At 28.0% G+C, this 288358-nt stretch overlaps 7 protein-coding genes and 1 non-coding gene across 13 annotated transcripts; 4 read left to right on the forward strand and 4 right to left on the reverse strand.

Annotated features, from left to right (window-relative positions):
- Positions 1 to 12168: 12168 nt before the first annotated feature.
- Positions 12169 to 179312, reverse strand: LOC123296664 (WD repeat-containing protein 47). Of its 4 annotated transcripts, XM_044878234.1 has the most exons (8): positions 179045 to 179312; positions 165182 to 165286; positions 111067 to 112722; positions 103920 to 104133; positions 15817 to 16016; positions 13391 to 13868; positions 12919 to 13141; positions 12169 to 12392 (listed from the first exon to the last, which is right to left on the reverse strand). In XM_044878234.1, the coding sequence occupies exons 3-8, from the start codon at positions 112701 to 112703 to the stop codon at positions 12247 to 12249; spliced, it is 2898 nt and encodes a 965-aa protein (XP_044734169.1). In that variant the 5' UTR covers positions 112704 to 112722; positions 165182 to 165286; positions 179045 to 179312; the 3' UTR covers positions 12169 to 12246. The 4 variants fall into 4 exon arrangements, with proteins under 4 accessions (XP_044734169.1, XP_044734170.1, XP_044734171.1 ...); XM_044878238.1 differs by lacking the exons at positions 111067 to 112722; positions 165182 to 165286; positions 179045 to 179312 and adding an exon at positions 105070 to 105204 and having other exon boundaries at positions 12178 to 12392; XM_044878235.1 differs by lacking the exons at positions 103920 to 104133; positions 111067 to 112722; positions 165182 to 165286; positions 179045 to 179312 and adding an exon at positions 27444 to 28257.
- On the forward strand, positions 98923 to 100412 carry LOC123296676 (venom serine carboxypeptidase-like). The gene has a single exon (XM_044878255.1). It carries the CDS (start codon positions 98934 to 98936, stop codon positions 100308 to 100310), a length of 1377 nt encoding a protein of 458 aa, XP_044734190.1. The 5' UTR covers positions 98923 to 98933; the 3' UTR covers positions 100311 to 100412.
- LOC123296074 lies at positions 115153 to 116298 on the forward strand. The gene is made up of 3 exons (XM_044877535.1): positions 115153 to 115386; positions 115589 to 115730; positions 115947 to 116298. Exons 1-3 carry the CDS (start codon positions 115221 to 115223, stop codon positions 116296 to 116298), a joined length of 660 nt encoding a protein of 219 aa, XP_044733470.1. The 5' UTR covers positions 115153 to 115220.
- A 76-nt stretch (positions 179313 to 179388) lies between the features above and the next one.
- On the forward strand, positions 179389 to 181965 carry LOC123296667 (selenocysteine-specific elongation factor). Its single transcript, XM_044878242.1, has 3 exons — positions 179389 to 179854; positions 180722 to 180988; positions 181072 to 181965. The coding sequence occupies exons 1-3, from the start codon at positions 179420 to 179422 to the stop codon at positions 181963 to 181965; spliced, it is 1596 nt and encodes a 531-aa protein (XP_044734177.1). The 5' UTR covers positions 179389 to 179419.
- A 4888-nt stretch (positions 181966 to 186853) lies between these two features.
- LOC123296681 (syntaxin-6) lies at positions 186854 to 194763 on the reverse strand. Of its 2 annotated transcripts, none has more exons than XM_044878261.1 (7): positions 194626 to 194763; positions 189843 to 190015; positions 188961 to 189055; positions 188673 to 188732; positions 187845 to 188074; positions 187689 to 187783; positions 186854 to 187144 (listed from the first exon to the last, which is right to left on the reverse strand). In XM_044878261.1, the coding sequence occupies exons 1-7, from the start codon at positions 194658 to 194660 to the stop codon at positions 187068 to 187070; spliced, it is 765 nt and encodes a 254-aa protein (XP_044734196.1). In that variant the 5' UTR covers positions 194661 to 194763; the 3' UTR covers positions 186854 to 187067. The 2 variants fall into 2 exon arrangements, with proteins under 2 accessions (XP_044734196.1, XP_044734197.1); XM_044878262.1 differs by lacking the exon at positions 194626 to 194763 and adding an exon at positions 194084 to 194178 and having other exon boundaries at positions 186855 to 187144.
- Positions 190053 to 190124, reverse strand: Trnad-guc. The gene has a single exon. It is a non-coding gene; the product is annotated as a tRNA-Asp (tRNA).
- Positions 194764 to 196141: 1378 nt separating the features above from the next.
- On the forward strand, positions 196142 to 199753 carry LOC123296665 (muscle M-line assembly protein unc-89-like). The gene is made up of 2 exons (XM_044878239.1): positions 196142 to 196510; positions 197724 to 199753. Exons 1-2 carry the CDS (start codon positions 196335 to 196337, stop codon positions 199687 to 199689), a joined length of 2142 nt encoding a protein of 713 aa, XP_044734174.1. The 5' UTR covers positions 196142 to 196334; the 3' UTR covers positions 199690 to 199753.
- Positions 199754 to 203497: 3744 nt separating this feature from the next.
- LOC123296668 (proton-coupled amino acid transporter-like protein pathetic) lies at positions 203498 to 238386 on the reverse strand. 2 transcript variants are annotated; one of them, XM_044878244.1, is made up of 5 exons: positions 216644 to 216717; positions 215343 to 215535; positions 206986 to 207126; positions 205499 to 206311; positions 203498 to 205217 (listed from the first exon to the last, which is right to left on the reverse strand). In XM_044878244.1, the coding sequence occupies exons 3-5, from the start codon at positions 207057 to 207059 to the stop codon at positions 204803 to 204805; spliced, it is 1302 nt and encodes a 433-aa protein (XP_044734179.1). In that variant the 5' UTR covers positions 207060 to 207126; positions 215343 to 215535; positions 216644 to 216717; the 3' UTR covers positions 203498 to 204802. The 2 variants fall into 2 exon arrangements, with proteins under 2 accessions (XP_044734179.1, XP_044734178.1); XM_044878243.1 differs by lacking the exon at positions 215343 to 215535 and adding an exon at positions 238126 to 238386 and having other exon boundaries at positions 203499 to 205217.
- Between the last annotated feature and the right edge of the window lie 49972 nt (positions 238387 to 288358).

Below are 288358 nucleotides of genomic sequence, written 5' to 3' on the forward strand. Positions count from 1 at the left end.
CAAACCTCTGGGATTTGTTCTTCGGATTTTATCGTTATAATTACCTCTGTAACTGAGACAGCGAGTAAATTTTATATTCATTAACCTCTGTAAATGAGAACTGAGATAACATTGTTTTGTTTGTTTACTTACTTATTCTTACTCTACCTGCAAATTCTGCACTTAACTAATTTTAAGCCTCAATGACCTTCAGTTTTAGTTTTGCTTTAATATCACACGGATGTTTCTTTGAAAAATGGCGAAACGAGGGCTCAAATCGTTACCAGTATGTAAAAAACTGAATTTAATATCCGTTTATGAAAGTGGGAAGACACGCAATGAAGTCTGTGTCGAATTTAATGTTCCAAAATTTACTTTTTGTAGAATAATTCAAAATCAAGATAAAATTCAATCACAATATTCTGAAGGACGAGGAAAACTAAAACGTGTGCGTTTATCAGAATATCCCGAACTTGAACAGTGTTTGCAAACATGGGTCAAGCAACTTCGTAGTAAAAACGTCCCGGCAAGTAGACTGATGATTAAAGAAAACGTACAAGATTTCGCGAGAAAGCTCGGTATTTATAATTTTTGTAGTAGCAATGATATTGATAATACCTTATTTTACTTAATAATCACACCTCTATAACTGAAATAATCTGTAGTCTGACCTCTATTAATGGAACCCTCTGTAAATGAGACAGATATTTATTTATACCTAGATATTTGAGGCACTGGGTAAGTGGAATTTCTCTATAAGTGAGGCAAAGTTGCAGGTGCCTTGATGTCTCACTTAACCAGGTTTAACTGTATAACGCTATTTTTTAAACATAGATTCGTATATATTATAAATTCTATAAAGTCATAAATATCAGAAAAACAGAAAGTGCAACTGAGAAATAACTGTTATTTTCATTACATATTTCCATGTTTTCTCAACGCAATTGATGGCTCTCTTTTAATCCTTCCCTATCAAAAACATTCTTAGTTCAAAGAGAAACGATCAAAATTTTGATTTTTTGTGGCAATTTAGATTCCATTCTCTTCACTTTCTGAACAAGTTAAGTTTTATGAATGTTGCATAAACAAGTTTTGCTTCAATTTCCACAAATAGATTCTATCTAACAGCTATTTATTTGAGCAGATAGGCCCCGCTTTGAATAAAAATCAATACATTTTATTGCTTAATGTACATGTGTAAAGTCATAATAATAATAATAATAATTACATGAGCTATTACCACAAAATAACAATACGAGTAGGTATGTGTATACATACAATGTTGCACACTAAATTGAACTATGCTAAAAAACCGTCAGTAACCTTTTTTTTAATTCTTTAAAAAAAAACTCTTAATTGGAATATCATTTTCTATAAATTTTTAGGGTTTAGGATCGCTGACTGTATTTACTCACTCTATCCCATTCAAGCCAGCAGATTGATCTATCTCTTACAGTTTTCAAAATGGGAATTGAGAGTGACACTTAGGGGTGATACACTAACAAACCTTTGGGAACCTACATTTATTATATAGCTATAATAATACCGAAAAAAAATTCAACTCCATGCCTCATTTTAAGTAAAATATAATTTAAATCAAAAGCACTAAGCCCATTAGGCGATGAGTTTCAATAAAATACGAAACACGTTTTCCATCATTTCTGTTAAAGCATGTTTAAGCAAAATTTGAAATAGATTGGATCAAGGAATCACGTTGTTGTCTAATACCAACTTTTCATCCCCTTAGGGATATAATTTCGGAAAATCTAATCGGGTGCCTACGTCATACAAAACACATCCTCCAAGTTTCAGGTCTCTACAATCAGCAGTTTAGGCTGTGCCTTGATCATTCAGGACAAAGCATTTTATATGTACAGATAACTAATCTCATAATTAGCGAAATTAGCGAAACAATAAAAAATACATGAGTCGCAAAATCAAACTTAGTTTGAAAGCTTCAGTATTAGCAGTCTATGGTTTATATGACTGACTAATTATATTTAATATGTATTCGCAACTTCCGATTTCCTTTGTAGCTTGAAATTTTAACGTATTATGTGAAAGATATGAAAATTAACATAAGGCAACAATGTTAATTCTTCAGTAGAAGTTGGTAAAATTTTCAATAAATAATTAAAAACCACCAAACAACATAATTCCAGTTATGATCAACGCCCTCATTTAGATAAGCAAATAATTCAATTAATAATAAATTCGTCTGGATATTATTTATTTGTAGTTGTTAACTGCTTTTGTGCAGTTGGCTGTAACTGGAAACAAGTATACATTTTAATTAAAATGAATAATTAAAATTTATACAACGATAAGCGTGACTACCGTAAAAATAAAAAAATTTTAATATACCACGTTTTCAAATTTTGTAACGGACTAAAAAGTATAAAATAATAAATAGGTATTAAAATACTTGTAAGATTGGAAACGAAAAACATGGGGCGCATGCAAATACATAACTATAAAGATTGCAGTGGCTGGTGCATACGCCCCATGTTTTTCGTTTCTAATCTTACAAGAATTTAAGAGCTATTTATTATTTTATACTCTTTAATGCTATTTAGGGCTATGTGAGTGCATTGTCATCCAATTCTGAGCTATGGCCCAAATTCCAAATCCCTAGCTCATCGGGAAGTTAGTTTAAATCAATTACAAAATTCAACCCGGGCATACAAAAGCGAGTTAATAAAAACTTGTTAAAATAGAAATTAATGACTAATTAGCTTATTAATAAACTGATGTAATTCGTAACATTTTAAAGACGGTATTGGAAAAATCATTTCGACATCCGACTACCAGTATCTTAAAATAGAACTGTGATTACAGATTTGAACTGGGTTTCAGCAGGCGTTGAATAACATACGTATTAAGAAGCCATAGTAACGTACTAAGAAGCCATAACATAACATACGTATTAAGAAGCCATAGTAATTTACAACATTATTGTTCAAATGTATCAACTAATATAAAATAAGTCAATCTTATAATGGTCTGAACATTCCATAATCCATAGCAGTTTTTTTTTAAGGTTTAAGGTATTACTATGTCTATGGGTTTAAGCTTGCTTATGAATTAGATATTTTGGTAATCGTTGGATGTCAAACAAAAGTAGCGCCATATGTAGGATATACAACACTCTTTTCTATTCGATTAGAAGAATTAATATGATACTACGCTCATGAAAACTTCATATTGACCACTACAAAAAATTTCCCGAATCCGCTCTTGGATGTATTGAAGCATATTCTTAACTGAATATCAATTTATTGACTTGGACTGAAGTACAAATTTAATCTTACATAAAAATCTGTCACACCACAAGACATCCTTCCAAACAAAATAACAAAAAAAAAGTGTAATAGAACGCTAAATTACAAAAATCTCTTTAAACAAATACGAATTGTAGTAAAAATTAATTTTCTACAAGTTTGCTACATACTAAAAATCAATTTGATTTTACTAATATTTAAGAAGAAATTAGAAGCTTCTCTTTTTACCTCCTGTAAAATTTCATAAGTACATAGTTCGTTCGTTTTTGAACGTTTGTATGAAAACCATTAAACAATCTAAATAAATACTTGCCGTTTGTAAGTTCTGGTGTTCGTAAGGTGAATTATAATCTAATCTAATGCCAGTTTTCCACTAAGCAGACAAAAAAAAAACAAAACAGAAACTCAAGACTGAAAATGTAATGGCCTTTACAGTTTCACTTTTGTTTTTCAACAAAAACTCAACTGTCCGTTTAGTGGAAAACCAGCATATTATATTTTCAAATTTAAAACAATAAGACTCTATTGCATACATAAATAATAATCAATAAACAAAAGCTATAAATTAATTCGTTGTCAACAACAAAAGTTAAGTCAACTCTTTTATTTTACCCCTGCTTCAGATGAATCGTAAAGTATCAATTTACCTGTCATAACATTTCAAACAAAATTCATTTTAGTTTTTATATAGTTCATTATAATTCCGTTAGTCGTTAGACATGAAATATTTAAAAAAACATGTTTTTAGACAACAAAAGTACAAAATAATAATATTTATGGTAAATACAATTGTCATTTCTAGAATAACACAAAACCGATGTAAATTTATGTAGAAAAAATAAATAAAAACAACATTTAATGTAAATGAACTTACCTGGACAAATTCAGCAAAAACAATTTCAAACAAGGTTATGTAATTAATTTAACAAACAGTGAAACAGTTCATACTCAAAAACGTTCTTGTCATTGTGATAAAATTGTTTGAAACTTTTTTACAAGGTAAAAACATAAACAAACACAAGCATACAACAACAAAAACTTTTGAAATGTTCACACACACACACACACGAGTATCTAAATGAATTATAACAAATAATTTCAAATACAACTATTCCACACACGTATGTTGTAAACGTATCCTATGGAAATTACTTGATAGTTGATACGACAAGACTTTTTATCCACCACCCTTTTTTTAGAATTTCATAGCCACATGTAATATTTACATGCAAGTATTATAATAAATGCGCCACGCGGTCTGCTATCATCAATCGATTTTGAATACTTTCTTTTACATTTTATTCAATTTTGAAGTACAATGTGCATGTTTTTTTATTCATGTAAGATTTTGAAAACAAATGATTTTGTTTTTCTTTTTTGAAATTTTATGTGTCAAATTAAAAAACCTCATTTTTCTTTGAATATTCTCTTTTTTTATAGAATGTCAATTAAGTACTAAATTTTTTTGGATTGAAATAATATTAAAAGAAAAATTAAATAAGTATTATAATTTTTAAAGAAGTTTATAAGTAGCACTCACTCCCGCTGGTTTTCGGATGATGTGGTATGAAAGAAAGAGAAAAGTAACACTTATCTTAAAATTTTTTAAATTTATTTTGTGAATTACAAACACATTCATAGTCATTGTCAAAATGGGGAATATAATCAAATTTTAACTAATAATTTTTTACGAAATCCAGTGTTTTACTAACAGTGTATAAAGTATAACCGCGAAACTAGAATCTGAAGAAACTTAACAGGTGGTGGTAGTACATAGGGTAATTTTGATCCATCAAATACGAAACTGGAGTTCATTTAACGATTTGGTAAATAGTTTTTGAAATATATATAATTCTACATATTACACGAAAAGTTTTTATTTCGGAGCTATTCTGGAAGAATTTCGAAAAATACTCATCAACTTGTCAAATGAGTTGAATTTTTAAATTTTCAAAAGGATATAAATTATTATAAATTTATTTTAGGTCAACTTTAGATATATCAAGTTCTACGAAACTCCGACATATATAATTTTTCGTGATTTTCTCAATATTTTAAAACTGGTTATCTTAAAAAAATTGTAAAAATCGAGAAAATTAATTTGTCTCCATTTTGGGTACAGATTATTTTCTAGAGTATTTTTGTTTCAAAGAATGGCAAATGCTACTTTCTAAGATTTTCTCAGAAATTGAGAAACTTACCTCAAAATCAATCAGATTATATTTATGAAAATGAATCTTGATTACATCGACGCAAATTATAAACTTTGTGAATTGATGTTCAATGATCGTGTCTAGTTGTATTTAACAATAGTATGGGCGTAGGGCAAAGGGAAAATATTTTTTGCCTCAAAAGTTCTATAACAAAGTTGTAATAGTTAATATAGTTAAATGTGGAAAACGAAAAGTAATGATTAAATTTGTCAATATTTGGCTCAAACCTTCAATTAATTATTGAGCCTTCAATATTTCGAAAGGTATCCTCACCTCGAATTAGTTCAACGAAAATTAATTCGTGGCTGTTATCTGCTAAGCTGAAAAACTTTCATGTTAGATTAACGATAACGCTTATCACCCTTTGTATTACGATCTTAATTACCATATCCCATGTTTGGTGGTAGATGTCATGCTATTTTATTACAGAAGAAAAGAAAATTTTTGTTGGATTTTTACAATTTTTTAAGTTTACCGACTAAGTCATAGAAAATCATTTAAAAGAAAAATGGATCTCTTATGAAATTCTCTGAAGTACAATTCACAAATCAAGTTTATCTAGAAAAAAATTTCAGCTTCGAATGGCAGCAAACTTCAATGGATATGGTCTATAAATTTTATTGATGTGAAAAAATAATAGATTATTTCTTCTTCTCAAATCGGTTTTAATATTACAAAAAGACGTTTTTTTGGTTCACTGTCGATTTATTTTTCTTCCGCAACCCGCATGACCGACTGACAAATTAGCGATAAAGTAATTAATTTCTTACTTTTTCGACGGATTTAGGTAATTATCAATAATGGTAGATAATTATTTATAATTTTCAATTTATGCAAAAAATAAGTAACATAACATATGCAAAAGAAAGCGGACATTCTTTAAAATATGTAATAAGAAAAAACGATTTTTCCCAAAACCATTTATCATTTGTGCAAACCCGTCACTTTTCGCACTTCGGTGAAAGTCTTGGATTTAATAATTTCAGCAAATTTATAAAGTGTTATATTTATGAATTATTTGTAAATAAAAATGCGGATCTACCACTTTTTTACCGGATCTACTTTTTTTTTTAAGTCTACCACTTTTTGAATAAAATGATGTGACAGCCTTTGATTACGGCCTTGATATTAATTGTACCTTCAAACCCCATTTATATTATTGATTATATTTATATCGTACTTATTAATCATTAAGCTGCGGCCAGACATAAAAATACCAGAAATTTTACATAGAATTTCCATTAAATGCATTTATTTTGTAGTATTTGAATTCGATGTACCATTAATTAATGTTCTCGATTTTCGATTAATGTTAGTCAAATCGAAATTTTTATGGTAAACCACGTTGCAGGAAATAAAAAGTATTGTAATTATTTTAAAACATTGAACATAAATATTTACAAGATATTTACATGGATTTTCTGTAGAAAATATTAAATATCCCATTTTGTATTTTAGAACTTTGAACATTAATATTTCTGTAAATATGAAAATGAGAGAAAAGAAGTTAAAATAAACATTTGACTGAGCTATAATTTTTGAAATACGCTGTATTGTCAGTGTTGAACAGCAGTGTTTTCGAAACTATTTTGAAGGTACCTACAAATTTGAATTTTGCTTACGTAAAAAATGTTTCAAGCAGAAGTTGTTCATTTTTTATAAGAAATATTTCTTACATTTAAATTTTTGTTTTATCTCTTACGATTTAGAAGATCTTATTGACTTATATTGCTCATTTACAGACTCAAACTCACTTTTTTCGCCCTGAGCATGCTATAAAAATTTCAGTTTGATATCTCTTTTCTTTTTTGAGTTATCGCGCTCATTGGCAGATGTACGGACAAACCCAAATGGATATTAATTAGGTGATTCTATGAACATCTATACCAAAATTTTGTTTTTTAGCATTAACATTTCTAAGCGTTACAAACTTGGGACTAAAATTAATATACCTTGATATATATTTCATATATACAGGATATACAAATTGTTGGCAAGTATTAATGATAAAAATAGAAAGAAATAAATGATAAATAATGTTGTCGTAACGAATTTAAAAATTGCAGAGAAACACGGAAAGTGATGAACTCTGTAGGAAATTCGACAAATAATTTTTTTGTGTCTGTAAGTATTTGATACTTACCTACGTTCGTTGTTGTGTGATGTTCGTCTTCGTGGATAGCCGCAGCTTTGTAATAAATATTATATTTGTTTTTTTGCTGTACCATATTTTTATTGATTTATGTATAACACTTGTATTACCTGTTTTTTTGTTTGAAAATTTATTTTAATATTTTCTATGCATTGTTTGTTTCATTTAAAAATTTTCTATTATTCTTATTTTTGTACTGTTTTTATATTTATATTATTTGTTTTATACTGGTACCGGTATTTTGTAATTTATTGAAAAATAAATGAAGGAAGGATAAAAAGTATTGAAAAATTAATGTATCTATATCTATGTACCTATATCTATCTATCATCTATTTTCTAATTCTTAAAGTAGTTTTTCGAATTTTCACGAATATTCTACTATGTTCTTTAGAACTCTATTGCAACATTTCTTGAAAAATCATTACAAGCAAAAATCTTTCGCTTTATTAGTTTTTGTTAGAAATTTGACACTTCTCCGTTAACTTACTAAAATGCACACATTAATTAAAAAACGAAACCGAATAAGAGAGAGTGTGAATGTATATATGAATGTGAACATTCATACATACAAAACTATACTCTTTCGAACAGTCCCATTTCGTTTTGAACGACCTATTCATGTATATTAATTTTAATATTAAACCAATTTTTGATAGGTACCTCTGTGTACTAATTTTATTATTATAAAATGCCTGGAAAATATTTCATGGACAACGTTATACTTAATTAATTTTTTTATATAAAACGTTACAGTGTGAAAAAAATTGGATGTTATTGTCCGAAATGTCTTCCTGTAAAAGGTCTTGTTCCTAATCGGTTTCATTAGATTTCAAAAAAAATACAACGAATTATTAACAGTGTTATAAACCGAAATTGAATCTTCATTATTATAAACGCTATTTTGTCTATAACTTCATTTATTTTTCTCTATAGATAATGTGGGAAAAGCTGCGGATAAATGCTAGGATAAATAAAACAGCAACAAAAATCATTTTTAGTATTACTTTTATTACAGACATAAAACTATAATGAAGCTAAAATAGAATGATAATATTCTGTTAAGTGGAAAAATACTGTTAAATTATTAATAATAAGTATATTTTTATAATAATTCAAGTGCAAATTAACAATTATTAAACTCTTTAATAATCTACAATAGAAACAAATAATTATCGGCTTTTATTAATTCTAAAAAATATACATTTTTTCTTAAATATTTATATCATAATATTTATTTTTTTAGTTTCTTTTAATTCACAAACATATTTTTAATTACATTTTTAAAATTAAAATGTGCAATTTTTCTGTTCATATACATCTAGTGTATTTCTATTCGTTTTTATTTTCAAGTTACAGTTTTAAATATTTTAAAAAATTGAAAAAAAAAGTTAATAAATTAATTTTTTATTAATTAATTATCATAATTATAAAGTTTTTATAAAATAATTTCGGATTTATTCTGATTGAGATGAAAAAGGCAATACATTCTATTACAGATAATAATGGTTAAAATTACTTATAAGGCGATTAATCAAAAGAATGTAAAGCTTTTAAAATTCGATATAAAAAGGTTTAAAGCTATTTTCGGTTATATTTAGTATAAAATTTGATTCGGTAATAATCGGGTCTACAAGTTTTACTTTTTTTCATTTTTAAGATCTTAAAACATAAAAATCACAAAAATCTAAAAGAAAACAAAAATCACAAAATATTGAAGACTTAAAATTTGGCTCTTAGTGCCTTATTCAGTTAAAATTGTGAATTTTATAAATAAGATAATAGACTTTAATTTATGAAGTAATACGTTTATAACTACAACAATGAAAAATCAAATTTTTGAAACGAGTTTTCTTGTTATTAATCTTTGAACTGATATACTGAAAATTTTTGAGATTCATAATTAAGTCGAAAAAATTTATAAAATTGCATATAAGCTTATCGTAGCAGTAAATTCATCGATAAAATATTGTAAATTACAAACGCATAACCAATGCGTTAGATCTAGAAAATATAGAGCAATTGCCAACAGCGGCTTAAATTGAGAAGTGGCAGGTTTTGAACAAAATTTTACAAAAAATTCATCTAAAAAAAGTCAGCCAACAGTCAGAATTCAGAGTGCAGCAATAACAGAAAGACGGCCGCTTATCAGAGCTTACTTGAAACGGTATAGTCATTAAATCCGCTGCTGCGAAAAAGCAATAAATAAATTTGACTGCTGAATTATTTATCTCAAAAATGATCTACTAAATTATGCTCAAATGATCAATAAATATTTTTAGTTACGAAAATTTCTAAATGGACTGATATTTAGTTTCGAATATATTCAAAAAATCTAGTGAATTTTGATGTCCAATTGATGCAACCTCTAAAAAATACTGATTAAGCCGTTTCTTGTATTTGCTTTTATTTAGCCATTACAAACAGTGTGCAAACAATTGAAAATAAAATGTTGTTTGCGCCGTGAGTTATTTAAAATAAACAATTTTTTTTCAAATATCTCGCTTTGGTTGTATAAGTCATAAATAAAATCGTTTATTAAAAATTTCAGATATAAATCAGATACCAAAAATATTTGTAAATCACCGCTTACAACATATGAAATTTTGATACATTCAATTATGTATCCTGCCAGGGACGATCCAAGCAATTTTAAAGGTGCGAGATTTCATTATGAGGCCCAATTTTAGTGTCACTAGCGGCTTGGTGTCTAGATACATTGGGCCTTAAATTATTACTGAAAAATTCGAAAAATTTGCTAAATACCAATAAACTTTTGAAATTGGAAAATTCGTTGCGATTTCGGCGCTTCTTTAAGGCGGTACCTGGTGCTAGGTATCACTCGCACCGCCCTAGGATCGCCACTGGTATCAGTCAGTCTTATTTTGACTTTATCCACAAAGAATAATACAAAGTCGATATCAAATAATTTTAAAAGATGTTTAATCAATTCAGATTTCAAATTTTGCTTAGTATATCAAATACATTTTCGTTAGTAAAATATAAAAATGATTTGGTCGGGATTTAGTAGTTTTATTTTTTTCAAATAACAATCATGTAATTTGTAACAGTATAAATATTTGGTCAACAATTTATATAAAATTATACATTCGTGGCAAATAGCGACTCTATCTTGATTGACATTGTTTTTAAATGCGTGTATATACAGGGGATGTCTTAAAAGTCATTAGGGTGAAGTAAAATGGCAACACATGTTTGAGATTATAAAAAAAGGTTAAGGCAGTTTAATTTAATAAAATTTTTAAGCTTATAAACGTTACTTACCATGTATTTTGGTTATAAGCGTTAGTTAGATGTATTAGAGATTATAGTTTGTTTTGCTGTTGATCAAATTATAAATATCCTCACACTATTCATATTGAAATTGGTATTTCAACGCATATAAGTAAAAATGATTTGCATTTTGATCATCGTGTTCGTTGATACCTTTAATCAGGATGCCAAGATCTAAAAAATCCTGCTATGAATCAATTAAGCGAGAACCAATTCCAGCAAGGTTAGTGCGGAGCTCTTAAAGACGACATATTTTTACAATTCTTGCTGTATTCATAACAAAACTTGTTTCTTCTTAATTCGAGTGTGCTCTTAACAAATCTGAAGTTAGTTTGTCTCTTTAAGCTATAATTTATTTACAATTCAAGACTTCATTGTTTTATTTTAATGCAAAAGTATTATTTAGTTTTACATAATGAAGCACAATGTTTTCTGAACCATTTTCTTGTTATTTAGCAGGGAAAATTGATTTTATCTGAAACTATATTCACAATATTTATTCGAATTTCGAACAATATCGTGTTTTAATTAGTTTTATAAGGCTAAGCCATTGTTTCTTTGAGATTCTTCCATAATTTTCATTCGACTAGTTCAAATATTTATATGTGCGACATTTTTAGTACACATTTAAAAATTGAATACAGATAAAATTTGGTAAAAGTATAAATATTAATTTTACAAATTTTGAGTGTTTACAATAAAACAAAAAATAATTATGTACAAAATTTTTAATACAACATGAATTTTGTTAAATAAAATACACATTGCCTGCACAATAATTTTATATTCAAAAAATTATTGTTTCGAATATAAATAAATATATTCACGCGAACATTGTAAAAAATTAAAATTAATGAAATAATAATAATGAATATTTCCTTGTGTCAGTTCCATATTTTTAAATTATGTTCAAATAAGGCTGATTGGAACAGATAATAAACTATTTAACTATTACTCAGAAAAATGTTTCGGAATATTAATTATTTTTTCTTCAAAATAAACAATGTTTAAACTGTTCTGCCACACATTTTTCTATCTGTTTTTTTTTCCACTCATTTCTTGCCATTGTAGAAACTGAAGAAGTAATAACAAATATTTTGAAACGTTTTTCTAAATAATATTTAAATAGCTTAATTATTTGCTCCAGCCAGATTTATTTGAACATAATAATAATGAATGTTTCAAAAACAAACAGAATTAACAAAGCATTTTGTTTTAAAAATTAATTAAATAATAATTTGTTTTTATTTTGTCATGTTAATTCTAAATATTTGTTAAATATTATATCATTATATAAATATAGACCAATAATATACAAAAATATACGTTTAAAATGGCGGCAACGCCCATAAAGTTGCAGTTTTGTCTGCGCTGGTTGAAATAAATGAAAATTCTGATGGATGCCAACGGCCTGATATCACTTTGTCTTGATGTTGTGCGACGACAACACTGGGTAATGCCATTGTTAAATCACCTGTAAAATAAAAGTTTGTATTGAAATTAAATACGAAAATTAAACAGGGATAATATCATCAAATTTAAAGTAGAGAGAAATAATGAGAAAAATTAGCGAAAATTTATAAATCAATAATTTAGATAATGCCAAGAGAGTAAAGAGTAGGAAATTTCGAAATTAATAACGAATAATACATAATAGTGTTTGCGTTATGTATCATATTCGAAATTGTATTCCTCTTTTCACTTTTAAGCGTACAACCAGGAAATTTTTTCAGAAGGTGAGAATCCTTTCAGTAATTTAAACTGGAATTGGGTTTTATTAACTTGAACAGTATTCGATAATCTGATCCATTTTCTGACTGAACGACAAAGGAAATTGCATCGGGTTGTCTACGATTTTAGGCAATATCTCAGAAATTACCACTCCATTCGTTAAATGCATTTTTATACCAAAAGTGCTATAAAAAATTAGGAACACTGTGTGCCCTTAATACTTCTCTAGGCACATTTTTAATAAAACTAACTGAAAAATTGTTTATTACCTTGCAAATCAGTTAACACAAGTTTGTTGTCATATCCGGCAGTTAATAAATAGTATGCCGAAGGTGAAAACCGCGTAGATCTTACATCAGCTGCATGAGGTTTAAAACATTGCACTGGTCTATTGCCACGAATATCATACAAAGCACAACATCCGTCTTCATGTCCTGACACTAATAAACGCCCTGATGATTCTACACATAATGAGGCGACACCGGAACCTTGCTAAAAATTAGAAATAAACAAAATTATTAATAATAAGTTTTTATTGCAATTATATCTATCAAAATGCACTATTATATTTTTTTCAATTTGACAACAGATGTCAGGGATGACAACTTGTTGTTAATAGTAAGTTAGTTGTTAATCACAAGAAGTCGTCATTTTTGAGTGGCCAACATGAAAACAAATATTTGTATTCATTTTGAGAATATTTCAGTTTCAATTTTCAATGGTTATTAATATGAAACTTACCCGACTACCGGGAACTGTTGCTGGTGTAAAAACATTAACACATCCTCTTGTCCTTAAATCCCAAAATCGTACTGATTTATCTTGACTGCCACTAACAAAAATAGCTCCACCCCAATTGTACAACGATAACACATGACCAGAATGTCCAGATAATGCTTGAAAGGGTGTACCTGTTTCGCAGTCTGTTACATATATTTTACAATCTCCCGCACCGCCACTTATCAATAAACTTGATTTATTTGATGAGTCTTCTATAAAACATAAATCACGTATTGTGCCATCGTGCATTGTTAACTCAACTTCTTGTCCTTCCAAATTCGATGTATCCGAATTAAAACGCATTAATTTCACTGTTTTGTCATTTGAACCTGTTGCCAATAAATCGCCCATTGGTGACCACGCTAAACAATATATAGAGCCTTTATGATGTTTCGTTCTTTTGAAAAGTACAGTTGGTTGATATGTTTGATGATCATTTCTACAAAAAAAAAAAAAAATAATAATAATAAAAGTTGATAAATAAATATATATTCGGGTTCTCGAAAACGGTTCTAATCATTTGGATGAAATTTTGTTTTTGTTATAACAAAATGTTATCCAAATGGTTTCATTACATTTGTAATGTGTAAATTTTTAAGTTTCACATAAAATAAATTTTCACAGTCTTTTTCATCGTTTCTAAATAACAATAATTTTAACGCCATCTCGAAGGATATTAAGGTATCAATGGGCTAAAATTTTAATGCATTGATTCGACGTGCAGTGATTAGCTTATATCAACTACAGATGGAATACTATTTTGGCAGGTAAAATCAAAGCTTTATAATTAAACTCCGTGTAATCAAGAATTTCCCAGGAATTATTAATTACTATGAAAAAAGAAGCTGCACTTGCCTATATACGAGAGTATAAGATAGAGGAGAAGGTCGTGTATACAGACACGAATGCCACTTGGTATTTGTTTACAAATACTAAAGTACTGTTATGACAGTTTAAATCTATATTTAGATAAAAATTTAATTTTTCTTTGGTATTAAATGAATAAACTTTATAAATTTCAATTTTTCGTTATCAATAAGTTTTGACACATTACTACTTTCAAATTTAAACTTAATTTAATGGGTTGTCCCGCGGGGTTACATTTTTATGACTATACACAATCACTAGAGGCGTTAAAACTCGTGTACTCTTTTTTAACATTGCCAATAATGAGAGCCTTCTCCTCTATCTTATACTCTTTGCCCTGAATAATGGAATTATTTATAGAGGCGGATTAAGGCCGAACGCCATTTTTCGCCCAATAATGTTATCAGGCAACTGGAATTCCAATTAACGCTTTGTTCCTCTTATTTTCATGAAAATTTTTGTTTATGTTAATTTAAAACTGTTGACTAAAAATCGATTCCGATTGATTTTCGAGATATAAACTTCGTATAACTCAATTTAAAATTCAATGAATAATTTTTGTTATTATTGAAGAATAACAAAAATTACGAAAATCACGTCCATTTGAATTCTCGACAATTGGATTTGAAGATAGATATTTGCTTAACTCGAAGTTTTGTTCTACGGGGCTGCTACTTTGAAAACTATAAATCTGATCGTATTTTAATTGGTCACATTGACGTTAAAATAATAAGGTCAATTTTTCATGTACCATCCAAAACGATTTCAAACTGGAGTAAGAACCATTTCAATATAAATAATCACTGAACTTACTATTGTCATAAAAGGTTTTAACTCCCGAAAAAGAGGTGTTATAAATTTGACCGCTATGTGTGTGTGTGTCTGTCTGTCTGTGGCATCATAGCGCCTAAATGAGTGAAGCGATTTTGATTTTTTTTTCGTTTGAAAGGTAATTTAATGGAGAGTCTTCTTAGCTATGTTTCACGTGCGCGTTTAGGGTTCTCTACCCAAAACAACTAAAAAATAGGCGATGATTGTCAAAATCGGTTCAGTTTGGAGAAGGCTCTAAGGAAAAAGATAATTTAATGGAGGGTGTTCTTAGATATGTCTCAAGTGCGAGTTTAGGATTCCGTACCCGAAAAATTTGTCGGGGGGTTTCTTAAATTTTGTAAATTTCACTTGTTAGACAGATTTAAAAACGCTAATAAAACATTTGAAAAACGTTTGGAATTAGGACCTTTTAAATTGAAAAGGCAATTTAAGAGAAAAGTATTGAATTGAAAATAGTAATTCTAGGCTAAGCAATCCACGAATCTACAGAAAAATTTTTAATTATCAATATAGACTTTTACGTAGACTGATTTTAGTTTTTTTTTGAGTTTTCGCCTGACAATTTCTTTTACAACTGATTGAAGGTGTTACAAGTTAAATTTGTATTTATTTTCGAGTAAAAGGCGCTTTAATTGTGGTAATTAGGTACCGTAGAAAACAATTATTAATACTCGATTTAAATTACTTACCTAATATCACTAAGTTTTGGATACGCACAAATTCGTAACGTTTTTGAGTTTGAACCAACAGCATATAATTGACCACCAGGATGAAATTCGGCACACCTAACAGCTTGAACATCTTCCAATGATGTGACTGGTATAAATCGTGGTCTAGATCCACCGTTTGTTTCAATATCATTTTCAGGTACGCCTTTCTGTGGCGGTGTCTGCAAACAAACAAAAAAGATTATAAGTATTAATTGATATGAAAAATAATAATTATTAAAAAAATTTAAATGATAAAAAATGTTAAATAGACCATAAAGTCATCCATACTTTTATATATTTAAAATAAAAAACAGAAAAATATCTGTAACATTCAAGTTTTGCAACATATGTTTTGTTTACAAACTTCTGGTATGGTATAGTTTCTTATAAAATGATCTAGATAATACTGAAAGATACATTCGATTTAAAAGTATTACAATATTGTGATATATTTATTAAATAAAATAGTATACGTGATTTTCATATGTATATAATTTCCAATAAGACAAAATATATCAAGCGCGGATTCAGAGAAGGGCAATCAACTATTTAAGTAATTCGCAAATAAATTCATGCAACCCTTAGTCATAATATTTAATACGGTTAAATATCCCGGAGCGATTTCTTCAATAAATTTGTCGTTTATTTCTTGATTCAAAGTCAATCAGTATTACGTCCAGAATGGCTCTTTTCGTTACTTTGGATAAATGATTAGAATAGTCAATTTTATGATTATTTAGGGTAATTAAAACTTATGTAATATTTTAGAGGAACTTAAAAAAACAAATAAATTCTGCTCATCTAATGATAAGATGAATATTTTTCGAATTATTTCCAAAATGGCTCCGAAATTAAAGATTTTCGTAAAGAGTTATAGGCGATATCTTAATAACTAATCACGTAATCGTTTAATTTAGCTGATTTTGGAAATTGGAAAATTTTGTTGTCTCCGTTTTAGATAAAAATAATTTTTAAGATGTCCCAAATAATGTAAAAATCTGGTCTATTTGACGAGTGAACATAGTTGCTGAGATGTCGACCAAAATCATAAAGGGAGCTTGAAAAGTATTGCTAATTTTCAGCAAGAAGGAATTTTCTTCTGGGTAGTCGATTATTGATTCGTTGGGTGTCAAAAAGCAACAAGCATTTTTTCGGAAATACATATATTAACCCATCATCCAAGTAGACTAAAAAGTGTCTCAATTTTGTATATCTTATGGGGCGTCAAGTGTAAAAAATTAAACTTTTATGATATGATGAAAGAATTTACTGAGCGTACATAGGACCACAAAATCCACATCATGAACTCTTATCTAGTATTGTTGTTCTTCACAAATATCTAATTAGGAAAGTTGCGGTGCTTAAAACAAAAATTAAAATCGTAACTCTTTTGTAATTATAAATTTATTTAAATTTGTATATTTTAAACGATTTAGTTCCCATACTGTATATTACGAAAAAACTTATTTCAAAAACGTATACAATAAATAGTTTTGTAAAAAGAACAGAAGTTTGATAACATTGATAACATCGGTTTGTAATAATATCGCATCTATTATATGCTAATTAATGAGGACTCGACTATAAATAAAGAAGTCGATTCAATGCGATATAAAAATACGATTCAGAACTGTAAGTAAATAACAATTTCATCAAAATTGATTAAGTTACGTAAAAGTCTTGAGAAGTAAGGTAGTTAATTATGTGATAAAATAACTGTACATTAATTGGATGAAAACAGTTTTACCACTAGGTTATAAAAAGGAGACTTTCACTGGGAGTAAATCGATTATTTCGCAAAATTTTGAAGTTGCAATTTAAAGAGTTGAAATAAGTGTTGAAGTTTTACCATTAAAAAACTTGGTTAAAAATTTTAAACAGATGTTTTTGCGATTTTTTGACCGGTTTTAAAAGACAAAGGTTTATTAGTTAAAGGTGATCAAATCCTTTCACTGTATATGAGTTCAAAGTTTAATTTCTGAACACATAATCCAGATACCTGTACTACAACAATGAGAAAGTAAAAAATATTTAAATAAATTTTAAGTAAAATTATACTAAACAGCCAACACATTCTAATTTTGATTAAAATTGTATATAATTAATTATATATATTCTAATTAAATTTATCTGAAACAAACTGGTTTCCTTACTTTTTTTAAATAAAAGAAATTATAATTTTTAAATAGAAAAAATAAAATTAAAGTCATAGAAATACATAAAATTCATAATGCTACATTAATAAGTGACAGATAGAATATAATTGAAAATAAAAATTATTTGATAGATTTCTCCAGTTTAGATAATTTATGATAATAAATTCTATACTGACGGGTTTTATCAATACTGTTCAATTGCTTTCTTATAGCGAATCAATCATTCAGTTATTTGCAGTTTTAAAATCTAGTTCTGACAAGCGTGGATCCAGAATAATTTTGAGAGGGAATAATGTGAATTTTTTCTGAACAATTTTTGAGAAATTATAATAATTATTTGTATAATTTTTAGTTGATTCGAAAATCTGGTTCATTTTGCGGTAGAACGGCAAGTTTCTGAAGTATACTCCGTGCTTTTGCCCCTTCTACACGTTTTTAAGCAACATCTCAGAAACTATTCACCCAATCGTCCAGTAAAACAGATTTTTGCATTTTTTGGGCCAAAATATTTCGATTCTTCAATTGTTATCCAAATCAGAGGCAAATAAAATTTTCTCGTAATTTTGAACCAAAATATATAAAAATCGGATTCACTTAACGAATGTGTGATAAGTTTGTTAGATATCACCTGAAATGCCGTATGAAAAGCCTTTCTTTTGGAGTAATTTTCAACATTTCGCGACAAATACTTATTTTATCATCAAATGACAATGATATTGATATTCGTATTCGAGAGTAACGGAAACAAATATTCCCATTAACTTTCGTATTAGCGAATGTGAGAAATTCAACTAGTTTTTATTTACAAACTATTTACAAGTACGATGGTATGAAAAAAGTATGCAAATATTTTAAAAGTATTACTTTAAACTTGTGTGGAGCAGTTGTGTGGTATAGTTTTAGACAAAAATTATACCTCATTTCACAACAATTCTTGTTTACTCTTAACGCACATACAATCCAAAATTTTTTGACAATATTGTAGCAAGGCAACGCTCGTAAATATTTCAATCAATTTGAAAATTGCACTACCTTAACTTATTTTAATTTCACAAATTTTTGCACTCTACCCCATCAATCATTCTACTACATCAATCAGAATACCGGAAGTGATATTTATATTATATTTGACATAAAAATTATTTTTTAATGATTAATTAAATTAAATTAGACTACTTAATTGAATATAAATAAATATCAGTGACTAAATTAAATACTGCTGTTAATTAAATGTAGAAAGTATATAATGTTTATTTTGGAACGTCTTGACTTGCTGCTCACTTCTTCTTTTTTTTTGATTTATTACAGAAATTATAAATAATTATTAATTTCATATAAATTTTTGATTCAATAATTTTATAATTTTATTTACAGAGCATGACGTACCTATGTGATTATCTCAATTGAAATGTATGACAGATTAGGTAGAATATATTTTACAAATCATTTATGTAAAATACAATCGTATTATTATCGACTATAATCGTATTATATTATTAACTTAATTATTAATTACAAAGTACAGAATGTTCGGAAAAAATGATTTGATGAAATTGTTAAAAATAAATAATCGATCGCTAATTAATTTAAATTTAATATTCATAGCACATTATTTCATTCATTTAAAACATACATTATTTCATTCATTTAAAAGTAGACAACAAAGGTATTCGTTAAATGAATAATCAGGTGAAAATTCATATTAATATTATAATCAAAAGATATAGATCTTATATTTCCGCGTTCAATGGAATATCCAAGTTTAATAGAATAAATGCTAAATTAATTTTTGTACCTCAGCGAAAACTGATCGAATTTTTAACTATCTTCAATGGTTCATTCGAAAGCTTAGCAATTTTTAGTTCTAGAATCCAATTTTCAATTTTTATTATTACGCCTATTTCTTTATAACGAGGGTTGTATATATGAGAAATTTAATACCCTAGTTTTTTATGAAGTTTGGAAGCGTACAAAAATTCTAAAAATTAAAATCTTACTGATTTCTCTTGAAAATACGTAGGCAAGTGTTCCCGTATGAGCTTTCTGATCGAACTTTGTCAAATTAAAATAGATACTTTCGACCATAATCTTCTGTAACATTTATCGCACGGTCACATTTTAGTCTGATATTGTTTGAAAACTGAAAGTATATATAGATCGATAAAAATAAAAATATATATATATATATTGATAAAAATACTTGGAGAATATTTTAAGAGGTTTTGATACCAAAAAAAATGAAAATGATCCAAACAAAATTTTATTTATCAATTAATCATCCTTTTATACGTCTTTTGTGAAAAATTCATATCGATTCTCTGTACCGTTTAGGAGAAATTAAATATCAAAGTCAGTGTTTTTACCAAAAAAAAAGTTTTTCATTTTTATGCACAGTTCTTAATTTTGGTATGATTTTAAAGCTTAAAACTTGAGGAATATTGATAATAGCTTTTATATGTAAATAGTAAAATATTTCTAAAAGCACTTATTGACTAAAAACCAACATTTATCGACTTCTTCATATACCATCATGTAAAAAGAACTGTTTTTAATATTTATTTCTCGTAAACCATACACAGAATCGACTGTATAAATTTCAATACAGAAGGTGTATTAAATATACTCATTAATTGAAAAAATTTCAATTTTTTGGTAACACTTTCGTTTTGGTATCGAAACACCTTAAGGTATGTTTACAATAGATAATATCTTTTGTATGTCGACATACATTTTTTCATTTTATTTTGAAAAATTTGATGACGTTTTGGTTACTACCATGGGAGCTTGAACAAAGCTAATAGTTATAAAATATTACGTTTATTTACATAATCATGTTGCCAATGCGATGGATATCTATCTATATCACGTCGTAAATATATATTATTTACCTATTTCTCCATAGGTATTTATTTAAATTTCTATAAAATAATTTTTTTAAACAAAATGAATAGATTTTAAAATATTCTCAATATGTTATTATTATTCATGTTATTATTACTATAATTAACTGATGATTTTTACACATTTTTTTTTATTAAATATATTGTTGAATAGATAATTTCCTAATTTCATACTGTTATTATTTATTAATCTCTACCCATTATTTTAATACAATTTTTTAGAAAGCATTTTAAATTGATTATAATTTATGCACAGTAGTCAGTCCATCAAGGAATTCACTCATTCAATTCAATGTCCATTATAACAATAAAATTGTTCAAATATTAAAAAAAAAAAAACTACTTTATGAAGCTGGCTGGCCTGGGTAGGGTATTCTCTTAGAAATTTGACACCCCCTAACATAAATATTCAAACCTTAATAAAAGTCAATTAGATGAATTAAATAGTTTTAAAATTAAAAATATTTCATTTCTTTGAAAATTTTTTATGAGAATTAAAAACATCATTACTTAATGGTGGAGGTGCAAGGAAATTAACGGTATACTAGAATACTAATACATATAACATTTAAGTGGCTTGGCGCTTCCACCTTTTTAATACATTGGTTTTAGCTTTATCATTCAAGGTTTACAAGTAATTATCTTAGATTGTGAGCCCACAATGGAACGAAATTTCCACGATTCTTCTAGTCGTCTCCTTCAGATTATTATTAAAGTTAAATTTGTTAAGAATGAAAATGTATTAACCGTGGCTCGAAGTATCAAATTTATTTCACTCGAGTTTTTTGAAGTTTTTGTGTATCGTACGTGTTACAAGAAAGTTATTGATTACACAACATTAACAAAATTACAGGAACTTTGCAAGTATTGAAAAATAGAGAGTATCAAAAATATTTTTAACACATACGCCAAACAAAAAAAAAACAATCTTTTCTATAAAATCGATACCCGAGCCACATAACTATATTCATCGTCAAAAAGGCGGATAAATAGAATTGTCAATAATTGTTAGTTGTTTTAAGTCTTGGTAGCTTAAAATCTAATCAGAAGAAAATCAGGAAATTTTTAATTTTTGTACTTTTCCGTGAGGCTAGAGTTATTAAAATTTAATACTATTAATATTATTAAGAAAGTGCTGTGTACGAGACGAAAATGTCTTATTGATATCAGAAACTCTCGATAATTTGCTGTATCATCTTATTCTCGTTCATCTAATATCGTTTTGGTTTCGTCTCGTATTGCCTCGGAGAAAATGTATAGACAATAGCAAAATTTTAATTTATATTAATACTTGGCTCATCAGGTTTCTTTCAATTACACATTCCCGTCTCAAACATATTTTTGAATGGAAACGAGATTGACTAACGTACCTACTATTTCGTGTGAGCCCCTAATTACGAAATTCTTTCTTTCATGAAAATAGAAGCGACCTTTTGAACTACTTTTACATAAATTTATTCATTAAAAAAAAACAAAATTGATTGTAGAAATACTGTATCACTTCTGTAACTTTTAAATAACAATAATTACAAAATGATGAAACCTATAATAACTCACCTATATAATACACAAACATAGGTTATAGATGAAAAAAAAGGTAATAAAAAATATTGAAATAAATGAATTTAATTATAGATGTTCTCAAGTGAACAAACAGTTCTTACCCATCATATCAAACATCTCTAAAAATGAATCACGCAGGAGCTGCGAAAACTAAGCAAATTTTTTCAATTGTCACTAAGAGTAAAATAATCTTGGGTTTTCACCTCTGACTTTTTGCATACAAGGAAATAATAGAATTTCATAGAATTCAATAAAGCAAAGTTTACATCTATAACGTGAGTCCAACATGAAAATTTTGGGCTTTTTCAAAACAGAAAAACTTTGATTGCAAATATCTCGAAAACAATTTGAATTCAAATAAATACTTGTATTACCGATTTAAAGAACAAGAAATTCTCGATGCACTTCTTTTATACGCACCGATTACGAGTGGGCAATAAATGTGGGCTCTAGAGAATTTACAAGCAAATTGCAACATACGCTATAATTCCGAGTGGACATTAAATATGGGCTATCCGCTAAATATTACTACAGACAAGTTATAAAGAACGTAATTTTCACTATTTTCTAAGTAATCAATGAACCAATAGCAGATTTTCGTTGAAGAGGAAATTCGCTAATACGTGTATTTGAATACTAATATCTAAAACAATAGTTACATAGAAAACTATTAAAATGTATTAATAAATATAAAATATTTCACTTCTGTTAGCTTGCAATATTGTATACGTCTATCTTTGTAACACAATGGTGGAATAAAGAAAGCATTATTCATTATTATTATTAGTTAGTTATAATTATAGTAATTAGTAATAATAAAGCAACGTTATTGTTTTTATTTTAAATAATTATAAAATATTTATAAAGTATATTATATGCTATCTATATCTATCTATGTAGTGGCTGATGCCCGTGATTTCGTACTTGAATTTCAACTCTTTAGGTTTTAGGAGGAAAGAAGTTTTTTCTTACGCCCACTACCTTTAACGATCTGTTATTATCTGCCTTGGAATCCAAAATAGCTTTTAGTTTAAAAAATTGTAATTATTGGTGGTAGTTGTATTGATAGTAAAGATAGCTATGAATAATTATTAAAATGAATGAATAAATAGATTTAAAAAAAATGTAAAATAAATTTTGTCCTGTGTCCTTAATCTTCCTCTTGTAAAATAAAAAAAAGTAAAATAAAGTTTGCCCCTTATATAATAAGTTAAAATTGTTTATTTAAAGAGAATCGGAAAAAAATACACACGTACCAGGAGTCGGACGGTCTCTTGGATTCAGGCCAAGCACTTTTAACCAACTGGACTATACATGCTCTAGATACAATGTATAATTTTTTCAACTCAACGAATATTGTTTTGTTTATCAATATTATATAATTTTCTTTATTATTTATGCTTGTTTACAAAAAGTTTTGTATACAAATTTTAAACGTCAAAATATTTCGATTAATTATTATTGATGTTAATTACAATACAAAGGCGTAAATTATAAAAACAAATAGGCTTCCGAGTTAGCCCTAGTAAATAAAAATTTAATAAATTAAAACTGTTTCTTTGAAGTATATAATAACATAAATATACATTACATTTTCGCAATCAGATTACTGAAATTTTCGCGAATTTTCGCATGGAGCATTTTCACATGAAACTTTTGGTAGCAAAATAATTTGACACTAGTTTGCAAATCAAAATGAATTGAATGAAATTTACAAATAAATAAGCTCGAAAACCGACTTGTTGAAAATTATTTTTCAACTAGTTTGTAATCTAAATCTAGACAGGTAAAACTTCTCTAATTTCAAAATCAGTGAAATATTACTAAGAAAATAATAAAGCATCTTATTAACAACTCAAGTCGATTTCTAGTGACGAACGCACACAGTAAAAACAGGCTATTATTTTTTAATAATTTATATAGATAAAACTAAATGCTGTTTTTATTTGCAATTTTTTAAATATTTATTTTAATCTTCATTAGGTATGCATTAAAAAGTCTGCTGTTTTTATATTAAAATAATATTGACTTGCCTCATTTTGTTTATTATATTATTTAAAAAAAGAAAATAATATAATCGAGTCAGGAAAAAAACTGCATTTTAATGGAAGCTGAATTCGAAAAAAAATTATTAAGTTCGTATCATATAGAGCAAGAGCTGGCTGCAAAAATCAGGCATATCGAGTTACCGGATGAAGCATTTTTTAAATGATACTACTCACTGTAACTATTAAAAAAATCATTTGGTACCAGGGCAAAAATGGTGAATAAAATTGCTATATTTATTCTTTTGTACAACTGCAGCAATCGAATAACCGCTTGAAACTGATTTTAAAAATTAGTTTTAAGTGAGTAAAGAAAAATATAAACAAGTGCCTCGTTAAATCTGATGCTGACCCTAAGGCCCGACACCTTTTTTAATTGTTTCCTTTTTTTTTGGTTAAACTATAATCAAATTAAAGTTTAAACATTTTTTATTAAGAAAATACATTAGTGCCACTTCTATTCTAGTGACAAATGCCTGGCACGATACTTTATAATTTTATATCTCATCAAGTCCTATTATTTTCATTTCGTTAAAATGTATTGCTATTTCATCCGATATATACATGCTTTACAATTTTCACGGTAAAGCTGTTTAAAATTCTTTATAAAAATGAAAATTATAATTGTATTTTGAGTTTTATCGTATTTGAACATCATTTTTTTTAGAACGAAGAGCCTCACTACACTAAATGTAATTAGAAAAGGATAGTCTGCAATTTTCAGCTTTATATACTTTATTCCGAACATACAAAAACAATTAGGCAAACCAGAAAGCAAAAAATTTATCCGAAGCGAAAGCTTGGAATATACTAGTTATTATTTTAAGTTCGTTTTTTGAGAATTTGTGGAATTAATAAATGTGTGTTCATTGACTGTTAAAACAAAAAACAAAAATTGTAAAAATATTCTAACAGATTAACTGTAATAATATATGAGGGTGCTAGTTTATATGAATATTTGATATAATATATAAAATATTTATAAAAAAAAAAAGTTGTACTAACTCCACATAACCTCAATATACAGATGTTAAAAATTGTTTAAAAGCATGTTCATCAAACAATAATACTTTTTATGAAAACAAAACACCATAGTTTTAAATATTTTAGTGAAAATGAGATTTATTAAGAATCGGTAAATTTTCGACACTGAAAAACATCGTGGATATTTCGACAATTCATCTATACAGGAATCATCAACATATTTTGAAATTGAAATGTAACCTAATTTAAATTAGCCAGCTATTTCAAATAAATTCACTTTAAAAACTAATTTACATACTTTGTATAGACGTAATAAATATGTTTTATAACAGTAATCTATATACGTTTGAGTATATGCTAGTTATATAATTATTAAGTATGTTACACTTAAGTTATACACAAAAATATAAATGATTTTTGTATTAATTCATAATTATTATTAACGGTGTTTGTTGTTTATAAGAGTTATGAATTATGATTATCAAAGGTAACCAAGCGTAATGCATCATCATATCTTATTTAGATATATGATATTTTATATGAAAATATTACACCAATAACAGGGTAATGATGTATGTAAGTTAGTGTTGGATTGAATTTATTTACGTTAATAATGTGCATAACATTAAACCATTGTCAGATCTTAAGATGTTTTTACGGCAAAAATGCCCCACAAAGAAGGATAAGAGAAGAAATGTTTAATTAATTCACGTTTTTCCTCTCACTTGTTAACTAATATTTTTGAACCTGCCAATTTTCCTATGTTAAACATTATGTCCACTGATAAAATTACTATTAGGACAAAAATAAGTTAACAATTTTTTTTTTAAATTTCAGGTTGTGAATTACCGGCAACCATGTACTCTAATCAAAACTCGATAACGAAATCGGTGGAAATACTTTAAGTTACGGAAAAGGAACTTAAAATTCTTTAAATAAATGTAATTTATAACTTTATTTTGAGTTTAATCATATTTGTATCTAATTTTTCATACAGTTTAGAAACAAAATTGTTACAAGTTTATTGAAATATTTGAATAATAACACTACTAGCTGTGAACTATCCGCTTTGCTAGGCAACATCCTCATTTTCACCCCTTCCTCCATATTCCCTTATGTAGGAGTTACAGTTTTATAATGTACACGTCATGCTCTTTTATTTGATACCCCACTTGGGTTTATTTGAAAATATGCGATTATTCATCCCCTCTTTCTCCACCTTTCCACCCCTCGAAGGTTAAAAATAGACAAAAATAATCCTTGAAGCTGGTTGTATATTTGGTCAATTTTTAATTTTAACCGATGGACATTTTTTTAAGTTTTTGAAGCACATACCTTTCAACCCCTTACTCTACTATATTATGCATGTATTGTAAATAAAAATCTTTTTCTTAAATCACTCTATCTATTAGAAAAGGCCGCATCAAAATACGTTGCGTAGTTTTAAAGATTTAAGCATATATAGGAATTAGGTTCAGACAGACGAAAGCGACTTTGTTTTATGCTACGTAGTGATTAAATTATCAATTTGTCCAGGTTTTTTCATTCCATAGCACACGAGTTAAAAAATTAAAAAATAAACTTGTAATAAATTTGAGTAAAGATCAAAATAATGAAAAAATTAAAGTGCGAATTTTTATGGGTATTAAAAATATTCTAAGCAACTTTTTCTAATAATTTTTTCGATATCTCAAACCATCTCTGACGCTAGACAAAATATTAAGAATCGGCCCTATTTTTCCTGAGTTTAAAGTTCAGATTTTGATTAAGTAACTTAAAAAATGTGACCCTGTATAATTATACAAAATTTCAAATCGATATTCCTTTAAATAACGAAAATATTAGGGTACTTAAATGCGAATATACAAAAATATTAAATTAGCTACGTATTTGTTCCAAAAAAACTGGTATATGTAATTAAAAATGAAAAAAAAAAATATTAAAAAATTAAAAAAAACCTTTAAATATCCATTTCGTTTTCCATTACTCCGACCATTTAAATGTGTTTTTAATGGCGGTGGTGAATAATTTGTATCAACTAATAAATTTTCTACAGATCGTCGTGCATACATATTTTCTCTTAATTTTCCATTTCCATATTTGCTACTACCATGTGACGATGTCGATAATTTTTTTTCATTATTTTTATTCGACGATAAAATATTATTCCCATTTTCATCATGATGATCATCCCATTCTGAATTCACTTCGACCACATCCGAACGTATATCGTCCATGGAACGTGAACGTGATTTCGCATTACTTATATTACAATGGCACGTTATTTGTTTTGTTAAAATTTTTATATCGCCATTACCATTTTTCTTTGATGAGGTGTGACGTCTTCGTGAAGCTGCTGGATCTACCATTAATAAACGATCACCACCACCGTTTCTGGTTGAACCATTGGACGTCATATTTGGTGGTGGAGGCATTGCACTTCGATAATACGGTGGTGCCAGGAAATAATAATCACGTCCTTTGGACGATTGGTAACCAGGACTTGAATAAGCTGTACTATTTGTGGAATTTGTATAAACACTGTAATTGTTATAGTCACGCCAATCTGGAGTATCCGGTGGCAATCGAAATGAGTATGAATTACGTGTATTTGGTGCAGCTAAAGGTACAGATGGTGGTGGTCCACGATACATTGGAGGCCAGGGACGACGTAACATTGTTGGTTCTGGTAATAATTTTTGGTGATGGTTATTGCTGTGTAGTTTTAATAATGAATCACCCATTTTTAGTTTTAAATAGTTACACTCATAATCGAATCGATCATTTGAAATTGTTTTTCAAATTGTTTTTATTTTTATAAGTTTTTTATTATTGTTGTGGTATTACTTCACTTTTCTTTTTTTAATTTTGATGTCACATTCATTTAAATATTGAAGATTTATTTACATTTTTGACCTTAAAAGTAATTTTAAAAGTCTGGGTCATCAAAGATTATTCAATGAAAAAACTGATTCTAAAATTAAATAATATTTAATTTAATAATTTTATGGTCAAAGAGGATATTATTATTTTTTAACTAAATTTAAAATTTCATATGTTATTTTAAAGAATTAAAACGGAAATTCGAAAAATAATATATTCTGAGAAAAAATTAAATACTTAAAAAGGAAATGTTCTACAGTCGACGTAATAACAGAAACTATTTTATATATAATTTATGTCAGTTGCTCTCAGATAACTTCAGAAGAAATAAGAAAAAGGGTCATTACATACAAAAGATAATCCAAAGTAAATGTATCTTATTGACAAGCGTTCAAACAGAAATATTAGGTTCATGAATATCGATCTTATTTTGAGCCATTTTGGTACAAAAATGTTATTAAAAATACCTATTTTGTGCTTTATGGGATGTCTTAGCTCTTCATATGATGATAAAAGGCTTAAAATTTCACATGGATCAACTAACAACATTTTGTTCGATATAAGCAATTACATTTTTAATATATTATATATTTTAAATCATAAAATGATTTAATTTATGATGACACAATGCGGAAGTACAAATCATAATAATTCTATGCTATAATAATAAAACGATATTTTGATTGTCTCATAAACTTTCATTAAGGTTCACAAAATAATAAAATACCTTAAAGGCACTCGAGTAATTCTTATGACATCTCAAATTAAAAAAAAATTGTTTATTAAAAAGTCAAGTGTAGAGATGAGCTTACTCCAACAGACCTAGTGGTTCACGAAAAGATTAAATTAGACTAAAATAATAAATATAGGTATATACATCACGAGCAGAGTTTGGTTTATCTAAGCTATGTAGTTGGTTATTATACGTAAAATGCAATGAAACTTAAGCATTATTTTATAAACTCCCATGACTTCCTATCGCTTTCACCATTTTATACCCATCTACAGATACTGCTACCAAATTTTCTTATAAATGGGCGATTGGATATCTTTAACTAAAACCGTGAGACACTTTGGTAAACTTGTCAAATGGAGGTCACTCACGAAGTTTCAAGTTTGAATTAATGAAAGCACCATTTCTGTTCCACGGTCGATACCTATTTACATATTGCAAACGATTTTGGTTGAATGTTTTTATCGCAAATACAGTCAAGAGCCAAGGTAATTAAAGTGGAAACTGACGCATCTTTTAATTGAAACTATAACAATAAAGAAAATAATACCTTTCTAAATAAATAATAATATATTATTTTTAATTATTGTCTTTTTTTGTGGCAATTATATTATGTGGTACGGAACACTTAGAAAGAAGTGATATTTGTTTTATTTTATGATTGATCTCATGTCATGTACAATTACCAAATTGATTATAACTAGATTACAATTACAACTTATAAGTAGGAATATAGTGAAAGGTGTTTATTCAGGTTCTTTGTTTGGTTATTATTATTTATACTAGATTTGTCTCTTTAATTTGTTTGGTGATTTGTCTCTTATAGTGTTTATACCGGGTGGGTTTGTTTTCAAACCAACTATAGTTAAGTCTCAGTCTTTCTTTCTATTCTATAAATTATTTTGAAAAAAATTATACATATTGCAGTTATAATAAAAATACTTGTAGTAATCGATTACTAGGAAAATATGAACGATTCAAATAAGCAATATAGTCGAATTAATAAACGGGAAAACTTGTCGGAGACTACCAATTTCAAAAATTCATTTTTTAACGAGGTCCTTAGATCTTTAGAAACATTCATCACCACTAATTGAGGGAGTTTCAACCCCCCCCCCTTTTTTTTTTAAACAAGAAATAGTATTTAAAACGAATATTTTGCGAAATTGGTCCTAGGGTGTTTTTTTGGTTGCTGATCACGAATCTGGAATCTACATTCGACAACACCACACTTGAATACGGGATTCGTGCCATTTTTGGTCGAAAAAGTCATTTCTTAGGGCTAAAATTGAATTACAAACTTTTGCTCATGAATTCGCAGCCCAAAATCAACAATACCACACTCCAGCAGTCCGACAGGTTTTCAACATTTTATAGTATTTTGAGCTTATTTACGCGACAAAAGATGGTTTTTTTAATCTGAATCTGAATCTTGACTGAAGTTTCGAACACAATTGGAAAATGAGATCCAGGTTTTTGTCTTTATTTCCAATAGTAGAAGACGGACCATTTATTAAAGTAAACAATTTAAATATAAAACTTTAAAAGCAGTTTTCTGGACACTTTCGATTTTTTAAGACTTTTTAACGTATTTTGACATTCTCTAATCAATAATTTTTTTTAAATACCTACATTTAAATTATTTATCACATTAAGTAGACGTGTCCGTCATCTAGTAGTAAAAATAAAAACAAAAACGTGTATGCGTTATTAAAATATGTCATAATGATTCTGTTTTATTATTTCTGATATAATTCTGCAATCGCTACTTTATACTACAACTTGTTTCTATTAAAAAATAATAAAATTTGATGGAAATTTGTTAAGCCTTAGCGATACACTCTGTACATACAATACTATATTCATTTATACGTTTATATTAGTTCAATGCAATCATGAAACAGGAAATAAAATATGTTATATTAAAAATGTTATTATTTGTATTAAAATAATAATTAAAAGTTGTTGTCCATTTGTTTTTGTTGTAATTGTAGAGATGTAAAAATGAAGTTGTTTTTTATAAATTATCATTCAAATATAGAACGGAACATTATTATTTGTCAAAGTAAAAACTATTATTAATCATAATTAAATTAATTAGAACATAATATTAGTTGGTACAATTGTAATAGTTCGCACGAGAATCTTCTTTACAACAATTTTCACATTTTATTGCAATTTTCAATATTATTGTATACGATTTTCAAGCAAAAAGTTAAAAATTTGTATTCGCACCATGCATGAGTTTTATTGGAGGCGTTTCCATGGTAACGAAACACTACTTACTATTTTGTATGTATGAATATATTATAATTGTATGGATTGAATTTATAGCTTACATTGAAAATCTAATATTATTGTCTAACATATTTAAATAAGTAATTCTGATAGTTTACATTTAAGAAATAATCTTACAATTTGGTCACTTATTTTCACAATTTTTAATGCAACAAGTTTAATTAATTGTTATTTTTCAATAATTTTAATTTGACAAAATAATATTGTGACAAAACATCCTGAAATTTGACTGTGCATTAGAAAGTGGTTATTTGCGCCATGCATTTATCATTTCAAAGAGATATCTTTTAGTACAAATTTTTTAAAAATGAACTGGGTTGGCGCCATTATAGTTATGCAAGATTTAAAAGAATTATGCCAAATAACTTGATTTTGAAATTGAATTTTAAAAAAGTTAAACAATATTTTGCCAAAACTTGCATCAAAATTAAAAATCAACCCGATTAGAAACACAGATATAAATATGTAAATATATATTTTTGTTAAATATGCAAAACGAGTATTTTTGATTAAGATAATAATGTAACATCTTCATGAACAGTTAGATTACTGTCTACATTCTTATAATAAGATTGAATTTTTATTTTGATAAATACATTTTATTTAAAAAAATAAATAATAATGAATACCTTTAAATACCTCTATCTGTATACTAGGTATCCGGTTTCTTTTCGGAAATAAGTTTTGGTGAGTATACGCAGGGGAATAAATTACATGAATTTTATTTCTTTTTACACTCACTGGTATAGATTTTCGATCAAATATATTCATTAAAAATATTAAAGAAATTTCAAAGCTATGGACAGGCAAATTTTTATTACATCACAGGAATAAAATTAAACATAGTTCCTACCGGGTGTTTCGACACTCAAAAAAGAGTCGTGTCTATTCTCCGGCACTTTAAAAATTTCAAACAATGTATCGGAGGACTGGTATGACATATCGGACAATATTCTACATCGTCGGGGATCAATCATCTTCCTAATAAAAAAAAGAAACTTGGAGGATTAAAAATATTTCGTATCTCTTCGTAAGTTAAGGGCAGCGTTTTCAATATCGATTTTGTTAGAGGATTTAGAATATCTAAGGACTACCAGGCACACAAGTTTTTGACTTTTTTGCAAATAACTAAAAAAAATTCAAGTTTCGTCAAATTTGGAACCAAAATATTGTTTGTGATTTTCTCATTTTTTTCAAAGATAGATGTTTTAAGAAAATTAAAAGAATTTCGGACAAATTATTTGTCTCTAACTTACATAAAATCTTTAATGAGTGGATGTGTACTATATTTTTTCAAGACTCTTAATACGATCTGTTAATTTTAAGCAGTAAAAGTTTTTGAATGAAACGAACTGCTTACTCAACTTCTATATCGAGTTTGTTTTGGTCTTGTATGAATTTAACATACAAGAGCTACCATATTAGCGTGTAATAATACATTACATGTCAATAAAATAGCTAAAATATTTAATATCATATTAATAATAAAAGTGTTTTTAATATCTGTAATGAATTCAATTAAGCTAATCGAACAAAATGTCGATTTTTTTTAATGATCCACATAATTAATAAAATAATCATAAATTAACTTTCATTTTTTTTTCAAATCAAATATATTCTTGTAAATACCTCATGTTATCTAAAAAGAATAAAAAGTAAAGAAAGTATTTATTAAAATACCTACTAAAATGTAATTTTTGGAAGCAACACAAAACATCAGTAAGTAGTTAAATTAAATTGACTCCAATAATATGAATGTGATAATAATATTATTATTATTATATTAAAAAAAATGAGATGAAAGTTATTAAGTTGAAATTTTTAAATAAAAACCATTTAAAATCCATTAAACTACAGAATTATAAATTTTTATATTTTGGAAATATGCCATTATATCTACGATAATATGATTTGAACAAATTATTTTGATGTTATAATAATAATTTAATATACTGTTATTGTATAACGACTCTTATTGTTGGTATATCTTTATTGATAAAAATTAAATTTATATTTTATTGTTATACCTACAATAATTAAATTGTAATTATTAAAAATTAAAGACTGCCGCTCACTGCTTCAAGTGTTTATCTTAAATTTGAGTTTGATCGAATCGCTCATCTCCAAAAGATACGAAACATTAGATGTAGCCTGATCGCAAATTTTCTTGGTTGACGTTTTATCTCTATAAACTTAACTTGAATGTTATTTTTGAGCACCCCTGCATAATGCAAATTTTACTGACATTTTACAAAATACTGACTTGAATGGTATTCAAAATACTTGATTTGAATGTTGTTTTTGACATATTTTAGAAATAAAAATAAGAGAGGAAATAATTTTTTACAAAACTGAATATAAAATTCGAAAAGAAGAAACATTAGCTTTCGAATAACTTTAACAGACACGGCCAAAATTTAAATTCAAAAGGATTTTGCGTTGATAGTGATTTAATGAATGACTAATTCAAAAAACGACGGAATGCAATACTTACAGGAAGGAATTTTAAACAGAAAGAAATATGATCTTCAATGCTTTAATTGGATTGAAAAAAAGAAGTTTTTCAACATTGTTTTCGCTTCCAAATTGAATAAACAACATATTAAAATGGGGAATCATTTATCATCCTTTCAAATCATACCACAAAGCGCTAGGAGAAGATGAAAATTTTTTATCTAAATACTATGAGCTGGAAGTAATTTTAATGCGCTGTAGGTATATGTATTATAAAAAAAATAAAATTAGCAGCACGTATTTATTTCGGATCCATCAATTGTATATCACCGTTCGAATCAAACACTAACCGATGGCGTTTCGCTTTTTCGATGTACCAATTTTTTTTTTTTACAAAAAGATACTATTGAAAGCTACAATTTGAACCCCAGATTCCGTGTGAGTCATACAAGCTGAGAAAATAAATTGCGAAAAACACAATTTTTAGTAAAAAAAAACCGTGCTTTCTCGTAAAATTTCGGACGGATTTGACTTTAGTTAGTCTCATTTTTTTGACGTATTTACTGCACTATTATGTATATAACCTTGTAGCTATCAACGATTCATCATGCGATAAAGAAATTTATAGATTGGCAAGGAAACGATTATTTATTTATACCAGATGTATCACAATTTATATTGCTTACAATTATAAATGAGTTGATCATTACCTTCAGAATTGACAGTCGAAGAAAAAAAAAACATTTATAGTAGGAGCAATTTGTAAAAATCCCCGAGAATTTCTATTAGAAAGATGAAATTTTTCATTCACAAATGCGAGTTTGTTAACGTTTCTTAAATAAAGAGTATAAGTATGCCAAAAATGTATTTTTTTCTCTGGTGTAGTACGCCTTTTTTTGTTTCTTAGAATAAATAACAAAATTTTGAAGTAAGTACTATATGTTCATTACACCGAGGTATGTATCAACGGAAAGAGTCAATCATAAAATCAAATGATCACATTAAAAACACAAAATTCACATGTACCACTAAATAAAGAAAAAGAAATGCAAATGAAATCATTATTATTAATTGAGGGCAATTAGTAAATTAACACAAAATTATGAAGTGTTGCGGAAGTAATCGTTAAAATCATTAAAAATATTCACGGAAGTTAGCGGAAATATATTTGATAAAATTAAATTCAAATTATGTTTTGATATAATTTATATTTCGAAAATATTGATTGTTTAAAAGTAGCAATTATTGAAATACTCGTCAACTTTCAAAAAGACTTATTTCAGTGACATTTGCAAACTTTTAGAAATCGTTGAAGAAATATTAATTGTCCAATATTTTAACTTCCTTTAGTAAAAGCTTCCGTTTTATGTCACCGATTAATGGTCTATTTTAAAGGTTTTAAAGGAAACTATTTGTAATACCCGGGGTTACTCAGGGAACTTTCATGAATCTCTAGAATAAAATGACTAGATATAATATGATTTATTTTAAATAATTTGTCGTTTCAATATTCACTTTGAATTTTCATGTGTAAATATTCTGTGGTATTTTGAGGCTGCTCATAAGAATATGTAATGTATTAGAAAGAAATTTTCATCAAAAATTCGCACCAACTCAAATACTCCCTCTGGAAATAAGTACATATTCTTATCTTCCCATTGCTTCCACTATTAAAAAAATTAAAAGTAACTAAAGACAAAACTATTCCATTAATTATAATCATAATTCCAGTAATTTCCATTTTCATTTGAAAAAGACAGTTGATAATTACTTCTAATATAGATTCGATTTGATAAACATAATACATGAATTGTATTTAATGTTCTCGTTTCCAAAACGGACCCTTATTTTTTAATATTACTTAGAAAGTGATTTACAATAACAAAATGAAAATTATTCAAAGGATTAAAGCACACGTTTTTCACAACTCAGTAGTTTTCATCATTATACAAATAGTTTTGTCTTTTGATACTTTTAATTTAACTATGAAAATTTTCTTGAAATTTTCAGGCTAATGAGTCTGCAATAAATTATTCAACCGGTAAAATGATTTTCTGAAGAAATTTAAACTAAGAAATGGTTCTTTTCCACAGTTTACATTAGATAAACCTTTCAAAAAGAAAATTTTATGATTTATGGATTTTTCGATGGCCTCGCGTTTTAATAAAGAATATTGTCATGATTTACATTCAAAATATCCAAACATGAAGAGACATTTAAGATAAAACAGTTTAACCTTCAAAAATGCAACAAGGAATATAAGAGTGTTTAATGTATGACCTATGTACAAGTTAATTTGAATTTTACATATATGGTAACAATTTTAAATTACGATTATTATTTATTGTCAAAAAAAACCTTGTACGATTTTTATTGAAAACAATAAACAAATTATTAATAAGTTTTTTTTTATATATTTTTATCATAATAATTATTATTGACTAAATTCAAACCACAAAACTTTTAATTTCTGATAATTAATTTGTATAAATAAGGTATTAAAAGGTTATTTTAAAACATTAATGTCATTAATAAAATTCGATTAGTCATTAAATCAATTTTAAACAATTTATACAAAAACCATAATAATTATTATATTGTTACATATTGCTGAATAGTTTTAAAATAGAAATTTTAAAACCAGAAAAAATATAAATCTTGCGTAAAAAAATTAAATGGTGTCTCATTATTCCTAATTTATTATTATCAATTTTATGTAATTGGTCTCATGTTATATAAACAACCCTAATTGATTGCAAAAAATGGAAAATTGTTTGTTAATAATAAACATACTCTGTACCCGTCTCCAAGCGCCGTCCAACACGATTTTGCATATTTAAAAAAACTCGAAATTGGTGGAAACGATGAAAAGTCTAGAAATGCAATGGTATATTTATACTTATATAGGATGGTCCAAGTTATAACAGCTCAATAAATTTATGATAGCATCCTCATTTTCTAGTTATATTAGAAAAAAATATAATATTGTGAATATTATCAAAACAACTACTAAGAAAATTTGGAAATTTAGCATATAATACCCCAAACATGGGACATATCATTATATACCATAAAACTACCTGTAAAACATATTTTTATTTTTTCCCCAGACATTAATGTAAAGTATTTAGTGCCATAAAGTGAATGATTTTGTTTTTTATTTGTCTTATGACTGAAATATTTAATTGCCTAATGGATAACTTATCTAAGTACTCAATATGGTAAACATGGAATCTTCTTTTGTATAAATAGTCATTGTCATCATTAATATGCTTGAAAAATATGAATTTGTAGACAGAAAATCGCAAAAAAGAAATGCAAAATAGGTATTTTTAAAACTTGGACATTTTAATTTTATGTATGCAGGAATAGTAGAAAAAAACATTCTGAAACGTAGGCGTCGACAGATTTGTTTTTTAAGGATATAGGGCATCCAGGTTTTTTTTTTAATGAAATCAAAACACTAAAATAATTCTTTGACAAGTTGTTGAACAAAATTCAAACCGAACTAGATGTCTTATTATTTTTAGTGCGTTTAATAATAATAATTTAATTTGTTCATATTTTTCTATTAATTTCCACTATGCTAAGGAGATGCAAAAGCTTTTTTTTGCACCCCCACTCTTTCGGCGTATACGTTCTGAATGCGGAGCTTATATTAAAAACTTAAGGAAAGTGAAAACAAGAAAAGGATAATATTGTGCAAAGCCGCAACAATCTACCCTAAGAGAAGTTCAATATTAAATAAAATAGATACATCAAAAATCAGATCTGCTAAATACTAATTCTACACGAAATGATCGCAAAGGGTGATTTGAGGAATCAAGTTATTTTTTTCTAATTCAGAATTTCAAATAAACAGGACTCCCCAGTCATTATATCTAGGAAAAAATGATTCCGAAAAATCGATAAAATTCAAGATTTTTTTTAAAAATGTGGTAAATTTTGATAACTGAGATTTTTCTTGATTGCTGTTTAGAAAGAATAGTCTGGATATTTTGATGACATTGATAATTAATAAAAATAATTTGGAAATTCTCTCTTTGCGATCTACAATTTTTTGTAGAGTAAATAGCGTCTGCCTTGTTGATATATACTAATGCAAAAAGTACAAAAATCCAATTTGACCATTGATTGATTATGAAATTTTAAATATTATAAGATATTTTTTAAAAATTATAATCCAAAAAAATGTTACACTTTAAACCAAAAAGACACAAATCACAACACTTATTAGTTAATAGTTAACACTATGAAAAAAAAAATTTTAGACACACAAAAAACACACAATTTACAAACAGTTCACAATTAGATTCACTAAAAATAAGTAAATCCACACATTTACCACAAAAATGATGGTAATTAATTATGTATATTAATTGAGGGCAAACAATGAATTAACAAACAACACTAAAAAAAAGAGTATATGATCATTTAAGCGCGCGATATTTTAAAGTACTGTTTGTAAGTAACGTGTGTAGCTGAATTGTTTGTTTAATGATAATAAGTGTATTATCGCTTCTTACTCAGCGCAGTCAGCAGCCAGCCAGCAAGCGATCGACCTACATCAAGGTGGGTTTATTTTTTTTATTTCTCCTACCTTTTTCTTTGATATCTTTTTTTTTGAATATTTATTTACTCGTATAGTTGTTGTCTATTTCTTCTTCTTCTTTACACATAGCGCGCGCCATTTACTTGCTTGTCCATTATACATATTATTATTTATTTATAACATTTCAAATTTCTGTTATTATAATTATTTTAATAATATACAAGTTTCTCACATCGGACGTTGCACGTTTATGCATAAGAAAATAAAAGATATATTTTATTTTATTTCATTTATAATATCTACTGAAATATGGAGATAAAATTGTTTTTCACATATTACGCAGGTGGTACAACTTCTTTTGCTTGCAAAACAAAATTTCACATTTCCCTAAGGAATCCAAATAACAAACCAAAAAAAGCAGCTTTACATCGGCTTCCGGTGGCCATTTGTTCTAGTTTTAAATTTTTTTGAAGTATTTTCTAGAAAAATTTTTCCGTTTTTTGCAAAATTTTTTCATAAGGCTCACAAGTCAAAATTACTTTCAAATTTTTATATCTCTATCTTATATATTTTTGGAGAAAATGAGCACCAAAGTTTTGCTCTAATCTGATTTAAGAAGTTTTTCGGAGATTCCAATACTTCCAGAACATTATTTTCTAAAATGATATTATTTTAGTGTTTGAGACGTTGGAATTATGCATTGTGCTCTCTTTTAGCTGCGCTCGAAACTTCAAGAAATTTCACATTTTCACCAACCACCATTAAAAAAAGTTGTTCAGTTAATTTTGTCACCGTACACTCGCACTCACCACCAATATTTTAAACTTGCTTCATTTCTCATCGCTTCCACCATTTTGTTCAAAAAATATTTTCGCCACAGTGTTCGTCGTAACGTAATCGCAGAACGATTAATCGAACTTGTCGGATAAAAAAAGGTTTTCGTATGATTTCTCCACTAAATAAATTTATTTTAGACCCCTTACCGATTAGAACACGTTGATGGTACAATCATATGAATTTTTTTTAATCCAGCTCGTTGAGTAAACCATAAAAGTGGTAATACTATGTTTTATTTGGTACGGATTCCTCAGTGAGAGAGCAAACTGGTATAAGAACAGTTTTATTCAAAGTAAGTATTTGAGCTATACCAAACAATCATATAAATAAATATTAATAAATACAGTGAAACTTTTAATTAGCTGCAATTTATAATAATCATATTGGATTATATCAATAAGAACGAAATAAAAATATTCCTGGATTTTCATTTATTTTAATGCTATAACACAGGGCTTCTTAAACTATGGGTCGCGACCCCATTTGGGGTCGCGTAGCAAAATTCTGGGGTCGCGAGAGGTAAAAATACAATTTAACAGAAAATGTTTTTTAACTTGTAAAATTATTGTTATAAAGATAAAATAACAATTATCGTAGATAAATATATCATAAAATCTTCTAGTTCGGAAAGATTGTTTGTGCCTGCATTTCTATTAAGAGTATTATAATAATAACTTGAATAACATTTACTATGAATTATGAAATGTTATTGAAATTAATAAAAATATAAATTTATTTTTGTCAATCTCTAAAAGCAGAAATAATCCCGAGAAATAATTCTCAACAAAATTTCTAGGTATTATTGCTGAAGAAACAGCTTTAACACATATTAAATCCCAATATCGTTCAGCGATAAAAAATGTTGAAGAGGTCTAACGTCCAGCAGTTTCAAACATTCCACCAAGATTTGATTTGTTATGCAATAAAAAAACAGGCACATCCATCTCATTAAATTTTTAACTTAATTTAATACTTACCACGCAACTACTTGAATATATTCGAGAGAATTAAGACGGTCAGATTCCACTTTTATTTTTGAAACTATAATAAATACAATTTTATAATTTTTTGTGCAATTTTTAATTTTAGATTTTTGTATGTTTCAAAACGAATTCTAAACTTATATATTTTCATATGTATATGTATATTGTTACCTAATAAATAAATCATCAAAAAATATTAATTTATTTTTCTTTTATATTTGTATGGGGTCGTCAAGAAACTCGCAATCATAAATGGGGTCGTGAATTACAAAAGTTTAAGAAGCCCTGCTATAACAGATACTTTACAAAATGTTTGACTCTTTGAAGGATATAGAGATGTCGAATTACATTTGAATTAAAGATGTTCATTTAGCAGCCTCTTTTGCTACGCACGAATAACAAGTGATACTTAGCTATAAAATGTTCTTAATCAAGGCGGTTCGACCGTTTAGGGCCTACGATGCCACTGAGAAACCACTGAGGAACACACAGACGCACAGATTAACATTTTAAACTTATAACACTCCTTAAATGATTATCAAAGTGATGGTCATGGACATCAGGTGAGATGAAGAGGATACTTAGAGGGCTATCATTTTTTGGTACAATTTTTTTCAAATATTTAAATTGAAATTGAAATATTTGAGTTGAGTTTGTTCTTTTGAATTATTATTTTGAATTACTTAATTATTTTACCATTTCACTTTTCAAAATGAATTGAAAGAGGTTTATTTGACCATTCATTTCCATAGTAATTATTTATATGTTAAAATTATACGTCATGCCTTTTCCAAACTGAATCTATTTTGAAGATAATCACCAATTTTTTAGTTTTTTCGAAAACGGATCTGTAAGCTTGGACTTGAAACATAGCTAAGTCAACACTCTCCGTTAAATTACCTTTCAAATGAAACCGAAAAAAATTAAAATCAATTCGTTCGTTTACGCGCTACGATGCCACAGACAAACAAACACACAGACACACACACATAGCGGTCAAACTTATAAAACCGCTTTTTTTAATTCGGGGGTTCAAAATAAAATAAAAAAAATCAAATTAAATTATGAAAACGAATCAATCTTCTGAGGTCTGAAATTCCATCAAACATAAAATATCTTAATCTTTCACCAGACATACAATATTTTCGCTTTAAAACGGTTACCAAGTTATTTTTAATAAAAAAACATGAATATTTATGCAAAATCACACACTGAATAGTTTTCTATCAAATAAATAATAGATACTTTTTTATACAAAACATACTCCGTAAATCATAAATGAAATGAATGATTTATAAAAAGACATCCTGTATACAACTAAAACACCACAAGTTCATTTTATTATTATTTTTTTACAAATATTTTCTCATAAATAATTATAATTATTGTTGATATTGAAAAACTTTCTTTACGGAAAACTCATACAAATCATCGATGTACATAGTTTTAGATAACAATCAAACAGGATTTTTTATTTTAAAATCGGTCAAGCATAAACTCCATACATGAGCCATTAGTAGCGGCAATTGTATTATTTTCAATAATATAATTGTTATAAAATTATTGTACCGCCTTCGATTTGCGTTTCATAAAGCGTGTTTCAAAAAACCACGCCAATAAGTTAGGTGCGTGTCCAAAAATTATTTATTATTGAGATATTGGAGTAAAAAAAGGAGAGAGGGACACCCGATAGGAACTGTATTCCTTTTGTACCTTGGAACTATATTCCTTTGATACCTTTAGAAGCCAAATACTTGCTCGATTCTTTAAGAATTTAATTTTATAGTTACTTTTAGTTTTTACTGTATGAAATAATTGTAGTATTAACTTAAAAAAGACTTAATTACTTCAGATTTAGTAGTCAACCCAATATGTGCGTACATTACGTTTGGTTTGATTAGGATAATTATTATGTAAATTGATTCCTTAACATGTCTAGAAAATATCGGTATAGTGTTTTTTTTTTCTTTTTTTTTTTTACAAGTATTTAAAACGCCTTTTTCTCAAATTGTTTTTTTAAACTTTCCTTCATCATAACTCGAGAATGGTTCAACCGATTATCTTAAAATTTATAAGGTAGACTCAGCACAAAAGGTCCAAGTATTTTTTTATTATTTATTTCGTAAAGAAAACATGACATTTGAAATTTTTTTTCAGCAGTCTGCTAAAAAACTGTTTTTCAATATTTTCACCTGGTTCTAGTGCATTTGATGCATTTGATCGAATCACTCAGATAAGCCAATCAGGCGAACTCATGGAGGAAGTAAGCGTCCTTTTTTCTAGACGGGTGTTTTCGGAGTGATACAACTTCCGTTCGAATGAAGATTTTGCATTGAATTTTTTTTACATAATCATAATAAATAAATGATAAAAAAATTAAGTTTTAAATGGGCTGTCACACAGGAGTAAGCTATTATTTAGTTGATAAAGCTGTTTTTAGTAATCACTCTGTTCTGCACTCAACCAATGTACAATTCTTATAACCAAAATAAAATAAATATGAATTACGGAACCCTAAAAATAATATAATTTATTTTATTTATAAATTTTATGCATAAATAATTAACATAATATTTTCTATAAAAATAATTTTCATTGTATAGAAAAGTTGTGACTTATTTAATATAATATTACTAGACAATTTGAAATTATAATTAATTTTTAATAGTTTTTAATATTATTATATTTAATTAATTAATAGTTTTAATAATTTATATTAAATACTATGTATGATATATGAAAATAATTTATTGTATGGTAAATGAATCACCATTCACAATGGGTATGGAAATGGGGTATACTGGAACGGTATATCAGAGGATGGTACGTAGTTGAATTTTTTAAATCATGCGGTGATTTCCATTAAAACTTTAATTTTTTACTTTCGAGAACAAAGAGGAATATTTTATCCACATTACAATAGTTATAAAAAATGGCGCTTTAATTATGATGTAGGTACTTATATTAAAACATGAGCTCTGACTGAAGTCTTAGAATACAGAAGAAGTTTGAATAAAGAATTTATGCAAAATTTAGTAAACAAAAAAAAAAAAAAGAAAAAAAAGTTAATGTTGTTAAAATTCTTTGAGTTGACAAAATTGCCTTATATGCCTGGAGCATGTATGGCCCAGTTAGTAAAGGTGCTTGGAATAAAACCAAGGGACTCTGATTCGATTCCTGGTATATGTGTATTCCTTTTGCAGAATAATATTAATCGAAACTTGACTGTGATGTTTTAATTTGTATACAAAAAGTGAAAAAAACCAATTGGGATCAGTCATGAAGACTGTCGACGGAAGTGAAAATTTAAATCTTTGAAATAACTGTGTATTTTTATATATTTTTTTATTAATTATTAACGTCATCCATTAAAAGTAATCAGAAGTTACCAAAGGACAGAATCACTTATTTAATAGTTAGTATTAACAGACAGAATCACTTATTTAATAGTATTGTGCAGCTTTTATTATTATTACATAGGTCTCGTTTGTTTGATTGAAAAAAAGTTTTAGTTTATTAGCTTACGGTGTTATATCTGGAGCTATATTCATAGCATATTGATGACGCGAAACCATACTATTTTACCCTACCAAATATTATTTGGTATTATATCAAGGAAATCAAATTCGCTAAAAAAATATGAATTTAAGCAAATGAAATAAACTTATATTTGACCATATTCCCATTAAAAAAATTTGATATCAAAAATGTATTTCCCCTTTTAAAAAGCCTGACTAGATTAAAATGTATATTTTACTATTATCTACACCATTTGTATTAATTTGCACTTAATTATTGTATTAAAATTGAATAAGTGTTAAAAGAAAATTAATTTTTTGGGATTTATATCGCCACCAAATACAAAAATCAATTTCTATTTATAAGTAAGCTAAACTTGATTCAATATGAAAATTTTCTGAATCGAGAAATTTTCAAGGTTATCAGTAATTACATTGGGACGTCCCGTGAATCTGTATAAAATTTATAAAATAGTAGATATTATAAATTAAGATAGTACAATACTAAAAATCAACAAATATCTTATTTGATACTTTCACTTTATTTGTTTAATAAAAGAAATAATATGTAGATGCCTAAACCAGATGCAGAAAATTCCATGGTTAATTTTGCATTCAATAAAAATGTTTAATATAAATTTTTTTTGAATACACAAAAGATGATCTTCTAATTGAAATATTTATAGTAAAATTAGTAATAGTCGTCACTTCTTTGTACACAATAAAATGAATTTGTTTTCTTAATGCAAACAAACTTTGATAAATAATTTCACACTTTCATTGATTTTATCAATTTCACGAATCACGAGCTTATGCCTATTTAGATTTTAGTACCTATAATTATGTTTACATCGACTTTTTAAGAAGATACAAAATTTAGTGATATTTTCTAATAGCTACATAAAATATTTTTGGTAAATTGTGTGCATATAAGGGTGTTGAATCCAATAATAATATTCATTTCCTTCTAATACGTCAAATTTCCTTGCAAAACACATCACAAAAATAAAACTCGGAATTTTAATTAATTTGAAATTTGGTTAGTTGGGATGATTGTCAATTGACCTTTATTTGTCTTTGAAACAAGTTTACCTTCTTGGTCGAGAAAACATTTCTTTCTTCTTCTCGATGCTCCTAACACGTTCTCGCTTTTCATCGTCGTGTTTCCCGAATGGATTATCACAAACTAATCAGCTATCGTTAATTTATTGGGATATGGTCAACTGACAATTTTCTAGATTTTTCGAACGTGTTTTGTAGGAAAACCTGACGAGACATAATTTTTTTTAATATGTTACCCAGTTTCAGTGGGTAAAACGTACAAGAAGCAGTTAAAAAGTGCAGTTTTTAGTTGCGAACCTGTGTAATTAACGAAGTCCTCCTTTGTTAATGGCATTTTGAATCCAAAAACTGTAAAAGAACTTTAATTTTGCTCTTTTATTGAGATACTTTTGGAATATTCTGGCTAATAGCTTTGTTTTGTAATTAACTAATCAACTATAAATTTAACAAAAGTTGCAGAGTCTGATGATGCATGGACCTAGTTTTCCGGGTTGCCTTAATAGTCAAATTAGATCCAAAAAGGTGAGAGGTAGATTGACAATTTAAATTAAGTTGCAATTTTAAGTTAAGGTAGTTCCTCCGCGACCGTCCAGTCAAAAAGTTTTGGACTAATACTATCATTCAGTGCATTAACTGTGCTATGACTATTATACATATACCATATATTATTTTCAAAAGACTGTAGTTCCTCACTACTGTTTCTAGTATAAATATAAACACACACACTATAACATATGCCTTTAACATTAGTCTTCATATCTTTTCCACAAAAATCATCGCTAAAACGAGTTATTTATTTAAGTTTTTTATCGAAACTATATGGTAAATAATTTTTATTTTTATTTATATATTTTCTAAATATAGTATTCTACATTATATTAGTTTTTCATAGAGATGGTGGACGTCATTCATTGGTAAATAAATATAATATTTGTAAATTTGTGTATTTTTATACACTTCTCCCATGTACACGTACAAATTGCGTCACTTTTAATTGCTAATATCTCATGTATGGCATGGTAAATCATCTTCTAATTTTAACAGCAAGTGTATTATGAATTAAATATTTTTTATTCTGAGTTTTGAGAAATTCTTGGAATATCACTTTCGTGTAGGTACTACCTTAAGTTGATTCTCATAAATAAACTAACATTTTTTATCTACAACATTATTGCACTTAATCGAAAGAAAATACACTTAAAGTTTATCGAATTGTAGGTCAAAGTCATGGACACAGGCAAATGTTCTTTATTGTCCTTGACAAGTTTTGGCTAAAGCATTTTTCTGTAGTGTTTTCTTTCGATTAAATGTAATAATACTATTTCTAAGCCGCCCTCCGAAAGTTAACGATTTTCGAAAAAATGTTTAAATAAAAAATATTAGTTTTTTTATGACGGTCACCTTTCTAATTTATTCTATCTTGGTTAATTGGCAACCGAGCTATTAGCGGTAATAGGTTGAATTGGTCCACCCTATATGTTATTCTATAAAAACTGCGTCACTGCTATCTTCAATTAAAATTTTTGATGGAGTCAATGGCGGATCGGTAGTGACATTTCATTTGAGAATATTTAAGCAAGAGGTGAAGAGAACTGGGGCTATTACCATTAGTTATCGAGCCGAAACTCACAGGATTGTGGGATTGATTTTCTCATGTGCTTCTTAGAAGTGGATATATAGAAATGCATTCCACATAGTCGCAAGTCGCCAGAACTAGCATTTATTATTAGCATGTAGTTAAATGGCCGTAAAAGTAATATCGAAAGTATGAGATTTGTAGAAACTATTTAGATAATTAAAGAATTTAACTATGACTACCACGAACTTAAAATACAAATAAGTATTTTTGTTACGTCACCTAGAAGGTTAATTTTAATAAAAGTAAGTAGATACACCAGTGTAATCGAAATATATGGCTACAAAAACATATTGCCAAAAATATTTAAAAAAAATTCCGAAATATTAAAACAGTTTTAAAACATTCAATTAATACTAAAATATTCATCTAATAACAGACAGTTGCGAACGCTAAAAGAATAAATTAAATCGTAATACACTAATTAATAAATAAATAATTCTCGGTCAAAAGTCATCTGGGCATCGCAGCATATTGTGTGCTACTTTAATCTCTATTATAGGCAAATACTAATAATCACACATCAATAAAAACAAGATTTCAAACAAAATGCACACACAACATCTATACATTTACACTAAATTCCTGAAAAACAAGTTTACCTTCTCTGATATGTTTAATAAGATAATTCAAAAAGAAGAAAATATATGGTCATTTATTTATTGATTCGCATTTAAAAATTTGAGTAAATCAAAGAAGAAAGTAAGAAAAAAATGCTTTTAACCAAGTGAGAATCATCATTTAGGTTAATCTTTTTTTAACACTAATTGTAAGTATACGCAATTAAAACGAGTTGTTACTGCACGTACCTTGGCAGTACGCATCGTGTCGCTTCCTCTTTCATAAATGAGCGTCTATTTGAGATAATAAATATTCGCAGAGCGAATTGTTTCTCCCTGAGAGAGTTTTATCAGCGAATTCTTGTTACTCGCTCGCTGCTTCACTTTAAATTACGTTAAAGTGGACATTTCTATGGCACGTGTATCAGTTTTAGCTAATTTCGGGTTGCATTCTTATGTTTTATATAGTGATTATAAAAATACCTATTTGATTAGCGTTAATGAAACCTGATTTATAAATCATAAAGGATGATCAAATAAGAGTTATCCTTTTTTAATCTTATATATAAAAATTCATCTTCAGGGTGTTTGTGGTCACAAAACTGGAAAAGTAGTCGATGGATTGACTTGATGGATTGATTTCAACAGGTCATTGCATTTATATCCAAGAGTGTTTTTACATTTGTATTATAAAAGTTCCATGGGATTTCGCTAATTCTTTTTCTGTGGGTTAATTATTGTCAGGAGAATGTTTGTATGATAGAAAAAATTAAGGAAGTTGAGCGGAGCATTAGAAAATTTAAGAATAAATATTAAATGCAATAAATGGTGGAAACGTTATTATGTGTTTATTTGCGCTCCCACCATTATATTTATCTAGAATTGTGAACAGGTATTTGAATAGTATTGAGGTATTATTTATTATTATTCAGGTATTGTAAATTGGTATTTATTAGAGCTATATGCGAGCATAGTGAGCTTCACTGTCGAAGAGATAGCAGTAAAATTTGTATTTAGACGACGGGTTAAGCGGGAAGGTGCTTGCAAGTGGGCTTGACGGACTTTGCGGACGGTATGAATTGGAGCTACAATTACAGATTAATGAAGATTAATAATGGTTGAGCAATGGCTACAACTAAATAAAATTTAAGTGAAACGAAGTTCACCAGGTCCTCTAGAGGTATCGATATCAAATTCAATATTCATAGCTAAGACAGGACAACGTCTGTCGGGTCAGCTAGTATTTAATAATAACTAAAAAAAGGGTATGAAAGTCAAATATATATTAAATGTGTTTCCTCGGCAAACCTTTAGTTGATAGTAATAACTTACATGTAATAATTTCTAAAAAACAATCCTGTAAGCCAAATTATAGTTTAGGTGAGGTTGAAGGGCTCATTTCGGCAGTATTGATACTCTTATATAGATCTGATTTTATTTCAATTTCTAAATGTTTAACATCTTATTCAATCAAGTATCAATAATTAAAATAATTATTTTCAAAGTTTTTGTAATGTATTTCTTTCAGTATTATTCCTGCGATCCTGATAAGATAAGTGATGTATTTATACATACCTCTTAAACTAGAGCCTACTTTCTTTAGCTTCTTTAAATGTTTTTTGGCTTACCTGAAACAAAAAAGAAAATGTTAAAATTGAAAGTAAGAAATATCTAGTAAAAATGAAGTATTTATAGGTTCTTAATTCTTCGTTAAAATAAAACGAACAGTGATTCTCATTTTGTCTTACACTATAAATCCCGCTCGATACATGATTTAATAAAAACTTATATGAAAAGTCTTATTTCGCAAATATACCCGCAACTTTATTGCGAATCTTTCACGATTAGGTTATACACCTAGGCCAATCCCTCACCCTACTTTAAGCACCGCTTATTAATTAATACGATTTATAGCCGGAGTGTTAACTAAAAAGAAGTATATCGTTTTGAGATTATAAAAAGTTGTCGATTGATATACATCCTACTGGTAATCATATTTATGTTTCTGTCGACAATAAAGAATTTTTTGTTAAGAATTTTATAGAATAAACAAAATCACTGAAATAATGAGACATTAAGCTCTATAATTCTATTAATCCATTAAAAAAATATATTTCACCATGAAATTTGAGGAAAAAATATTTTATTAAATTTATTGTTGATTATTATCAATTGCGCTTTTCACAGGAACTAAATGTTTATTTTTTTTTTAATTAAATTGATGATTGAAACTGTCTTAAGGCAATTCTTAAAGTCTATACATTAATTTGCATTTTAACCATTTCTCCACCAAACGAAAAATTTTTTAAATTAAGAGCAAAATAACACCCACTTGAGTATCAACTTTCAATTGCCAAAAGATTATGTAAAACTATTTCATTTAAAATAGTTTTAAAAAAAGTGAAATCAATAATAAAAATAATGATTTATTTAATTTATATTTTTAAATTCATAATTAAAAAAATAAATTTTTAACTTCCTATAGCTGGAAGTTAAATACGGAACAAATTTTGATGTTGATGTTTTATTATTTATTGATTTATGATGATGTATCTCAATTATTATTATTTATACATTAAATGTTAAACCAATTATAAATAAAATGTAATTGTTGTTACATAAACTGTGATTTAATTTTAAAATTATAATTATTATAAGAGAGATTTTGAATAAAATACTGATTTTCATTTACTATCTTTCGGTTCAACCATTTAGTGACTGAAATTTTCACAAAACGAGAAACTTTTAATAACATCTATTCAATGGAATTTCTAGGTGAGAGATTTTTTCTTTCCAAGAAAATTTTTTGCACTTGAATTGAAGAAGAAAATTAGAATATAAAAAAATATCAGTCAGTCTAACTAAATTTTTTTCTTCTTATATACAAAAGATTTTCTTGGAACAAGAAATCATTATTTCTATCTGATATACCCTCACAATGTGACAACAAATGGAATCCCCACTATCTCGCTTCTCACTCCAGGGGAGCCGAAAAATATTTGGTCAAGGATGACAAAAGTGTGGGGAAATTGACAGTGGATATCATAATTCTTTTGGAAAATGGTGGACATAACAAGAGTTACAAGCGATAAAATGGTTGAAATTAAAAAAATTAATAAATAAGGAATCTAAATTAAGAAAGTGTACATCGTGAGTTCATAAAACTGAATTTTTTTATAATTGATCCTCGCATTGATCTCACAAATTTTCGCTCCTATTAGTCAACACTGTTCTCAGTCCCTTGCGAGGCAGAAGCGAGGAATTGAGACATCCTAGTCTTATCATCTTACAGACCATAATTAAAAAACAATTCTTTTACTTTATTTACTTTGGTATATTTTTATGAGCGTGTAATTTTAAATTTGTTCCACTTAATTAAAAATTAAGTAGTTCGTTTTGTATAAATCATTGTTTTTAATACTGTATTCGTGATAATGCGTGCGTGCAAAAATACCATCATTAAAACTTGTCAACCTGTCAATCAGATGTCTTTATTTTTTTTATATTTTTATTGTAAATTCATCTGATGGAAACTAATATTTTTTATGTTTTATTTAATTTTATTGCTACTTCATGAAAATTTTTATTTGTAAACTGTATTACATTTTTTATTGGTAATCTTGGTTTATTGTTATGTTAACTAATATTTCAATGTACATTTCATGTCTCATCTAGTTTTATTTCCTGCAGATTTTCAAATGTTTTTTAAAAATGTATTCAAGTTAAATAAAAGATGGTGTCCAAAAGTAGGACATTTCTGTCCCACTTTACGCCTGAACGTAAATCGAAAATGCACAAGTCCCAGAAATATAATTTTGTTGAGGACACTCAGACAAACATTTTTCACTTCCTGGGTCAAATGCTTCACACTATTTATGTTGTTAAAGATGTAATTTTGTAAAAATTCAAAGAAATTAACGAGTTAAAAAACCAAATAAATTAAATGTAAAAACTTGCAATTAATGTTCAGTTTCAGACAGAAGATTACGTTTTTATTGTAATTTGTAAAGTTTATTTATGAAAACGTTGCTAAAAATTTCTTTAACATATGTCTTACAAAATTAAAAGCTATTTATATAAAGTGAAATTTTTGATTTTGTTAGTAAATTGCTAATTAATAAAATTGGTGGCAAAATATAGCATATGTCATTTTGGTAATTTAAATACAAAATTTGTTTTTTTGAAAATATTTTTTGTATACTATTATTATTTTATTCTCACTAGGGGATTCCTTTTGTAATAATGAAGCTAAATTTAAAAGATTATTAACCTAATTATTTAAATGAAACTTGACCTATAGCGCAAGCGTCAAGAATTAGGAACCAGCTGAAAATTTTGACATAGTCTTTCACGAAATAAATATTGACCCAACAAAATAATATAATTTAGGAAATTTCTTTTGAGACAAAAAGTCTTAATTTAGCGAAAAATTTCTGATTTTCTTGAATATTGTGCGAAAGTAAAAATTTAATTTACATACATTGTAATTATTTCTGTAGTAAAATGTAGTTAATCCGAATTCCAGGAATTTGCCATTTACATGACAACTATCTTATTTTAAATAAATCTCGACACTTTTAAATACCTACAGTAAGATACAATAACGACCTGATGATTTTTATTTCTGATTTTGCTCATATAAGATCAATCAGATCTAGGGTTACCATCTCGTATATATTACTTCGGTTATACACTAATATAACCAATCACCCTCAGAGAGGGGACTTTCAACTTCAATCAATTTGTTTTTTATATTTATTTATCATTATCATCATCTTATGTAGGAACACATTCCTACAATATCAACAGATAATTTAATTGATTTTGCAGATTCTTCTAGTTTCACACAAATACTAAGCGCTAATAGATATTTTAGAAATTGTAGTAAATCTCTAAAAATTTTTAGACAGGTTGAACAAGGTATTTCTTTTAATGATTGTATGGATATGAATACTATTAATATTAAATTAAATACCCATATATTAAAATTTCTATTAATTCTATTTCTAAATAATTGTATGTAGTATTGAAAAGTGAATTCAGTCAACTATATGTATAATGTACCTATACTTACAAGAGAATAATCTTTATAATTAATTAAGTTTATATCTTTGATTAATAACATTATTAAGTCTTAAGCAAGTGTTACAAATATAATCATTAAAATTTATTTATTTTATAAAAATTATCATACATAAAGATTTACAGAGATTTCGAAAGAGAGATACTAAAAAACTATGAGAGTAGTCCTAAAAATATCGGATATCATGTGATAATATTATGGCTCGAAAGTACGGCCCTTAAATTTGAAATGAGGGAAATGTATATTTGTATAGGATTCTTTTTTAGTATTTTGGCACAGGCATCAACGTTCTGAATGAATTTGTAAATATGGAAACAATTGGTCATCTGAACTACTAATTTTTGGGAGGACCACATAAACTCTAGTAGTAGAATATCATGAATTTCATTTCACTGTCGACTGAAAGTGCTTCAGAGAGTAGACATAGTAAGCATTTAGCAGAGTGGTTTTGGACATTGATTTAGACATAATCAATCACAATGGACTATTTATATCCAATTTTCTGGATAAAATGCAAAAGTACCTTTTATTTGGCAATAATAATAAAAATGTTTTAGTCATATTCGTCTTCAAATCAAATTACTTAATTTTCACTTTTTTAGTTTTAATGATTCTGAGCCACTTTTTGTCTTAGCTATGCTTGCTTTTGTTTCCACTTATATGGATTTGCTAGTTAAAAAGTTTCACTGGAAAACTGCTTGATCATTCTTTTACTTTTGCCTTAAGCCATCTTAATCTATATCCTTATCCTTGTCTTAAAAGAAAAGGCATCAGTTCACGAAAGATTTGTTTTCATAAGCACATTAAAGAATTCTTAAACTTTTCCTAGTTAGAAAACAAATTAAGTTCATGTTTAGAAGAAATATGTATTTCATATCCGAAAGACCCTGTACTAATGTATAATAATGATGTAGCAAATATAGTATTGAACAGCTAACTCTTCAATCTATAATATATCGTATCATTAAAATATTTCAATTGTTCGAATGTAATGATAATGACTAATGATTAATTTTCTAAATGAACTTGTTACGTACAAATGATTTACTTTATAGTGGGTATCAAATTTTAATTTATAGTTTTTTATTTTTTTATATATTAATTTAATTGATTTTATACTGTGCATATATAGAAAGTATAATATTTTGTTTTGTTTTTGATTTTTGAATAATTACATTACTTATGGAATTTTTAGAATGTTAAATATCAATAAAAACTCAGTAACTAAAAAATATTCATGTTCAATCATATTTTTTCCAGAGCCTAATAGATAAAATTTTAGTTTTTTAGAATTGGTCCTCTAACGAATAATAGACCTGGTAAAATCCATCAGTCAGCATGAAAAATTTTTATAGGATTCCGATTAAAAAATCCTCCTGAACGTAAAAGTGCAGGCTGTCGATGGGTAACTCGGTAAGATATTGTTTAAACTAATTTTTTTAATAAATAATACTAACCAAATCGCTTCGGAAAAAATTTTATCATACAATTGGGATCAAAATTAACAAAAAATGGTCTTAGACATTTTTCTCTAAGCCTTCCAGTTTTCGAGTAAAAAATTCGTAAAATTTGAAAAACGCGATTTTTACTATTTTCATCCCTACAAAAGTGTACGAAAAAATAATATTTTTAATTTGCATAAAATTTTTATTTGTAATGTAAAGCTTTCTCAACAACATCCCGCAATTTTTGGCCTTATAATATTTTAATTGCTTGATTGTTACGAGAGCGTAAAATCACCAATAATTACGATTTTCTGTTCTATAGATTATAGAAAGACGGGATTTTCACCAATCGACTTGAAAAAAAGTCAAAATAACAGAAAAGTTCGAAAAAGTTTTTTCACAATGCAACCCCCCGGAAAATCAGAAATACGCTTCATTCGAGCCAATCACAAATTCCATTTACGGTTTTTTCCCAGAAATAAACTGTTGAAAAACTAGAAAAAGCTATTACAGTGTTATAAGACTGTCTTTTTCTACTTACACTAAGTACATACCAACAAGTTGTGTACACAGTTACAATCACAGTAATGATAAAAGCAAATTTGAGTTAATAAATTTTTAGCAACTTCAAAAATCGAAAGTAGAACTGCACGTTCAAAAAATTTAACTTTAATAATGTAAGAACCGTTTAAAACTCGACACAAATAAATACAAATTTAAATGTCCCGGTAATGTACTTTATTTCGTTAACTACGATATACACCAATAGATGTCAGGAAAAGTCATATTTTGCAGTGTATGTTTCAGTTTTTCATAAAAAGATGGATAAAACGACGTTTTATCGACTTTTCGCCCCAAAAAACCCCTGCATACTCATATTCATGAAAATCGTCGGAGCCCTTTATAATTTTTCGTACTTTTACTCAATAAAATAATAATAGTTTTTAAAATTATTTCTTTTTTCCATATATTTATTTTATTTAGATTTCTATAATTAAATCAACAATCATCAAATAAAATCTGATTTATTTTTCACAATTTGTTATTTTATAGAAATGAAATTATAATTTAATTTGATTATTATTTTATTTATATTGAATTTCACTATAATTTGTAAAAAAGTTTAATAATTTTGAAATAAATAGAATAGAAATTATAATATTTAATGAAATGTAAGACGATATTATGAAAATTTTGTTTGATTTTTTTTTTCTGACTCAAAGCGAATTGGAACCAATTTTTAGAGCTATTACCGTCAAAGTGTAAAAATGTGCTTTAGTCCAAAAAAACAACAAATATTTGTAATATTCCTTACTCCTTGCATAAAATATTATGTAACTTTTTTTAAAGTTGCCCTAAATAAAGTACCTCCAAAATAAAATTCTAAAAACGTCTATTTTTTGTCTGTAAAACAAGAGAGACCTTTTAAATAAATGTAGCTATATTTTCGCACATTATTCAATATCTGCATCTATCCTGTAAATAAAATTCCACCGAACAGCAACTCATAAATAATAAAGAAAAAGTAATGAAATTGAAGGGAAACAGTAATCAAATAAATTAAAACGGACATCATTAAATAAAAGTAATATTTAATTTATGTGAGAAATATTTGTTGTAAAACAAGAACAAAGACTTAAAAACGTCGTTCAATTATTATTTTCAAAATTTTATTTTATTAAAAATAGTAATCTTTCTAATTCTATTTATTGTAAAAAAATTATTATCTAGAATACTATATCCAATGGACGTCGATGATTAAACTCAGTTTTGCAAAATAATGAGTGCAGTTCCCGAAAAGCATAAAATTTTAAGGATTTTTCTTATTCTAAATTGAATAGGACTTTTAGATTCTAAATAGAACAATTCCTAAAATTACCACATTTATGAATTTTATAGATAACCGTTGATAAAAATAATGAAGCGAATTAGATTATAATCCAAAGTAACAAAAGTAGGTTGATTATTTTTTGATGATGTCGGAGACTTTAAATAAAAAACAAAAATAAAAGTACAGAGCGGCACTTAAAAATTATTATGACTCAGTATAATCTTATTTTTTAAGTTTTTAATAGTGCAAAGCTAGCTTCAGCAGAGGAAACTAAATAATTACGAATCTACTAAATCAGTGTTGATATTGTATAAAATTAATGGGAAATAAATAGTTCCTACAATAATTGTGGCATAATTATTATGTGACTTTATTGCATAAAAACGACAGAAATAAAAATAGTCAATTATACTGAAAGCAATTGATTTAACGAAAGCAACTGAATGAAAATTGTTTGTTTTTATAACAAGGAGCAAAAAATGTTTTTAAACTTTTCTTTCCATACCTTAAATTTTAGAAGGTAAATTTTCTGGTCAAAGAACAACTTCACACTTTTCAAAACCTTTGAAACTGTATGAACTCTGATAGTTGTTGATGAGTAAATCGATTATCGAGTCGAGAAAATTTTAGGGTTAAATATCCAGTAATTATAGATAGATTCATGCTTAAACTTTAAAAGAGACGAAAATACTGCAAGTTTTACAGTAAATTTTCGTTTTTAAGACATATAAACACTGAAGAAGTTCAAAATAGACCAAATATAATAGTAACGATGTACTCTTGAAAATTAGGAAAGTGCTTTTTTGATGAGTGTATCCATCTCCGTGCTTTTTTAACAACGATAGCTCGAGCCACCTTCTCAATTTTACAAGTTCTAGGAAATAAAGAACTTGAAACTAAAGAACTAAAAAATGGTCTTCATATTATTATTACTAGGGGCACTAATTTATGAAAATGTTTACAGGCGCAAGATTTATTAATCCGCCTCTGAGTAAAATCATCAATTCTGTCAGTGTCAAATACTCACAGGTTAATAAATTTGTTAGATTCTTTTTATAGAAAAAATTGATAAAACAGTCTATATTCCTCATCTTTTGAACTATTATTTAATCATCATGAAAAAATTTGTTTAAACTTTCAGTACATAGGATTTATTTGCTTCAATATCTATTTTAATACTAGAACTTCTGAGTTAATATCTGAATCAATTAAGAAAAAGGCATAGATGAAGAAGATGAACGGATATCCTGTAGGTCTTCTAATTGAATCTTATACTTCTTTATATAATTTATAATTTCACAATTCACATTGTTTTAGCTTTAAAATCATGATTATTACAATTGATAAAATCAAAATTTACTGTTAACATATAATTAAACGAATTATACAAGAATCTTAACTATAATACTACTACTAGGTATATCTATTGCACATAATTCATGTCACGTTACACTAATTACTGTTCAAATAATACTTATTCGATAATGAATGCACACTGACACGGACATACCTTTTTAGTAGGTATCTATGTTTAAATGACCAATTTTTGGCTACAACATGAAAATTTACACATATTTTATGATGTTTGCACAATATATCATTAAAAGCACATGATGTCTCGTTCAGTAGCGCCTATATGTTCTTTGGGAAAATTCCGAAACAAAAAATGACATTGGATAAAATCGTACGATCTTGACGATCGGTTATCAATCCGATAAACGCGCACAGATTTGAAAACCAAAACGATAGATTTACCAAAAAACTGAAATTTTGTGTGTCGATTAATGTTCATTTAAAACGCGTTCTGTATAAATTTCAAGTTGATTCTGTACAGCTCTTTTTACATGGTGGTATATGAAGAAGTCGTAATAAATGTTGGTATTTTAGTTAATTGCGTTTCATCAAAAAAATTAAAAAAATTGAAATAGGTAGGAAAATGGAAAATAAATAATTTAACCGAAAATATCTGTCAATTAAAATTTTTCAACTTTTAATTCTTCGCATTTTTATAAGAATTAGACAGATTTACATTCTTTCCATTTTCCTAGAAATTTTCATCTTCCCAGAAATAAGACAATGTTTTACTTTAACATAATAATCGAATTTAATTTTTTTATAATTAAAAGTGTATACCTTTTTTGTAATATGTAGTAGCTATGCAACTTGTTGTACATAGTAGTAAACTATATTGTGTGTACTGAGCAACAAAACCACTTTTTATCAGTAGTTTATAATTTTAGTATAATTTATTACTGTTTGATTTGATTATAAAAATTTGTTCTAGTTGCTTTAATCCAACTTTAACTCAAATTTTCAATTTCACCAATTAGTTTTCAGAAGCTACTCAAACATAAAAAGTGAGCCGTCGCTAATTTGATGATATTGCTCAACTATTTCAAATACCAAATTAATAATATTATTAAACTATCATTGATAATATCATAATAACGATTGAATTTATTTAAACGCTGCTAAAAATTTATATAAAATAAACAAAATCGTAAACAATTATTATATAGCCATCCCACTATTAAATTAATTGTATTTATTACCATATCTAGAGGAACTAGTTATAGGATTTATAAAAATAATAAACAAGGTCTTGAACAAGTTACACCTTCATAAGGGTGTTATTTAATAACTAAATATCATTTACATATTTTATTTCAGCAAATAGAAAAATTTTATTTTATAAATATAGTCCAAATCGCTTATAAGGACATTCAAGGGAACAATGATTATAGTCGTTATAACCGATATATCCTCAACCAAATGGACCGTAGCACACCACGATTTTTTTTAAATGATGAAAACATAAGTACTTGAGATTTTGTGAGTGGATTCCTTTTGACGAGTCTTCCGAGCTGCGTTTTCAAATAAGCATGATGACGTCGTATTTGAGTTATAGTTTTGAAAAAAAGCAGCAGGGAATTTGTCGGACATTATGAGCACTTGGTAACATTAATAATTATTATACAATTCAGCAAAAGTCAATCATATACGTATTCAAAAACAAAACGTGAGTACCGCATCGGTGCAGTATTTTTGGGGACAAAATATTTTATTGTTTAATAATTATTAATATTATCAAGTGATCATAGTGTCCGACAAATTCCTTGCTGCGTTTTTTCAGAATGATAACTCAAATATGACGTCATGATGCTCATTTGAAAACGCAGCCTTTTCGAAAAAAATCGTAGAAGAAAGTTTGATAGACTCGTTAAAAGTAAGCCATTCACGAAGTTTCAAGTATGTATGTAGCCGATATGTTGATATATTTAAAGTTGCTATAGCCGATGCTTCCAAATACGCGCTTATACAACGATTCAGTCGACACCTTTCCATTTCATCGTAATAACGAATATCGTTATGGCCGGTTTTGATTGTAAGTATATGCATATATTATATTATGTAATATGTAGTATGAAGGGTTGTTAAAAAAGGCTCCGTTTATTTAAAAAATAATCATGAAAACATTGATTAATAATTATAGCAGACATCTAGTATAAGCCGATTAAAAAAATAATACTTCATTTTTAATGATGTATTTTTTACACAAAAAAAAGAAGAAGCTGTTAACGCCACACGTGTTCTATGTACAGAATGGTTCATCAATCATTAAGCAATTAGGCTGGCATAAACACCAGTGTACTGACATCTTTTTGAGAAAATATTTCACGCTTCCAGCATTTCAGTTCAAGTATTTTCTGTAAATATATGTTATTTTTTATAATCGATTTTTTACTCGAGATTGTATTAAATTGCTCGTATTGATATCAAAGCAGGCAAAAGGAACGAAAATTTACCAGCAGAATTTCTATAGGCTGAAGTACGTATCACATCTGAGCGCGATTGCGTTAAATAGCGCGGCATGCGCACTGGTAAATATCTGAAGCGGTGTTAGCAACGGCAATTGCTAAAAAACAAGAAAAATTACCTTAAAATGAAAAATCACCAATTTTTGCCATTTCAGGAATGTGCACTAGTAAACTTAGTTAACGTTCACAGGTACCAGCTATACTTCATCCCTACCTTATTTCATTATGAAACGACGTCTCCTACCATCTTATTATAGACTTTTTAATGACGGATTCAGGGTTTAGCTGTTGCCCTAATAGAGAAAAACTCTTTTCTCCTACATTTAAACCAAAATAATGAGGCAAAATTGTTATGCACAGTGTTTGTTTGGTCTACAATAAGCTTACACCATTTACATAAAAACGTCAATAACTCTTTTCAATGCTTTACAATTCCATAAACATTAAAAAAAAACATATACAAAAACAATTATTGAATGTAGTGCATACATTAGCTAAAGTGCACACAATGGATTATTGTTACAATTGAAACAAATCATACATTGAAATAACTATAGCTACAATTCAAGTCGAATATAACGATCACTATATAAAACTATTGGAATAGAATCTACATTGTGGCAATCGACAAAGTAAGAATAACCGTAGATACTAAAGTTACTAAAAAAAACAAGTGAAAGAAAACTTGAAAATTGACTGAGTTAATTGTTGAAATATCCTGTATAGACAGTGTTGATTATCAGTGTTTGCATTATTTTTCATAAATTCTTTATAATGTTACTATGCAAATAACTAATATCTTATAACATAATCTTATGTTCTGAACTAATTTGCGTTCTCACGGATAAACAATGATGATTACGAAAAAAAAGGTTTTAAAAAGTTATTTATTTTTTTATAATGAACATTTTTTATATTTAAACTTTTGTTTGATCTCTAACGATTTACAAGAGAGGTCCTACAGACCAAAGACCCAATTGTTGCTCATTTACGGGCTCACTTTTTATGTTCTAAGTACGCTATAAAAATAACTTGGGACTAAACTTAGTATACCTTGATGTATTTCATAAATACAGGGTATAAAAATTGATGAGAGCGTTGCACAATTTTATAAACGCAGTATTTTTACTTGTAAAATATATTTCGGGAGAAAAATGAACAAATTTTAAAACAAAAGATGAATTGAATAAGAAACAATCTACAAAATGTTGATGTTTTTTTCGAGAAATTTGGAAAAAGATTATAAAGGACACCACCGCACGTTTAGATAGGAAAATGGCTTTCTGTGAAACTTTTTCAAACCGTCCCCCAAATGTTCTTCGGATCGATCTGATCAAAAGTTTTCACGGCCACAAAATTTTTATCGAATAGTTTTCGAGCTACGAGTGATCAAAGGTACGCATATATCACTACATAGTATAAAACAAAGTCGCTTTCTCTGTCCCTATGTCCTTTGTATGCTTAAATCTTTGAAACTACGCAAGGGATTTTGATGCGGTTTTTTTTAATAGATAGAGTGATTCAAGAGGAAGGTTTATATGTATAATAACATCCATTAAATAGTGGAGAAGTACTGCTATTTTTGAGGTTTCTAATGTGATGTCGTAAATAATTACATTTTTTCCGCATACATTGCAAACGCAGGCTGAACCCTACGAGTTTTATCAAAATAATGTACTAAGTATTGTACACATTGAAAAGGTCTACAGAAAAGTCCGTGATGGTATATGTCTATCTCTTATGGATAACCCACAATAACTTTTTTTTGTCATTGTATGATAGTAGTTTTAAAATATAAATTATATTCTATTCTAAGGTTAATTTTTAATAGTTTATACCCGTGCGAAGCCAGAGCGGGCCGCTATGTTTTTATATACAACGTTCACAGTTTTTCTGTAGTGTATTTAGTATCAGCATTGCACCCGTGCGAAGCCGGGGCGGGTCGCTAGTTATAGTTATAGTAAATCACTAGGAAAATGACTTTCTGTGAAACTTTTTTAAACCGCCACCATAATGTAATCGAATGTCCTGATCACATGCTCTCACGGTCACAAAATGTGTTAACGAGTAGTTTTCCAGCTACGGGTGATGAAAGCTCACATATACAAACCAATCAGTAGTTATTAGAAAAATTATCTAATAATAAGGCGGTAAAAAAGAATATTCAGAAAATAATAAGCATTGGTATAACATAACAAAGGTGATACAAATCGTAAAATTTTTTTACAAATCATGTTAATCTAAAAGAATGGTTTAATTTAAATAGTTAAGGAGGATATTTATTCCGAAAATAATAATATACACGACTTAACTTTATAAACGACTTTCACTATAAACAATGATTAATATGGCTGTGTATTAATGTTGAATGTTAGGCAACTGGTTTGGTAGATTTGTTATTTCTCTAGTCTATATGTAGCTGCTAAATCACCATATATGACTGACAATATTTTTCGTTTCATTATTATGTTTATAAGTAGCAGTAAAAACAGTAAAAAAATATTCAATTTGTTTAGTCATATTATTATTGTTTACCACATATGCATACACGTGTGGTGTTCAATGTTGTAATTCTAGCCGAACAATAACATCTAGAAATATACATAAATCACTGTTTTTTAAAAGTTGGATAACTAGAAAATACTTCCGTTATACAAAATTTCTTCATATACACAATTCTAGGAATAAATATTAGATTCATAAAATATTGACCATCAGTTTAGCCGGCCTTAAAGCGCAGTTTTACAATAATTATATTATTTACATTTTCGATTTCATAATCGAACTTAAAGTTCTAGTGAGATTGATAATCAAATAAAATAAATTCATTCTAAAATTATTAAAGGTGGATCCGATTTATCGAATTTTTTAGACTATAGAGTACTCCAACAAACCCCTTGTAGTCCGCCTTTCGAAAAAGAGTTTCTTGTAATCCTACAAATTATATCTCAAAGTGATGTAATATTTCAACTATTTTCTATCTTCAGGATCAAAGTATTCATATATTTATAATAAATCTGCACTATTAATAGGGATGTAAGATTTCAAAGGGTGGCGTATTAGACTAGGGCCGGAATACCGCGGTAGAACCGTTAGTTCTAAAAATGGAAAAAAACAGATATAGGTTTCAAAAATGCCTTAGGGTTTTAAAGATGAATTTAAACCTCTAATTTGCATTCATTTTAAATATTAAAATTTAAAAAAATGGTTAAGAAAACAAACAAGCAAAGATGGTTAAATGCGTATATAATTTTATCGAAATGTAAAATTAAGGGGTTAGAATTTTCCAAAAACTTTTTTTTCATTTTTTCAAAGTAAATAACTAACATAAGATTGTATCTGGAAAATGTTCTCTGAAAATTTCAAGAGAATATTGCGAATACTTTTCGAGTTTCAACAATTAACGGCGGGTTTTCTGACACTCGAGAGCAAGTAGCTGGCGGCTATACATAACATACTCTATATTTAAATAGAGTGTAAAAAGTAAAACGCTTTTTTCTCAAAACTAAGTTTTTAAAGTCCGTGACTACTGTCATATCTCAAATAATAATATTTTGAAAATATTCTCTTAAACTTTCAAGAGAATCGAAAGAATACTTTTCGAGTTATTCAACAATGACTGAACGAGCTCTCTGACGTTTGCGTTTTATCGAAATTGTGTTTTTTTTTTCTGAAAATTCGAGAGTAAATTGTCTGAGGACACTATTTTGAAAATTTTCAAAAAAGCTACAATCAGGCACTAGAAGTGTTGAGTAGTTACGGTTGTTACCGCAAAGGATTACTTGCAGAACAGAGGGCGATACATATAAAAAAAGCTACAATCAGGCACTAGAAGTGTTGAGAAGTTATGGTTGTTACCGCTAAGGATTACTTACGGAACAGGGGGCGATTCATTTAGCGATAAATTTTTATATAATTAATATTTACTTTTCAAATTTGGGTGAAATCAAGTTGAAACATAACATAATGAAAATGATGTTAAATTGTTACTTTTATAAAATATTAAAAAAATTATTTGAAAGTTTACTTTATAATTTAGTCTACCTTTTTATGTGAAAATATTCATTGCACTCTTACCTGAAACAAAAAAAGAAGCATTTTAATATTGAATCACACAAAACATCATATACGGTAAATAATGGAGGTTAGATTGAATACATTATTTCAATATGCAAGCAACTGTAATAATATTTATTGTTATTTAAAAATGATGATATAAGCTCTTTCTTTTCATATTTTTTCATATTTAAACCTTTGAACACACTTATGGGCAAGTAAGTATGAGTAATTCAAATCAAAAGTATTTTTAAGTATTTTGTAAACGATCGCATCCACAGATGTACACCAACTTTTACACAGTTTGTAATAACAGTCGCTTTTAAACAAGCATTCTACCTTATATTTTAAACAAGTGAAAACAAACAATTGACTAAGTTAATTGTTGAAATACCATGTATAAATATTCCTATATAATACATACTATACAATTTGCGACTTACTAAACAAACGCACAGTAACTTTTCTTGGTTATTACCATAGATTTTCAAGCCATTAGATTATTTAGAGGACTCAAAAAACAATCAGTATTTTTCCAGATACTTCGAGAACCGCTCCGAAATTGAACCTTTTCGTACAGCATTATAGCAATATCTCACAAAACAATCACCCAATCGGTAAATAAACCCAATTTTTGTATTTATAGCGTCAAAATTGACCTATATATGAAATTTTATCCAAATTTAAAACAAAAATTTTTCAAAGGGATAGCCCCTTAAGAAAATTGCAAAACAATCGGAAACATTTTTTTTTGTTCTGAATTTTATAAAAGTCCTTTTCCTGAGTAATTTGATTCAAAAGTTAGGCCTCTTGCACTGTAGTTAAAATATCATTCTCGGGGCAATTTCGGGATTTTTGCGCAAAATTATCGTTCTCTCGCAAATTGAACCAGACTTCCGTTTTAATTTCAAGTAAAAGTGTCTAGTGGAAAAGAGCGGCCTAGGTATCCTTAGAAAGTACTTAATAAATTTATTCATTTAAATCACTAAAAATATTATAAAATGATTTCGATTAATTTTACTAAATATCTTTTGCTCAAATATATCATGAAATATTTTCATATATTCCACAGATTCAAAAAACAAAAACTTAATAGAAATTAATTGTTTCAGTTTCATTTGACTTAGTTCCGCATACGTAAAAAGAAATACTTCTACACAAAAAATGAGTTATTTTTTTGATTACAATATCAAATTGTAAATAAGTATAACACGATTAAAATATGAACAATAATGTTGAAACTGTTATAATTTGGTTTGTGGTTTATGTTTATAGTTTCTTGATTCTTGATTTGATACCATACCACTGCATAAAATAAATAATGATTAGTTACTGCACGTGCTCAGATCGTTTTATTTTATATTTTCAATTTCAAATTATATAAACTATTAAATTATAGTAAAATAGTTTATAAATAATAAATACGACGTCAAACTGACATAATGTCTCAATCGAAAATAACCATTTAAGCATTAAATATTATATAAAAACTCATCGTCAGGTTATGGAAAGATTTTGTGCCTAAATCGTATCTTGAAAATTTTCCTATAAATTTAAAATTTAACTTATGATGCCACGATTGTTTAACCATATCCATAGAACTTATCTGTGTATTTTATGCCTTAAATGATTTACGTATATAAATTATATTTAAATTCGTCAGGCTGGAATAATATAAGCTAAATAAATTCCTTCCTATAAAATAAAAAAAAGTAATAATATACTAGCTTGATACCCGCCTTTTTTTAGTGTTCGTATTATTTGGAGGCGATTTTTGTTAGTCGTCTTGTTTTTATTGTGTTTATTACAAATGCTTAAAATAGCCTAAAAATAGTAACTAGTAACACAAAAAAAATTTACATAGCACTTGTATGTCGAAACTAGTTAATTCTGCGTTAAGGAACACACTAAAAATAGAAGTAGGAATAGTTTTATACAGGTAAAATTATATGCATAGATTTCAATAAGTCCGCCGAGTCATTTAATATTCAATATTAATATTTAATCAAAATTTTATACTTAAAATTCTTTACCTTCATTATAGATTTTGAAAAGAATAAGTGGGGATTTATTGACTAAAATTTCCAACTGTTTATGCCAATGAATTGATATTTAACCATAATTTCATAAGGTTTCCTAATGTTAGCAAAACCGCTATCTCCATTAAAAAAAATATCGCGCAAATAGAACGAAAATACTTAAACTTGTTTTCAGCTGCAATATACTAAGTAAAACGTTGTGGGGACGTTTAGGACACCCTGTATGTAATCTTACAGAAGATGATTGATTAATGATTAATATCACAACAATTCTTGAATTTTTCCAAAAATTAACATCACAACGCAGAATTTTCAAACGAAGGTGAATTGTAGGAGTTAAAAAAATGTATAAATATTATATTAACATTTAATTAATTAAAATGTAATTAGCAGAGATTGATTATTTTTAGAAACACTTGTTGCTTATTTGTACTAACAACATTTATTTGCAAATTTTTATGGATGTTTCATCGCGTTCATTATCATTAAAAATTGGTGAAATGAGTGGTGTTGATGTTGTATATATATAGTAGAATAATAATTTTCCATAGCTTTATTTGTTACAAATAAATAATACAAGCATCACACCTTGATCATACCAAATTTGGTTTATTGTTATGATTTTATATGAAATACTAGAGTGATACCCACCCGCTTCGCTGGGTTTAAAAGTAAAGATTGAAAAAGATTGCTCTTGCTTATCTCCTTTCTATAACACTCGAAATAATGGTAAAATATATGTATGGTTTTCTATTTTTTTAAATGTATAATAGTCGTAATTATTCATTGAGTATATCAGAAAAGATGGCCGTGAAATATTTTATATTGACTATTTTTACAGAAATCTGTAATTTATTGTAATGTCAAATGACTACTTTTACAGAAATCTGTAATTTATGGTAATGTCAAATTAAACTAATTTTTAATTTTTTTTTATTAATATATCTTCATAAATTATATCTCATGTGTTATTCTGAAGTATGAGCTATATCGCTGTACAGTTTCATTAAAAACCATTCGCTAGTGTTTGCCTGAAAACGTAACAAACAAACAAACAAACATGCTCACTTTCGCATTTATAATATATAGAATAGAGATTTTTATTGAATTATTTTTTTATTAGATGTCACTTTTCTTTTTAACATTAAGAATTAAAAACATAAAATATTTGTATTTTCTTGTAAATTTTAATTCGTATGTAAAATTAGGACACGCGAAGGTAATTATGATAAATATTCTTTTGTTTTAATTTTATGACATTACAAGGTTGTTACGACACCATAAATGGTTATTTTTAATATTGTTTTTGTTTATAAGATTTTTAAGTAGATTATGGAACGGGCAGAGGGGGAGAACAACTTAATAATAATTCATTTAAAAAATTAAATTTAGAAGCCATAAAATGACAGTTTTTACGTATTTTCAGATATAACAAAATGTAAATTAATTACAAAATGAAAAAATCATAGTATAATTTTCTTTTTGTGAATAAAGCTGAGCAGCGAAAAATTTTCCTCTTTCAAGCTCTATGGCGTCGGGTCTATAAGTCTTTAAAAATAAACTACCGCTAGCTTTTTCTTTCTGGATAATAATATACCAGGCAGAAACACGTTCCTGAAAAGAAATAATATAATTTCTATTTGAACTACTCCTCATATGCTATCTCAAAACTTTGAATCCTTAGAACCGCAGCTTTTGATCTACTAATGAAAAAAACTTCCATAATATACAGTTGCAGAAAGTGTGGCCATAAACCCTTCGTCATAAAGTCATAAAGAAAGTGGACATTATTTTTTTACTGATAAATTAATTCCCGATTATTCCACCATTTTAATACATTTTTCACGACGCTTCCATTGTTTACTGTTACTACTTCAAAATAGAGTATTGTCAGTAGAATAAAAGCAAGGTAAGTGGAAAATTACGAAGATTAAGCTTAATAAGAACGGAAATTTAAATTTTTCGTTTTGTTGTAGACATTAAAAGTAGAACAATTTATACAAAAAAAAAAAAAAAAAATTCTTGCAAAATTGCAGTTGTAAATATATTCAACCTTAGCAACACCTGCAGGACTCTTATTTCTTTGATTATAAAATTTGTTTTCAAATTTATTCAAAACTTTTTAATAGATTTTAATTTGTAAATTTTACATTTAAAAAACAGTGTTATTATTAATTAGTGTTGCTGAAAAATTTTATTAATTGTATTTTGAAATAGTCGTTAATTGAAAATGGTAAGTTGTATAAACTGTGCGAAAATGGTAAATTAACATTCTATCAGGTTTGGAAATAAATTACTTAAATAAAAATTTAGGTTGATTTTGAAAGTGAATATCTATATACTCAATTTAGTAAATTACTAATTGCTTAACATATTCTATTTATTCTATTTTTAAAATCAAATGTTTAAAATAAATTTATGTATAGAAAAATGACTCACTTTTCATTTTTATTTATTAAGAGCATGGTATAATTTTTTATCTGAATTTGATGAACTTTTTTGAAGCCTAGTGATTAAAGGAAGTTTTTTTTTTTTTTAATGAAATATAACAAAAAAAAAAGTTAATCGCCATGCAACCTTTTATGTTGAAAAATGATTTTGAGCTGAGTACTGTTTCTAGAGAGTTTCTTTTTTGATAAGCAGAGAGAGGGTATCAAGTCGCTAGAATATGGTAATAAACCAAAGGCATATACTTCACAGACACTTGAAGTTCAAATTGAACTTGTAAAAATAACGCTTTGTTAAAGCCATTTATTTTTAATTTTGTTACTCTTGATTCTACTTCAGAAAACATTCCCAGAAAACATTAAATTATTAATAATATTTTGTTGGCATTTTCAAAAAGATTAGTTCATGCCTTCGGGAGCTTATACTATTTCTTTGAGTATGCATTCAAGAAGAAAAGCACTCGAGGTCACAGAAAAGATTCAATTTTAAAACTATCCAACGAGATCCAATACAAAGATACGAGTGAAAATAAAATTTATCATCATTCCCATATGGTAAACTTAAAATTGGGAACAACAGATTATCGCCCGGGGCCATTTTTCAGTATATACCATACTTGTCACAAAATATTTAAAAATTTTGAACCAAGTAAGTATATTTGAAAAGTATCCAAATTTATCCTTGGACGAAAAAGTCATCCTAGATTTTTAAATCGCATTTTTGGAGGAAAGCCCGACTTTTTGATTACGGTTAGGGTGGTCAAAGATAAGTTCAAATTTAAATGCTACCCCTTGGGCGAAGGCCGCCATCTTGGTTTAAAGTTGTTATTTTACAATAACTGCTACACTATTAGCGAAAAAAGTTCCAAGAGAATTTTTGAAGGGAATAAAATTTGAATTTGAATTTTACGATACTCACATTGCAATAATTCCATAACAGCAACACATATATTGTATACTCTTAAATAAGCAATTTCGTATTTTACTCTCAAAATACGAAATCGCTCATAAGCTGCTTTTAAATAACTTTGTATGCACTTTGTTCGGGAGTGCGCAACTTTGACGACCTCTGGTGCGAGAACATAGTAGAGTCATAGTAAACAATTGTTTAGACAAATTTAATTGGTTGTTATGCTGTCTATAACTTTCAATTGAGACTTTTTTGTCCATTCCTTTCGTCGAAATTGTTAGATCACAAAAAGGAAAATTATTTGTCTCAAATTTTGCACTAACTTTTCAGTAGATTGTTTAATATGTGATTCGATAAAAATGCTTCCGGCACATTTTTCGCTAAAATCAATAGTGAAAAAACAAACTCACCCCTTCAAACCAAGACAGCGGCCTTATCATAAGGGGTAGCATTCCGCCTTTTCAAAATCATAAATGCGATTTTACTCTATAGCATTTCAGCTAGGATTACTGTAATATTCCGAGAGAATACTTCTATTCTCTCGGTATATTTGCTACAAATTAAACATTACGCAGTATTCGACTTATGTAGGTAAAAATGAAAACATTATCACAATTTGAATAAAAAAAATTGATGAAGAACAAACATCATTAACATGATTATACTGAAGAACACATCTATAATAAGCAAAATAAAGTAAGTATATCATTTGTAAATTAAAATTAAAGTTTATTGTCAACAAACATCTAACAACCTTTAGGCTTCAAATGATTCTTTTAAATGGTACTTTAATATTTTTACAGGTAGGCATTATAATATTTAATAAATATACGACATGCATAGTACAAATTCTTGTAATATAGTAAGTAGGCCGCGAAAGTCATTGTCAAAACCTTCAATAGACCTTGTATATCCAAAAAAAGTGTTACCACACAAATTTTTTTAAAAATTTTTTATTTTTATTTATTCTTTTTTGTAAATATGTTAATGTTTAGTTCAATTAAAATATGATATTTTAAGCTAGAAATATGCAAATCATAATTGACACTTTTTGATTTCCTTGTTCAAAATATCAACCATTGTTATTTACAGAGAAACGTAGATACAATAATTGAAGATAATGCTTAAAAAAATGTTTTAACATTAATTCGAGAGCTTTCAAATTAAAGATGATAAAGAATGCAGAATACAAAAGCGCAAAGTACAAAATTATGAATTTATCATTATAAAAAATATTTTTGTATTTTTCTATCAATTTTAAGCAAAAAAGGACACTTGTGGTTTTTTCTCTAGGCGCTTATAATTCATACAAAGACGCTTAGTTTATAGTTTATACGAAATAAAAATTCTTGGAAGCATAAAAATGCAATATTTTAAGAAAAATGTGTTAGTTTTTTAATCTCTGAGTGAATTCGCCTTAGCTTACGCAGCTCCTGCAATACGATTTTTTTTTGGATTGTTTAACTTAAGAAATGGGCTGTAAACCATAATAGATTAAAATGGTCCAGCATCATATATTTTGAATCTTGGAATGCCAAACATTAGTCGTTTCAATTAAATTTATGCAAATGATTAAGGTTGATCGGACATTAAGACAATGTACAGATGAATATCTTAATTTTTGATATGTTAGTAATTGCTACCTCATACGTATAATTTTTTGAACAACATGTTGTAAATAGCAACAGTTTAATTAGCATTTTCGATAATATAAATTAAATCTCGTGCATTACGAGTGTTGATAGAAGGAGAGTTACGTTTTAAAAACCCAACACTACCCATGTCATACTATAACTATATAAAATATTATACTTTTACACAGAGGCCCAGTAGCTTAGTGGACTCGGAGACCAGCGTCCGAAATCAGCTCATGTATATTTTAATATTTTTGTTTTTATTACTCAATAACCTTATAAATATTATTTATTCTATTTGAAACATGTATTTACAACAAAATATGGAGCTAAAGACGTCTTACTTCAGTCGTGTGGTCTAAAGCACAAACGTTTTATATTTAGTACTTATATAATTATATAAAACCGATTAATAGTAATGTCAGATGCTATCTAAATTTAAATAATTAATTTACACAAAAACATTTGTAAATTTTGCTTTTAAAAAAAATTTTGAATATCCTGTAAAATTACAGGGTACTACCCGAAGGATAGCAATATCTTCCTTACAGAACTTCGAAAACACAGAGTTCTTTTGTGCATCAATAAATTCGGCTTTTCTATGTACCTAAATTTGTTCAACTTTTTAAATCGTTTAATTACATCAAGATTACATAAAAAAATTAGTTAATGTATCTTCATAAAATACAAACTTGATTTTCATTCATTAATGTAATTATAATACGAATAATTCATAAAAATTGTACTGTTAACGTCTGCATTATTAATCTCAGAGCGTCGCCATTGTAAACGAATTCAATTTAAAAATTAAATTATAATTGTAAATGTTTTCCAGTGAAGTTCAGATTGTTATGTTCTAATTTAATTACTTTTTATAGACAATGTTACGTAATTGTTTGATAGATTGCGTATAGACGATTAAAACAGTTAATTAGCATGAAATTAAAATTTGTTCTATATTCTGAATATAATTAATAACATGCTTTTTTTTGTTTAAATTGATTTGATAAGTATAAAAATTTCAATAGGAGAGTTTATATGCCATTATTGAGAAAATCTTTTGCCATGAGTCTGGTTGTTTAAAATAAAACTGCGATAACGGGCTTAAATTGGGTTTCAACAAGTTTTGAATAAATACATGGCTATTATGGAAATTATATTACATATTACAACAATATTTTTCAAATGGATGACTGAACTGTCTACTAAACAAGTGAAAACTGACTGAGTTAATTTTTTAAATACCATGTATAGACAGTGTTCATTACGCAATCGTTTAATTTTTAACGTCATGTAAGAACGATAGACACTCTTACATAGTCACAGTCTTGTATGTATAACACGACTGGGGAGTCACACACACAAAACGGATATTCTCATATAATACTTACTATATAAGGTTATGAACTAATTTACGTCCTCACGGATAAACAGTGATGTTTACGAAAAAAAGTTTCAAGCAAAAGTTGTTTATTTTTTTATAAGAAACATTTTTTACATGTCAACTTTTGTTCTATCTCTAACGGTTTACAAGATGGTTCATACGGACTCAAGACCCAATTGGCCTATGTTGCTCATTTACGAATTCAACCTTACTTTTGACGTTCTGAGCACGCTATAAAAATTCCAGCTTGATATATTTTTTTCGTTTTTTATCTATATCAAAACTTTGATCTATTATCAATATTTTTAAGCGTTACAAACTTGGGCCTAAACTTAGTATAGCTTGATAGGTTGGATATAGAAGGATGTTCACGCGATACGACACGGAATATTATGACTAAACATCTTGATTTGAATAAAATTTTCTTGTAGGTTTCTATTCCTGTACATTATAAAATAAGGGCTATTTGCTGTACATTATAAAATAATGTGCGTAACATACAGGGTGACCGAAAATGCGGATGTATCAGAGTTGTACTTTTTTAAATGGAACATCCTGTTTATTATTTCATTTTCAGGTTCTACGATTAAATAAAGGTGTTTGTTATGAAGATTTTACTGACTTAAACTTCATGGTTTTCGAAATATCATGTATTTTCTGAAATCACAGTAGCAATTTTATGTATTATTTCTTAAAGCTTATATCAGTTTTTCAATCCTCGGACTCGGAGTCTAACTAATCGATTGAGTTTCTTGTCGTAACTGTGAATAATTGAATTACGTATACAAGATATCCCAAAACTATGGCATAAGACTGACAAGTTTTAAGCGATAATGATTTGTTGACCGTAACATAATATACAAAACATAAAAAGAAAACATGAAAAAAAAGTAAAAAAGAATACATCAGTTAATACAATCATCAAGATAGAAACTTCTAACAAATTCCAAACTAATTTCATAAATATGTCTACTTTTCTTTCACTTTTATAGAAACAAAATATTATAAAACATTTCTTCTTCATATATCTATAATTTTTTTTTTATACATTTAAAAAAACGCGCCTAATTCACATGACATCCATTGTTGAAGAGTTTTTACACGTGTAAAAAGACAATATAAAAAAAAAAAAACTAAATATATAAAACAAATGAAGTAGTCATGTGAAAATATGCTGTTAGAGTGTTATTGTTAGCCCTATTATTGTGACAAAGAAAATAATCTAACAGTCATTATTATTAAACTTTTATATAAAACCACAAAAAAAAAAAAATAATAATAGAATGTCAAGTAAAGTTTGTGTACTAATAATGGTTTCATATAGTTACAATATATATTACTTCCATGAAGGTATATTGCTTTAGAAATAAATTTTATGAAGTTTGAAGGTAGTACGAGCGCCAAGCCAAGTTAAGAGTTGTGGTTGAAATTATTTATACCTTATTTTCAATTTTGATGAAAATTTTGTTATTACTTCATGAATGTAGACAAAAACTGAGAATAAAATATTATTCTCTTGACTTGGTTTTCGAAATATCTAAAGCTAAATAATAAAAAAAAAATTTCCAATTTTCGATATTTTGAAAATTACTCAGAATATCGAAAAATTTTATCCTTACTTTTCGTATTATATTGCCAAGTTATAACATAATTCACCATCAAAACTGAAAAAATATATTTTTTAAATTTGTATTCCCACACCATGCCATGAAAATAGGATAGAAAATGGAAAAACTTTTAGGTGGACTAATATTCTTCATGAACTAAGTAGTAGAAAGATTAGTCTACTATTAATTGACCTATTTTTCGACAGCCAAGTGGCCTAGAAATAGAAATCGTTGGGAAACTCTTCAAGGTGATGCTTAGACTCTTCACTAATATTATAAAGAGGAAACGTTTGATTTTTTGTTTGTTTGTTTGTAATGGATAAACCAAAGAGATTATATATGCAGAGTGCCCATTCGATGAAATTAATGTTCGAATATTACAAAGAGACACAAAGAAAGTTACGGTATAGTTATCTCTGTCATATTTCACCAATCACTCAGAGTAGAACAAAGATAGCTCAATTTTTAGATCATAGGCTGTCTCTTTTTTTAAAGTTGTCAAAACTTTTCAACATAGAAAGTATATGAATCGCGCTGATTAGTAATTCTATGTCTATGGGATAAACTCAAAAACTACTACACCGATTTTAAAAATTATTTCACCAATATAAAGAATACTATATATTATCAGCGAGAAACATGAGCTGTATTTTATTTTCTAAAAAATTAGAGATTCCTTCGAAAATTACAATAATGTAACCCAAGGTGTTAAAAATTTACCTATAAAAGATGATAATGGATCAAATACTATATAAAACATTTTTGAAAATTATTTCACCCAATGTAAGGAATTACATTTCCAGGGAGTAACAAGATATGAATTTTTATTTCAAACAAATTAGTGGGCAAAAGGGCGGATAAGTGACGGTGAGGGAAGTAAAGGGGCTACCCACAACGCAAAAGTCTTTATTTTTAACGTTGAAATTGCTCATCAAAGTGGGTGGGTAACTGCTATTAGACCATAAATATCTAATAACTAACCTCAACAGTAAAAACGTGTATAAGTATGTATTTATTACAAGGAAGTTAACAATCTTTGAAGGTATTAACAGTCACTCATATACCATTGTAATGTAATATGAGATGATATTAAATAGCATTCCATTAACTTACTATTTTAAATAAAAAAAGAGTTATTTTTCTTGCATGTAACTGAGGAGTATATATGGGCTATTAAATGAAATGTAAAGATAATTTATATGTAAATAACATATGTACTTAATTATTTAATTAAGAATAAACATAGGCAATTAATAATTTACAAGCATTGTAAATAATATGTTTTCTATTTAAAATCCTTTGCAGAAAATGGTTTTTTTTAGAACTATGAAATCACAATACTAGTATCGGATGAACTTTCAAATAATGACAAGCAAATAAATTCATTCATAAATTAGATGAACAATTTAAAATAAATTCTACTTTTTCCATTTTGAAATGTGATAAAAACTTTCAAATAAAGATAAGCAACTTTTTGTACAGGCAACATTATAGACAGATAATGGATTTAAAATAAAACATATCACTAAAATATATGAAATAAAAATAAGTAATTTAAAAATTAAAAATCCCGACTGCCTTGCCAAAAGAAGATCACTCATTTACTTGCTGGCTGGACAGGTAAATAAAATAGTCATTACTGTCGAATAACCTATTAGATTAAAAAGTGTTCCACAGAACGGTTCCCGACTGCAATGATAATTTAATTTGCATGTTCTGTCAGGCTGTAAATGATTGACTTTTGGTTTGTATACACAGATTAACTAATAAAACTTCTTTTTTATTTTTTAGCAGGCCAATCGTGTTTTTAATTTTGTTAAATATTTACTATTTAATTCAGAAGTTATACAAACGGCGTGTTTTCTTATAAACTATATTTTTTAAATTCAGGACAAATTTAATTTGCTTTTCATTTACTACCACTTCTTATCTAGTATATTTTCTGATCGTTCAAAGTTTTCATCAGTGCTTCGACAACACCTGAAGGTCTGACGGTATGACTTTTTTATACTTTACTTTTATTGTTATTGTATTATTTCAAAACTAGTATGAGTTGAGCTTTATTCTATGTTTTATTATCTAGAAATGTTACAATTCAGAAATACTTTTTAACACATTGTAGCCATAAATTTAGTATTCGAGTGTTATGGAAGGAGAATAAGTGAGATCAAGAGAGGTGGAGGCTATAAAGCGGTGGTTTTTACTATTAAGCCCAGTGAAGCGGGTGGATATCAAGCTAGTACGTTATATAATATTTACTTGAAAGTTTGACTCGAAGTTAATAAAAATTTATTTTAAAAAGTACAAAGCCTCCGCAATTCTTTTTGCACTTGCGTGTTCAAAATATTAAGTATACTATTTATAATTATTTAATTGCATATTTTTGCAATTACTATAAAATGCAATTGATTTACAATCTTTGTATCAATCATAAGTACCTACATGCATTAATAAAGGAATGATATAAAGGATCTTTATCCTACGGATTTTTAATTTAGATTTAACCAGAAATACTATGAAAATTTAAATATTATTATTACATGTTTATACTTACATAGTGCAATCGGTCGAGTGTTTTTTAATTTATTTTTTGTAATTTAAACTGAGAGCACCCTGTACGGATATACGGAGTATGTATCTTAAACGTTGCTGATTGGGACGTTTTTTAAATTGAAAAAAATTGCAGTTCAGACAAATGAATGTGACGTACTGCAAAAACGCTATGCAAGAACGTGAGGTAAAAAAGTCGTCTTATTATTAATTAAGTAAGAATATTTAATTTTCTTCAATTTTATTTTGCAAAAGAGATCTAAATAAAAGTAGTTTTTAAGTAGCAATTTGTTTAAAGATAAGATTTTTTTAAAAGTTTACATAACCTGGCTATTTATGAATATGGGATTGGCTTATTGTATGAAAACCAATTATATTGTTAATATATGACAAATATATTAAGATTACGTCATTTTAATGATAAGATAGATTATGTAAAAGTTTTATGTTATTATCGGTTTATTTTGCAACATATTTAAAAGTTGTTTGAGATCTGTTCATATCCATTGTTATTTGAGTTTCAAATATTTACAACTACATGTGTATTAGACATAGTTCTAACTAGCTGCTGGTGTACCGGAATTGATTAAAAATATATTTACTTTAAAGTTGCGACCTCTTTTTTTTAGCTTTTACTTATGATGTACAAAATTTTAAGAACGAAATGATGTTAAAAATTTTAAATATACAGATTTCTATATTTTACTTTTCTTATTGCTGGGCTATCTCGAAAAACCTTCACCAAATTATAAATTGTTTTAAACTAGGCTAGAAAATTTTTTAATATCGTAAAAAAGCGGGAAGGATAGTGAGTTACATGCTTTGAATCTTGTAATCGCGAACTTTGGAACTGATTATCTCGCGATCTAAACGACGTATCTCACAGCCATATTCTGAGCCTGTGAAGAAAAATTACGCCAAATTTGCCGACAAGTGCTTTCATACTGGAAATACCATAAAGCTGTATCACGTCACTTCAATAAACTGCATCCCTTTTCTGTATTTGCTCTTGTCCTTTATGCATTTATCATGCCTGTATTCAACGTGTTTATAGTAGTGGATGTGATCAGCATTTAATTAATTTCGAACAATAAATTTAATGATTAGTGACAAAATAACGACTCTATTCCGCTTCATGAATAAATAAAAATAATAAAATTTGATCTAAAAAAACTTTCACCCATTTGATTCTAAATGTTATATGATAGTGTTTCAATGTTAATGATTATTCAAGAACAATAATTACTATAATCTGAATCAATCGATGATGCATTATTTTAATTGCAGTGCAAAAAAATCTGTTGTTTTTTAAATTGAATATAAAAAAATAATAATAATGACCTCAATATTTGTTCATGTTTATTTAACACACAAGAATATAAGAATCATTTGTTATGTTGACAACGATAATGGAATTAGCAAATAGTTACAGCAGAGCATGTGAGACAGACTTTATTTATTTTCTTGTAGTAGACTGATTCACCAATCAAGTATTTTGCAATGTCTTTTAAAAAATGGTGAGGTGTTTATTATTTCAATGAATTTTTTATATATTCTGAGAGCATGTGTGTGTCATTCATCTACTATTATTACCTTATTGAAAAAGAATGAAACGTGTGGTACTCTTAAAATTGTTTCAATTTTTTTGTTATCTGTTGATCTATATCTCTGGTTTTTAGAATTCTAGATTTAGTCAGAGAAATGCTGGAGACTTTGAAGTGCGTGGATGAAAACATAATGTCCGTTTGTGGGCACTAGAGAATTTTTCAAAAATAAATTTCATTCATTAACTCTATTATAGCAATATTTAAACACTAGCTAGATACTTGCCCGCTTCGCTGGTTTTAAAACAAAAGATTGACAAAGATCATCGCGTATAGCCTTTACCATTCTTGCTCGCACTTATTCCCCTTCCATAGTACTCGAAATAATGATAGGGATTGTTTCACACAGGTAAAATATATACACAGTTTTCAATTTTTATTAAATGTAAAACAGTCATAATTCATTGAGTATATCAAAAAAGATGGCCATGCATTTTTTTACATTTACTATTTTTACAGAAATATTTTATTTATGGTTCAAAATGATGCTCATAAATGGCGCAGTAAAATGTTAGATTAAATTTTATCTTTATAAATTATACTTCATGTGTTACTCTGATGTACGAGCAATATTATTGTAGAGTTTCATTCAAATCCATTTGATAATTTTTGCGTGAAAGCCTAACAAACACACAAACAAATATGATTACTTTCACATTTATAATGTATATAGGGATAGGGATGTTTAGTAGGTGAAGCAAAATATTGCAAATAAAGAGAGAATTGTGGCTGCATTTTTTAAGACTTACATGTGCTGAATTCTTAAATCTGGGCCTGATTATCAGAGAAAACTTATAGTAGGAAAGGGACTAATTAATTATTCTAACCTCTATTCGAGAGCCTTACATACAAAGCGACACAAAATTGAAAAAGCAAGACGAACAGCAGGTAAGATGAAGCCGAAAATTAAGTTAGTAAAGGAAGACCAAGAACAAAATTAAATGAGGAAGAAATAGTTAGCTTGCTCTAAGAAAAATCATCTTTGCTGATGTTACTGGCAGTTATATCAAATTTTCTGTTAAAATATTTCCCAAAAGGAGAAAAAAGAATTAACTAATCAAAATCAATCGGTCGGCATTTCAACTCCAGAATATTTATTTTCGAAATAAAAAATGAGAGACATTTATGTCTATCAAAGTATACATTAGGCTTAATTAGTTATGGATGTTACTTCGATCGGTCAAGGATATGCATTTTGCGTGCCCTAGCCGAGCAAAACAACCTGTGCTAATTTCGTGACTTTTTTTTTAACAATTCGTATAAATAAATATTAACCGTTAACCATAAGCATATGTATTATTCAATATTCCATTATGCATTGCGCATAACACGGCGCCTTAACGGTCATATAAATCTACAATTCGAATGGATAATCTTATATATTGCTCATGTTTATTTATAATTAATTAGAATCACATGATGGTTATTCAATAAACTTATTGCACTAAGATGTTTTATTGATTAATGATTGTAATTGATTATCAATAATGATTTACTCAATGTAGTAGAGTAAAGTGTAATAGGTAATTATTTTGCAAATTTTATTTCGAGTTCCTGTTTTTATTGTTTATTTTTGAGGGAGAATTCACTGAAAAGTTAAGTAAAGAAAGTCGAATTCACAAATGGAATGACAAATTAAAAGGCAAAGTAAGGCTGTATCGCGCAATTATATTTCCGATGCTACTCAAATTATTTACCTTCAATTGTGAATTCAATTTCATAGTTCCAAAGCAAAAAATACACTAGCTGCCTGATTTCTACAAGACTGAGGAAAAACTTGGAGAAAAATATATCCCTATCGCTATCTCTATATATTATAATTGTGAAAGCAAGCATGTCTGTTTGTTACATTTTCACGCAAAAACTGCCAAATGGATTTGAATGAAACTGAACAATAATATAGCTTATGCATCAGACTAATACATGACCTATAATTTATAAAGATATATTTAAAAAAAATTAAATTAATTAAATTTAGTCTATGACATTTTACCACACCATTTATGAGCATCATTTTGAAACCATAAATTAAAGATTTCTGTTAAATTGAGAACGAGATCCAATTTATAGTCACCTGTTCTGATACACTCAATGAATCAAGATTATGTAACATTTAAAAAAATTGAATTCTATACATATATTTTACCTGTGAAAAACAAACCCTACAACTCCTTCGAGCGTTATGGAAGAGGGATAAGCGGGAGCAAGAGAGGTGGAGACTATAACGTGGTGGTCTTTACTTTTAAGCCCAGCGAAGCGGGTTTGTATCAAGCTAGTTATAAATCAAAATAAAGATATTTTCCAAATTCTCTTTCTTAAAAGCATTTGACTAAGAATAGTCTTCTTGTCATCAGTCACTTAGCTAATCGTCTCGATGTGAGTTTAGCCTTAAGAATTCCGATTTTAAGCGGCATTAAATATATTTAAGGATATATGAGCATGACAGCAATGTAAGATTTAAAGGCTCTAAATTTTTGTATAGTTTTACTTAAGTTAAAGGATATATGGTTAAAATTTCAACATAAATATGGATGCAAATTTTAATAAAATATCGTTGAAAATCGATATTTCGATAATCGATAATGAAAATTTTTTATTTTCAATATTTTGAAAAATACGAAAAATTGTATTCCTACTTTTTTTCTTATATCGGTCAAGTTATAACATAAATTCACTGTAACTGCATGGCAAACTGATTTTAATATACATAATTGTAGGTATAATTGTAAAATGATTCAATGACAGATATCGTGATATCACTGGCGCTGATCATGTTAAATTTTGCAGAAGTCAAATTTAAATTTTAAAGCACTCATAATCCGACATTTTAAAGCTATTTAAATTTTAGTAGCTTGTTTATTTCGATATTTTTGGTTAATACGAGATCTTATATTTGATAAAAATTCTACCTTTTTCATATGTTCATCCCATATACCAGAATCATCCCATCCACCACCAGAACTACTCGACGATCCACGTCGACTTGGATCCCATGAATTTCGCCGATTATTGTTATCCAAAGAATCACATGAATATTTCCGTCGTGACGATGTATTTGATGATATCGAATCCCTTCGTAAACTATGTAAGGAATTAATCGAATCACGTCGATTACTATGTAACGAACAATTCGAACCTCTTCGAGGTTGTTGAGTAGGTGAAGGTGATGAACATGACGTTGTGTCATGTAATGGTATACACATAGAATCTCGACGTAAAGAATTCGCTGAAGATGATAAATCTTTACGTAATGTCGATGGAAATGCTGAAGGATGTTCCATTTCACGTTTAGGCGGTGATAAGGGTATCGTTAACGAATCACGCCGTCTGTGATTATTTAAAATGTTTAAAGCTGGCATTGATTCACGCCGAGGACCATATGATTCACGACGTTGTGTTATGATATTTCCAAGGGAATCACGACGGTTTGTTACATGTAAAATATTACCCAATGAACCGCGTCGATTATTCTTTTGCATTTTACCACCGTGCACATCACATTTCGCATCATGTTTCGTTTCAACGGTGACAAGAATTTCCGGAATATTATCTGTTGCGGTTGCTTTTACTTTTTTCTGGTCAAGTTTAACATCGGTAAATAATGCTTCCAGCCGTTTCATAGCGGCTGCATGGTTAATTGCAGTACCCATCACTTATTTGATCATTCAAATAACTTTCTATTTGAATTGAATATTTTTTTCACAACAATTAATTAGTTTTTAATTGATATATTTTGAAAATAAATCAACCAATTAGAAGCAGTTTAAAAAGTTTTTATTGAAATTTAATTAAATCATTTTAAAAACATAAATTACACTTTATAAAAACGATCATTATAATTAAAGTTAATTAAATATTTAAATTGAAGATTTGACCAAGTTTTTTTTTTTTTGGTATTTAAAAATAAACAAAATTAACTCATCACTTTTAATGAATCATTCATCAAAATATTGATGACCAAGAATTTGTAAAACTGAAAATATTAATTTAAATAAAGTTATCTTAGGTTGGGTTAATTTAATAATATTTCAATTTTTTTGGATTTATATACCGTCAATCTAATTGAAAGTATAACATCTTAATTGATACAGCTTTTTCCTGTTTCGTAGGTTTTAAAATTTTGGAATTAAAAAAAAGGTCCAGCAAATTTTTTAACTACTGACAAGGATTTTTCTATTTTCTTTATCGAGCCTTTTTTTGAGGGTCTCTAAACCATGATAAAAATCAGTTGAGTCGTCAAAAAATTACCAAATTTTCAAGTCAATTTCACCATACGAGGGGAATAAGTTAATATGCAAGCAAATAATGTAAGTTTCAATTGATTTCACCACCATTAATTAATTGGAAAAAGCACTGTGGGACAAAAATTTTAAATTTGTTATATATTTAATTTCAAGAATTACATACAAGTATTAACGAAAGGAAACAATTAGAGAAACAATCGAATTTGAAGTCGAAAATCATTATTTCATGTCACTATCTTACCAAATCTCTTAAGCTTAACAATTAACTGTTTACGGAGTGCTTTAGCTTTTTTGGATCTCTTTTTGGGAGCTAAGAATTTCGTGAATTTTAATCATTTAATTTCTCAAGAAAGAGATATTTTAAAACTTTCGGCTATTTAATATTTTTTTTAAATATTATTTTCATACGATTGTTTTCAAAAAAATTCTACTTGCGATGATAAATTGTGAAAGCGTACCCCGCAAGAGCAGAAGTCATTATTCATGCAAAAGTATTATGCGACAATCGCATTAAAAAACTAAAGCACGATTGACAAACAATGGCATTTTGTGACATATTGTCAGTCAAGTGTCTTGTTGGACTTGATTGCTTTATATAGTGAATCGTCGTGAGAACGGAGTCCGATAAGCTTGCGGAATTTATTAAAGGTGTTATTATTGAGCCATCTAAACCGGCTAGCTTTACAATTACTGCAGTGAGAACCTACCATTAAATAAATATGATTGTTGTCAAAAATTAACTTTCAAAAATTGATTTTTAAGTTAATCTAATTAGTACGAATAGAAAGCTTTCACCCGAAATTATGCCAAAAAGTTTTTGATAACAATGAAGTTTGTACATTATAGATTTGATCAATTGTGATCAAAACGGCAGTGTTAGTATCTAGGAAATATATTTCATCAATACAATTGAAGGCATCCAGAAATATTATACATAAATTAACCCAACTTAACACTATTTTACCTATCAACGAACAGTTTGAAAGAACTATCACACTTAAAATACACTTTTTGCAAAAAATAAACTCACACAAAAAAAACAACAGTTCAAAAAATGTTTTGAAGTGAAACGTCAAAAAAGAGTTTTAGTTGAATTAAAGCACCGTAAAAATAACTATAATAGTGAATGTTTATTATATGAGTGTTAAATCATATCCATAGCTAAGCAATAACTGTTTTCTTCACTTCAATCAAAACACACAATATAACGAAATAACTTCTCAACACAGAAGAAGTATGGTAAAATATTTAAAAAAACAACGTTGTGGAGGAATGAATAAATAAATAAGATGAACAGACCAACACTTGATAATATACTTTACTATTCATAATAATAATAATACATAACGTATTATAATAAATAATTTAAAACATATCGTATATTGTCGCGAATGATACTTCGTAACAAATCGGTTTTATGTTGTTGTTGTTGTTGTTGTTGTTGTTGTTGTTGTTAGTTCAGTGATTTTAATGATAAATACAGAGTAACAACAATTTTTATTATATGGATATGTAGATTTAATGAATTAGTCTTTAATCGTGTGGTATGTGTTCACATGTCATTATAGTAGTATAGTAGGGCTGACAAAATATTAGGCATGTTAGCGGGCACGATTAATGCATTCATTACAGTCAGGAATTCTTGTTGTATCGTCACCGGTTGAAAATTAATGTTTCAAACAGCTGAGAACAGGGTATTAGACCTATTTTGGAAAAGTCCCCCAATTAGAATCTATAGTGCTAATAAATCACTTAAAACTCGCCGAAAACTCTCGAATAATGATAATATATTGCTCTGTGGTCATGATGTTATACAGCTATGTAAACAAATGCGCTATTTTCATAATAATTTAAAATTTTTTGTTTACATAACTATATGACGTAATAACGTGTCCGTCTACTATTTAAGGTTATTTACGTCATGTAAAGAAAGATAGCCACTCTAAGATAGCCACACACACATATATACATTTCACGGACTCATAATTGATATTCCCACATAATACATACTATAAACTTTGCGTTTTTTTTTAAAGAAACATTTAATACAATTACACTTTTGTTCTCTAGCGGTTTACAAGATGTTTCCCACGGACCCAACTGACCTATGTTGCTCATTTACGAACTCGGCCTCACTTTTTACGTCCTGAGCACGCTATAAAATTTCAGCTTCAGGCAGACAGACGGACGGGCAGACAAAAATGGACTTTTGACGGCATTAACAACAGTAAGGCATCGAAAAAGCAAGGAAAACATTTGGTTTGATAAATGATTGAACAAAAATTTGCGTGACATTCATTCACAAATCAATCAGTAACAATACCCAAAGCATCGTATTAAATTTTTTACAAAGTTTCAGATACTTTAGGTTAGAGTTTGAAGCATATTAGAAAATTATTAATATATAAATATACATTTTATATTATTCCTGGCGCTTCCACCATAATTATCTAATCTGCAAAATTTAAGTGCTGGGCTGGTTCACTAAATGGAGAATTCTCGATCGAATTCCTATATAAATACAAACATGAATGTGTCGGAAAAAAAATCTTTTTAAAATTAGTGAATAATTAATTGAAACCGAATCATATCGAATTATATCTACAGACATTTATTGTGGTAAGTTTAAAGAACCGAGAAAGGTTTTTTTAAAGTTTCAAATCTAAAAAAAAAAAACAAATTTGACAAAACCGTACTCAGCCCTACTTAAAAATAGTTTGTATATAAACAACACATACTCGGGGGCATTTAATAAAAATTTGTGTATGAAAACAATTAACGTAATCAAATCACAACAATTGTGTACTTTTTAGAATTTTCTTGTTTAGTATAATAAAAAATGGTACGTTTAAAATATTGTCTTAGTGATGTGAAACATAATATTTATTAAAAAAATATATATGGGTAAAAAATTTCGACATGCTTTTATTTTTCTGGAATGAAAACTAGAAAATAACCTTTTCTCTTCTTTGTTGCAACAAATGATTCCAAATAAATTTTTTTTTCTATTCTTTCGAGTTCATTAAATTAAAATTTTTACTTTAAAACTGCTTTTAAAAACTTTTATTGTCGATGTTCTCACGGAGTGTGAATATTGAATACAGCGTACACTGGTAGTACCCCGGAAAAACATCAGCAATACTCCGTTGATACCAGAAAGACCGACAATAGTTCACGAAAACATTGTCAAAACGTAGTAGAAATCTCGTGTCGCAAATCTACGAGGGTTAATCTACTTCATCGTCTCATATGATTTTATAAAATTACTGACTATGCTAATGATATTGCTAATGAATAAGTGAAGTGTTGGCTGTTGTTAATTACTAAACAAAATATAAAAATCTAATTTGATATTTGATACTAAAGATCTGTCTCTAGCGTCTATTTCCAGCTGAATTTTTACCAGAAAATTCTATATACTAGAAAAATATAAGTTGTTTTATCGAGGCCAACATTTATAAAAAAAGTTTATTTTTAAAGCGCACAGTTTAATTTTAGCAGCGCGATCTTTTAATTCTGATTTAAAACAACTCAAGTATAGTTTTATTACAAAGATATTTAAATATAACCACTACAGACAAATAATAAAAACTTCCAACACATTATATTAAACTCATTATGACGTATATACATATATGAGTTTAATACCTATAGTTTATTCATTGTTATGTCCGTCAATCTTCCCACCAACCAAGCCTCTAGTTATTCGCATACCTTTAAGAACTAACAACAAATATTACACCAAGCATTACCTTTTTAGAATAATTAAATTATATAGTAAATGCATCTTGCAAAGAAAGACGTAATTAACAGATGCATGGCATTCAGATGATGTCTGTCTACTTTGTATATCTATATGTTGCAGTCAACTTTATATTAATTAGCCGTTCAGTTAATAGCCTAGCCTTTTTACTAAACGAATCATGTTCAGTCTTATACAACATTTAATGAATTTACTGCCTTATCGTTAAGCCATTCATTCAGTAGGGGTATTATTTGACATGAAAGATGTAATATCTGACATTAGAAATTGACTATTTACGTAATTTAAAATAAAACATATTATTATTTGGTAATCCTGACATCAAATAGCGTAGCTCAATAAAAAAGTACGCATGTAAGTAATTAAAATATTATTTGTTAACGCAAGTTAAACTTCTATGGCATTTCGATCGACAAAGAACTTTGTTTTTAAAACAAGCACATCTATATTATTACGACGCTGATTCACAGCAGGCTCAAAACTACATTTTTGGAATCCATTGACATCAAAAGTTGACTGACTAACCACAGCTTCTCCCAAAGAAATCGAATCGCCTTTTTGTGACTTAACTCTTTCATTGTAATTTGTTGCGTAAACGCAATAAAACTATGAGAAACACTAAGAATATTATTCAAATTAACATGAGCATTTCTGTGCGCTGTATTAAGTATTATGCTCTTTGCGGACGCCGACGTTTCGGCGCCCGGTGGCAGAAAGTGGAACTAAATTTAAATGACTAGGCTAAGCAAGTAGTTAAAAATTATCGATAAAACACGCTTTTTTATTAAATGGCTGAATATTGATATTGGCTAGTTGAATAGTGCCGTTTAGTAAAAAGACTAGGCTGTTAATTGAACGTCTAATTAAAATAGTTGGCTGCGACATACATATATAACCATTCGATTAATATGATTTATAATGCAGTTTTGTCATATATGATATGGAGCATAATAAATGATTTTTATGTAAAAGAGATTTGCGAAATTTATTCAAGAATAGATTTGATTTGTTTAATCATCAAATTTGTTCAAGACTAGTTTTCTTTTCATTTTAGGATAGCTCTTTTCACGAATTTGAAACCGAATGCACTCGAAGAATGAACAAAAAGCATAAAAAATTAAGAAAAAAATTGTTTATGCTATTGAGAGAAAATAAGTATTAGACCATGGTGATAAGTATTAGACCGCAAAAAGGGTGCTTTGAAAGATGATTAATACATATTTGAAATTTTGTGAGTTGCTTCTTTTTGACGAACGACTTTTTTCGAAAGCTCTGCGTTCTCAAATGAGAACGATCACGTCATGATTAAGCTATCGATCTGAAAAAACGCCGCAAGGAATTTGTCGGACACTATGACCACTCGATTCCCTGCTGCAATTTTTTTGAACGATAGCTTAAATATAACGTCATCGTGGTCATTTGAGAACGCAGCGTTTTCGAAAAAAATCGTAGAGAGAAGTTTGGTAGATTCGCCTGGAGGAAGTCGAAACGGTCGTCACGGTCTATATCGTACTACAACAAAATAATTTTTATTTTTATAACAATGTGGAAAAACGAAAAAATTATTCAAGGAATCAAAGCCAGCTGAAATTTGAAAATTTAAAAAACCTTCAGCGTAAAATAACAAAACCTTACTGCGCCGAGTATTGCATTTTTAAGGTGGCAACGCAAGAAAGTTAATTCGTTAATATTATTAGTTATTTTTGTTCTTAATTTACGAAGAACAAAAAATTTAGAAGGCTTATGATGGACGCGGACGGGTTTCTAAAATAAATAGATTGAACATTGTTTTGTAAAATATGTTTTTTACATCGAGTATAAACATTTTTGTTAGCATAAGTATAAGCTGCTTTGTTTGCCATCATTTCGAAATTTACTGAATTAATATTTCTCTCCACTATGGCTTTGAGAAAACGGTAGTGACAAATTTTATAATCATATTTCATCAAGTTTATTGAAATAATTGTATGACTCACGGCTTAGAATAACAACGAATTTTTTCAACTAATTATTACTGCAATATAAAAAAAACTTGTATAAAATCTTTTAATTTTATGAAAAGGCCAAATTTATTAATTTCCAAAAGTGTGATAAATGTATAAAAGCAAAAAAAAAAAAAAAAAATGAGAAAATTTATAAAAATATCACAATGATTTAATAACAAATATTATTGATTAAAAAACTATTTAAATAATATTTATACCATAATTAAAATAAATGCGTTGGTTTTTTCGCGTATAAAAAATAATATTGTCGACCGTAATTGTGATACATGATATTTTAAAATTTGACATTTTATTGCCCACACAATACATAAATATTTATTTTTTGCTATAAATTTCTTAATTAAAAAATATTAATAAAACAAGGCACCTTTTTAATATCTTAATTAATTTTTCTACCCTGTATATGTGAAATATGTATCAAGGTATATTAGTTTTAGTTTCCAGTTTGTAATGCTCCATAAAACGCTTTGTAACGTGTTCATAAAATCAATCACCTAATTAATCTATTTCTGTTTGTCCGTTCGTCTGATTGGAGGCATGATAACTAAAAAAAAAAGAGATATCGAACTAAATTTTTATAGCATGCTCAGGACGTAAGAAGTGAGTTTGAGTTCATAAATGAACAACGAAAGTCAATTGGGTCCTTCGGGCCCATCTTGTAAACTGTAAGAGACAGAACAAAAATTAAAATGTAAAAAAGAGCCTTATAAAAAATAAATAACATGTTTGATTTGAAACATTTTTTCATAATATTTTTATTTTTCCGTGAGCGCGAAAATTAAAGGCAAAAGTTTTGCATCCATTTTTTCTAGAAATACAAAAAAAGAATTGAAAATTTGTAGGTAGTTTCAACCAATGATATTTGCGAAAAAAATTTCTAAAAACAAAACGAAATACAAAATTTTTAGAAAATAATTTTAAAACACCGATATTCAACACTAACTATACAGATATTTTAATAATTAACACATTTAGTTGTTTATTTTCAATTGTTTATTGAAATTAATTGTTTATTAATTAATTTAAAAAGATTCGTGTGTCCTGTGGCTACTTGAAAGAAGTCCCACATTGAGTTTACACAGGGGTGCCTTATTAAAAAAAAATTCTATAAAAATAAAATAATTAATGGCAAATTATTTCCAAATTTGAATCGATGATAGAAGTATCGAACTTTCTATCATTCGATAGCTTTAAAGGTAGGTTTATAGCAAATTTCTATAAAGATTCAATTTTATTGAAAAATTCCAATACTAAGAGAGATAAATTGCCAATACGTACTCGATTCAAAATTGAAATTTTTTCTCAGATTCCAAATTTTTTAATAATATAAGTAGATGCCTTTAATTAATAATAACATAGCGAGCGCAAATTGTTTGACAAAACCATTTGTATAAATCGATCCTTTTAATGCGAGATTTTAAAAAAGTGCCCAAAGTCAACGCAACATATCTCCATCAAACTTAGTTTAATTTTTTCAAACTAACGTCAATTTCATGGATAATCAATCAATCATTAGTACCTACAACCCGACATACTTCAAACAATTATATAAGTTTGATTTTTGAGACATCTAAAAAGGTCGATTTCTTTTGGTTATCTTGGTTTATGATGTTTTGACATTAAATATTATTATCATTTTATCACCTGATATGTTATTAACTCGAAATTTTTTATTTAAAAATAAAAGTTATTAAAAAAATAAAAGTTTTTTGATGACACCAGTTTACATAACCTAAGGCCATAAAGTACAAATTTCTCATAATTTGAGAACATTAAACTGTTTATGATTTATTAAAATAAGTTTATTAGTAATAATTCCATCATTTTTAATTTTTAATAGACCATAATTATCTGCAAACATCCGTAATTGACATTTAAATCTAGAATTAATAGATTATAGTAATTTATCATAAAATATAAGGAAAGTGTATTTTATCACCATCAATATTGCAACTTTCACCCATTTTTATTATGAATATTGGTTGATTGTTTCTATTTTAGTGATAAATATGCGGTTTTGCTTCAATGAATATTACGTGAAATGAAAAAAACTTAGTATGCCATCAAACTATAATTTTGCGTTATTTAAATAATACGATAAATTTCCAATCAATAAAATAATTATAAAAGTCAAGCTTTTGAGCATAAGACAACAACTGATTTAGTACAGGAGACTAAAAAAGGCGAACTTCATTTGATAACCACAAATAAGACTTTTTTTTTTTAACGGTTTTTTGCAGGCAAGCCAATAATTACCATTATTTTCTAAATTATCTTTCTTCTGTTATGTTATGAATTTCGATTATATATAGTTAACAGACCGTTTTAGATCTATTATACCGTATGGACAGGCAAGTCAATATAGGTAACAACACTGTTCAAAATTTTATAAAAAAAATGTGCCTCATCTGGTTTTCAGATGGGTGAAGATCGACACAATCGAGTGGTCCAGTTGTGGTTATGCACAGCTTAATTAGCCACTCCTTGATTCGGTAAATTACGAAACACCTTGATATGGGTATGAAAATGGCTCAGGTGAAAGCGACGTTTCTCTAGATCTTTCTTAAATAAGTTCCCAAGCAAATTCAAGATTACCATACCAGTAAAAATCACCACGCGATGACATAATATGGGTTGGCAATAAATCATCGGGAAATTAATTAGAATATGTCATTATTGCCCATCTCCTTTTAGCAAAATAAAGTTTTATACGTATTTTATATGCATCTCTATGGTGATATCGGATAATGAAATCACTAACCTAGATCTTCCTCTTTGTTTCATTAGGAATTTTAAACGTACATATTTTGCGTACTTCTAAATATTTTCAAAAACCAACTTCACTTTCTTGCCCGTGCAGTGAGGATTCTTCACCTGAAGTGATAGAAAAAATAAATTTATTCAACAAACCTATTGAAAAAGGTTTCTATGTAGCTATATCTACTAGAAAAAAATTTGACTTTACATCTACTCTAAAATTAGAATTGCATGTTGGATCAGATTCATGATTTAAAAACAATTAACTTCATCATCAAACATGTATTTATAGAACTCTCGTGTTCTTAAAAAATGAAATTCAACATTTAATTATAATAATTACACAATTTCATTACTAATTAAGCGGAAGCAACTTTGTTAAGTAAAAATTTAAAACAAATCACATATTTAATAAAAAGAGAATTTATTTTTGATACAAAATTTCACTTTCTTTCCGAAATTAACAGTTGTTAAAATAAATAAACAAATTTTATCATTTAAATAATCGTAATTATATATTTAATATTATTTTAATATTTTATTATTTTTCTAAAATAAAAATTTTCTCGTTTATAGTATCTCGTTCCCCCCACAGCAAAATTGTCATATTAAAACATATTATTATAATAATTAAAATTTATGTATATTCCTAAAAACGATGCACGGCTAATTTTATAGAAATTATTATATAGTATTGTGTAGTTTTTATTTTGGATATTAGTTTGCAAACAAGTCATCGTCCTAAACTTTAGAGACCCGTACCAAAAGTCGAATACTATACATTTAAACTATTTTTAAGATCCTAAAATTGTAATTCTTGTCTAGCGCGCCCGACCGGATGGTGAAGGTCGTACACAATTAATATTTTAAGCCTTCTTATCAATAGCCTGAAATGATTTCAATTTTCCTATTTTATACCCAATGATATCCCAAAAATTTTTTTGAAAGCGAAAAATATAGACGAATTTAACGACGTCTCTCAAGCTAAAATCCAACAAGCTGTTTAGGGTTCAGAATTTTCCAAAGAAATATACATGCATACATCATTTTCCAAATACTCCTTCTGCCGTAATCGAATAAAAATATTTCTTTCGAATCCCGTAAGTCATAGACGACAACTTTCTTCTTACATTAAAGTAATAATATGTTTACATTAAAAAATTAGCAAACGCCCTCAATTTAAAATAATTGCACATCCTACATAATAATTTTTAATGTCCACCTATTCTAAATTTATTAAAATTTGACCATAATTTCTTTTTTAATTTCTAATTTCTTAATATTATTAAAATTAAGGCAAGTCGCAGACCGCAAAAAATGATTGGTCAGAGTGCCTTATTTTAACGCTTCTGCTTTATGGTTAATAGGTTAGATTAAGTTAAAGTGTCTGTCTTGAGCTAAGACACACTTAGACCATAGGGTCCGTTGTGATACCGAAACAGCTTGGCCCATCCACGGCCACTACTAAATGAACCGTTTGGAGCTGTTTAAGAACAACAGGAGTGCTTCGAAATCAATGAACTTCCGGTCGTCAAAGAAAGGCTGGTTCAAGTGAGTTAATCTCCTCATGGCGAGAGCTGGACAGTGATAGAGAAGATGGGTGATCGTTTCTTCCTTCGTCCATTGTAACAGCTCCTACAATAGCCGTAACACACTTTCAAGCCCAAACATTCAGAGTGCCTGCCGCCTAGCCGGTGTCCTGCAATAGCTGCAACAATTTTGCTTACAGAAGCTCTTGGAAGCGATATAACACCTTCGGAACGCATACGACTGTACTCAGACCATATCTGTCTTGTAGTACCACAAGTACGTTTCTCTTTCCACCTAAGATTAATATATTTTGACGATTCTGCTTGGTGGGTAATAGAACATGTAAGAAAGATTTTGACGACCATTCAGGTGGTAGAAGAATCCAGATTTGAACTGGAAGAAGACCTAAGAAGAATAAGGATCAGGGTCTCAAGGATTAAAGCAGTAGATAGGCAGAAAATGAAAATTTTTGTTCAGCAGGCCTCTTCATCAGTTGTAGCGTCACTGAGAAGTAATAATGTATGTAATAAGATTGATGAGTTTCTTTAGATCATTTTTGCATGTGCCCTACCTTTGTCCATAATAGAGTTTCGTCGCAAAAATGGTAAAGACAGTAAAAATAATATTTATTATTATTTGACGCGTAAAATAGACATATGATTAGATTTTGTTATTTTTATTTATATAAACATGATGTAATTAAAATAATAAAAATAATGCAAAATTGTTATGTAAATACTGACAACAACCAAGTGCATACTGCATAAAGAAAATCAGTCAAAGCTGAATTCTATCAAGCGTTAAAGGTTACGTATCTTACTGTAAAATAAAAAAGCATAATGGCTGTTACCTGTGAAAGAAACTTATCAAACATTTTGAAAAGTGATTCATTCAATAAATTGAGCTTCATATAGGCAGACATTTCATAAAAAAATGCTAAAAATACCCGCGCCCTAAATGAGGTTGATCTAATTTCCATAAACATACTAACACGTGAGTATCTTTACCTTACAAACTCGATTTGTTTAAATTCCATACTTTTCATTTATCGGTGCGATTAACTTGCATAAAAAGCGAAAACAAACATGGAAAATTGAATAGCTTTCAATAAATTTCAATATTTTAAGCTGACTAAGTAAAGAAAATCACGAGTGAATATGTTTTTGATGGTTACGGTGGGTTTGTAATATTTCTATAAAATGCATTAACTTCTTGAAATGCCAAAAAAATAATCATTTTTAAACTTTTGTGAAAAAAATTTATGCTCGAATTTTTCAGGCATATTTTACTGTTAAAGTATTACAACTTACGACAGTGAAAATAAAAACTTAATCGAATATGAAGCCATTTTCTTACCTAATAAACTGCAAATTAAATGGAAAAATTTTCCACGTGCAGATTGCGATATCTGAAAACAGGTGATATAATTTTTGACCTTAAAAAATTGATGCGCTTTCTTAAAAAAAAAATTGTAAACGTTTGCAAACAGCAATCTTTTGCATGTTTCCAAAAAATTTAAAAAGTGATTCTAAAAAGTTGCCAGTAGACAAAATGTGCACAAAAAAAGGCGGACAAAATCAATCGAGCTTATATTGGAAAAGAAGCTTGATGAAAATTTGTTTTATAAAGTTGCGGAATTATGAACATATTATTGTTTGAAGTGTCTAGAATGATATAACACATCCTTGATAAACGAATTGTGGAGGCAGACAATTTTTTTTTAAGACAACTTATTGTGAAAATTGTTTCTTTAAAGATATTAAAGATAATTTATACTTATAACTAAAGGTTGTGCTCGCGGCAATAATTTTATTAATTGTTGGCGTTTTATAATTTAAGGCATAAATCAATTAATAACTTGAATTTACTTTTTAAATATAAACAATTGTTTACACCTTACACAGGTTGTACCGCAATCCATATCAAAATTTTTAAGATACAGATTCCCTCATATATATAACATAGCCTTAATAATAGAAATATAACAACCAACATACTTAATTGTTTAAGCACTGTGTATATTCTGAAATTTATTGATATTACGAAGAGTAATTATAAGTGAAATGGAATTATAGTGAAATGTTTAATTAATTATTATTGCAAAACACAGTTCGAAATAGCAAAAAGTAGATGTGCATTTGACATTATTTCTAAAAATATGATTGTAAAAATAGTCTTTTCTATTTTTAAATAAATCAATATTAAAGCAATGTTGATAATTATTTACATAATTATATGTTTCAATAACCTGAATTGGTATTGAAAAATTTATTCAAATAAAATTATAGTTAATTAGATAATTATCCTCATTATTTACACATAAAAATATACTTTAATTATCATATTGAAATACATATCAAATCAATTTAAATTAGTGTTAGACTCAAAACCTTTGATTCAGGAATTTAAATGGTTTGGGATTAAACATCATTGCATCAACATTTATATTGAATATTGAATAATATGAGTTAATTCTACATCTAATCCATATCAAAATTTTGTTTCCAGAATTTTCTGAGAAAAAATTTTGACTCAGCAATATTTAAGTACTTTTCCTGAAAAAGTTTAAGAAGTTACATCAAAATTGAATATTGGATTTGTTTAAGTAGCGTTTTAAACTTCACTTTACGTGCATTCATCAACTCTCTAAGTCGAAAATTCGTCTTTTGAACTCAATTGAGTTTCAGTCACTACTTACCTACGCCAAATAATCATCTGGAACAAAATTTATTCATCAAATGTCTCGTAAGCACTTTGTAATAATGATTAGCCATGAATAATAATAAAGTTGATTTTTTTTGAATCAGAGTTATTTATTCCAACACTATCTTGAATACACTTGAATAAATTAATCAATTTTATGTAGAAGTCCATTAATGTCCACACTAATGGTTAATATGTCAGATTATATTCCAAGTATAAATAATTTAATATTTAATAAACATGTTAATTAAAATTTTAGAAATTAAATAATTGAAATGAAAATTTATAATAAGATTTAATTCAATAAGAAAACAAAAAAATTAAGTTTGAGAAATTGAAACAGCCTCCAGAACGCATTCCCTAAAATTTTTACATTGAGTCCAATATCTTATTAAAATTGGATATCGGACTATATTTTTTTTATCACTTCAGGTGAAGAATTCTCACTGGAGGTACAGAAAAGTGAAGTTGATTTTTAAAATCTTTATAGTATGCAAGCTATGAACGTTTAAAATTCTTAATTAAGCAAAGAGCAAGATACCCACTAGTGACGTCATACGTTATTATCGCTAGAGATTACATATAAAACTTTGTTTCGACTTGTAACTTCTTCGTTTTTTAATCAATTTTAATTTCACTTTCAAATTTTGTCATAGTATCAAGTCTAGTTTACCATTTTTATGGGTAATATGGCCAATTCGACATCAGGATTATTCTCTATTGCATTTTTAAGGGCATATTTAATTTTGTTTGTTTAAATATTTGTTACTCCACTACGCCGAAACTGAGTAGTGCGTTGGAAAAATATTAAAACACGAATGTAGATTAGGGTCTGGAATAACATTACAAAATTTTAAGAAGCTCAAAATTGGAAATACATTTATCGTGCTTACTTTTAAAAGAAAACTTATTAAGAGTTCATTTTAATTATTTCCCCTTAATCCCTTGCCTACTTCTTGTCCTTCGTTCTCCTTTTTAGATATTCAGGAGTGTAAACTGGGTAAGGAGTTATATTTTCATAACCAATTTCTTTTCATACCAACGAAAGTTAGTGAGGCAGATTAGCAACAATGTTGAATTGATTTACAAATTTTACATAACAGTTTCAGAACTTGCAATTGAATTTTTTCAGGCTATCGATTTTGAAAATTCGAATGATTCAATATTCTATGGTTTATACAAGATTAACAAAACAAATGAAATATTAATATTTATCAAAATCTACATAAATAATAAAAATAATTAATATTAATATTTTTTGCTGTTTGTTTATTGAAAATAAATTATGATTGTAATTAATAGGTACACAACCAGTTTAATAGATTTATAATATCGATTACCATAAAAATAAATCACATAAAAAGTAGTTTAGATCAAAATAAAATGATTCGATAACCTTGGCGGGTGATAATTCAAAGTATGTTGTTATAAAGATATTAAATATTATGCATTGCTTCACAATATAATTAGTTTTAAACTTATTTTCAATATTCTACTTAAAGTTTAATTATTATACAGGAGTGTAAATCATTTTTAAGTGATTACTGTATTAACACTCTTGCAATTCTTTTGATGAAAAATATAATTAAATAATATTAAATTAAAAATTTAAAGAAATCCCCGACAAAAGTCAGGTGTGATCGATTCGTTTGTGGAATCATCGCTCCTAAATGGATAAACCAATTTTGATTTTTTTTTTTTGTTTGAAAGGTTATTTGAGTGTTCTTAGCTATGTTAGAAGATCATAACTTTTTTTTCTCTAGTAGTTGATGGGTACAAAACCCTAAAAAAGCACTCGAAAATCAAAAATCAAAGCTAAAAATATCTCGATTATATAACTACCAAAAAAACCAAAAAACTGAAAATCGATTCATTCGTTTCACAGCTACAATATCACAGGCAGACGCACAAATAGACAGACATGTTAAATTAAACACACTTTTTGTTAGTTCTGGGTTTAAAAAATTTAAGCCCAAATATTTATGTATTTTCCCTATACTAGCACATTAATAGCCAGTATAAATTTTTTGTTGCTCAGGTTATAAGCACCACAATAAACAAGCCGTGTGGTGGGTCTAGTGCGCTTCTTCAGGTCCACACGAATAATTTCCCAGTATAATTAATAATTATACAAAAAAAGAAATTCAATACATTTATATGTTTATCAGTTTTATAGGTACTACAGAATTTATTTATAATTAATCCTTGAACAGTATATTAGATAAATTTTTCAAAAATTCCAGAATTTGACTATTTATAGTCCTTTTGTTTAAACGTAAAAACGACTCGACCGAATGTTATGTATTTCTTTTCGAGCCGTTAATACGCTTCGATCGACATCTCAACGTAGTCGATATCATTTTTTGTTCGCGCGATATCGATACTATTTCCGCTTGGAAAATTTAAAATATGTTGAAAACCGTGTTTTTTTATGATCGGACCCATTACAATACTTCCCTATAACTGAAAAGTTTATTAAATAAAACATACATATAAAAAGATAATTCCAACTTTCTGAATATATTAAATCAAGCGCAACAAGCTTTTATGCACATGATGCTGATTGAACAGTCATTGTTTACATGACCTTTTTCGAGATCTTTAAACGTATATATCTCAAAAAAAATAATTAGCTAATACTTATCATAGTTTGGTTTTATCGAAACGTTATCACCCTGTTACGAGCTACAATGAAAAGTTTACGACCATAAGAGCATTTTTGCTTATTTTAAAAGACCTATTCACAAAATTTGCAAGTGTATGGTTGAATCACCCTATATAGTACGGCAAACTCAGCGGAAAAATTTGTTGATTTTTAGTGCAATAACTTAAAAAAAATTTTTTTAATTTGTAAAATCAATTTATTTTTTCTTTCGATCATATTTACATTTTTTTTGTCAGACTTATAAATAAATTTTTTGTTGAAATATGATACCTTTGAATACCTTGAATATTTTAAATGGAGCGATTCAAGCTTTTACTAAGTATATTTTCTTAAACATTTGCTAAGGACATAATACCCCTGCCACATAATATAATTATACTAATTATGATATCTATCGTTAACTTAAGGAATTTCATGATAAAATGTATAAAAATATGTAAACCTTATAATTATTCACTATTTAAAAAAATATTTTTTTAATAAAATTAAAAAAAAAAAATATATTGTAAAAATGCATCAATATCTGCCATTCTCAAACATTTTGAATTATTGCACAAAATTTATGAAGTTTTATTTATTAAAGTAAGGGCTTTAAAATACAAAATAAATTTTATTTATGAAGTCAAATTTAATGTAAACAAGTGAAAACAAACAGTTGACTGGCTTAATTGTTGAAATACCATGTATCAAAATTGTTGAATGTCAGTGCTTGCATTATTTTAATAAATAATAAAAATTTAAAAAAACACAATTATAGCCACCATTTGTTTTGGTTAAATTTTCGAAATTTGCGATAGTATTTTCTAGAATTTTTTTTTTTTCAATAACCTTTCACAAGACCACTAGTTGAAGAGAAGTTATTTGCAAATTTTCAACTGCCTATCTTTTATAGTTTTGGAGAAAATGGGCACCAAAGGTTGGTCCTAATTTCCACCCTCAAGGGTAAACAATAATGTTTACGAGAAAATGTTTCAATAAAAAGTTGATTATTTTCTTATAAGAAACATTTTTTACATTTAAACTTTTGTTCTCTCTCTCTTACGGTCTACAAGATGTTGTTACGGTTTACAAGACCCAATTGACTTATATTGCTGATTTACGAACTCTACGATTTTTTAACGTTCTGTTCACGCTATTTTCAGCTTCATATCTCTTTTCGTTTTTAAGTTATCGTGCTAACAACAGACGGACAGACAGTCGACCGAATATGGATTAATTAGGACTAACATTTGTCAATTGGTCCTACGGAACCATCTTGTAAACCGTTAGAGGTAGAACAAAAGTTCAATTGCAAAATATATTCCATATAAAAAAGTAAACAACTTTTGTTTGAAAAATTCTTTCGTAAACATCACTGTTTAACCGTGAGGGCGCAAATTAGGCCAACAATTTGGTGTCCACTTTCTACAAAACTATAAAAGATAGAGAGTTGAAAATTTGTAGGTCAAGGTTGTGTCTACTTGTGAAACATTCTCGATATACGAAAAAGAATTGTAGAAAATACTTCCAAAAATTTTCAAAAATCTATGGCGGCCGAAAGGCTGCAATACAATTATTACATTACGAACGCTAGATAATGTTACCGCTCTCTTAGAATATCTGAACTTTAGTCAGATAAACGAATGAATCATGTTTTTTACTTTAAAAATTTTGAGGACTTCTAAAACCCTATCTAACTAATACTTATCATTTTATGTAAAAATTTTTATCCATAATTATTTTAAAAATAATAATATACACGTTGTAGCTTACGGAATCGATTAAACTAGTTTATTTCATTATCAAAACCAAACATGAAGAAGGGTTCATTTGTAGTTATAATTGTTTCTACAATGATATTAACAATCGGGTTAGTTATGTTAATAGGTTATATTGCGTTTGAAATTCGGATGTCGACAACTCCGCCGCCAGATTATGGTGAGCCATTGTATTTAACACCGTTATTGGACGACAATATTTCAAAAGCAAAAGAATTGTCTAAAGTCAACTTGAAATTATCATATGGAAGTGAAATTGAAAGTTACGCAGGTTTATTTACTGTTAATAAAAAATATAATTCAACATTATTTCATTGGTATTTTGTGGCTGAAGAGCAACCAAAAACCGCCCCATTATTATTATGGCTAAATGGTGGTCCTGGTGCCACATCACTTTTTGGATTATTTCAACAACATGGACCATTCCAAGTTAACAAGGATATTGAATTAGAGAAACGGGAATATTATTGGACAAAAAACCATCATGTAATTTATTTGGATAATCCAGTTGGAACTGGTTTTAGTTACACCGACAGTGATGAAGGATATTCAAAAAATACCGAAGATATCTCAAAAAATTTACTTGAAGCTTTAGAGCAATTTTTTAAAATGTGGCCAAATTTAAAAAAGAATGATTTTTATTTAACTTCTGAATCGTATGGTGGGAAATATTTACCAAATTTAGGAAATTTAATTATTCAAGAGGGTAAATTTGAAAATTTTAAAGGTGTAGCGATTGGTAATGGATATATCGTTCCAGAAGATCAAGTACATGGATTTGGTGAATATTTATATCAACAAGGATTCATAGATACATCGACCAAGGATGTATTTATTAAGAAAGAAAAACAATGTAGCAAAATTATAAAATTAATTAATCAAAAGAAGTACATACCGGAAAAAAGGACTAATGCTTTGCCTTGTCTCGAAATAGTAGATCCATCTACAAATAACTCTCTGTTTGGTAATGCTACTGGTTATGGTTATGTATATAATATCTTAAAATCTCGACCACCAGTTGAGGACAATTTACGCCTAGAATTATATCTTCAAAAAGCATCTGTACGTAAATCGATACATGTAGGAAAATTGAAAAGATATGCTCACTCAAACGATCAAATCAAAGTTCGACAAAATTTAGGAAGAAGTATATTTAAATCAGAGAAAAAACATCTCGAAGAATTATTGGCAAAGAATTACAGAGTGCTAATCTATAGTGGCCAATTGGATGTTATTTTCCCATATGTTGCAGCTGTTAATTATTTAAAAACATTGGATTTTGAATATATGGATGAATATAATCAAGCACCGCGGTTAATTTGGAAAGTGGATGATGATGTAGCAGGCTATATTAAAAGTGCAGGACCTTTAACAGAAGTGATGGTTATTGGTGCTGGTCATATGGTGCCGATGGATCAACCGAAACGAGCATGGGATTTAATTACAAAATTTACGAGAAATAAATTTCCAACATAGCAAGAGATGATTTTTTACAAAATTAACATTAAGATTGCATTGTATAAATAAATTGTATCAGTTTTTCACCACATTTCAAATAACGTTATATTTTTATTTAATAAACACATATCTCAAAGGAAAAAAATTTCTTGCTTTTGGCTTTCCTGCAAATGAATGTGGAAATTATACTTGTATCCTTGTTACTCTTACATAGCTTTATGGAATGATTTTGACGGCCAAAACTATTTCGTTGTTTTCATAAAGAAAAAAGTACGAGCTTTTTTCAAAAAAGATATTATTCTAGGAAATGGCACGTAAAATCCATGAATCCTAACTTTCTGCCGTGTAGTAAATAAGCTCCTGAGTCAATGTATGGCGGAAACTTTACACAATACTGGCAGACATTAATTCGTTATTTGGCAAGCAGCAAAAATTTTATTCATTTTTACGGACTTTGTTTTACAGCAGTTTTCACGACTTCTGCGGAGACTGCCACTATTTTTTCAAAAAAGTACATGATAGAACAAGAAAATCGTAGTTGAGTTTATCCGGTTATAATCCACTTTTTGCCGGTTTATTTCATTCAATTTTTTGTCTTTCTTAGAAAAAAATATCGCGTTTGGGAATTTATACTTCAGTAAAAAAATATTTTTAAAACGTTCAATAAGTATTTAAACATATACATATTTATTTTTATCAACACATTCATATAAATGTATCTATACATACATAACTATACAGGTACGAAGCAGTGGCAGTCTGGTCAATTATAATTAATGGAGCGTTAAATTGGTCAAACTATATCATCGCTTGGATTAAAACTAAAAAACCGACTCCACCCACATCATAAATTTACTATTTGTAAGTACAACATCAATTGAACATCCATATTCCTAATCCCAAAATCACATCCAAAATTTATTTTTTTAATAGAGGTGGATCTACTAGGCTTGTTTTTTTTTAAGATAACTTAAAAATACATTACCAAAGAATGCAACCTGATTTATCAAAAATTTCTATTTTGTAAGCAAAATACTTATTACCCATGCGTATATTTCAATGGAAGCTTGAGTAATAAGCTCCAATAAGTTTGTTTAGTTAATAAATACAATAGTAAAATTTACTATATTTTTTTAATAAAAACTCAAAGTTTGAAGTCAAAATGTCATACGTAGCTCTAAGAAAATAGGTATGTAGAACCAAGAATTAAATTAATGAAATAAAATGAAAATATACACTTTGGAATGTCAATCTAACAGACAAAACTTTATAAAAGTGACAAAAAGTCAAAGTTGAAATCAAGATACAAATCTTAAAATGATGTAAATGTTTTTATCTATTTAATATTATTTTACATACTAAAACGAATTCATAATTTATGATACAATAAACAATAATTTATTATTTCACAAAACTAAGATAAAAAAATAAATAAAAATCACCTTGAACTAGAATATAATAAAATTGTTAGCAACAAATTTTCTATGCATAATTATGAGACAACAATGTATTCAATTTATAATCAATCAAATGAAGAACCGGGCAAACCAAAATGTTTTATGTGCCGACAAAATCCGGCATTGAGCATGATTAATTTTCGCATGGAAAATTTTTACAGGATCTTGTTTAAAACATGTATCTGAACCTAACAGTTCAGGTTACCGGTGGACAACCCGGTAGGATATTGTTTAAATTAATTTTTTTTAAATAAATAAGTAATATTGACCGAATCAATTCGCTAAAATTTTTATCATATAATAGTGGTCAAAAAGCTGGTAAAATTTGAAAAAACGCAATTTTTATGATTTTTATCCCCCAATAAGTCTAAAAAAAAAATCAAATTTTTATTATGTATTTAATTTTTTGTAAATTGAAATTTTTCGTTCTTTTCTGTTAATTTGACTTTATTTCGAGTCCATTGGTGAAAATCTCATCTTTCTAAAACTATGTATCAAATAAAAAAGTTTTAAATAAGTTCTAGCTGAAGTAATTGTGCATATTTTTGTTTTTTTTGACTATCTAGCTTCAAAATTGATCAAGATTTGCCAATTTTAAAATGGTGCATTTTCTGTTCATTCAATCAAATGAAAAAGGATACATCTGATAAACCGTTAGAGATAGAACAAAAAGTTAAATATAAAAATTATTCCTTATAAAAAAATTACCAACTTTTGCTTGAAAAATTTTTTCGTAAACATTGTTTAAGGCAAATTTCAATAATAAGACAAACCTCAAGAAACGATGGATGAAAATCGAAAACAATAAAAATAAGATACGCTGATACTTTAAAAATATGTAAATTAAACATTTTATTGAACTGTTTGTGCCCAGCTATTTCTCATAATTACAACATGTCTGTCTAATCAGATATAATTATAATTTACCAATCCCAAAACTTAATATTTATGACATAACTCAAATAAAATTATTACTCATCTTTTTATTAAAAAAAAAAAATATCAACAAAGACTGTGGTTAATTTATATAAATAAATAGAAAATGTATTTTCCTAAATTGACGTTCCATTCAATCAATACGGTCAATAAAAATATGGTCAATAGTTCAAAGAAAAATATTAACTCAATGCGATCAAAGAATACAAATAATGATTAAATTTAGATCAAAAAATTATGACCTAATTCTTATTCTTATTTACTCAGGGAATACCATGGAAAAGTGCCTTAGTTTACCATTTTTTGTAAGGATAAAATATCAAAGACAGCAGATAGCATGTTCTTGTAGGGAATGATAGGTTTTGAGCTAAGCTGCTATTTTCGTTGACCATTCAAAGTAAACCAGGATAATAATCAAGTAAAGAATTGAATTCTATTCCTCATTTGGCAAGCCCATAAAAAGTACTCAGTTCAAAACTCTTCATGGCCGACAAAAATTTGCCATTTACGAAATATTTTGGCCAGATGAGAATAAGGCAGAATCTTTTTGATTTTTTACAACTCAAAAGTTCACTGGCTTTTACGTCATCCATTTATGTGGAAGATTAGATTTTCATATCACCTCCATGAAATAAAACAAATACGTGGGAATTAAATTTAGAGAATGTCTTAATTTTATTTTTTTTTTTGAGAAGCTTAGATCATCATTTTTTATTTCATGTTTCTAAATTTTCGAATTAAGACTAAGAAATTTTTTTAATGCCTATAAATTATAAAACGTAGTCAACTTATTGTATCATAAGTTTGTAGTTGGTTTACCATCAATATTTAACTAACATCAACATGCGTTGTGGTAAGGTTGCTCGAACAGCAGAAGTGGTAAGGTTGCTCGAACCCAATGGCTCCCAAACTATTTTCTCGTAGACCACTAGCCAGTTTTTCACTATTTAGTACTTTTATACTCTGTACTTTTCCCGTTTGTGAGTCGTACTTTACAACTGACCTGTATGTTTTTCTTTTTCTAGTCAACAACACTATTTTTACCTTTTAACCTTCGTTCATTCACCACTTGCCTCAATTACATGGTGCCGTTACGCTTGTAAAATGATTTAATTTCCTAGACCTCCTATTCTTATTTTCACTACCGTAGACCTATTTCACCTTCGATTCCAAGGGGTCAATATAGACCAATTAATAAAGACAGCCAATAATATAGTTCACTTAAAAGACTTACCTTAACAGTTTCATAATGAGGTTCAGCAGGCGGTTGTTTATGATTCAAAACTTGTTGTTTTGAATGCATACCATTTTGTTGAAGTGGATGATGTGCAGGTATATTTTGATGTTGTGCTGAATCACCATTAAATCGATTTGGTGTTGATGAAATGAGATTCGTTGTGGCATTTTGATGTGGAGGAACTCCATTTACAGCAGTCTTAGGTCTTGTACTAAAATTAAAAATATACAGAAAAAAATTAGTTATAAATAATATCACATGTTGATCACGTTCTTTTTATAAATATTAACTATTCATATTTTTTTAAATCAAGTGCAATCGTGATCTGGTCATTAATCTAATTTGAGGTCAATAATAAAGGTATTTTAAAATCTGTAATGAATATTTCAAATTTTTTACACACACACTTCAAAAATATCTTTTTATTCCTTGGTGGGGAAAATCAGCCGGCCAGGTATTTAATTAAAAATTAATTACGTGGAATAAACAATTTTACTACTAAAGCCAAACTGAAGTTTTAGTTCATTAAAAAGAATTATTTTCGACCTAATAAACTAAACTATTTTTCAAAGAATTTCAGGATTGAAAAAGATGATTCTGTGCCTTAATTGGTCGTATTTTTTTTAATGTTAATTATACCTTTAATATCGATTTTTATACAAAAAATTAAATTTTTTTTAACGATATTAGTTGCAACCATATTTTTTATTACTCTTAACTTTAACTTTGCAATGTCGGTATGTAGTATGTATGTATGTTTGTCCGGATTTTGTTTGTAAGATTATTTTCGGTTATATCTCAACTACTTGTCTAGTCTGATTGAATTGATTTTTGTTTAGTTTTTTAAAACTTCTTAATACTGCATATTAAGAGAATAGAAATTTTGATTTTCTTGATATCTTTTTAAGCGTGTCGATAAAATCTTAAGAATAAGTTATATGATAAAATTGAAAAAAAATCATTAAAAGTAACAAAATAAAATTTATTATATTGTTGCATAGAATTGGATATTTTCAAAGATTTTCATATTCTTCCCTGATAAATATCAATTTTCTTAGCTTGTGAAAAGACAATATTTATAGATCACCCTACCCAATATTTCCCTTTTTGCCAATTTTGCTATAGGCGAGAAAAATTTTTTTATTACCATTCTGATTCTCCAAATAATATCACTCGTTGTTTATGACGTTGTGGACAATTTTTGGAATGTGGTGGGTGCAAAAAATTATTATAAAACATAATTATCACTTCCACACAATGTTATAAAATTTATTGCAAAAATTAATTATTATTTAATTATCAATCACTATAAATATTATTGTAACACACTGTATACGATGATCCAATTAAATTAAATACATTTTTTATTATGAGTCATTAAAAAACTTTTAATTACTGCAACAAGAATACAATAAGAGAATAAGAAACAAAAAAAAATTGATAATCGAATTTAATAAAAATAATTTATTAACGATTTGACGTAATATTTAATTAAAACGATAAATAATTATTTTTAAGAGCCTTGTTTTTATAATAACATTAATTTTAAAAAAAAATTAATTTTTAATTATTTTATTTATTATTATTTTTAAGTTTATTGTTAAATATCAGAGAATTAATACATGGCTTCGCCTGTGTCAAGACATTTTGGTTCATTGAGGTTTGACTAATTTACCATAGTAGTGAACTTAGAAACGTTTCTACATACAATTTTCTTTAAATTTCGGGAGCATTTCTTATAAACAAGATTTCATAACTAAAAACTGGTCCTGCAGAAATTTCGATGAGTACTGTTATTGCATTTAAGATCAAATTTTGGTGGAACGTGGAAAGATGAACATTTAATGTTCTCGAAGGTGCTAACTTACGACCATTTTCAAAATTTTGGGTAAAATACGCATAATCTTCGCTTTGAGAGAAGGCACAAAGAGACATGAATTGAAAGGCGTGCATCTTTCAACAATAGCCCTTGATTTTTTTTTAAACAAACCAAAAAAATGATAATAACAATTCACAGATTTGCTCTCATCAATAATGCCCTTGTGCCTCCTCACTATTTTGATTCCAATGTCGCCTTTGAGAACACGAGAGAGATTTCAAATTCCACATTCAACGTAATATTTTGAATTCTAGGTAGGAGGGCACAGGTATATAGATTTTTCGTGTTGATTTGTTTTCCCCAGGTTTAAATGAACCTTGAAAAGTTGTTTTGAAAATTGTTGGTACTAATTTTTTCTTATCAAATTTATACACAAGTCTACGATTGATTCCCATTTACTCAAAAGTTTTGAATATATTCTAGGATATGGCACGTAAAAAAATTCATGAACTGCAGCCTTCTACTGCGTGGAACATAAGCTCCTGAATCGACGTGGAGCATTTTCTCTCATAGGACATATACATGGCAGAGCGGCCATTTTCGACATAGAAGGGAATAAGTTTCTGCTCCTTGCCAAATAAGTTCCCTAACGACCGCACAAACGTTACGTAATGCTAGCAGACATGCTCCTTCTTCTCTTCCCGACTAATAGCAATCAAACCATGTTAGCTTTTCGGGCGTTTGGGAGGGAGTAGGGGGAAGGTAGTCTCTGCCAGCAGTATGTAAAGTTTGTGCGATTATTAGGGAGTTTATTTTGTAAGAGGTAGAAATTATTCTCAATTTTTTCTTATTTTATTTCCCCTTTCCCCGCTATCTAGAAAATGAAAATTTTACTAAATCGGCTACCAGACCTCTTCATAATTATAATTTACTAGAAAATTTAATTCCGTAAAAAAAACTTCCATTGCTGCCCATTCACCTGTGCCAAGCTAATCCGCCTCAAGGCAAGTACCTTAGGGCTGAGAACGAGATATTCCTTATTCCTTCCACTTTATTCGCTAAAATCTACCTTTTTTAAAAGCAGCTAAAATCAAAATGTTAAAATAAAAAATTTTTGTTATTGTGGCATCTCTACTAAAATCTGTAAAAACGAGTCGGTCGGAGAGTGCTTAAATAAAAAATCTACAGGCATTTTTAACTGGTAGCAAATACTATCAAAAAAGATACGCTCCCTATAAATTACAAGACGAGGCAATGATATAAAATGCATCACTTTTTTATTTACATACGAACGAAATGTTCCCGACTTATCGAATCTAATCATGATGTCTTTCTAACCGTACTTATTTCCGTACTTTTTTCCATTCAAAACATAGATAACCCCTAAAAAAAAAATAACCCGATCCCAATGATTTTATGTACTATTTCACTCCACTGTTAATTATAAACAAAACATAACAAACACTTCAATAAACGCAAAATGAATGATTATCGAAGTAATTAAAAATTCCAACCACATATTCACATTATATATGTTGACACAACAGTAGCAAGCATTGAACTAAAAGTCCAATTGTTTCTGATAACAATAAAACTACAACATGTTACGATGAGGAATCACGCTGAGTGTACGCGATAATTAGTATACAAAACGTGATTAGATAGCCAAAACTAGTGATGAGGTAGTATCATATAATAACCACAAAACAACTAACACTGGACATCAATAGTGGACATCAAGTCATGACATTGATGACTATTACTATTCATAGATATTGTTATAAAAGTTCCATCTTATTAAATAGAATAGGGCAGGCGCTAGAAGGAGTTTCCTGAGCAAAGTATGAGGAATGTCGGTGTACGGATTAAGCCGGCGTGAGGTTTATACAATTTTTAGCAATTCAACAATGCTTTACGTCCAATCAATTAAAATTATTGTACACGAAATTCAAGTTGAAAAGTTTCAAAATAACTACTGACTCAATTGAGTATTTTCGCGAAAGTACGTCTAAGAACTTAAAAGCAGAATTTGTCTTACTTTTTTAGGAAAAAAGATTGAAGTAATGAATAAGTTTTTTTGGAAAAACCTTAGTTTTCATAAAGCGATTGTTTTGAGTATGATTCGATCGATTCAAATTTATTACAGGAACATATCGTTTGGACTTAAAAAACATGATCATTATTAAAGAACAAGAAGGTATAAAAAATAATCAGTTATTCTTATTTCCATGAAGACTACTCACGCATTTACACAGGGAAATATTAGCTGATTTAGACTTTTTGTAGCTTCAGGCTAATTAGTTTAGCACAAATATAGAAAAAAGAAATTTCAAAAAACAATATTTCTGGCATTAAGACATTTCGAAGAAACTCGTTGAAAAATAACACTTCTTAAAAATTTCTCCAATATCACATATTTATCAAACATTACATTCAAAACTTCATACAAATTTTTTAAATAATACTGAGAGAATTTCATTTCTAAGTTTCGAGCTGCCCTAACTAGATCACATGACTTTAGTGTACAAAACAGATAAAAATATTGTTTAAAATCTGAAATAGATCAAAAAGAAAAACTCATAGATTTTTGTGTGGGATCACTGGGATAAAAATCCAACCATAGCTAATAGCATTGCTTCTAGTGCCTGCACTAAAATGAAAATAAGTTTTGCCTTGCAGTGTTTTTGTGGTGTTGATAATTAATTTTTAATGCAAGATAATATTGTTTTTTTTTCAAACTGCGTCATTTTACACAATTTTATTGAATGAAAATTTTCAATATTATTATATTCACAACAAGCTTGTTGGGCAAGGTTGTAAGCGTTTACATGCTAATTACATACTTTTTACATGGAAAGTTTTTTTTCTTCAACACTGTTGATAGCTTCGAGACAACTGAGTCTTTATTACACTTTTAATGGAAAATTTAATTGATATGTGTTAGTAAATTCATTCCATGGTGGTTAAAAGGAAAAATTAATATGAATTTATTACATAAAGTCTTTATTTAGAAAAATAGTGTCGCAAAATTTGAATTTTACGCTATATTAGTGTTGTAAAGTGTTGACAATAAGAAAAACAATATCGCTGGAATCAATAACGCTGGAACCCTGGAGCCCGTGAAAGTAAAACTGCACTTACACGAATTGAAATTTCGCATTAGAATCAATACTATTGAACGACAGGTGCAATATGGGCTGGGTATACCAGGGTTTATCCATGCAGAAATATTTTTTGCCAGGATAGTTTTATTATTTACTGGTGTGACAGATATTTTGGTCAAGTTTGGACTGTCACACCAAGATATTTCAAAAGTAGAACTCAAAACGAAAAAATTAAAAAAAAAAAAAATAATTACGCGAAAATGGTAAATTTTTATTGGCTTTATATATTAAAAATCGGTGTTACAAATCTTTCTGCCGCGATTAGAGCTATCACACCAAATTTTTCTGAAAATATCTAGTCCATATTGTGCTTATCGTTAAATGGCATTGTTTCATATGCGAAATTTCGAAATCTGTCTTAGTACAGTTTTACTATCACGGGCTCTCTGCTTACAAGTAACATTTTTAAATAATTAAAAGAAAATAAACAAAATGCGATTTTTAGTTAAAAGGAAATTAACGATAATTAGAAAAATAAATATTAACCATTGTTGCAATATGCAAAACAATATTCTATTAAATTTTTTTTATTTTAAAAATAATATTCGTTTTTACACATTAAAAAATCAATTCTTCATAAGAGGTTGGGTTTTTTCAGGGAAAATGTCACTTTGATGAATGCAGTATGGAAGATTTATGAAAAAATTAGGTTTTTTTCATGCCCACGTGCCAAAATCTTTATTTAAAGGAAAATGGTACTTGGATCACTATGGTTCTAAAAATAATTTAACGCCGTCAAATTTTTCACTTTATAATTTTTAATCTATAATTTGAATTTGATGCTTATGCAAACAAGTTGACGACCACAGGGAGGAAATTGATAAATTTACCAACGAAGTCGCAGCCACCTTAATGGTCAAAGAAAATTTTGTCAACAAAATTTATATGTATCGAAGAAACGATGCAGTTTTGCCCCATATTCTTTAAATTTTTGACACAAGGGTACACTCCTAATAATTTAGCTACTCTACATGAAACCATTTTACTCTAATCATGCACAATTAAAGAAGTTTCACTTCAGAAAAAAAGGAAAAAAAAATCACAACAAAACTAATGTTCTAAATAAATAAGTATAAGTGAATTGTTGTTAAGTGATGATTAAAATAATGAGAACATTATTACATGTAAATGCAATTAGTACATATATTAACTGACAATTAAAACAACACCCACTGGCCACTTGAATGCGTGTGTGTTTAAATAAAGAAATATCATCATTGTAGATGATAGATTGATTTTCATTTCTAATAAGATTTTAATCAAAGTTCAAGTTCAGTGCCAAATTTCTTAAATAGAAATTAATACTTTTAGTACAATAAAATATGTTAAAAAAACCGCTCACTTTTTACTAAAACCTGGTGGAATGTGTTTCTTAGGTGTCAAATATAATTCGTTAACCATTGAGTTAGTTGCGCATATGTTTCTATTTGTTAATAAACAATAAATTGTTGATTAAATGTAAAAGTTGACTTAAAAAATTAACATATTTTCAACTTAATGCAAGTATATGTGAGTGTTTGTCAAATAATCGATAATATTATATTATAATCGATATATGTATACGTATTATATTATAATCGATATATTATATTATAATCGATATATGTACTAGCTGTGAACTACCTGCTTTGCTGGGCAAAGTAACCCCTGAAAAAAACTATAACCCCTACCCCTTGCGTAGGGGTTACAGATTTTAAATTTAATTTAAATAGTTTATCGAATAGTTTTGGAGAAATCTATGAAAACTTATCATCCATCTACCGTTTTCTCATAAAACCAATGTTGAACATGCCTACTTGTGAAGTCATTTATTTATTTAAATAATATGGCACCCCCACCATTAATAGTTTCAGAATTGATTTAGACTTAGCCCAACTTCATATAAAAAAATCAACCCTTTTATCAAAAATTGCCCTGGCGCTCGTACGTCCTTAAGATGTTAAGTATAAAGTAAATGATCACGACTGCACTTAAAATTATGACTAAATCAATCTAAATCAATCACTTTTATAAAAACCGTTATTTGAAATAGAATTTCGTAATAACTTTGACTTATTTCCCTAGTTTTCTAAAATTACCTTCTATTAAAATTCTTATGATCTTATTAAAATTTTTATGAAATCTACAACTATTGAATAATTAAAAGAATATTAGCACTTACTTTTCATCTATTAATCTATTGTCATGGTGATTAATTTGTTGTCTAATCAGTTCTTCTCTCTCCCTTTCTTTTGCCGAAATTTGTTCTTGGACTCGTTGCTTTTGTCTTTGGTATTCCTTAAGCAAATCTCCATTATAACTATTATCCATATGAGTATCTGATGCAGAAGTTAATGGTTGTACCGTTGGTGGTAGCATTTGTTTGATTCCGCTAACACTAATAGTAGCAGTTTTTTCTGATAATGAGTCACGACGCGAAGATAAATTAGTGGAAGAAGAAGCTGGTGATTCTCTACCTTTTTGATGTTCTGGAGTACTTGGTAAAGGTGATTTGTTTGGAATTCTTTCAAGACTTTTAGAGTCTGTATTTGTTCCGTTTGTGGGTAATGCGGGTGAGTGAATCGTTTTCGGTGTACTTTGTTCAATGATTGACGGTAATTGTTGAAATTCAGCATAACTACTACTTAAAAATACTTCGTTTTCATTCTCGAATAATCGATCAACTGATGAATTCATTAATTTACTATTTTTTACACTACCCGATAGATGAAAACTAGCGAAACTTGAACGTGACATTGGATTACTTGAATTGATATCACCTGTAGACAAAGCCATCATTCGTGGATTTGTGACATGCGCCGGTGAACCACCAAGTCCACTCGATAAACCATCGAAAGCTGGATGAAGAGATCTAGACATAACATCCGCTGCTGAGCGTGGCCTTGTGAATGGCATCGCTGAATGTGGAAAAGTTTTTGGTTTAATAGGTGTTACCAACATATGTTCTGTCCACGATGTTTCTAATGATGGCCGCTCTAATCGTTCGACATCTACATTTAAGGTGCGTTGTTCAAAAGGAACTGAAAATGTCTCTGGTGGGATACTTTGTAACCAAGATAACAAACTTAAATCACTGTCACTGAAACCCACACTACCATCCAATAAGCGTGAAAAACTCATTTCTTGTGATAATGATTCTTTTGAGCCCGTTGCTTTTGCTTGGCAATAATTCACACAGGATTCATATAAAATCCCTTTTATTATTAATTGTATAAGACGGTCATTTTTCGCTGTCGTTGTGGTACCCATGGCTTGATCTAATGTTTTTCTATCACCTGGCAAGAAAGGTTCGACTAGAGGAAACACTTCTCTAAAACATTTAACCCTAGCATTGCTAGGATTCCAGTCTTTATATAGTGCATGATCGTTTAATCGTGGCAAGGTTAAAAGAAGACATAATGTTGAATAGTCCTCTTTTGATGGGGCATATTTTTCGAGATCATTTAAAACTTTAACTACTTCTTCAACAGCATTATCCACATTGCTGCCCTGCAATCCGGCCTCTGATTTTATACACAATAATTCGACATATTTATGTGTCATAATCGTGTAACAGAATTTTCTCATATCAAACGATTGCAACGCTTCAAGTGGTTGAATAAATTCTAAAACATCATCCCATTGTCCATCTAAAATTAATTGTCGTAAAAATAAAACATCGTCGGAATAATTTCCATTGATTACTCCAGTTTCACGTTCAACACTCAATTGAGATATGTGCAGGTCACGATTATGTAAAAACTCTAGGGTCAGACGCACCACGTCCTCTTCCCTAAGAGTTAAATGGGCTGACGGCATGACGTATCGAATCCGGAGTCTGAAAATAAAAAAAAATAAATAAATAAATTAGTAACAAAATTGTCAAATATTTTGAATACAAATTATTACGCATAGTAAAACTTCCTTCCCAACAGAATGTGTTACAACAAATAATGTCAAATAAAAAGGAATGTCCTGGCGACAAATATAATGCCACGCTGAATCCCACCATAAAAAGTTATTAAAAATATAAAAAGATTGTTCAAATATTCCATGAATTTAATATCAGTTTTTATTGAAAAGAAAAAAATATATATACCTAAAGATATGCATATTTTATGTGGTTTTTATGCTTGTTCGAGTATATCAACGGACAACATTTTTATAATGCATTCTGATTCTGTAATATCCTTTCCGGGAAATATTTGTATATCCGCATTTTCTTACAACTGATACAGGTAATAAGGTAGAAAAAAATCCAGTAAATATATATTTCAAGCAGGCAATCAATGTGACTGATTTTAGTCGACTTAAAAGATTTTTGTTTCGAAATTTGATTAAGCTCGATATGTAGAATAATTTGGACAAAAAAAAAATGAAAAAACAAAAATCGATTTCATTTGACGATAGTTGTCCCTCGAAATTTTATATGAAGAATCGTGTTACTTTCGAAATTTTTGGGAACCATTCACCAAGTGATAAAAAGTCTCTGTTATGATCGTTAAATGAAATTAAAAAACATAAGGCTTGCAGTAGAGACATAGGGACAAGAACTACATCAAGATAGCAGGGAAGCGCGGCTGCCCCATCCCAAGTCTCAAAAAAAAAGTTATGCCAAATTTTCTATCACCCTACCTGGCTGGCAACGCTGTTGTATAACGATTGTTAACTGGGTTGAAATTAAGACACGGTTTTGAAAGAAAACATAGAAAATTTTCGGCATGTTAAAAGCCCCTGTCAATCAAAAGTGTGAAAGTAGATATTATGAGGCTGCAAAAATTATTAACTAAGTCCGCGAATGTTAGCCCCCTTTGAGGGAGAAGCAGCAAGAGTTAGGGAGAAGTTCCCTAACCTGTCAACATTCAACATTTATAAACGAATAAAAATACACTTACTAAAAATTGACCAAGTTATAAAGAAAATTTACAACAACTGAATAGAACGAACATTTTTTCAAGTGTCACTAACAACAATGAAATATGTAACGCACCACAATTTACAAGGAGGATTGAACTCATTTTAAAAATAAGTTGATGTCTGAGAAGTTATTACCTAATGACAAACTCAGCCCTTTTTAACAAACACTACTTACATTATTATAAGTGAAAAACTCACATTTACACCCTTTCTACCCTATAAATAACTACAAATATGAATATTAATAATTTTCACCACAACATATTTTTAAATGTAAATAACCTTTTAAACAACCCTAAGGCATGATTATTTTATGCTTAAAAGATTTTTAATATCAAGTGGTTTTGAAATAACTAAAGGGAATCGAATTTTTTTAAATCAATCAAAAAATATGGTAAGATCAATATACAGAGTGGAGCGTAAATGGATATACAGTTAAATATTACAATTTTTATTATTATAAGTTGATTTGTTGCGTGTGTGTCTTGGATTCATCATAGCAGGGTTATTTACGTTACTTGGCAAAAAAGATTAAGGCTAAACTGCTTAATTTTAAGAAAAATTTTGTTTCTGGTATATGTGGAGGCTTATTGGCTGTACCTTTAAAAATTATTTTCCTCCTAAAATACAGATTATTCGGTAAGCACGAAACGTATCAAAGTTGCATCTTTTTTAAACAGAATATCCTGAATATTATTTTATTTTCAGGTTCCACAATCAATATAAATGAGTTTCATTAAGAATTACTCTCATTTAAACTTCACGGTTATGAGATATTCTACAATTTCTGAAAAGGTAGTAACTAACTAATAATCTATTGAAATTTTTGAAAGTTATGGAACTTATCCGAGAAACGTCGAACATTTCGGTTAATTTATTCAATGATTTTCAAAACTATAATTTTTATTCTTAGCTATTTTTTCCCCAAAAACTTTTCAATCGTAAAAAAGTGTATTTTAATAAAAGTAAAAGTATTAAATATTTTTTTAAAATCAATTCGAAAAAAAAAAATTATTTGGAATTCAGTAGAGAAATAAATTTGATTTAGTGAAGTGTGAATTCAAAAATTGAAAAATAATTAAATTTACATTTGAGATTGAAATATTAATTTTCAATTTCCAATCAATTTTCTGCATGATATGAGTTGAAAATTGCATATCTAATATACAGAATATGTAATGAAAGTATAACTAGTCAAGATTCAAACCATATTGTAATATTGTATACAACATACAACAATATGTATAGATTGATGCTGCCCTCACATTGGAACAACTAAACTTGGTATTTATAAAGATCTTGCGCATTAGTATTGTTGTATTGTACAGCCGTACACTCCACAACAATTTAATATTATTACCACAGGATGTATACTTTGTGTGTATAAACACTGTGACACTGTGTTATTGTTTGTAAGAAATGTCAAAAAATTCAATAGTTCGGTCAGAAAGAGAGTTAAATATAAAATTTATACAAAAAGTTGAAAAATATTTGGTTCTATACGACAAAACAATTGAATGCTATTCAAGCGAAAATGATGTGGATGAAGCTTGGAATGAGGTAGCAGATTACACGGGGATTTCTGGTAAAATTTTATCTGTAATATTCATTATTCAATATGCAAATGTTTTAAAAGTAACAATTAAACCATAGGCGACAAAAAGTTTGGTAAAATTTTAAGCCACGAGACTTAATTTAAATGAACGGTTGTGAGAATAACATCGAACAAAAATTATTTTCTGATGAATTTACAAAACAATTTATTTATAAAAAAATTAATTGTTTAGTTTCAGAATGTAAAAAGAAATGGATTATTATATGTCAAGCTTTAAAGCGTAACCTTCAAGAAAATGAAAAGACCAATAGAAAAAATGCTAAATATAATTATCTAATTCCGCATTTAAAATTTATGATACCATTTCTAAAAAAGTAAGTTACCGGGTAAAAAACTGAATAAAAACCGTGCATTATCTCACAAGCAATAAAACTTTGAAAAAATATTTTCAATAAATAAATTTTCATTGTCTATATTTACGGAGTACGCATATAAGAATTTCGAAATTTTATCGCTAGATATTCCAAGTATTCCATTTACTCTCAATCAACCCCTTTAAAATGTAAATTAATTCTCTGTAAATATTGTAGAAAGAAAACTACAAAATCCAGCGATGATGAAGATGGTAGTGACGATGGTAATGAAACCGAAGATACGAAAGATTTAGACAGCTTACGTGAAGCAAAACGAAGACAAAAGAAAGATACGAAATATGATGGAAGTATGAAACATGACAACCCTGATATGTCATTTTTACGTAGTTTATTACCCGATCTAGAACTGATGAATACACGACAAAAACAAAAATTTAAAATTGGTGTTTTAAATTTAATGAATGATATTCTTGAACAAAGTGAAAATTATACTGAGTTAGAACCAGATTCAAAAAAAATATCCATCATTTCTGAACAAGAGTTAATTGTTAAAGACGAAGATACTTAATTCTTAAGTTTATTTTAAAAATTGTTATTAATTTTTTGGTGATCAAATATGTTATAATATTTGATAATTATTTTCTGTTGTCAATAAATTCATTTTAAGTGGATGTTTTGATTCTTTTTTTATAGAATCAAATTTTACAAAATTCAAGAAAACAAAATCACTTTTAAGAAAGATCTTGCATGAGAAAAAGCGTTGCCTGCTTTCGAGAGAAGTCAAAATAATTTGAGATACCGCGTATTTAGGGGTTCAGCGGAAGCGAATGACATTTGTTTTCGATTTACTGAGAATTACGACTAAATAATTGAAATTTATGTGATTTGGAGAATGATTCACGTCATTTCTCGACGACTATTAACCTTATCTACGAATAAGCGCATACGTTTACTTGCCCAAGTGAGTAACACACAAAAATAATCAAAAAAAAATTTAATAAAAATTTTAGAAAAATAAAAAAAATGTATTTATTTGATTTTGAATCACCTGGTTTCTGAGAAATTAACTATCAATTAAAATTATTCTATTTCATACAAAGGCAAATGTGACTTATTGTGTTTTAATTTGAAATTTGTCGCTTAATAATCTTATTCGTAACTACGGCTACCATTATGGCAAATTTCCAACCATAAAAATGCTTTGATCACGGTTACAGGGGATAAAGACACGGAGTCCAGACAACGACGGTTTCTAAGTTTGTCTTTTAAAGGAATATTTAATTAGTTCTAATAAAAATGGTTAATTTAAGAAAATTATAAATTAAAAGAATGAAGTAATTAATTAAAACGACTGGCTAGAATATTTACAACTATACTTATTATGATTGCATTCATTTACAACTCATAGATGGTGTTAGGAGTAGTATTTGACACATGTATGTTATTACATATTAGCTAATTTAGATAATTTTTGCAGATTAATTAAATGATATCAAATGTTTACTTCGATGCACTTTTAATTAGTTCATTAATTTTATACATTTAAATAGCGGGTTCCGTGTTTATGAACATTTAGATAGAATACCTAATTGGCAACATAGAAGAAAGAAGAACCTTTCCATACTTGATTCTTACCCAAAAATTAATCTGGTCTATAGATCCATTTTTGAACTTGTTTGGTTAAAATTACAACAAGTTTCATCAAATTACGCAGCCAAATGCTTTTCGTAATTTTCTCAATTTTTTCAAAGGAGTACTCCTTAAGAAATTTTCAAAAAATCGGGAAAACGTTTTTTCTTTAATTTTCTGATGATTGAACGACTTCCTGTTTTTGAAATATCGACTAAAATTGTATGCAAGGGATTATTTATACGGAGCAATTTCTTTAGATGGATATCCTAGAAATTTGTCGTTCAATCGAAAAATAAACCAGATTTTGGATTCAAAAAACAAAGAATTCTTGCTCATTTAACTAGTAGGGAGCATTTTTCGAAATATCTCTAAATGTTCCGAAAGTAAAGTTTTTAGTATAAGAATCTAGGCTAAATTTCAAAAACTTTTCATCCAATCATTAAATGAACCCTATTTTTGTATTTTTTTGGGTCGAAACTACCTAAAATATGGAGTTTAATCTCGATTTGTTCAAAGGGTACGTACTCTTTTAAATAAAGAATTTGGGAATATTTTTTTTACTTCTGTTTTGAATAAAAATCATTTTCAGAGAACCTTGGTCAGGAAAATAAATTAAAAATTTGATCCAGTTGATGATTTTACATGTAGTTTCTGAGATATTACCTAAAATTCTATACAAAGGCTGATATTTCAAGTAAACCAGAGATGTCAGTAGGGAACGAATCAAACTAAAGAGACTAAAAAATACAAAATTATTTTTTAATTGCTTAAAAAATTATCATGACAAGTTTATATATATATTCCCAGGAAAAAATTTCTTCTGGATAAAATTGCTTAAGCATTACAGTATTTCTAAGTAACAGACCAAATTTTAACTTGGATTTACATAATACGGAATCCTAAAAAATGAATAAACATCAAATTCAGATTCAGGCAGAACTCGATTTTCTTAGTTAATTATTTGAAGCAGCATGTTTATTTATAGTTTGTAGAGTAACATGCTTTAATAATTATTATTACATTCTTTGAAGAATATAGTAATATATTTATACTGTTAATAAGTTTGTTCCTTTAAGCTAGGTGTAGTACAAGTGTAAGTAAAAAAAGATAGTCTTATCATACTCCAATAAACACTATCTTTTACTATTTTCAATTAGATGTACAACGAGCACGCCGAGCACAAAACAACAAACTTAATAATAAATAAAAAAACAACATATGTTATTTTTATTTACTTGTTACAAGAGTATACAAATAATAATCGTAATTCATTATTGATTTTTTTTCTAAATAAGAAAATTTTAATTTTAGATATACATGCAAGGTCTTATTTATATTTCATTACATTTAAATATCTAGTATTTTTTAAATTTTAATAAATACCTTTAAAGGTAAAAGTCGTTGTAAATATTGCTAAAACTTTATGACGACATTCATCATTAATTACCTCCAAACTATGCATGGAACTAAATTTGTGATATAACTTTTAAAATCTTCAAAAGTGATTTAAATTTAAATATTCATCATTTTATTAAATTTTTATACCATTTTTTATTTTCCGTTCTACTATCAAATAACGATAATAAAACCGATATAATAGACAACTGGAAAACTTTCTCATTGTATGAATAGAGATAGTTTCTGTTACTAAAAACCTGGTCCTGGAGGAATTAAATATTAAAGAAATAATAGATCCCAATACATCGTTTAGAAACAGTATAGAATACAAATAAATTATGAAAGTAGAAATTAAATATTTAAGTCTTCACTTTTGCTTCGTTTTCCGCCGTGCTCTATATGTCTATAGAACACGGCATGTGTTTTTATTAAAATTAATTTGGGTTGCGTGAATTTAGCTATTGTTTTAACCATTTAAGTTAAACAATAGAATATTTTTGTGGGTTTTGTATTTAACTATAAACTGACTATATTTTAATTAATTATACATAAAATTTAAACTTTTTTTTGGTAATTGGTCATTACCATTCTTCAAATTGAATTGTTTTTTCTTTTCATTTTTTTTAATTATGAGAATCAACTATTATATTTTCAAGTTCATTTCCCAGTGTGTTTAATAGAAGTTTAAGGAAGGATTGAAAACACACCCTAGTTTGATATATCGTACCCAAATGTGCTTTTCGAACGTATTGTGGAAGTTCGTATCACAATACGTTCTTTATTCAAGGGGGGTACCACTTAATAGACTGGTGGGGAGAAGGCGGTGTTTTTGGCAGAACGGTGAACAGAGATAATATAAATTTGTAAAATGTAGAATATACAAATTAAAAAAAAAATGGAATTCAAGATATTGGCGAAGGCGAAAAATGATGCGAAATTGAACAGACTTACAAATTGGGTCTTTGGAGATGGAATTATAAATCGAACTATCAATGACTGTCCTCTAGCTGCTAAGTACGAAAAAGTAATTTATTTATTAGTAACTACGGCTACACTGTTTAACTCTTACAGAAGACTAATATGAGAAGCATATTTTTCGAAAGACCTTTTATCTCAAAATGGAGCTGAAACTATTGGTTGGATACAAACGGTACGATTTCATTGTTATCAACAGATTTTAGCAGATTTCATTGAAGAGAAGAAATTAAATTTTAATTCTAATTATCAAATAAAACTCTTTCGTGTTTGGTAAGTTTAATTATTTTAGAATTGAGAAATTTAATTTAAATTTATAATTTGAATGGCCACATGAAATCATGTCTGGTTTAATTATTATACTATCAATTTCAAGTTGTTAATCAATGCTTCATGACTATAAACGAAGCTTAGAATATAATATAATCCACGTTGATAGATTGAAAAATGACCCCTGCCACTTTTAAGAGAGCGTTTTCAACAACATATTTTATATGATCGACCTATAAATTTGTATACTGGGTGGTCCATTTTAATCTATACACCTAAATATCGCGTTTTGTAAATAACCAATCAAAAAATTGCTTACAAAAGTTGCATAGTTTGATGAGGGATATCATAATCTGACATCAGATTGAACCTAGTCATTCGCGTTTCTTGAATAGCCAATTTAGATCCTAAACGGTAAGAGATAGATAACACTCTAAATTAGAAAGTTGTTCCGCATAAAAATACTAACAATTTTTGATCAAAACATTTTTTTGAAAAACGTTAGCTTTCCGAGGAAATGCGACTTAAAAATATGTCATTATTGCATTTTGAAAGAAAATAGGTTTAAAGTTTATTGATAATTGTAGGTAAGGGGGCGTCCATAAATTACGTGAGGTGTTTTTTTAAATTTTCTGTCCCTCCCTCTCCCCTTGGTGAGATGTCGTGAGGTTTTAGTCAACCCCCTCCCCCGTCCCCCAATCTCACGTGAGATTTTTCAGAATGTGGGTTTATTACGTAAACGCGTTAGATTGTTTATTGTAAAAAGAAAAAAACAATTTGGTTTGTGCTTTTATTTACGACTAGTTAAGACTACCAATCAATATTGCTGAGAGTTATAAATGTAATAAAAAGTTAAGAATAGAATACTTAAATTATGTCTACTGTGATTAAAAAAAAAGAATTACTCTAATTCAGTCCATGGAGAATTATGCGCGGTCTCAAGAGAGACTATTGGAACCAACATGTCCATATGATTTTCAATCAGAAAAAAAAATTGCGTGATATTTGTCGAGAACCCCCCTCTCCCCAACGTGAGATTAGATGATATTTGACTCGACCCCCTCCCCCCCTTAATCATCTCACGTAATTTATGGACGCCCCCTAAAGTCATGGCAAATGTACTCTATTGTCCTTGGCTTTTAGCTAATTCCTTTTTTCCGTAGTTAGCGATTAAATGCAATAATGACATATTTTTAAGTGGCCTCCGAAAGCTAACTTTTTTTCGAAAAAATGTTTTAAACAAAAACTGTCAGTTTTTTTATAAGGATCAACTTTCTATTTTAAAGTCTTATTCTAACTTTTACCGTTTAATATCTCAATTGGCTATTAAAGAAACCAGTAGAACTAGATCCAATCTGATGTCAGAACATGATGTTTTCCATCAAATTCTGCAATTTGGGTTTAAGTTATTTTTTGATTAGTTAACTACAAAACAAAATATTTAAGTGTATAGATTAAAATGTTCCATTCTGTAGGTATATAGCCTTTGTGACATTCAAAAACTGTTTAAAAAATATTTGTCAAAAAGTAACACCCCTTTTTTGGTTCGGGGGTTAAGAATGTGCTATTTTTAAGATAGTACCAACCAAGATAAAAAATTTCTTTTCTTAATTGAAATAAACAAAGAATGAAATTTTATTCTAAGCTTGAGGTGAATCTTATAATAAATACTACCGAAAAATATTAAGTACCGAATTGAATAAATTGAAGAGCCTAAAATCAACAAAATAACAAAAAGTACATTTATTTAATGATAAAAATATTTTCATATTTATGCTACATCACGTTTTATAAACTTTATTTTCTATACCTCATGCTACGTTATTATTTAATATATCTTTCATAGAAAGAATCTTTCTATGAATTCCGTGCAGAATAATTTCATCACTACAACTCCTAAAGGTCTACTTTTATACCATACATATTTGTATATAATAATTGAGAGGGGGGGGGATTTTTTATATCTACTAATATTTGATAGTGTTTCAAAGAATATTCAGTCGAATATTCGATTACTTTTCAATATTTGACCGAATACTGCATTTGAATTTTCATTTCCGAGTAGTGAATTTCATTCGTTCAAATACCAAATATACGGTTAAATCAAATTCAATTCAAACGCCGATGTGGAAAGAAGATTTGAAACTAAAATTGTACAAATCCGTCAGTTAGTTTATGACTACTTTATAATATACCAGATTGATACCCGCCCGCTTCACTGGGCTTAAAAGTAAAAACCACCGCCGTATAGCCTCCACCCTCTCTTGATGTACACAGTTTTCAATTTTGTTAAATGTAAAATAGTCATTATTCATTGAGTATATCAGAATAGTTGGCCATGATTTGTTTGAAATTTACTTTTTTAAATTTTTACAGAATTCTATAATTTATGGTTCAAAATAATGATGATAGATCTCTTCCATCTATAATCATCACTTTGAACCATAAACTAAAGATTTCTGTAAAAATTTTAAATGGTAAATGCCAAATTAAATTAAATTTTTTAATTTTTTTTTTAAATATATCTTTATTAATTATAGTTCATGTGTTATTCTGATATATCAGCTATATTGCTGTACAGTATCATTAAAAACCATTCGCTAGTTTTAGCGTGAAAGCGTAACCAACAAACAAGCTTACTTTCATATTTATAATATGCAGGGATAGGGATTAACTTGTCACTTAAATTTTTTTTTAAATTTCGCAAATCTTCATAGGATACACATTATAAACAATACTGAATCTCCGGAATTCTCGCCTTTCACCTTCACCTTTTCTAGATAGTAGCTATTTTGTCAATTTAATAAAATCATGGGTATCTCTGGAATGCCAATACAAAAAAGCTGACCACGTTGTACAAAGGTTTCTAGAGTGAAGGACTCGTTGGGAGCAGGGTTCGTGAGAAAGGGTTTTTAAAGCCGAAAAGAATTGTAAGGTTCAAAGGTCGCAAAGATATAAAATTTAAGGAGTAGGTAACGGTAGCGGCTAATAACATTAAAACATAGAACAAAGATTCGTTACAAATCAAAATCTGACCACAAAACGTAAGGATTTTTGGAAATTTCGATTTTGAACTTTCCACTACTAAAGAATTAAAAAAATTAACAATAAATGCATACAAAATAAGTACTCTTTGAATTTTAATATCAGTAAAAAAGACTTAGAAAAAATTAGATAATTTAAAAAAATTGAAAAGAACCATAATTTAGATAAATATATGATTAATTGAAATAATAAATCTTGTTTAAATAGAATATGTTCAAAACTTTTAAAGGTAATGTAATTGGTTTATTGTTAAGTACTGTTGTAGATTGTAGTACCTCTATTATTTTATTCAATTTCTATGCAATAATAAAATGTTGTAATGAACTCAAGGTTACGGTCATCTCTAAACAAGTTTTATTTGCACTTGGTTCATTCACATTTAAAAATTTTTATTATTTGTAGAAAACTGAAGTTTATATTGTTATAAAAACGTGATTTAAAGTAGATTTAATTTAAGGCTGTTGTCTCTGTACAATATTGTAAAAATATTGTATTACAGCAATAGTATGTATGTATAGACATACTCAATAAACACACATACTAAGATATAGTATTAGTTTTAACTCTACTACACTTGATGTATTCTATATGATAAATAATAATAATAGACATTTCTCTTACACTATTTATACTCCAAATATAATTGTTTCTGTTATACAATAAATTTAAATAACTTAGCTCAATTATATCTCAAGAATAAAGCAGTCAAAAATTTTGTTTTTTTAAACTGAGAACAAATACATGAATGATCAGTTAGTTTTTCGAAAATATCTTAAATCTGGTTTTTTCCTAGAATTAAGAAACGAAAAATTATCCGAACTTTAACTGCATTATCTCGAGACGGTCAATCGATTTCAAATTTTTATGAGTAAATGTATTATTATATTCTTTCTAGTAAGTATACACAATATTAAAATTTTCTGTCGATATGCCCATAGCAAGACTACAACCTTAAGAAAGGGTTATTGTAAGTTTTAAGAATTCTGTATTTTTATTGAAAGATTATTCATTTAATATAGAGCCAAAAATGTCGCCTTCTGTGTCAACAGTGTTGCCAATTTAGATGTATTCCCACATATTTAGGGGTGAAAAATTGCATTGGGGTTTTTTTAGGGGGATAAAAGTTTAGGCTTTTTTTTTAAGATTAAAAAATATTCTGATAAATAATCTAATATCTACAGGAATATAAATTTAGAAAAATTTCAAAAAAAAAGTTTTATAAAATTATTTAGGAGTTTTTAGAGGCTTTTGACCTCATTCTTAGGGGAATAAAAATCTTAGTCTTGGCTTCACGGTGCAGCAGCTCAATCAAACATCTATCGTTTTAAAATCGTGACCGTGAATTTTTTAGTGAAACTACTTATATTTGGTTAAATTTTTTGTTCAATTTTGAAGAAAATTCGAAAATTGTAAAATTTTGACATAAAACAGCATACTTTCAATGCATAACGATTAAAAACCAAAAAATAAAACTGTGTTGCTGAAATCCCTAGACAACCAAGAAAGAACTCCGAGTAAATCAGGCTTCAAATAGATAATAATTATTATTATATAATAATTCGTTTTTTTTTTTTTTTTGGGGAATACATGGATTCCACCCGCAGAAAAATATTGTAACAACAAAGGTAAAGTTAAAAAACTGGGCACATTTTAGTCGAATTTAACTAAGAGATATTCAAAAATAAATGGAAAATCGATTCCCCATTTTTGCGAGTTATGATTTATAGACAAATAGGGTTACGATATTAGAGCTAACCTCATTTTATACTTATATATCTAATATATATCTAACATCAAGGATAGGTCGTAGCCTATATTAAATTTTGCCTAATTTTTTAATCTTTTAAATATGCAATATAATAAATAATACTAAGTTAAAATGCCGAATAGGAAATGTAAAATAGTAATCTAAGTATTCAAGGAACTTAATATAATCAAAGTAGTAAATAATTTACTTGCAGTTAAAGTCTTTCATCTCAAACAAAATATAATATTGATAGAAATTTATTAAAGTATATAATTTGCATTCATCATCTGACTTATTTTGACTACGTCAGCTTCCTTCTTTTATAATATGATGCACGAAATGCGATCATACTGATTATGGTTTATAAATAGTCGCCGGTAGTGAATAGCGATCACGTAAGTACTCCACTCTATTGTAAGTAAACAGTGTAGTCAAGATACACGAGTCTGTAAAGTTAATTCTTTAACTTTATACATCTTTTTAAGTGTTTTATAAAAAGAAATGCACTTGAAGAATAATCTAAGCACCATACCACTTCGAAGTATAGTGAACTGATTCTGGAAGAAACCAGTTTATTATATTTTTTTTAACGAATGTAATTACGAAACGAATGGTTTTGGATGGCTCCTCATTTAGACATTTGCTCACGATAATCATATTGTCTTGTATTTGAGTTTCAAGAAATTTTAACCAAAGCCAAATTCAGAGTTAAATGTGCGGAATCAAATTAAAATACCAAACTTTTCCAAAAGAAATTTTTAACATATCACAAATGTTCCTATATATTACATTAAGTTCAATTTGTCCAACAAAATAAAACCAACAGGTTATTAAAAATGATTTGCCTTTTTTTTTCCATTCGACCAAAAGTTGGCGAGAATGCTGATTTTGTTCACAATTTCATATAAGACTATTTTTAGATTTTGGAAGTATAGAATAGTATATAATAGTATATTTCAATAACTAGTATAGAATAGATTATTAGAATTCTCGACAAGCACATGGTCTTGTGATTAGTGTGCTCGCATCTCGTGCGGAAGGTCGTCAGGTCGAAACCTACCCACGTCAAACAATTTTTTTAATCCCCAAACCAAAAAAGCGGTTTTATAACTTTGCCCGCTATGAGTGTTTGTATGTCTGTCCGTGGCATCGTAGCGTCTAAACGGACGAAAAAAATTTATTTTTTTGTTTCGTTTGAAAGGTAATTTAATGGAGAGTGTTCTTAGTTATGTTTCAAGTGCGAGTTTAGGGTTCGTATCCGGAACAACTAAAAAACAGGCAATTATTCTCAAAATCGGTTCAGTTTGGAGAAGGCTCTAAGGAAAAAGATAATTTAATGGAGAATATTCTTAGTTATGTTTCAAATGCAATTTTAGAGTTCCGTATCCGGATCAACCAAAAAATAGACGATGTTCCTAAAAATCGGTTTTGTTTGGGGAAGGTTCTAAGGAAAAAGGTAATTTAATGGTTAGTGTTCTTAATTAATATATTTCGAGTGCGAGTTTAGGATTCCGAAATTTGTCGGGAATTTTTAAGTTTTGTAAATTTCACTTAATTTATAAATAAATACATAATTTATAGCGAAATGAACATAGTTCCTATCGCATGTCCCACGACATTTCTCGCTTTTTTTATATATGCTGAATATTAGAATTATATTTTTCAGCCCATATTTTTAATAAGCTCACTTTCGACATCTACTACGTAGGAAAGCCTTTTGAAGAAATTTTTGTGCAAGTCCATCATCGACACAAAACAAATATTTTAATCGTTAACTTTACAGATTTTATGTTTATATTGAACGAGACACGAAATGCAATTAAGAATATGAAAATAAAAAAAGTATGGTACAATACAAATCAATCCACCCAAACATCCGATAAAAAAGAAATAAAAAAAAGTAAAACATTGTCGTTGTCTGCGCCGGATCTTTTCAAGGAGACAAATTCCACTTTCAATAATCTACTTACTAATCTATATTACATACATATGCATACAAACGTACATACAAACTTTTCAGATTATTTTTAGATGATTATTGTTTATGTTCTTATTTTTTATTTTTAATTCATTACATTTACAATGCATAAACAACTACTTAGTATTCACATTTATGTATGTTAATAAGCGCCAGTTATCTTCTATCATTACAAAGACAGCTGACATACAAAAAATAACTTCAAAATTATTGTTTTACAGTTTTATTCAAAAATATTCTAAAAGATAATGGGCTAAAACTCTCCCCAACAATTATAGAGTAGATGGACCCTAAAATATCATTTAGTTTTCAATATCTCATTTTGAAAAAACAATATTTTTGCCCCAATAAAAACATCTGCCATTATGATTTAAGATTACACAAGACACATAGAGGCCCTTGCATCTTGTTAAAATAAAAAAGTACTTTCGGTATATCAAAGATTTAACAATTTTTTTTTCTATGTGTTTTTGAAAATACGTAAAGCAAAAACACTGCGGTCAAATTTCTGCCAATGACATTTTTGTATTATTTGGGTCTTGGAAAATGATATTTTCATACCGGCAGAGAAAAATATCTCAATACATGCAAAAAAAAAATATTGTTCGCTTACTTCTCCTGTCCTATCCTTTTGATATAGACGAGAAAATTTAACACAAAAATAAAAACGTCAAAATCGCTTAATCGCAACATTCCGTCAATAATGTACCAAATCAACTGAAAATGGTTACTAAGGGGGGGGGTGACTTTGGATTCGCTAAACACGAATCCAAAAAAAATCCACGGAGTATTTGGGGAACTTGAGCGTGGACCTGATTTCAAAAGCAGAACTTGAAAAAAATTCAAAATATTTTTTATTTTATAAAAAGTTTGCAATGATCATGAAAGGTAAAAATATTTATATTAAAATTGAAAAAATTCATTTTCTAATAATTATTTACTATGTTGTATAAAAAAATGTACAAAAAATGTACTTTTTAATGCACAAACGAGTGATATTATTTCGGGATAATCTGCAATCTTCACAAAGTTTATAAATACCTTCTAGAACCTAATGCAAAACACATCTCGTTCCATCTTACTTTAGAAATTTAACAGGTAAAATGCTCAATTTCGTCGTCTAATATGAGGCAGAAAGAATGATTTTATGGTACATTTTTTTATGACATGAGACGGATTATAAAGATAGAGCCTCACATAGCAAAAACGTTTCTTATAAAAATATCAAAAATTTTTATTCGCACTAATAAGATTTTTTCGAAAATTCAACGAATTCCACAAAATCTTATATATGATGTAAAAGGTTTCTGATGCCTAATAGCTCGTAAGGGAGCGTTTCCGAAAACGTTCCTCATGAAAACTCTTGTCTCAACGAATCCTATAACTCTCTTGATTGTTGAAAAATTATTCAGACACCCTGTATAATACCATAAAAAAATAGAGGAATAAAGCGACATTCAAATTAAAATAGCCTTCATTGTTTATTTTCACAATATTATTATCGATAGTGTTCCCATTATATCGAACGATGATTCGTTGTTTCTGATTTAGTGATAAATCTGTATAAAAAATATTAAGCTCAAAATTAAACAATACCATAAAACTCATAATGGTGAGATACGCTTTGTCATCAGCTAATCCGACATATTCGATATTGTTAATACATGAATAATAAATTGTATTATAGTCAGAAAATCACATGACAACACGTACACCATCTGTGGCAATATTATTATCAATATTATATAACAGTTTACTCCTACCACCTATGATTATTTTGAGGTTAAGTTTGTATACGTTTTAGCAGAATCAATCAAAACCTACGTAATGAATAATGGTTTCTATATTTAATTTATTCCATAAACATAAACACAAATATGATTTCAAATTTGTAATCGTAATTGATGGGAGTTATTATTCAAATTGTAATTAGATCCATAACTGTACCGTATCGCAGGTTCAAATAATGATCGCTAATGGACCTGCTGATGACGAATATCATCTGTCTTCGAAAGACATTTCGTGGAGGGGATTTTGAATCTTGGTAAGTACATCAATCTAAGTATTGTTTGCCAACTCTTGTATTGTAATATTTTTCGTTTTAACTGTATACTCGTTCTTTTTATTATGGGAAAGATGTACTTCGATAGACTCCAGGTTTGGCCCGCTTGACAATTATTTATTCATAGTTTAATAAATTTTTCCGTCAGTAGGTACAATAACAACGTATAATTGTATAAATTTTCAATTATCGTAAAAATTCTCAAAAAAGCTGGCTTTAAAATTAAATTCTATAAGCATTCAAAAGTTTAAACGATAATAATAAAAATAATGGGGTTTAACCTCCGTTCATTAGACCTAAACGTCTATAACAGAGGCCACCCGCATCACTACTTTTAATATTTATTTATTTAAACTACATACGAATTACATACAATTAAATTGTTATAATGTGGCTGGAGTCGGTTACTTCGTTCTTATGCAAGCGACGACAACGTGATCAATTTACCGTCACATTAATTATAATTGATCAGATAACCGCTGACTGGATTTGAATACGCAACCTCCCAGTCTAAGTCGTCAAACGGTTAAAGGTGATTGCGTTTTTACCCGTTCGGTTGCTTAGCCGATTCAGAAGTTTAAACGAATTTGTAAGTAGAAAACTTATAATCCATGTGCACAAAATTAATCACACAGGGAACGATGTCTATAGATTCTGTCATGAAGAGGAGCAAATCGGAATTCACATTCTATGTGACTGCAAAAGTTTCTCTCTTAAATGACACCATTACTTAGGAAGAACTGATTTCCAATCAAGTGAAACAAATGAAGTGTAGACCAAAAATATCAAAGTAGTCGTAGTACAAAATATCTTCTATATTTCTTAAACTCAAATACAATCTAACCTAACTCAAAATTAGAAATAAAAAAATTAGCCGATAAAACTTCTAGAACTAGATGACTTTTAATTTAATTGTTCATCAAAATCAGTTAAATTGATTTAAGCAGCATTCCGCTCAAGCGTTCATGTAAAGAATGATTTATTTGAAAAGAGTATTAGGTATATATAGTTTTTTAGCATGTTATTGAATTTGTGTTCGTAAGTTAATAAAAGTATTTAAAACAAATATTGATATATTTAATTGGATTGATTACGCATATTTCATGTATGAAATATATGTGTAATTTCAAAACTAAAATATTAATTGTATAAGAAAAATGTAATAGTAAATATCCGGAACTGATGAATAACACATTATCTAACATATTATTGCAAAGATTTGTTTTCAATTTATTTAAATATAATCGTTTTTTTTTTTACAAATAACTGTTAAATTCAAATTATTTAACGGTATTTTATTAAAAACTACTTGTAGTATACCAATTAGTTATTTTTAAAAAAAAATCAACATTTACATTTTACATTTAAAAAAAGAAAAAAAGTAATATATCGCATCAGCCGGTAGCATACAAAAAAACAAATAATTAAAAAATCTAACGTTTTATTAATTTATATTTTTTTAACAAGTGCGAATAATATAATTGGTTCTTTACCAATTTATTTTATTGAAACTGGCTGAACTCTGACGGCCTTCAACAAATGTTAAATATGTATAATTGACACTTTTGGAGTGTTTTGTTTGTTTGTTTAGATTTTTCATTAATAAATTTGTTTTTATTTTATATTTTTGTATACAAAAGTAGCTTTTTGAAAAGCATATACTCGTAAAATAAATTTAAAATTTAGAAAATAATATACAAGTGTTGTTCAATTGAGACATTTTGTACAAAACAGCGTTACCCTTTTAAATGGGAGAAGCGTATTGCCTAAAAAAATGTTACCACTAAGACGTTTGTAAAATGAAAGTAAAAAACTTATCATGGGGGGGGGGGGGGGTTCACAAAAACTTATGTAACTACCCTAACATGGGGATAGACAGGGAGCCAAGTTAGTCAATTACAGACTTAGGTTAGGTTATATTGGCTATACAGCCCATTGTGATACCATATATGTGTTTTGCCACCTTTCCGCTGATAATTTCATTTATCAGCTCCTCAATTTCAGAGGCTGAGTGGACCTCCTTCATGCATATACCATACACTACGCCAGTCCATCACAACTATTAATTAAATAAATTTTGCTGCGGCGGCGGGAATCGAACCCGCAAACCTAAGCAGGTTCGATTCCCGCCGCCGCAACAAAATTAATTTAATTAATAGTTGTGATGGACTGGCGTAGTTACAGGCTTAGAAATATTTTCATAATAAGAGAATCGAAATAAGGCCACCTTCGATAGTTTAACTATTTTAGAATTTAAAAATTATTTAAAGATGATTATTATGTAAGTATTACAGACAGTTTTTTTTATCTAATTACTTTTGGTTTTATTTAAATGTACCTAGATAATCATAACACAGAATTAAACCGTATCTTCTGCATACTAAAATAAACACATCTTCATTAAATAATTAAACTAATTATGTTTAATTTTGTAACATTTAATTTATTTATAGTTCAAGAGTCAAGTAATTAAAATCAAAAGTAAAATTATGCTATTATAAAATTATATATATAAAAAGCAAATAGCCTTATGTTTTTAATTTTATAACCCCTGAACTAACCCCTGATCTTATAGGAATTTTTTTTGAAACCAACTAATTTTGGGTCATTCTTTTCAGCTGTGATGTCAGATTTTCGCTAGCTATCACATATGTACCTAATTCCAGGACCAGACCTCCACAATCTTGAAACCTAATAGAGCTAGATTAATTTTGACCATAAATTTGAAAAGTATGGACCAAATTTAGTAGGATTACATACTTGGTTTATCAAAATTGAATAAAATTTGGATGTGATAGAGCAAAATAAAAATTTTTTGATTCTGATGACGTCATAAAGTTCAAAAATTCAATTTTTTTAATAACACAGGCAATTTTTATCCGATCTTATTGAAATTTTTTTTGAAACCCACTAATTTTGGGTCATTCTTTCCAGCTGTGATGTCAGTTTTTCGCTAGCTATCACATATGTGCTTAATTCCGGAACCAGGCGTCCACATTCTTGAAATCTTATAGAGCCAGGGTAATTTTGATCATAAATTTAAAAATTATGCCCCAAATTTAGTAGGATTACATACTTGGTTTATCAAAATTGAATAAAATTTGGATGTGATAGAGCAAAATTAAATTTTTTTGATTCTAATGACGTCATAAAGTTCAAAAATTCGATTTTTTTGATAACACAGGCAATTTTTATCCGATCTTATTGGAATTTTTTTTGAAACCCACTAATTTTGGGTCATTCTTTTCAGCTGTGACGTCAGTTTTTCGCTAGCTATCACATATGTGCCTACTTCCAGGACCAGACCTCCACATTCTTGAAACCTAATAGAGCCAGATTAATTTTGACCATAAATTTGAAAAGTATGGCCCAAATTTAGTAGGATTACATACTTGGTTTATCAAAATTGGTTAAAATTTGGATGTGATAGAGCAAAATTAAATTTTTTGGATTCTGATGATGTCATAAAGTTCAAAAATTCAATTTTTTTAATAACACAGGCAATTTTTATCCGATCTTATTGGAATTTTTTTTGAAACCAATTAATTTTGGGTCATTCTTTTCAGCTGTGATGTGAGTTTTTCGCTAGCTATCACATATGTGCCTAATTCCAGGACCAGACCTCCACAATCTTAAACCTAATAGAGCTAGATTAATTTTGACCATAAATTTGAAAAGTATGGCCCAAATTTAGTAGGATTACATACTTGGTTTATCAAAATTGGATAAAATTTGCATGTGATAGAGCAAAATTAAATTTTTTGGATTCTGATGACGTCATAAAGTCAAAAAATGCAATTTTTTTGATAACACAGGCAATTTTTATCCGATCTTTTTGGAATTTTTTTTGAAACCCACTAATTTTGGGTCATTCTTTTCAGCTGTGATGTCAGTTTTTCGCTAGCTATCACATATGTGCCTAATTCCAGGACCAGACCTCCACAATCTTGAAACCTAATAGAGCTAGATTAATTTTGACCATAAATTTGAAAGGTATGGACGAAATTTAGTAGGTTTACATACTTGGTTTATCAAAATTGAATAAAATTTGGATGTGATAGTGCAAAATTAAATTTTTTGGATTTTGATGACGTAATAAAGTTCAAAAATTCAATTTTTTTAATAACACAGGCAATTGTTATCCGATCTTCTTGGAATTTTTTTTTAAACCAACTAATTTTGGATCATTCTTTTCAGCTGTGATGTCAGTTTTTCGCTAGCTATCACAAATGTGCTTAATTCCGGAACCAGGCGTCCACATTCTTGAAATCTTATAGAGCCAGAGAAATTTTGATCATAAATTTGAAAATAATGGCCCAAATTTAGTAGGATTACATACTTGGTTTATCAAAATTCAATAAAATTTGGATGTGATAGAGCAAAATTAAATTTTTTTGATTCTGATGACGTCATAAAGTTCAAAAATTCGATTTTTTTGATAACAAAGGCAATTGTTATCCGATCTTCTTGGAATTTTTTTTGAAACCAACTAGTTTTGGATCATTCTTTTCAGCTGTGATGTCAGTTTTTCGCTAGCTATCACATATGTGCTTAATTTCGGGAACAGGCGTCCACATTCTTGAAATCTTATAGAGCCAGAGTAATTTTGATCATAAATTTGAAAAGTATGTCCCAAATTTAGTAGGATTACATACTTGGTTTATCAAAATTGGTTAAAATTTGGATGTGATAGAGCAAAATTAAATTTTTTGGAGTTTGATGACGTCATAAAGTTCAAAAATTCGATTTTTTTGATAACACAGGCAATTGTTATCCGATCTTCTTGGAATTTTTTTTGAAACCAACTAATTTTGGATCATTCTTTTCAGCTGTGATGTCAGTTTTTCGCTAGCTATCACATATGTGCTTAATTCCGAGAACAGGTCTCTACATTCTCGAAAAATCAAATAATAAAAAGATAATTTTCAAAGCTAAGAGGAATGAAATAAATTAGAAAATGAAATTGACAAGAACATTAATCGAATTTTAAAATTATAATTGTTTTTAAATTTTTTAGAACAAATTATTATCAAACAATGACTAAAGTAAATTCAAAATTAAAGTAATATAACTTGTACAAGAATCAGTTCATTAGTGCAATTTAATTGTAAATTTTTAAATGCCTTCTTAGAATTTAATACTCATAAAGTGAATTAAATAATATTAACTGGCGGATACGTTCCGGTATAAGATTTAATGTGTGCAACGAACCACATATTATTATTGAATTAGCAATTTACAAAAAATCTATTAAAGATTTACTACTTGATAAAGATCAAAATTTTAAAATATGATAATTATACTTTTAACCAAAAATCAAAAACGGTTTATTCCAAAAACGAGTATCAGATTCAGGTTATTTAAAATATTACTATAAGTTTTCTGTAAGAACTGCTTATCGATATCAAATAAATAAAAACTTCAATTTAATTATCTATAAAAGATGGGTTATTTTAATATAAAATGGCTAATACCACGTTTTGTAGTAAAGCAATAAAAAAAGAACTTATCAAAAATTGAAGAATTTAATGGGAGACATAATGTTATGATATTAGATAGGACCCTAGTTCTTCGGGTTGCTTTAAATAACCAATTTAGATTAAGTTGATCCTAATAAAAAATAACAATATTTGTTTAAAACATTTTTTTCGAAAAACGACAGCTTTCGGAGAAAATGCGGCTTAAATATATCATTATTGCATTTAATCGAAAGAAAATACGCATAAAGTTTATCGATAGTTGTAGATCAAAGTCATGGACACAGGCGAATATCCTCTAGAACCCTTGACAACTTTTAGCTAAGGCATTGTTCCGCATTTAGCATGTTTTCTTTCGATTAAATGCAATAATGACATATTTTTAAGTCGCATTTCCTCCGAAAGTTGACGTTTCGAGAAAATGTTTTAAACAAAAATTGTAAGTTTCCTTATGAGGAGCAACTTTCTAATTTAAAGTTTTATTCTATATTTTACCGTTTAGGGTCCAAATTGGCTACTAAAGAAACCCGAAGAACTAGGTTCAATCTGATATCAGAGCATGATGTCCCCCATCAAACTAGGCAACTTTTGCTTAAATAATTTGTTGATTGGTTAACTACAAAAGGAGCTAGTAGAGATTATGGATTTAAATGGCCCTCCTTGTATATCGAAGAGTACAATCAGTGTTTAAATCATTCGGAATTAAGATTTTGCGAGAGGTGACTGTACAATTATCATTTAACAATAATCATTAACGGAATAGTAACTTCTACTTTTACTGGATTGTATTGCGAATAAGAGATATATACATGATACAATCAAAATCGATTATAAGGACATTGAAGGCATTAACAAATTTCGTTAGTCGTTATAAGCTATCTGGGCTGTATATAGTCGGATTGTTTAAAATAAAGTTTATAAGACTCAAAATATAGTTTATTTCTAAATAGCATTACGATGGTGTTTTTGTAGCCAATATGGGATTCAGCTGGAATTTTTCATTTTCGTCGTTATAACCGATATCGCTATAACCGAATTTTAGCGTACTAATAGTATATACTTAACGATTGTCGTTGACCCATAATCATTAAATCTTATTCTACATAAACAATATAAAACTAAAATAAGCAAATAAGCACCTTTTAAACAACGAAGACTTGTAACAATAACATCACAGTAGTATAATCACTTCCTCAAAAATACAAACAAAATCACAAATCACAATAAACAATTAATGAAAAAATGTAAACAATAAACAAAAAAAACACTAACACAAGATTCTTCAGCTGTTCAGAAAAACTAAATTTCACTCACAGACTTTCGGATATTTCAGTAAACATGCGTTGAACTAATATCTGAAACATATCTTATACATGTATGTCTAATGTAGAGAGGTAAAATAATTGTCACCGATATTTTAGTATGCACATACACACAAAAAAATATCCAACATTTATTATTAACCTAGCACAGTGAACTTCTTCAATATTATGAACTGAAACACATACACACATAGCAACTCCAAGGTGTTATTTGAAATGTGTTGCATTCATATTGATATTGAAAGAAGAATATAAAAAAAATACATTTCAGGTGGGGTAAATAGCCTCCTATTGCTTGGATATAAGTTGTTTAGTGTGAAAGAGATTTATACAGGGTGGCTCGTCACTTGATGAATATAACTTAAGAACGTATTCTTTGGACAATTTTAAGTCGAAAGTGCCTCATACACTCTTGCCCAAAGTAAAAATGTTAAGGAGTTATATGCACTCTTATCTCCCCAAAGATAAAAGTCAATAAGAGTAAATTTATCTGGTAGGCTTTAATTGTTTTGCCATATTATTGTTATGGTGACATTTGATTGTTTATGTTTGTGTTTTCCATGTCTTAAGGTAGTACGAGCGCCAAGGCCAGTTTAGAGTTGTGTTTGAAATTATTTATACCTTATTTTTAAGTTGATGATGAATTTTGTTATGACTTCATGAATGTAGACGAAAAATAAGAATAACATTTTCGATATCTGCCTTGGTTTTCAACATCAAAAACTAAATAATTACACAAAATTTGCAATTTTCGATATTTTGAAAATTCTTTCCTTTTGTCTTATATTGTCAAGTTATTAAACAATTCATCATCAAAATTGAAAAAAAAAAATATTTTTTTAAAAATTTGTGTCCTCACTACGGCGTTCATACATCCTTAATTAGTCGAGCACAACGGTTTTTTTTTTTTTTTCAACAATTTATTAAGGTTTTACTATAAAACCAATGTTGAATATGATTACTTTTAAAGTAATGAATTTATTTAAATAATGGGGCAACCCCCTTAAAATTTTCAGAATTGATTTAGACTTAGTCCAATTTCATATAAAAAAATGAAGCTTTTTATTTCAAATTGTCTTGGTGCGCGAACCTCCTTAAAGGATTAATTTAAGGGCTAAGTTTACAAATCAAGAATATTTCGATATTCACTTTATTTACGAATATTGTGACGGAAATGCAAGATAGTCAGTGACTATCAGTGGAGGTTTCCTGATCGAAGAATTCCTAATAAAAAAATTTTCTTAAAAGTGCATTGTCTTTTGACAGAAAAAAGTAATTTTCCTAAGGCTAAAGCAGAACGTCCCATACAACAAGAGTTTTCCGTTGAAGAATGTTATTCTTAACTTTTTTAATTAATAAATTCTATAGCATTAAACTAATATACTCAACAATATCTTTACTTTAAAGATGAAAGTCAATAGTGCCTATAACTCCTTAGCTATTAGGTTTTGTACAAAAGTATCAAAGGCACTTACTTAAACTTAAAATTATCCAAAGAATAAACTATTAGATTATGTCCACCGAGTCACGGGGGATACCCTGTATATGTACGACCTTCACAGATATTATATAAAAAAGATGCAAAAAAAATGTTAGCAGAGTAGATCTTACTACTTTAAAAACCTGTATTAAAGTATGAATACAAGATCTATGTTTATAACGTACGCTGAGCTACAATCAAGTAAGTAGTTATTATTTATATTGTTTGAGAAGGAATACAAGAGTACTTTAGTTTGGAATACATTTTTATATGCATATATACAAGAGTGTAGTTAGTTTTTTTTTGTATATAAATATTGTGTAATGTTTATTTAAAGCTTGTTTCATATTGTTTCAAAGGCAGTTATTTACATGCCTCACAAACTTTCGTGTTAAAAAGAGCTTTTTTACTCGTTATAACTTATGATTCCCGACGCTTCCGCCATCATTAAATTTTTTTAAACAGGAAAAATATCTTCAAATAATTCCTCAAGTTTTCAGTATTTTGATTTTGTTTAAAGTCGCTTTCAAATAAATTTCCAAGCAAACGGGGAAAACGACGGGAGGGTGGCTCACAGGTTAGTATGTGATTATGCCAAAATACTGTTTATGAAATTTTTAGGCCTCCTCCAGACTTTTGTGTTTTACCCCTCTCGACCAGCTCCTTTGTGTTAAAACGTGGGTAAGTTTATGTCCTAGATGAACATTACGATGCGAGACAAAAATACTTTTTTGTTGGGGGTTAAAAAAGGAAGAAAATTCAAAACACGATTATACAACTCTTAATCACATGCACTTGTATTCGAACATAAAAATAATGAAGTCTCAAAATATCGAGATTTAATAAAATTCAGAAGTGTTTCAATTACTGGATTTGTTCAGATTATTGGGATTGAATGGAAAAATTTATTAGGAATAAAATAAAGCTTTACAAAAACAGCATCGAAAGGTATTTATTAAAGCGACAGTATACATACAGCGGTAATCGGGAAAAATTGTCCAGAAAAAATCGACCGAAAATTTTATAGGCCTGGATTCTTGTTGTAATTACGAGTTGGTTAGGTTGAGTTTATTGATTATAGAGAAGTTGGCTGGGTTCTCTTGCGTGCAAAAATGGGACACTGATTGCGTTCTGAAATTCTTAGCCCTTGCGTCCAAAAATGGGACACTGATTGGGTTCTGAAGTTTTTAGCCCTTGCGTTCTATATACAAACACACAATGAATTTTTTCAGTGATTGAAAGAGAAATAAAATTTATTTCTAATGTAATACAATACTTTAATATATATTTTCCATACCTGTTGTTATCATTATTCACTTTTTGATTTAAAACCATTCTTGTTCTCAAAATTCAATTTTATTAAATATCAAAAGACAGTTTTAGAAATAATATTACATTGATTTCTCACGATTATGTAGCCTAAAAATATCACAAACTATAACGTCTAACATTTTCGAGCTAATTACTTTTGAGATGAACTACACACGTGAAATATAAAATAAAACTAAAATACGATTTCAAATTTCCCATATAGTACGGAAAACATAAATATACCTTAACTGGCATCACAGTTAAAAAATGTTTTAAAAACAAAATACATTAAAAGATTTATTATTGGTAAGCGATGTTTAATGATGAGGGATAAGAATAACTGTTATTTGAATAAAAAACTATTTGAATTCATGTGGGTGACTATTTTCTAAACACTATTTATCATTTCAGTGTAAAATCCGTTTGCATTAATTTTTTAAATATTAAAGCAATGTTTTGCTTTAGAACGCTATTTCACTATTACTTTTTATACCATGCATATATGTAATATGTAAGGTATACTAAGTTTTAGTCCCAAGTTTGTAACGCTTAAAAATATTGATGCTACCAACAAAATTTTGGTATAGGTGTTCATAAAATCACCTAATTAGCCCATTTCCGGTTGTCTGTCTGTCGTCTGTCCGTCTGTCATCACGACGTAAACATTTTTTCGTAAACATCATTGATTACCCGTGAGAGCGCAAATTGTATAGTATGTATTATATGGGAATGTCATATATAGGTATACGTGCGACATGTATGTATGTGTAATGTGACACAGTAATCAACACTGTCTATACATGGTATTTCAACAATTAATTCAGTCAATTATTTGTTTTCACTTGTTATCTATCGAATTCTGACAAAAATATTTCAAACAAATTGAGGAAAATTTTGTATAAAATGATTCTTTTAGCGAAAAAGTAATAATATAAGAGTAATTGTCTTTCTTTACTAACATGACGTTAATAACAAACGATTGCGTAATCAACACTGTCTATATATGATATTTCAACAATAAACTCAGTCGAGGACATCTAATTGGTCTTTTATCAAATAAGATTTCATTACGATAAGTGGGAAGCATTCAACTTATAAATGACAGATTTCAGATAATCAAAAAGGTAACACTGTTGAATTAACCTTTAAATGAGATGGCGTACCAATATATTTAATAAAAAGAAGAATTGTACTCCAGGTTGGTTGTTTGTTACTGTACACTGTACATTATCATTTACATGTATTAAATTACGTTATAAAGTTACTTAACTTGAGTCAAAAATACTTTTTGGATAATATGGATTTTGGATAAACAGATTCAGCTACATTATAGAAAACTATGCGTACTTATTTAAGGTTAAAACTTTATTATAAAATGTTTTTTAGATTTTGCAAAACAAATAAAAATTGTTATTAAGCTCTCGCTAGTGACATGTTTGTACGTTCTAAGTATATATACTGTATTGAAGGAAAGCTTAGTAAGTTAGGCTGATGCTTCTCAGGCAAAAGCGGTATAGGTAGAACCGTTTAAAACTCGCCTAAAATTCATGAAATAATAATGATAATAATAATAATAATAAACCCCACGAAAGTGGAGTGAAAAAAATCGGTGATTCATAATATGTCACCAAATGTACTGAGAAGCGACGTTTCCTAACTTTTTTACGAATTTTAAACACAAAAAACAATTTTTAACTTTAGAAAAACTGGATATACAAAACATCAAAACTATCGTAGAATACTCTATAGTTCTATCATTCGGAGATCTAATTAGATTAATTTTACTATATCCCGATAACTAGATACTGACAGCACGAAATATATATATTTCCTGCTTTTTAGTAGTGGTATTTAGTAACCATTTATAAGGTCTTCAAAGGGTTTAAACTAATAAATGACAGATGACAAACAATCAATAAATAATACAAAAAAACCCGACTGCGTAAAATAAATTCTGGAAAGAAAGAAACAAGTCCAGTAGTTTACATAGCGACTTTAACAGCCGGAGCCTATTATTGGGAAGATAAGAGTCGGTCAGATTTAAATGGGCACCGCCTGTTAAAGTCGCTATCTAAACTTGTTTCTGTCTTTTCAAATTTTATTTAACGCATTCGGGATTTTAATTTATTTTATTTTAGACTTTTTAGTGTCTGTCCCATAATACTCAATTAAAAATTTTAAACCAATTCATTATTCCTAATTCAATTTAAACATATAACATATACATATTTTTGTAAACTCCTTTTAATTTCCTTAACTTTGATACCCTAGTAGATAGATTTTGTTAATTTTTTTTTATTAACGTATTTCTATTCCAAATATAATGATACCTTAAATGTTAAAATCCATTATGCCTTTTGGAAAAGGTAGAAAAGAAATTTCCAAACAAATATACATACACTAGATTGATACCCGCCCGCTTTACTCGGCATAAAAGTAAAAACCACCGCTTTATAGCCTCCACTCTCTCTTGATATACACAGTTTCCATTTTTGTTAAATGTAAAATAGTCATAATTCATTGAGTATATCAGAATAGTTGGCCATGATTTGTTTGGCATTTACTATTTTAAATTTTTACAGAATTCTTTAATTGATGGTTCAAAATGATGATCATAGATTTGCTTCATCTATTATCATCATTTTGAACCATAATTTAAAGATTTCTGTAAAAATTTTAAAAATGGTAAATGCCAAATTAAATTAAAATTTTTTATTTTTTTCTTGTATATCTTTATAACTTTCTAGTTAATGTTTTATTCTGATATATCAGCTAACTAAAAGCGTAACAAACAAACAAACAAGCTTAATTTCACATTTATAATACCTAGGGATAGGGATACCTCCAAGATACGCACGAAAAACATAACCACTCCTTGACAGTCGGGTAATAATAAGGCAACACTGTTGAATTTACCTTTAAAGGATATGGCGTCCCTATATATTTGGTAAAAAGAGGAATTGCATTTCAGGTTGTTTGTTGACACTGTACATTTCCATTTAAATTAATTAAATTGCGGTACTTAATTACTTAATTAGAGTCAAAAATACTTACTGAATGATATGGATTTTGGACAAACAGACTCAGCTAAATTATAGAAAAATATGCGAACTTATTAAAAGTTAAAATTTTATTATAAAATATTTCTATTATTTTGTAAAACAAATAAAAATTGTTAATCAGTTCTCGTTAGTGACATGTTTGCATGTCCTAAGTATATATACCGTATTGAAGGAACACTTAGTAAGTTAGGCTGATGCTTCTCAGGGAAAACGGTAAGGGTAGAACCGTAAAAAACTCGCCTAGATTCAAAGGATAAACATTACTTAAACTTACATTATACTGAGAAGTAACGTTGCTTAACTTTTTTAAGAATTTTAAAAAGAAAAAAAAAAAATCATATCAAACAACTAGCATGATGCCCGTCCGCTTCACTGGGCTTAAAATTATAAATCACCGCACAAAAATCGGGCTCCAAGATAAGTATTAAGTATAAGTATTTCAGTTTGAAAACCTTGACAGTGTTCTGTTATGAAACTTTCCCGGACATTACAAAGCTACCTGCATGTTATGTAATATCTTTGATGTATTGCTATGTTATTGTATTAAGATATCAGAAACCTTATCATTATTCAGATCAGAGTCTCTCTAAACTGCAATCAAAATGCAATTATACTAATTAACTGATTCTAAATATTTTACAAGAAAATCCGCTAACGCCATACAGCTCCTATAAATCTAATTTAACTCGATAAATGAGTTAAGTCACTGACCTAACTTACATGAAACAACGTCCATCCATGATGTCTTGTACCTACCTATACGTATATTATTAGCAAAAGACTATAATCATGAATAAACATCATTTTCTACAATAAATTTTACATCAGTTTTTCAATCCAAACATATTATACAGAATGTTTTTTTTAACTTAACATGCGCAAAAAAAAAAAGAAAAAAAAGTCAGATACAAAAAATTATTTTAAACAAAAGTTTAATCATTTGAAAACCTCGATCACTTCCAAATGCATGATTATTTTTAGGTGGATAGGTTTTAAGTTAAATGTTAGCCAACTTCATTTTTTATAAGGAAAAAGGGATAAATTTTAACTTTATCAAGAAAAATTGTTTAATGCAATGCACATTTTTTGAGATCTGAGTAAAAAATAGATATAAAGAAAATTCATAGAATGTAAAGAAGTGTTTTTTATTTTTTTTTTAAATCATTGAGAATTTTTTCAAATTTCTTTCAAACATTTTTTGCAAATGTCAAGTTAAAAAATATTTTAAATTCTTAATAAATTTTTATCAATAAAAACCTTCTTTTTGATCGAGTTCATTGCTTCATAAAACCTGTAAAATAACGTTTGTTGTTCGGGACAATAGAGAATAATCCTGATGTCGAATTGGCCATATTACCCATAAAAATGTAAAACTAGACTTGAAACCATGACAAAATTTGAAAGTGAACTTAAAATTGATAAATAAAGAAGAAGTTATAAGCAATCAAAGATTACATTCAAAGGGTGCCCATCTCCGTTTAGCAAAACAAAGTTTTATTAAGTAATCTTTAAGGCGATACCCACGTATGACGTCATTAGTGGGTATCTTCCTCTTTGTTTAATTAGGAATTTTAAACGTTCACATCTTGCATACTAGTAAAGATTTTTAAAAACCAACTTCTGCATGTCTAGTGAGAATTCTTCACATGAAGGATTAAAAAAAAAATTTAGTCCGATCTCCTATTCTCCGGCTTCAGGTGTCGTTATAACATTTATCAAAAAAGCACTATTTAGATTTTATGAAGTAGAAAATAAGAATATTTCTTGGCTATTGCCCAGCTACAAATTTATATAACATAACACATACACATTAAAAAAAAAAAAGAAGAAGTTTTATCTGCTGTTCATTATTATATTATTGCACTATAATAACGAACTACAAACTATAATAACGAACAATCGATAAAAGCCTTATCTGTTAGTAAATAAAATACATCAGAACAGTTTTATTTAACAACATTTATTTAATCTCTCGTCTACCAATACATAATATACACCTTTTTTTTTATAAAATCAATTCTATGTATGTATTAAAGTTTACTACATCAAGCAAATAAAAGCAAATTTTTTTGTCTCCCCTGTAAATACTTGTTGTGCTTCCGTTAAGTGCCCAATTAGATGTTATTATTATGACAATAATATTAGTTACAATCGAAGTGCATATAGGTATCACGCCGAAATTAGTGAAAATGAATTAAAGATGTTCAAAATAGGTTTCTGTTAAGGTAGAACGAGCACAAGACAAGTTTAGGCTTGTGGTTGAAATTATTTGTACTTTTTTTTCAACTTGGATGATGAATTTTCTTATAACTTCATGAATGTTGACGAAAAATAAGAATAAATTTTTCAATATATGCCTTGGTTTTCGAAATATTGAAAGCTAAATACTTAAACAAAATTGCAATTTTTTTTATTTTGAAAATTACTCCAGATATCGAAAAATTGTATTCTTATTCACCATCAAAATTGAAAACATATTTTTTTTAAATTTGTGCCACCACTAACGTGCTCATACATCCTTAATTAGTCGGGCACAACTGTTTTTTTTTATTTTCAATGATTTATTAAGGTAAACTTTAATTTAAATAGTTTTTTTTTTTAATTTCCATCGACTAGTTTTGGAGAAATCTATGAAAACATATCATCCATTTATCATTTTCTCATAAGACCAATGGTAAATATGCCTACTTTGGAAATCATTTACTTATGTAAATAATCAGGCAACCTCACCTCCCTCCTAAAATTTTCAGAATTGATTTAGATTTAGTCTAACTTCATATAAAAAAAATCTCAATCATTTTATCCAAAATTGCCCTGGCGCTCGTACATCCTTAATCTCCATAAAACAAAATTTTATAGAGCGCTCTTAAAAATTTAAGTCTTAATATGCTACATAAGTGTTTACTTACAGTCTCCCAAGCCTTTACCAACTATAAATGAAAATAAGCACAGAAATCGGCTAGTTGTCAATTAACTTTTCTATTAGTTTGTAATCCAATTTGCAATCGTGTATATAGGGCTTTAATCAACTTCCACCGTTAGTTTTCAATGGTATTCATAAGTTTCAACTCGTTAAACAATTCATTTGATAGTAAAATTGGCCTCACTGCATACACTAATTTGATTCCAATTTTGTTATTTGTCTTTAATATCATTTTGTAACGCTATCTTAAGTAATAGATTGTAAAGAATCTTATAAAATATAGTGTTTTAATATTGCTAATCTAACTGTAAAAGTTTGTATCATTTATTTTACTTGTTTACGTGGGCAAACGTAACATAGTAGTTTTTACAAGTTTACGACATTAAGAAATAGTGTATACGCCAATTTAAAAACAAGCCGTGGTGAACAGGACCTTTCGAAGGCCGACTAGCAACTTTCAGTAAATTATTGTTTTCTTTGTTCGATTTAATAATAATAAAATACAGTTATAAATTAAAATTAAAGCCCAATCACACAAAAGCTAAAAATAATTATAAAATATTACCTACTGATTAAAAAAAAAGTTTTATTTTCTATTTTATAGTGATACTTTGTAAAATATAACTCAGCATTAAAATCTGTGAGTGAACAATAAATCCCCCTTTTTTCCACTCTTATGGTAGGAATTTTTTTCCCAGCTTTATATGGGACCAACTTTGAGGTATATCCTATCCAATAAACAAATTATCAAAATCGGACTACTCTGTAAAAGGATATGACGCGCCGATGTCTTGTGCATGTATTTCGAATGGACAATTCGGTTAATTACCAAATTTGTACGATTCTTTCTAGTACTATACACACAATTAACTACGAAGATTTATTACGACTGAAAGCCTACTGTTATATAATTAATCAATAAACAAACATGGAGATAATACAAAATTAAATGAAAACATTAATTACACATAAAGAATAGACAATCATTATGGTGTAATTTAAAACATACACACACAACACATGACCACAGACAGTAAGCAATTGATAAACGTAGACATTGTTCAATGTTCACGTATTATAACAAGAATATCATAAATTAGAAGAAGAATATGTTGTGAACGCAATATACAAAACAAATATAAATAGGGTGTCCCGAGAGATACGATTCAGACAATTCATACAGAAAAAATACCGGGTCACCGGGAAAAAATCTTTAATATACCAGTTGTATCAGAATAATGGAGCGAGCAGCAAGCTCCATTGCTGAAGATCGTCTAATTGTGTTTGTTTTTAAAGTTGAAGTATACAGGGTGTACCAGTATCTACCGCTCGTTGTAATCTAATCTATAGCTCGTTTTGTAACAAACCAATAAAATATTTACTTTAACAAAAGTTGTAGAGCTTTATGGGGGACATCATGTTCTGACATCAAATTGGATCTAATCCTCCGGTCTGTAGCTCCCCAAACTTGTTCTTGATACCAAAATGCTTGTTTTGGTGTACCTTATCATCCGCTGGCCATTGGCCATTTATTCTCATATATCCGGTATACAGAATCTCATTATGTATTGGGTTAATTTTGCTAAAATTTAAAATGATACAATTTCACCCAACAAAAAAATACATATAAAAATTATTATTTACACGAAACGTAAACCATTAGGTTTTTACACAAATAGGAGTATCAATACCCATCACATTTCTACACCAATACTTAGTAGCGAAATAATTAAAGTATCGATGAACTTATTTGTATGCACCCAATGAATTAAAATTTCCAATTATGTAGAATAAATATCTATATAAAGTTTAAAATAAAATGTAAAAATATGCAAATGCTCGAACCTTTAACAAAAATATAGCTAACTGAACTCTTAAAACCAAAACAGGCCTTACAACATAGACAATTTTATAATACAAGTTTCTTGACCTTTCCTATAAATAAGAACCTGTGCAATTAAATCGACGGGTTGAATCACATGCAACGCGTTGATGTCTATAACTAATATTAATTTCACCTCTGAAAACGACTATGTATTACATAATAACATTATAATATTTATATAATTACATGTACCAAGTCCATAGTCAATGCTTGGATTATCTTGTAACATGCTTATTGTGGTATTGACGAGGAGGACAATCGTCTCCTGTCATCATAATAATGACACGAATATTTTCCCAAGACCAAACATTATTTTGACACATTTGGCATAAAATATAGCAAAAATTATTTTCCAACTTTTACGATAACATAGTTTTAGTCTAAGAGGACATAAAAATGTAATATTATAGAAATGTTTCATTATATCGAGTGTAACAAAAGTAACGAGACAATGAAAGAACTTTCTAGAAAAGCAAATTTGAGAAAAATGTTTCAAACAAAGAATAGATGACTTAAATAATAAAATTATTAGTATTATGGTCAAACTTTTAATGATTAAGGTCATGAAATGAATTTAATAGGCTAGTTTGAGCGAGTTAAAAAAAATGCTACTCGCGGATGGTGTTAAAATTTGTTTTGAAATCATAAATATTAGATATAATATGTTTATTTCAATCAAACAATAATTAGAACAATAATAATAATAATTAAATGCTTCAATAACTAAGAATATTATTTATTATAATGTCTACTATAATATGTGAAATGAAGTATTTAATAATATTAACATTGAATTTAATCAGAACATGAACAATTAAAAATTTACTAAGCATTCAATTCAAGTGTTCTATCATGTTCAAAATGACGATGGATAGATAAATATTAGCCCGAAATCTATACAATAAATAAAAATAACAGCACAAACTTATTTCTTATTTAATATTAATGTAAAGACGGTATTGATACTATTTGTGTATTTTTTAATCAGTTTTTGTGATTTTTCACTAGGCGTGTAGGTTTCGAAATAACAATCTCTGAGGAAACTCGCTTAGTTAACGCAGCTCCTGCACTACGAATTTTTTTTCGTTTAAACATTCTTATATATCATAAGCTTCATTAGTTAATTCACTTAGGCTGAGCTGACGAGGCTAACACGACAAGATAATCGACGCTCTTAACGCTTAGATTATGAAAATGGTTAAAACAGCATACTGTTAAATACAGCCGTAACTGGGCATTAAAATTGGGAAAAAAATTCCAATTTTAATACAAATAATTTGCTAAGGAAATTTTGGTATACGAATTACGAAAACCATATCTATTAAAATGTAAGGCCAGTCTATTAAAGATATATTGTTATCACTTCAATAGAATTTTAATTTTGATATTTATCAGGCTAATTTATCGCGAAGTATAATTTAATACAAATTTAGTTCGGTAGTCCTCGCCAGAGTCAAATAAACTTCAAACGCAAGACTCGAAATTATTCCAATTCTAAGGCAGCTGAAATGTATTAGACATGTAAAAGGGTAACTTGGGTATCAAATTGAAATGATTTTAAAAGATGAAAATTAAATCAAATAAATATATTATGCATACAAAATTTAATAAATTAAAATAGAGAAACTTTTATAAAAATGAGATATATTTGAAAAATGAAATAAATAAAACGAAAAGAGTCAATGCTTCTCACATATTGCATCTAATTTACTTTTTACGGAAATAACACATTAGTGAACGATAAAAATATATATCCTATACACTGACTGAACTGTATAGAGAATCAGTCGCGTGTCTAAAACACTCCCAACATATAAAAAAAGCAACAATATTCAATTCTCATTATACTAAAAAATATTTATAATAAAATAATAGTTAATAGTTAAATTCTTATGATAATAAATAAAATACATCTCTATATAAATAAATAAAATATAAAGTGTTCAAATTGAATACAATAAAATTATAGTACCTGTTAAAAATCATAAATATAATTATATTTGTAAATAATTAACATCTTCATAAAATTATCGTTTAGATATATCATAATATTTAATATATGCTTATTTATAGTCAAGAAATTTAGTATCATTAATCTTACGTTCAAGATGGTTATGATAATTCACAGACAATGATGGAATTTGTTGGAAGAAAATTGTTATATTTAATCTGATACTGAAACAAACAATACCTTATTTACTATCATTAAGTCAAAAATAGTACAATATAGAGTGCCCCGTAAGAATCACATTAAAATCATAATACAATAGAGTCCTGATATTCAGGACTCCAAAAACTAGGAGTATTCCAATAACTGAATTTGTTCCGGTTCCTGGAATTGTATGGAAAAATTCTTTAAAAATAAAATGAACTATTGTAAAAACAGCATTGGAACATAGTATAGTACTCTGCGTGAGTGCGTTTTTTGACATAGAGCATATGTTAAGTATTTAAGCCAGACCATATACGCCGCTTTAAACACGTGTTATTGAGAATCAAAGCAATGGATTATATTAGATGTATAGACAAACAAACAATACCAGTTTTTTATGTGATTGGTAGAGCGATGTAGAGCGCTCGAACGAAAAGTGTTCCGTCTTTACGTTACGCACGTTACTTCTTTCGGAGACAATGCCACCATATTCAGCCAAATAAGTTTGGTGTACATGGTAGCATAAAAAATAACGATACCGAAATTTTCGATATCGTAAAGGAACGATATCGAAATTTTCGACACCTTAAAGTAACGATACCGAAATTTTCGATACCGTAAAGTTACGATACCGAAACTATACGGTATCGAAAATTTCTATACCGTAAAGTAACGATACCGAATGTACGCAACGTTCTTGAAGTTTCAGTTTTTAGATTGCCTTTTTAACAATTAGAATAGATTACGGATAATTTGATAAAATTTGGTATGTTAATACTAATATGTTTCCCTGAAAATTGTTAACGTTAATCAAACGATCTTCAACTACACTATCGTAAGCAGTTAGTATCTTTTCGCAATTGTTGCGAAAGAGTATTTATTTCGGTTGATATTCGAATTTTTATACCATGCATATATGTAATATGCAAGGTATACAAGTTTAGTCCCATTTTGTAACGCTTAAAAATATTGATGCTATGAACATTATTTTGGTATAGGTGTTCATAAATCACCTAATTAGTCCATTTCTAGTTATCTGTCTGTCGTCTGTCCGTCTGCCATAACGATAGCTTAAAAACGAAAAGATAAATCAAGCTGAAATTTTTATAGCGTGCTTTGAAACATTTTTTCGAAAACATCACTGTTTACCCTAGAGGGCGAAAATTATGTTCGAATATTGTATAGTGCCATTCTTATATGTACTATATGGGAATATCAGTCATGTGTGTGTGTGACATGTATGGCTGACTATCTCTCTTTACTGTAATGACGTGAAAAAACAAACGATACCGTAATCAACACTGACAAAACAACAATTAACTCAGTCAATTGGTTGTTTTCACTTGTTTTCCCATTGCGTTAATTTAAGAATTGAGAATTTACATACAAATAAAAATCAATTTATAATGCCGACACAATTGGTCGAATAATTAAAAATATATAGTAATTTAAAATATGCTAAGAAAGAAAAACTGTAAATATTAACTAAATATATTATTATTGTTATTTATATCATAAGAAGAAAGTTTATAAAAATGAAAGTTATTTTTTCAGTTTTAGAGAAAAATGAGAGATGTGCGTCAATTGTTTTATAAAATATATGCCTGTCGATATGATGAATGTCTTTCTACAATATCTTCTTTTTTTTTTTTACACATACAAAATAAATGCAAATAACTGCAAATTAGACTTTTTTTTTATTTTAAAAATTGTAAACATTACTGGCAAAACAAATGAATTTTTAAACGATATGAATTCAGAAATATTAATTCAAATATCCACGAAGTGCATCTGATTTATATAAAAGATCACAATCGCCATTTTAGGACGAAACTATGATGACAGACTCAAACTGGGTTTCAACAGATTTTGAATAAATAGATGGATACTAAAAAACCATATTAATTTTTAACCGACTTCAAACAAAAAAGGAGGGGGTTAATAATTCGACTGTATTTTTTTTAAGTGTGTTACCTCAGAACATTCGACTGAGTGAATTGATTTTACCTATTTGAAAGCTGGTGCTTCTCGTGTGGTCGCATTTCATTTTGGTTCAGTTCTGACAACAGCATCCATGAGAAAACTATAAAAGTCTTAAATTTGCATTAAGTATGCATGACAAGAGGACGAATAACTCAATATGATGCCAACCGATTTGGATGATGATTTTTTTAGTGACAAATCAGTTAGTGCACTTCAGATTCATTAAAAATCACAAAATAAAAAAAACTTTTAAAAATACAAAACTGACTTCATAAGAAAAACTTTTCCAAAACAAATTAATATGCACTAAAATGTAAAAAATAACGATTATATTGTAGTTAAATTGATTGTTATTTTTGGAGTCGGTGTTAGCCAAGCTAATGTAGAAAATTGTTCTCTCAGAGTTGTTTCCTTGGCTGACAACTCTTTAATATTAATTTATTTCGGAAAAGTTTTTCTTTTGAAGTCGGTTTTCTTTTTGTTAAAAGTTTTTTTTCATAATTATGTTTAAATGAATGACCAAGCTGTCTACATAAAAAACCGTCAATTCGTTTTTTTAAGTTTGCCAACTACCATATTGGCTGCTCGACGTCATTATTGATTTTCTCAATACATCCGTACAATTATTAATGATTTTTTTGTTAATTAAAAAAATACGAAGTAAACCAAACCATTCATCTTTATTAAGATTGATTGATCAGCATCAATAATTTTGCGACAGTCAACTTTCAATATTATGAAAGTGTCTGATGTAAAATAATATCAGTTTTTGTTTCTACAGATCTTGATAAGATATTTAAGATTTATTGATTTCTTATTTAAATTATTTCAATGTTTTGAAATAAACGATATTTGTTTCATATTTAATTTCCCATTGTTATTTTATTCAAGTATCGTTAAAGTTTCTCATTGTACTAGCATGGACGACGACTTTGATGGAGAGTAGCTTATTGCGGATCGATGCTTTATTTGTACCAGCGGTTTTCTCATATGATAAATTGGTAATCTAGATTAGAAAAATTAACGGTTTTGTAAGGCGGTTAAATGTGTAATCGTCAAAAAATGAGATAAGTTTGTTATAATATTTTGACATTTGTATTTAGCTGTTAAAAATACCATACTTTTTCTAAACCATTCTGTATTCCTTTCTAAAATTTTTTTGATAAAATCAATTACGGACAATAGTTTTAACTAAAATATTTCCAACATGATATTTGGAATCCCTATGCTAAAACAATGATAAAACCCACTTTTCTACAGAATTTAACGAATTTTTTTTTCAAAAGCTATGAAATGGACTTACTTATTAAATCCCAAAGTTTCAGAAATTTTAACCGTTTAAAACACGAGATAATGCCTAAGTTCCCCACGTTGACAATTTACGTCAAAATTAGTATCTCAAAAATGAAACAACGTGGTGCTATTTTTTTTATTCTAAAAACATTCCATTCAACCCACCTAATTTTTTTTCAATTATGCCGAGATAATTTTTTAATATCGTTAAAAATAGCTGGGAGCTAACATTCACACAGCTAACATTATCTTGAGTCTGTGAAAAAAAGGCCAAATCTGTCGACAAGCTTTTTTATGCTAGAAATATTAATTATAGAGACTATTTTTTATAAATTGTACCTAAATGGTATCTTTCAAAGTTTGAGTTTGTGAAAACGCATATTCAAAAAATCAAAATTCAAATCAATTTGATAAAATAACATTTCTTTTAAAGTAAATCACATCGATTTATTGGCTATTTAAAGCTAAGAGAATGATTATAGCTACTCTCCCCTAACAATTTTTGAGTATCTCAATAATGAATAATAAGACCCTTGCACAATCTGTACAGCTGTCCTCGAGTTATAATATATTATTTATTTTATTCAGTGATCTGTGCTCAAGGTAAAACGTGTTTTAAGAAATTGGCAACGCTCTTTTATTTGATAACCGATTTGACAGCAGAAATTAGATTTGTGTTTAGTTTTCTTTGTCATTTCAAAATGAATGTAGATACTCACGCCAGAGCAAAGATTCCAAATTGTAGAAATTTTTTATTTGTATGAAATATTTTTATACATTTCACGTAATAGATCTGTCAATTGGCCTCCAAGATTGGGTGATTTAACCCCTCTACATTATTTTCTTTGGGAATGATTAAAGTCACTAGTCTACGTCAATAAACTAGAGACAGCTGAAATACAACATTCGCCGAATAAGAGCGGAATTATTGCGAAAAGTGTGTGAAAATTTGACATTCAGCCGAGATCGGCCACATAATTGAAATCATATTCAAACATTAATGGTATAAAATCATCTTTTCAATAAAGGCCCTTTAATTGGTATAAAAAAATTTTTTGTTGTTGTATTATTTTAATTTAAAGTTGTGAAACTTTAAAAAGAACACCTACTACATGCCTTTCTAATTTTAAGCATTATTGTAAAGTAAACTTAGATACTACAAAATACAAATCAAATATTTAATATTTTATAAAGTTCAACTAAAATCCTAATCCCAAAAATAATTAGATACAATCGATTCTTAAAAAGCTGTTTTGTTCATTAAAAACTTAAAGCATTTAATCATACAAATAAGTACAATATGTACCTTTTTGTATATTTAGATTTTTATTTTTTTACTGTTCGTATTAAACTTTTCGATATGAATTTCTTTCTTCTATAATTTAATAAGTTTTTCAAAATTAAATTGAGTACTGTTATAGTTCGTACAAAACCAAGTGGCACCGAACAAGAGAGAGTATAGATATAAGGTCACATACATATACATCATACACTCTCTCTTGCTCGGTGCCACTTGGTTTTGTACGAACTATATCACAGCATAAGTCTACAACATACTGTTATTGAGATGCATGATTAGTGATTACAGACGTAATATATTACTTACATTTAATGACTACATACAAATATTATTAAATTATGTAATATTGATAATCTATACGGATCTTCTTTTTATACACGAATGTTCTTTTTGTGCAATAGTGTAAACACTAATTGCATTGAATATGAGTAGAAAGGGACAGTCTTATTATATTATAAAAGTACCATCCTTCACACTCAGTGTATTCTAAGATTTACTACGAGTCGAAAAGAGCAAAATCTAAAATTATTAACTTCAAAAACTACTTTCAGAATCCGAAATTATACATTGGTAAAATTAATCTTCTAAATGTATCAATTAATCTAAATAACTGACGGAGAAAAGATTATCTTGAAAAATATTAAAAGAGTACTTTTTCATTCTTCTTACATTTCTTCCAAAGACCTTAAGCAATGGTCAAAATACGATGAAAATGCAATATTCATGTTATATTTATTTAAACCTTGCAAAAATGACGCCACAAATAAATCTAAATTTCGTGAGTGACTATAAACAGTAAAAACTTAAAACACGAAACTTTACTTTGACTTAAATTATTAAAATATTTTCATTCGATAATTCGGACTATAAATTCAGAACTCAAATAAATATATAACAGTCATATAAATATAATTTGAATACTTACAAATGTAAACATAATAAAATGAAAATCTTACAATTAACAGAATTATATAACTATAAATTACAGTAAATAAATAATCAATAATTTCAAATAATATACATATAATTATTTTAATTTATAGTGAGTGATTGGTTACTTATTTGCCTCATTAACAATAATTGTAAAATTCATTAACAATATAATTTATTAAACAACATATTGTAATCTTAAATCATTGAAAAAAAAAGAAATTATATCCGGGTAACCTCTATTACGAAAGTCTCCCGATCCAAAAAGGCTCATCGGGCCAATATTGGTTAAAGTCTGGTTGGAGATCGTTGAGCATCGGGATAAGCTTGGAAACTAAGATTGGCTCAATTTCTAACCAGCATCGAATGATAACATCGTTTCAGCGTTGGATGGCACATATTGGTCAAAGCCTGTTTCCCGATATTCGCTCAAGACTACGAGCAAGTAAAAAAAATAAATATGTGCTTGGTGTAAATCAAGTTCCTTTGTTCACACGGCCATTTAGCATGTCTGCATAGAGATAGGGATAAACAAAAAAACTGAAATTGCTCGGCTGGTCAACTGAAAAATTTTGCAGCTGCACGGTAAGAAATTTTTGTGGATATCACTATGTCAGTATCGGTGTGAACGTCATACTGATTTGACCATTTTGGGAATAGTAACATTAGCAATAATTGCGACGGACGAGTCGATGCAGTATGTGTGTTAGACCCATACTGATTGGCGATATCACAATACTTCTGGTGGATAGCTCTATTCAATACTGTAATATTACTTATGCTAGCATAGATACTATAGAATCTGTTTCTATACCATACCAACATTTTGGTAACCGGCATATATTTCTTACCGTGTGGAAGGAGCCATTTGGAGAGTTTGAATTCACCACTACCACTAATCAAATTGTTAAGGAATGTTAACGAAAAGATTGTGTCTCTGTTCGAAACATAGCAAACCTAGGACGAAGATTCTATGGAATCATAAAAAAATCTAATATACATAGCTAGTCGAGTTATCACAGTAATCTATGCTGACAAGATCAACGCGACGAGGAAAAAGAAACGATAAAGCATCTGCTGTGCCAACGTCTGGTATTGGAAAACCGGCGTTCTAAACTCATAAAAATCATCGTTCGTTTAGCCAAATGTTAAGAAAAGAAGAGTTAGAACGTAAATAGGTTTTTCATATAGACTAAAATTTTTAAATGTTAACATATATGTTTGTCCTTGCCTTTTGCTAGAATGCTTATCTCATACATTATAACACAAGCATAATATATATATATATTAAAATAATGTGAGGCAAAAAATCTGGGAGCAAACAAGGACATGCATATAATGACGTAGGAACTATTTTTGTCTAAAGGGAAACACAATATGCCTTAGGCTATCGAGTGAGTATCGACAACGATTACTCTCTGTAATCTAGCCTAACGTAACCTACCATTCAAAAGCTTTAATGTAATTATCAAATTTGCCATAGCACAGGTCTGAAACTAAAAAGCTGATCAATCAAATAGAACAAGCAATATAACATAATCCGAACGTAATTCTTAACGATTATAACTAGAGTTAATAAGAGCTATTATTATTATGAAAACATATAGAGTACATAATTTCATAATTTATTGTGCAAATTAACTTGCTCGAAAGAAAGAAAGGGATAGCCACATACGGTTAAAATCCACTTGCAACTAATTTTATCTGCGATCTACGTGAATCATCAAGGCGTGAAGCATCAAGCCATCCATCTATTAGAAAAAATGTATTACATATACCTACCTATCAATTACTACATTTCATAATCTAGTTTGTATCTGTCTACATTATAGACGAGTCAGCAAAGAAATATTTTTCTACATTATATTCTAGAATTTATCGTGGTGTTAGGCAGACAAATTAATATGACATCATGATGGATGTGTGAATTTCTATTTTTTATACCATGTATATATGAAATATACATAGTATATTAAGTTTAGTCCCAAGTTTGTAACGCTTAAAAATAATGATGCTAGGAAAAAAATTTTGTCATAGGTGTTCATAAAATCACCTAATTATTCCATTTCCGGTTGTCCGTCCGTCCGTCTGTGGACACGATAATTCAAAAACGAAAAAAGATATCAAGCTGAAATTTTTACAGCGTACTCAGGACGTAAAAAGTGAGTCTTGGGTCTTGGGTCCGTAAGACCCATCTTGTAAACCGATAGAGATAGAACAAAAGTTTAAATGTAAAAAATGTTCCTTATCAAAAATTTAACAACTTTTGTTTGTAACATTTTTTCGTAAACATCACTGTTTACCCGTGAAGGCGCCAATTAGGCGGAAATTTTATAATATGTACTATACTTGATTATCAGTTATGTATGTGTCACATGTTTGTATGTGTAATGTGATAAAGATATCAACACTGACTATGCATGGTATTTCAACAATTAACTCAGTCAATTGTTTGTTTTCATTTGTTTATTCATAAATATTTAAACTATTCAATAATAAAAAAAATTCTAAAATTTATTTAAACGAATAGACTCTACTTTGCGTATTCCATTCAAAATTATTAATTATTCCAAAATTACAAGTATTGGTTTTTTCGATTTTTTGGAATTTTTTTAAGGGGTACCCCTTTATACAAAATCGAAAAAATCGAGAAAATTTTTTTGTCTCTGATTTTGATAAAACTCTGTTTATAAGATAATTTTGACCCAAAAAATTCAAAAATGGTATTAATATAACGGTTAGGCAACTAGTTTCGGAGATATCGAGCCAAAATATGGGATAATGGGTGATATTTCAAAAACTATGCTTACAATCATCAAATGAATACGATTTTTGAATTTTTTGGGTCAAAATTACCTTATATACTAAGTTTTATCCAAATCAGAAAACATAAATTTTTTTCGATTTTTTGGAATTTTTTTAAGGGGTACCCCTTTACAAAAATCGAAAAAATCGAAAAAAAAATGTTGGCTCCGATTTCGATAAAACTCTGTTTATAAGGTAATTTTGACCCATAATTTACAAAAATCGTATATATATAACGATTAAGAAACTAGTTTCGGAGATATCGAGCCAAAATATGGGATAATGGGTGATATTTCAAAAACTATGCTTCCAATCATCAAATGAATACGATTTTTGAATTTTTTGGGTCAAAATTACCTTATATACTAAGTTTTATCCAAATCAGAAACCATAAATTTTTTTCGATTTTTTGGAATTTTTATGTCCATTCACACACCATAAAATTATATGTCCATAATTTTATAAATAGTGTACCGTTACCATGAAAAACGCCACCAAGAAAGCTCATCATGCACGGTACGAATAGATAATAGATGCTACCGAAGCAGTTTCGTCTCATACCAAATCTACCATTTAGAACAAAAAAGCTCTCTGGGAACTCTTGACTAAGGGTAACAAAGATTATGTCAAAATTGTTTTAAATCGATCAGCCACAAGAAATTTTTCTACTTTCTATTCAACTGGTATGGTTAACTTCGGCGATTTTCAATCTGGCAACAAGGGTTTTTAGTTTCTGGAGACCTCAAGTATATGTCTCAAACAATAGCTCTCGTTGTTCATATTTTGCACTATCAGTTCCTTCCAGAACGTGTTTTATAATTCCGTTCAATACAAGACATTAAAAGCAACGTCCTTACAGGATACATTAATTATACTCACTAAGATAAGTTATGAGTTATGTCTACCCGAAAAGAATTAACCTTTTTCCTTTCTTTGAAATTTTAAGAAAAATGTCTGTATTATTTTTGTAAGAAGATTTTAATATGACGACATACTCGGAAGAAATTTTATAAAATTTCTCGGAGATCAAAGTAGTCCTGTAAAATATGTGCATTTCTTCCCTATCTGGTCTTGCCTGGTTAAAACATGTATGTCTTCATATCAAAATCTATTGATTGAAAAATGTATCAAACTTCTTTGTCTCTATTGACTGGTCTATATTATTTAAAATAATGATTAGCATATTTAATTCGTAATACCTTCCTTTCTGGTGATGTTGTCGGTCATGTTTATACGTGACAGGAATACAAACTTCTGTGGATGTCACTACCACCATTTTTTTTAACTTATCATGTTTTAGGTCAATGTTTCTATGTCACTTTTATTCATAATGATTATATATGTATGAAAAACTTGTTTTCAACAATTATGTTACAGAAAACAAATAAAAAAAAGCACATTCACCATTTTCTTTTACATGTAATGTTATGTTTACAAAACAAATCTTATGTTATTATCCTGTGACCAAAATTTATAAACTTGTATTAACAGTGGCGCATGTTATTTGGTGATATCTCCAGAAAATTTTTCAATAAATATATTTGGTCTTAAAAAAGTTTATTTTTATTCATTTGAACAAAAACTATTTATTATTCGCTTTTCCTCGGTTGGAAAATATTATGGATTAAGTTTACAAACTATCTATAACTTGATAAAGGCAAATACCTCTAATTATAAGTTTTATCTAGTCCTATATGCAAAGGTTGCAAAGTTCATTTATTAACGAATTTTTCTTCAAGGATAATTAGTTTTACATACCAATATAAAATGCATGTTATAAGTTTCGGTAAAAACGAAAAATTTTGAAATCGTATCATCTTCACGCAGCATTTTGAAATCGTGTCGAATCCGTTGGGTTTTCAAAAAAGTTACTGCTAAATTATTTTTATAAAAGTTGCTGCTACGTTTCACTTTTTTGCAAACCCCTTGCTTAAAATATATCGTCAAAATTTACAAAACCCCTTATAATAAAAAATTTACAAAAAATGATAAATCTAAGACCAAAATTAAAACTAAATTAGCAACGGACGACAAACGTAATGATTCCTTGAAATCTCCCCTCCTTTCTCTCTCATGCCACACTTCGTCACGCAAAAGTAAAGCTCCTTTTTCTCTCCTGCTAGTATTTTATGAACAGCCCCTCTACTTAAATTTAAAGGCCACATTAACAAGGTATCTCTATTAATGTTATGCCAAAAGATATGTACTTTAACGGCAAAAATATTTAGTTGAACAAGCGTTCAATTTTCCTGATAAATAAGTTTAGAATATACTAATTCAGATAGATACCTCGGCTACAACCACAAACAATATCGATTAACAATTATTACATATTCGCGTGAAATCGAAGAGTAATAATTATACTTCGGATATAATTACGATAGTTCAAATTACTAATTATTACACAATACTCGAAATGAAATTGAATTGTAAAAATTAATAAAAGAACTATTTACACACACAATTAACACTTAAAACATTAATCGGCACTTAAAACACTTAAAAACAAAAGATTTCAACAAACAATAAACTACTGTTGACCACTTATATTGTTAGAAAATCACATTGTTTTAAGTGAAAACAAACAAAACTGTTTGTTGACCAGCATGAAAGAGAATAATGTACAGATGATTATTTGATTGAATTTTTAATAAAGGAGAAGCGTATAATGATTGTTCTTGAACGACCGCATATTGTGAAAACTATTCAATAAATTCTTAAAGTAAATAAATAAATAAATAAATATGCATGTGTGTATGTAGTGGGATCAATAAGATTAATATTTAAGGTATTTTACCATCTTTACCAACAAGTATTTAAAAAGTATAGGTGCATTCAGAAAATAATAATCAACTTAAAAGAAAATCTACTATTTTTTCGAATATGGTGGCAGTTGTCATTCCTTATTTGAATATAGCGAACAAAATGAAATTTTTCTCTGAAAGTATTAAAATGGTTCGCATTACAATTTTGATCTCTGAGCGAAAGGCTTCGATTGAATTTTTCACAAGATTCGTTGGTGATTATCAAGTGATTATTTAATCTCGATAATTATCATGATATTTATTTATACCAAGAGGCACAGAGGACTCTTGGTGTAGGTGCTAGGGACCCACTTACGGTACCCCTTTTTTGTTATTATACCTGCGTAAATATCAACTCCCTTATTCACCATGAGAACATATAACATATGGAATAAATGGTAGGTAATCTCGATAATGAAAATTTTACAGGCCCGAAGTATGGTTGAAATTATGAGTTGGTTGAGTTAATTTTGTCGGCTATAGTTCCTAAATCCTAATGAATAACAACTTTGGCATTGAAGATTTGCCTTAATCCATCTTTTACAAAGAATTCACAGATTTTTCTATTAAAAAAATATACCTATATGATTTTTTCGAACCCTGATTTCTCAACAACCAAGGGGCAAAGCATTCTAGGGGTTTTATTTGAGGTAAATATCCAAGCAATAACATGCTATAAAAAAAACATGTATGTCGGATAGAAATTTCATTTAATATTATCATTTAAAATTTTTTTCTCTGACTTGATTACAATGGATCGTTAGGATCATTGATCTTTGATTATATATGCTCAAAAAGAGTTTGGGTTGTCTCAATTTTACAGAATACATTTGTACCGTCATTTTATTTATTTACTTCCGATATAAACAGTTAACAAAATTATTTACAGTAAAAACAATGATTAGTATAAAATCACTTATACCAAAATAATGTATTTTTAACAAAGACTATTGATTTTTAAATTATTAAAAAATCACATTTTAAAAATATTTTTTCAAATTGAAAACTTTCCGTGAAATTTATGAAAGAAACGATTACGCAAGACGATCCGGTTTCTTTTTTACCAAACCTGCTTTTATCATTTCTTCTAATTATAGCTACCTAAAAATTCTAAGAGATATTATAATCCGATTTCGAATTTCAGAGTGAAAACAATTTTCAGAAGTATTATTTCACACGTTTAAATATTGGAAGTATAAGATGACTATTGAATAGCCATTTATCTTGACAAATGAACGGTTCCTATAAATAAAACAAGATTCTTGATAATAATACGTGTGTATAGAACATATGCGGTTAATGTAATTGTGAATATGGAATTATTTGTGATTAGAACGTGATTCTTTTCAATAATATGCAGTTATTACTTATTATACAGATAATTGTTGGTTAGTAATCAAGAGAAAATAAGAGAGAGAATTTAATTTATAGGTACGTACACAGAGAAGGTTTAAACTGGATTATGAATTAAAATTTTCAAATGTCAGTTTTTCTTAACTTTCAACCACTTTAAGAAATTTTTTACGTGAACATTTTACGTGAACACTCAAAATTAGTTTAAGTTTGAGAGCGTTAATTTGTAGAAGCAATTAACATTAATGAAACACATTTTATTTGCTTAAAAACCACTATTGTTCTGAAGATGACTAACAAGTCGAAATGTGAAACAAAATATTTTGATGGAAAAAATCTTAAATAAAGTAGATTTTAAGCACATAAAATGTGTTTAAATAATACTAAAAATTAGGTTTGGAGGCTTCGATTTTTACGACTTTCATTTATTACGGTTAACAAAAAATTGCATGAAATTAAAAAAGATTTTGACTCAGCTGGGATCCTAAAACCTAGTTCATTTATTAGATAATTTGACGAAAATTTTTTAAGAAAGAATGATACTTTACAAACTATGCGTCCAATCACTAAATGAACCAGATTTTTTTAGGCCAAAATCACCTTTGGACTGAGTGTTACCGAAATTCGAAATAAAGAATTTTGAAAAAGTCAAATAAATCACAAATGACTTTTTGTTTCGAAATTTGATAAAACTCGTGATATAGAATAAATTTAACTAAAAAAAAAAATCAAAAATCGGGTACGTTTGACAATTGGTCTAGTCAAATTTTACATACAATTTTTGTTTTTTTGATTTTCTTTGAAATTAAGAAATTTCCTTTGGTAGCGATTAAATCCCAAATTTAAATTTTTTTTTAAATATTAAGTTTTGGATAAAAATTACTACCTGTCTAAGTGAATGTCTCAAAAACTTTTTTCATAACAATTTCCAATTAATATATGAATTTATAATTTATGTACTTGATTTTCAAAACAATTCCCAATTGCGTGAGTACAAATATGGAATATCTCTTAGTACAAATAACACTGTTAATTTATGAGCGTTAGGATAGCGCCGGCACCCCATTGCACCTTAAAGAAAAATGGAATATGAAGTAGCCTGTATTAAATGACCGCTATGAAACGCTCAACGTAATCAATGTCAACATGCCTGCCTGTTCAATTGCATTATTGACATCAACAAAATAATAAAAATCGAACAGTGGCAGTAAAAAGAGATGAACAGACAAAATAAAAGAGACTTGATAACCTAACACAGCATTGTTAAATTTAATTATCTTCTATTTTTCATATAAAATCATCAGAAAACTAGTAGCCTACTTTTAATTATTCATTGTATGTACACAGAGCGAAATGCAAGTATAGTTGTAGAGATAATAAACTTGAGTAACAAGTGTGAATCGAATCACCCCACATAGGTTCTGTAGATAACTTCGAAAATTATAAGCCTCAATAATACAACTTTTTAGTTAACATACATTAAATTTCATGTACGGAAAATTCATAGCTAAGCATTTCTAATCTCAATAATATTTTATGCCAAAAATTTACTTTAAATTTTTGCTTCTATCCTTTTTTCCTGGGGGTATTATGAGTGGCAACTATAATGACAGACACTCAGACTACATCTGTATTTATATTTATTATTTATTATTAGCTTGGCGTGTAATTTTATAGTTCGTAATATCAATTTTGACTGAACGATTATTGGGCATCCCAATTATTATAAGAACTGTCACAGTGGGAAGGAGTAGGAAAAGTTGTGATATCTTCTCTGTCACTGCCCAGCTCTTGTCGTCAGGAGATTGAGTCAACCTTTCTTTGACGACCTTTCCGATCTAAAGTCTATGGCCGTCAAAGCACTCATGCTGTTCTCAAAGAACTCCAAATGGCTCATGCAGTAGTAGCCGGGGATGAGAAAAGGCCAAGACACTTCTTTAGTATCACAATAGACTCTATGGTCTAAGTGTGTCTCATCTAAGGACAGCTTCTTTAACCTAACCTAAAATGTTAGTCCTTGAATAGTAGAACAAAAGTCTCAATGACTACAAAGCTCAAAAAAACTAGTTTTCGAGGTATTTTACCTAGAAATTGTGAAAATCATACGTAAAACCTAATAGTTTCGAATACAGATGATGTCCCAGTTAGAGTGGTTAAAAATAAACTTGGTGTATACAATACAAACATTTTATGAAGCTTAAAATAATTTTGGAAATCCCGAATTTTAAAGTATTGAAATTTAAAAAACGATATTTTAGAATTAACATGCAATATTGTTTTAAAATGTCATATAATTGCTGTAGAATGCTAGAAAACTATGTTAATTCACCCTTACATAGAATAATGATTATGAGAAAGCATTTCCCATTGGATAAACAAAAAATAGTTCACTATTTTATTTACTAAACAAGAAACCATTCAACAATGTTCGCGAATCCTCGAATAAATATGTATAAAGTACTAAGGAATACTCGTTGTGGCGAGTACCTGGCTAGCTAATAGTCTCAAAGCTACAAAAACCAGAAGTTGATCATCTTTTATTTGAATATTATCCAAAGATGGAAGTTTATCATAATTTATTTGAGAATATTGTTTTGGCAATCTTTACGCTGTTACGTGCATATAATGCATTTAAAATAAGTCTAAATGCTACTGTAACAAATGACACTTTGGATGAACGGGAAAAAATTGTACGAGATGGCTGCGTGATTTTGCTTTGGATAAAAGCTCCATTTTTTAACCCAAAACAACTCAGCGATCTTAATGTGTGACAAGAACATCTCAGGCGCCAGGACTACAATAACTTTCGATCACACTATCAACTCACCAAGCATTTACAATGTAAACTAAACAAGATTAAGGAATGCTCTCAAACAAAAGATTCCATTGTATATAAGCACATATTTATTGGTACAGTAGAAAAGATTTTCTATCATCACTCAAGTTCACTCTGTCACAATGTATACTCAATGTCACAAAAAATGCTCGTTTTAAAACATTCTAAGTGTTACTATTATAACATAACATATAATGAGTACGCTTAGAATGTTTTAACTGTGGCACTTTTTCTGACAGTGAGTGTACATTGTTAAGAGGGTTTCATAGACACAAACACTCCTTAACAATGTCACAACCTTGATGTTATCAGCCTGATGATGTAGTTTCTATTTACTTAGGTATCACTTTTAAACAAACCTAGTCACGTATATATCTGATATACTGCGAAAATGTGACCTAAAAGCTCATATGACTTCTATAGATCAAATGAAGGCGATCGACGCTGATGGTTATTCATCAGCTTATACCATAAGGTAAAAAACACACAGGAATTGAATGTGAATATTTGGTAAGTCGCCAACATTTTGAAATAAATTGTGATTATTTTGCCAAAATGTGAATGGATGTTATAGTATTGAGTCAAGGTTTAACATTTTTCGTCGGCTCACATAACGTACCTAAGAGCACCAGTGCTGCCTGTATATAAGCTTATTATCGTTGGTTTATTTTGATGTTAATGAATAAATAAGTTGGTTTATTTTGATGTTAATTTTTGAATAAGCGCTGTAAAGTTTTTGAATCAAATGTAATGATTTTTTTGGAAATAAAAATTAATAGCGCAAAAAAAGGAATTTAATATTCTATTTCGTAATTGTTAATTTTAATATTATCTTTCAAATGAATTTTAAGACCACCACATTTCGCTTACGCTGATTACGCACGTAAAATGAATATTAATGATAAAACTACTAAGGATTTCTCTACTTTGAATTTATTTTTTTCGAAAAATACTTAATTGGCGGGTTGCTATCACTATGAAACAACCTGTATGTTGTATATTATACAAACTATGTTTGTAGATGGAGGTAAAAGGCGGAAGCGGATTTGACCGCTATTTTAATCAAAACTTATTAAATAACAACTCTTATCGGAAGGAAAAACTTCAAATAACAAAAGTTCCAAATCAAAACCTTTATGTACAAGATGTATCAAAAATTATCGTTAAGCGAAAACAACAAAGTCTTCTGTACAAATAACGTCACACAAAAAGGGAGCACTTAAAACCTACGCATACGATTTGGAATTCGGTTGTAAACCAGTTGCAATTGCAAATTGCAATCAGTCAGTGTCCGTAGTTATGAGCATTTATTTCATTTTGATTGGCTAATTAATGATAAAAAATCAGGTTTGCAACTGAAAGTTGCATCCGTGTGATTAGGTGCTAAAAAATTTCTTATCTTTAAAATACGATTGAAATATAACTTACCTTTATGTTATATTGCCACTTTGATAATGACAGAGAAGCTTCTACACGTTAAGCATTGGATGCTCCCCCGTCACTTCAGCACTTCGTACCGACTTGCCCGTACTCCTGAAACAATTATATCAGTAAAATATTAATTGTTAAAGCCTCGACAGGAAGGTTACTATAATTGGACAATTTAATTTCTGATATTATGTAAAAATTACTGCAGATCCTTTCTATAACTAACTTTCTATAACTTGTACAATAATTTATATTTGGGCCAAAAATTGCGATATTTCCTTCTTATAATAACTTCTTTACTTTGTACAAGGAAATAGAAAAATTCATTTATGCAAATTTATGAATATTAAAAACTATTAAAGTTGATTAGAATTTTATTTTAGAAAAAATTATGAAAGTTTACAATGACAATGCGTGCACAAAATGATGCAGGCAGCAAAAAATTGCATTATTTTTAGTAAAATAATTTAAAACTATTAGTATAATAATGATAATAATTATGCAAATTCATTGATTTATTTCAATAAAAATATAATTTCCAATAAAAATGCATGTGTGTGTAAAACATTTCACTTCACTGATTTCAAACTACAAGTCTGGAGTAAGTAAATTTATTCAACATAAACAAATTACATCAATTTATCAATTTAAATGCCTTAAAGCGAACCACAAGCAGTAAAGCATCTTTCTTAACATAAAAAGTTAAATTTGTTTTCTCCAAACTACTTGCCAATAGAAAATAGATATATGGTCGAGTGTTGGCGAAAGGTAGTATTTCTGTATCGAAGGTCAACAGAAAGGTGTGGCAGTGTGTTATAGATCCGTTTAATGACCCTTAGAACTATCCCATCCCCATCTAGAACAAATGAGGTTAAATGGGGTTATTTACTGAGCTATATGGGGTTATTTACCGAGAAGAACGATGTTATAAAAATGGCGGTTGGGGTTTTAAAGGGGAAATCACCTTTATCGATCTTTTCAAGGCTTTGTTCATCTTTACAACTACTTCAAATTGATCTAGAGTGTTGAAAATCGATATACAGGTTGGATTAATATCAAGAATATTTCTCTTTTAGGACTAGCCACTTCGTAGTCTCTTCCCGCATTTTCGTGTCGAAATATCACGGATTTTAGCAATTTTTCTGGTTTGGCACCTCTACAGACTCTTCAAACTAAACTCGAGAGTTGAAAATCTTAATATAAGTTGATTTAGTGTCAATGGAAATGTCTTTACAGCGTAACTCAAACTGCAAAATTATTATCATTGTTCCAAAAAAATTATCAAGAACCCTCATTATCACCCTGCCCCTAACGTAGCTGAGCGTAGCTTTTAAACTAATCCCCCTCCCACTCTTGGCCGGGCCACGTGGTTTACGAATGATCCCTGAACAGTTTTCCTTCAGAAAAATTAGCGACCAATATCCATTATTTCAGGCTACATTCAATCCTGTGCACAATATTCAGAAGCCCACACCTAATTCTTATTTTATGTTTATCATTTAATATAATATCTCGATTTATAAACGTTATTACGTATATTTATTTACATAAAATGTTTAATGAGGGGTAAATTTAACCAACTGATATTTTACATTACATTAAATCAATAAACATAAAAAATTCGTTTTAAACCTAAAAAATAAAAGTTTCACTTACAAGGAAATAAAATATGTTATAAGATATCCATGCTTTTTACGTACACTAACACAATTCGTATAAATTTTTACAAAATGTCAACAATATATCAATATACAAAAATATATCTCTCTTCCATCTGTTGTACTAAAGCTTAGAAGATGTAATAGCCCCATTAAATTAAATGAAATTTCATATGATTTACTGAAGTTAGCTTAGCTTTTTACTTGTAGAATAAAAATTTTCATATACACAGAAAAAACAAGTTTATTTCGGACAAGTCAACGATTTTCTACGTTTTTCCACAATTTTTTGCAACTTTACTCGAAAACTATGCATTTTAGAGAAAAATCCAAGGCCAGTTCTAGTTATTAGGCGTAAAATTTCCAATCGATTTGTATATATAAATTTTATATTTTCTAAAAAATCAACAACAATAAGCAATTTTCCATGGTTTTGGCTCTAACTTTCCTTTCTAACTGTGCATTTTAGAGAAAAAATACTTCGAATAAAAGTTAGTTAGAATAAAAGCATAAAATTTCTAACCGATCTGTATATTTTGATTGTTCCCAATCTTTCGCATTTTCGGAAAAATCGATATTTAAATAAATATATAAAAGGCTTACATACTTATGTTTGTACAATACGTATATAAATTTAAATATCGATTTTTCTGAAAATACGATATTGAGAACAATCAAAATATACAGGCCGGTTAGAAATTTTTGCCTTATAACTTTTATTCAAAGTATTTTTTTCTCAAAATGTACAGTTTTTAAGAAAAATGTCGAAGTAGATTTTTCAGAAAATATGAACGATCAGAAAAAGTTTATATATACCTACAAATCGATCGGAAATTATAACTTTGGACTGATTTATTTTTTCTTTAAAATGAATAGTTTTCGAGCAAATTGCAAGCAATTGTGGCAAAACTTTGCTTTTTAGGAAATCACCCATTTTCTTTCTGCGCATATAAGAATTTTTACTTTACAGGTAAAAAGCTCAAATAAGTGACATTGCTGCACCCAAAACTTCAGTTAAGTTCACCTAACTTGATAGGACTATAAAACCTTGTTTAACATTGCAGCGGTCCCAGTATAAAAAAAAACCTAAATACTGTATTCTTTCCCTGTTTATGTTGTTGAAGATATTATTAATAATATTCTAAGTCTATATTTCGATATACTTCCCCTCTCCGGGGGTAATTCACCCCGCTGATCCAACTTGAATATTTACAGAAAATTGCAGTGTAAGGTCAACGAAGGGCGAAACTCCCATGAAGGGGATTAGTATTCCCCATTCTAAGTTGGGTGATCAGTGACCCCAAAAACCCCCGAGTATACTTTTTTGGCCCATTTTGTCGAATATTTACAGAATATTGCAATTTTGGATCAGTGAGGTAAATTACTCCATGAGGGAGAGATTATATCGAAATTCGTATTTCGGAGTAGTGATCAAAGACCCCGAAAACCCTCGAGTATACGTTTCTGATCCATATTTTCAAGGTTTTAAAATTTTCAAAAATCACCTCATAAATGGAGGATTCCAACGATTGGTCTATTTGGCCCATAGCAAAAACCAAAACTTTCTCTAGCGGCAAAAAGTTAGATGAGGATTCCGATATGTGGGCGTTTAAAAAAAAACTGGCTCGATAGGTTGAGGTACAAAAAAATTCTCTATGAAATGCTAAAATGGCACGAATATATAGAACGTCAGTTGAGTTAGTTTTCGTAAGAAGCGTCGATAAAATGAAAACATTTATTTTGTAGATACATAGAGAGCTAGTAGGGTATCATTAATTTTATTAGAACTATCAGCCATTTATTTTTATCAATCTTGACCTAAAAATAGATTGAATTGATGAATGGAAAATGTACTTGCAACACGCGAAATAAAGTTATTTGTGAAAACATATCAAAAACTCAACATATAAAATATTCACATCACAACATAAAATAGAATATGAACGAAATGAAATTATCACACGCAGTAGATACATTAATTTTTATTGTTTACTTTAAATTAGTTTTTACATTACTTTCATCTAGTTCAAAAAATAAGATAATACAGTCCAGGAGGATATACCTTTAACGTTGGGATTGTGAATCATATTTTTTAATTACTTAGAGTCAGACTATATTAATTTTTATACTTTTGGATTAAAAAAATATAAGAACAAAATTTCGTTTAAAAAATTTTCTCTCTGTTGGGCAAAACTAAAACTTTTTAGGACTCTAAAGTACAATTAATTTGAAATATGATTTCAAACTTTAAATCAATCTTAAATTCTGGTGAAATTAATTTCATTTTATGGCTAAAACAAATAATTATAAATACTATAACCATTTCGCTACTTGTCACTTTTGATCCCCACTTTGGTCTCTTGTAGGCTGACTTTCGACCTCAGGAACACTTCAGACCTCAGTTTTGATAGACAAAAAAAGGCAATGATTTTTTGCAATTTTCTTAAGGGGCTTAACTTTTTGTATCTAAATTTGATAAAACGCTGAACTTAAAGTTATTTTGATCCAACAAACATATAAATCGACTTAATTTGATCATTGAATGCATAGTTTCTGAAATTTCGCCCAAAATGCATACGAAGACCGATTTTTCGAATCCATTTCCGTTAATTTCTTGGAAGCTATTAGTCCACTATCAAATAAATTGGATTTTTGTGACTTTTGAGTTCTAATTACTCTAGAAAATTTAAAAACTTCTATGTAAACCCCTACGATGTATGGGAATCTTCCTTTCGAGACAAAGGACGAATTTTATTAAGAATAATTTTTGGTCTTAAAAAATTTGTCTTATAATCCTATGGGGAACCTCACTGTATACGTCGTAAATTCCCACGTAGAGTTGTGGGGTTTTATATTGGTCTTAATCAAAGTCTGATTCCCTGATTAACCAATGTATATGGTATAATATTTTTTACATCATGCATTATGAATTTATATTCAAACCAAATGTTATATCATAATTTTAAGGAATTATTAATGGTAAAATCTTCACGCCACAAAACTATAATTACTTTTCTCAAAGTATATCTGTCTAGATATCTTTAACTAAAAGTTATAAAGTCGTAAAGTCATAAATAACAATATGTCTAGTTGGTGGATTTGAGAAATGAATATATTTATACAAAGTGGCCAGAAACAAAAGTCTAAAAATTTTACTGTTCAAAACTTTAAGTTTATAAATAAAGAAGGTGCATAAATAGGTACACTTTTGTATGTTATTAGTAGAAACACGCTTATAAAGTTAACTAAATCAGTTGTTGGCCCTGTGGTAATTCTATAGATTTTTAACTATCTGAGTACGGCCTTATTGATTATTACTACATAGAATTAAAACTGCTAAACAATATAGCTATGCATAAACACAAATTCACCAAAGCCTCCAGTTGATTGTACAGTAAAAGTAATAGGTACGATTGCATGGTATAAGTCGTATAAAGAGCTTTCAGGCAAGATAAAAATTTTGTATTCTTTATATTCAGAATATTTTTCTGTGAAACCTTTTTTGTGGAACAACTTGTACAATAAAATTAAATTGTAAACTAAAAAAAACATCTTAACTTACTCATATGACTTTGATATACAATATACAAATATGATATTTACGATAATTATAGCCTGTATATATGAAATATAGGTATGTATATATATCAAGTTTAGTCACAAGTTTGAAATGCTTAGAAATGTTGATGCTACAAATAAATTTGTAATATAGGTGTTATAATAAAATCTCCAGTCCATCTCCGTTTGTCCGTCTGTCCATCCGCCTCTTTAGCATCCGTTATCACGATGATTTAAAAACGAAAAGAAATGTCCAGCTGAAATTTTAATAGTGTTTTAAGGACGTAATGAGTTCGCAAACGTGCAACATTCGTGAATTGAGTCATGGGTCCGAAGGACTCATATTTTAAACTGTAAAAAACACAAAAAAATTTTTAACGAAAAAAGGTTCAGTATATGAAATATACAAAGGTATACTAAGTTTAGCCCCAAGTTTGTAACGCTTAAAAATATTGATGCTATGAACAAAATTTTGGTATAGGTGTTTATAAAATCACCCAATTAGACCATTTCCGGTTGTCTGTCGTCTGTCGTCTATCGTCTGTCTGTCCGTCTGTTATCACGATTAAACAAAAACGAAAGAAGATATCTAGCTGAAATTTTTATAGCGTGCTGAGGACGTAAAAAAGTGAGGTCAAGTTCGTAAATGAGCAACATAGGTCAATTGGGTCTTGTAAATCTTGTAAATCGTTAGAGATAAAACAAAAGTTTAAATGTAAAAAATGTTCCTTATAAAAAATTAAACTTTTGTTTGAAATATTTTTTCGTAAACGTCACTGTTTACCCGTGTGAGCGCAAATTATGCACAAATTGTATAGCATTATATGGGTATATCAGTTATATATATATCAGTTATATATATATATATATATATATATATATATATATATATGACATGTATGTGTGTGTAATGTGACAGTGTAATCAACACTGTCTAAACATGGTATTTCAACAATTATCTCAGTCAATTGTTTTTTTTCACTTGTTAATAAATCTAAATTTTAAAATTTAAGAGAATAATTCTATGCCAAAGAATTTGATTGTACCTACTCGAACCTAGTTCATACGAAGGAAAATAACTTGATCCCCGAATATCTCAAAAATTGTTCATTAACAAAACTTTGAACATATTGATTCTGCACAATTTTTTTCTCGTTACACTTAAATAAACTTTTCAATGCCTCCAATAAAATATTCATTTACGAATGTAAAAATATGATAAATGTACATATTGTATTTCTTTAGAGTGGAAATGGATTCTTTTTACTACAAATAATATAAAGCAGTGAATGACAACATCAAAGGAAGTTTGTGAATTAGTGACTTCTTTCGTATGTATTCATAGAGACATGTAATGTGTGCATGCATACAAAATGTGTCTATTCTAGCCTAGGATGAAATAGCGTATGGAAGAAAATTTTCCAACATAATTTTCGATTTTTTTAGACTAAACGATCGTTCTTTGACCAGACAAATACCAAGACCCTATCTATATGAATTAGGATCAAGACCAAGACCCAACTCTGCAAGACCAAAATTCACAGCAAGACTTTTACCAAACTTATGGTTGAAAATAATAATTAATGAACCCGCTAGAGAATTTTAAATGTGCTTTTTTATTATATCTGAGTTAATTTAAATATAATCAAATTAACTGAGAAGTGGAAATAATAGGTTTATTTTTATAATATCAGCATTTAATAAAAAACAAGGCTCGATTGACCAGGACGAAGACTCAACTCTGCAAGGCCAAGACTCGATTTTGAAAGACCAAGACATACTCTTGCAAGACCAAGACCAAGACTCAAACTCATAATGCAAGACGAAGACCAAGACTAAAACTAATAATGCAAGACCAATATCAAGATACAGTCGTCAAGACCAAGACAACTATAGTTTTGGTCTTAATATTGGTCTCGCTATCACAAGTTGTTGTATTAATAAAAAGAAAGTAGTCAGCTACATTTGTATGGACTTTCTGCAAATTTCCCTTTACGTAACTCGAAACCACTTAGTTCTCTTCAAAGTTAGCTGCAAACATATTACCGATCAATTTCTAGTTTTCCTCAATTTCCACCGACTTAATGGCATTTATATAATGATGTAACTAAGTTATAAGTAAAAGCAAATCAAAAAACTTTTGTCTTAAACTTTAGACTTGGTAAGAAGATTAAAAATATAATCTCAAAGATTGGAAAAAGATTTCCGTCCGCCAAAGAATTTACGTCAAGTCATCCTGTTCTATAATATGTATTAGTTTGACAAGCGTGCCGGGTATTTGTATTATGTTTACTAACTTTTAATACTATTTTCAGAAACATTATTTATAACAACAGAATTTAGTAAATTACAAATTTGAACAAGTAATGAAGATATTTCAGTATACAAAATATGTGGTACAGTATTCAAAATATCGAGTAGGTACTATCAAATAACATTTCTTAAATGTAAAAGTACATAAGTAAATAATAGTCATCCTTCATTAGCAAAATATATCCTAGTAGGCAAGATCAAGCTAACAATGCTTAAAAGTTCATCATATCAGGTATTAGTTATAATTACGTTTAAACATTTAACTTAACAAAATATGTAAACGCTAATCACCTCGGCTATAGTAGCCTTATTTTATTAAAATGATTGAGAAAAACGTAGAAAAAATTTAAATTGACTGAAAGCTACTACATCTTAGAAAGATTCAACTATCGAAGATTAAATGAAACTTCTTCAATATATTCTACTTGATTTATTTTTAAACGCTTTCTTTTTCAATGTGTTTTTTTATTACGCTTGCAAGGCTTATATTTGGAAAATATCAATAAACTAATTTGACAAAAGCAATAAAATTTGCTTCTTATTAAGTGTGTCTATAAAGATAGTAGATAAAAAAATGTTTGAAATCATAAAAATAAAATAAAATTCATGTTATATGTCAATTATATTGAAAAACAAAATATCTAACATTAGATACAGGGCAGCGACAATAATTTTCATAAAAAGTATGCTTACTTATAAACATCCGATGTTAAACATCAGAGAGAGGCAATTTAACTTTTTTTTATCGAGGAGTGAAAAAATTTCATATCAATCAAAATGGAATTTTCGCATTTGAGCCACACGAAATGGCGGTCTTGAGGTGGTGCACTAGGCTATAATAAAAAGCTGAATACAAAAACAATCCATATTTGATACGTTTTTTTGATAATTTCATTGACAATTATGACGTCGATTTAAAAAATGGTAGTACCGCCCTTGGTTGAACGAGTAAAACAGTTTTGGAAATTTTCAGTGTACTGACTATAGCTGAAGCTGAGTGGCGAGTAAGTCCTACAATGTATAATCAATTTCATGATATACACCCTCAGTATACACTATCACCCCCTTGCCTAAACAGTTTTGATAATCCTAAATGATCCAAAACCTTCTTTTTCTTTAGGAGAACCCCCAATTTATAGCGTGGCACCGTTTACATTTCAACAATATTTACGTTATTTATTCTTCTTAAAAATTTTTTAAAAGTTGTTTTATATTTGGAATACTAGGAAAAGGAAAAACCCCAACTTTGTATTTCGTTACAAAATTCGTCAGGGGTGATCAACAGGTCAATAGCGAAGCATTTTTTGATCGTATTTATTCCCCACCTACCCATGCCGCGTCAATAATAAATAAGAAGTTGATCGCATCACATTTTGCATATAAAAAGTATATCTTATGTATACAAAAGTTGGCAATCCCTGCTATAGACTATATTAATTTTTTAAATAATTTACTGAATCATTTTTCTGAAATCTCTGCTACAGACGCCCTAGTTGACAATGACAATATAAATGTGCATTTCTCTTGTCTAGTCTGATTTTTCTTTTATAAATTTATAACAATTTGTGATGTATGTTTTCCATTACGAAAATTAGTTTCTTTTTTTGTATCCACAGTAGTTTAGGATTCCGTAATAGTATGAGTGTATAAATTACGTGATTGTCAAATGCTAAGATAATTTTTTAATAACTAAATTTTCTTGGAAAATTGTGATTGGTTTGCTCAGTGTCAGTGAAAACTTTACTAGCTAAATTATTCAGTGAAAAAAGAAAACGAACATAAAGAATATGCTTTCAAATCAAAATAAAATTGAATTTCTGAGAGTATTAAAATTTGGATTATGCTCCTCGGTGCGTGACAAAATTAATTTACAATGAGTACATTAAACGAATTTTAATTTTTTCATACATTTATATAATGGCAAAATAATTGGTAAACAGAACCTACCAATTACTGGTTTCCCTTTTATTAAATTTATTTTCAAAACATAAATATACAATACAAAGTATGTAGCTTCATTATGACTAGAAAAAAACATTATTTTTCGGGAAAATACTACATCATGTGGCACTTGTTTTGACGCACCCCCCCCTCGCTTAAAATTTGAAGTTACCAGCAAGGCAACAATTAATTAGTTTATGACGGAAAATTTTTTTTTTTATTATTTGCTATTTAATTACTTTCTTATTAGAATAACAAAAAAACAAATTTTTATTAATTGTTGCCTTATTGCTAGCTTAAAAATTTCGGTCATAAAGAAAACACCGCTTGATATGCACTTTTCCCGAATAAAAATATTTCAGGCGTATCACAATAAAGCCTCCATAAGAAGTTAGAGTATTTAGAAGTTTTGTTATTCCCCCTCTCAAATCATTCAGATAAAATACACTCATAAGCGATAATGCAACCTCTCTTATGAGAGCTACAGTGTCTTTTCGAAGTTGGACTACCAATTTTGAAAAAAAGTAGACTAATAATCTAGCAAGCGACGTTAATAATTTTTTTTCTAAGTGAATGTCTTTTTGTAGTTGTACTACCAATTTTGTAAATAAAGTAGACTAATCATCTAGCAAGCGACGTGAATAATCTCTATATAATATAAATGCGAAAGTGAGCATATTTGATGATTTGATATTAAGCATAACACATGAGATATAATTTATAAAGATATATTAATAAAAAAAATTAAAAATTATAAAAATTAATTTAATTTGACATTACCATAAATTACAGATTTCTGTAAAAGTAGTCATTTGACATTAAAATAATTTACAGGTTTCTGTAAAAATAGTCAATATAAAATATTTCACGGCCATCTTTTCTGATATACTCAATGAATAATTACGACTAATTATACATTTAAAAAAATAGAAAACCATACATATATTTTACCTGTGTAAAACAATCCTTACCATTATTTCGAGTGTTATAGAAAGGAGATAAGCGAGAGCAATCTTTACTTTTAAACTCAGCGTAGCGGGTGGGTATCACTCTAGTAGTTTTCTAAATGACTTTCTTTTCTGTAAACTACGACAACGATAGCATGAGACACAAAAAATCCCTCTTTATCGATTTTTCTATTATCTATTCAAATAAAAGTTTTTAAAAATGACTGTCTCGATTCATCATAATACGAATGAATATTCATAGCTATAATCTACAATACATACATTTTAAGTATGTCTACAGATATTTATATAAAAAATCAGCAAAAAATAACAATGATTTATCGTCTACGGTAAAAATGATGAATTTAATATTTAATTTTTTAAAAAGCAAAATGAATTTTTATTAGCCGTGAACAAATAAAATAGTAATTAATTGATTCCGACAATTAATTCAATTAAAAATAACAAGCAGTCTCTTTTTATCACATAATGTTTCCGGTATAAGCTGAACAATTGAATATCTTTATTTCTTTAACAATATTTCTCAACATTTACTGATTTACATTATATCGAAAAAAAACTTAAAACTTTTTTAAAACATAAAATAATCAAAATATTCGTAATGAGCGAATCTATAGTCCGATAGGAGTTTCACGGAAAGGCAATATTTCTTCTGCTAAGGAAGTCAAGCTCTTAAGCCCAATTACTCCAAAAAAATAGAGAAGAGCACTCCCATTTGAGATAAAGGAACTCCAAAAATAATTCGATGGCAGACTACGTTAATTAGACCAATCCATATTATTACGATACTCACGTTTATTGTTGGAATTCTACCAAAAAACATTTATAAACATTTTTTTTTTTTATTAAGAAAATTGAATCTTGACGCCGTTTAAGTATACTATCGATAAAAGATTTGGATCGAGACTGACAGCAAAACTTAGTGTATAGCAAGATTCTCGATTTAGTTTTTAATTTAAGTTAAATAACTATAATAGACCGAACCGAGCGCCATAACAAAAAACCGGCACCCTATCGAAAATCTCAAAATTATAAAGTAAAAATGGCAGAAATAAATGTATAAAACCATGTTACGCCCGCAATAATTGTAAAAAATTTTTAATTTTAAAAATTTATACAAAAAAACAATTAAAAATTTGTACTAGTCTGACGGGCGTAACTTGTTTTTTTACATGTTTTTCAGCCATTTCCACTTTATAATTTTGAGGTGTTCGGTGAGCCTTTTTTTGTTATAGGCACTCGGCCTATAACCCATATAGGATTTATCAAGCACTTTCAATTTTTAATATAGTTAACCTATTAACTAAAAAATAATTTTAATCATTATATTTCGAAGTAAACGTGAATTACAATTTTCAGAGTAGTCTAGAAATGTTTTTAGTAGGATTCTAACAATTGATGCCATGGCTTCTAGGCAGAGTCCCAGCAAGCTATAGGTAAGCCTTACCAAGACTATTTTTGTTTGTATTAACCAATTTACTTCTAATTTTTATGCTTAAAACCGTTTGCCTTTATTAGTAAAGAAGTTTGTAGGACTTACGGTTTAAGCACGGATGGTTGACGCAGGTTATAAAAGTGAAAACCAAAAACAAGTTACTTGTACCACCCTTCTCCTTTTCAAGTGTCGCCACTGACTTAGTGACCCAAGGGCTAGACTAAAACAAATAATGCAACAATTTTGACCTAGTTCTCAACATGATTTTATAGTTTTCAAAGTAGGGATTTACTTTAATTTATCGGCCGTGTTTTTATATAAAATATTTTATTTATTAATTTTTCTTAAAATAACAGCTGCAATAACATTTTAATCGATAATTAAGCATTTACCTTCGCGTCTCATCATAAAAACTAACAATAATTTACATATAAAAATTAGCTGCTGATATCAAAAACAGTAGAGTTTCGTACGATATTATTTATAAACCTGAGTATTAGCTGATTGAGAGTAGACAATTGAACACAACAGCAGCCGGCATTGTAGTCAAACCGGCTGTACTACTGATACAATTTAACGGTACAAATAATATTAAAATTATCTAAAATTATTGACAAATGGATACAATTTTTGTTTTATTATTGTAAACAGTGACGCATTAACTATAAGGCGAAGAAATCCTAAAAATTTTGTTTTATTATTATAAACAGTCCCGGGGAAATGTCAAAAGAGAAAAGACAAAGGAGTAAGAGAATGACGCCAGAAGTGACCGCTAGGTCACGCAGAATGTTACTGCCTGGTGGGAAGAGAGTGGCGTTCAAGATACAATTTTCTGGCTAGACATATTCTGATTACGTCTAAAACTCTCAAAATACCAATATTTGTTGCAAGTTTCCTGTGATTGCTACTATAAGAAGTAAGAAATTTTGAAATTCAAAAGATTTAGAACTCGAAAATAGAGCACTAATTTCCCCAGTTATTGTAATGAGTTCTTTGTCACCATTTAACCTTCGACTAGAATATCCTAAAAATTCTAGACTCGAACAAAAGGAAGTAATTCAAAGTAAAGCACTAAAATAAATATAACTTGTCCTCCCATTCATAAAGAGCACATGCATGTTCAATAATGACAACTGGACTCTAAAGAAAACAAATCAGATTTCAGGTATACAGAAGGATGGAAGAGTATAAAAGGGCGGGTTCATTAGGAGTCGATAAAAAACCTAGAAAGGCTTACTTGCCAGAGCCAGATTTCAGCCAACCCTCCTCTATTACTTCAGCATTACAAATTGTGGATAATGGTTACATACAATATCAAAAGAGAAATCAGCCTAAATGAACTGTTCCAAACTGAGACCCTACAACCTACACCAGCTGGAGAAATAAAATAGATCTTTTAGATCACATAAAATATGTGTATATACTTGTACATTTATTATTATAATGGAAAAGTATCCAAGGAGAACAGCACAGCCTACTTAACAATTAAAACATTTCAATTTACACATTTTGCATAAGACTTTAAAAAAAATTAACAATAATAAAAATATCAGCAAATTTTTATAATTTATCAAAACAAGATCATAAAATTTAAAAAAAGTATTCCATTTATGTCGCAACAGCACTCCTTTTCAGATAAAATAAATGATTCATCAAAACTAATTACTTAAAAAAATATATCAATTAAAATTCAAAAACAAACACAATTTGTTCAATATCAATATTAGTAAATTAATATAAACTAATTTAACAAAAATTAATAAATATAAAATGGATATGTATGCGAAATTAATACATTATTTAATTAATTGTATCACAATTAATTTCAAAAACAATACACAACGTGGGTTTATTAAATATCAATGAACCTAGAAAGAATAACGACGGTATATGTCAATTACAGAAAGTACATCGTAATTACATTGAGATGTGTTTATATGCAGATAGTTCAGCAATAAATTTTGAAAATTTATGTCAACAAACAACTTACCGATAATAAAATTTAAATAGCTGTCAAAAAAAAATCACTTGATTCTCACTGATAATTCACACTTGTCATAACCCATGATGTACACAAATAATACACAGTAACATCACTGATTCACTGCTTCACCATTGTCTGACATCGAATGATGTAACACACAAATCAAGCCGCCAGGTTGTGTTTGAGTCGTAATCATAAAATTACACACTTACACATTCAATGTGATACAAAAAAACAGAATTTAGGACCAATTTGATAAAATATCAAGTAAATTGTCGAATTAAATACTAAAAATTTGTTCATTTATATTAAAATATACTTATTTCATCTTTTTATAAACATTTATTTGACAGTTAAAAGAGCGGCAACTTTAAAAATAATATGTTAAATTTAAATGTGGGTATTTTAGGACATGTCGATTCTGGTAAAACATCTTTAGCAAAAGTTTTAAGTCATGTTGCAAGCACAGCAGCTTTTGATAAAAATCCTCAATCACAAGAGAGAGGTATCACATTGGATTTGGGATTTAGTTCATTCAGTATTCCTATGCCTGATCATTTAAAATTGCTTACAAATTCTGATGTGCTACAATTTACACTTGTTGATTGTCCAGGACATGCCAGTTTGATTAAAACTATTATCGGTGGTGCTCAAATTATTGATTTTATGATTTTGGTGATTGATGCCGTTAAAGGAATCCAAACTCAGACAGCAGAATGTATTGTAATCGGAGAATTAACTTGTGATAAAATGATGGTTGTGCTTAACAAAATTGATATGATTGATGAAGCAAAAAGAACAACAGCTTTGGAAAAGGTGGGTGACCAAATTTTTAACCCTCTAGCATAAAAAAGTTAGTTGGTTCTACTAAAATTTTTTATTAGTCGCCAAAGATAATGACTGAATATTGGTCTAAATTCATTTCTCGAAAGAAGAAATTTATCGAAGAAGATAACTTTTTTATGATGTGATATAAGATATTTCAGATCAAATTGAGTTTAGAATTTAGACATTTATTATTGTAACAAAGTTTGGGTGTATTAAAACATATGCTATTGGTTCAAAATTAAAAGTTTTAGTAGAATTTAAAGTCTTTTAATAATTGGGAAAAATTAGGGCCCTTTTCCGGTCCTACTAAATACTGTACTCATTGATTTAAGGATGTATTTTTGTTATTATTACCTTTTGGCTTTTCAAGCTTTAATTATTGAAGAATTAGTTCTTAATTGACTTTTAAGCCCAAGCAACCAAAGAGCTGAAATGCATACTTCGCTTAATTTTTAATATGAGTATACGGCCCATAAATTTGGCCACGGTTTTGAAGTCGTTGAAACCTAAGAAACTCAAGTTATACTAATTTATTCTTGTTACATATAACGTCCTAAAATATCCGCCGCCCATGAACTGCTGACAATAATACTCCTTTTTTCACTAAACATAAAAACATGAATACGAAATTTTAAAAAACCTGTATCAACCATTAAAAACTTTCAATCAAAAACTTCCTGTAATTGAAAGTATGTTGATTTGTGGTGACATCAAAAATCTAAATAATTAGTGTATGGGCTGATTTCTTTTAGAATCGAATTTAATACTCACTTTTTTATGTCCGTTCAAAGACATTTCTTCCTTAAACTCTTTTTTTAAAGCTAGTAAATTGAATTCGAATTTAATTATTTTCAGATTAAGAAAAAAATCTACAGCACTTTACAACAGACAAAATTTAAAAATGCACCAATTGTCGATGTAGCTGTACAACCTAGTGCAAATGTAAATTTAAAACCAATTGGTCTTGATAAACTCATTGAAACGCTATCAAATTTTTCTTTCGTTCCTTCTAGAAATAAAGACGAACCATTTTTGTTTGCTGTGGATCATTGTTTTGGCATAAAAGGTCAAGGAACTGTCATGACTGGAACCGTTTTACAAGGAAAAGTTGCTATCAATGATGTAAGTCCTGATAATAAATTATCGACGAACGACGAATAATTTATTTTAATATATATAATATTATTTAAAAAAATCCTTTTTAGATTATTGAAGTCCCGCATTTACAAATAACAAGAAAAGTGAAATCACTGCAAATGTTCAAACGACCTATTCAAACCGCAATACAAGGAGATCGTCTTGGAATATGTGTCACACAATTTGACTCCAGTAAAATGGAACGTAGTATAATTTCGAGTCCAAAACTTCTAAGTCTTGCTTATTGTTGTCTAATTCAAATGAATCGAATAAAGTATTTTAAATCCAAAATAAAATCAAAATCCAATTTTCATATTACAATTGGGCATGATACGGTAATGGCTACAATTACCTTATTTAGTTCCCACGAATCTCAAACATTCAATTTTGCAAATGAATACCAATATGAAGAGGAATTTGAGCAAGAAGAACCTGAAAAACTTAAATATTATTTTGCTCTTTTAGAATTCAAACATCCAGTTTATGTGTTATCCAAAACTTTACTTATTGGATCCAAATTAGATATGGATATACATGGAAATGCATGTAGATTAGCTTTTTGGGGAAATTTACTAGAATTTTCGGATAATAAGGATTATAAAGCAGAGTTTTTCCCTAAATTAAAGATATTTAAAACTAAAAAGAAGGTGGGTGCCATAGATAGATTTATTAATAAAAAAGAAATTATTGTAAAAAATTTATTTAATAAAAATTCAAACGTTTCAAATTTTCTTGGATTAAATATAATGTTAAGTACAGGGGAATTAGGAAAAATTGAATCGATATTTGGACAATCAACCAATGGTAAAGTTAAAGTAACATTTTCTGATGACTTAAAGGAAGATACTTGTTTACGTTTAAGTAAAAATAAAGGTCGTATAGTTGAGACAGAAAAAAATATAAATGTTTTATTAGAATTTAAAAAGTATATTTTTGATTCTACAAACAAAATTATTCAATAGTATACAAATTTTCTTTTTTAAATTAAGAATTTTTAATTTTGTTAAGTTTACAATAAATAACAGAAACGAAATCAGTCTAAATAAAAAATTATTTATGTATCCCAATAAAATTTCTAATTACAAGTATGAAATTTTTGACGTCCAGTACTTCATTTAATATGCCCCAAACACATTATTTAAATTGAATATTTTTTTTCAAAAATCAGAAATCATGAATTAACTATACTAGCATACTATTTATTTCATGATTTCTTAATAGCCTCTTTTTTAATTAGCCTCTCCGGCTCTTAATTTTATATTAATTGATAAAAATTATGATGGGTTGGAAATAACACATGAGGAGTACAGAACATCAATGTCTGATACCTACCTACTCGGGGCATAGAAAACATCATCTCTTATTGTAGTATTATTAAAAACTATAACTACAATAATCTCTGTATTTGCAAGTGTGCGTTTAGCAATTTTAATAAAATTAAAAATGTTTTCAATCATTTTCTTTTTTAATTACTCAACAATTTTCTAAATAAAATATTGGATGTCAATTTTTCTAAATGAATAAAATTGTTAAATTATTTTTCTTAAATTAACTTGATTAGTTACTGACATAAATGCATTGTTTTATACTATATATAAGGTCCAAACTCAACCAGTAATTCATAATTCAGAAATAGCTCCATTCTGCTACATAATTAGATTCATTTACAAATTTTCAATTTCGAATTTGTTCGAGCAAAAATAATTTTTAATTTGTATTGTCAAACCTGAATAATTGGAATCGAAAAAATTTTAATTTCATTGGCAGCTGTATCTTATCTACTGAGTTTCTCAATTGACTAAGTCTGCAAAACAAACACATATTGAAAGATTTTTTATTTGAATCTGTTTGTTTGTTTGTTTTGAAACTGATCTCACATACTTTTTGCAAAATTGATCATGAAAATTCCATATTTAAGGGTAATCTATGGAACCGTCCAAATTGAAATTTTAGATATAAAGTATTGAATAGGTAAGTTTTCCATAATAAAAATTTTTCTTAAGCGCTCAACTCCAATCAAATAAATATTCGAAAAGAGCTCGGCAATTTTTGCTTGGTTTTAAGCCCGTTGTGGGAGAAGAATAATTATAACAAACAAATTATTCAACCTTTTGTTACGCTTTAGACCGAAGTCTCTCTTATACAGGTTTGACTGCATTGCAACATTAAGTCGATAAATATTAATATAGCTAATTGGAGCTACGGTAAAATTATTATCAACATACTTCTTAAAAATATAAATTTTCCTAAAATCTATTACACTGAAAAATAATAATATTTTTATTGAATTATATATCTTATACATCTTTGATATTTCTATCTACGATAATTATTTTATAGATTTAATACTAAATATCAGTTTCATTTATTTGGATCCAATTTTTCAAGAAACAGTTAAAATATATTAAAAATAATTATTAAGATAAAATGTAAAAATAAATTATGGCAAAAATAATGATGTAGATTCGAGTTCCTGTGGATCCAAAACAGGAGTAGGGAAATTTTATCCAGTTTGTTGACGATTATATTTCAGCAGGATTTTGACTGATCTATCAGCATTTGTTTTAATAAATTGTTAACACTTTTTTGTACATCGTAAAAACGAGTTTATAAATTTCAAAACATTAAACCATTTCTTTCTAACGTCGCTTACCACAAACAATTTCTAACAGATGCATCAGTAAAGATGTTGCACATAAAAAATATTCGAATGCATTTTCAATTCCTTTTGAATCCCAAAAAATGAAAAGAAAATACAGTAATTAAAAAAATCTGAAAATTTTAACAATTAATTGAAAAATCGGATGGTAGAGTGCAATTGAAATAATATTTGTACATTCAACTAAAAATATTTAATCATTTTCTTTCTCTGTTTAGCTAATCAAATATAACTTTAATATGAAATTCAAAATAGTTTGGTACAAACTGGAAAATACAATAGACTGGTTGGAAATATTATCTTAATTTCTGATCAATCTATGTCCAATAACATACTAAAATTCATCAAATGTATGAAAACAATCAACGCCAAAGCAATATATCTATAACAATTTAAGAAATTAACAGTATTTTATCGAAAGGATGATTGGCGCTGAGTTATCATAAAAATGACGATCATTTAACTAAGAAAATATGTTCTACGATGGCACAGGGTAGTTTCTTAGAACAGTTCAACAATATGCTTTTAACATCGTTCACGAACATATCCACAACGAATTCTTTCAACTTAATTCTTATCTATCATTGGTTTAGTTAAATTTTGCTATACCGCAATATTTAATCTGACTAATAATTATCAGTAGGAAGAAGAACTGCATAAATTCTATTATTAGAGTCTGATTTCACATCAAACCTCACTTTGGTTTTTATAATTTTCCACTTAAGTAAATAAATTCTTATATTTTAGGTTTAAATCATAATACAGATATACACCAAAATAATTATAAAATTAGCACCACTCATAATCTAATAGAAAATAGTCTTTTTCTAACAATAAATCGGTTATAGGGGCTTAAGTACGGACATTCAATCCCAAATACTAGCTTAGCTTTGATCTATGATAAAAATAGTCCAATGATCTGTATGAAATCATGATTGTTTATTGGAAAATCTATTTCTGAATTATTATGATTTCATTAAATTCATTGGATATTTCTATACCATACAATAAAGCTAAATTAATTTCTATACTTGATCACAAACACTTAAGCCTGAGCTTGAATGAGCCATGTCGATTCGTCAAATCTCTGGAATCTATACATTAATTTTAAAGTCTTTAAATATTTTACATCTATGGACATTTAAATCTCAAATTCTTACAAGTGTTGTTGGTAGGCGTACATAATAGAAAAGTTTATAGATTTGATGAGTCGTCTTGGTTTGTTTAAAATTGAAACCAATCTGGAATAGCTTCATCATTTTTATTACATATAACTGCTTTTATCACTTTAATCTGCGAGTAGAAAAAAACTAGTACGTTTAAAATTAAGCATGTAGTTGAAATTTTAAGAATTAAAAACAAAGAATATGATCAATGAGTTCAAGATGATTTAATGAGTTCTAATATAATATAAAAATATGTCTTTTAAAATTATTATTTTTTCTTCGGACTTTAGACAAAAATCATTTAACCCAAAAATAGTAACTTTGGGCGAATTCATTAAATTATTAAATTCTATTGATGTAGTCAAATAGTGCTTAATTCGAGTTGCATTTTAGAAAATAACAATTGAAATATATTTTGTTAAATCGTTTAAGATTTGTGAGTTATTATTCAAACCGAACCCAATCAATTCAAAATTGCACAATAAACATGTACTTCAATCACTGAAAGAAGTTGCTATTGATGATTTAAAGAATGAAAATCAATCTCAAAAGCATTTTAAATTTGATGTACGAATATTTTAAGCGAATTCAAAATTCTTAAATAAAAGCTGACCACATTTTAATAAACGATGGAATAAATGCATACATTATTTCACTGTCTAGCGGTAGCATAAAAAATGACTTCAGTGTAATTGCTCAGCACAAACTGTGTAATTTAGGTAAATAATGGCTGCTTCTTGCTGATACGATCGCAAAATTATCGGAAAGGATTTGTGGCATTCAATACGAGAATTAATTATTAAACAAATTCAGTCTTCACAATCATCACATTTAAAATAGCTATAAATAAATGATTTAATTCATCAATTTTCATATTAACTTAAGAGCTTTTTCATTGAAAGTCACCGACAGTGTTATGACGTATCAGAAAGCGGTAGGAATGCAGGAAATAGAACTGGAAACTCGTTTTAAAATTATATTACGTGAGACAGCTTACAAGTATACGATCAATCATATTACAAATATATCATAATCATTATCGTAATCTAAACATTATACCCCAGTAAATTTTTCAACATATACTTCAGAAACAAACACATAGTTTCCGGTCCTATTTAAATGTTTTTGCACTTGTAAAAAACTTAATAGATTTCATATTGAAATAAATCAGAAATTCCGTTTCATTCCTATTGTCGATGAAATCCGCGATTTATTTCTTTCGAGATTTTAACATTTTAAATACCTTTAAATGCTGCTCTGAATTAACTTTTCCCCAAATCCTATTCATTTTCTTTATTGTGTTATTTTTGATTGGATTTACCAAAAGAATCTTAAATTTGAGTTTTTTTAATGTAGATTTGAGCTTATTTTTACTTAAGTGATGGTTTCTTTTGAACGAAATCTGTTTGCAGTAATTTCTGTTATAAGAAGCTGATATCTTAAAATTATACTACAATTTTATATAAATATTTTTTTTTATCACGTATTATATTTGTACAATCGTAAAAAATTTAACAACATTTATTGCAAGAAGTAAAAACGAATTTTAATTTATATAAATAATGATTTTTCGCGTTAGTTTATGATGTAAAACAGGTGATAGACGTATTTTAAAAATTAGTAGTTAACGTCTGTAGTTTTTCGTTGTAGTATTTTTTGAAAATTTGAAAATTAACGTTGTGTTTCAATAGAATGGCATAATTCAAAATTTTGGACGTATTATTTTAAACATGTTAATAGTACATTTAATAGTAAATCAAATACATAACGCTTAAACAATTCAGAATATTGCAAATAAGTTACTTTCGTTATCTGAAGTCGTAAATAAATTTTGACTTTCTTTTCATATGTAATTAAAATTTTTTAATAAATGTTCAGAAGATAGAAAAGCTTAATCAAGTAGTAAATATGTGATTTACTATCTCTCTTCGCACATTTGTATTTTAAAAGAAACACAAAATTGAATAATTACTTAGACATCGTGTCGACTAGACCAATATTTTTTTCAAATGTTTGTAAAATAAAATGAAATCAGATGACATAATTTATGCAAACAGTTTTTCGAAAATGTTTGCAGTTTTGAATTACCTATTGATACACGATTAAGATTATAATTTTTCTTAAATAATAGTTTATGTGTAATGTCTACTATTTTTTTCTATGTGTAGAATTTAGATCATTATTTATATAAACTATTTAATGAAATAAACAAATATACACAATTTAAAAATTAACTAAATCACATTATAATAAATAAAATTATCACGATAATTAAAATTATTGATAAAACTGCAATAGCTATCCACTGACGACGATCTAAAACAAGAGAAAAATATTTCATTATAAAATGATATTGCAACACTTGCTACCAATATCTTTCGCTATCTTTAGCTACTGTTATATCTTAAGCTTCAGATTGCGATTCTACAAGATTGGCAGAAAAAATTTTATAGGTCAAATAAATATAACGCATAACGCAACGTCTTGTAACGAAGATTATCGAGGCATTTACTTTGTACCTATAGCTATAATTGCCAAACGCAATAAGTGAAATTTATTAATATAATTCTAAATCATAACCACCATGGCATATTAAAACAAAACTTTACATATTTATAATTTTATCTTTAAATTTTTACCTAATCAAACTGTAAAAAAATAGATAAAATATTATCCAACATCTTTTCATATGTTACACTTTTTGACGCATTATTATTTTTTTATCTTCTTTTTTTGTAGAAGCTATTTAAAAATCGAATTCCGTGGCATTGCTAGTTAAAATACGAAAATCAGGTTTATTTCTGCGAAATTTGCGAATTAAATAAAAAACTATATTAGTATTTTAAAAATCGATACCTACCATTAGACATATGTAAAACTTTTGCCACTTTTTTCATTGCAGTATCCATTTTAGATTCTGTATTCTCCATTTCATGGCCAAATTCATCCAACATTCTTTAAAAAAGAAAAATATTTTTAACAAAATTTAGAATAATGTGAAATATTAAATACTTACCCAGCTTGTTCATCAATCTCAATTCCAATTTGCCGGGAAACAGTTTTCAAAGAACCTAAACTTTCACTAATAACTTCGAGCTGTTCATCTTGCATACGTGTCATATGCTGTTGTTGAGATAATGTTTCCCCCAAAAACTGTCTTTGTGGACTGTCCAATTCATTTTCTAATTTTGAATATTTTGTTGTTCCATGACTTATAGGAACTCTGGCCGGACTGTCTAGTAACGGCTGAAATTAATTAATGATAATAAATTGAAAATGTGCGATAAATGAAATACTTTAAACTATTAACATTTAAAACAGAAGTTCCTCATTATAAAGTAAATTTTAAAAAAAAGTTATTTTTTTCTTGGATAATACTTTTGTTTTCGGAATTTGATAAAACTCGGCTTGCAGAGTAATTTAGATCCAAAAAATACAAAATTGGGTTCATTTGATGATTGGACGAGTATTTTCCATGGTACTGTCTAAAACATTGCAGACCCCTGGATTTTGGAGACATTTTAACTTCTATGATGTCCCATAGAGTGACTGCAAACGTTTAATGGAGCCCTTTCAAGTTCTATCAGGGGTTTTAAGAGACTGAACGTACACTATGATGTGAACCATAGAACATTATGGTCTTGTACCATAGATAGTACTGTATTAATAAAATATAAATCTAAGTTTTTTTATAGTTTAATATTTCAGTTAAAATACTATGTTTAGGAATGGTACTATAAAATGAGACTATTTTTATTATTCTATTTATATAAAATATAAATTGTGATTCAAGGTACAGCACTCTACTTTCGCATAGTTTAGTATGATTCAATAACATATTTACCTGTCTAGCAGTACGATCACGATCACGATTCCTGTTGATATTCATCCTATCTTTCATATTCTAAAAAAACAACATAATCCAATATTATTACATTTTCAATTAAAAATTATTATTTATTAGCAAGAAAACAATAAAAGTGTTTATAATCAAATATGTTTTATTAAAATCCACATTATTCACTATTATCTGTCAAATATAATTGTCAATATACCTCAAAATATTATTCGTAGAGTGCAGCACTGCCTATACTACAATTACGCGTCTTATTTAAAATAATAGTTAACTCACCTTTACTTCGTTACGTGTGTTATCAATAAATGTTCGCCTTGATGTTAATTCTTTATTGTCTATTTTGAATTTTGTTGGATTTTTTTCTACGATTCGTATACAATAGTTAAGAAATAATTTTGTACTATATAGAACTAGCGCAATATTTTTGTTCATAACGTATTTATAAAGTTATATAACAAAATATAAATATTTTAATGGTACAAATTATACCATTAAAACTTTTGATAATCCTTTCAGTAAAAAATTTAATTTAAAAGTAAATGTATAGGTAAGTTTTACCTTGCAAAAGGTAAAAGAAAGTTTTTTTGGTTGAGCTGTTAAGTATGATCTATTAACATAAATAATTTCAAAATTTACTTTTTAGCACTGCGAAGAAATAATTTACACAAGCTGCAAAATCAGAATATTCGCCTAAATCAAAGCTTTCGTGATATTCGAAGGAAAAAAATTTTCTATCGAGTTTTTGCGACTTTTTGAGCGGGAAAAATGTATTATTGAAACAATTCTTTGTTTTCAATGTTAAATTATTTATAATTATCAGAGAATTAATTAATTATCTTTGATTATTCTTAACAAATTTTCATAAAATGCGTATTTAAAAAAAATATAATTCCCGGTATTCGGTACTCGTATATACATAAATTATTGGCAAACCATAGTATAAATTTTATACGAGTTATTAACAATGCATGTAAAATTTGAAACATGATTATGTATATTTTAAAATATTATAATGACGGTTTTTTCTTGGCCTTCAAAATTATATTAATTGCAATAATTATTTTGTAGATAAACCTTATTCGATTATTACTTCATAAATAGTTAAAACTGCATAAATACGTTTTTGAATTAAATTAAACTATGTGAATTAAAGGATATCAATTGTGTCTTCAAGATCTTCTAAATCCCATTCAATACTTCGTACAGCGTTTTTCAACTCAGTATTCGTCCACTCAACTTCATCTTTTGAAACGGTTAATACTTCGCCATCTTGCAATTCAATCCAACGTAAATATAGTCCACGTGCTTGATTTAGAGCTTTAAATACCTCACTGTATGTAAAAAAAAAAATAAAATTAAAAAAAATTTCTCTCCGGCGGGGAATCGAACCCCGGTCTCCCGCGTGACAGGCGGGGATACTGACCACTATACTACCGAAGACTTGATTACATGATAAAAATAATAAAATAAGTATTAACGTGTTATCAATACTTTTCAAATATTTGAAATTTTTTAATCGATTTGAATAACAAAATAAGTTATTTAATATTTATCAACATTTTGATTAGGAATTTAATTTTGTTTATAAATAAATGCAAATTATGAAGTATTTTTTAGAAATTAAATATAAAACAATAGATAAGTGCAACAACTATTCTCTATATTACTACTTAATTATGGGGAGATGAGTAGTACATTCCTAGATAAGATTTCCTCAAGACTCAAATTATTATTTTGTTATCTTATTAAAAATACCTCCTTCTTAATATATAAAAGAAAGTCGAGTTAGTTACACACCGTTTAAAACTCAAGAACGGCTGCACCGATTTTGTTGACCCTGATCAAAGGGTAGAATTACTTATTCGTTTTAAAAATTATTTCGTCTATATAATGCTATATTGTCAGTAAATATAACATAGGCTATTAAAAAATTAGGGTGCCGCAACAAAAAATTAAAATCCATGTAATTGTGAACAAAAGAGGAGACAGGTGAAGACAGGGGGAATAACGGCTATATCGTGGTAACCTTTATAGGTACTTTTAAAGTTGAAATTGCCCAGTGAAGCGGGTACGTAACTACAAATATTTATTATTTACTGAACCTAACATTTTTACTGAAAATAATTGAATATGAGTTTTAGAAAGAGACTATTCGTGTTTTTATTAGGAACAAAAAAGTGTTAGTAATTTGAGGTTTTCTGTTATATACAGACAGATTTAAAATAAGAGTTCTTCACTGAAAGAACTAATTCTTGGCATCAAAACAATATAAGAAATGCGTATAAACATGGGCTTGAATACACCTCGCTTCAGAGTTACAAATTTGGCGGACCATGAAGATTTTTACCTAATCCATTAGGTTTTCTTTTACTAACTACAGAGGGTGCAAATTGTTCAAAATCGACTAGAGATAGATCAAAACTTAGAAGGGCAAAAATATTTCTCGTAAAAATAGCAACATCTTTTTTTGCTCAAAACATTTTTTCGAAAAATCAACGAGTTCGATAATAAAACTGAAATGAAAATTTTTTTTACGTACATATAATTTCTTAATACTAACATAACTATCTTGATGAACAAACGAAGAACCATCATCAAACAAATTATTTTTAGTAAACCAAATTGTTTACAAAAATATTTAAATAAGCGCAACCTGAGTTAAGTATTTTCAAAATCATAATTTATATTTGAAAGAATTAAAAATAGAAAGAGTAACAGCTGTTGTTTTATGTTTTTTTAATATTAAATATCAGCTGGAACATCTTTATTTTACACTGAATAATAATCATATTTGTAGATACTAGAGTATAGGTTCTCGTTTGTGTTCTAGTTTCTTTAATACAATTATGTACAAATAAAGGTGACTAAAAACAGGCATGTACTCAAATAAATTCAATATTTTAATATACCGTAATCACTCGAGATATACGGGAAAAATCTGCGTGAGATGTCTGTATCTACGGGGTCAGCAATTTTAATCTATACACCTAAATATCTCGTTTTGTAGTTAACCATTCAAAAAATAACTTAAACAAAAGTTGCAGAGTTTGATGGGGGGCATCATGTTCTGATATCGGATTGGATCTAGTTATTCGGGTTTCTTTAATAGCCAATTTAGATTCTAAACAGTAAAATACAGAATAACACTTTAAATTAGAAAGTTGCTCCTCATAAAGAAACTAACAATTTTTGTTTAAAACATTTTTTTTGAAAAACGTTAGCTTTCGGAAGAAAGCGACTTATTGCATTTAATCGAAATAAAATATGCTTAAAGTTTATCGATAATTGTAGATCAAAGTCATGGACATAGGCGAATGTCCTCTATTGTCCGTGTTAGCGTGTTTCTTTCGATTAAATGTAATAATGATTATGAATATTTCTAAGTCACATTTCCTCTGAAAGCTAACGTTTTTCGAAAAAATGTTTAAAACAAAAATTGACAGTTTTTTTTATGAAGATTAACTTTGTAATTTAAAGTGTTATTCTATCGTTTACCGTTTAGGATCTAAATTGGCTATTAAAGAAACCCGAAGAACTAGATTCAATCCGATGTCAAAACATGATGCCCATATCAAACTCTGCAACTTTTGTTAGAGTAATTTTTTGATTGGCTAAAGGAGGAAAATATAAGATGCAAAAAAACTGTATGTTTGTTACAAAATAATCAAGAGGTCATAGTTTGCAGGAAAAGTATTGTGATAATCATGAAATTATCATAAGGTCATAATATGCAGAAAAATGTTTATTATATGGCGATAATTTGAAGTAATCACGAGACAAAGCTTGACAAAGTTTTAATTAATAAAAACAAAACGCCGCATTTTTAAAAACAATAGTTTAATTGTTGTATTCTTTTTTGTCCAAATTCTCATTAAAATCATCATAATTTATTGTACATTGGACGCGAACAAGATCCCGAATGTAAAAACAATTTTTGCGCACATGAAATCAGCACCCAAACTGATTTTAAAAAAAACATTTTACGGATTGAAAAGTTTTAAAGTTAGACTCTAAAAATTTTTTAAATCCAAATTCATTTAGCTACGAATTTTTGTAATTTTATTTATATTACATTGACTTTATAAATGATTCTTCTATTGAAATTTAACTTAATCCTCCTCTACAAAAAATGTTTATTGTTAATCCTTCGATGCTCCATTTCATGAGTATTTGATGAAATAAGTAACACTTATCGTCCGTTTATAACTAACAAAAATTCCTTTTATAGGTGAACTGATTTATAATAAAAGTTTAATGAAAAACAATTTAAGCTTAATTTGAGTACTCTACGATCCCTAGAAGGGGAGGTATAAGCGAAAAAAAAACCCCGAGAAAAACCCCCGTTTTTTCGGATGCCGAACCCTAAACTCGCACTTGAAATGTATCTAAGAACACTCTCCATTAAATTACTCTTTTCCTTAGAGCCTTCTCTAAACTGAACCGATTTTGAGGATCATCGCCTACTTTTTAGTTGTTTCGAATACGGAACCCTAAGATCGATATTGAAACATAGCTAACAACACTCCCCATTAAATTACCTTTCAAACGAAATAAAAAAAAATCAAAATCAGTTCATCTGTTTAGGTCCTATAATGCCACAGACAGACAGACAGACACTCCTTATTTTAGTTCGGGGGTTAAAAATGTTCTCTTGTTTATAAATTGTTCAAAAAACCAAAGAAGTCGATGCCTGATCAAAGCAAAACAATATTTCGCGAATTCCTGAGAAAGTTTTGCATAGGTACGTTAAATTTTTTTTCAACTTTGTCAGGCAAAATTTTCCTTGGATACCGGACTATTTTAATTTAGTTTTTTTTTCGTTGGAGGTGACTAAGGTTTGTTAACTTTGATGTTTATATTATTTTCGTCGGTACTAAACATCAATATACTTTGCAGTTTATTGATGTTTAGTACCGACGGAAACAATAACTAATTCGATGGATATTCATAAAATATATATGAATTACATAAAATAAAAAATATCAGTAGATATCTAACTCAATTTACAATTTGATTTTCATTTCAGTAGCTATCTAAGGTATCGTGACACAAGTCAATTAACTCAAAGTCAATCAAAATTCATACAACACGAAATACTTTTAAAATTATGAAATCAGGAACTTCATCAATGATATAAAGTATTACGAAATAATGTGTAACAAATTTTTTACGACCTTTTATAAATTTTTTTAACAATATCAAACACCAATGAAATCAAATACATACCTAACCTGAAGGTTTCGATTGCATCATTTTTACGATTGACGATACCTAAGTTTTAAATTCCTTTAAAACTCCCGGGACACTTGGTTTGTCCAAACCGACAGATATATAGGTACATGTTATAGAAATTTTCGTTTTTCATTTGGTTTACTATTATTTAAAGACTAAAAACGTACCTATATTGATCTTGGCAATTCATATTGCATGGAAATACATATCTTTGTTGTGAAAATTCAATAAAAACCACGTATTATTTGACCACAGTTTCACAATTTGCTACAGTGTTTGGTTTTAAATAAACTATTTACCACGTATATAGATTGATTGAAATATATTTTTTAATTTTTTGCTGATAAGATAAAACTACAATTATTTAGAATTTTATAAAAAAATGTTTAATAATAAACTGACTGTAAACCATAATATAAACAGATTCTGTTCGGTTGGAGAAAGTATACAAAATAATTATTAATAATTACATCGTTCAATAACCTTTTTAGTGTTTATATTATTAAAAAAATTACATACTAATACATTTGATTCAATAATTATTTTGAAAAAATAAAAATGCAATTAGAATTGACCATAATAATATATAATTATGTTAGGTCTATCTACTCAAATATATGCAAATGAGATTACACGTTAATAGGGTACACAACAATGCTTAGAACATACAATGAATTTGAATAATTAAAACAAATAAATATTTACTCACTCTTTAACAACAAAAAAGGGATCTTCAAGCGTCATGTCAAAATTTTATAATCGGCTGAAAGCCTTGCAAATATGCCTTTTTACATTGAACAATAATCATGTGGAAAAACTAAGTATATTTCACATTGTTTAATTAACACGCAGGTGAAAAAATAATACATTTAATTGATGAATAGTTTAATTACATTTATAAAATAGTTTTATTTACACTTGACTTTCATTTAAAACGTTACTTTCGTAATACAAATATAATGAAGGTATTGACTAATCAATGCAATTTAATATAACATATACATATCGCATATATTCACATATACACAGAAAATATTTTCATACTGTCATTTCAATTGTATTGTACAGTAAAAATTTGATTTATGACAAACAGATGGCACTGTTTATAGATGCCTTCAATTGTTTTTATATTGCGTTTCTTTTTTTATTAACAACTGCAAACTGATCAGTATGTTTTAACTAAATTTTAATTTTCATTACGATGGATTTTGATAACGTCATCGTGCTAGGCAGCATGCTAGTGTTCGTTAATAAAGATAGTACGCAAGAATTACGAGTGCTGCGTACTGCCATTGTATTGCAGTGGTGAAAATTTCAAATAATCATGGATAGAAATTCAAACGATAAGGATAATCAGTTTGTTAATTTCTATTTGTATAGTGATTTAACCATTGAAATTTCTATCTGTAGTTTTAAAATTAGATACTTCCCTCTTCTTGAACTAGAATACTGGGGCTACAAAAATACAATTTTGAAATACCTATATTTTTGGTATTTGGGTGCATTCAGAAAACTTTTTCGATCAGTCAATTTTCAATTCACTTCACCTCCATGACACGTTCCCCGTTTTTGTGTGCTTTTATCCATAATTACGTGAAGCTACTTCAAAATTGATCTTTTCCTCACTGCATGACACCACTTTTTATCCGATCTTTGTGACCAGTGCTTGAGTTAAAATCATGGATATTGGAATATTTTAAAAGTTAAAATGAAAATAATTTTTATTCCTAAATATATAATCTACAAAACAAGTAGACGTATAGTCTGTATATGATTTCGTAACTGTGGTATTATCAGATATTTCTATGTCCGGATTGTAGTTAAATTTATCTCTATCTACAGGAATTTATAGAAAAAATATTACTTTTATGATTAACTATTTGAATCTGTTAACAATAAAAACTTATTTTCGTGAACAGTTTGAAGAGTCATATTTAACAATCATACATACTTTAATTTTGCACGTAAAATTGTGTTAGAACTAAACTTAGTTAAAGAATTTAAATTTTATATTAAATAAAGTTAGAATTTGTAAATTTAAATTTGAAATAAGGTTCAATTTGTTTAATCTATTAAAAGTTTAATATGTATACATTTTTAGCTTTATAATAACAAAAAGTTTACGAAGCGAGCGCCATTTTTTAAATACCTGATATGAGTTTGCGCTATCTATCTTAACCTAAATAATTTTCTGTCAGAAAAGTTTTTAAAAAAAGCAACGTGCGTTTCCTACACGTTATATTAAGAAAATATTATAACATTTTTGGTTATGATCAGTTATGATGATATTATGAGTGAAAAATAAATTTCAATTTTTAATAATAATTAATGTGTTTTTTATGTGGGTTGTGGGATAAATTTTGATGGATGCATATTATACTGATTTTTAAACAGTAAACTGCAAAGAAAAACTTCACGATGTCACACACTCAGTTTTCGGATCATGAATTAAAAGCGCTTTTAAATGACGAAAGAAATTGTGTAAAGTTACAAAAGGGCATTAAGCATATTTCATTACACCCATTTTATTTAAATAACGTCGCAGCTGGCATAGCCGAAAATTTAAACAAAATTGTATCTAAATATGATAAATCGTAAGTATGCATTCCTGCTTATAATTTTCGATTGTTGGTTGGAAAGTTGTGTTCAGTTTAACGTTGATGAGTTTTTGTTAACAAATCGAAATAAAATGAAATTGAAAAATAAAACTTTTTCTCGCTAGTTTTTGGTTTCTTAAATAGCAATTTTTTTCAATCCTAGATCCTTGAGGATAAGGTTATTTAAAGATCTTTAATATTTGCCGTTAATAATTTCTTAAGTTTAATAAAAAGAGTCATTCTTATTAAGACCCAAAGGGTGAAAGTCTCTAAAATTCAAATTAATTATAATAATTATAACTTTTTATTTTAATTATTAAAGGAAAGTCCATTGAAATGCTGCGGCAAGATACGAAGGGCGAAAGCCAAATATACAATATCGCAAAGTACATAAAATTCATTTTCCATGCGATGTTACATACATTCTTTTGATTCTTGGCTATTTTCGTTGTTCTTTGGTTTTCGCCTTCGTGTCTCGCTATTCTACTAAAATATTCTCCATTAAAAACTTGAAAAAGTACTTTACTTTTTGAAAATTAACGAAACATAGGTCGTTATAACTTTAAAGGTGTTATAACCTTGGAAATTGATTTGTATTTACATAGTACATAATTGTTTAAAATATGGAAACAATCTCCCACGTAGAGAGTATCATGACTTCTGTTATGACAAAATTTAAAAATATTTGATCGATTTTTATCTTATGAGCAAATAACAATTAACATGCGTCGAAATTCATTGAACTTAACGTCCGCTAGCTTCGACAGACTTAAAGTTTTTACTGTCAGCTTTATAGGTGAATAATTAATAAGCTCTCGAAAGCATTAAGGCTATTGTGACTGTTGAATCGAATAGTAGAATATATACGGAACAGATATTTGATTTCATTCTGAATTATAAAATTTTGAAACTAGTTAAAAAATATGATTTCATAATAATGTAATAAACAAAAAATACTCGCTTTGATATCTAAGCTACCATCGACTTACAGTTACAGTATTGAGATGTTTGTAAATAAATAAAAAAATATCCTTTATCTGACCTCTCACATTTCGATTTTACGACAAAATCGTAATTTTTTAAGGCATAAGTTTTTTATACCATGATTTTAGAAATAAAACAAAACAAAAATGTAGCCGGGAAAAAATATCGAATGTAAAAATTTAACTTCACAGAACTAATTTCAAATTTTTGTGTGTTTCTTTTTCAGTTTAAACGGAATAATTTTAGCATATAAGAAACCAAGGCTACAACAGTCTAATGGTGTTATTCATAATGATAAAGGATCTATATTTGTTGATGTGGAAGCTGAATTTTACATTTTTTGTCCAAAAGAAAATAGTTATGTAAGAGCAATTGTAAATAAAACAGGCCAAGACCATGTTGGGTGTCTTATTCATAAAGCGTTTAATATATCTGTACCAAGATCACCAAATCAGACGGATTGGAAAGGGAAATTTGTAAAAACCGGAGATGAAATTTTGGTTAAAATTACTTATATAGATATGTTCTACATAATACCTTACATCAAGGGTGAAATTGTTGAGATTTTAATGAAATCCATAAAATCTGAAATGGATGACGATAGCGGAATTAGTACAAACGAAAATCATCCTAAGACGACCAAGAAAAAATCCAAATCAAATAAAAATGATTCATTAACAGATAGTAATAAGTTTGTGGAAGATGTTGCTGTAAAATCTGTATTAAAGGTTGAGCCTGAGAAAGAAATGAGCAAAAAATTAAGAAAGAGTAAAAATAATTCTTTAATTCAAGAGATGAATACTTCAAATTCTGTAGAATCCAATACAGAAAATAAAGACGATGATACTAACATATCACATTCTGGAAAAAAATCCAAGAAGCGAAGGAATACTATTACTGAAATGACACCATCAGGCGATGGAGTATTAGACAATTCGATTATTTCGAGTAACAGCACATTCAAAAATAAAAAGGATAAATCCAAAGAAAAGACAACTGAAATCGATTCATCTCCAATTAAAAAAGAAAAAATTCATGATAAATTTAATGAATTATCCGAAAAATTTATGAAAAAGAAAGAAAAATTGATGAAAGAAATTGACGTATCAATGTTATCCGACAGTTTAAAAGTTACGAGCCCGAAAAAGTTCAAATCTGATTCTTTTAATGAAATGTCCAAAAATGTTGATGCAAAGCTAAACGGTAAAGATGAATCTAAACAAGTGATGGATGATAATAAACTTAGTAAAAAAATTAAAAATCGTAGACAAACAGTTTCAGAATTATTACCAGCTGAAAATATTGGTAAAGATGATTCTAAACTTAAAGTGGATGATAATAAATTTAATAAAAAAATTAAAAATCGCAGACAAACAGTTTCAGAATTATTACCAGCTGAGGGTATTAGTAAAGATGATCCGAAATTTAAAGTGGATGATAATAAATTTAGTAAAAAAATTAAAAATCGTAGGCAAACAGTTTCAGAACTATTACCAGCTGAGAATATTAGTAAAGAAGAAAATAAAAAGCGTAAGAAACATAATAGAAGTTTAGACGAGAATGATATAGCTGTTGAAAAATCTGTTATCGACTCGGCGGACCTTAGTCCACAAAAATCTAAGAAGGCGAAGAAACAAAAATCAACGATGAATGAAGTTGATATTGATATTCAGGCACTTAAAAATAAACTAATTCAATCAGTTCTAAAAGAATGTAGCCCACAGAAAAAAGACAAAAATGTTAGCCTATCGTTAGATCAATCAAACAGTAAGCCTTCCAAAAAGAGAAAGAAGAAAGATAGTATTCAACCAGCAGAAATTATTGAAAATAAAAACGAATCAACACCACAAAGAAATGAAACATTAGATGACAGTGAAAATGGATTAAAAAAAACAAAAGCCAAACGTAAGAAAATAAATTCACCAAGTGAAAAATATCCTTCATTACAGTTAAGCACTCCACATTATGTTGATTATGTTCCTACCAATGAAGTATCTACATTTCATGATTCCATATCACCTATCAAAATGAAAGATCGTCCAAATTTGTCTTCACCCGAAACTAAAAAGTATACGAGTCCAGCAGGAAGTGAACGTGTACCAAAGTCGAAAAAGATTAAAAGTCCAAGAAGGCCGTCTGGTTTCTTATCAGAGTTTCATACAGATTTAATTTCAAAATACTTAAATAAGTAACTTTTTTATAGGCTAAGAATTGTTTATCTAAAGATTTATTTTAATATAGTTTGATTAATTTTGATTTTGTGTTGTAGAGTAAGAGCCAGCGCCTGCCAGACACACATTAAAGTATAAAAGCTGAAATTTTTTTTGCGTATTCTCACTGGTGTAGGGACCAATCTTTGGGGGCTACAAACCTTGACTAACGGTTCCTTCGGTAGGTAGCAGGTAATCAGGGGCGCAGTACCCGAGCTCGCTCACGTTAAAGTATAAAAGCTGAAATTCACACAGAGTGTTCAAATGACCATTTTAAGTCAATATTGAAAAAGACATATCAATCCATCCAACTAACATTAGAAGACATATCGGTCAAATATTCAATAAGTAAATCGTCATAGTTGTATAAGCCATAAACGGTTAGTGATACAAAAAAAATTAGTTTACAAAAAAGTAGGTAATTTAATTATCTACAATAAAAGTTATTACCATTTTTGGTCTAAAGCACACGGTTATGGAGATATAGCCTAAAACGGTTTTCCTTAAAATGGAGGCACTTCCCCCGCTTATTTTTGTAAGGATTTTGTGCTTATACATTCAGTACGTGATACTGAACATATTTAAATAATAAAATAACTCTTGCAGTGAAATAAGTTCATAATCATGGAAGAATTGTGTATTTTTGCATTTGACCTTCTACCACGTCTGGGGGAGTGTTAACCCCTTCGGATTGATCTGTCTTTTTCAATATTGACTTAAAATGGTCATTTGAACACTCTGTGTGAATTTCAGCTTTTATACTTTAACGTGAGAGAGCTCGGGTACTGCGCCCCTGATTACCTGCTACCTACCGAAGGAACCGTTAGTCAAGGTTTGTAGCCCCCAAAGATTGGTCCCTACACCAGTGAGAATACGCAAAAAAAAATTCAGCTTTTATACTTTAATGTGTGTCTGGCAGGCGCTGGCTCTTAGTCCATTGATTTATTTAATAATAATTAACCTGTCTATTTCAATGGAAAATTCACACTTCACCAGCAGTACAGAAATGGCATATAAATTTATTTTTATTGGTCTGAAATGTCAGGTGTTTCACATGCCCTACACATATACATTTGTAAAGATAGGGGTAACCGGGGAAATTGCCCTCTTCAGAAAGGAATAAAGTTATAAACGTCAAACAATAATTGATTCGATCTTATAACATGTGGCAGATACGTTCACTATTAATTATTTAGATAATAAATAGGAAATTTGGTGCCGAGTTTCTCAATTTCTTGAAAGGGGTGCCCTAAAAGAAAATTTTGGAAATTCGATAAATTTCTTTCTTTGGATTGTTTAGAGTAATTTTGAGTAAAAAGATACAAAAAAACGATTTCTTTTGACCATTGGGCGAGTATTTTCTTCGATATAGACGAAAATCGTATAAGGGAGTTGATACTTCGGAGCAGTTTCCTCCGTAAATACCTTAGAAACTTGTGATTCTATCACAAAATTATTTAAGATATTTAGAAGACTTAAACAGTTCTTTATATGAAATCAGGAAAAAGATTTCTTAAAGAATTGGTATTTCTGACACGCTATCAGAAAAAATATTTCTTTAAGAACTCTTAGTTGAGAGTTCTTAAAAATGAGGTGGTCAAGAGGTCGTAATGAGATTTCCTGAAAAAGTCTTCAAATAGACTTCTTTTTAGAGCTTATGGCGTCATATTGGTGATTTTGTTGACACTTCATAGCAGTTAGGTACACAAAATAATTCTCATTTTTCTTCGCTTAAATATAACATATTATATAAATACATAAACCATATAAAACCACCTTAAATATAAAAAAAAATTTTATTATATTCATTTTTATTTAATTTTCTTTTGGTTGCTTATAGAATTTGAGTAAAATTTTGCTAAAATACCTAAAAAATAGATTTTTTGTACATAATGATGTTATAAAAATTCAAAACGTTGATCAATTTTGATAAATCACACATGTAATCCAATTAAAATTAGGTCATACTATTTCTATATTTTGTTAAATTTTACAAATCGAATTTAATTTTTCTATATCTCCAACAAAATATATTTTTTGAAGTGGATATGTCATATAAATCCAAAAAAGTTTATCAAACCTTGATAAATTAAGCAGGTAATCTAATTAGAATTGAGGTCATATTTTTCAAATTTTTGATAAATTTCTGATATGTACTAATTCGGGAGTGGTAGAAATAGGGCTTTTCATTTTAAAATCACGATAATTCACATTTGTTTCGTACTAAATTATGGCACGCCATTTTACTATTTAATAGGCTAATTTTTATCGAGAAAAAAATTAATTAATTATTAATCAGAAATTTTATATTTTGTAAAATAAATCTTAGTAAAAGAGAGATTGATATAAGATGAGATGAGAAAAGAGAGATGAGAATTAAAATTATGATGATAACATAATAAAAATGTATTATTATTATGTATCATCATAATAATAATGTATTATTATTATGATGATACATAATAATAAATATGATAACGTAATAAGAATGTATTATTATTACGATCATTTTTTTTTCGGACATTAAATAGTAAAATGGTGTGCCATATTAAATGATTTATAACCAATGTGATAAAATGCATAACAAATATCTTCTATCTTAGTCCTACTTATTGCTGTTAGTACGAAAAAATAAACTCTGCACTTGCGCATGTGACATGATGAAAAGGTCTATTAGAAATAAAACACAAGTATAAATTTTTTAAAATTTTATTTAAATAATATTAGGTATGTATATAATGTAAAAGATACATTGATCGTATTTACAAAAATGATTTGTAACAAAACTCAAATGAATAAAAAAAAAGAAATGAAGTTCACTAAAAAGAGTATTTCTAAATAAAAACTTATTATTTTGTAATATTTACTTATATTGCTTGTCAAGAACAACCTCGTATACATTTTGTAATTCTAATTAAAATCATTCATACAACAAAAAGGAACTTCGTTATCTCAGAAAGGAACATGCACTTATATTAAATTCAAAAACTAAAAGCTCGTCCAAAAAAATTTTTTTTAGTTATTTATACTAATGTAGAATGATTATCGAGATTACTTGGGTTATTTAATTTTTTGAATAGAAAAAATTCTTTAAAATTATTAATATTCGAAATGTATTTAAAAATATTGAAAATTAGAAATATATTAAAAAAGTTATTTAAAAACGGTAAAATGTAAAAGAAAAAACATGTAGGCGAGCTTATTCAACATTTATTGTAAAATATTTATAGAACAAAAAATTTATAAACTTTTATTTTTAATTTTTATAAAAAGCTACTTTTTTGATTAAGTACAAAATATGTTCCGAATAAATTTTACTATGTAATCAGTCGGGCACCCTTTATCAAAAACTATCAAAAATTGTTTATTCTATAAAAATATTAAGGCACCACGTAATTTTGAATTTAAAAATACTGATTTACTTAAGTACTTATGTTAGTTTAAATAAAAATTTGTTAACAATATAAAACCTAAATGGTTCTGGATAAATGAATTTATCTATTTGACATAGATAATAAAATTCGGAAATTTCTTTTCAAAATTTGGCATTTTTGAATATTATGAATTCAAGTTTGACAATGAGTTAAAAACAGATTTGTGTACATTGATTTAAAATATGATTATCTTAAAGACTAGATGCACACTTTTTTTTTTGGAATCGAAAATTAAAAAAAAAATAATTTTGATGTCAATTATTTTTATGGTATTGATTACAACGTAAAATGTTTATAAATACAATGTAAAAATGATTAATTAATGATTATTTGATTCAATACTCCTCTTTTTTTACACATAAAAATACTATTTTGATCACCTTCAGTTAATTTTTTTGAAACAATTAAGGGCGTACACATTTACGCACGTTGTTGAATCAATCTAACAGAATCAAATACGTTGAATATATAATGAATAAAAACCGTTAAAGAATAAATGCGATGTAAAAACACAATGCGGTGTTATTAAATTCTTTATACGCGATAAAAACCTAGTATTAAATAACAGTTTTTATACAAAACATACAGACTTTTCAAAAATTTACTCATACCTTAGGTATCGGAACTCTACCAATTTGTTATTTTAATTTGGTATAATTATTACAAGGTATATTCAGCGTGAATGATTCAGCAAGAGTATTTACATGGAGACTAATGAAAGTCTCTCATTTACTCAAGTAATGCATTCGAGTAGTGCGAAATGGACGCGCTTCTTTATGCTTTTGAAAAATAGTATTGTATAAATCGATGAATTTCAAAATACAAGTACAATTTTCAAAAAAGACTTGTTTCTTTTAAAGTTCTTAGTTCGAATGCTTTCGTAATCGAACATTGAACTTGATTATCACATCGCCATTCATAAAAATATTTTCATTCAAAAATTTGATGTAACAATTAGTTTCATTAATTATATTGTTGCAATTTTTCAAGAAAACATTTTATGTTTTTGGGAACAATTCTTCCGATGCGACGGATTATTCTAGATGCTAATCTCCATTTAAAAATCTTTAAATTCATTTATAACTGGAATGATTATTTTTTCTTGTTTTAATAAAAATACTTACCTCCGTCAATTTTGTAAAAAATTTTGTTTTATGGAGTTGTTAAAGCTCCTTAGATAGAAATGGAGCGCTTTGAAGGTAATTTAATTCAATAATTTATCACTAAAATCAACTTCACTCTTAAATCACAGCCAGAACAATGCATTAAGCAGTAGAACTAGCTAAATAAAACTTAGCTTAACTCATATATGACCAACAGACATTCGTATGTCTCAGACAAGCAAATATTACATATTAAAATCTTCAATAATTATAATAATGTTATTACTTCCCTAATTGTTGTTTGGAAGCATTTGTTATAAATTAAAAAATGATCTTAAATATTCTAACTTTTTTTTGAATGGTTAAATGATTGAATACACAACGGACGGCACTCAATGTAACAAATTGAGTATTGGATATCATCTCTAGGCGTAGACATAAACGTTGGCAATTTTGGCGCAAACTCGTCATACACTTTTTACAACAAAAGAGCATGCGTTTACATCGTTTGCATAATTTTCATTTTTTTTAATAAAAAAAGTTTTCGATATGATTCTCTTATTGGTACATCTCTAAAATTTCTTTAAAGCTGACGTATGTACCGGTTACAAAACCAATGATACCGAATGTAAACAAGAAAATATTTTTCCATAATCGCCAACTGAATTTACCCATGCCTGGATGATCCCAATATGTTACTGTCTCGATGATGGCTGGGAAAATTAATCCTAAATTAGATAAACATACAGCACCAACTAATGAAATAAATGGTCCCAGGTTTGGAATTGCAATAGCAATACCAACGGTCATTAATACAAGAACAATACGAATACCATATTCGCCAAATATTTCATTTTTGGTGCTGAAATTATGTTTGGCATTTTTCCAGATAATTTCCATTGGCACATGGAATTGAAGACTATAAGTAAAGAAAATGGCTACGGCAATCATTAACTTAACCATACCAGCTAATCTGTAACAATAGAAAACAAAATTTTAATATCATGTACTTTATTGGATAATGAGCAAGCGCGGATTCGGAAAATTTTAAGGGAGTAAAATTGATTTTACTTTATTGCCTAATTTTTACTTTTTTTTCATTGACTATTGACACTAGCCTTTTTTTTTACTAGAACATAATTAATTTTGCGTAATAAATCTAAGCGTCGTGTTGATAGCTGATTTTTAATTTATTAGGGAAATTTTGTTATTAAATCTCTTAGTTGGAGTGATAACACTAAAAAAAATACTTACGTATCTTGTGGGAGATTGATTGTGATGCTTCCTTGGGTAAGGTCGCCGTATTTTAAATATCCAAAGAATCCAGTAGCCGAATATAAAAGGACAACAATAAACATTCCAAAATTAAGTACACCAGGACATCCAATGAAATGGTTTGGTGTTTTCATGTTATTTTCTAAGGGTAAAACTACACCAATACCTTCCAAAGCAAAGATTACTGTTCCGAAGAACATTGGCCAATGTTGTGGCTCAGCAATAGGGGCAACTGAATCAATTGGAGGAATATCTGTTAGAATGTAATAGAAAGTGATACTAATTCCGGCACCCATCAAAATGTTTGCTACCATAGAAAAAGGTGCTAAATATTTTAAATTTCTGATCAAATTGCATGGAATTAATAATGGTAAAAGTGCAAGCATGTATAACCTAAGATCAAAATTGGGACCATCCAAATATGGACCCAGAAATTCTCTTAAATTTGTCGAGACAAAAACAATATATACACAACAACATCCTAACAGATCAATTACAAGGAAAGCATTTATCATGAATTTTGCTAATCTTGAATATTTATGAAGAGATTCTGGTCCAGCTAAAAATGCTGTTTCTGCAACTTCAGCAAATCCCAACGATGGTACTTGAGTTCGCTTGCATAATTTATGGGAACATTTTACCAAAATATGTACACAATATGTACATATTAATCCAATCAAGCATGTTGCAATTAATCCAAAAGCCAATCCAGCGTTTTTGAAAGCAAGTGGCATAGCTAATATACCACTGCCTAAACTTCCTTTAAGTAAATGAATCAAAGTGTCCAAGTCTCTGCAAAACAAAACAAAAAAAACTCATTTTATACTTTTAAATCATGGAAAAAGAATATTGTTATTTAGATCCTACTGAATTATTTGAAAACTATACTGGAGCCTTAGTACCAGAGTTTTTTTGACATAATTAAATTTTCAAAAAAAAAAAAAAAATACCAAACATTATTTGCATATATTAACTTTAAAAACTCCAAAAAGACGAAGCGAATATTACTGCAACCAGTCTAGCGACTGATAATAACAGAACAAGAAAGTATCATTGTATCGAAAACAAATTGCATTTGAAAGATTTGCAGTTTTTCGGGAATATGATTTCAGCCAGTAACAAATTGAGATAATTTTGAAGCCGAATGATTTATTAATATTCAATAGCAAAAAATTTCTGTGATGATTTTTTATTAATAAAATGAATTGATTAATCTATGTCCATAAAATCGTAACTCGTTTTATGTTTGTGGGGCACCATGCAAAAATCAGCGAAGATTCCGAGATGCATATTTTTATAATAATTTGAACGTGGTTAGATTCCATTGTTATAATTGTGGTGGTTTATGGAAAATATGGGTCTATTATTTACTTTTTAACATAGGAAATTGTTTATAAAACGTTTCGGTACAACTTTCAATTCATTATCAGTTATTAGTTATTATAAAAAATAAAAATAAAACTTACGATGTTGGATGTGGAACAGATCTATTCGCAAATGGATCATAATCATTATTTTCCCCATCGACAACATTCAACATTGATACAAGTGGGACAGTGGATCCATTTGCAAGTGTAACTGGCACTTCATTTTTCTCTGATTTATATCTGTAAAATCCCCAATAATAAAGATTAATAATTATTCTTAAAATATCCACAAAAAAACTTAAAATTAATTAAATTTTTCAAAAATAATTTTCTAAAATATTTTAGAGAGATTAAAATATGAACTAAAATAAATTACTGCTGTATAGTCATTCAAAAATTTCTCTAAATTGTTTGGAAAAATGAAAATTCAAACCCTAATTTTAAAGTATCCTAACTAATCTGAACATATCTTACAATAGTGATAGTTTCAAACATAAAAGTCAATGTAAATATTAGTAATATTAATAATTATTATTAATAAATTTTGATGAATTTTAATGAGGAAAATTACTTTAAAACAATGAATGAAAATACTTTTATGTTTCAAACTATTATTAAATTACAAATGAAAATTAACCTCTTACTATGGTGAAAATTTATTTATCAAAATATTAAATGAACTTATTAATTATCAGGAATAAATTAAAAGTGAATCGATATTAATTTACAAATTTCACCAAAAAAAATTAATTTTTTCTTGGTAATTAATTTAATACTTATTGGCAATTGAATGTTGAAAATTTTCCAAAAATGATTATCAATGAAAATAATGAATGTAGTGTGTTTTTCCTAAATATATTTGGAAATAATTTTTATATAAAACTTAAAATTGCAAATAAGTATTAACTGTCGAATATATTTAACAAATTTCAATGAATATAATCGACAAATTGTTTTTGATTATTTAGTGTTTGTAAAAATATGAATCTTTTTAGAGTATGGATTTTATTTATTTCTTAAAATTTCTATTAGCGTCTTAAATATTCATGATGTTAAAATATTTAAAATAAATCCATTTCCAAAAATATTCATAAGATTGTGTTAATTTAAGGTGATATTCTATATTGATACCAAAGACTTTTTTATGTCTTTGAATGGCATAGTAGCAGAATATTTTGTTGGAATTATTAACATCGTAACATCACAGTTATCATGTTTAGCGATATTTTGCTTAGTTTATATTATGTACTGTAGTACGATGTTTTGCTACCATGAGTAGTTGATAAATGAAAAATAGTAGTAATAGTTCTTTATGACAGAATGTAGAACAGAATGTAGAATGTATGTATGATTTTGTAACGTGTATTTTTATACAATGAATGTAATTTTTCTTATATAATAATTAATTTAAATAAACTAAATATAAAATTAATTATTGGTGTCCGATTATAAAACCAATAGGTTATGGGCCCAGATCCCAGTGTCTTCGTAAATATAAACGTTGAGTGATTGTTTTTTCCAAAAACTTTTTTAAGTTTGAAAAATTGTGACCACGTGGATTGATCATGATGAACGAAATTGGAAATTCTACATTACCATCGTTTGAGAAACTGAAGGGTAGGTCAAACTTTCTGGACTGGCAGTTTCAAATGAAGAATAGTCTACTTCATGATAATTTATGGAACTCAGTGAAAGGTTACCCTGAATCGGACAAAACTGATGAGTCTACAAAATTACGTAGAGACGAAAAAGCTTTATGTAGAATCAACTTGATGGTTGATAAGTGTTGTTTTCCATATGTTATGAATTGTACAACAGCGAAACAGGCCTGGCAGGCCTTATCCAAAGCTTTTGAAGATAAAGGGTTGAACAAAAGGTTGATACTTTTACAAAAACTATTTTCTGTAAAATTAGTTGATTATTCGACAATGGATGAATACATCAACACTGTGATGGATATTTCAATGCAATTGTCTAGTTTAGGCAAACCAGTTGATGACGAATTTATAGGAGTAATTTTATTGAAAGGACTTCCAAAAATGTATCGTCCAATGGTAATGGCTCTTGAAAATGTGGAAGTGGAAATCACAAGTGATTTTGTTAAAAGTAAACTACTTCAAGATGCTGATTGGAATTCAAATTCACAACGACAAATAATTCGTGAGGAATCAGCCCTTGCATCTCATCAGAAGAAAAAATTCATTCATAAAAAGGACAAAGAAAAGAAAAACCCCACTTGCTGGCATTGTAAAAATACAGGTCATTTAAGACCACAGTGTCCGAAGCTGAAATTGGAACAAGATGAATCCAAAAAGGAAAATAATCGAAAGAAAAGTAACGCTTTATTTTCTGCTTTTAAGGCGACTAACGTACTTGCAAATCAGCATGAATGGTACGTGGATTCAGCTGCTAGTAGACACATGTGTTGTGAAGAGGTAAAACTGTCAAACTTTACCAAGAAAAATAATGGAATTACCATAACTGTAGCAAATGGTGACAAACTCACAAGTTTGGGTAGTGGGAATGCTCCCATATCATTACCAAATGGAAATTATGAAATCAAAGATGTAGTTCGTGTACCTGGACTTTCAACAAATTTATTATCTGTGAGTGCCATGGCAGAAAAAGGTTACACTGTTGTTTTTGATAAAAATAAATGTTCAGTGTACGACACAATTACTTTAAAAGGTAATGTTATAGCTTCAGCTGATATTATTGATGGTATTTATCGGTTAAATGTTTTGAAACATGAAACTAAAAATATCATAAAGAAAAGTAACTTGATATTTGAAAATCATGGATTGATATCAAAAGTTGATGAAACCCGTTTGTGGCACTTGAGACTTGGACATCTTAATCAACAATATATGAAAAGAATGAAAGATTTGGTGACTGGAATTGCACCAACTACTGTTGATGATCCTCGGAAGTGTGTATCTTGTATAATGGGTAAGCAACATAAACTTCCATTTAAAATTAACAAAGAGAAAGAATTAGCCGCAAATAAATTGGATTTAATTCACTCTGATGTTTGTGGACCGTTCCAAGTTGAATCTGTAAGTCAATATAGATATTTTGTTACATTCTGTGATGACCATAGCAGAATGATTTTTATTTATTTTCTAAGAAATAAATGTGAAGTTCCAGAAAAATTTAAAGAATTTAAAGCACGTGTAGAAAAAGAATGTGAACGTTCTATAAAAATTCTTCGCAGTGATGGCGGAGGTGAATATATTAGTGCTGAATTTGAACAATATTTAAAAAATGAAGGTATTAAACATGAGCTATCCGTTCCGTACGTTCCGGAACAAAATGGAGTAAGCGAAAATATTAATCGAAAAATTACTGAGCGAGTTCGCTGTATGTTGCATCATGCTAATGCAAACATGAACCTTTGGGCAGAAGCTGCGAACACGGCTGTTTACCTTCTAAATCGAGCTCCGACAAAAAGACTGAAAAATGCAACTCCATTTGAGGTTTGGTATAAGAAAAAGGTCGATATTTCTCATCTAAGGATTTTTGGAGTTGATGCATATGCGCATATTCCTGATGCTAAAAGAAAAAAGTTGGATCCGAAAGCACATAAATATATATTTGTCGGTTATAGTGATATTAGCAAAGCTTATCGACTATATGATCCGTCAAATGGTTCTATAAAACTTGCAAGGGATGTAGTGTTTTGTGAAAGTGAAGTTTTAGAACGAATAAACAATCAAGAAACGACAACACCTATTCCCGATTTGACTGAAACAACTGTTAAACTGTCAATGCCTGTTGTTGATAACATCGCTGATGTTAATGAAACGCAAATGTTAAATGAATCTACAACTGAGTATATTACTGATGACTCCGTGGAAGCCATCGTAGAAACAGAAGATGAAGATTACAACGTTGAGGAAGATATATTTGAGCAAGAAGATACTAGTGTACAGAATACTTCTGATACCACAGATGAATCAAATAGTGTAAATGAATCAGTTTGTGAATTAAATGAAGATCGTAGGTATCCTCTTAGAGACAGAAAAATTAAATTATTTCCTGATTACGAAACTAATTTTCATGTACATATTGGTGAGGAGAATGAACCAGTTACTGTCAAAGAAGCCCTACAGGGTATTCATGCTAAACAATGGCGTAATGCTATTGAAAGTGAACTTCAATGTATGCATAAAAATGATACATGGGAACTGGTTGATTGCCCTCCAAATCAAAAGATTGTAGATTGTAAATGGGTTTTTAAGATAAAACGCGATTCTAATGGTAATATTGCAAAATACCGTGCCCGTTTAGTTGCAAAAGGTTTTACGCAAACTTATGGCGTAGATTATAACGAAACCTTTTCACCTGTAGTTAAATTTAGTACTTTAAGACTTCTGTTTAGTCTTGCTGTTCAGTTAGACCTTGAATGTGATCACTTAGATGCGGAAACAGCATTCTTAAATGGTTGTATATCTGAAACAATTTATATGAAACCACCAGAAGGTCTGAAAGGTAATCTAACAAATAAAGTTTGTAAATTAAAAAAGGGCATTTATGGCCTGAAACAAAGTTCTCGTTTATGGTTTTTTAAAGCGAAAGAAATATTACTCAAATTAGGTTTTAAAGCTTGTAATTTGGAACCTTGTGTTTTTACAAAGATTAATAAACAAAAAATCACAATTATTGCTCTTTATGTTGATGATTTTGTATTATTCTATAATGATGCTTCAGAAGCAAAAAGTGTAAAAACAGAATTAAACAAACATTTTGTTATGAAAGATTTGGGTAGTGTGCAAAATTTGTTAGGTTGGCAATTTGAAAGAGATAAAAATAATGGTAAGCTCAAGATAAATCAGACAGGTTACATTGATAAATTACTCAAAAAATTTAATATGGTAGATGCAAATCCTGTAAAGTCCCCTATGGACATTAATAAGAAATTCACACTTGAAGGGGAGCATGCTGATGTTCCTTATCAGCAATTGATTGGTTCTCTTATGTATTTAAGTGTAGGTACGCGACCTGATATATCTTATTCTGTTCATTTTCTTAGTCAATTTAATCAAAATCCATCTCATGAAAATTGGATTGCTGCTAAACGCATTCTGCGTTATTTAAAAGGGACAAAAACCAAAGGACTTGTGTTTGAAAAATCTGATGATTTTAAATTAATTGGTTTCGCAGATGCCGATTGGGCAAATGATATACGCGATAGAAAATCGTATACTGGTTACGTATATAAAATGGGTAAATGTCTATTTTCGTGGGAAAGTAAGAAACAATCTTGTATTGCTTTAGCTTCAGCTCACAGTGAGTATATGGCTATATGTGAAGCCGCTAAAGAAGGGATTTATGTAAAAGCATTTTTATCTGATTTGCTGAAAGGATCAGAAATTATGATTCCAGGACAAGCTGTTATCATATATAATGATAATCAAAGTGCACAAAGGATTGCTTCCAATCCAGAATTTTCGCGTCGAACAAAGCATATAGATGTTAAATATCATTTTATTCGAGAATTGGTTGAGAATAAAGAAATAATATTAAAGTATCAATCAACTGATGAAATGTGTGCTGACATTTGCACTAAAGCTTTACCTGCACCTAAGCATCAATTGTGCTGTGAATATTTAGGATTGGCCTAATGTTTCAATTAAAATTAAGATATTTAATTTTGTAATGTTTTATTGTATTACATGTATTGAGAATAGCATTGAAAATTGAATTTATGTATTGCTATGTATTTATATGATTTTAATGTTGACAATTGTGATGTTAAAGGGGAGTGTTGGAATTATTAACATCGTAACATCACAGTTATCATGTTTAGCGATATTTTGCTTAGTTTATATTATGTACTGTAGTACGATGTTTTGCTACCATGAGTAGTTGATAAATGAAAAATAGTAGTAATAGTTCTTTATGACAGAATGTAGAACAGAATGTAGAATGTATGTATGATTTTGTAACGTGTATTTTTATACAATGAATGTAATTTTTCTTATATAATAATTAATTTAAATAAACTAAATATAAAATTAATTATTGGTGTCCGATTATAAAACCAATATATTTGCCATACTCACTATTACATTATCCACGATTACAAACACCAAATAAATATATTTTGCTTGCAGTTAGAAAGTGTAATCGATCAATGAGTAAATTTTCGATTTCTAAGCCACCAATTAGCTTAAGTATTCTCAATTTTATAAAATCTCAAATTAAGTAATTTTCGTTAAGGTTTCAAACATCAAAACATATGAATTCAGCCAAATTATATAACCCAAGAGTGATACAGATCGCTAGATGAATGATCATTGATCGAATTTTTTTCTAAATGCAGCAGGTTGTTAAGTTTGTACTAGTTTTATTTTTCATATATACCCAAATAGACTAACTCGAAACTATTTTGCCCAAAAACTATGATTAAATCCTTAATTTCCAATGATTATTATCTAGTTAAAACCTAATATTTGGTTTAGAAACATCTTTTTTTTTTTGTCGAATATCATTATCAGCTAGTACTGATTATTAAAATTAATTTCCAGGTGATTTTTCATAAAGGAAGTACGTTAAGCTTGACAAGTTTTAATGATGTTCATGAAAAAATTGAGGCGTATTCTTTAAATGTGAGGATTTGTCTATTGAGGTAGTTTAATCTAATAGAGTAGAAGCTTCAAGTATTCACTTTAACAACACCGTCTATTGAGCTAATGCCCAAAATAAAATTGATTTTTTCCAAATGGATTTGATTTTTTTATATTTCCCAAGATAGTATTTGAATAGCAAACATCAAATAAAGTAGTTTAATGTCGTTTATTCCTAATTCAATTTTAACGCTAAGATGTCAGCGGCACGAGTAAAAAAAATGTTAACAATACTTAAAGAACTCAGCTGATTTTTTCATTGAATCAAAAGGCAAAAGATATCTACTTTATTATACATTTTAATGTGCTGTACTCTTTTATATGTGTATGGTTTATGCGTATGTTTTACAAGATAGTAAACAAACATTTCCGTTAAATATTATGTATCTATGGGCGTTGTAAGCTATAGTTCTTCTTTCTATCGCTAGATAGAGTCTTTCTTAGTATTAAAATCCAATAAGATGGCTTTTGACTCAATAGATGGCACTTAAGTGTATACGTCAAAATACATTATAAAATAAAGGAAAACTTCTACTCTAAACGATCAATATGGTTGAAACTATTTCCAAACTAATACAAACTTTTATATGAATAAGCTAGGTCTGAAAATGTTTATGCAAAATGAGAAGCAAAATTTGAATGAATTATTTACAGTAAACATTTCATCAGTATAAGCAAAGAAAGTACGGTACCTATTTTATATTATTTAAAAAGAATTTTGAAAAATCAATATCGAATTACTTTTAATTTATTTCATTTTAAAACTAAATAGAAAAAATAGTAAAAGGCTAGTTATCCACTATTGATTATGGTCTCCAAACAAATCAAAAATTGACTTCACATAATATTTAATAAAAATACATATCAAGGATTTGTATCTATCAGTAATTGGAAACATTTTACCCTAAGCATGTAATTAAATTCAAAAAATATTATTGGACATTATTTTCAGACACAAAATAATATTTGGTATTGGTGTGTCAGTAACAATCCAGATACATATTTTAAAGCAGTTTTATATTAGTTTTATTTTTGACCGTGAGACTGCGTAGTCAAATTGGTTTGTGTCAGTCGTCTATAGTTATAATTTTGACAGTATGTGATGCAGTTTTCTATTATTTTATCACGAGACTGCGTATTGACAGCATTAAGAACCAATTAATATAATATTTTTATGCAAATATGATTTAATGAATATTTTTAAGCCAATAATTTTTAATAAATTTTAATTACTTGCGTACAAATTCATTTTGTAGTTAATAACTAAACAAAACTATAAAATAATTGATGTTATTTTTTTGAAAATATTATTTGATAATTAAAAAAAAAAATTATATTTTGACTTTAATTAAACATAATTTATACTCTATTTGATAATAAAAAATATTGAATGTTAAAGTTCTTTAATCCCTTTGGCACAGAATTGACAAAACTTAATAATATTTAGCTAAAATAACTAAAGGAAATTTAAAATTCTGAATAAAGGGAATAAAGAAAAAGGGATTAAATTTTTTTTTTTTGACTAAAAACTATATTTTAAAATTATCAAATAAAGTGTAATTTTTTTGAACATATATAAATTAGTTAAATAGAAGAATTTATTTAAGCAAATATTATTTTCAAAAAATAACATCAAAAAAATAAGGAAAAGAAAATAAGTATGAAAAAAAATTAACTAACAATAAAAAATGCGTCCAATTAGTGTTATAGGTACAAATCGGTGACGAAATAAATCAAAAAATAATAATTATTTTAAAAATAAAATTATAAATAAAATATATGTATATAATATAATAATAGAAACCATAAATACAATAATGCGTGTACCCGATTGTATATTTCCTTCTTTACTCCTTAGATGGCAGACAATTGTTGGGAGAAGCACATTGTTGGAATGAGAGCGGCACACGTGTCGCATCGCACGCACGCACGCACTTCATGCGTGCGTATCACACGATGGTAGTCATCACGCGCATGCGTGTCGTAGTCAGCACGACATGCCAAAAGCTCACGAAAAAGACTAACATCATAATAATAACCATTCAGTCTGATAAAAAGATACAATGGACACATTTTTTAAACAAAACATTAAAAATTTAATAAAATTAATTACAATATTTTTTATATATATTTTTTAATAATAATTATTTATAAAAATATTAAATATGTTTTGTTTAAAAAGTAAACATTATTCTTTATATCAGCAAAAAATTCATTTATGTTTTATTTTTTATTTCGAATATATTTTGATTTTAGTTATATATTTAATTTTTTGACTGTTAACATTGTAAAAAAAATGGAAATTATTTGCATTTAGAAACTTTACTTAGAACATAAATGAATTTTTGAAATAATTTAATTGAAAAAACAAAAAAAATATGTATTAAAAACTCAAAAAAAAAAAAAAATCGCAACCTATTTATGGTTTAATCAAACTCTAAACAAAAAGCATATCAAATATACAAATGATTTAAAAGAAAAATCGATGAAAATTATGGCAATGAATTAAATCGATTATAATTAAAAAATTAATTAAGTCACATGTAAAATGAAAATATTTCAAACAAAAATGACATTAATCACAAATGAGAAAAACAAATGAAGTATTTTATCGTAAACTTTTTTTTGGATATTAATTAAAAATGATTCAATAAAAATGATTAAAGCACAAATAGGTTTTTAAAAACTAGAAAAAAATATTTGTTTTTTTAAAATAATTTTGATTTTATTATATTTTTATGTAATTTTTGTACAAACTTATTTTGACTTTTGCAAAGAAAATTATTATTGATTCAAATTCAAATTTTTTATATTTGTGTTACAAAAATTATAAAAAAAATTAATAAAATACAAAATGATTTAAAATGTTTTTCAAAATTCCGAAATATTTTTATTTAATGGCAAAAATATTTCAAACAATTTGATGTTGGTGATTAATTTAAATAACATCAAAATCGAAAAAAGACACCAACATTGATTTTTGTGGAATTTAGATGAAATTATTATAAAATTTCTTTCTTTGTTTTTTTGGAAATGAAGGTAAAGATTTTTTAACATGAATGAAAAATCTTTACCAACAATGTTGCAATGTATATTTATGAAATGAATTTCAGAGTGCGATTACTTACTTGACCATGACGAGTTCTGATAATTCTCGTGCTGAATCTGTTTTTTTAGGTTCGCAAGGTCGTAGTTGGGTCCTCTGTAACGAAAAGGAGAAAAATTAATAAAAACATACTACTTTAATATTTCTTCGAAATATTTTTTATCGCTTAATTTATAAGCAGAAAATATTTATTCCTTTGAGTGGTTTGAATATTATTTGTTATAAATATTGCGTATACTGTTTGTGAAATAAAAATAATATCATTATATCGGATTTTAAAAACATCTTAAAGTCTTGTCATTAAATATATCTAAAATTAGAAATATATTTAATAAAAATCTATCTCGATATCTTTCGTATAGTTTTTATACAAGAAGGTTTAAAAAAGTATCGAATAAGAAATATTAAACGAATATTCGACAGTTGCTACGCTATGGGCAAAGTTTCTTACTACAAATATGTTTTGCAAGACAAGGTCTCTGAACAAAAAAATGATGGATGTATCAAAGATAATAAGAGTTTTTTTTTGCGTCACAATGTTGTAAATTGTGATATTACGCACGATCATTAAAAAAAAGTTAAATAACATTTCAAATTCAGACGTCTGTCTGTATTGTATTTTAAAATCTGCAATTCAAATTATAATAATCTGATTTTTATGAATATCCGTACTTACAAAACGACATAATTTTTTATCGTTTTGAATAATCTTATTTGTAACGATCGTTGTAATACAGTGAAAACTGATTATAATATAATAATAAAACTTAATCGAACTAGTTATTATAGATACAATGAAATGCTTTAAACATTTGTAATTCTTCAGATCTTTTCAGAGTATTTTCTATCTAAAATAAATGTACTGTCTTAATCGGTCTGCCGCTGGATACATCTCGAAAATTTGGGTCTAACATAATAATACCTTTCGATGTTATTTTAAACGGTTTTTACTGTAAATCTAAGCACATTTTCTATTAAAGTATCCATACCTACGACTATTTATGATAAATCTTCTTCATTAAAATAAAACTTTCATTTCTGCTTTAGGTAATAATATTTATTAATTATGTCTAGACAAAATGAGTTGAAAAAAAATCTCTTTTTATTCATCAATAAATAATTAATGAAATTATAATATTGTTTTAAAGTCATGATAAAAAAAATTATAAAAATTTCTTTTTCATTGAAACAACAAGATTTTAATTTCATTGATTATATAGGCAAGACCTATTACGTGACTGTAACTAATCGTATAAGAATTTTTGTAAAAGTTGTTTTATATTTCAATTTTTTTATAGCGAGGAATCATTATTTATCATATTAAACTTGAATTTTAGAAATAAGTAATAAAATATCCCTTCAAAGGAAGAATACGAAATAAAACGGGTACGAAATAATTTTGATGTCATAGATTCAACACGATAAGTGCGACAAAATGCATGAAACACAAAACGTCAATATAAATCGATTGAAAAAAATTCATTTGAATTCAATCAAGTGAAGAATTATTTATCTCTCCGAAGATTTTTGTAGTTTATTCAGTCCAATATTTATATCAACATATTTCTGACCTCGACGAATGTCACTGAATGTCGCGTGTACTTATTATACCTTCAAAACATTGTTATAACAAATTCAATTGTTCTATTTTTTGTTCCATTGTTTCATATTTAATTGTATAAAATATAAAACTCTAGGTTTGAGTTACATTTTTATAAACAATAGACAAACTTATTAAATACGCCGTCTTTTCATTTTACGTTCGTATATCACTTTGACAATTTCTATTTTTAAGCATGTATAAATTTTAACTCGTTAAGATATTCTGTTTCGTTTCTACTGAATACTTTAAAATAATTATAAAACAATTTACTTAAACTTTCAAGAATCGTGGTGTTAGATAAAATTGTTATATAAATAGTTGCATAAATTTTCATTTTATTAATTATACGATAACTGTAAAAATATACTAAATTCTATTGCTATAGTCGCGACAAAAATCTAAAAATAACTTTGTATGCCATAATAATACGATGAAATACCTTCTGGCAATTTATTTATTTTTAATAATTTATACGAATAGAGATTGGAATTTAGTTTTAACATTTCACTTATTTAAAAAAAAATGTTATAATTTGGTTTTTTTTATTATTTATTTAATTATTATTTAATTTAAAGACCTTGGTGCGGTAAAAAATTTGAAAATATTTTGTCATTTTATTTTTTAGGCTGGACAAATTTTATTCGTTTAGTTTACGACATATTGACTTCCATAATTATTGAGTTAAATAGTAAACCTGTAGCCATTTTAAGGATGTACGAGCGCCAGGGCAATTTTGTATCAAAGGCTTGATTTAAAAAAAATATAAAGTTGGACTAAGTATAAATCATTTCTGAAAATTTTATGGGGAAAACGGTAGATGGATGATATGTTTTCATAGATTTCTTCAAAACTAATCGGTAGAAATTAAAAAAAACTATTTAAATTAAAGTTAAAATATTAATAAATAATTGAAATCAAGTTGTGCCCAACTAATTAAAGATGTACGAGCACGTTAGTGGAGACACAAATTAAAAATTTTCAATTTTGATGGTGAATTATGTTATAACTTGACAGTATAAGACGAAAAGTAAGAATACAATTTTTCGATACCTGGAGTAATTTTCAAAATATCGAAAATTTTGTTTAATTATTTAGATCCAGATGTTACAAAAACCAAGGCAGATATCGAAAAATATTACTCTTATTTTTCGTCTACATTCATGAAGTTATGACAAAATTCATTATAAATTTGGAAATAGAATAAAAATACCTCAATATTACAATGAATAAATCCGACCGTTTAGTATGTCGTGTTTTTTCCCAAACCCAACACTATGATGCGTTTTGTAAAGCTTTTTTGTATTTTGATAAAGAATGAAAAACAATGTACCTAATAAATTAATTTTATATTTGTTGGTACAATGAATATTATAAAAGAACAATATTGTTACTATAATTATTATGATTATAATAATTTGTCATAGGTGTAAAAAAGACATTACTGGTAAACATAATCTTAAAAATTTTTCTCACAATACGATAATAAAACGACCTTATCCAAGTAGGTATGTAATTATAATATTGTCATAGTATATTTTTATTTTAAATCATATATGAATCAAATAATTTTTTCAGCGGCGGAAGTAAGGTAATTTATTTTAATGTATTTTTTTTTTTTGTAAAGTTGATTACAAAGTTCATTTTTATTATATTGACAACAATAGGTAATTTATTTAAATTTGCAAATTTTAATTTATAGTTTTTATATAGCTTATGATAGACAGTGTAATGACGGAAATATAAATAAATTATTTGCTAAGTTCTTCGTCTTAAAAGAAATTAAAATAACATATTTATTTTATGATTTTGATAATTATTTTATTTATTGTACTCTTGATAGTTATTTATTATTAACTATTAAAAGACAAATAAATATAATTATTATTTAATTATTTATTAAATGTTTTTCCATTTTCTTAAGTGTGTACAATCATCATCCGGTACATACCAGAAAAAACAACAGATGTTTTAGTTATTTGTTGTTTTTATATCTTTTCTCACGTGTTTTAAAAATATAGTCAGGAAGAAAATAGATTTTCTGAAAATGACTTTGAAAACGATAGGAAAAGAAAATATATACATATAGATTAAAATTTCACGCTCTACAACTTTGAATGGGTGTGTTTTTCTGCTTAAATGCATAGTTTTTGAAAAAAATTCAAAAAAACTGCGGAAAATTTTATTTTAATATTGATTTTTCCGAAGGATTGGGAATAATCAAAATATAAGTACATTTTTATTGGAAATTTTATTTTTAACTACTTTTTTATGAAGTATTTTTTCCCTAAAATGCACAGTTTTTAAGAAAAATTAAAAAAACACCAAAAACAAGGAAAATTGTACATTGAAGTAAATTTTTCAGAAAATATGAAAGATAAGGAAAAGTTTATAAACACAAATTGATGGGAAACTTTACACCCGATAACTTTGGACTGATGCATTTTGTCTCTAAAATGGATAGTTTTCGAGTAAATTATAAAAAATTGTGGAAAATACGAGAAAAGTCGTTGATATTTCCGAAATAATCCATTTTTTGAGTATATAGTAGTTTTTATTCTACGGGTAAATAGCTAAAACTTGGGTATTGTCTCCAAAACTTCATTAAATTTAACCTTATTTGATTGGAGTATAATGTTTAAATATGATGTCGGATAAGCTGACCACTGCATGAAAGAAGTTTCCAACTAACAATTCGGTTTCGATTTCTCACAAATTTAATAAACTAAATGAAATTACTTTTCATTTACTTGTGGAGTAACTTGAAAACAAACATATGCAAGAAAAAAAAAGTATTTTTACTTATAATAAGGAAAAATTTTCATAAAAACATGACAGTGACATCATTAGATTAATATGTTATTAATATAAAAAAATAAACTACAGAAATAAGCACTTAAAAAATGACATTATTTTCTAATTGGCGATTGAAAATTAAAAAAAATTTCATTAAAACTATGTTATTTACGGATATTCAAATATCCATTTACTTAATTAAAATAATAACAATATATTAATTTATTCAATTAAGCCACATGACCTATGATACTTAGGTCATGTTTGTAATATTTTTTTAATTATATTCTTTAATTAAAAATCCACACGAAGATATAATTAAAATCAATAATTAGGTGAATATAATATTCATATAATTTTCATATTTTTAATAATACTCATTTTTTTTAATAATTTCTCGATAATTAAGTCTACAATTTAATTATATTAAATATAAAAAAATGTAAGTAAAATAATGAAATCAAAATCGGAGTAAGTTAAGTATTGATAATGAAAGTGAACAAAGTTTAGGTATTTTTAACTATTATAAATGTTTGCCGAAAAGTTTTAAATAGAAAAAAAAAGCATTTGGAATTTCCATACCATTTTTTGTAATTTTTGTTATTTTTTTCCTATAGAATTTTGGATTCGCGGCACCATTTACACACACGGTAATAGGGGATTGGACTAAAATTTTTTATCACTTCAGATAAAGAATTCTTACTTCACAAATAGAAAAGTGAAGTTAGTTTTTTAAAATCTTTACTAGTATGCAAGACATGAACGTTTAAAATTAACGTCATACGTGGATATCGCCATAGAAATTACATATAAAACTTTTTTTGCCAAAAAAAGATGGACAACTTTTGAATAATTTTTATAACTTCTTCGTTTTTTCATCAATTTAAATTTCACTTTCAAATTTTGTCATGGCATCAAGTCTAGTTTTACATTTTTATGGGTAATATGGCCAATTCGACATCAGGATTATTATTACGTCGAAAAAATCTATTGTTTTGACCTTTCTTTCTTTATACCGAATAATTAAGTCTAGGAATTTAGAGTATTAATTATTTCATCACCTTTTCTCGGCTATATATTAATTTTTGCACATCGCTGGCCCACGGAAAAATAAAATTGTTTGTGCTTCATTTTAATGACATAGTTTCGGTTACGAAACTTTCTTGTGTACGTCAAAACGTGGGTATTAAAATTATTTTATCAGGTATTATTTTATTTTATAAATATATTCAAAAAGAATCTATATACAATATTTGCTGAATTGACATATTTAAAGGTTATTGATCTAGTGCTTCTACTATTTAGAATATCTAATAAAGTCTAGTAGTATGAAGACAATACAGTGTTTGTTAAAGGTGATTAAACACTCAGCCACAAATATGTGAGTTTTACGCAATTTACTTGAACGATGGAAGCTTTTAATTTAAATAGGAAATAAGAACAAGTTGTAGGATTAAGTTAAAAACGAATAGATTCAGTAGAAAGTCAGTTAAAAAAGTCTATGATTCTATAAAAACTAGAGTAAAAATTTAAAATACCAAGTTGTATCGATTTTCTCATGAAAGAATGGACCTGCTTGAACACAGAAATTTCCGTATTTAGAAAGTTAAAAACTCCTAAGATAAACATCTATCTCTCTACGATAAACCTACATGGCTATGAAATACGTTAACATTCACAAAAATTATCAGTAATTAAAAATTATCTTGTAAAAAAGTGAAATTTACAATTTACATACATATTTTAAAAAACCCCCGACAAAACTTTTCGTTTACGGAAGTCTAAACTCGCACTTATCATATCTAAGGACACTCTGCACTAAATTACCTTTTTCTTGATCTATTCAATCATGATCTATTTTTTAGTTGTTCCGAGTACGGAATCCTAAATTCGAACTTGAAACATAGTTAAGAACACTATCCATTAAATTACCTTTCAAACGAAAAAAAAATCCAAACCGGTTCATTCGTTTAGGCGCTACGATGCCACAGACAGACAGACAGACACACACACACACATAGCCGTCAAACTTATAATACCCTTTGTTTTAGTTCAGTGGTTAAGAATAGTCTTGTTGTGCGTTTAAGAGGCAGTTATTTACATGAAATCATTATTTAAGTATCATTTGCAACTGATAAATCTTTAAAATTAAAAAAACCATATCGATATCTTGCACCGTTTTGTTTTTATTCCAATTTAAAAATGTATGTAGTGTGAGTTCAGCTCATTTTCTAGTAATACTTATATAGTGAAACCTTATGCATTATAGGTACTTTAAATTCATTAAATTATTTACATTGTTGTTATAAATTTGAAATGCACATTTTATTTAGTATTTCATGCAAGAAATTCTAATCTTTATATTTTATTGAAACACCAGCAAGAAGTTAAATACTACTAAAAAAATGGCCATAAATGGTGTATGGTCATGTGATGTTGCTATAGTTTACAACGAGTCATGTGATTCATATTTGTATATAAAAAGAAAACTATAATTTATGAAAACATTTATTTACTTTATAAATTTTGCATACAAGATTAAGTATATTTTGTGTATGTATAATCGATGTAAAAATTATGAATCAGTTCAAAATGTATGTGTAAGATGTTTGGGAAGCGCGGTTGAAGAACTTGACGCTCAGTTTATATAATTAACCCTATCAATAAGAATATTATTCTTAGAGTTGTATCATGCTTATAGATATTTGTATCATGCATATACTGTTACGAACACTTCTTCTGTGTAATGTAATGAAATAAATAAATGTTCATGATATACTATAAATTTTTGAACATTTATTTTTAGGACAAAAATAAAACAAGTGACATTTATTTATATGTAAAGAATTCCAAACAAATAAATTTATACTCAACTTTAAATCAGAGCAAACATTATCAAGTTTTAATAATTTTAACAATTTTTTGAGTTGAAAACAATAGCATGTGATGGAAATACTGGTCCAAATATTATTTCAGAATGTAGGCACGAAAAAAGCATTATTCTTCCAAATTATTCCATGCCACACTTATCCAAGTTCTATTTGGTATTCTTTTCCTCGATAAATCCTAACCTTTGATTTCATGAAGAATGGATTAATAATTAATTTCCTTACAACTTTAAAACTTTAATTCTGTTTTTCTCATAAATATAAAAATGTTACTTGGATCATTATGGCTCTAACGTGCCCTAATGTATATTTCCAATATGCATTTATTTGCGCTCCCACCATATTTATTAAAAAAACATGTTTGAAGCAGAAAAAAAAATTCAATGGTGAATTTTCTTGATATATTTATTAAATTTGTGCACTTAAACCATCTGGAAAGAATCGTCGCGCAACACTGAATACATTTTATAATATAATACAATACAGATTCAATGATTAAAAATATTGAATTCTATTAAAACTAATGTTTTTGACGCATTAGACGTCTTAAATTTCCCATTTTTTGTGGTTTTCTGATATTAATTTCCCACATATCACTGATTTAGAATAAACTAATACACTACAATCAAGTGATCTAATTACAAAATATGTTACATAATGTATTACGTTAATTATACTATCTGAATGTTTTAATATTGTTTAATTGAAATGCTTTTGAAAGTTTAATCTGTAACTTTGCAGCACTTGAAAGCAAGTATTTGGTACAGCTTATTTTCACCTACTTATTTTTCACTCGTTTAAAAGATATTTAGTTGGAAAAGACTTTGGAAATCTTACTTTTAAATGCAATTTATTGTGTTAGTCTTTCTGAGATCTAAAGGACTTCGCACAAATTAGATGTAATCTGAATTTCGGTCAAACTTTGTCAAATGATAGTTTCAGTTATTCTAAAGAAAACTTCCCATTGTCACAAGTCATGAAAATGACAGGATTTAATGTTATAACTAAATAAGTTGGAAAATGTACTTATTTGTATGCCTAATTTCTTATGTGTGTATAGGCAAATACATATACAGATATGTATAACAGCATGCATACGTGTGTTTTCTAATGTAAGGGTGTTGTTTTTAATTCTTGTTTTTTTGAAGAATGTTACAAAATTCAAAGAAGAAGCAGTGTTAAATGTTCCGTGGATCAATAATATGAAGTGTTAAGATCAATATGTTCAGCTACATATATACGTGCATGATTTTTTACAATTAAATTACAATAATTTTTTTAATATAAATGAGTACATTTTCCAATTTTGATTTAGCGATAACTTGAAATTTTGTCATTTTTATGACCACTTGTGACCATGGGAACTTTAAATCAAAATGACTTAAACTATCATTCCCCTAAATTTGAAAGTTTGACCGAAATGCAGATTACCTATAATTTGTGCGATAAGCGTTCACATATCAAAATAAAAAATAAATTATTCATATGCAATAATATTGACCTCTTGTTCACCTTTATTTGACTGGACATACAATTTAATAATTTTCCGGAGCCGTGAACTTGTTGCTTCATTATATTTTCCAAGGCTGTGCTATACTTCAAAATCAAATCAATTGTAGACAATTTTAATATGAACTTCGTTTTTCATTTTAATAAATTATTGAACTACTAAAAGACTGACTAACTTTAAAACACCTGTTTAATACGTCCAGCTTTTAATTTTTATGCTTGAAAACTTTACAATACGAAGACAATAATAATAAATAATGGCGTGAAGCCAATAAAACCAGTTAAATCTGGTTCTAAATTGAATACCTAACAAAACTAAGATTGAATATTTTGTAAATAATAAAAACTAGTAACGAAAAAAATAATAAAAAACACAATTTTCATCGTAAGAAATAGTTAAAAATAGCACATGTGTGTCTACTTCACAATATATTGAACAAAGAGCATAGGATCCTATAGTCTTTGATATTGAAACGTTAAACAACAATTCACGTTTAAAGTCCACATGATGAGCAAAAAAAAGCTTTCATGTTATAGTAAACAGTCAAGAAAAAACTTTTTTAATGTCTATTGAATTAGAATACATTTGAATTGGACATGACATTGAATTTATAATGTAAATATTATGTGAGTATCATGTACATGTTTGATACAAGCATCCGGTAACAACAATTAGTTCAATGACAGTTGTTTAGTATCTGTGTAATGTGTATTATTTTTTATATTAAGAAATCAACAAATTATGTGGAGCCAACAAATTTTTGGCATATGTTACCGTTTTGCGTAGGAGAACAAGATTATAGTTTTGTGAAACGCATAAATAATAAACATAGAGAGCAAACGACAACCTACGTAATTGGTGGCTCTAAATAATTATGGTACCAAACATAGGTTTATATTAAGCAATAAATATAGAAAAGAAAAAACTGCATACATTGCTAAATATGGAAGCGACCAACGACACTTTAATTGATTATTGCATAATACATTCTTTTATACTATTATTAACGGTACTCTTAATTCATTTTTATTTGAAATTGCCGCTGTTACATAGATTTCTCTTCAGGTGTAGAATTTTGGTCGAATAAGGAGACAAATTAGAAAAAAACATAGATTGAACATCTAATTGAATAAAGCAACTTTGAAAATGTAAGTCACTAGCCAAAAAGATAAAGTCTCGCCAACATCATTGTTGAAATGACTGCCAAATTTTTTCATGAACACGAGTTTGCTTCTCTCGATGTTATAGTAGCTCAGTAAACTAAAAGATTTTTCCAAATAGAGCTAACTCAGACCTCTTTGAGACTAGATCGATGGCGGTAAAGACATCAATGTATTAAGATGACCTGAGTATGGTTGGCTTAGCTGTTATTTAAAAACCGTGAATTCTGAAGAGCCCCAAACTCATATTCATCTTGTGATATATTCATGGAGTGTTTGGGTGAGTGTGAAGGTGCAAGCAAGATTGAAATTGTTGGTTCTTAGATTTGAGAGTAAATCAAAGGGCTGAAGGAAACAAACTAGCCATGGTAAAACATGTAAGATGTTGGGAAGAGGATTCATTACTTCTACTATATGCCAATCGTTCGTTCAATGAGAATGTCGGAATTTAGCAATTGACAATCGTAAGTCTCTCAAATCGATTTCTTATAGGTTTAGATCAATTGGAAAGTTATTTTCCTATTGTTCCTTTCCTTTGGATTTCCATATTGGGCCACATGGGCCATGGCAGGAAATTTGATCGAAAGGACAAAATACTTTTGCGTACATGTAAATTTGATCTTAGACATCACGAAAAATGTTGAAGATGTTGAAAAAATTTTATACTTTCGATTTCACAAACATATTCTCAATTAAACGTATAATTTTTAAATCCTGATTCATATGCTTTCGGAAATAATGACGAATTCTTCAGCATATAGCATCGATAAAACAGACTTGCGAGAACTTTTTCTCTTCAGTTTTAAATTATATCTGTATTTTATTGTATCAGAAGTAGCTGAAGAAACTTGGGGCTTCAGTTTTTGCCTAGGGCGGCGCTTTGTGTAAATCCGGCCCAGATTTTGAATACTTATTGGAACATTAAATAAGGCTTTTTTCGTTGTATTATGTATTTTTTTAGTAGAATTCAAATTTTAAATTTTCTTTTATGCTATATAGGTTTCATCACCGTTGATGAAATAGTTAGCAGGCATTCACTAATTATTCTTTTCAGTTGAAAAGCTGATTAATAAGGTTTTAGTCAGTTGATTCACTGTAAATCGAATTTGTTTCTGTTACTTTGATTCTTGTATTCATCTCTTTATTAATTAATTTACTAAATGGTTCATTACAAAGTACGCAAACGATTTGTGTTACAAAGTAAATTTGATTTAACGAAATCACATTGTGTACTTCACAAGTAAAACGTGCATGTTTTTTTGTTGGCAACAAAAATTTGTTATTCAAATATTTAGATATTTGAATATATCAAAATGAAATATGAATAATATGTTTGTATGATATATCAATAATAAGAAAATTATTATCCATACTAGAATGATACCCACCCGCTTCGCTGGGTTTAAAAGTAAAGATTGATAAACATTGCTCTCGCTTATCCCCTTTCTATAACACTCGAAATAATGGTAAGGATTCTTTTACACATGTAAAATAGATGTATGGTTTTCTATTTTTTAAAATGTATATTAGTAATAAATATTCATTGAGTATATCAGAAAAGATGGCCGTGACTATTTTTACAGAAATCTGTAATTCATGGTAATGTCAAATGACTACTTTTACAGAAATCTGTAGTTCATGGTAATGTCAAATGACTAGTTTTACAGAAATCTGTAATTTATGGTAATGCCAAATTAAATTAATTGTCTTATTCTCAAGTATGAGCTATATTGCTGTACAGTTTCATTAGAAACCATTCGCTAGTTTTAGCGTGAAAGCGTAACAAACAAACAAACAAACATGCTTACTTTCGCATTTATAATATATAGAGATAGAGAAATAATGTACAAATAATTATTTTGGAGACAAGAAAAGAATGAAAATAGTGACAAGTTATTTTAATTTGAAAATATTTATTTATTTATTCTAAGTACCTTGAAACATATTTTTTTATATTAAATTAAATTTATAGGTTTTAGCCACATTTTAACATTGAAATGTTACGGTCATTTTGACAATTTTTAAAGGTTGCTTTAATATTTAATTTTCGTTTCATAAAAATTTTCTTTAACACCAAATGTTTTAAACCCTTAATTTGGCCCTTAATAAACCCAAAACCAATATATCCGGAAAAATAACCCGTAAAAAACGGCGGCGGAAAAAATAGATTCGGGAATATAAATCACAAACACATCTGATATTGATTTTTGATAACTCTGATAACTTTGATTTTTGTTATTACGAGTTGGTTAGGTTGAGTTTGTCGGGTATAGACTATAGGAGTACGTTGGGTTCTGTCAGGAGATTTAAGCCCTTGCGTTCTAAAATGGAACACTATTATAGAAAACGGAGATATTATCGTAAATGAATTTTGATTTTGATACAAACAGGCCTAATTTTGCTTTTTATAAACTCCAGGATCAGGAGCGATTTTTATACATTTCGCGAATAAAAGATATACCACACCAAAAAAAAAATAAAATAAAATAAAAAAAGTGCATTCTAGTGACATCACTTCTATCGTTGCTAATGTATTTTACACCCTTTTTTTAATTTCGATAAGATTTAAAACCGAAAATCCCATTTTAGAATTATCTGCCGTACTAGTATAATGCTGTTTATTTATTCCACAAAATGGTGATATTTACCACCAAAAGCAAAACTTGCTTAAATTATACTATACCCAGAGATATTATGACATCAAATTTTTTACCACATATTAAAAAAAAACACACACAAATCTTTTTGCGTGTTAAAAAACTTAATTAGGTATAAATTGATTACAAAAGTAGTTAATTATAGTACAAATTTATTTAAAAAAAAAAAAAAAAAAGTGCCGAATGCCGATATTATCGTAATTTGTTAATTGGGTATGAGCCCAAGGTTATTTATTGAAATTACATTATAAGATTTTAATGAATATAATCTATTTTGGTCTTAAATATCGCTAATCTTACCAAATTTGAAAGCAATATATAATTATATAATTTTATAAATGAATTAAATTCTACGAAAAACATGCTGTTCAAAATATCTGAATAAATAATTAGATATATATTATATAAAAATATATTTGGACAAGTGCCCAAAAAAATATTTTTTTAAACACTCCCACTATTTAAAGAAAATGTCTCCAACTAAACGATTCGTGGTAATTATTTTGGTTTTAACTTGAAATTATTGGTAAAAATAATTGAAATATGAATCAGTAAATATTCTCAATTAGTAAAAAATTTTAAAACGTCCGTTGTTTTGTAACGAATCCAAATTTATACATTTTTTGAATGAAATAAAATGTTTTTACGTTTTATTTATTTTTAGTAACATATTTCTAAATTTATAACAGATTGTCGGTGTTTTTTTGGCTTTATAGTAAAAAAAAAAAAGTGTAAACAGTTTCATAAAAACATCTGCAAAATTATATCTTTATTCGCATTTTTTTCTAAAAAAAACTTGTAAGTGGGTTTTTTTTAATAAATTGTTCTAAAGCAAATATACTTTATTATAAATAAGCTAGATTTAACCCGTTGAAAAATCAACAGTACTCGCTTTTGATCTAAAAAATTAATCGTTTTTTTTGTGATGATTTCAAAGATTTTACATCCGTTGTAGACAAGAACATTTTAGTTTTCTGTGCAAACATTCATACTTAATATAATGTAATTGTGGTGGAAGCGCTGGTCACATTCAACAAAAATTTGGATACCTTACCGACCAGTTTAGAGACTAATTAATTAATTAAAAATACACTTATGTTATTTAGTATATTTTTAATTGGTACTTGCTTTTTTAGTTGATCGATAAGGTATCCAAATTTTTTCTTTGTACAATAATATGTTTCGTTAACTATAACGTACTAAAAATTTGAATCGATTATGCTGAGGGATAATCCTTAAGTATAAAAAACTATTGCTTTCCCATTCCTGCATATCGTGTTAGAATGTTAATCAGTACTAATCAGTACGGCTAAAAAGGGAGGAAAGAATGGAAACGAAACAACTTCGAGTAATCAGTCTAGTTACGTGCCCTGAAAGAATGCTTGAACGTTCAAAAAAAAAAAAAAAAACAAAGAGCCAGAATGAATATCAAAACATTGTCGAGAAATGACCATAAAATAGTACCCGTCGGATGTACAACTATAAAGCCAAAACTATTTAAACAAGGTTGCTTCATAAAATTTTATTTATGTACGATTATGACCATGGAATAACTTTAATTATTTTTCGCGATAATTCAATTAGTAATGTAAATATTTTCGCAAGTGAATTCCTATGACGCCAGAAAATATACTTTGTTTTGCTTTTACACTTTTTAAAGCAATTATAATTTTAACTCATGTCAAAATTTTAAATACATCACGCGTCTTTTTAGCAATTTTAATGTGATTTATATCAGACAACGTTAGTTGTTATCAAACTCGTGATTTTAAAATTTGAATTTAATGTAACAAACGTTTTCTTTTATTTCTACTTAAGGATGTTCGAGCTCCAAGGCAATTTTAAGTAAAAAGCTTGTTTTTTTTATATGACTTAATCTAAATAAATTCTGATAATTTTAGGGGGGGGGGGTTGCCCGATTATTTAAATAATTCAATGACTTCGAAAGTAGGCATATTTAACGTTGGTTTTATGGAAAAATGGTAGATGGATGATATGTTTAAATAGATTTCCACAAAACTAGTCGATGAAAATTAAAAAAAAAAACTATTTAAATTAAAGTTAAAACTTTAATAAATTATTGAAAAAAAAACTCGTTGTGCCTGGTTAATTAAAGATGTATGCGCATGGTAGTTGGGACACAAATTAAAAAAAATATATAGTTTGAATTTTGATGGTGAATTATGCTATAGCTTGACAGTATAAGACGAAAAGTATGAATAAAATTTTGTATTATCTGGAGTAATTTTCAAAATATCGAAAATTGAAAATTTTGTTTTATTATTTACCTTTCAATATTTCGAAAAATAAGGCAGATATCGAAATATTTTATTCTTATTTTTCGTCTACATTCATTAAGTTATAACAAAATTCATCATCAGTTGAAAATAAGGTACTAATAATTTCAATTCTAAATCTAAAATTGCCTTGGTGCTGGGACTACCTGAATGGAAAACAAGCAAATAGATAAATAAGCTGACCATTGGTTCATAATTCAAGAGGTAGAGATTTCGATTCCCACTTAGGTAAATATAGGTAATATAATTGTTTCCGTAAAATATTCTTGCTTTTGTTATTTGTTTAAACTTTAAAGCCACAATAAATTTAAAAAAAAAAAAAGGGAACAATATTTAAAAACATGAATGTAAAGGTTACAATATGACATTATTTTTGGAATATTACCATTACAGTCAAAATAACTATTATTTATAAATAAAACAATTATTAAGAATATTCTAAAAATAATAATAATAAATAATTGCAGCATAAAATATCATTGACCCAAATATTTGCAGACAACAATATTCTTAAAAGTAGATTAAAACAAAAATATATTAAAAGATAATAAAATAAAACAGAAAGAAAAATTAAATAAATTAATAAAGAAAAAAATATAATAAAAATTTCTAAAATGAAAGAAAAAATGTAATTATGTATTTAAGTGATTTTCAAACACTTTTTTACAATCAATATATATTAAATTAAATTAACTTCCTTCATTTGATATGTACATTTCCGCTAAACCATATTTAGTATTATTATAATAATTAATGTCTATCCTTCAAATTAAGACTTATTATCTATAATAATTGCAAAAAAATATATAGTCAACCTTCGTAATTATTTCAATTTTGTTACGAAATTGCAGGCGCATACCAATTCTATGATTATCGTAATTATAAAATATGCAATATCAATTATGAATCATACAATTTTTTACTGTCAAATTATTCCATTCATAGTTAAATTTAATTTGTTTATTCGAAGAATTTTAGGGGTAAGTACCTCAGTAGAATACTGAAAATACTTGATAATGAGTTTGATAATATCTTGCATTTTATGCTACTTGATTTCAAATACTTGATCATTTGGTGAAAGATTTGCGAAAAAAATAATCCATAGTTAATATAACTGTATTAGAAAAAGAATTAGAAAAAAAAAATTGTTGGTAAGTACGTAATTTTACTATCGTGGTCCTTAGTCAACCGTAGTAGCTCAGTTGGTTAAAGCATAACCAATTCCGTTTCGGCGGCATGTCTAGGGTAGCGGATTCGATTCAAGCCGTCACAAAAAAAAAAATTAATATAATTAATAGTTGTGATGGGCTGGTGTAGTGCATGGTATTTGCATGAAGGAGGTTCACTCAGCCTCTCAAAATAATTGAGGAACTGATAAATGAAATTATCAGCGGAAAAGGTAGTAAAACACATATATGTTATCACAATGGGCTCTATAGTCTGTGTGTCCTTCGAAGACAACCAATATAACCTAACCTAACATCGTGATATTTAATTAGTTATTTGAATAATTATGGGTATTGTTTCAAATTTTATTACCGACGCGGTGCAAGCGGAACGAATGAGTTTTATGAATTTTGAATAAGTATTTAAATATAAATAGTATTGTATAAATTTTATGACTATCTCGGCGCAAGCGGAACTAATTTCGAAAAGGTAAAATAAGTTTGCTTCTTAAAAAATGTCTCAAACATAAGTCAAATTCAAAGGAGACATTTTACGATGACCTTGACTTTCAGGGACGCTTAGAGATATAGAAAACAATTTTCTGATAACAAAAAAGCTAATATTCTTTAAAACCGAATACAATTGAAAAGCGTATGGGGTTTAAATAAGGCGAGCATTGGTGGCAATCGTTAATTCAAAGCCTTGCTCTCCAAATCAGCTTCTCTGGTCGAACATGTCTTCGCATGCATTTGATAAATGGAGTCCAGCCATCATTCGAGCAATCCAATAATGTTATATTTTAAGGAAGCTTGTTTCCGGGTTAAAATTGACTTTCATTAAGACTTTTCACATAAGTAATTTAACTGATAAATATACTTCTCGTTTTGACGTGCTCAATAAAAATTATTCTCTATCAAATGTCTTATAAACAGCAAACTTTCCACAAATTAGTTTCGACTTATCAACTCCGAAATTTTTTTAGGACGATATGAATTTAATTGCGTTGCAATTAAACGAATTACGTGAAATTAATTTTAAAAATGATTATGCATTTATAAAATATAATTTTCTGTAAAATAAATTTGAAGTGGTGTATTTTGTTAAATAAATAATGATCAATATATTTTGATAAATTTTTATAATTTATTTTAACAAATGATGTCATTTATATTATAATACAGTGGTGACATCTACATGAATAGGAAAAATATAATATTGAATCGTTTGTTTACATTTAATTAATACGTTTCATATATTTTATTGAACAAACAGTCATCTTATTTGAACAATTGTGTTGAACAATCGATGTCTTATTATTTATTTTTAAAGAAATAGATAAAAAAATACTCTTCAAATTTTGCTACAACATATTACGCAACATATAATATAACTTTTGTGATGATTTTAAAATTTTTGGCGAACTAAAAAGTAGTCATAAGTTAATGTTTAATAATGTTTTTTTCGAGAATTTGCTTAAAAAAGCATACGAAAAAAATATTCAGTGGGTTAGGTTTACTCAGATTCGGTTAATTTATTAGGTTACCACGATATACAGTCATTGGAATCACTTGTACTTAAGAAAATCAATGATATATAGAATAGTCAAGAGAAGATTTAATTCGGCATACGAAACCCCATACTTCATGATGGAACATAATGAAATGCAAAATGAGAAGGATTAGTTTGTCAACCCTTTTCCAAGGCTTATTTATCGAGTTATATTGTTTGCCAACTATTGGCCAAGTCTTGGCCAGGCTAATAAAGTTTTGCTAGCTTTGATCAAGGATGAGCTAGCTAGAAAATTTTTATTTTTCAGCTCTTATCTAAGGCTTGGTCAAGAATAATGAACCAAGTCTCCGAACTTGATTGTTGCTTAACAATCTTCTCCACCCCGGAATGAACTAGATTTCTCTATGAGGCGTTTTTTAAATAAATTTCTCTCAACCGTCGCTCAATCGCTTTGGAAAGTTAATTTGACTGTTAAGATATCAAACACAAAATGTATTGATGTTAACGAGACATAGACCACTTTAATAGCAATGGGGGTAAGATGCATTTCTTCGAAAACTGTGAAGAATGTGGCATAGATTCTTATGAATTAAGCTCATTTGGAATTTTAATGATCCTTTACATTATTTTTCAAGAAGATCCTCGGAAACTTACTAGAACATTCTTATACTTTTATCCACCAAGTATTCAGTTAGTCTCTACAAATATCCCGTAATATGTAGACGTTTTTTATAAGAAACCAATACGTTAGGTTGAAATTTTTAATTGAAGACCAAGGTTAATCTTCTAATATGACTGAGAATCGAATGAACTAAAAATAAGACGTTCTGAACATACAACTACTACTTTTGACTTTCATAACAGACTAGCGACCCGCCGATTCTAAATATACTTATACAAAAGTGTGTTTATTTACGACAGCACATTAGAAACATCTCAAATTAGCAGTGTTTTCTACTATATTATGCATGTATTATACATGTATTGAATCACTCTACCTATTGAAAAAACCGCATCAAAATCCGTTGCGTAGTTTTAAAGATCTAAGCATACATAGGGACAAACAGCGCGAAGCGAGTTTTATTTTATAAGTACTATATAGTGATGATATTGATATTGTTTTTGCAAAATCTGAGAATCATTATTTCAAGGAACGAGAACTGACTTGTCACTAACAGAATATTACATGAACATGAATAGATCTTTATTCTGCTGACTGATAATAATATTTTAGATAATATAATTGATTATAATGCATTATAATTGAATTGAGTAGTAAGATTAATAATAAATAAATAAACTATGTAATGATTTTAGATGTCATGACGTAGATATATCATTCATTTAATATTGTAATGTAATATTGATAACACATATCATGTAATAAATTTAATACTTCAAGTTTAGTACAGTTATGTACAAAAAAAAAATTATAATAAATTTGTGATAATTAATAATATAACCTTTTATAAATATTATTATAATCAATTTTAATTTTATCTAAAGTTATTGAATATGAATCATTCAACTGTCTATGGAGAATTTATAATTTATCATACACCTATTTGTTTATAAATTTATATTATAGTAAAACGTCTTTATAAATATCCTTTACTTAAATACTTAATGAAAATTCAATAAATTAATGATAATCATAGTTGTTTTACTTGTAAAAATTTCCGGTCAATGTTACACTATTTTCAAGTGAACAATTCTTAACTTCAGAAAGTGATTTTTTTTTATTAATTCATTAATTGTTAATTAATTATTAATTCATTAATTGTTGTCTAAGCATGTATTTTACAAATTAAAAAAGCCGCATCTCGATAGACATCAAGCGAATTAAGATTCTATAAAGATAGACTAATATTTCATACATTTTTGTAAGAATCAAAAAAAACTTGAAGAGCCAATTAATTTTTGATACATCGATACACTTTTAGGACAATTTAAAAAAATCTCTTCAATTTTCTCCCATCGTGAGAGGAAAAAATTAATAGGTATATAACAAGTATTTTTAATTCCTCAGACAAAATTTGAATAATATTATTGTAAATACAAAATGATTCAATATTTTAGTACTATAATATAACTATTTCTATTCTATAATGAATTAAACGATATGTCATAACTATAGATTCAGAATTCCGCAGTAACGAGCCAACAGAATACAACGTGTTGAGTCAGCCACCATAATTCTTATTAGTGAAATTCTTGTTTCGGAACACATTGAATTGTACTTATTTCTATATAGATTTAATAGATGGCGTTAAGTGGCGTTTACAAAACGAATCGTATTTTCAATTTATATACAAATGTTACGTTTTCAAGTTTGATCATAGGTTCTTTTATAAATCCGAGAGTCTATTAGGTTTTGGCGCCAGACGTATTTTTTCTTATCATCTTAATCTTGTATGTCTTGTGTCAATGGGCTAACTTTGTATATGCTTTCTTAACTTTGTAACTCATAGGAATCTAATTAGTTAAAAATTTATTAGAGAATACAAAACATTTGAAGCGAGATAAACACTTTAGATAGATGCTTAAACATTTTGTTTTTGAAAATATGTATGTTCTAGAATACTTGCGGTTACTGAGTTAAGAACTGCCGGTAAGTAGCTAGGAAATTTTAGACCATAACTTGTGGATATTCAGTGCAGATATCGATAAAGTTTTGTTTTTAAGGTACATAAATATTATTCCGGTATTAAATTTTGTAAATAAAGTATGACTAAGTAATAAACTTTGATTTTGTTTGCAAATTTTATCTGGATAATGCAAATATGTAAATATAACTTTCAAATTTGGAAACAATTATTGATACAATTATTCTTTTAAAGTAGTGCCGTATAAAATTCGATTTTTTTAAATAAATAATTAAAATTGTTGATTAAGAAAACAAAAACAATGTCGCGGTCGTTCCAAACAATTCATTTCGAAACATTTTTAGTCTGATTAAATTTGTTCGAACTTTTGCGTAAAGATGGCACCACATATGCTCTATAAGATTACGGTATATGATGAAATCAGTTTAACTATAATAATCACTTTACGAATAAAAAAAGTGTACTGTAAATTTAATTTTTAGAATCTAATATTAACGTCATGGTTTATTTTCAGAAAACAAATTTGAAAAATTAACATTATGAGTTATAAAGTTTTCTTTATATGTAATATAAAAAATTATGCAAATATAAAAATACCCTACAAGGTTATTATGTGGCTTATGGCAATAATTATATGACTTAAGTCAGTAAACTGCTTGATGAATATATATATATACATATATATATATGATTACATTTCTGGATCATACATAACATGAAACATGTTTTTAAAAATATTAAAATTTATTCCGAATTGTCTACATAAAGTATTCAAGGTTAATGATAAAAAATTTTACTGTTGCGCAATCTATTGGTGAATGGAATTATCAACCGTTTTTATTGTGGACACCCGATATACATACAGACCAGACCACTGAAAATGGTGTTATAAAAAAAATTTTTTTTTCTGATAAAAAATTATGAAATTTATAAATATTTTTTATACGGTAATAAATTTTATGTGATAAGACGTTTTTTTTTTGTATACTCAATACGAACGGAACTGGTCTAATGGTTTAAATATAAAAATTTTTGCCACGTAATCGTTTTTTTTTTTGTATAATATATTTTTGCAAATCATTTTTGTATAGTAAAATTTTTTACTTATCTTCTTTTAATAGAATCGGATATTCTTGATTTTTTTTTTTACAATACAGAAAGCCATCTGCTAACGTTTTAAAAAAGTATTTTTAAAACTCAGGTAAAAAGTGGACATCTGAGTTATCATAGTCTTTTACCGCCTAAATATTTTATACAATGGATTTCTTAATAATGAAAAATGAAATAAAAGAAAGTAAATTTTTAATTACTTACAGTGTAACCCTGGTGTAACGGAATAGTAGCTCCATTTTGCTTCCGTGACATTATTTTCTTATAACAATTCACAAATTTATATAAATCCAAAAAGGAAAAAATATTTTTTTTAAAATAAATTAATATAAATTTTTTTTTTTTGGTCACTTAGTATTAAAATAAATTATTAAAATATATAAATAATAAATTAAGTATATTCTTATATTTTTAGAACATGTGTTTACGTCGACGATTAGCGTCAAAATGAAATAGCTTGGCGTCGTTCATACGGCGTATAGCACAGTTAAGCGATGAGGGAGCCGCTTCTATCTAAATCCCCTCCATTTGTATATATTTATATTTGGCGCCCCCTTCTGGGGCTTTGAACACTTTTCTTATATTATGAATTGTACATAACAATACCTTTGCATTAGGTACGGTTTTTTTTTATCAGTATTTGTATAATTTATGTGTTTCTTCATGTGTGTGTGTGTTGTGTGCAAGTGTGAAGAGGCCGGACAAACTTTTGTTATCAATAAATTTATTGTTTATCCTCTTTTTTTTTGCATCATGTTTGTAAAAATTGTCGTTACCCCACTCTTTAATACTTATAAATAGGTTTTTCAACACACAATTCTGTTTTAAAGTTGGAATTTGGATTTGTTTACTATGAAATAAATTATATATTAGAATTAGAATCATATTAGTGTTTTCATTATCGATATGTTCAAGTCATTCGTATGATTAATGGCGGAAAATGATATAAATTGTGTACTAATTATGTAAAAAAATAAAATTTGATCATTTTATTATGGAAAATTTTTTATATTATCTATCCCAAGCCTCAAACTTTTAGTCATTTGTTGCTTACAAGGCAGTCTCTAGCTCGAAAAATTTGTGATAATTTTCATTCACTTCACGTTTACTTCGAAATATAACGCTTTAAAAAATATTTTTTTTAAATATGAGCGCATCAATGCGCCATTAATATCCAATTTGCGTTGAAATAAAATTCGTTAAATCGGTGTTTATCGAATTGTATGTTTCAGAGTTTATTAGATAAACCTTTCAAATTTAGCAGAATTCAATTTCGCCGATTTATTACATTCGCTAACTGTAATATGTATAAATTTAATTCAGAAAATTGTTAAGAAAACGAAGAAAATTTTTAAGGGAAAATTGTAGTTTGCATAATATGTTCCATTATAATATGGAATTTTTTCAATACCACTTTAAAAATTAATTTTTATTTTTATTATATCCAATTACTAAATCACGATAGAAATTTCTAGAACAGACACGAAGATCTAAAAACTATAATTAGCCGACAGCCGCATACTACGAAATTAATCCATTTTTCATTATTCTATTGAAACATTAGATTAAGTTGTATGTTTCATTAAAATTTAACTAGAATTGGTAGCGGCGTTAGCTCTCTTGTAATTTTAAATGTCAGCCAAATGAATTTACCATTTATTATTATTCCTGAAGGATTAACAAAGAAATAGATATCCTACAATTTGAAGATTGGGGGCAATTTACAATTTGCTGATTCCCGAAAAGAGAACGCTAATCTGACGAGAATTTTCTTCTCTAAGAGTTGTCCAACAGTAGGTGCATAAAGAGCACATACACAAAGTTGTAACGGTGATTTAACTAAAAAGTTTTTTAAAAAATAGTTAAAAAAAAAAAAAGAATCCTTTTGCATTGTTTTGAATTTATAAACAACAATTTTCAAGACGTTTGGAAAACTTTATGTTTTTACATTTTTATAAAACATAAATCTATAAGTATTTCCATGGTATCCTTGGTAAAGTATACGAAAGTACAGTGGACGGATATTGCGTATTAATAAAATCCAAATTTGTAACTTGATTTTTGGTTGTCCTATTGAAATTTTGTAGAGATTTGCATTACGACGCGCTTACAATATCATATATGAACTAAATATCATTGGAATTAGATAAAATTCAATTGGCGGTGATAATTTTCCAAGAACAGTTATTAGTCTGTAGGTATGTTATCTTCTATTAGATTGTGTGACGATATTAATGATTAATTGAATCAAGTTCCTAAAACAATGCGAAATTTGATAAGATTTAATTCAAAGTCATTGTTAATTTTTTTATTATTTAAAATTACGTCAAAGTAAATAAATAGAAATTTAATTTTAATATATTTAAAAATGTGAAAATTCTAATTTTAGATCAAAGAAGATTTAAAGATAATTTCTAATTTTATCCAGTGATGAAAACTGTCTTGTGATAAAAACTGACCCCTGCGACAATGAAAATATATAATGTCATCGTGAATTCAATATTATGAGACACCATTTAGAGACACTGAACAAAATTTACCTGTCTTTTGTATAGTAAGACGAGCCGTAACTAGATCTCATGACTTAGCTATTGAAAGGCAGTTCCGTTTTATGTTTAGGCTTTATAGACTCGAGCATAGAGCCCACTAAATTTTTAGGACATTTTAATGTGTGTAAATTCAGTCGAATTGATAACCTCCTCCTTTTTTGTTTGAAGTCGGTTAAGAGTATACGAATAATGAAATTAGTGATGTTGCGAATCTGCCTACTATAACTCGTTCGAATACTGAACATTAAAAAAGTTTAGCGAATACCGAATAGTAAATGGATATTCGTTCTATCTCTAAATGAAATATTTAACAGAGAGTTCTTCAGTCTATCGAATAAATTAAACTTTGCAAATGATAGGTATTCGCATTTAGAAATATATTTCGACTAGAAATAGAACACACCGAACATTTTAAAGTTTTATCGATTATCATGGTATAAAATATTACTGATTATTTGCATGATATTCATAAACAGTTTGTTGCGTGACCGAAAAATAAATGCAATTCTGGTAAAGGAAAACGAAAGTCTTTCTATGAAAAGGGTGCAATACCCTCTATTGATTCAAGAAATGTTTATGAATGAAATTATATAATTATGTAAGCATAAAAATATTGGTTGTGTTGGTTGGTAACAATACCTTTCAAATTAATAATTAGTAGGTATATTGTAATTATTATTTTGCTGCGAAAAAATATTCTAGATCGAATGTTCAAGCGTAAGGTGAAAGTAAGACGAGGAGTCATTTTCACTGAAGGTTTTAGGGTGATGAAAGTCGTGCCTTCTTACTAGACGCTGCCATAACAAGACGCTGAATCGGCAAATATATGAGTATTTGTAAATTATTTTTGCAGTTCCATTACCAATTAAAGCGTCGAACTGTCTAGGCAGTAACGCTTTAACAAGCATTATTGTATTCTTGTGAGAATGGGCTTATCTGTATTCTTGTTGGTTTTCACTCAAGTCTTGACCTTACACATCAAAATTTCCTGCCAATATATTTTGAATCTTGCTAAATGCTGTATGTTTTTATATTACTATTCACTCAATAATAATATAATAATAATATACTCAATATGATTTGATTTACAAGGAATGCTTTATATTTAAAAGCTTGCTTTTAGTCGAAGCTTTTTTAAGTTAATAATTTCCAGGTTTTAATAAATAAAAATCGATTTGAATATTTGAATATCTATATTCTTAAGTTTAAAGGGTATTTTTGTTTTTTAATTTAAGAAAAAACTTACCTTTAAATTTTGTAGAAGATCTTTCTATAAACTGGCTGGATGTACAGCTGCAAATAGCAGTAATACTTGAGTATTGGAGTATCTAAAATCAAGAAAAGCAAAAACAAAAATAAGTAATCGTTTGTGGATATTTTTGGTAAATGGCAATGGTTTGTGGATATTTTTGGCAAATTTACTTAAATAAAGAAAAAAAATATTTGAACTTATTTTTGTTCTGAAGGTAATGGACAGGCAAAGAAAAAAAAGCGTTCAAAAGTTAATAGCAATTATTATTGGGCTTAAATGTAAATTGTTAAATTTCATTGAATATAGTTATCTACCATCGCGACAAATTCTAGTTCTTTATCTTGCAGCAGAACTGCAGAACTTTTTCCCATCACTTTTTATAAATTTAGCACATTGCCGAAGCAAATGGAGCTATTGCTTTTGTACTGATGATGGAATTTTGAAAAAAATTCTTCATATATTCATCGATCCTCCTTAATAGATGTCAAAAATGATCATCGTTAAAATTTATTCATATATATTATATCTGTATCTATGTATATACTACATATGTAACTATACATTTATGTATCTACTCTCTCTAGCAGTCGCAATTTACGTCCGATTTGAATAAAATTTGGTATCAAGAAGGGTTTTTGGTATTAAGGTTAAGTTCGCAAAAGTACAAAATTTTGAATTTTTCATAATAAATATTTTTGTATTTTTAGATCAGTTCTAAGCAAAGAAGTGCTTTTGCAATTTGTTCTTGAGACGCTTGGTTTCCAAAATAAAAATTCTTGAAAAACTAAAAATGTAATTATATTCGATTTTAAGAAAAATGTGTGTTTTTTCAATCTCTGAAGAAATTCGCTTAGCTAACGCAGTTCCTGCTCCACGAATTTTTTAAGTACTTCGTGGTATTTTATAGAAGAAAAAGAGAAGGACTTTATAAAGTGAAATCAATCAAGTGGTGCGTGATTTCAATCAACTTGGCGTGCTAAAAATCAATAACTATATAAATGAAATCAAATTTATTTATAATCCCTTTGAGTAAACATTTTCAAAATGTATCTTATCTTTCTACTCAAATATGATCAAAGTTTTCTTTAAAAAATTAACAAAAGTTTAATTTCCTATCCATTGAAGAGCGCGCAGAAAGCTTTCTAAGTTTTATGCATTATATCAGTAAACAAATTTTTAACTGAAACTTTTTAAATAAATACAAGGATATATTAAAAAAACTATTGATTGATAAAAAAACCTTACAAAAATCAATAATTTGATTACGTTGAATTATTATCAAAAACTATTAATTAATAGTATCATTAGATATATGATATGCTAAATAGTGTAATGTAAAATGATTAATAACAATCACAGATCATTGAATTTTCATTCAAGAACATTAAACTATTATTTAACCGACGAAAAACAAAAGGGAAGAGTTCACCAATTCAACAATCTTCTTTAATTTTTAGTTTTTTGAATGCATCTTCGCTGATTATAAACATATTTTAATTATTTTTTTTCTATTGGACAGGATATACTTTCAGGGTAGTTCCATTTAAATATAATTATTAAAAATAATAGTTTAAAAAACTAATAAACACGTTTTTGTCACTAGCTCTATTAAAAGGTTGAAAATAATTTCCCTAAAATAAAAAAAAAATCATTTTATGTTGTTGCGTGAGTGCTAAATTTTGAGTAAAGTCATTTTAAAATATCTTAAAAAGCACCCCACGCTTTTTTACGATAAAAATAATTTTTTTGAATTCAAAGAAATTATTTTCTACCCCTTGGTTCAGCTGGTTACAAAAGCGTGTTTTTTAGTTTTTTAAACTATTATTGGTTTTGTGTTTTTTAGTTTAGTTTTAGATTATTTATTTATCAAAAATTCAGTATAAATATGGTGGGAGCGCAAATAAATGTATATATTTTCAGATATAGAAATCGTTATTCCTGAAAATCTTCATTAGGATAATCAAATAAAATTATTATATAATTGTATTGTCATCGGTACATACTAACATGCTAACATACAAACATACTAACATACGTATGAAGCTAATAAAAGCGTGTTAAAAATGAGTCCAATTTTAGCAATAAATTCCACCCCTAAATAGATGGTATAAAAATGGATTCACGGATGGATCTTTGGAAAAATTTCAAATTTTTAGTTCCTTTGTTCATTAAAACGTATGAAAGGTAATTATTTAAAAAAAATTGTAAATCTTCTAAACTTCTAAACTCGCGAAAGAATACAAAACGAAAATTTGTTACAAAAAATGGAATTACTTTAAAAACTCACAGAAAGTAAAAAAGATAATACTACCAATAGTTTCCTTGTTACCAATTATGTTTTAATTCATTGGGATCAAATAGAATGAAGCTGGGCACATTCATCAAAAAAATGTTGTATTTGTAAGATTAGTCTAAATTTTAATCTATACTAATAATACTTAATAGATTGCAGATAGTAAAATAAAATTGGCATCAAAATCAGGGTTAAAACCTTAAATAAAATCTTGAATTATAACGTTATCAATGTTTACTATACAAACGACATTTAAAAAAATGTCTATTTTTAATTTTTATTAGTATTTTTATGTATTTCAAATATTTTTGACATCTATCTAAATTCAAGGCAATAGTTATCTGCAAGTAACATTGAATCGGCTATTGACTTTGACATAAAGAAATTATTCTGAATTTCCCACTCAATCGGTAAATGGACTGGTTTTTTGTAACTTTGGGGACAATTAATTGAATAAGTTTTATCAAATTCCGAAACAAATTTACGTCCTGAGTGAGCTGTAAAAATAATCAGGTTGATATCCTTTTTCGTTTTTGAGTTATCGCGCTGGACGGACGGACGGACAACCGGAAATGGACTAATTAAGTGATTCTATGAACACCTATGCCGAAATTTTTTTCGTAGCATCAATATATTTAAGCGTTATAAACTTGGGACTAAACTTAATATACTATGTATATTTCATATATGCATGGTATAAAAATGTCAAATATAAACGCATATACTGAATAGAAATTTCATGTTGAAGTTTCTGTTAACAAATTATTGAAATTACTGAAAATGTCGTTCTTCGGAAATATATATTTCCTTCCTATTGAAAACAACAAAATTAACATCTGAGTGTTGATTAAAGAGATATACATTTTGTTTTGCAAAATATATTTAAAGCAATTTATTGCGCCCATTAAAAAAAAACATTTAATGTGATTAGTACTTGTACATAAATTATATTTAATAAAGTTTTAATTTATTTCAATTTATAATTGAATTATCAATTCAAGCGGAATATATTTGACTTGAAGTAGTATAGAAATGACCATGGAATGTCACTGCTTGTTATCCTTTGAGTGGCAATATCAATTTGACGTTTATAAGAAAAATTTTCCAAATTGCTTAAAAAGCTTCAATTCTTAATAGGGACTTCCTTTTAAAATTAATGTAAATGATAATATCCAATTCATTTAAAGTCGACATTCAAATCCAGATCTGCAAAAAGGTTGTGGTGGATATATTTGAACGATACTATTTTGGTCATTGACGAATTTAAATGAATGAAAGTAAAGTTTTCAAATTGTGTGTAAATTATTCATATAATATTCATTTTTCAGATAAATTCAAAGAAAACAGCTCCATTCAATATGCAAAGAAAAAAGCCAATTTCAGAAATTCCAAAAAGAATCCTGCAAAAAGAGTTGAGGTTGACATTTTCGAGAAAGTTTGCCCACAAGAAAACAATTTACTTGGAATGTTTTAATCGCCGTCGGAAAAAGATGGAGATACTATTGAAATATTATATTTTAACCCAAGAACCAACAATCACCAAGAACCAATGCAAAGCAAATAGATATTTACAAAAATTCAAGATGGAGTCCTGTAAAAGAAGCCGAGGATGAAATTTTCAAGATCTTTTTATTTTTGACAATAAAACAATTTACTTGGATATTTTGGGTGTTTTAATTTAACTCCGACGCAAAAGGCGGAAGGAATTTCCAATTTTTTATTTTAGATTATTAAAACCGTTGTTAAAACATTTCTATTAATTACATTACAAATCTAACAGATTATAGAATATTTTATATCATACATAAAAAAATATTTTCTTTAATTTACGTGTGAACGTTTTACTAACAGCCCACAGACAAATTCCAGTTTTTCTGTTAAATGTTTTTATACCATGTATATATGAAATATACATAGTATATTAAGTTTAGTCCCAAGTTTGTAACGCTTAAAAATAATGATGCTAGGAAAAAAATTTTGTCATAGGTGTTCATAAAATCACCTAATTAGTCCATTTTCGGTTGTCCGTCCGTCTGTGGACACGATAATTCAAAAACGAAAAAAGATATCAAGCTGAAATTTTTACAGCGTACTCAGGACGTAAAAAGTGAGGTCAAGTTCGTAAATGAGCATCATAGGTCAATTGGGTCTTGGGTCCGTAGGACCCATCTTGTAAACCGATAGAGATAGAACAAAAGTTTAAATGTAAAAAATGTTCCTTATATTTAACAACTTTTGTTTGTAACATTTTTTCGTAAACATCACTGTTTACCCGTGAGGGCACCAATTAGGCGGAAATTTTATAATATGTACTTTACTTGATTATCAGTTATGTATGTGTCACATGTTTGTATGTGTAATGTGATAAAGAAATCAACATTGACTATGCATGATATTTCAACAATTAACTCAGTCAATTGCTTGTTTTCATTTGTTTATTCATAAATATTTAAACTATTCAATAATAAAAAAATTACTAAAATTTATTTAAACGAATAGGCAGCTCTACTTTGCGTATTCCATTCAAAATTATTAATTATTCCAAAATTACAAGTATTGGTTTTTTCGATTTTTTTGAATTTTTTTAAGGGGTACCCCTTTACAAAAATCGAAAAAATCGAAAAAAAAATGTTGGCTCCGATTTCGATAAAACTCTGTTTATAAGGTAATTTTGACCCATAATTTACAAAAATCGTATTTATATAACGATTAGGAAACTAGTTTCGGAGATATTGAGCCAAAATATGAGATAATGGGTGATATTTCAAAAACTATGCTTCCAATCATCAAATGAATACGATTTTTGAATTTTTTGGGTCAAAATTACCTTATATACTAAGTTTTATCCAAATCAGAAACCATAAATTTTTTTCGATTTTTTGGAATTTTCTTAAGGGGTACTCCTTTATACAAAATCGAAAAAATCGAGAAAATTTTTTTGTCTCTGATTTTGATAAAACTCTGTTTATAAGATAATTTTGACCCAAAAAATTCAAAAATGGTATTAATATAACGGTTAGGCAACTAGTTTCGGAGATATCGAGCCAAAATATGGAATAATGGGTGATATTTCAAAAACTATGCTTCCAATCATCAAATGAATACGATTTTTGAATTTTTTGGGTCAAAATTACCTTATATACTAAGTTTTATCCAAATCAGAAACCATAAATTTTTTTCGATTTTTTGGAATTTTTTTAAGGGGTACCCCTTTACAAAAATCGAAAAAATCGAAAAAAAAATGTTGGCTCCGATTTCGATAAAACTCTGTTTATAAGGTAATTATGGCCCATTAATTACATAAATCGTATTTATGTAACGGTTAGGCAACTAGTTTCGGAGATATCGAGCCAAAATATGAGAAAATGGGTGATATTTCTAAAACTATGCTTTCAATCAACAAATGAATACGATTTTTGAATTTTTTGGGTCAAAATTACCTTATATACTAAGTTTCATTCAAATCAGAAACCATAAATTTTTTTCGATTTTTTGTTTATGTACTTTAGTTTATGTATATGAAATATACCAAGGTATACTAAGTTTTGTCCCAAGTTTGTAACGCTTAAAAATATTGATGCTATGAACAAAATTTAGGTATAGGTGTTCATAAAATCATTAAATTAGTCCATTTTCGGTCTGTCTGTCTGTCGTCTGTCCATCTGTCATCACGATAACTAAAAAACGAAAAAACATATCAAGCTGAAATTTTTATATAATGCATCTAAGTGAGTAGTATTATATACATGTGTTCTCTCCCACTCTATGCAGGCACACAACAGAAGAACTATTGTATAGCTGAAAAGACATCGAAGCCACGATACAAGTCTTTTTTTGCAATTTCATATAACATCTATAATATCTCTTACTTAGATGCATTGCTTAACGCATGTACTTTGTCATACTCGCGATATTTATATGCCTAGATGTAAATCTAACTAGTGGTATATGTGTGACATGTATGTATGTGTAATGTGAAAGAGTAATCAACACTGCCTATACATGGTATTTCAACAGTTAACTCAGTCAATTGTTTGTTTTCACTTGTTAATTTTGAAGTAAGCATTTTTAACACGCTTTATTAGTTTCATACGTATGTTAGTATGTAACAGAAAATTTGAATATGATTTTGATCCCCATCAAAACGTCGGATTAACTCGAAATTTGGTTTACTCATCAAGTACCGATGAAAATATAATAATTTAATAAGTTTATTTGATTATCCTGATCAGGGTTTTCAGAATTAACGATTTCCATATCTGAAAATATATACATTTATTTGCGCTCCCACCATATTAAATAATAGTCCAAAAAACCAAAAAACACAAAATAAATAATGGCTTAAAAACACTAATAAACACGCTTTTGTAACGAGCTGAATTAAAAGATAGAAAATAATTTCTTTAAATTCAAAAAAAAAAAAAAAAATTTCACGTAAAAAGCGTTGGGTGCTTTTTAAGATATTTAATAATGTCTTTACTTTTACCAATACCCGTCTATAAAATATTTACAATAATTGAAATTTAGAACCCAACGCTTTTTACGATAAAATGGTTTTTTGAACTTAAAGATACATATTATTTTCTACCTTTTAGTTCAGCTAAATTATTTTGATTTTTTTAAATGAAAACATGAAAAATTAATGAAACATGAAAAATAAATTATTGGGCTAGAATTGGGTGTTGTTTTAATGATTACAACTAATTTCGTGCCAATTACCATCCCAAACGTACTAAAAAGATTCTATGTGAAAGTTATATTGGAATATCTCGTTTAATATTTCAAATATTAATAATTAATAAATTCAGTTTACTTAATATCAGTATAATGTTTAAAAGTAATTTGCGTATTTACAAATTTTTTAATCACGTGTTTGATTTTTTATGAAAAATATTGTCACTTAGCCAAAATTTTGTATTTGACATTTTTGAAACACTTTAATAACATTCATTTAAAAGTTGATATGTTTCAGTCATTAATTAATGATAAATTGACATTAAATGCCAATCTTTAATAATATAATAATAGCTTTCTTTCAGATACTTAGTGAATGTCAAGGAAGTGATCAATGATTTCCGATAATTTTATCTACTATGTAGGTAGCATGCAGACAAAACAGTTGAGATGTTTTAACAGTGATAATTTTTTTTTTTAATTTGATAAAAATTAACCTTGAAAATTGAAGCAATTACGCTTAAGATGAATATTTTTCATAATAATAATAATTAGTAATAATATGTTAATCAAAAAGTCAAATTTCAAATGAAATTCTAAATCCAATGTATGAAGACTTTGTGCTCATACAGTTTCCTAAGGTTCCATCAATAAATTACGTCACACAAAATTTGTAAATTTAGAAATTTTTTTTTCATTATAAATAATTTGGCGCTTGAGGTACTTGTTGAAAGTTTCACAGATCACTGAATTGCGGAACGGTAGGACAGCAAACATGCACGCGCCGACGATATACACCTAAATAAACCTTGCAAATATAGATCGACATAGAAAGTTTTTTGTTTACGTATAAATTTTGTATTTTAATATTTTAGATTTTAACATGTGACGTCACAAAACTTTCGATCTCCCTACGCCTTGTCACACAATGTGTCACATTTCGTTAGAACCTTTCCTCCTTCATATATGTGACGTATTTTATGAATGACCCCTAATGGCAAATAGTTTTTTCTTAAACTTTTTGAAACTATTTATAAATGTGGTGTAATAGTTATCGTAGATTTGTATTAAATTTATAAAACAATTCAAAAGTATACAAAAATGGCCTGAATGAAATTTTATTTTCCAATTTTCATGCCCATCTCTTGCAATTAAAAAAGGATGTGAGACATTAAAAAACGCCAGATGGCAATTTTAAAGCAAATTTGATTATATTTCGATAATCCAGGCCCCGTTTATGTTAATAACGACTTAACACTAATATGATGAGCCGTATTAAATCAGTTTACAAACTTTTATATATGATTTTACAATTTTTACGAATCTACACAAAGTAACTTGACACTAAAAAAAGAATCATCGAAATAGGTTGCCGTGATATTGAGTTATTCGTCCTCTGGTCGTGCATACTTAATGCAAATTTACGACTTTTATGGTTTTCTCACGGAAAGGACCAGCTCAAATAGATAAAGAATCATCAAAATCGGTGCACCCAGTCGAAAGTTCTGAGGTAACACACATAAAAAAAATACAGTCGAATTGATAATCTCCTCCTTTTTTGTTTGAAGTCGGTTAAAAAAAATAATAATACGAATGATTACTAATATGGCTAACTAAGATAAAATCCCCAGAATATTTTGTGACATCATGTATTTTTCGCTATTGCAAAGGATCATAATTGATAATCATATTAGAAACTGATCCGAATAGTTCATACCAGTATGTCATTTCAGCCTGCATATTATTTTTGGTAAAGGTAAGAATTTTAAAGAAATAACCAATTTCTTGAATATGATGATTATAACAAAGATCCAATGTTAAGGTATTTTGGTTTGTGATTAACAGTGCATAACTATAATATTTACAATTTTGCACATGGTTGACTGAATATTACACCTCTGTATACATTGTATTACGGGTAATTTACGTTTTAAGGTTTTCCGTATCTTAAATGTAAGAATTTTTTAAATTATGAATATTTGCCTCCAAGAAACTACAGGTGGCACTTTAATGGCGGATGATGAGCGTATAAACATCATCTCCGGCCCACATGGTATAGACAAACAAAAAAACCATAAAACAGGCATGGGAAAACGAGACTTAGAGGAGTCCTTCAGACGTCTGTAACTAAAATACGAGTAAGACAGTGACAACCAAAAATACGAGTAAGACAGAGAGACATTTTTTTCTACCTATCTCATTACTATTAGAGAAACTGAGATAAGTAGAAGAGTCCTATACGCGTCGCACTTCCTCCTCTAAGAGCAATGCGGACTTGGACAAAGAGACACACAATGAAGATTATGAACAATAAAAAATTAATAACAAAGGTGACTTCGACTTAAAATAACTCGCTCATGCCTGCCATAGAACATGTAATCTATTTTATATGATTTACAAATCTAGCTCGTAAGTCAATTAGTAAAAATTCCCGTTTTATGTCATTTAATTGTATGTTCTAAGATGTTCTCTACATTTCATATTCTTCTCTACATTTCATATTTTTGGCAGTAGAGGTTACCTCAGAATTTTGGCAGCCGCAAATAGTCTTTTGGATTATTGTTACGTGTAGTAGTATCAAATTTTCAGCATAGATCCGTGTTCACCAAACAGGGCGAAATGAGGTTTCTCAAAAATGAAAAAGCTACGAGTAAAGTTGCTAAACTGCTCTTTGATAATAAGATTTGGATTTTTTAATCTAAATTATATTTTTTGTAGACTTATAGTCAAGTTTTAAACGAAAATAGACCTACCAATCTTGGTCTTATCCTTGAGAATTTTCTACCATCAATTTTTCTAGACAATAAACAATTACCTGAATTTTAATAATGGGAAAATTACAAATCAGGTTAAGCAGAATTTAGCCATTCAAATTTGAAAGCAAAAGAATCTCTAGGCCATCATATTTTTTGGCTGGTCAATTTTTCAAATGAGTAATTTTATTTTTTCATTTCTGATAAAATGTTTCATGCAAGTACCTATATATAATGGTCATGTGAGTATCTCAAACCAAATTTTATTATATTTTTATATGCATACTATAAGATTGAATTTCATTTATTATTGACATTTTGATAATTTTTTTCATGATATTGTTTCGCAAACATAATCGACTATTTTTTCCGGTTGTTTTTTTATTTTAACTACGCATTAAAGTTTACTATCATCGATACCTACCTAGTATACATTAAAAACGTAAGTACTATGTTAATATCTGGTTTATCACATCAATTAATTTAATTCATTTGTTTTAGATAAAACTCTTTGATATACAACGGACTCTTTAATTAACGTTTTTAAATTTTTAAATCAAGCCATTAATTATGAAGTGTATCCTAACCAGAGCCTCTATCTTTCTAAAATTGATGATTAGATAGTAGCAACATTATTAAAATCTGACACAGATAACAATCATGTTTCTAAGCTTTTTTTGTTTTTTTATTTAACTCACTTTAATTTTTTTATTATTTCCTGTAGTAAATTTTCAAAGAAATTAACTAAATAGTTTTACTACCAATGGCTATAAAACTGACAAACCCCAGCTCTGTGGCATTTTAGCTCCTGAACGGGTGAACCAATTTTGATGCTGAGAAAATATTGTTTTATAATCGTTGTAATATAACTGTAATTATGAAACCAGAATAATGATATTGAAATTATGACCACGTGCAGATATCATGATAGTGGAGCTTATATCTACTGTTTCTATATCCCACCCAATTTACAATGTGGAGCATACAAATAAAGTGTTTTTGATTTAGAAGCTCTCGGCCATTAGACTCAAGGCATTTCTTTTTCAGCCGTCTTCATGAAGTTGTCACAATCGTAGATGCCAGACTGACAAATTTTCGTACAGAATCACTTTCCGCTTATTAGAATCTTTCGATTAATGAAGAAAATAAAGCCTCCTTTTTTCGTTATTGAAGATTTTTCAGGGATGAATCAACTGTTAATTGAAGGAAAATTGTTTTTTTCCTTAAAACATACAAAGGGCCATGGCCATTAGCTTCTGATTTTGATAAACTGAGTGAAAAAATATTGGTCCCGTGATCATGTGCAAGCAGTTTTCCAGTGACTCTTTGTAACCTATAATTCCAAAATCACCTTACGTGGAAACAAAAGCAAGTATAGATAAGAAAAAAAGTGGCTTAGAAGCAGAAAAATTGAAGAAGAAAATGGAATAATTAAGTTTGAAGACGAATATGACTAAACAATTTTTTTTTATTATTTCCAAATAAAAGTTACCTACTTTTGCATCTTAATACTCTTTTGAATCAATTTTGAGCATGAAAATCCCTTCATTATATGTTGCCCGAAAATTTGTTAAATACTTCACTATACGGAGTCTGTTTATATAATAAGTACAATTATATTGTGATATAACATAAACTTTCTGTTTCATTTCACTAAGATAACGCAGCTGACTAAAATCAATAAAAATATTAATCTAGAACTTATTAATAATTTGAAGATTGGTCAGTGGTCAGTACAAAAGTTCAATTGGTTGGTAGACAACTCAATGAATCTGGCATATTGTTAATTAATTTTCATTATATTACAATAAATACTCGACGGCACGGCAGCTACGCGATCTCTACCAAAGTAAATTAAATGTCTAAAATATTTCCATCATGCATTCACTGAATGAATGATTCATTTTTTGTTTAAATAATAATGGTAATTAATTTCCCTTTCTTATTGAATAAATAATAATAGGATTCCGTACTTATTGATGAAATAAGTGATTAAAGACAAGGTTGTAAATAGCTTGTTGGATCTATATTTATTTTTTATTCCACTTTTAATGGGGAAAATTAAATGTAGGTAGATTTATGAAGAATGGTTTTAAATGAAAAGATTTTGTTTTTAAAAAAACCCAATTTCTTAATTCGAAATAGGTAGGCGTTTTGAGTAGGGGTTTTCCAAATTACAAAAAAAAAAAATTAAACAAGGTATTATGAATTTGATCTTAGAAGGTCGATAACGTTCTAACTTATTATAAATATTATAGCTTCATAGTTTAAGGTAGTACTATCGGTAACAGACTTTGCATTCAGAATTTAATGAAACTTTTCATAGTTGTCCATTATTATATCATAATTAACCAGTTAAATTTTTAGGGGCCTTCAGAGAACTGAAAATCTGAACGTCCAGTTTTGTGAAATAAAATTTAACTGGTTAATTAAGATATAATAATGGACAACTTTGCAAATGTCCGTCGAATGGGAGACATTAAAATTTTGATTAGTCTAGAGTAGTCTTATCTTTAATTTCTTCAGTCAGTCTCAAATAACTCTAATCTTATATACCAAAAAATTAAATAAAAAAAGGAGTCATTTGGTGACAAAATGGTCTCGTTTGTTCAACTATTATGGGAGCAGGCGTAGATAGCTTCCGGTGGTCCATTTTTTCCAACTGAGGCGAGTGGCATTGACGCGGAAAAATAAAAAGAGTTGGGATGAACATTCCTGGAGTACTCATCGCACATATTACCGTCACATTTTTTCCACGAAACTTCAAGTTATTGCGATATAGCTCTATTACTCTCTTAACCTTGAATCGAAAAAATTTTCAAAATTAAATCTTGTAATCCATCAAAATTTCAATAGTCGTATCTTAAATTAGATAGATTTAGAGATATAATTTACGTAAATACTATGTTACACGCATGTATTTTTATAACAATGCAGCAAAAAACAAACAATCGTCCCGTACAACTAAATGAATGCAACTAATTCAAACTTCATTTAATTAAGGGCATTGGAGAAGTCCATTTTCGTCTCGCTCCCATAAACCGCGGGCCCTTTTTACCCCATGTTCCCCTAGTAAATAATCTATTTTTAAAACTATTGCCTTGATGTTAGGAAAAACATGCATAGTTGTTACACACTTGACTAGTTTTGAAATTCATGTACAAATATGTCAACAAAAAACTGTATTCTATTTATAATTTGTTGAATCAATTTAAATGAAAATCATTTTATTTATATTTTTCTATATTTAATCAATTGATTGTTTATATTGGCAACCTTGTTTGTAAACATCAATGACCAACAATCATATGCATCACTTCAATAGGTCACCATAATGTTATCATAATTAATTATCAGAAAACATAAGATTCAGCACATCTGTATTTTATGCAATTTTTAAACACAACTCAGAAGTTGTTAAAAAACAATGAAACGTCCTATCCTTCTTTATGTAAGTCACTCTACATCGAAAAGTCAAACCTTGAACGAAAAAATTGTCATTTATATTATATATTTATAATTATCGAGAAGTTATTAGACCCGGTATATTTCCGCACGTGAATAGTACACCATATGGTATGGTCAACTTTACAAACTTTATTTATAAACTTAAATAGTCTTTGAAAGTTAAGTTGATGATCCTCCGAAAATCCAAGAATAATTGTTGATGATCCAAAAATGCACCCTCTTAGATACGCTGGTATGATATAACTTCAGAAAGGATCATTGGAACATATTTTTTCAAAAACGAAAAAAAAGTTGTGGTTCCAAGATAGAGCCACTGCACGCAGAGATCGTCTTACTATGCCTCTCTTGCGCAACATTTTTGACGATAGAATATTATCGCGTTTATCTAATTTTAACTGGCATTCTCCAGATTTTTACTTTGATACCTCTTAAAGGGTAAGGTGTGCCAATAGACCAAGAACCATCTAAGAGCTTAAGGCCAATATCCAAGAAGAACTGAGAGCACTGGGATTCGAGATTCTAAGACAAATTATGGAAAGTAAGTTAGGTTGAAGCAAACAATGGGCACAAATTGAAAAATATTTTCTTCAAAACATAATGTAAACATAATACTGTGTCCAAAAAATAAGGTGACATTTGAATTTTAACTGCGCGCGTTTGTTTTGCATTATAAATTCCTTCCGCCAAACAGTCAATTAGGAAAATTATTTGAACGTTATGCGTTATTTGCGTAACGCTATCCGCCTAAAAAGGTCGGAATTGTGGAAAGACAATTTATGGTTTTTACACCACGATAATCCACCATCCCATACTGCACTCATAATTCGTAATCATTTCGTCAAAAATTCAACCCATATCGTTCCGCAACCACCATATTTATCTGATCTGGCGCCGTGCGACTTCTGGCTGTTAAGAAAGCTCAAAAGACCGCTCCGGGGACACCGTTTTGATGCGATAGAGGAGAATCAAGCCGCAGCGAAGACGGAACTGAAAGCAATCCCGGAAAGTGACTACAACCAGTGTTTCGAAGATTGGAAAATCCGTATGCATAAGTGCATTGCATCGAGAGGGGATTACTTTGAAGGGGATGAAATTGATTTGGAAGAATAAATAAAGAATTTCCAAAATAAATACAATGTCACCTTATTTTTTTGACACATTATTATTTCTAAACTGTAATCTAAATTTTAATAAATGCCAACGTTAAATAAAATCAAGAAAAAAGTTATTCATTAAATAAATCATAACATTACTTATTACGCGCCACCCAAGTATACAGCAGTATAAACTTATTTGTTTTATAAGTCCATGATATTATAAATATCACAAATACTATTTAATCCCCAGATACTTTAAAATAATCAAACTGTTACATCATTCAATGTTTATATTTTAGCCGGTCGGTCAATGATTGTTGCTTGAAAAAATTTAATTCAGTTTTATTAGATGTTCATTTAACATAAACATTGCGTCATTGTTTATTTATTTATACAATATCTCAGTAAAGTTTTATTCCTTTCAATAAAATTGTGCTCGGAAAACTTTTAAGAATTATTACAGTTGTTTGACTCATCCAATGTGCTTATAGATCGTGAGCGCATAATGAAACGAATTTTTGATGACTCCTTTTTCTGTCATTTTGATAAAGATAACATGGTGTGCAATTATAAAAACAAAACCATTGATAATTGCAAATTTCTTGCAATTTTTCACGTATCCTCATGCTGAGAACTTTCTTTTAACATATAATACAGACGAAAACAAGTCATCGAAAATTTAAATATTCGATTTCTATAAACTAGACACTTGAGCTATGTTTCCTCTTCGAAAATATATATTTCGTTATAAGCTACCTCAAAAGAAAAGCAATCTTTATCATCACCAATTTATCATCACGACTACTGCAGGAGCTGTCACAGTGGTGAGGAGGAGGAAACAATGTCTCATCTTCTCTGTCACTGCTCAGCTCTTGTCATGAGGAGATAGACTAACTATAGCCAGCTTCTCTTTGACAACCTCTCCTACCTGGAGTCCGTCGACGTCAAAGCTCTCCTGCTGTTCTTAAACAGCTTCAAATGGTTCATGGAGTAATGGCCGGGGATGGGCCAACCCTTTTTCGGTATCACAACGGACTCTATGGTCTAAGTGTGTCTCTCCCCAAAACAGCCACTCTAGCCTAACCTAACCTATCATCACCAAAAATTCAGACAAAACAAATCATAGAAAGTTCGTTTCACTACGATTTTATGGTTTGTTATTTACGGCAAAACTTTGTGACCAACGTGATATTCGACACAAACATAGTTGGAAGGTCTTTATGCGAAAAAGGCTATCATTCATTTTAGAAAATGTAAATATGTATTAAAATAACAAAATAGAAGCGCAGGGTACTAAAGCTGTATATTACAATGATAATATCCTAATTGATTTCTTTGCGCTTCCACCATTAAAACTATAATGAACGAAGTTTTTTTGTAGATGTGCCCGACCGTTTTACAGTAGAGTCGATAATCGGAACAATCGGTAATTAATATCGAATAGCTAATCATATTAGTGAAATAAACAATTGTTCTTATTATTTTAAATTCTTATAATAAACAATTTAATCACAATAAATAACTATTAAATTTTAATTTCTGCTAAATACTGCATCATAAATTTAATAGAAAGAAATATAATATTATTATTATATTATCATTTGCTTTGTTTTGGCGATTTAATAAGTTCTCCAGTACAGATGAATTCGTGAATAACACTCTTAGCAAACTTCGTGCATGGCTTCATTTGAGTATAACCTACGTTTAAACTTAAGAAAACTTTGGAAATAGGAGCGTTTTCAATTTGGAAAACGGGAAACATTCAATTTAACGACCACCGACGGCCAATTAAACGACTTATTGAAAAAATATAAATAACCATTTGCTTTTTTCTTGAATGCAAGATAAATGAATATAATAAGAGAGAAAACAAGTTGTCTACAAAAATATTTTACCGTTTGGCGTTACCTCCACCCTGAATATGTCAGAAAAACGAGGGTATGAAAATTTATCAACAACCGGCTAATTTTTATAGAAATGTGTAATAAATATTAGTAAAATTGAATGCGCATACTGGCCTATAAATTTCATGAGCCGTTTTCTCAGACCTACGCCTTAAACACAGTCAGTTTAACGACTATGTTTACGAATAAATAAATAAATTTTTATTTAAAAAACGACAAACATTTTAAACGATTTCATTCGAATACTTTGTTTTTCTTTGCTTTAATATCAATTCCTTGCGATTTTTCTTTTTTAAAATATGAGCGTTTTTCTAAACGAGCATCGCACAATATTTTTAAAACTTAACAAAATTTACCGTCTTAAACATACAAGAATGTATACAGTTCTTTGAATACGAAAATGTTGACAAGAAACTTGGTTTTATAGAGACTCACGTTCTTAAATCGATATCACAACTATGTTGAATAGTTTGGGAGAAATTTGAAATCAAAATTTTGCCGGACAAAAAAGCCAAAAGTAATCTGATCATCAAATTATAAATGCCACCAAAATTTTACCTTATATGCAAAAAGTAAGAGGTGAAAACCTAAGATGATTATCCTATGAAATAAATCATTAACAATATTAACAATATGGCAATTTTAGTTTTAATTAAACGCCATATTAAAAATGTTTAATAAATAATAAAATATTTTTAGGTATCAACAATACACACTATTTATAAAATCATAACCAGTTATTTCTAGTTATAAGGTTAATATATCAAAATTAATAATTTAAAGTTTATAAAACATTACTCTTTCCTGTGAAATAATTATAAATATTTTAAGTATCATAATATTTATAATCACTTTTGATTAAAAATTTATTTTTATTAATAACTAACTTGTTATTCATATTTCTATATAAAATGACTTTTGTACTTAAAAATTATGGAAATATCGTCGTAAAATTGTCACTAAAAGACGACGCACAAATGTTATGGAAATGATCTTCTAGCTGAATTTTTCATATTTTGTTGTTATAAGCAATCTATATAAATGTTCCAGACAACTAAGCGAAGAAACTTTTCCCGATTAAATTGGAAATGGGCTCATAATAAGCTGCTATTTAACCGTAAATTAATTGGGCAAATTTAAAATTATCAAAAAGTAGTATATCAATTCGATAAAGTTAATTCCTTAAGAGTGAAAATTCGAGAAACATTGACGTCACAATTACTTGAGAATAGTGTAAAACTGGAAGTTCCTAAATGTATTGCATTTGCAAGAAGCTTTAAACCAATAAAAATTTTACAATTTATTTCTTTTTTGTATTAATTTTCCTTTATTTGTTACGTTTGCTTTTATGAGGGTTTGGCATTAGCCCCTCCTTTTCCGTGTTGCGTATAATAATTTCATAATCGCATAATGGAATTGCATTCTGACTTAATTGCAACTTTTTTTAAATTAACTAGACACATGTAAAAATAATTGCAACAAAAAAATTCAAGGTTTAAGAGATATTTTGATTTAAAAAAAAAATTAGCCAAGTAAAAAAAAAAATAATAGCAAGTATGTTAACTATTTTATGCCGTGTGGGTTTGACCTTGGAGTAATTACAAAAAAAAAGTTTTATGGTTGTAATTTTCCGTTAGCATTTTGATAGATTATTGTTTTATTTAATGATCAATACCCAATATTTTATTATTATGATTAAATTAAAGAGATTAGAATACTGGTTTAACTTATGGATGTACGAGCACCAGGGCAATTTTGTATAAAAGGCTTGATTTTTTTTATATGAAGTTGGACTAAGTCTACATCTTATGGGAAAGCGGTAGATAGATGGTAGACAGAAATTAAAGAAACACCATTTAAATTAAAGTTTAAACCTTAATAAATTATTGAAGAAAAAAAAACCGTTGTGCCCGACTAATTAAGGGTGTATGAGCACGGTAGCGGGCAGACAAATTTAAAAAGATATATTTATCAATTTTGATGGTGAATTATGTTATAATTTGGCGAAATAAGACGAAAAGTTAGAATAAAATGTGTCGATATCTGGAGTATTTTTCAAAATATTGAAAATACAAAATTTTCGATTTTTCTAGTTTTCGCCTTCATTCATGAAGTAAAATCAAAATTTTTCAGTTTCAAGTTTAAAATAAGACACAAATAATTTCAACCACAAGCCTTAAATTTCCTTGGCGCTCGTACTACCTTAAGACTTGGCGAAAAGGCACCACTAACGAACTGTAATCATTTCGGAAAGGACTTGATACTCTCTCAGGCCACCGAGAAGATATTCTTTTAAGTACCAATTTTTTGAAACAAATATTTAAATCGAGAGTAAAAAATTCCCTTTCTTATTCAACGATTTCGATATCCATCATAAAATGATAAAATGTTGAATTTTGTTGTTGTTACGGAACGCCAAAGATTTCAATGGTTTAAGGCTGTAGCCTTAATGGTTTAAGGTATTTAGATATTTGTCTGGAATTAGAACTTTAAACAAAATTTTTAAGCACCTATTTGTTTTAAGAAAAATAATTCGATTTCTTCATGTAAACCGTTGAATAGACTAGCAACGCTCAGTAATACATTTTTTAAAGAAGGAAGTTCAATTGCTTTTAAAAGTAGGAAATTTATAATTCATCATATAATTAGGGTAATTAATAATAACTTTAAGCTTAAATAATTATTCTTTTTTTGTTTAATAAGTAATAATTATAAATTATGGAATATTATTAGATCTATCAAGCTACCCGAGACATTTTAAAAATTAACAAATTAAAAAAATTAAATAAACATAATTTTTAATGTACCATGCTTTTATAACGGGCTAAAAAGTATAATTTTTGCAATTAAAATACTTAGAAACGAAAAACATAGGGCGTATGTAATTGGTAGAAATCAGGTTGGTTTATAGTGAAACGCCCCATGTTTTTCGTTTCAATCTTACTTATTAAGTATTTTAATAGCTCTCAATATTAAAAATTATTTTATACTTTTTAGCTCATTATAAATACAATGTATATACATTAAAAACAATCATAAAACTCGTTGGAACACAATTGCAATTTTCCTTTACGATTTGTAGACTTTGCTTTAAGTTTTTTCTATGACAATCTAAATACTTTCTGACTTTTTGAAACATGAGTATATCTCATTTCTTAATAAAAACATTAATCGCAGTTCGACAGTGAATAAGTAAAATATATGAAACTGGATACACTTTAAAAGCTCTTTAACTAACTCAACTAGTTTGATTATGTCATACGACCGAGTCATAGAATTTCTAGTGAATTTTTCCTATCTACATGCCTTTAAATTTATATGATGACTTTCTCAAACAAAAAAGCTTAGTTTTTCAAAATTGGAAAAAGCTAAATATATAATGTTTTTAAATTATCCTTGCTTGGATAACTTCGTGGATATAAGTAAGATTATTAAAAAGTATATTTTAATTCATGGCGCCTCTATATACAAATGAGTTGAGTAGGTTTTTTATATCATAAATTATTTAAAAAATACATTACCTTTTCAACATTTTTTGAATTTTTCTATTGGCAATATTTAAATGAATTGAAATTATTCAAAGTTAGTGTACATTCAGGTTTCTGTTATACAAAATGTTATATCTAGAGTATAAATATTTTTGCCACTTTTTGGATGAGTGAAAATTTTAATTCGAAATGATGAAAGATATTTTATAGGGATCTTTTATGAAAACTGTAGTAACCGTTGTTAGGATAATCGATTTTATAATCATTTATTTAGTATCTCCTGTCCGTGTTTGTAATCAAATATTACTTATCAAGTTCAATTCCGATTCTGATTCCGATGGAGCTGAAATTTTGCAGACATTTGTAAATCGGATGAAAATGCATTTTATGGTAAGTATGACTTGACCCGAATCATTTTGATATTAAATTGAACACATCTTGTTTTTACAAATAGTCAGTTTGGATCACTTGTAAGAAAAATTATTTTCTACTTTTTAGTATGATAAAAACTTGTCCCTAAAATAGTTATTTAAAAAAACTATTCTTTGATATATTTATTCGTTTCTTTGTTTCACCCCAAACTCAGTAAAGGAATTAATGTCATTCTTTACACGAAGATAGCTGGATGGCCGTAGAGTGACATATTTACATTAAGTTTCTTCCCAAAGATAATTTCTTCGGGAAAATTATTATTCAACTTCTAATAGACCATCTGTACTTCTGTCATGTGGTATTTGTAAATTGAATATGTTTTGAAACATAATAAGTAAGCAAGAGCAGCCAAAGTCGAACAACACATATCAGTTTATTTAATTTAGGATTATATTCCTTCGTCTCTTTTCTGCGATGATTAATAGGACCACGATATTGAAAAACAAATATTTTTCTGTATTATAATGTAGCCCCAAGAAAATGATAATATTTGCAATTTTGTCTAATTATACGATTCTAAATATTCTATTTAAAAAATCCTAAGGCGAGGCTTACTGTCCACAAAATTTCCGTGATCTTTCAGTAACTGCAGGCTCTGTTCATTTTTGTAATCGAATATTTTAAGTCCTTATTTCAAGTTCCATTTGCCAATGAATAAATGGAATCATTCCCCTACTTCTCTTCTTTAAGTTGCCAATCGACTAATAAATGATGGAAAATTTATATTTTATATACTTAATGATTAAAGTGTCTCATTCAATCATTACAGTAATTAAGCAACGATAGTATTAAGATGGCCTCCCTTAGCATACGTAAAACTTAGAATCTGCACTATTAAGGGCTTCACGTTGAATTCAATGCTTCATTAATATTTAGACTTTGCCTTTCAGCATTGTTGTAAGACAAAAGAATGTCTGTTAATTCGATATTCTACTTTGCAGATAACATAATAAAGTTCGTTTTTATAATCGCCCGTGAAACCGTGGGGCTAATACTAGCGATTGTGATTAACGTCATACCAAGAACATATTATATTGAATGGAAAATTTCCAAACATTAAAAATATCAATTTTATATTGCAATAAGCAAATACAATGCCATATATATACATTTTTATTAATTGATTCTGATAATATTTACAATGATTTAATAATAACTTTATATGTATAAACATAATAGGGTAAGATGTAGTACCTTGAGTACAATATACCTTGGAAACATTATGTAGTTTCTTTTTATACAGATCTTGCCGGAATATTATAATAGTGGAAACCTCTAATGAAACATGTACGGTGATTTCCAATGTTTCAATCATATATATTACATGATCGCTCCGTAGCATAAACTGTCACGATTATATGTTGAAGATAACGCTTTCAGTTACAATCGGTGAAGGTGGAGGATCCCTAGATACATAAGAGCGACGGTCGTAGTAGGTACAGTAGGATCTTATACCATTGTTCACAAAACTTGTTCCTACCATAATTTACTTCTAGTAGTAGCATAAAGGGGTTTAATTTGAACTTTTATTAATAATTTACGATAATATCTCCATTTTCTGTAATAGTGTCCATTTTTGAACTCTAAAAACGCTAAGAACCCAACCAACTTCTCTGTAGTTGTCAAACTCAACCTAACAAACTCCTAATTAAAACAATACTGAGTTATCAAAAAATTAAATATGAAATGTTCAAGATAACAAAAATGAAACAGAGATAGAATCCAATAGAGATACAGATGCTAAAATTATTTTTTTAAATTTGTGACTCCTGCTGGATTCGAACTAAGTAATCACTAAAACAACAAATTACATATCGTACCCTCATCCGTTAACCGGTGTACAAGTACAAGGAAATGACCATAATATTACATATAAATACAAATGTAAAATGTTGTGAGTGCGATGTGCGCTCATGTATGTCGCGTTGTGCAACTACTAGAAGTAAATCATTATTCATACTTTTTCATCGATAGTTATTTAATATTTAAAATGTCGAAAAAATTACTTAGTGTTCAGAAATAACAGTGCTATAAACATAGACAATTTCCATTGTGTCATTTAAAAAAATAGATTTAAAAAACACGTCAAACAAAATTTTAAATCTAGGTACACCTTCTTCGATGATAAAAAAGAGAAACAAAGGCTATATGTACGAAGGAGCTACGAGATACCAAGCACCCACAAAAAATTCAATCTAAGGCTATGATTACAGTAAAGAACGCTCAACCAATTGTTCTAGGAAATAGGAATGTTTACCCTAAGACCAAGCTTTTGATAATTATTTGTGAAGCGACTTGAAATTGTCTAACGAAGCTGGCGGCTAACGGCTATTAATAGATACTTCATCACTCTTTACTGTAACATATACATAATGTGTACATTAAGTCTATTGTAACACTCTTATCAAATTTTTCGCGGTATAAATATAATTTTATGAATATGATATACATTCTTATCGAGTTTCTTAAAATAAGCTCTATTAATTAATTAAAAATTAAAAAATGTATACACAGAACGTTACTTAGAATTTTTGATCAAGGCCAAATATTATATCATCTAATCTAAATTATTATTAAAATTTTTCCTTACTAATTTTAAACTAGTATTTTGCTATATACTTTTTTTTTAGCTGAAGTTTTTCTCTGAGTATGCTAGTTTGACCTTTGGCTAGTTTTTCTTATAAAATGTATAAAGAAAACTGTAGGACAATTTTGAAATGTTCACATTCGCTACGAGCAGTGATACAATAACTAGTTTAAAAATAGCTACAAATGAAAATTGTTTTTTCTCCAATAGTCATAAGATAACATAAGAGAGAGTAGCCTTTTGTGCCTTGGTCCTTGTGGATCTTATCCAAAATTTGAAATTCAATTCTTAAATTGAATGAAAATTGGGAATCTAGACAAAACCAAGAGAAAAAAAAACAATTGACTGAGTTAAATGTTGAAATACTATGTGTAGACAGTGTTGATTACACTATCGTTTATATTTTCACTCCATGTAAGTAAAGAAAGATAGTCACTCTTAGGTAGCCACAGACGTGTAAACATAACATGACTGTGGAGTCACACATGCATAACTGATATTCCCGTATAATATACTCAATAATGTTCTAATTTAATTTGCGCCCTCACTGGTAAACAGTGATGTTTCCGAAAAAATGTTTAAAAAAAAGTATATTTTTTTATTTTTTTATAGGGAATATTTTTTTTTATTTAAACTTTTGTTCTATCTTTAACGGTCTACAAGATGGGTCCTATGGACTCCAGATCCAATTGACCTATGTTGCTCATTTACGAACTTAACGGACAGTCGGATGAACACCTATAGCAAATCAATATCATTGTAACACCAATATTTTAAAGCGGTATAAACTTAGGACTTAACTTAGTATACCTTGATATATTTCATATACACATGGTATAATGATATATTTCATATATACATAGGTAAGTTTTATGTAAATTGTTTCCTAAACGGTACCAATACAGAGTTGCTAAAAACGTACATTAAACGCACTTACATTTAATTTCTTGTTCAATTTTTATTAAATAATCAATTAAATTTTATGATTTACTGTGTATTATATTACCAACAAGAAAAACTTTGATTTTGCAGATTCATGAGTTCCTATTGTATTATACCTACTGGAGTAACATATATGAAATCTAATGCCAAAATGGTACTTTGATTTTACTTTCGCTGTTTATTGATTGAAGCATTTTAATAAATAACGAAAATAATAATAATTGTATAAATAAATTTTTAGCTCGGAGCCTATTGATAATTGGGCGTTTTAACCCACCAACTGGCGATAATAATTCGTACTATTTAAAACAAGAAGTGAATCCGTTTTCAGTAGTTCAGTAGTCTACTTTAGACTACTAAGTTACCTACCATTTTCAATAGACTCATCAATACTCAAAAAACAATTTTTTAGGTATTAAATTCGTTTGAATCACTGACTTTTTAAAGTCAAGAGTGTGGATACTGTGATACTGAAAAGTGAATACTCCTATATATTTCGAGATTTTTTTTCTACATTTTATGCTTATCGTGGTTGTGGCTTGTGGGTCCATCCAGTTATAAGATAGGTATTTATCTATTATAATAACAATTTTATAAGAACTTTACACCGGTTATTTGAACATTTACAAATAATAAATTATATTGTTGTTAATCTAAAACTTCTTATATTTCACATTTTATTTCTTGTCAACCAAACAAATGGAATTTTAATTAAACATAGTTACCTAAATGCGCAATTTTAATTAAATACTGCGTAGAAAAACTTTAGTTATTTAATTATTAAAAATTTAGTAACTCTAGCAATAAACTTAATAGGTAGATACATACGAGTTTTACAAATTACAAACTAATCAAAAATTTAAAAAAAAACTATGATAAAGAAAAATCAAAAAAAGGTTGTAATCAAAATACTTGTTTTACCTTTCACACCTCTATATTAATAGATTTTGAGATTATATTTTATTTATTTAATTTATCAATATCCACTAGATCCGCCTCATGTTATTGGTCATGGCTAAATTGTTTTTTTCATTCATAAATTTTAATAACTACGCGCAATTCACACCTCTTCATTATGTATGCCGAGTAAAGAATACCGGAAACTATTTATCCAATCATCTACGATAATTGTGAATTTTTTAGATTGAGAAGTATTTATTAGTAAAATAATTCTAAAAAATCGAAAATAAATGGTTGTTTGTGATTTCGTTAAAATTCACTTTATAACGTCATTCTAAAAAAATCAGCGCCAATGGGCGATTGGATAAATAATTTCGCGATATTGTTAAAAATCCTGTTGGATCAGCGATTCTCTTAACAATTTTAGACGATGTCTCAGAAACTATTTAACCAATCATCTAATAGAGTGAATTTTTGAATTTTTTGGGCTTCAGTGAAACAATAAACTGCGTTTTGTGCAAATGGTCTCAATTTTTTTATTTTCCTAATCCCTTACAAAAAAATTACAAAAAAAAAAAAAAAAAAAAAAACGAAAAAAATTGTAAGTTTCCGATTTCGTTAAGACTCACTTTATATGGTCATTTCAACCCAAAATATTCGAAAATATACTCCATTGGGCGTTTGGAATAATAGTTTACGCGACACTGCTTAAAGTCTTGTTCGCAGAGTGATTTTTGATTTTGGCTGAAATATGTAAGCAAAAATAAATTTTTTAATCTCTTTACTCTCTGCTTAAAATATAATATTTTCCATCGAGTCATAAAGTATTAAGTCATCGACAGAATAAAACACTTTCATCGGTAAAACCGAAACTATGGACTTTGAACAATCTTTTGTAGTTTCTAGGGTGAAATGGGATATTTATTTAAAAGAAAAAAATAGTTTGTTACAGTTCCAGTGGCCCTGTTTTAGATTACGACTTCCTTGTACAAAGTATAATTAGATTTATTTTGTATATTAACTGATGCAATAGATATCAAATAATATAAATTATGATCACTAACATAAGTATGGTACCATGATAAATATATGTATAAAAAATGATAAAACGACCGTGGAATTATTAATTTAAGCAGAAAATTATTATATTTAATTGTTTTAAATTTATTTATTTCAATTAACAATAGGTAAATGTCAAAAAATAAATTGTTTTTCTCAAAGAGTACTTAACTTTTTATGTAAATAAATAATTTTTAATTTTATTATAGTTAATAAATTTCGCATATTGTGAAAAATAATATGTAAAAATTACATAAATTAGTTGTCATTTGTTACTAATGAATTTGTCAATATTTTGTAGCTCATAATTTATAATTTGTAACCCATAATATATATTGATTGATGAACTTCTATAAATTACAAAAATCTCTTTTAAGTTTCGAATAAAGAAAAGAAGCAAGTCTATTTTCAAAAAATGAACAAGATGCGTAACTATAAGGAATGCTTCAATTAATACTTTCATATCGAATAATTACGGCTAAGAAGAAGTTTACAGGAAAGTTTATTGAAAAATATTTATTGAGAAAAGTTAATAAATTTGTTTTAATTTTTAATTTTTTTTTTTTAAATTTATATATTTTTGTTAAATATTTAATTTTTTATTTTTTAGACGGATCGGGATATCCCAAGAAATATTTTTAAAAATATTGTGAAATTTTTTATTGGATAAAAAAAAATTAAATAATCGGAAATATTGTTGGGGAAAATCTTTTTCAAAAATAATTTTGATGCAAAAAAGGTAAAAGTGGGCCCCTTTAACGATAGGTTATACCTATAGTTTCTTAGATATCGGCTGAAACCGTATTACTGGGGCAGATTTCTTCAGTCAATACCTCAGACATTTGTCGTTTAATCGCAAAATAATCAATTTTTTTGTACCTCCGAATTATTTAGGGCAATAAGGATTAACCAAGAAACATAAACATCCATCCATATTATTGGGAGATGACTCTGGGTTTTCATACAAGGTTATTGGTTAAAGTTTTTTCAGTTTTTTTAATTGATTAGGATGTTATAGACAAAATATTTTTCGTTTTTGGTTCATAAAATTCAAACACATTCCTGGAAACTTCTGAGGTATCTTAATCGCTATTCAGAATGTGGTACCAGTGGTATTTTGAAGACATCAGATTTTCATGGAACGATCTGATTTTAATTATATGAAAGATACAACTTTCAAAGCCACTATTTGGGGACATTCAATTAAGCGTAGACTAAGTGTATATTAACTATTCTATTCGTATGTACAGTAGACAGCGCTCTCTTTCAATCACAGCGTTCTGTTCCAATCACTAAAAAATCAAATGATATTGTTTGTTTGTACATACATCTAATATGATTGTTCTGTCTCTAAAAGCACAATAACGTTATAATAACACGTGATTAATGTTGTGTGTGCAGTTTCGCTTAAATATATTTTCCAATGCTGTTTTTGTAATGTTTTATTTTTTATTATAATAAATTTTCCATACAATCCTAGTAATCGGTACAAATCCAGTAATCGGAACATCCCCGATTTTATTGAGTCCCGATTATCGTGACTCTTCTGTATGTATGTTTTTATTAAAGAGAGCGTTTTCTAGATTCTGGAAGGGAGGTAAAGTCCTTAAAGAGGATAAACGAATACACCCCTTGTTTTTATTTCGTCTCGATTATGGAGATTTTACTGTACTAAAGTCAAACGTAGCTCTTAGTATAGAAAACATTTGGAAACTACCCAAACATTTGTCACAAGTTTAACAAAAACAAATAATGACGAATATTTTAAACAATTATTAATTTGTATTTGAAATAAAATCATATTATATTATTTATCTAAACTAAAAAAACACACAAAATTACATGTTAGATATAAATTTTATGTTGGTGACTGTACCTACTATTTTATAATCATACTGCGGTATATACAGCATTCAGTGTACACTGTACACTGGTGTACACTTACTATTGAGCTAGCAAGTTACTAAACACAAAAACACATTTACATAAAAAAGAAAAGAAAAAATATTGTAAAATATCAGGAGAGACCAACCAGTTAAGTTCAACTATAATATCTAGAATACAATGAATGTATGGGTCTGTTCATAATTATAGACTGTTTAGTTCTTTGAGGATATTGGAGAGATATAAATTATGTTAGATATATGACATTCATTTGTACAAAGTGGTCCAAGTTATAGCAGCAGGGCTTCATCTAATTATAGATATTAACGTTAAAATAAGAACAATCTTTGACTACACTTTGAATATTATTATATTTACAAAAAAGAAAGGTAGTGGGTACCTACTGGATAATTTTTATCTTAAAATGATGGTGTTGACACATCTACATCTTTACCACTGGTAAATTATCATAATCAGTCCTATCAGGAGTAATCCATAACACTGTATCTAAAAAAAGAACACTTTCCTGGAAATAGTTAGTCTATATAAAAGTATTTCGAAGTATTTTGGGTTTTTCCGCAATGAACCGAGGTGAAAATAACTTCATTATGTATACCCATCCACAAATATTCAGACTGAAACAGCATAAACGTGAAACATTACTTTATACTTAAGGCATACCGACTTATCGAAAATTGTGATCATTTCCAAAAAGTTTTTAGATCCCAGATTTGACTGTATGAGTAGAAAAAATGTTTAATTTTTTTTCTTTTTTTAATATTCTAAATTGGTCTAGAAGTTTATCTGAGAAAGTTTTTGGACTTCAATTGTATTGATTTACTAAACTTTTCTACTAAGTAAAGTTACAACAATATTTGGAAAATTTCTTATCATTTAAGTTTTTTATCAAAAAATTCCATTGAGAGTGGTAGTTTACTCATTTGAAATATTTGAGTAAAATTTTTTTTTAAACACATTTTAATTTTAACTGTAAAAAATATAAATAATTGACTAATCCATAAAAATTTAGATAATGGTTTTTATTTCTATTTGTAGTTTTCCGAGGAGTGTAGTAAAAAACATTGGTCTATTGTAACTTTCATAACAAGTTGAAAAATTTTTAAATCCAATGTGATATGTTAGCAATTATTCTCTTATACTTTAGTTTTTTAGATTTTCTCCGCTCTGAGTTTGAAACAATCTCCACTGGCACCGACACAATTCAAAAACTGACTTTAGATATTAAATTACTTATTCCATTCAGAATATATTTGAGCCTTTTGCATCTCTGCTTCTAAAAGAACAATTGAGCTAAATTTTATATGTAGTACCATTCTTACATTTTTACGGTCATAATGGTAGATAAAAAAACGACTTTGTTCTAGTGTTATGTCATAGATCAATCATTAAAAAGATTTATTTCTTTTTATTATTATTTAAAATTTAACAGTTGTGGTTTCAAATATACACTTCAACTAAATATAATTACATCAATATTTTACATTTACATCACGTTGATTTACTACAGATTGGTATTTAAAATAATTTAATCAAATTTTCAAGCAAAATGGAATAATATTTTAATAATACTCATACAAAAATCGCCTCTTAAATTTCCAGCAATTTTAAAATCAAATACGACTTTAGACGTACTTAAATGGTATTTTTACACTCCACAAAAATAAAAAACACTTTGTGTTTCGTAAAAAATATACAATATATGCAGGTATGTAACTTTATTATCGTTGGCTCTTTTGTGCTGTAACAAAGCCCTCAAAGGACAAAAAAGTAAACTTTAAGAAGCGTTAATTTAATCTAAGACTCCAAGTGTCATGAAAATCGGAAATTCAAGATCAATTGTAAAAATATCCATGTATCTATATAATGCATTCTTTTAACGTGATTTTCACTCACTTCAAAACGTCGGATTGAATTGAAATTTCGCACACTTATCTAGGACCGATAACAATACCAAAGTTCAACAATTTTTCGAATTCGCCTGATTAAGATCTTCAGGATTAATAATTAACTAAATAATCTTTGATGGTGGAAGCACAGATAACATTCCATTACATTAATAAATAATATTTTCAAAAATTAAAAACACGCTTTTGTAGCTGAACTAAAAAGCAGAAATTTATCTATAAGTTAAATTCTATAAGTTAAAAAAACAATGATCAATGCTTTTTATGATATATTATAATAATCTATCAATAAAAAAATTTTTTTAAATAATAATAATAAGTTTTCTATACACTATTTAAATAAAATTATATGTTTCTTGCTTACAAATAAGCTCATGTCTCGAAAACAAAGAATCATTCGACTATGAATCCTCATCAAATTTGAAGGGAAACAAAAAGTGTCTCGTTTTTTTTTTGGCCAAGTATATTTGAAGCTATATCAATCTAGTGGAATTTTTATAGCTTGCTTACATATTATAGTTTGAAAATATCTAATGATTTAACTACGGGCTCTTGTGATATACATTTCCATTAGATATTAATATTAATTATGTTATCTACAGGAAATAATGTTATCAAATTTTTTACAACATGATAAACTTGATTTATTTTAGTGTGTAGATTTGAACAGCTTAGTCAAAAAAATTATATAATTTTTTAATATTATATCAACCAAGGTTTATTTTTTTAAAATGAAAAACAAATCAATAAAATGGATAAAAAAAAGTGAATAATTTTTAGATAAGTGTTATAAGTTTTAACTTGACATAGATAGTTAAGCTATTTATTTTTACCATGTGCAATGCATGTCGAGTTTTTATTTTATTTTGAAAATGATTTTATAATAACAAATAAAGAATACCAAAGTTTTATAATACCGAAATTATCGTGCCATGGGTAAATTAAAACACAAGAAATGCAGTAAAACTTAAAATAAGATCGAGAGATGTCTCGAGCACTCGGTAGGAACTATATTCTCTTGGTACCTTGGTACATTATAAATGTAGAAGTATATAGAATACTTCTGATTTAGTAGTCAACCCAATATGTGAGTAACATAAAAATTGCATTGTGCTTAATATAAATTTAATGATAAAACATAAAAAATTTTTAAATGATAAAATATAAAATTATGACAAAAAATACAAATTGGCAGTTATAGCAAATTTTTGCATTTTCTCAAAATTCATTGTAACTTGAATCCATTGAAAAAGTTTTAGTTTCCTAAGTAACCTAGATGTCAGTTTTTGGTGTCTGATGCAGTTTTTTTGGTATTAACTTCCAACCAGCTAACAAATATCTTGCGATAAGGTGCAAGATTTTTCATCGGAGGTCTTATACCCATTATTGTATATCTTTCATATTATAATATTAAACTTAACAGTCGCGACTATAGAAATTGACTTAATTCAAATTCAAGAATACAAATTAAGTACGAAGTTTTTATATGTAGTAATTGTTGGGCTAAAAAATTTTCCTAGATTCATAAGTGAACGCACTTTCATTACATACTCAAACTTAAATTACTTACTCCAAATCAATTCGAATTAGGGTTACAATTCCTTACTGAAAATATTTGGATCTCTCATTACATTGCACTAGGATTTTAAAAATAATATCTATAGGTTTAGAATGCCACAATGCCACATTCAATGAGGGTGACAGTATTTTCAATATATAAAGTTTTTGCTATAATGCTCGTTTTCTAGTGAATATTGTTCTGCTGTCTCGTTTCATTTTTTCTAAGTAATAATGCATAAATCTAAAATATGACAATGTATAAAGCATAGAGATGCACTTTCTAGGTTCGATTACTTAAAATATAAAAATTAAGATGTCTAGAATTTCGTGCTGGTATTCACTAAAATCTATGAAGTAAATTACACATATAATGTAGACAAATGCTATTTGTGAATATACAAAAAACACTTTATAAACATTATAAATAAGGTTGATATTTGCTTAGCTTTTTATTGTATGGTAGAAACACTCTTTTTACTATCATCATCTAAAAGAACTAACATGAATTTATTTTATAAGTTTGTGAATGCACACTGAAAAGATTGTTCAATCGAGCAGTGTATATTATGTCTAGATTTAATCAAAATTTATTTGATCAATCAGTCTATATTATGTCTAGACCTAATAAAAATTTATTTAATAGATCAGTCTATAATTCAATCTCAGACATGAGCGAGTTCTTTCAAGTCGAAGTCACCATTGTTATAACTTTATTGTGTGTCTCTTTGTCCAAGCCCGCATTGCTCATAGGGTTAACGAAGATTTGAAAGTTGTTCCATATTATACTCCTTATACATAATATCATTTATTTGATTATTAATATTTACGTTGGAATTTTGTTTATTAAAAGCAATAATACAGTAGAGTCTCGATAATTGGAAAAGTCCAGTAAACGGAATTCATTTAGCCTGCACTTTCCATAACGTTTTCTACTAATTATTCAATAAATATATTGCTTGTTTATAAATACATCTAATATGAGTTATTTATCAATATTACAATGATTTATTTCATTTATAATTAATTTTTCCATATAATCGTAGTTATCGAAACAAATCCAGTAATCGGAACACTCCTGTTTTTCATTGTGACCCAATTATGGAGACTCCACTGCATTGCCAATCCAACAGCGAGTAGAAATTTTTGTGCCAGTGTTAACTAATATTATTATCATGCCATTCCATCACTTCTTATGAAAATCCATTTGATTTTGTGGCATGCAGATGATCTTGAAAATATTTTAAATTATATATGAACACGGTACGAGAAAAAGTACAATAGTGTTTGTGACTAAATTAACATATCTCAATGGCTTTTCTATGAAAATCTATGAATCTATATGTGTTCTGGATATAGTATTGAAAAAATGGTAGAAAAATTCAAAATATGTAGATAAGGGTTGGCCAAAGTCTTATTATAACATAATTTCTATATCTTAATCGGTTATCGACTTTACTAACTATTTGAAGACTAGCAGTGTAACCGCCATTACAATTTCAGTTTTGTTTTTGTTTTTCAACACGAACTCAACTGTTCGTTTAGTGGAAAACTGGCATTATAGTTTAACTCGCATAAGACTGTTATATTTAGGGTTTTCTTTAACGCGTGGTATTCGCCTACTGAAAGATAACCTTTTGCATGTTATAGCTGACTATTGGCCTTGACAGTATAATATTCTTATTGAAATGCAGAATATCATAGGTTTTTACTTTTCGGCAGGTTTTTTAATCTTATACTCCACTGTGCGCAGGAAAAGCTAGTGATCATCTAAATGGATGTCAATATTTTTGCATTTGGTGTGTTAACTAGACAGTATATGGATTGCCAAATTCCTTTCCACCTGTGTATATACACAGTCATCAGTGAACAAGTTTCAACAGGCAAAGAATTAAACATATACAATATGTATTATGTACAACTAATATTAAATTCCTATTGGCCACCATTGAACACAACTTGAACACGGTGTATGTATGTGTGAGGTAGTGAATACAATATATCGTCGAATGGAAATTTCCACTGACCTAACAAACTATACACATTCAGCAGAATATATTTTAAAAAGTCTGTATTATCTTTTAATGTTGGAAAAAAAAACCTGTGAGCAGCAGAGTTTTAACACTCACGTCATATTTTCCCCTAATTCGATGCTTCCCATTATTATTGAAATGGAATTTTTATCTTTTCAGGCTATTGAACACATAAAGGGATTAGAAAATGAGCTAAAAACTTCAAACAAAGAAAAGACAATTTTTTAACATAAATATAACTTACATTCAAAATCTGAACTATTCAATTTAATTTGGGAGAGCCGTAGGGATGTAGGAATTCATAAAAATCGTGAAAAACATTATATTTCGATATAAAAGAGAGGTTGGAAATATTAAAAATTCACATCTTCAAAGGGCACTTTCTTGGTACAAACTGAACCTACATACAAAAAAGCGGTTTCGCTGGGAATCATCTACGAACTTTCCCTAGTAAACAGTGTATAAGTCTTTATTTCCGGCAAAAATATGACTTAATAGTACATAATAGCATTCACCTTTATTACGGTTGGGTTTTTTAAAGTAATATATTTTGATGAGAAAATACAGAAATTTGACTGTTATCATCTAGGTCATGTTTAACGGTTAGTTTAAAAAATTCATGAATATTTGTTAAGGGTGCTACTCGAACAATAAGATACATGCAATAATTTTTTGTTTAAAACTAGAATGCACAAGATATCGCTGCATTGTTGAGTTTCGGAAATAAATATTCTTTTGAATATCACCGTCCAAGAATATTCATTAAACTTAACCCAAATTGGTAGGCTATACTCTCATATCTGATTTTTAAAAAAACTTTGGTAAGAAACCTTCTCGAATAATCACAAATTTATCAGCAACAGGGATATGTTTATATTCGCATTTTCCCACAAGATTTGAAACAAGTTAACTTTTTAGAGGGTTACGAATATTAAATTAGTGGTATTAACTAGAATTGAATTAGTTGTATCTACCAAAAAAAAGGGATTAATTTGGTGACCAAATTTTGGTTGATGACTTACATTTGAAAAATGAAGTGAAATGTTCAAAAAATTACATACATAATGTTAAGAATGAATATGACTAACTTAGAATTAATACGTTGCATAAATATTTTATTATTGAGGAAAACAGAGTCAGAATATTTAATTTTTTTATTATAAAGCTTGTCTTACTTTTTGTCTGTTACTATTACAAACTAATGTATGGAAGAGAGTTCGGGAAAATTTGATATTAATAAAAAATATTATAAAATTATCGATTTTTGATATTTATCCGGAAGTAAGATAACCATGACAGATCCACAATACAGTGCGTGAGTTCTTTATTCAAGATGGCCAATGATAGAAATTTCCCATGAACACAATAGACATTATATAAATATTATTATTGATAATAATTGCATAATTTCTGATAAAAAGTATTTGATCAATTAGTTTTAATTCTTAATCTTAGAATTATTAATTGATTAGTATCTCTTGATATGTATCGAGGTATAAGTATTATGATAATTATCGAAATTATTATCAATGACAGTTATTATCAACAATCTCTAGTACACATCAATCTCCGAAATTTAGCTGTAATGTGAAATACGTGGGAAAACAAATTTGCTCATCAATATTCTTTTGACGAAAGGCATTTTCGTAAAAAAATTACTCTTTGGTCACGAAAGACATGGATACTGAAAAATTAATGTAAAAGTTTGTACTGTTATCAATTAATTTCGGAATAGTGTGTACATGAAAATATGATATTTAAATCTAGTCCGGTCTACAAAATTGTATTCCGATTTCCGTTTTGCAAAACTAAAATATATAACCGGTCATCAATCATTTACCATAGATTTGATATAAGAAAAAACATACCTTATTATACCTAATGTGTATAAGTTCTACACATACAAAATGAATTATTGTATGCATTGAAATACATAATATAATACAATAAAATACATAAAAATTCTCTATATCCATAAAATAATATTTAAAAGAAAAGAAACAAAATAAATAAACCATTTGAGTAAATGGATTTATGTTTACGTAATTAATTTTTAACAAACATTTTTGTATAGGGTTACATGTTTGGCTAATAATATTACTTTATATGCATGTACAATTACTATAACGTATTTAAAGTTGCATACCTAATATTACAGTGTAGCTAAAAAATTTTAAATTGTACAGAAGAACTAACTGATAACTAGCCCATTTAAATATAGACGTTGCTATCCTAGAGCCAAGTGATGCAGTGCACCAGGGCTCCGAAACTCAGAGAAATTTCTAAGCACTAAAAAGGAAGCCAATTGGAGAGATTAAGGAGTTGGGGGATAATCGTCAAATGAGTCAATATAAGCTCATGCTATGTGGAAAAAGGGCCCCGTTTTTATCTCTATGCACCGAGGCCTTTGTCCACCTAGGTACACCATAGTATAGCGGTACATAGGAAAAATGACTGAATAAAAATGAAAAATGAATGAATTTGAAAAATGAAATCAAATTCTTCCTTTTTTATCTAAACATAAATTTTATCGTGTACCTTCACATGCATGTATCAATTTTTTGAGTCTATTCGACGTTTTGAACCAATAATTACTATGATTAATTAGCTTGATTATTTTTTATCGCTCGAGTTGAAATAGAATTATGTTATGGAGGAGAATTTAAAAATATACTTACATATAAAAAATACAGGATATAAATTTATGGTGTAGGGATTGGGAAACTTTTAATGATCAAAGTAGTTCGAGTATTATCAAGATGTTTAACAAGCAGTAGGTAAAAACTACTATTACAAAGGACAAAAAAAGAAAAAAAAGAATAATGCTTTAAGTTTATATTAGCATTTTTTATAAAATCAAACAAATTAAAGTTTGTTCATTGGATACAAAAAGTAAATTTTGATTTTGAACGTGATTTCGAAGAAAGCATAAGCTCATTTATTAAAATAATAATAATTATCTCAAAAACCAACTCAGGGCAACATATTGTTGAATAGGTACACGAAAAGAGATATAAACGTACAAGCTATGTATAAATGAAATTTTTTATCGGGATGTTCAGAAAAACGAGTTTTTTTCAAAGTTTCACAACTATTATGTATAGATTGAGTTTGAACAAAACTTTGATGGCAAATGATACATTTAAAAGAATATATTAATGCAAAAAACTTATTGTAAATACTACAAAATGGGTACAAGAAGTGTTTGATTGTATTTATTGAATAAAACATATACTTAAACGTAGGTAATACATACATTTTATTATTATTTGTTTGAATTGAAAATTGTGTGTAAGTACAGGTACGGATAAGGGATTTCATTTAAGGGGAGGTTTAATTAAATATTACATATTTCCAAGAAAATTTTTTTTTCTTAAGTCTTAAAAAAAGTTGATAAATTTTGAGTTTGTTCTAAGACTTGTATTTACTAAATGGTTAATTATTCATGTAATACTTGTAACTTACGTAAGGATGAAATTCGTCTTGCGTGTGAGAGTGCTTATAATAAACGCAAGCACTCTCGCGTGTGCTAGAAAAGCAAACGAATTTTTGATTGGCTAATATTAAAACTACATCCACAATTCTTTGAAAGCTTTTCACAAATAGTCACTCATGTGATTTGTAAATAACAAGGGTGTTTGACGACGATAGCTTAGCGGGAAAACCCACATTGAATCGTTCAACCAAACTTTGTGTTCCTATTTCTATACCCTGTATTTACAGGGTGTAAAAATAGGTATATATCTATGTAACATGCATCAATGTATACTAAGGTTAGTCCCAAGTTTGTAACGCTTAAAAATATTGATGCTACGAACAACATTTGGGTATAGGTGTTCATAAAATCACCTAAAGAGTCCATTTTTGGTTGTCTGTCTTTCTGACTGTCCGTCTGCCCGCCTGTTAACACGATAACTAAAAAAAAGTGATATCAAGCTGAAATTTTTTTGTTTCGTGCTCAGGTCGTTAAAAGTGTGGCTAAGTTCGTAAATGAGCAACATAGTTCAATTGGGTCTTGGGTTTGTAAGACCAATCTTGTAAACCGTTAGAGATAGAACAAAAGTTTAAATGTATAAAATTTTCCTTATAAAAACATTAACAACTTTTGTTTGAAACATTATTTCGTAAACATCACTGTTTATCCACGAGGACGCAAATTATTTAGTAATGCATTATATGGAAATATCAGTCATATGTGTGTGACATGTATGAATGCCATTATTTACATGACTCCAAACAACAAACGATTCCGTAATCAATACTGTCTATACATGGTATTTTAACAATTAACTCAGACAATTGTTTGCTTTTGTATGTTTTTATTAGAAAATTTGAACTAAAACACAAAATTTGTTCATTTTTATCCTTAAAATCGGTTGGAAAGTGAAGGTGATTCGGTTAACCACCTGAGAGTGGGCAATTGCCTCCATTACCTTCTCTGTATCCGTGCCTATATAAGTATTAATATGTACCTATGTATTGTATATTAATAAACTTATTATGTATACGCGGACACGATGTCATACGGGTAGGTAGAAGTAAAGGCTTGTCATTCATAGTAATATTTAATAATTTAATAATAGTACTTTTTTTTTTTTATATTTATGTTCGTTATATTTTTAGATTTAATATAATAATCATATTTGCAAATCTGGTTTTACCGCTTTGATTATGTTTATTATTATGTTAAAAATATACATACATACACTCGCGGGCAAAGAATTAGGCCTGTGAAAGGTCACAGTCACTATAGGAGTTCGTGAATATATTACCTATGTATGACAATTATGATTTTTTGTAATTGTGAAAAACTGTCATGGTAGTATAAAAAACAATCGACCGTGAAAATTGTTCGACCTAATTTGTATGTCTCGATTAGACGAACTTTCCGTTTCATGCCAAAGTTATGTAGTTTGTCCCGACAAACTTAGAATAATCCGTAACAAAGCTTGATATCTAAAACATAAGATTGGCAGTTCAAAAAGTTAAATTTGGTTAGTTAAGGTCAAAGAAGGTTAAGATTAGTATTTGGTCCATAATAATAACAAAATATGCTGATATATACAATTATCGATAATAATTATTTTTTCACAAATCAATTCTAAACAGACAAATAACAATTTGTTTGTCCAATAGCAAGTCTATATGAATTTGCGTTTTAAATTAAAATTTTAATTTTTATTTACATTTTCCGATTGTTATGTAAATCGAATTTTGTTAGTAACGTATGAAAATTTTTAAGTTTAATGTTTGAGTCCTTGAAGATGTTATTTACAGTAGCTAATGGTGTGGTGTATATTATTAATTTACAATAGTCTGTTAATTTTATATAACATTACAAAAAAAAAAAAATTATAAACAAAAATTAATTATTCATAAAAATGCGAGTTCCTTCAAGGGCTCTATGCTTTCTCTCTTGCTTCCTTATTATCGAAAGCCTGCACAAATTGTATCGCCACGAAATATAAACTATTTTGATGAAATAATGTTCTTGTTGGTTTTTTCGAAACAATCCCTATTTCAATACGATTTGGTAAAGAATAACCTGGAGGGATCTGCAATGAAAATGGAGCAATAAAATTTTTAAGGGCAGTCTTCGAAAATTGTTTTTTCTTAGGGTAATCCTTAAATCGTGAATATATATTCTTATACAAATACAACTTTAATACACCTTAAGGTCCTGGATTTTAGATTTGAGCTGTTAAAGTTTATATTTTATGAATTTTAACACAGAAGAATCTTACAAGAACTGTGTTCCAAGGAATTTTTTATTATTTATCACGGGTAATTTTCTTAGGATTAACTTGAAAAACTAATATTCATTAGTTTAAAAAACCATTACAAATATTTTCCTAAAAAAGAAAATATTGAAAGCGGAAACTAGCTTTTCTATATAAAACGTTTAAAGTTTTAAACTTTTTTTTATATTTATTTTTTCATCATAATTATCAATAAATTCGAATTTGAAAAGGATAATTTTTTGATGAAGTGAATGCTATCTGGGCTTTAAATGATCAGAAAATGGTATGTATCGAAAAGTTTAACTCTTATTTTTGTCTTATTTTTCTCTTAAGTAATAGAATCCATTATAAAAAAATTCGAAACGGTAGTCTTAATATTATCATCCACTCACTTTTTAAGGACGCCAAATTAGCTTGTAGCACTAGAATAGCAATGAGTTATTTGATGGAAAAGAGTGCAGAAAGAGAGAGTACTTAGTCAATAAAAGTACAGAAAAACTTTATTAATTAAATTATTTTTAGTAAAATTGAAATTGTTTGTAATGAGTTGTAAAATCGGCTAAAAATTATTTACTTCTAAACTTTTTCTTCACATGATAATCGATTTGAAAAAAAAAATATGCGGTCATTACTTTAAAGTAAGTACGTTAAAGTAATAAACTATGGTAAAAATTGGAGTAGATTTTTTTTTGTAGAATTTTCTCAAAGTATAATCAAATCGAAAAAAAACGTATAAAATTATCAACACATTACAATTTTATTTACATTGTCGATTGTGGTCATTACCTGATACACATAAAACTGAATCGCATTGCCAAACAGCAAATAAATTGGAATTGTATATGGTTTAATATTTGATTAAAATCAATCAATATATAAATTATATGATATAACGTACACCTACGAATAACCTCCTTGAATCCATTTACCATCGTATAGACGTCATAAATGTTAAATTTACTACTATACTACCCCTATAACTTTACTCCCAAATAGAGGATAAGTATTTAAAAAAATGTACGGTATCCTTTTTTCCTAAAATCATTATTAAAAATAATTTAAAAAAGTTGACATTTGATAAATAATTTATTTTCAAATAATTATAAACCTTTAGATAATAATTTAATAAAATATTTACTCAAAAACGACATTCATTACAAAGTTGAAAAGAAAAACAATTTCAATATTTACATTCGTTAATTATGCATAAATTTTCTGTTTTGTGTATTTACGTCTCAACGTCTCACGTTTATCGCTACATGATTTTATTTGTTACTATAATTATTATATAAGTGCTTAGTTAAATAATAATTATAAATAGCAAGAATACAAAGACTTTATTACCCGGAATTTGTCGTTTAGGTGTTCTTTGATATAGGAGTATTTACCATTCGAAAATAATCTAATATTTATTTTTTTTATAAACTTTGCAAAAATTATGATTTTGGTGCTGGCGCAAGGAAGTGAATAAAATTATATTAATCGATACCTTCACATATTATAGTGAAAAAAATATGTTCATTATATATAAATATAACTATTTTGTATTTGAAACATATTCTTTTAATTTATGCAATGTGACCAATAATTTGTGTTCTCCATTAATCTATAAAAAAATTAAATGACATTAAAATTTGTCTGCGGTAAAATAAGAGAAATAGCTACTAAATTTTTTTAGTATTGACAATTTTCGATTGCAAAATTCTTTATTACTTTAAATTAGACTCTAAAGTTTATATTTACAACTGTCTATTAAAAGGTTTTTATTTATTTTTAAATTACAACGTATAGATGATATGTCTGTGTATATACATTGTTTGAATTAATCATAATGATTTAGCTAATATTAAACGAATGGAAGATTTTCGGCAAATTTATTGAATTATTTTATTCATTTATTTTTTGTACGAAGTGATAATAAAACGTATTTATCTTGATTGACGTGTCCATCGCATACATGTTAAAATCTTTTACACATAGTAATTCTTCTCACAATTATTTAGTTTATAAGTAACGCGTCGTTTACACGATCCAAAACAGCTTTGTGGAAATATATTACTAAAGCTTCAAAAAGTTTTAGTCAAAAGACAATCCGATACGTGAAAGTATCTAGTGATGTCAGGATATTAATCGAATTTCTTTCCATCTTAAGAAAAACTACTTAAAAAAAGAACCGAATTAAGAAAATAGTACCTATGCCCGTTCTGACCAGACACAAAAAAAGGAACTCTAATTTTCGTAATGCGCTATTGATCATCTGATACGGCCTCCATAATTTTCAAAGAATCGTGAGAATTAAAAAATTCTGCATACTTTGGAATTGGCGTTATTGTCATTTTAAATAATCCTGGATACTGGTGGATTTAAGGGGTGGCTAAGGAACACTTACTTCTATTATCACAAGTTAGTACATTTATGAAGATTACAAAAAAGGAGGCAAATGTTTATGAAAGGACGCCACCAGGGGGACACCAATTTCAGCAAGACGAAGTATGTATTAAGGAAGCATGGGAAGAGTCGGGAAATTAAGGAAACCTATATATAATTTCTCTAATTTTTTCTGGCTAATCAGGAAAAATTGACTCGCCTTCTAAAAATGTACCGCTTCTTTTAAATTTGAGATTTAAAATTTGACCGAACATGTTTCAAAAGAAACAGCTTTTATAGATCTATTCCTAATACTGAATGTAACGATTAACATAATAAGAAAATATATTTGAAAAAATTCAACTATTTTTAAAATATGTTCTACTAATACTAATTTGAGGAATCACTTGGGTTAGTTACAGGCACCCCACTGCGTATGGGGTAAGTTGATATTTGGTATTTGGAGACAACTCAAAATTTTTCGAGCTTTACGAAAAGAAAACTTGAAAAAAGTGCTACTTGGTTAACAGAGGCTTTAATCAGTGTTAATTCTTTATATATCTATGACTAGTGGATGAAGTAACTTGATCCACTAATGTTAGCTATGTAAATCAGCATCTTTAATATTACATACTCACAAGATCTTCTAAATGATAAAACAGTTCAGTCATTGTATACGAACTTGTTTCCTCTCTCCGTAGACTAAAAAACATAATCGGAATATTTTTGTAACCAGTTTCCGAAGGAAGTGTTTCAAGGCCAACTGAAACTTTAGTATTGTAAAATCAAACTTACATAAAAAAGTTGTTTATATTTACATTTAATGTTCAGGAAAAAAATTTTATAGTAGAAATCCAACGAATTTTTTTATTTCTGACGATTTAATGTTGTATTTTATAGAATGTGAATGAACAGCTATTTCACAAAATAAGGCGTAATTAAGTCAGGCGAGGGTAAAGAGGGGGGCAATGGATGCAATTATATACTTTTTTGTATGATGAATGAACTTTTATCGTGTAGTATTTGAAAGAAACAGATAAAAATAATGTTACTTAATTTAAACGATTCAAAAATTGAGCTCCAGGTCTTTATATCTTAAAATTTTATCTATTTTATGTATCGCGTATGTAATCTTTTTATATGTTGAAAGACGCTACTGGGGACAAAATATGTTCTGATGTTTAAAGACTATCCCTTTTATGTGTAGTAGCAAAGGATGCCGTAAACGGTAAATAAATATGTAAACAAAATTTCCCAGTCCCTCCACCATAATTATATGAAGTTATATATGTGAATAAAAGTTTTTAAATTTTATTTTTTAAATTCAAAAAACAGAATTTCACTTGATATTTTTGAAAATTTCGTCACAATACTTTGTGATTTTACATAAAAATGCTAAAACTTTTTGGAAAAGAATGTTTACCAGGAGTGTTTTACTGTATTTTATCGGTTTTATCTAATAGCTTCAAGTTTTAAAGTGGCTCAAAGAAGACTAATCTAATAATACTTTAAAACAAAAGTCTAGCAAAAGTATTTTTAGATTAGTATTTTGTTCAAAAAAGCCATTTGTGTACTTTATACACAGGCTGTCCTTTTAAAGTTGACATAAGTGGAAATTCGAAAAATAAGGTATTGGCAAAATTGATTCAAGCAAAAAATGTTGGGTCTAAAGGCACACATCTTACGCCAACATTAAACTTGACCCAGGTTTTCAGGATCAATGAAAAGCTCACCCTATTTCATATCTCGTATTTGATAGATGAACATTTTTCATTAGAAAGTTGTTATCGATTAAAAAAGTAACATTCTTTGTTGCAAACATTTATACGCAAACCATACAGTTTAGGCAAAAATGAACAGAAAAGTTTTACCTAAAAATTGTTTTCTCGTATATCTTCTGTGGAATCCAGGCACTCTTAGACAAAATCATCCAATAAAAGTGGTTTGATTTTCTATAAAGACCCTTTTTTGTTTAAATTGAATGAAGAAATCTGCAAAAAGCTTTGGTATGTAGTTTCTTATAGGGTATTTTTGCTATCAATTACTGTTTAAACTATTCGGCTTACAAAAAAGAGGGGGGTTTTAATTGAACTGGGAAACTTAGATTGAATTCAATATCCGTATAAGTGCGCCTTTAAAATTCACATTTTTCGTTTAGATCATTTTCCTCGATTAAAATTATTTTTCGACTTTATATGTCAAGTTAAAAAAGACACTCTGTATATGGATCATACTATTTTAAACTACAAAAACATGTTTTCATTAACAAAATGTAGTTGAACTTCAAATAACCTTGAAAAATTCAGTCAGTCGTTAAAAAGTTATCGCTAATGAATTTGGAAGTTGTTTGCCAAAGTGCTTAAAGAAAATTTCAGAAAATTCTTAAACACCTTATTCATACGTAAAAATTCTTGTTATAAATTTTTATAAAATTCTTGTTATTAATAAATTCTTATAAAATTCTTATACACCTTATTCAGGCGTGAAAATTCTTATAAGAAATTGATAATGGACATATCAGTTCAAAGTAACAAATGAATTTTCACCAGTTAATTCGGTAAATCTCGATAAATTGCAATTCAAATAATGGACTTCTTCAAATGTACACAACGGACTCAAAGAACCAATGTTGTCAAGACAGGACACCATAAATTTACCATAAAGACAACGAGAACAAATTTTTTTCGTAGCTACTCATTCTGATATAATATTCTAATATAAAATTTAAATTAAACTTTATTAAGACTGCCTTCTGGTAGTCGTAATTTTACGGTTTTATTACTTTGGTTTTTGTCTGCATTAGATTTGTTATATCTCTTGATCTTGACGTATAGAATCGACCTAAAGTAATTTTGGAAAATAATTTTTGTGGAATATATGTTGGGTGTGCTTCTTTTTACAGTATGTTGAATTTATGTTTGCATGGCTATATGAACAACATGATCATTTTAGAGATTGTAAATTGCGATTGAATGAACACGCGGTTAGCACGTGTTCAGTTTTCTTGCTAGGTACATTTTATAATCATGATATGAATGATATTAACTGACTGCTTCGTGTTTGAAGCTATTGTTGGTATTATAGCTATGTAATTATGTGCATTAGTCCAATAAAATCAGTAATTTATTTGCTTATAATATAGAAATTAGTTGTCTTGGAAATTGAACAGAAATTACAAAAATCGGATATCCATAAAATATCCTACAAAAACATGGCTCACCCAAAAAATATAGTTTTCAGAAATTTTGATCAACTATATAAGGTCCAATCGATAAATGATTTAATTTGAATTTATTGGCATTTCTTATCGTTTTGTGCTAACGATTTACGCATGGTCCAACGAAGATTTTTCCAACCAAGATAAAAATGATGAACATTCGAATAATTTTATGGAACTGGTGAAATTTAAACTGTGTTTGGAGGTAATGGAAAAATCCAAATGTAATTGTAATTCGGTTTTTACTCGTGTCGTGATGTTTGAAAAATCTATAGCTTTGAGACTTATTAAGAGCCATGTAAAGGTTTGAATGTTCATAAGACATACATTTGAAAAGTTCTAATTGTAATCTATTTGTAGTCGTCAGAAATTTAATTCAAACAAGTTTAGACTAAAAGTTTATTAACTAATACTTGGGGTTCAAATTGTTATTACATACAAAATATACTTCTTTAAGATGACATAATACAGCATAAGTAGAAAAAAAATATAAGAGTTTAAGGGTGCTTATTCTTACAAGATCATTCTGGTCAAACTTAAAAATACATGTGTGGATACTTTAATAGATATGATTCATGTTAATTTAATTTTTAAAGATATCGGCTATAGTGTCCAATATTAATTAGAATTATAAGCTAGTGTTAGTATTAATTAGAATTATTAGCATTTCAACTCATTTTTGTACCTTACTAACTTATATATCTGTTATAGTGACCATAATTGTTGGGTACTTAAAATGTCGTTATAACCGATTTGACTGTATATAAAAAGTATGTTTGATTTTTTGTAGATCCTTAAAGTCAATAAGTCAAAAGATCCTTTTTTTGATATGTACCTCGAAAATTTGTCAATAAGCTTGTTTAGTTCGCGTTGTTGAGGTTTCACTCTTAAAATTAGAAATAAGGAGGCAAAAATATATAGAAAAAGCTGAAAGAAACGAGGTTTGTTGTTTCAATCAGCCTTTTTCTCCGCCATGATAACTCCGTGGGAGCTAGGATTATGAATGTTATCATCATATTCATATTGCTTTTTTCACAGATCGCACATGGATCGCACTTTCACCTTTCTTCTTGGTCCTGATTCGGTTATCGACTGTTGCTACCTCTAGTGAGTAATAAAAGCAACAGCAATTACATTCTTAAATAATAGCAATTGAATTTTTGCAGACGCAGCTAAAACTACTTTTAAAAACAATAATAGATGCCTCTGATCACATTGTTTGTCTATATAATTTCCAGTAGTTGTGAGATTACCTAAGAGATGGCAGCACACAGCAAGCAAACAAGTAACAATTACAGCGTAACAATAATGTAAACTTAATTCATGAATTATATTCATTAATATAATATTTTCTATTTGTCGTCGTTGCAGTAGATAAATCTAAATTTGAGAATTGAAATGAATTAACTCAAAATAAATTTTATTTTATTTATTTTAAGCTCGCACTTGAAACATAGCTAAGAACACTCTCCGTTAAATTACCTTTCAAGAGAAACCAAAAAAATTAAAATCGGTTTAGCCGTTCAAGCGTTACGATGCCACAGACAGACACACACACAGCGGTCAAACTAATAACACCCCTTTTTTTAGTTGGGAGGGTTAAAAATAGTTCTATGAATGTGCAAAGCCCAACGCAGAAACTGATATTACTTTAAACTTGTTTTTTATTCAAAGTTTGGTTTATAATAATCCTAACGCCATCTTGAAAATCTGTATTTTAGCTACGCAAAATGATACACTACATTTGACCTTACGTAAATGCATAGGAATTGATGCATGCTTGAAATTTTTGTAATTATTCAAACTTTATAAATATTTAACTGTAACACTGGCATTTATCAAGATAAGCATAAAATAAATAGCTGAAATTCCTTTACATATAATTTGAATAAGGATTAAACAATGAAGACAGCGTAGGTAATGGACAATGATTTTTGGAATACTCTTATCAATGATTTCTTCATGACTAGCTTCTTATCAAGGATTTCGTTGACCGATGTTGTCATTATCAAAAGCTAATATTCTTTTTTGGAATTCTTTCTTGTTTATTGTTATATCAGTTTCAAAACATGTTTGTTGAAGAAATTAGTAATAGAAATCACTAAATAAAAGTTATTGTTTACTTTAGATACTGAATTGTTCAGTAAGCTATATGCAAGTAAAATATTTATAGCGTGGTCCAAGTTATAACAGCATAATTTCATTATTTGGTGGATATTACCTTTAATCTAGCCGGGAAATCTTCCTTTTTATACCCTATATATCGGAAATACATATTAATGTATACTAATATTAGTCCCTAATTTGGAACGCTT

Source organism: Chrysoperla carnea, chromosome 3 (assembly GCF_905475395.1).
Source record: "Chrysoperla carnea chromosome 3, inChrCarn1.1, whole genome shotgun sequence".
NCBI classification, from domain to species: domain Eukaryota; kingdom Metazoa; phylum Arthropoda; class Insecta; order Neuroptera; family Chrysopidae; genus Chrysoperla; species Chrysoperla carnea.

Bases quoted from the DNA above. Each gene is read 5' to 3' on its own strand.
- LOC123296681 (XM_044878261.1), bottom strand. From the start codon at position 194,660: ATGACGCTTGAAGATCCCTTTTTTGTTGTTAAAGA. The intron at 189,056-189,842 runs ATATCCTTTAAT...ACTATTGTATAC, and splicing joins AGATCTTGAAGACACAATTG to GAATCGTAGAAAAAAATCCA. The intron at 187,784-187,844 runs GTAAGTATTTAA...TCTTTTTTAAAG, and splicing joins GAGATTGATGAACAAGCTGG to AATGTTGGATGAATTTGGCC.
- LOC123296074 (XM_044877535.1), top strand. From the start codon at position 115,221: ATGTCAAAAAATTCAATAGTTCGGTCAGAAAGAGAGTTAAATATAAAA. The intron at 115,387-115,588 runs GTAAAATTTTAT...TTAATTGTTTAG, and splicing joins AGATTACACGGGGATTTCTG to TTTCAGAATGTAAAAAGAAA. The intron at 115,731-115,946 runs GTAAGTTACCGG...TAAATATTGTAG, and splicing joins ATGATACCATTTCTAAAAAA to AAAGAAAACTACAAAATCCA.
- LOC123296664 (XM_044878234.1), bottom strand. From the start codon at position 112,703: ATGCCGTCAGCCCATTTAACTCTTAGGGAAGAGGACGTGGTGCGTCTG. The intron at 13,142-13,390 runs GTAAGTTTCATA...TCTAATTTTTAG, and splicing joins CAACAGTTCCCGGTAGTCGG to CAAGGTTCCGGTGTCGCCTC. The intron at 12,393-12,918 runs GTAATAAACAAT...TTTATTTTACAG, and splicing joins TGTGTTAACTGATTTGCAAG to GTGATTTAACAATGGCATTA.
- LOC123296668 (XM_044878243.1), bottom strand. From the start codon at position 238,176: ATGTCACGGAAGCAAAATGGAGCTACTATTCCGTTACACCAGGGTTAC. The intron at 207,127-216,643 runs GTAAGTAATCGC...GGGATTTTACAG, and splicing joins TCAGAACTCGTCATGGTCAA to ATATAAATCAGAGAAAAATG. The intron at 206,312-206,985 runs GTAAGTTTTATT...TTTGTTTTGCAG, and splicing joins TCTGTTCCACATCCAACATC to AGACTTGGACACTTTGATTC.
- LOC123296667 (XM_044878242.1), top strand. From the start codon at position 179,420: ATGTTAAATTTAAATGTGGGTATTTTAGGACATGTCGATTCTGGTAAA. The intron at 179,855-180,721 runs GTGGGTGACCAA...AATTATTTTCAG, and splicing joins GAACAACAGCTTTGGAAAAG to ATTAAGAAAAAAATCTACAG. The intron at 180,989-181,071 runs GTAAGTCCTGAT...AATCCTTTTTAG, and splicing joins GAAAAGTTGCTATCAATGAT to ATTATTGAAGTCCCGCATTT.
- LOC123296665 (XM_044878239.1), top strand. From the start codon at position 196,335: ATGTCACACACTCAGTTTTCGGATCATGAATTAAAAGCGCTTTTAAAT. The intron at 196,511-197,723 runs GTAAGTATGCAT...TTTCTTTTTCAG, and splicing joins GTATCTAAATATGATAAATC to TTTAAACGGAATAATTTTAG.
- LOC123296676 (XM_044878255.1), top strand. From the start codon at position 98,934: ATGTTAATAGGTTATATTGCGTTTGAAATTCGGATGTCGACAACTCCG.